Raw genomic sequence first — 288,358 nt, forward strand, 5'->3', positions numbered from 1 at the left:
CTGCCCTGAGCCTCCCTGCTAGACTTGAGATCCTAAGGAGCAGGCACCATGCTAGTTTCACCTGTTCTCTGCTTCTCTTTAGCATGGAGACATTAAAGCAGAACAGCTTAGCTCCTTGGACTTGAGACTTGCCCCCCCCACCCCCAAATTCCTCAGATATCCTCTCTGTTGAGCTCAGACCTGAATCCACAGGTTGAGCAGGGAATTAATATCTGAAGTCAGACACCACACCCTCCCCAGTCCCTGATCTTTCCCTCACCTATCCTGGAAGTCACCTCCACATGCTCAAAATCTTCTGAAGCAAAAACTTTATATGCAAATAACTTATGATGGTCACATATTTCAGTAATCACATAGGCCAGGCCTCAGACATGTCCAAATCCTACTTTTGGCTCGAGCCAAGAATGCTGCCTCATTATCTAGCTGGAACAACAAGATTAAAACTCATGAAAATATTAGCAGGCAATACAAGACAGACTGAAATCAAATGCTAGATCAGATATATGTACTGTAAGTTCTGTAGGGCTTCTAGGCCAGAAGATCCCCCTACAGTGTTGTTGAGAAAGGCTGAGTATAAGGAGAAGTTTATTGAACCTTGGAGAAATGGTAGGATTTTCATAGGAAGGACTCTGTGTCACATTAATTCTGTTTGAGGGGTGCTTGACACACACGTCCCGATAGAGGTCATTTCACGAGTTTTCTCATTTTGGGTTTTTAATGAAAACCAACTTACTGGTCCCCCCCGCCCCAGGCATCTGGCACTAGAAAAATAAGCATTTAAGTTCCAAGTCCATGCTTTGATGTATTGAAGTGACCCAGACAAAAGAGATGTGGTTCTTTAGACCAAAGCAGAAGCTGCCAAGACAGTAGAGAAGTTACTGGATTTTGGTATTTGCTGATAAATTGGATGTGAAGGTAAAGGAAAGAAAGGAGGTGAAGATGATGGCAAAAATTTTTGCCTGATCAGTTGGAAGGATGAAAGTCCCATTGCTGGGATAAGGAAGGCTGTAGGTTGAAGCTGTTTTTAAGGGGAAAAGATTAGGAGTTCCGTTTCAGACGCATTTGAATTTGTAATTCAAATGGAGATAAACCCAGGAGACAGTTAGATATGTGACTCTGGAGTGGAGTAAAAAGATTTGGGATGGTGACACAAAATTAAAGTCATTGGCTTTCAACCCACCTAGAAAATGGGAAGAGACAGAGAGAAGGCAATGTCCCAGGCTATGGAGCCCTGGGTGAAGGAGGCAATCCAGCATTCTCCGTAATCTATATGTATTCCAGAACCTTGAGCTTCCCTCCCCTCCCGGCACCTCCAACCCAGGCTCTGGAGTCCAGTGAGCTGCCATGTGGTGTCCACTGGGCACTGAAAAATTTTCTTCTGCAGGACATTCACAAACTGGCTACCTGGGCCAGGCACCACTGCCATCTGCTGGGCACTTATGGGGCTTCTCCTAAGTACAGCTGCACCCTCTGGATGACACAGATCTGTTGATATCCTGGGTGCAGGAGGTCCCAGGGGTGTGTGGTATGTTGGGGGTGGGTAAGTGGGGATTAGAGGTTGACCAGAGCAGTGCAGCTTATGGCCCCAAATTTAATAGCTAAAAACTTCAAATTCTTCTTCCTGTAGCCACCTACCCCCACCACATCCACAGGATTCAAATTCTAGTGGCAAACACCATGCAGACCTTAGGATTGTCCCTTCCCCAACCTCATAGGCCATGCTTATCTGTTTGACCTTCTCTTCCCTTGGAATGAATTCTCCTCTGGGAGGTTTCTCCATCCCTCATTCAAATAGACATTTGGCAAATCTAGTGCACTGATTTGCCAGACGTGTCTAGATATGCATCGGTCCTAGCAGTGGGGCTTTTAGGCATTTACAGGACCTAAATTCACTTTTTTTTTTTTTAATATTTTATTTATTTATTTGACAGAGAGAGATCACAAGTAGGCAGAGAGGCTGGCAGAGAGAGAGAGAGAGAGAGAGAGAGAGAGAGAGAGAGGAAAGCAGGCTCTCTGCTGAGCAGAGAGCCCGATGCAGGACTCGATCCCAGGACCCTGAGATCATGACCTGAGCCGAAGGCAGGGGATTAACCCACTGAGCCACCCAGGCGCCCCTAAATTCACTTTTTAAGCATCATTTGAGGACACATCTGACCCATTAGTTACACTGAAGACCAGTATGGTATAGCCGATGTATTGTAACGTGCAGAAAATGGTATCTTTTGATGTGCCAGTATCTCTTCTGTAGCCTCTTTGATCATTAACCCGAAGGAAGCAAACTTCGGTTGGTATGAGCAAAGACAAGGCATTTTTGTGATGGTTGACAGTCATTTGTTCTCGAGTCAGTTTAGAGGTGAAAGTACTCAGAAGTCTTCTAAATATTTCAGAGTGTGCGAAAGTGGGACTATTGCAGTCACGTTTGAAGTCATTCTATTGTTTTATTATTCTAGTGTTTTATTATGATCATGCTTTCCTTAAAGTTTCAGTTTTAAAAAATTATATTACTATTAGGAATTTATGGGTACCTTAGTAAGTACTTATTTTTGAATAGTGGCAGTTCCCACAGAAGACTTTGTGTGCCTTCTTTGCTGGTTATACCATTCTCTTTGTCCCCAGACTGTATGGAAATCTGCTGAGACTGACTGGCATTCTGCTGGTAAGCACCAGTGTTTATTTTCGGGGTCAGGTGTCCTCTTTGATTAGTCCATACCAACACACATCAGTCAGTAAGTATTTTGAGTATCACCCCTGGCTGTATATAGCTATTAACCCATTGATTATTGGCATTTTATAGAATGATTCGAAGTATCATATATTATATGGCAAAATTATAATAATCTTATAAGTTAGATGAGGGAGATGTAATATTCTTTGCTTTCATTGGAAAGATAAGAAAACTCAAATTTGCAGTGCAGGTGTCCCAAATATATACCATGAGAAAATATTAACATCATGTTTCAAACTCAGGCCCTGTGATGCCCAGGAAGGTGCCCTCTTAGTAGGTAACTCTCCCTTCTCAAGGTTCTTCTGCCCTTTGGGTCATTATCTACATGGACTTTGATTTGTCTTCAGAGTTATGATAAAAGAGGAAAAGTTGGAACTTTCTTGCTGCTGCATTTTTTCCATGATTTTTAAAGAGTGACATCTCCTCATTCTGGGTTTGCATGTTTGGGAGGGGTGGCCTACGTAAGTGGGAAAATTCAGATGTGTATTTATAGGCTGATGTATAGTTTAGAGGAAGGCAGTGTTTTGTTGGTGATGACAGGTGTGTGAGGGATGTGAGGTTGTGAGCAGGTGTGTGAGAGGGTGTGATAGAGTCCAGTGATGTCAGACTGAGTAGCATTTCCTCTCCACAGAGTAATTTACTATGGGACACTTGACACAGCAGGAAATGGGGGAGTACATAGTGTAAGAACAGCTGGAACACCTGGAGAAATGTTATACTTGCACAGGACTGTGGATACAACATCTTCATTTCGTTTGCTACCTGGTATTATTGTTTGTTATCTCTCTTTGAACGTGTTAGTTTTCTGTTTCTCTTTTGTTTTGTTTATCTGCCAATGACATGCTCAGCTTCCAGAGGGAAGCAATGGTATTTGGCCTCATTTTATCCCTTCAATGTCTGGCCAGTGTTAGGAACTGTGTATGTGTTTGGAACCCATTGTTAACTGACTGATTTCTGCCATTCCCTGTGGTCATATATCTTACTGCTCTGCAAGCAGTAATTTAAAAAAAAAAATCACAGTCCACAATAAGGGAAATCAGTTAACAATCAACTGCTTCTCTTAACTCTTCAGGAATTCAGACACAGTAATGCTGTCATGTGGGTTTGCCAATAGATTTTTTTTTAAAGATTTTATTTATTTATTTGACAGAGATCACAAGTAGGCAGAGAGGCAGGCAGAGAGAGAGGAAGGGAGGCAGGCTCCCTGCTGAGCAGAGAGCCCGATGCAGGACTCGATTCCAAGACCCTGAGATCATGACCTGAGCAGAAAGCAGCAGCTTAACCCACTGAGCCACCCAGGCACCCAATAGATTTTTTTTTTAAGGCAAAAATTTAACACAAATCTGAATAAACATTTTGGGAAGTCTGGTCAGAATAGTCTCTCTGAAGAAGGCTTTGTTTAACTAATGTTAATAATTGTATAGACTTAATCATTTCTTTTCTGAAATTTGCCCTACGATCCATCTCACCCCAGATTTTCATAACTATTATCTGCTTGCAGTAGAAACTCAGTGACGGAAGGATAAAAATGTACGCTCCATGAAGGTAAGGACTTTGCATAATAAAGATGCTTGTGGTAGATTTAAAAAATGGACACAGATTCTTTTCTCTCTTCCATAGCACCTTGCAATTGACTGCATAGTTTGGAGTATCTTTTTCCACTCCTTCCATCTGGCCTGGACTTGATGTTGTCAATGGGACTTGAAAAGAGGTGTTCTTAGGGTCTCTGGGTGTCACAGTTGGTTAAGTATCTGACTCTGATTTCAGCTCAGGTTGTAATCTCAGGGTCGTGAGATTGAGCTCCACATAGGGCTCCACGCTCCGCAGGGAATCTGCTGGAGATTCTCTCTTTCCCTGACCTCTAAAAACAAACAAACAAACAAACAAACACATAAATAAAATAATATAAAATAAAAAGAAAAGTGTTTTTTTCACTGGGACTTGGCCCCCTTGTTACTCTGGCAATCCCAAGCCCTCATGTGAACAAATGTAGGCTGGCTGACCACACAAGAGCCATGCTCTTCTAGCTGATAGCCAGCCAAAGCCCAGAAGCAGAGACACCTTAGCTGACAGAGACGTAGCTGGCCCCAGGCACATAAGTGAGCCCAAGTGAGACTAGAAGAAGAACCGCTCCGCTGAGCCCTTCCCAAGTTGTCACTATGCCAAATTATGAGCTAAATACATGGTTGGTATTTTAAGAGACAGAGTCTCCACTGAAAAGTCAATCTCTCTCCCACCCCTTTGCATTAAACCACCCAATTTTCCTCCCTAGAGGTACCCACTATCGAAAGTTTTTTTGTTTGCTTGTTGGTTTTGATTTGTTTTATACTTGTATACTTGAGGGCTGCCATGCATTTGGTATTGATGATGGTGAGTGAAATCCAGGGCTTGTTTTTTCTTCCAAATCAGAGAATAGAGGGTAGGGGCCATAAACAAAACCCAGCATCAAGCCTCCCTCCTAGCCATCTGCTATACTATCTACAAAGCCGCACCATTTTGGGAAATGAAAGTTGAGATAGAAGAGAATACTCAAGATTAAACATATATTCTGGGTTATCATAAACCATATCTATCCTAGAAACACTAAGGCAAACTACAGCAACATAAAAACACAAGGGTTTCCCTGGACACTGGCCAAGATGCTTGCCCTTAAATTGTGGGAGAGAAGTCAGTCTTGGATAAGGGGGACAAAGTCAGTGTATTAATAATAACTATAACATTATTTTGTCAAAGTACTTTATCTCATTTTATCTTTCCTATCTTAAAAACATGTACATGCCATACAGATTTGCAGTTATTTTTCTCTGTCCAGTAAGCCAAACATTTTTACAAGAACATTTTAGCTTCTTATAAAAATAAAAAAATTTTCTTCCTCCCTTCTTTCCCTTCTGTTTCTCTCTCTCTTTCTTTCTTGCTTGCTTTTCCTTAATATTCTCTCCTCTTATAGCCACCATTCACACATGCCTGTTTATTTGGGCATTTCCAGCCAGAGATCATGAAGGGTCATCCTCCTGACCTGTCTACCCCTTTCTTTCATTCAACTTTTTTCTTTGTTTGTTTCTGACCTTGTCCACAAAATTGTTCTATCCTACATTGTTACCCTGTTCCACTAAGCTTTTCACCATCAAAATTCTACAGTTCACCTATTTTCTGTAAGTGTACTTTAGGCAGGCACTTTTCTCCTCCTTCACAGTGCTGCAAATTTTCATCTGCTGTCGATGCACAGGACACTTGGCATGCTGTCTAGCATTTCATTGTGATAGCCATCATTCAGGACAGGACAGGCTGACTTGGCTCTTGACAGAGTGCTTTTTCTACCACTAGAACATCTTAGTTTTTTGGTGGTGGGAGTTTTCTGGGTTCCAGTGACCTTTTCAGGTGTGCCAGGATTTTCTGAAGACAAGAGAGCTGACTTTCTTTCTGTAGGTGTGCCATGGAAACATTTCCACACATTTGCTCATTCTTGCCTACCCTTTGCCTTGCACAGATATGTCTTCTTCTCGGATGCTAACCAAAGGCATGACATAAGAGATTTCTCCACAACAGAATTGTACTGTAGCACAAAATCAGAAGATCCCTTAGATAGTACATTCTGGAAATTCCACAGGGCTTGGAAGTTAGGGAAGTGGGTAGTTTGTTTTCAGTTCTCCCAATAGCTTTTTTTCAAGATTCTGTTATGTCTCCTTCCCCTTCTCCCGTCAAAGTGCGTTTACTGGTAAAACTGGGACAAACATAGTCACAAGAAGGTATTAGTATCTTTAGGGAGAAGACAGTTACTGGATCTGATCTTCCGATGATGATTTCTTGGACACAATGGAAGCCAGAAAGGGAGGTATATTTGGGCTGAGAAGGGGCTCCCAGGTGTTCTCCAGCCTTTCTAGTTCATTCTTAACTTCTCTCCTTGCTCACAAGATAGTCTAATGGTAATGTTTGTATTTATGCACAGGCCTGAAGGCTGCCTTTGAGCCAGTGCCTCTGTTTAATGATGTCTTCCCTTACCCTCAGCACCCCTCCAGGCTCCACAATGCTCTGCCATGTTGGCCACCTGCATACAAAGGTTGTGTACTTGTCTGCATGTTTTTTCTCTTGCAACCTTGGCTTTCAACTTCCCTGAACTGGAAGAAGAGGAAAGAGAAGAAAAAAAAGCCCCTCCTCATTGAGAATTCATTCCAACAGAATTCCCCAGCACAGAGTGGTGCCTTCCAGGTTCTCTCCCACGCATGCCTCAGGCTTCCAGCCCCCTATCTGCCCAGCCTGGACCCTGTGTCAGCTTTGATAAGAGCCTGGCTATAATCAGTGCGGCTGCAGTTTTCTGGCTCTGATTTCCCCTTGTGGCTTCTTCATTCCTGTTGATAATTAAAGGAAGCTTTTCTTGCCATGCTGAAGGCTATATAAAATAAGTTAATAAGTAATAAAGCATCTGGCACAGAACCAGGAACTTGTTCCTTCTGGTATTCTTCCCATCCTTGTGGTATAGTTACTGAGGGGGAAGCTTGGCTCTCAGACTCAGCCTTTGGATTTGGATGGGAGAGTAAACTTTGCTTATCACTCTGTTAAAAATGTAAGATGCATGGAGAACATTCTGTAAGAGTGTATATAGGGCCTTAGACTTTGAAGGAGAAAGGCGATTGTTGTTCTTCTATCTTCCCATCTAGTCTTTTCTTTCAAATCCTAAATTTCTTAATTCTCTCTGTCATCCCTATGCCTGCATCACTGTACAGTCTACTTTTATTTCATTAAGTTTAAAATAAATGCACTGGGGACTTGCTCTCCAAATAGTATGTGTACTCAGCCGTCAGCTTCTCTGCCTTTTCAACCTACCTGTACACAACATTACAGATGAGTGCCTTGAAAGAGTGCTGTTTCTTTGGGGGTTACTCCGTGTTCACTTATGCTCTCCTGAAACAGCCATGGGTCATTTTCCTGTTCCTAGAGGCCTTGGATAAACTCTCTGTAATGAGGTTTAGGCTCCATCACAGCCAAGGAAACTTCCAGTTAAGTGTTTGGGTCTGGAGGAGTGGGGGTGGTGGTGAACCTGTTTTGATTAGTCACAGATGCTTTTCTTGCATTCAGTCTGCCTTTGGCACAGAGGGAGAGAATAGTCAAGGCCATTATGCAGGTTATTTGGGTTAAAAAAAAAATCCTTGTACTCAACTTCCCTTTCAAAGCAGAAGGTGATTTTGGTTGTAAATAAGCCAAGGTGTCTGTTTCAATGAATGGGTATAATCGACGCTGAAGACATATATTTGCTTTTATCAGCTGCCCACATTGTTCTCTGGCAAAAAACCAAAAAACCAAAACCCAAAAAACCAAGAACAAACAAACAAACAAACAAACAAAAACACAGTGCTAGAAAGGGCTAGAAGTGTAGTTCCAGGAGCACCCCACAGCAATGCCTCTGAGACTTCATGGCCCCCAAATCCACTAGCTTCTAAGTACAACACCAGCAAATTACTTCTTGAATTCCTAACTTCTGACTGTAAAGTCTATTCTGGAATTATCTATAGCTCATTTCTAGTTTCTGTCCTTAATGTGAAACTCTGGATTTCATACATTTCTCTCCATCCATCTTTTGTCACTGACTTCCTAATTACTTTCAAAACCTTACCCATCCCTTTTTTTTCCCTGAATATTGATGTATCATTTCATACTTGCCTGACATATACTATCTCACAGGCATTCTTGTTAGATTCAGAATTCCCCCTTGATTTTCTACCCTAAGTTGGCTCCTGACTCTAGCTTTCAAGGTTATTCACTGTGAAACTTGACTACAGGGCAGGTGATGAAGCTGTTACCACCACACATCTATTTGCTGACTCATCCTGGAATCCCAAAGATATAATTATGCTTCCATTGGAGTTAATCAGCCATACAATGAGCTAGAGCAGTGCTGTGTGAGAATGTGGATGAAAGACTTGTCCATGTAAATCACTCTCTCCTCAACCCCAATATCCAAAATTGGATTTTAAAAGAGTCTAAAAACAGGCATGGTTAGTGATTGCAAGAATTTTAAGATCAGGCTTGCTATAATTATCCTATTTATTATTGTCTTCTGTGTCTACTCTAAATATTGGTGAAGAGCTGCATTTAAGCTGGTCATGTACCATATTATAAAAACATAAAGTGGGTTATATATGCCCACATTGCTTTCTTCCACATCACCTCAACACATGGAGGCATCTCTATCCCTAGTTTTCTCAGCTGTCCTCAAACTGGAACATACCCTACTATTCAGAGTCTGTTCTATTTTAAGTTAGTCAGTCTTCTTCCTAACACATACTGGATTCTGTCCCCTCCTCTTTTTGCCCCAAATATATTTCTGGGCAGATTTCTCTTACTGGATTTCTTTGCTGATAGGCTTTGGCAATTTTGCAGAGTAGTTGTAGTTTCTCAGGTAACTTCTGGAATTCTTTGTTGGAAGGCTGGGAGTGAGGAGTTATTTATTATCAGGAGGACCAGGGTTGAATCAAGCTATCAACATATCCTTCCTTGGCAGATATATATGACTTTGGCAAGTACTTTATATCCTTTTATTTATTTACTGTTACCCTAGGAAGATTGGACTGTATAACTCCAGTGAAATCACTGATCATTAAACATGTTACATAAAGTACTTTGGTATTTTTTGAGTGCCTACTAAGTGCAAAGTTCTATGTTAGAACTATAGTAACAAAAAAGAGAGATGTGGGAGGTTGGGGGAACCAGGTGGTAAGTATTAGAGAAAGCATGGATTGCATGGAGCACAGGATGTGGTGCAAAAATAATGAATACTGTTATGCTGAAAATAAATAAAAAAATAAAATAAAAATTAAAAAAAAGAGATGTGGATCAGATGTTCTATCAAAGGAGGTAAATGCTATAATTAATTACAAAATATCTCATTATAGTACTTTTAAAGTACCTCCAAAAAGAAGTATAATAGCCTGTAAGAGGGCGCCTGGGTGGCTCAGTGGGTTAAGCCACTGCCTTCGGCTCAGGTCATGATCTCAGAATCCTGGGATCGAGTCCCGCATCGGGCTCTCTGCTCAGCGGAGAGCCTGCTTCCCTCTCTCTCTCTCTGCCTGCCTCTCCATCTACTTGTGATTTCTCTCTGTCAAATAAATAAATAAATAATCTTAAAAAAAAATAGCCTGTAAGAACTGATAGAAGGGAACTAGCTAATCTTGGGGGCAAGGGAAGATTTCTTTGAGCTGGATTAAAGATTTGAATATAGGGTGAGAATTAATTAGACAGAAAGAGGGGCACCTAGGTGGCTCAACTGGTTAAGCAACTGCCTTCAGCTCAGGTCAAGATCTTAGAGTCCCAGGGTGGAGTCTCACATTAGGGTCCCTGCTCAGCAGGGAGGGATTCTGCTTCTCCCGATGACTGGCTCTCTCCTCTCATGCTCTTCTCTCTCAAACAAATAAAATCTTTTATAAAAATTAGACAAAGAGATGAAATGATGGCAATGAAGGGATTGGGAAGTAGAGGTGAGCTGGCACTAAATGTTCCAGGTAGAGTCCAAGATATGTCTTGAGGCAGAAAGAAAAATTCCATATTCAAGGAACTGAGTGGCAGGGGTATTAACACCTTGGGGAAGGATGGTATGGGGTCAGGAGAGGTCAGGTCATGTATGACCTTCCAGATCATGTTAAAGATGTTATCACAAGTCAAGATCCTCAAGAAGCAGACTGTGAGACACAGATTAGCCTGTGGAAAGTTAATTGGTGAGCACTGTAAAACCAATACCTAGGGAGAGTGGATAAAGTAAGACTGGGCAGAGAGATAATTTGGACTATAAGATAGTCTCAAGAGACTCCTCATTTCATCCTATAAGGAAGGGGGAGGGCCCTTCAGAGTTATCATAAGTTTAGGTGACAGAGCTGAGTCTTGTTTTTCAAGAGCCAGTTGACTACTGGTTGAATGGGAACTTCCCTGAGGAGGAGAGTGTGATCTAGGTTGAGGTGGCTCTTATCTGAGGCCAAGCCAGAGAGAGAGATTCAGCTGAGCTCTTCATGCCCAGCAGCTGGGGGAATGTGTGCCTTGGTTCTGAAGGGGGAGATCTGAGTGCACACCATGGCATCTACTACAGATAATATTCTAAGTCTAGTAAGAAACCAGTGGAAGGTTTTCAGCCTGGAAGTGTTATCACATTTGTGTAAAAAGATTGTATTGGTTGTTGCATGGAGGATGGATTGGAAGGTTGACAAGACTGGCTCCAGAGAGACTTGTTATGAGGCTGTGGCTTGACTCAGGCAGCCTCAGATAACAGTAGGGTGGACTGGATGATGGCAAAGGAGGTGGAGGGGTGCATATATTTGAGTCACAGTAGGTCTGTTAAGGGAAAGGGAGTTGACAGCAGATGGGTTGGGGAAGATTAATGATGGAGAGGTTCAAGTATAGTCACAGAGTTCCTGGTCCATAGGACAGGGTAGATGGTGAGAGGCCATTCATTGGATTTCTTCTATTTTGAGAAAGTGAATAGATCTTGAGTTTAATTTAGGTAAGTTAAATTGAGGTGTTTGTGAGATGTTCAAACGAAGAAGGTAGTAGGTATATAATTCTAGAGTCCAGAAAAGATGTCTAGGCAGTGGGTATACATTTTAGAACTGTCATGGTATTTGAGATCATGGTCTTAGATAAATGATGACCTGGAAAATGAAAATGTTTGTGAAAATATGGTACAGTGTTTCTACCTTCCTTTTTAGGCAAGGGCTATTTTATGCAAAGTTTTGAATGTGTGTCTGTATATCATCCTACTAATTAAAGAAACATGTTATGCTGGTTCAAAAAAGGAAACATTCCCTTTCTATTACATGACATAGAAATGTAATTGAGAGATCTACTGAATGCCTACTATGTTCCAACACTCATCTAAGTGCTATTGGATACACGGAGTCCACAGCAAGGATTTTGCTCTCAAGAAGCTTAAAATCTAATTAAAGAAACATGACCTGCTACTTCATTAGGTAAGAACCAAGATAATGGTACTATGATGTGGCAGCTGAAAGCAAAAATAATGGAATAGGAATGCCAGGAAAGGCATAGGAGGAGATACTGAAGTTTTCATTTGGTTCTGAATGTTGGGTAAGGTCTGGATGGTAGGGAAGATACTTGTGGTGAAGGATAGGATTTTCAAAAAGGTGGAGAGGGTGATATATATAAGATATATTTAAGATTTTAACAATTGAAAAATGCATAAATGTGGCAATACTTAATGTTATTTGAAATAATTATCATATTCTAAATTCTTACCTATTTTACAGGCCTTTAAATAGTCTGATATTTGTTTTGCAATATATTTTGAGGGTCTGAAATTTTCTGATGAAGTATTATTTATTTGCTTTTCTTTTGAATTTAATTGGTGTGTGCTTTGCTTTGTGGTTTTAAATTTGAGATTGGCTAACACATACATCAAGCCCAGAGAGGTTTCCTCTGAAATGCAATACAGTGAGCTCTCACATTGTACTTTATTCTTTTATCCCTACCCCACCCCAAGCAATCAGACTGTGCTTTTACTAATGAATTATAGATAACAGGTTTGGTAATGCTTCAGACTCCAGAATGAGTAATTCTTTGAAGAACCTAAAACATTTGCTTGCACTCTTTCCACATTTATTTAGAATTGAAAGACTGTAAAAAAGAGAAAATATGATCAGCACATATATGTTGAAATAGCTAGCAGGCACAGTTCCACAGTATTATTTTTATGATCATCGAACTTATTTATTAAGTGGCAGATTGCTGTCTGGCTTTTTCCCAAACACATGATACTAAGTATTATTTCACGGGTTTATAATCTTCAAACCTAAACTGCTAGAAGATTATCTCTTCATGCCTGCTCTGACTGTGACCTATTCCAAAACTGAACAGCTCCGGAAAGCACCGATATGTTTTATATAACCCCCCCCTTTTACCTTTCTTACTTGTGCAGTGCACAGCCTGTGCCATATATAGTAAGGTTGCTTGTGAATGGTGTAGCAGGTAAAGGTGATGCCTGGTCTGTGGCCTTATGATAGAGACAATTAGCTTCCCCACAGCCACAGGAGGAGGTGATAGTCCCAACATCTGACCCTATACAGAACGGGAACAAACCAACATTTACTTACTCCCACACTTGATAGTTTGATTGGATAAAGGTTTTGAGGTTGAAAGTTATTTTCTCTAAGAATTTTAAAGGCTGTATTCTATTTTCTTCCAACATGCATTATCACTATTTAAAAGGCTGATATAGAGGTGCCTGGATGGCTCAGTGGGTTCAGCGTCTGCCTTGGGCTTAGGTCATGACCCTAGGGTCCTGGAATGGAGACCCTTGTGGGGTTCCCCTCTCAGCAGGGAGTCTGCTTCTCCCTCTGCTCCTCCCCCAACTCACGTTTTCTCTCTCGCTCAAATAAATAGATAAAATCTCTTAAAAAATAAAGGCTGATCTTTTGAGTACTGATTTCTTCTTGTATATGGTAAGTTTTAAGTCTTTAGTTGGCTTTAGAGTCTTCTGTTTGTCTCTGATGCTACCAAGTTTTCTGGATCCCGAGTTATCGTTTTTGGGTATTTCTTTTGTTTTGGCAGAGAGTTTTATTGCTCAGTAGCTTGGGAGGTAACACATTATGTGTCTAAAGATATCTTCATTTTAGTTTGTAGTTTGATATTTTAGCCAGGTATAGAATTCTAAGTAAAAATTATTTTCTCTCAGAATTTTGAAGGAATTAATTGTCTGCTTCATTAACTTCCAGATCTGCCACTGAGAAGGCCACTGTTATTTTGATTTCTATCCCTTGATATGATTTGTATTTTTTCTTTGAGAGTGCTCTTGCTATTTTTTTTAAAGGTATTATATTGGTGACTTGGTAGACCCTTTCTTTTTTTTATTCTAATTTTAATTAAAAAAAACTTATTTATTTATTCAACACCCTTTTAATCTAAAAACTGATAATCTACAGTTTTGTGAAATCTTTTGTATTACTACTATATTAATTAACTCTCCTTTTTGGGCTTCAAAATCTTTGAACATTGAACACACTAGTCTAATTCCCCAAATCTCTAGGACTCAGTTTCTTCTTATTTTTTAAATCTCTTGCTTTACTCTTTAAAATATTTTATCTCCTTTTCCAGCTTCCTTGTGTTGAATGTTTTATTTATGCTCTTATATTTTTAATTTCCAAGAATTTTTCTTATTCTTGGAATGTTCCTTTTTAAAAATAGCTTCATGTTCTGTTTCATGGATTCAATATCTCTTCTTATATCTGTGAGGACATTAATGATAATTAAAACATTTTTTTCCTTCTCTCTCCTTCAAGGCCTTTCTGTTTATTTGTTTTGGTCCCTGTCCATCATTTTTCAGGCTTTCCTCAGATATCTAGTGATCTATGGCAGCATTTAATATTTAAGAGTGAAATTTGGAAAAGGTATCCTCTTTGCGAGCCTTGTGGACTGAAGGGCTCACTGTAGGGTGACTGGACCAGGTTGTTTCACTGGCCCAGTCAGTTTATCCAGAAAGGAGTCTTTTAATTTTCTGTTGGGGGCTTATGAGTGTGGCTGTTTGTATTCTAGGAGTCAGAAAAAGGATGGAGCTGTGTGTTTCACCATTCAGTGTACAAACTCTCCTGTAATCCCCGTGTGGGACTGGCCTTCTGCTGCTCCTGGCTTTCCTTGAAGCCAGCCTTACTAGACTGTCTAGGAAATGAACATCTAGTCTTCTCCTAGTGGGTGGGGGGGATGGGGAGAATTATGTATTTCTATATTCTTTCTCCTTACAGATTTATGCCTTTAACAAACTCTCTTTACCTTGTTTATTTTTCTAGTTTTATTGAGAAATTATTGACAAGCCTCACCATATATTGTTAAGGCATGCAACGTGACAGTTTTGTTTACACTGTTGTGAAATGACCATCACTATAGGTTCAGCTGATATCTATCTTCCCATATGGGTACAATAAACAGAAAAGAAAGAAGAAAAGAAAAGAGGGAACAATTATTATAATCAGATTATTGTGATGATTTGCTTTCAACAACTGAGATGCGAGAGGCATTCAACCTCTGTTGAATAATCTGTTTTTAATCTCCCATATTTAACCTGTAGCCACAGGCAACTTCTTAGAAGCCCAGTGCCCTCAGACCCTCCAGCACTCCCCAGGGGTATGGGAACCTCAGATCCTAATATCATTACAGCCACAAGGGATACTACTAGAAGGTGATGGTCCCTGAAGTGACCTCTACTCTCTGTGAAGGGTCCGCTTTCAGACATGGTTTCTCACTCTTACTGGGATCTCCTCTACATGGTCCCAACATGGCCCCTCACCAGGGTTCTGTCTGGATTTTAGAACATTTGGGGTCTATTGACCAGGTCACACTCTGCAAGGTCGTTATACTTGGCCCCCTGGAAGACTGCCTGCCAGCAGTGAAACCTTGTCCAGCCAGTCCCTTTTTAAGCTCACTCCTCTGCCACTCTTCCCCCTGCTTGCCAGCCCTGTCATTAACATCAGGATACCAGCAACAAGCTCCTCTTTATCCTTTGTCTCTTCACAGAATCTTTTCTAACACTTTCTTCACCTCACTTCACTTGACCATATTTTTAGACTTATGACCCTCCTTTGCAATATTATGTAATTTTTTCAAGAGATTTTATTTATTTATTTGACAGAGAGAGAGAGAGAGAGAGAGAGCAAGTGCACACACACAAGCAGGGGAAGCAGTGGGCAGGAAGAGAAGCAGGCTCCCTGCTGAGCAGGGATCCCAATGTGGGACTCATCCCAGGACCCCAGGATCATGACCTAAGGCAGCTGAGCCACCCAAGCTTCCCTCATTTAATTATTTTTGATGGTATGTGATAAGTGCTTTCAAATAAAATATTTTTCTTGTGTCAGTATACTATTAAAGTTCGTATTACAAATTTCATTGAAATAGAACTTTTATATTGGATTCTCAAACCAAAAAGGGGAAAAATTAAAATATTTTTATACAATAAAGATTATTTACACTCTCATATACATATTTAAACATTTTATCATATTACATTTTAACATTTCCCATTTAAAAAATGAAGAATACTGTTGATTTTTCTGTAAATTAAAACACTTTTAAAAGAAACTAAATTGAAATTTAATTGTATACTACTTCATCAAGAAAGAAGCTTATGGCCTGATGTTTGAGATTAACTCACTTTGCATCTTAACTAAAAGCTAGCTCTTCTCCTAGGGATGTCTTCTTAAGTTCTCTCTCTTCTTCTCAGAGCTCTCTTGAGTAGAGACAGTTGTTCTCTCACCTCACAGGGCACAAACATGCTAATCACAATTTCTCCCCTCCCTTTGCCAATCTGACCATTGTTATCTGACTTTCAAAGCACTCTTCTTCGTTACTCGAGGGTATTCACATCTGCCTCAGTCCTCTTCCCTCTTCAACTGGACTCTATGTCATGATGGGAGGAGCGCCGTCTTTGGGCTGCGGAGGAGAGCATCTTATCACACTTGCCTGACAATACTAGCCTAGACCAATTCTCTGCATTACCTCTGAAATCATAAACTCTAATAACCAAATCTCTAGGTCTTTTGTCCTTCCTTTCGTCCCCAGTACTCTCAGCTTAGTTCTCACTGTGATCTCCAGTCTCTCATTTCTATCCTTTCCCTCAGTCCACAAGACTCCTTCTTGGCTTGATTTCTTCCCCATTCTAGCCTAGACCTCCACTGCATTATTTAACTATTACTTTCCCTCACCACTCTCAACACTTTATGAGTAATAACAAAAGATAATGTTTATTAGGCATGTTCTAGACATTTGGTATATTATTAACCACTTTATACATGTAACATTTAATTCTAAAAAAGTTCCATGATTAGGTACTATTATTATTGCTAATTCACAGATCAAGAAAATATGAGCATGAAAGGTTTGATATCTTGGTTCAGGTGATGTGGCTGAAAAGAGTTGTACTGAATTTCTGTCTAGTTCAGAACCCTTACTGTTTTAAATCATTGTACTGGTACCTCAGTAGTTTTATTTTTCTTGTCTTGAAATTGCCCATTGGGTCATTTTTGTCATCCACTTTTCTATTCTTATATCAGGGCTTCTAAGAACTTCTGGAGAAAAATCACCAACTCTACGTGGATTAGAACCATGACAAATCATAGTTTCCAGAATCACCTGGACTTTTGTTTGAGTCCAGGTGAGAAAACTCTTTCCCTTCTGGCAGTGGCTAGTCTAAGGTTTCAGCACAATCCTCATCCTTATTAACCTTCCTCACATCTCATTCATTCTTAGCAAAGGACTGATTCCTACCTTACTAAGAAAATTATGACTCTCTGCTATAAAGTACCTTTATTTCCAGCCCACACACTGACAAGATCTTTATATTTGCAATGATTCTAGTCTCTTTTCCTGCACTACAAGAAGATGATGCCTGTGTTCAAGACTAATCCTTATGTTTGTTGACTCTGTGTCTCACACTCTTCCACCTAGATAAGGATCATAACACCCATTCCCATTTCTTGCCCTTTTTTTCTGTGCTGTCTCCCTATCTTTCTTGGCTCTTTCTCCTCAGTCTGGTCCATATCCTCCATTAACAGGCTACAGATATGCATTAGCCACGGTCCTCACAGAACACAGGACATTTGAAGAGAGTATTTAATAAAGAGAGTATTTGCAAAGCTCTAAGCAGACTGCAGGGAAACTATAAGCCCAGTAGACATGCAGGACTGAGGGGCAAGAGAACTGAACAGGTACTCTAGCCCAGTAAAAGAGTTAGGTGGGTAGGGCCAACTCAAGAGAAGTTGGTCAAGTGACAGAACTTGTTTTAATTGACTATAGGAAGATTTCCGAAAAATAAATACCTCAACTTTATTCTCCTTTCTCCAGTGTCCTGACAGAGCCTCCCATTGGCCAAACACAACCAGGAGCCAGAGGACGAAAGTATATAATTATACCACATAGAGAACAGCCCCCTAGGGCACAGAACAGGGTGGAGAAGGGTAGAAAGTGGATCTAGATGGGGCAAACAGAAGACAGAAATATTGTATGGAATGACATTTTTTAGGGGGAACATTGGTAGTCTGATTTTCATTAGAATCCCAATTTTAAATAAGAAATGTCCTTTTAAGATTTTAAGTCATCACTAATTTGTTCCTAGGCAATAGAATGAATTTCAAAAAACTATTATTGATTTCTACTGTTCTCTGTTCCATTGCTCAAAGTGCCCATTTACTATGTGTCTTGACCTTAGTAGGTACAAAATAAATGATTGATTGAATTTGTATTAGTTTTACCATCATTCTCTCTTGGTTTGTGTTTCTGTTGCCTGGTAATTTTCGGAGGCTTCATTCCACAAAAAACAAAGGTGAGAGAAAAAGCAAAAACAAAAATATTCAGGATGTTTTCTCCAAGTAGCACAATGTCAAAACAAACAAACCATGGAATGATGTTACACATTGTAGAGAAAGATTAATTTTAAAGGAAGGAAATAATTTTCCCCTCTATGCCTGGCTTTGGTTAAGTTATGGTGCATCATGGCCAAACTGTATATGGCCTGGCCAGGCCAAAGGGCCAAAGGTCCTTTCAGAATTGGCTGCCCCCACACCTGCACAAACACCCTTTCAGAAAGGGTGCAGTTACATTTGGCGACTGGCCCCCCACTGCTCTTTCATCAGGGCTTTTTCTTGCTTTCCAACATTTATCCAGCATGTATCTTGACTAGCATATTCCTGAAATTGATATATCTGTGGCTTTCCTGGGAGTGTGATGTTGAAGAGGGTGGAGGTTTGCTTCCTGGGGTTGATCAAAGACTGTCCTGGCTTTCTCGGAAGTACCAAAGCCCCAAGTCTCCCTTGGGTATGTCTGAAGGTTTGCACAGCTGTCTTACGTTCGGGGTAGGGTGGATCATCACCAATTATTTTGTCATCATTATGTCCTAAAATGGTAACATTTTGCCACTTGGGCATATAAAGGAAATATGGAAACACACTAATGGTCATGGACTGGGGAGAGGGTGACATGCAAATCTCAGCTTTATCTTGAAATCAGGCAGATTCTTAAGAAAACGCCATTGTCTTCTGAGGAAATCGGAATCATTTGTGTTTACTTTTCAGACTCTGTTTTCCCATTCAACTTTCTATTTCCTTTTCTAATTCTTTATAAACAATTGGAATCCTTTAGAAAAATGTCTCCTGCCATCAGGCATAAAATAGGACAGGTACATGTCTGGTCACCATCATTTGATGTCTGGACATATGTTCCAGTTTATAGGTTCAGTTTCAAATAAACAGGCAATCCTACCAAAGCTTTTCACTGTTATAAGAAATTATACCTACTCTGTGGTTATATGCCTCCAGGGGAAAAATGGAGCTGGAATCAGGTTAAATGCACACCGATTGGAAAATTGAAAAAGGCAGGAATAGTTTTCTTATTAGTATCACTCATTTCCATGTAATTAAACACTGGATATTATATAGACATTTGAATTAAAATAAGACTATTTTCAAATGAGGCTTTTATTCTTTATTACTTTGTAGGCATTTTCCCTATGTTTATTCTCCTCACAAATATTTAAAAAAATGTTTTGTTAGGGCTTTTAAAAAAAAGTTTTGTTAGTCACTATACAGTGCATCATTTGTAAAAACTAATGATTAGTTTTTAGTCATTAGTTTTTGATGCAGTGTTGCATGATTCATTGTTTGCGTATAATACCCAAATGCTCCATGCAATCTGCACCCTCCTTAATCACCAGGCTCACCCATCCCACCAACCCCTTCCCTTCTAAAATCCTCAGTTTGTTTCCCAAGGTCCATAATCTCTCATGGTTCATCTCCCACTCCGATTCCCCACTCCCCTTCATTTTTCTCTTCCTTTTCCTAATGTCCTCCATGCTATTCTTTGTGTTCCACAAATAAGTGAAACCATATGATGATTGACTTTCTCTGCTTGACTTATTTCACTTAGCATAATCTCCTCCAGTCCCATCCATGTTGATGCAAAAGTTGGGTATTCATCCTTTCTGATGGCTAAGTATTTCACTGTATATATGGACCACATCTTCTTTATCCATTCATCTGTTGAAGGGCATCTTGGCTCTTTCCACAGTTTGGCTATTGTGGACATTGCTGTTATGAACACTGGGGTGCATATGGCCCTTCTTTTCATTACATCTGTATCTTTGGGGTAAATACCCAGTAGTGCAATTGCTGGGTCATAGGGTAGCTCTATTTTTAATTTTTTGAGGAATCTCCACACTGTTTTCCAAAGTAGCTGCACCAACTTGCACTCCTACCAACAGTGTAAGAGGGTTCCCCTTTCTGCACAACTTCTCCAACATTTGTTGTTTCTTGCCTTGTCAATTTTTGCCATCCTAACTGGTAAGGTGGTATCTCGATGTAGTTTTGATTTGAATGTCCCTGATGGCTAATGATGATGAACATTTTTTCATGTGTCTGTTAGGCATTTCTATGTTTTCTTTGGAGAAGTGTCTGTTCATGACTTCTGCCCAATTTTTGATTTGGTTATCTGTTTTTTAGGTGTTGAGTTTGAGGAGTGCTTTATAGATCTTGGATATCAGCCCTTTGTAGTGTCATTTGCAAATATCTTCTTCCATTCTGTGGGTTGCCTCTTTGTTTTGTTGACTGTTTCTTTGCTGTGCAGAAGCTTTTTATCTTGATCAAGTCCCAAAAGTTCATTTTCACTTTTGTTTCCTTTGCCTTTGGAGACATGTCTTCAAAGAAGTTGCTGTGGCTGATGTCAGAGAAGTTACTGCCTGTGTTCTCCTCCAGGATTTTGATGGATTCCTTTCTCACATTAAGGTCTTTCATCCCTTTTGAGTTTATCTTTTTGTATGGTGTAAGAATGGTCTAGTTTCATTCTTCTATATGCAGTTGTTCAATTTTTCCAGTGTTATTTATTGAAGAAACTGTCTTTTGTCCATTGGATATTTTTTTCCTACTTTGTCGAAGATTAGTTGACCATAGAGTTGAGAGTCCATGTCTGGGCTCTCTATTCTGTTCCATTGATCTATGTGTCTGTTTTTGTGTCAGTACCATGCTGTCTTGGTGATTACAGCTTTATAATATAGCTTGAAATCAGGCAATGTGATGCCCCCAGACTTGTTTTCCTTTTTCAACTTTTTCTTGGTGATTTGAGGTCTTTTTTGATTCTATACTCATTTTAGGATTGTTTATTCCACACTTTGAAAAATGTCATTGGTATTTTCATTGGGATGGCATTGAAAGAAAGTATAGATTTCTCTGGGCAACATAGACATTTTTAAAAACATTTTATTTATTTATTCATGAGAGACAGAGAGAGAGAAGCAGAGGGAGAAGCAGACTCCCCACTGAAAGAGTTGATCCCAGGACCCTAAGATCATGACCTGAGCTGAAGGAAGACACTTAAAACTCTGACACTTAACAAAGAATCCAGCATAGACATATTAACAATGTTTATTCTTCCAATCCATGAGCATGGAATGTTTTTCCATATTCTTGTGTCTTCTTCAATTTTTTTTCACAAGAGTTCTGTAATTCCTAGAGTATAGATCTTTTCCACTTGGTTAGGTTTATTCCAAGGTATCTTATGGTGTTTGGTGCTGTTGTAAATGGAGTTGATTCTCTAATTTCTCTTTCTACAGTTACATCATTAGTGTATAAGAAAGCAACTGATTTCTGCATATTGATTTTGTATCCTGCCACATTACTGAATTGCTGTTTGAGTTCCAGTAATTTGGGGATGGAGTCTTCTGGGTTTTCTACATAAAGTATCATGTCACCTGTGAAGAGAGAGAGAGTTTGACTTCTTCTTTGTTAATTTGAATACATTTTATTTCTTTTTGTTGTCTGATTTCTGTTGCTAGGACTTCTAGTACTATGTTGAACAATAGTGGTAGACGTGGGCATTTTTGTCTTGTTCCTGATCTCAAGGGAAAGGCTCTCAGCTTTTCCCCACTGAGAATGATATTCACTGTGGGTTTTTCATAGATGGATTTTATGAAGTTGAGGAATGTTCCCTCTATCCCTATACTCTGAAGAGTTTTAATCAGGAAAAGATGCTGTATTTTGTCAAATGCTTTTTCTGTATCAATTGAGAGGACCATGTGGTTCTTGTCTTTTTTCTTACTTATGTGTTCTATCACACTGATTGATTTGAGGACACTGAACTACCCTTGCATCCCGGGGGATAAATCCCACCTGGTTGTGGTGGATAATCCTTTTAATATTCTGTTGGATCCTATTAGCTAGGATCTTGTTGAGAATTTTGGCATCCATATTCATCAGGGATATTGCTCTGAAATTGTCCTTTTTGATGGGGTCTTTGCCTGGTTTTGGGATCAAGATAATGCTGGATAAATAGAGTCTGGAAGTTTTCCTTCTGTTTCTGTTTTTTGAAACAGCTTCAGGAGAATAGGAATTGTTTCTTCTTTGAATGTTTGGTAGAACTCCCCAGGGAACCCATAAGGCCCTGGACTCTTGTTTTTTGGGAGGTTTTTTGATCACTGCTTCAATCTCGTTACCCGTTATTGGTCTATTCAGGTTGTCAGTTTCTTCCTGATTCAGTTTTGGTCATTCATGATTTCCAGAAATGCATCCATTTATTCCAGGTTGCTTGTCTTATAGTGTTGATAATAATTTTTTAAAAAGATTTTATTTATTTATTTAATGGATAGAGATCACAAGTGGCAGAAAGGCAGGCAGAGAGAGAGGGGGAAGCAGGCTCCCTGGTGAGCAGAGAGCCAGATGTGGGGTTCAATCCCAGGACCCTGAGATCATGATCCAAGCTGAAGGCAGAGGCTTAACCCACTGAGCCAACCAGGTCCCCAATAATAATTTCTGATAATTGTATTTATTTCCTTGGTGGTGTGATCTCTCCTTTTTCATTCATAATTTTATTAATTTGGGTCCTTTCTGCTTTCTTTTGGATAAGTCTGGCCAGTGGCTTATGGATCTTATTAATCCTTTCAAAGAACCAGCTTCTAGTTTCATTAATGTGTTCCACTGTATTTCTCTAATTCATTGATCTCTGCTTTAATCTTTATTATTTCCATTCTCTTGCATGGGTTAGGTTTAATTTGTTGTTGATTCTCCAGATCTTTAATGTGTAAAAATAGATTGTGTATTGGGGGATTTTATGTTTTTTTGAGTGAGGCTTGGATGGCTATGTATTTCCCTCTTAGGACCGTGGCACATCCCAAAAGTTTTGGATTTATGTATCTTCATTCTCATTGGTTTCCATGAGTTGTTTAAGTTCTTCTTTGATTTCATGGTTGACCCAAACATTCTTGAGCAGGATGATCTTTAGCTTCCAAGTGATTGAATTTCTTCCAAACTTTTTCTTGTGATTGAGTTCCACTTTCAGAGAATTGTGGTCTGAGAATATGCAGGGAATAATCTCAATCTTTTGGTATCAGTTGAAACCTGATTTGTGACCCAGTATGTGATCTATTCTAGAGAAAGTTCCATGTGCACTTGAGAAGAATGAGTATTCTATTGTTTTAGGGTAGAATGTGCTTTATATATCTGTGAGGTCCATCTGGTCCAGTGTGTCATTCAAAGCTCTTTTTCTTTCTTGATTTTCTGCTTAGATGATCTGCCTATTGCTGATAATGGAGTGTTGAGTTCTCCTACTATTAATGTATTATTATAAACATGTCTGCTCATTTTGATGGGGTATAGATTTACAATTGTTGGATCTTCTTGTTGGATAGACCCTTTAAGAATGATATTGAGAGACAGGGCAAGGGGTCATGGGGGAAGGAAATGAAAAAAATGAAATGAGATGGGACTGGGGAGGGAGAAAAACCATAAGAGACTCAATCTCAGGAAACAAATGGAAGGTTGTTGGAGGGGAGGCGGGTGGAAGGGATAGAGTAGCTGGGTTATAGACATTGGGAAGGGTATGTGCTAAAGAACCCCTGAAGCAAATAATACATCCTATGTTATTAAAAAAAAAGAATGATATAGTGTCTTTCTGTATCTTTAACTACAGTCTTTAGCTTACAATCGAATTTGTCTGATATGAGAATTGCTACCCCAGCTTTCTTTTGTGGCCCACTGGAATGAAAGATAATTCTCCATCCCTTTACTTTCAGTCTGGATGTGTCTTCAGGTTCAAAATGAGTCTCTTGTAGATTGCATATGGATGGATCTTGTCTTTTTATCCAATCTGTAACCCTGTGATGTTTTATACAAACATTTAGGCCATTCACATGGAGAGTGATTATTGAAAGATAGGATTTTATTGTCATCATGTTGCCTATGAAGTCCTTGCATTTATAGATTGTCTCTGTATCACTCTTGGGATCTTTCTTCTTTTATAGAACCTTCCTTAATATTTCTTACAGGGCTGGCTTAGTGGTTGCATATTTTTTCAGTCTCTGCCAGTCCTGGAAGCTCCTTATCTCTCCATTTATTCTGAGTGACAGCTTGGCCAGATAAAGAATTCTTGGCCACATATTCTTCTCATTTGTACTCTAATGATGACTTGCTCACCCATGCTGGCTTGCTGGTTCTCTGTGGATAGGTCTGACGTTATTCTGATATTCCTCCCTCTGTAGATAAGGAATCTCTTCCCCTTAACTGCCCTTAAGATAGTTTCCTTGGTTCTAAGATTTGTGAATTTTACTATCACATGCCATGGAGTTGGTCTGGTATCCTTGATCTTGGGAGGGGTCCTCTCTGCTTCTAGGACATGAATACTGGATTAGGGACATTCTCACTATAATTTGCTCAAATATATCTTCTAGTCCTTTCTCTCTTTCCATCCCCTCAGGGATCCCAATAATTCTGACATTGAAAAGTTTCATGGTGTCATTTATTTCTCTAATTCCATTTTCATGTTGTTTAAGCTGTTGTTCCAAGATTCTTCCTATTCCTTCTTTTCTATCAGTTTGTCTTCAAGATTGCTAATTCATTCTTCTACTTCATTTACCTTAACTGAGTATCTAGATTAGATTGTATCTCATTGATAGCATTTTTAAATTCTGCCAGATCCACTCTCAATTCTGCCCTTAGCAAATCTATGTTGCCATTAATAGTTTTCTCTAGCCTGACTGTTGTCTTCATAACTGCTACCATGAAGCCTATTTCTGACATCTTGCTTAGATCTATATCCATTAGATCTGTAGGAGATGCCATTGTTTCTGGGTCTTTTCTTTGTTGGGAGTTTGTCCTCATAGTCATTATGTCATAGTCATTTAGTTGTGGTTGAGGGGATGTACAGCTAAAAATATCAACCATAATCTGGGCAAGGTGCACTCTGGGAAGTTTCAGAGCAATGGGAAGTCAGCACCAAAAAGAAAAAAGAAAAAAAAAAAACAGCCAAAATGAGACCTAAGAGTAAGATTTATAAAGCACAAAAACAAAAACAAACAAATAAAAATACTGAAAAAAACAAAACAAAACAAAACAAAACAAAAAAGGAACCCTAAATAAAAGCTTGTGAGGGGAAGGTGGATATAAGCCCTAGATGTTGGTGAGGTAGGATATTTCAGTTCTTCCTTGGTATATTTTGTTCTTTTTGTTAGACACTTCTACTTCCCAGAGATACAGGGAAATTGAAACTGGTATATATATAAAGGTAGTATTGAATAGGGAAAAAAGGACTATGTTGAAACTTATATCTCTATATACAAAAAAATGAAAAAGAAAAAAGTATATTTATGAAAAAATTCAAGTTAAAAAGTTACAATGGAATATGTTACATTAAACATCCAGTTGAAGTGATAAGTAGGTAAAAAAAGAACAAGAAATATGAGAAAGAATTTAAAAAAGAAGAAAGAGAAAAGTCATAGCTAAGAAATATACAGTCCATGAGGCAACACCAGGGATTTTACAGCTTTATGGGGACCCTGTGGTTGTTGTCCTCTTGTTCTTTCAGCTTGTCTTCTGAGGATGGGGCCTGCTACACTGTTTTTCAGTCAGTCTTGCTTGGACAGAGTTGCCCTGCCTCCTATCCATGGAGCCCTACCTGGGATCCATGGTAACTGGCTTTTTGGGCTTTTTTTCTCCGGAGGCTTTTGTTCTCTGGTGGCTTTTTGCACTCTTCTGGAGGGTCAGAGCAAAGTAAACTGTCTGTACCTAAAGATCCTCCTTGAAGAGAAGGCACAGTCTGCTCCTCTCTGAATCTTCCAGAACGCACAGACTCCCCCTCTGTAAGTGCAGCTGAAAACTGTAGCCTCCCATAGGCAGTGTGCACCCCAGTGCTCCTTTCAGTGGTCAACACAGGCCCCCATTTGTCTCTGTACTCCTGGGCCACAAAAACTACTAGTGATCCTGGTCCAGGTGAGCCTGGACCCCAGTGGCTGCCATTCCTGGGACCATGGGCTCCAGTCCAAGCGGGGTCCTCTTGGGTGTGGACACTGGTGGCAGTGGGGGACTGGTAGTGACAGCCTCCAGCCCCAGAGACCACTGACTCAAGTCCGCACTGGGTCCTCTCAGGCATGGGCAGAGAGTAGCTGTGGCTGTACTGGGACTGTGGGCTTAGATCTGGCCCTGCAGCCGCTCAGTCCCAGCATTTGCTCCTTAAGTCCCTTTGTTCTGTTTGAGCATTGTTATCAGTCTCTTCCCATCTTATAGCCACCGGTCTCCAAGCTATTGCTGGTCCCCAAATGCAGGGCAGTTTTGGATTGGAGTATTACCTTCCAGTGGGTTGCTTCTGGCGGCTCACTCCCCCTTCTGTATATCCTCCCATATCTGTGTGTGCAATCATAACCCCATCCTTTGTACCTCTCCACTGATGATCCTCTGCCCCCGTAGAGATCCAGATGTGTATAATCTTACATCTCAGGCTGATTTCATCGGTGTTCATATTGGCTTGGTAGATTTCTAGCTAAATTCAGAAAACCGGATGAAAAGAAGTCCTCCCACTCCTCCACCATCTTGGGACCTCTTATTGAGGGCCTTTTAAGTACCAAGTAGATTTTAGACTCTAAGATTACAAGAGGGAATAGCAGGCAAAGTACTTGAATTTGTAGAGCTTGTATTTGATTGAGACAGAAGTGCATGCAGGTAGAATAGCTGGTAGAAATGAGGTCTACAAAGAAGAGTGAAGCAGTGTGAAGGGAGCACTTCAGCTAGTCAGAGATGGCCTCTCAGAAGAGGAACCTTCTAAGGGAGAGCTGAGTGTTATGAGGGAGTGAGCCATGAGGCCACCTAAGGAAGGAACATTGCACAAAGTGAACTCTACAATCTGTGTGTGGATACATATGGTTGCCCAGTAAAAGCAAGTGGTAAAAGTGCATATCTAGATTATATACTTTATATCATCTGTGAAGGTTCATTTAATGTGTCAACTTGACTGGCCATGGGGTGCCCAGATTAAATATTTCTGCATGTTTGTGAGGGTGTTTCCAGATGACAGCATTTGAATGGGTAGATTCAGTTAATGAGTTAGCCTTTCCCAAGTGGCAGGTGGGTACACATCACCCAATCTGTTGAGGGTCTGAATAGAACAGGATGTGGACGAAGGAGGAAGTGATATCTTCAGTCAGGATATCTTATCTTCTCCAGGCCTCAGAGGGGTTTACACCACTGACTTCCCTCATTCTCAGGCTTTCGGACTCAGACTGAAGTACACCACCAGCTGTCCTGGGTCTCCAGCTTGCAGAAGGCAGATCTTGGGACTTCTCAGTTTTTATAATTACATGAGCTAGTTCCTCATAATTAATCTCTGTGATACAGATATATATTGTATTATACATATTATATATAATATATATTAAATGCACATGTATAAATGCATACATATGTATTATAATACTTACATACATATCAAATTCACATTTATAAATGCAGATATGAATGTTCTGTTTCTCTGGAAAACCCTGACTAATAGTTTACCCATCTCACTATCTTTCACTTATCGCTTTCTCTCTCTCTCTCTCTCTATTATCCATCAGATGTATCCATGTATTTATTTATCATCTACATACCTCTATATTCTATTATCTATCCCTCTATTTATCTACCATCTATCACTCTACCAAAAGGATATTGCCATACTTGTTTGAGTTTCTGTTTTCTGTTTGAATGCCTGGTGACCTACATGACCATTCAGCCACATGATGGTGCATATTCCTAGGATTTATTAGATCATACTCCAGAGACTCAGGAATGATCTGAAGCAGGAACCAGGGCCTGAGAAGCTTTAGCAACCAAGGGAGAGGGGAAAATTACTCTCTGAGCCAGAGCGGGAATGGTTTGAATGGCTAAGTTCAGTGGGTTGGTGGCTCTCACAGCTCTACTGGAAACAGAATATGCTTTATACAGTAGCACTGGGCTTGCTAGTCAGAACTGCAAGCTCTTCAGTGGGCCCTGCACTTGTGCCGTTGGCAATTTGTGCTGGATCTGAGAGATGCATCCAACAGAAAGGTGGGGAGGTGAGGACATATCTGGAGGTATAGTAAACCAGTTTGACAGGAATAGAGGTTTTGAAGAGAAGGGTGAGAACAAGTATCAGGAATGCAGGTTAAATTGTGGAAGGCCCGAAATACAGTGCTGGAAGCAAGTCTTTACAGATGAGTGAGCCTTAGTTACCTCATCTCTAAAATGGGGATAATAATACACATGTCATGGGTTGAGAATGAGATGACATAGTGCATGTAAGATGTCCAGCATTACATTGTACACATATTAAGTGCTTCATAAAAAGTAACTGCTGCTTTGATAATTAAAGTGATGTTTAAGGATGATTAATGTGGCAATAGTGTGTGGGATTAGTTGGAGGAGGGAAATAGTGGAATAGGGAGCCCAGTTACAAGGTTGTTTTAACAAGGTAGGCATAAATATGGTACTAACGAGGGTGGGAAAGCAGGGGCTCAGGAGAAACCACCTGCAGGGAGAGGTAAGAGGCTTTACAGACTGCCTGGGAACATGCCCTTAAGGTGATGGGGAGCTTAGAGACCACTGGGGTTTGGCCTGGGTGCCTCCAGTACCATGGGACTGGTTTTGACTCAGGTTGTTAAAGGACAGTTCGGCTGGAAGGAATGGGATGTGGAGGGAGCCCGTGGTCAGAACAGGGGTTACACTGGGAAAAGGAGGATGGGGAGGGTCAAGGAAAAGTTGAGGCATAGAAACAGAATAGTCTGGAGGAGTGCTGCCCTACAGCAAGACCTCCTGGTCAGTGGAGGAATAGTGCCAAGGCCACCCTGCCTGGTAGGCTGTTCACGGGAGCGGAGAATCTCCAGCATTCAACCAGACTCCTTCCTCCCTGTCCTCTTTTCTTTTTTTTCCTGCCTTCCCTTCCCTTCTGCTTCTCTTCCCCTCCTCCTCCCATCTTTCCTTCCTCAGTTAAAGAGGGGGCTAGGTTCTGTGCCTGGTACTGGGCATGTAAAGTTAAACAAATGAGATCCCTGTTCTCAAGAAATTTATTATCCAAAGTGAGTTAGAAAAAAGGTTGATACAAATTTGAGGATTGGGTTCTATAAATGAGGTCCGGTTATGCGGAACTGAGAAAGAACTAACCGGCAAAGTAGAAATCTTTTCTTCTCTTCCTGAGGATCTGGGAAGTAGTAGATAAGATTTAGGTGCATTTACTTATTCATAATCTCTAGGGGATACGAGTGTCTTTTCATCTATAGGTTATATGAAAGGATTTTCATTCATGGGTGAGACGAGTGGGTTTTGTTCCAGACTTGCTTGTGAAGGTGAGAAATGTGTGGCCTGTGACGACAGAAGGTAATTGTGATTTTCATTTGAAGAATGTTGAAATGATCCATCTCATGATCATAATACATTGCAGAATTGTGTACCTTGCTTTTCTTCCTGAGTTAATAGTTCCAACTCCTTTATTTTTCTCTGATGATGAACCGTTAGATCTGTCACTCTCCAAGTACCATCTGTGGACCTGTACAGCAGCAGTAGCACCTGACAATAGGTTAAGAATGCTTATTCTCAGGTCCTACCCCAGCCCTACTGAGAGAGAAGTTGTGGAGACAGAGACCAGCCATCCATCATCCAAGTTTTCCAAGTCATCTGAGTGATTTTGAGATCAGCTGAAGTTTGACTGTTGCTGTAGGTTCCTAGAACGGAGCGTTGCATTTAGTGGGTAATCAATAACAACTGTTGAATCAAGCTAATATCTGATGCTTTTCCCCCACATCTATGCAAGAGGTGGTAGCAGACTTCCAGGGGGAAATACTGTCTAAGGTTCTCGTGGAAAGTGGAAGAAACCCAGACTTGTCCTTTCCTTGCCTGGCCTGATTTTCCTTTTTCCCTTATTCTCAGCAGCTGTTAAATTAAACTGTTACTCTGTGTGAGATCCAGGTTCGAGTTCGAGGATAGCTGCGCCCTCTGCTTGTTAAGCTACAGAATAACACAGGGTAAAAAAAGAATCATGGGGCAGCTGTTCCTTCTTCAGTCTCTAGGTCTTGTGTGGAATCTGAGAGAGGAGCACTCTTGCTTGGTTGAAACTTTCTTCCCGGTCACATATCAGTATTTGAACCTGTGCGTTAATGTCTCCTCTTTAGAACTTCCCCTCTTAGTTTCCTCCCTGACATCTTGCTCACTATCTTTTACAACTTTCTTTTTCTGTCTGGGACTCTCCCTCTTTTCTCTTTGTTTGGGTTATTTCAACCACTTCCATGGCTCCAATTATTGTTTCTAAGGGAATTTCTCCCAAATGTATCCTTAGAGCACAGGCCTTCAGCAGAGCACCAGACCTCTCTTTCTAACTGTAATGTCCACATGGACATCCTGCCTGTGACTTAAACTTCACCTGTCTGAACCCAACCACTCAATTTCTTCCACCGTCGGACACTTCTTCCCAAATTCTCCATTTCTGTTCCGGGTGCCATCATCCTCAGAGTCACACTTGAAATGTCAGCTTCATCTGTAATGTGCGGGATCCAGGTGAACGCAGAATTAAGGAGTGTGCATGCTGGGATAGTCCCCAAAGGGGCTCCCTCTCATTTTTGCCCCTTGTTTGCTCACTGCCTTCTTATGTTGGCCTTTCCCCACCTCTCCACTAGGCGATCGCAATAGCCTCTTCCCTGTCTTTCCCTCTGCGCGACAGACCAGGAGACTGCAAGAAATTGCCCTTAGCCTTTTCTTTCTCATTTTCAAATCCCCAAATCATTGTTAAGTATGTGGGGAAAATCATCTTGTTCTGCAGTTGTATAATAAAGCTCTCCGTAGCAGCTTGTTCAGTGTGGGCTTGAGAGCATAAACAAATGGAGGTCATTTTGCCTTCTGGGGGGTTATTTTTAATATTCAAGATTTTTCCGTTCCTGCTCATTTCCCCTGCTTCTTGCTTCAGAAGCTCTTCACAGCTAAATCCATCGGTAGCTTCCACAAAACATAAATCCCAGAAAGGAATGCATAATTTATTCATAGGATCTTCAGTCAAAACATAGGTGATAATGTATTAGACACATTCTAATAACACATTATCACCTGGCTTGGCACACCGCATGGAAACAGCAAATTAGATTTCTGAAAGGAGAGAGAGTACTGATAATGCCAGGATTTGCTGACATTAAGAGTGACCTTTCCGAATGAGCGAGGGAAAGAAAGGACAAGGATCAATATTTTAAGAAGTATTTTAGATTCATTGTTCAGTTCATCTTGACAACAAGTCTTATTTAACAGATGAGGAAACTGAGACTCAGAGAGGTTTAATAACTCACTCAAGGTCATATTTCCACAAGGACTAGCGATTCTGCCTTGAGTATTTTGGATCCCCAAAGCCAATTTCCTCTTTCTTTATTACACCAGGTTTTTCCAAAAGGATTCCATGGGACACGAGTTCAGTGGAATGATAACGCATATTCTCTGTAAAAGGTCAATCAAATTACACAACAATCTCAGCACTGTTCTTTTGTAGTGAACTCCTCTCTCTCCCTCGACCCCTGGCAACAGTTGCTCTCTTCTCTGTTCCTTAAGGTGTGCCTTTTCCAGATGTCATATAGATAAAATCATGTAGTATGTAGCCTTTTGCTTTATCTCTCCTTCTTTCTTAGCTAAATGCATTTGAGATTCACCATGTTGTGTATATGAACAGTTTGTTTCTTTTTACTGCTAGATGGGATTCCGTCCTAACTTTATACTTAGAACACATACAGGTTGTTTCTCATTTTTTGCCGATTGTAAATAAAGCTGCCATGAACAATTGCATACAGGTTTGGGAGTAAATAGAAGTTTTCACTTATTTTGAGTGGGATTGCTATACAGTGGAGAAAAGCCTGGAAGTAAATGCAAAGTTCCTTACATCTTTAGCTCCCAGAGATTCTATATTTTCTTCTTAGCCCACACCTGACCTTAACACTGACAATTTTGAATTCATCTTAAACATGTCTGGATGCATCTGCCTCAGGGGAAATAGGGCTACAGTTCATTCTCTCCTTGCCAATGTCTTTCAAGTGTCTGTCTTTTTTTAGATTGCTGGCTAGCTGGTTACCCTAAAACCTCAACTCTCTGAAAGGCTCATGAAAAGTTGTGAATTTTCATTTTGTTTGGCATTTTTGTTGTTAGTTTAAATTGCAGCTTTTCACATTTTAAGCTGAAACTGATTCCAAGCTAGAATTCTATTTGCCCACTTAAAAAACGTAATCCCAAATATTAACAATGGTTTGGAATAGATCCAAATGATTCTGAAAATGGGTGCGGTTAACTTCCAATATTGTTGGTGGCTTGGGTTTACGTGCATGTAGAAAATTTCTTCAAATTTCTTCAAATTTTCTCTTCTGTAAACATGGAGGGTTAATCTGCATGGGCTCCAGGTTCTCATGTATTTTTAATACCATCTGCATGTACATCCTATAAAGAGAGGCTTTACATCTCCTGGCTACAGTTTCCTTACACCTAACAAATATTAGTTTTAAATTAGTCTCTTTTGTGTATTCGTGTGCAAGAGAGAGAAAGAGGGAAGAGCAAGGAGAGAGAGAGAGAAGGCAGAGAGAGAGAGAGAGAGAGAGAAAATGATGGTGGTATGTAGGAGTTAACATTTTCTGTCCTCCCTGAGATCATGAAAAAGAAAATACTTTTGGACGCCCATTCCTTCAGGCATACCTTTCTCACTCCCTTATCTTTGCTGTCATCATCCACCAACTTCCTGATCACTATAGTATGTTCACTGGGGTCATGGAATCATCCAAGTCATCCAATACTCTAGTCTCTGCTGAGTATGAGTCACCAAAATTGTGCCTCTACAAGTACATGGTTTCAAACTTGATCTCAGGTTTTAGACCTCCTCTCAGAATCTTTTTTTTTTTTTTTTTTTTTTTTTTTTTGTGGCTCTAGCCTGCTCATTCTTCTATTAAACTCAGAGAATATTCCAAAAATATCACTTCCCTCTTTAAAAATTTCAGGCTACTGTCCAAATGCTCATTGAGCTGATGATCTCATTGCCTGTTGAACAAAGGGACACAGCCATCCAGTGGGATTTGTGACTATTTTTTTCACGCTCCTCAGTGTATTTTCAGATATAGGTCCTAATCTTGTCTTTTTGTTTTAGTTGAAAATTACGTCTCCTCCAATCTAAGATTGATGTCTCGCAATCCAGCAGTTTCCATCTAAAATTTCAAATCAGCTGTCAATTTTGACCACCCACCACCAACCTGTTGATATTTTTGATTGGGAATTATAGAATCTATGAAGATTCATATCAATTCAATTAATGATTATTGACATATCTGATAATATATCCTGTTTGAAGGCTACTTTTCTGGTACCAATATATTGATCCCAGATTTCTTTTATTAGTATTTGCATCCCTTTTCTCTTCTTTTACTCTTAATCTAGTCACATTTTTATATTTAAAGTGAGAATCTTGGGGCACCTGGGTGGCTCAGTTGGTTGAGCATCTGACTCTTGGTTTCGGCTCAGGTCATGATCTCAGGGTCCTGGGATCAAACCATTAGTTGGGCTCTGCACTCAGTGGAGAATCCGCTTGGGATTCTCTCCCTCTCTCTTTGCCTTTGTCCCTGCTCATTCTCTCTCTGTCTTTAAAATGAGTAAATAAATCTTTTTCAAAAAAGTGAGATTCTTTTAGACAACATAAAGTTGGATTATCCTTTTTTTATTTGGTCTGAAATATCACTGTGTTTAAATTGGAGTGTTGAGGACATTTATATTAACATAATTGTTGATATGTTTGGTTTATATTTAGCATCTTACTCTTTTTTTCTATTTTTTTCATCTGTTTCTTGCCCAGGTCCTCCTTCTTTCCCTTCTTTCAGACTAATTCAGTATTTTTAAAATAAATATTTCATTTATTTATTTGTTTATTATTTTAGATAAAGAGAGAGAGAGAGTGAGCACATGCATGTGAGCCAAGGGAGGAGGCAGAGGGAGAGGGAGAAAGAGAATCTTAAGCAGACTCCCTGTTGAGCATGGAGCCTGATATGGGGCTTGATCTCATGACCCTGAGATCATGTGAGCTGAAACCAAGAACTGGACACTCAACTGACTGAGCCATCAGATGCCCAGGACTAATTCAGTATTTTGTATGATTTTATTTCCTTTATGATATTGACTTTTTAGTCTTATTTCTTGTTTTATTTTTGAGTGGTTTTTTAGGGTTTACGCTATGAATCCTTACCTTATCACAGTCTGGTTTTTTTTTTTTTATGTGTAACTTAAGACTCTTTCAACATATATTTCCATTTTCTTCATTCTTCCTTTGACTTTTACAAAGTTTAAATCAGGAGTAATTCCTTAGTTCAGGGCCATTTCCACTACACCAATTGGAAAGGTCTATGAGGAATTCCCGGGATACTAAGACATAGGCTTCATCCCCCAGGCACTTACTTGAAAATATGGAACATATTTAAATGGGAAGCAATTATAATGGGGCAAAGAAATACATGTGGTAAAAGTCTAATGACCAGAATAGTTACCTAGTACAAAATGACCTAAGAGAAGATCAGCATGGATTGAAGTGGCCAAGAAAAGCCCCATCAAGAGGATGGAGCTCAAAACAAGGATTTACCAAAACAAGAATTTTATTAATTGAACAAGAATGAACAAGATGGTGACTCTGTGATTTCGGAAAAGAAGTCAGGTGAAAATAGCTTGACTGGAATGAGGAATTCAAGCTGCAAACCATGAAGTTGGAGAGAATGGCATTTTGTGAAGTTAAGCACAATATTTCTTGCGGGATATTGTTTTATCATTTTACAAATTGTATTTCTATGGCTTTGTCCCTTTATGCCATTCTATCCCACTCCTTTTCGATAGATAATGGTGGTTTGTTATACAGCTTTCCAAAAGCAGCTTTACTTTCATAAACCTTGTATCTAATAATGATTTGTTAATGAGTTACTGAAGTGAGAAAAGTAAGAGGCATAGAATTTAAGTGATGGAGAAGGCAATAAACTGTGTAGCAGAGACCATCACTTTAAGTCTTGAGAAAAATTTGCTTGAATATGGAGGACAGAAAATTCTTAGGTTCATTCTCTCTTACCTCAGTCCCCCTGCTTTACCACATGTTAGTGAGATTTACCTCTCTTTAAACGTCTATCTAATTATTTTCTCATGTCACAACTTATACTGCTTCTCACACCTTAATTAATACTTCAGTGACCTACTAAGTGACATCATTTCAGAGTAGTTGCCTGAAACCAGAGTGGGGGTGGTCTGCCCCCTCTCTGATGGGGTCACCTGAGTGGCTGTGCAGGTGTTCCAGTCTTCCTTCACTATTTCGTGGCACTTCTCAAGGACAACGTGTTACCAAAAGGATCATTCTCATTGATACATAAGGACTGTTTTTCAGTCAGTAGTGTTACTTCTCTATAGTCAATGATATGTAAACATATATATATATATATATATATATATATATATATATATATATATTTTTTTTTTTTTTTTTTTACGACTACTAACATGGTCCGGTGATACCTCCTGCTACTACCATCACATCTGGCAGTACACAGCTGCTGTCACAAAGCGCTACCATCACCGATACTGCTGTGGTCACCATTACCACTATCATTGTTGGCTGTTATGCTCAGCCCTGGGCTAAGCGTTGTCTCTAGCTCATTTCTAATCATCCAAGATTCCTGCATTGTTGTCCTTATGCTACAAGAGTATGCTGGTTATCAAAAAGATTAAGTCCAAAGTTAGTGATCAGTAAAGCCAGGAATTAAACCTAGGTTGTCTGAGTCTAAAGCTAAAGTTTTTTCAACCATCACAAACAGTCTGTCAAGCACCCTCTGTTTAACAATTCATTTTGCAGAGCCTGCACTGGATACCCACAGCCTGTGCCTAAAAGCCTATTGTTGATATGTTCGCAAATGTCTTTCTGAATGCCTTAACTTTTTTTTTTTTAACTGTTTTTATTTATTTCCTTCCTTCCTTCCTTTCTTTCTTTCTTTTTTTTTTTTTGTTTCTTCCCTTACACTCCAAGTTAAATGTCCAATCCATGATTTGGAGCCTCTGTGGCTGTTGGTGATCACTCCAGTGAACATTAATTTTATTAAAAAATGCCTTTTAGGGGTACTTGGGTGGCTCAATTGGTTAAGTGTCTGGCTCTTGGTTTTGGCCCAGGTCATGATCTCAGGGTCATGAGATCAAGGCCCACATTGGGCTTCACATTGGGCATGGAGCTTGATTGAGATTCTCTTTCTGAACCTCCCTACCCAAATATTTTTAGGTGCTTTTTAACACCATATTCAATGTGAGATCATATTCTAATAATAAAATCTGGCATTTAAATAGCTTAATATTCTTAGAAGTTGATATTTAGCAAATCTAGTTTGTGCCTTTTTTTTTTTTTTTTTTTTTTTTTTGTGGAAAGGGAGGTGGTGATGGTTCATGACAGTACAAGTTGCTAATTTATTTTAAATACAATTACACAGAAACATTCCCTGACCAATAAATTCCCAACAGTGTCTGCTCTTGGGTTATGTCATTTCTGTGTTCCTTGTGAAACATAAAAACTTCTACAGCTGGGGCACCTGGGTGGCTCAGTCAGTTAAGCGTCTACCTCCAGCTCAGGTCATGATCCCACAGTCCTGGGATGGAGCCCTGTCAGGCTCCCTGCTCAGTGGAGAGCCTGATTCTCCCTCTGTCTGCCACTCCACCTGCTTGTGCGTTCTCTCTCTCTGTCAAATAAAATCTTAAAAATAAATACTGCTGCAACTCTCTTTAATTATTGCATGCTTTACCACCATGGCTCCTACTCCATTCAAACAATATTTATTTTCCATTGTTTCTAACCTCTTGGATTTCCATCTTATTTTGCTATGTTTGAAATTTTTATTCCACCTTCATCAAACAAACAGATACTGTTCGTTTTTATAGGCAAGGCTGCAAGCTTGACTTTATCCCAGTGGGGAGGGGATGAATCTTGATTAGTTTTAACCAATCATTGATAGTTTCATTGTCCTTGACAGTGAATGATTTAAGCATCAACATTGAATATTGTTTTGGCTAATGAGACATGAGGGGAGGCCTTTGAAGGATTTTTTTGGCAAGCTTTTTCTCATTGGTAAATATTCAGACTAAAACTCTTCCTTTTTCTTCCAACCCCCAATATTTTGGTGACTTCTGTAATGCATGGATCAGCCATCTTGTGATGATAAGGAACAAGTATAAGGCTGAGAGGAAGCAAATCAAGGATGTAATGCTGCAAGCTGGGAAGAACTGGTTCCCCGCAGTAACATTTTTGAGCTACTGAGTAATAAATTTCAAAGCAGAACTGTAATACTTAATGTGAGATAATAATGCCATGTGTGAAATTTGTTGGTGTTATTAAGCTACCAAACTTTGAGAAGTGGTCAGGTTTTTTTTATTTTTTTGTTTTCCATAGCAGCACTTGTCAGAGATTGAAAAACCTGTAGATAAGTGAGGAAGAGGTTCCTTAAATGGGAAGAGGTGGAAAAATTATTTCATAGTAATTAGTATCAAATATCAGCAGTCTTTTTGTTGTTGTTCTCACTAGGCTGAGGTTCTAATGCATTCATTACTATTGAGTGTGATTTAATTATTCTGGTCTTTATTCTCATGAGTATAGAAATTTCTAGAAGAAAAACTGATGATAAGGTTTTCTTTTTCCATGAAGTATTTTAGACTACAAGCACATCAACTTAACCATATCAACTCAGCTTCATCTGCTTTTCCAAAGGAAGTCATCATAAGAGGCACAGTTAAAACATTGGTTTGGGATATATGTCACTGAATTTTAAGAAATAAATAAACTGACATTAAATGATAATAATAGTCAATAACTAAAATCATTAATAGACAAGTTTTATCCTTTTTTAAGGGAACATTCTCTAGTATTGTCTTCAGGATCAAATTTTCTCAAGAACTCTGGGTCTGTATCTTCCTCCTCTTTTTGTTAAATACTCTGACAAAAATATACAAGATCATCTTAATGGAAATCAGAAGATCTAGGTTCTAGATTCAGGGTCATCATTGACTAACCGGATAATTGTAGACATGTTAAGTAAATTTTCTTTATCCGTTTTCCAAATGACATAACCCAAAGCCAAATTGAACTGATTTTGTGAGAAGCACAGATTCTCTGGTAATAATGAATCACTGAGAGTTGACTGTAAACTCAAACTTGTCTTGCCTACTATATTGTGCAAATCTGGTACTATTTTCTCACCATAGATTGTAAAGGCCCTTGACCTTCATTGCTAATATTATACAGTCATAGATAATCAAGATATGATCTGGATCCCTGGAGTTAAGTAAATCTTTTTGTCTCATATGGACACCCGATATTGTACTTGTTATTCCTAAACCTCCACCAGCTGTGTTTATTGGCCTTGTTGTGTATCTACTTGTTATGGGTATTCGTGCCAGAAATTGTTGAGATGGTTGCAAGATACTGAACAAATGCATAAATACTATTAATGAATGAATCTGCTATTGATGGTGAGGTATAGAACTGATTACATGCTGCATGCCCTTTCTAGGTTAAATGCTGACTTTGAAGATGGCAACAGATCCAAGCTGTCTGCCCTGCTTTTCCATAGTTGATTTATAACCTATTGTTAAGTGATAATTTGATGAGATTAAATTATGTTTTCTAGAGAAGTAAGCCTCTATTGCCACACTTGAGAAATTTTTATGTCACACTTGTATTCTGGACACCTCACATAAAAATCAAACCTGCATGCGCTAAACTTTTATTATTTATTGACAAAGCCTCCATTGATTTCCTTCAGACAGCTCCCAAACAAAAGCTTTCATGTCAAGTTCAGACCAGCACAATAGGATGTCTATTTTAAAGGGTAATCCAAACCTGTTCACTTATCAAGAAAGGGGAGAATTAGAAAACCAAGGGAGAGAGAGCAAAATGAAAGGCGAGGGGAAAGGCAGAACAGATATAACTATTATGAAAATTTGTCTTGCATAAAGTGAGAGGGAGGAATTGTCTTTTTAAGTATTAGCAGATAATGATGTCCTATACTTTTTAACATTTCTTATTTATTCTGGTCCTGCTGTTCGGTGTACAAGGCCAGATAAGTTCATGTGTTGAATTCAAGTATCTGAAGGTCAAGGAAACACTAAAATATAGACATTCTTGAGATTCAGAGTGCAGGGTTTTTGTCTTTGTTGTTACTTTTGCACCTGTGGTTGTACTGTGTTTGAGGCTCTTTTCCTGGATACTCAGTTGTCACCTAGAAACACTGTAAAGATGATGTGAGGTGGTGGGGTAGAGAGAGAGAGAGAGACTGATCTTATTATTCCTGTTCAAACCAATTAGCATGACAGTTTGTGTGAACAGAGTTTTGTAGAGAAGATGTTATTGGAGGCATCTTCATTGAACCACAGCATGACAGAGCAGGAGTGTGGGCTATCTTTTTCCTTTCATAGATAGAAAAATTGAAGATGAAAAAGATGCAATGATTTGCTTAAGACCATATAAAAATTTAGTGTCAGAGTCACTAGGATATTAAGGAGATCAAATACCAGTGGGTGTGGATGTGTTGGTTTCAGAACTGAACTCTTGGAGCTAAAACCATGGTTCTGCCACTCACTAGCTATAGGTCCTTACATAAGTTGCCTAATCTCCCTGGGCCTCACCCTCCATATATATAACATGGAGATATTACCTGCTGCATGGGTTTGTTTTACCTACCATATAAGGTGATTATATATCAAAATGTATGTAAAGTTATCTGTATATGTGATATAAATAAATATATGCCTTATCTACCTTGTGAGGTGACTATGTATCATAAGGTATGTAAAGTTATCTATATATGTGAAGTAAGGCTTAGGCAATGCCTAGTAAGTGCTCAGCAAACATTAGCTACTATTAGTTATCATTACAGCAGCTAACATTTCATATTTACTCTAACGTTGATAACAGGAAAGATGATTCAAGGTTATAAGATCACGTGATATTATTTCTGACTATAAGAAGGTTATGGTCTGATTCGGAAGTCAATAAATGATGCCTGAATACCCAATTAGTAGTGAAATTTAGTAATATAAGCTGTTTATCCATAATAGCTGGCTTGCAAATTTAGGCAAATGGGAGCATTTGGGATGATGCAGCTATAGAATTGAAGGTGGCCTCTCAGGGAGCTTTTTAAAAAATTTGGTCTGTAGCAATAGGTCCTAGGAATAGCCAGTAATTGAGTATAAGCATTGGAGTGAAGGTATCACAGAAAACCCCAAACAAACATGAAGTCTCACAGGAAAAAGATTCAGATTCAATTATCTGCTAACCAAAGGTAGTTTATGACAGTGCAAGTCAAGTAACACTGTTTTAGTTCACTTCTTTTCTCCTTTTTCTTCAGCAGAGGAGTTCAGAATTAACAGGTAATGTGTGAGGGATTAAAATGAGGGAGAAAGAGAAAAGTTACCTGCAGCCTCTTTCCTCTTCCTATAAAATAACACAATTATGGGCAAAACAACCAAAATCAATAAACTAAAAAAAAAGAAAGAAAGAAAGAAAAAAAAAAAGAAAAAATTGTCAATAATCCAAGCCATAGAACAAACTGAAGACCATCTATTGAAGAGAAACTATTGAAACTCAGTAAGACAGTGATGTCTCTGACATTTTAACTTGGACCCATTTTCTTTCCTTCTTCCTCCCTAGTTTGATTGCCTAGTAGCCAAAAGCTGGCAGTGTTGCAGATAATGGAAAGATCTGACTGTTTTTTGAGATTTGTTAAAAATACTATTCCCAGAGCACAGTCAATACCATTCAATGTGTCAGAGTCACTAGGATATTAAGGGAAATCTCTATTTTCAGAGTGTAGTAGCTATTTGATTTGACTAGAACCCAGCTCAGTGTGTGTGTGTGTGTGTGTGTGTGTGTGTGTGTGTAGAGGAAGCATACCCTGGACATTACCAACATAATAATAGTAAACTGCTGGCAAAATGTCAGTTGCCTAAGGCTGTGATTTTAGTTGGGCAAGCAAGAAAATGGCTGAAGAATTTAAAGGGAAATTCTGGAGAGCTGTAAAGTCAGAGCAAACTCAGATGTATTGCTGGGGATCTAAATGACTGCACATGTGCAAATGCCCAGGAAAGACCTGGGAAAAGAAAAGACACAAGTTGCTTACCTCTGGGTGAAGCTGAGGCCTTAAACAAGTAGAAAGTAAAAGCTAAGACTGTCTAATAAACTCCCTGAAGTTTTAATGCTTTTTTTCCTACACAGATCCCCCGTGGCAAAGGATGGAAGTTTTAAAAACAAAGCATGTAATGAAATTTTTAAAAAAGATTTTATTTACTTATTTGACAGACAGAGATCACAAGTAGGCAGAGAGGCAGGCAGAGAGAGAGAGGAGGAAGCAGGCTCCCCACAGAGCAGAGAGCCTGATGTGGGGCTCGATCCCAGGACCCTGAGATCATGACCTGAGCTGAAGGCAGAGGTTTTAACTCACTGAGCCACCCAGGCGCCCCTGTAATGAAATTTTTGAACCAACTATTTGTTGACCACTAAATTATACTGAACCAGGTATCACTTTCAGGAAGTAAGGTTTAAAAATAAAAACAATAACTTAAAAAAGGTTAGCAGAGAATTCAGAGGACACACATTTCAGAGGATACAGAACGCTGCTAAACAAATATTCAGTGGCAAGAGAAACAAGAATAACAAGAAAACTTGAGGGTGGGTGGAGAGAACTGATTTCACAGATGTTATATTATTTAGAAAGCCGAATTTACAATAAGAAACTAAGTCTTTTTCTAGAAATTCCCTGAGGAAACCAGATGTTTGACTTACTAGACAAAGATTTTGAATGAGCTATTTTAAATAAACTCAAAGAAGTAAAGGAAACTATGTCTAAAGTATTAAAGAAAATGATGACAATAATGTCTTATTAAATAACGAAAGTTACTAAAGAGTTAGTAAAAAAAGAAGAGAGAGAAATCCTAGAGTTGAAAACTACAAAAACAGAAGAGAAAAATTAACTATAGGAGTATAACAAATGTTATAGGAGTAATATATTTGAGCTGGCAGAAGAGAAGCAATGAACTTCAAGAAAGGTTAATAGAAACTGCCAGAATGGATTTAAGAAAGAAAATATGATCCAACAATATGCTGTATACAAGCACCACACTTTATATTCAAAGACAGAAATTGGCTGTAAGTAAAAGGATAGAAAAAGACATGCCATGTAAATAGCAGTCAAAAAGGAGTTGGAACATTTATAATAATACCATTCAAGGTAGACTTTAAGACAAGAAGTGTTATTAGAGACAAAAAGGAACATTTTTATGATGAGTGCAATCCTTGAGGAAGATGTAATGATAATGGTTATAAATGTGCACCCTCCCCTCACCAAAAGCCTCTAAATACAGGGAGCAAAAGCTGGCAGAATTAAAGGGAAACATAGAAGAGAGAAGGTCAACATGGAAATCAAAGATCTGAGCAATTAGATCTAACAGATGTCTATAGAAAATGTCACCTTACAACGGCAGAATACACTTTCTTTTCAAGTGTGCACAGAACATTCTTTCGGATAGATCCTATTTTAGGCCATAAAACAAGCCTCAAAAGATTTGAAATCATAGAAGATATCTTTACCAACTAAATAGAATTAAAATATAAATAACAGAAAAGGATTTGGGAAATTTAAAAATAGTGGAAATTCAACAACACCCTTCTAAATAATTAATGGATTAAAGAAGAAATTCCAATGGATATTAGAAAAACACTTTGAGACAAATGAAAACAAAATACCAAAGCATATGGATAGCAGTTAGACAGTGCTTGGAAAAAAATTTGTAGTTGTTAACAAATACATTTTTAAAAAAGAAAGATCTCAAAACAAAAACTAAACCATTCATCTTACGTAGTACAACAAAACCACCAACTCAAAGGAAACAGAAAGAAATAATAAATAGTAGAGCAGAAATAGAGAGATAGAGAATAGAAATAGAGAGATAGAGGGGCACCTGAGTGGCTCAGTTAGTTAAGCAGCTGCCTTTGGTTCAGGTCATGATCCCAGAGTCCTGGGATTGAGCCCCACATTGGGCTTCCTGCTTGGTGGAGAGCCTGCTTCTCCCTCTCCCTCTACCTGCTGCTCTATTTGTGGTCTCTATCTCTCTATCAAATAAATAAATAAAATCTTAAAAAAAAGAAATAGAAAGAGACTAGAAAAACAATAAAGAAAATAAAAGAAATCAAAAGTTGGTTCTTTGTAAAGGTCAATATAATTGACAAACTTCTAAAAAGACTGAACAAAAAAAGAGAGAAAAGATTGAAATTATTAAATCAGGAATGAAAGAGAAGCCATTATTACTGACCTTTCAAAAATAAAAGACTGTAAGAAAATGCTATAAGTAACTGTGTGCCAACAAATTGTAGAATTTAGGTAAAAGAGATAATTTTTAAAAGATTTTATTTATTTATTTGACAGAAAAGATCACAAGTAGGCAGAGAGGCAGGCAGAGAGAGAGAGAGAGAGAGAGAGAGAGGAGGAGGAAGCAGGCTTCTTGCTGAGTAAGGAGCCTGATGAGGGACCCAATCCCAGGACCCTGAGATCATGACCTGAGCTGAAGGCAGAGGCTTAACCCACTGAGCCACCCAGGTGACCGTAAAAGGGATAAATTTTTTAAAATGACACAAACTGTTGAAAACTGACTTAAGGATAAATAAAACTGAGTAGACCTGTAACAAAAAAGAGTTCACTTGGTAATTAAAAGCACTTCCAACAAAGAAAAGGCCAGGCACCAAATGACTTAAATTATGAATTTCCTCAAACATTTAAAGAATAATTAATGCCAATCATTTACAAACATTTCCAAAAAATAATAAGAATAATAAAAGGAGGTAATACTTTTCAGTCATTCTAAAAGACCAGTATTACTGTTTTACTAGAGGTAGACAAAGAAATCACATTAAAACTATATACTAATAGCCATTATGAATGTCAATGCAAAAATCCTAAATAAAATACTAGCAAACCAAACTCAACAACATATGGAAAGTATATACCAAGACCAAAGAGTATTTATTCTAGAAATGCAGGAGATTTTCAACATTTGAAAACCACCAATCAGTGAATAGACTGAATTCATAGAAAAAAGGACAAAGGTCATCTTAATAAATGCAGAAAGAGCATTTGATACAATCCAAAACTTTTTCATGATTAAAACAACAACAACAACAACACTAAAAAACTAGGAATAGGGATGCCTGGGTGGCTAAGTTGGTTAAGTGTCTGTCTTTGGTTCGGGTTATGATCTTGGTGTCCTGGGATGGAGCCCTATGTTGGGCTCTCTGCTCAGCAGAGAGTCAAATTCTCCTTCTTGCACTCCCTCTGTCCTTTCCCTCTCTCTCTCTTTCTCTCCAAAATAAATAAAATATATTTTTTAAAAAAGCCAGGAATAGAAGAACTTTGACCTGATAGATATCTACAAAAGACCCACAACTAACATACTTATTGGTGAAAAATGCAATACATTTCTTCTAAGATCAAGAACAAGACACAAAGGAAGCTTAGATGGGGAGGGTTCTAGATGATGGTATAGTACGATCCTGAACTCATATCCTTCTACAGACACAACAAATCTCCAACTACATACAAAATTTCCTCTGAGAGAAACCTAGAACATAAGTGCATGTGTAGCCAAGATATAGAAGCAACTAAATATCCATTGATAGATGAATGGATAAAGAAGATATAGTATATATACACAAAGGAATATAAGTAAGCTATAAAAAAAATGAAATGTCATTTCCAACAACATGGATGGACCTACAGGATATTATGCCAAGTGAAATAAGTCAGACAGAGACAGACAAAAACCATGTGATTCCACTTATTGTGGAATCTAAAAAATAAGAACAAAGCAACACAAAAAGGGAAACAGACTCATAGATACAGTGACATGATGATGATGATGCCAGAGGAGAGGGGTATGGAGGATGGATGAAATAGGTAAATGGACAAAATAAGATTAAGAGGCGCAGTCTTCCAGTTACAAAATAAATAAGATATCAAGATCCAACATACCACATGGGGAAAATAGTTAATTATATTGTAATAGTTTTGTATGGTAATAGATGATAATGGCTTGTGTTCACTATTTTGTAATGTACAAAATATTGAATCACTATTTTGCACACACAAAAGGAATTTAATATTGTATGTAACTTATTCGTCAATAATAATAATAATTTTTAAAAAAGAGAGACAAAACAATGCTGCTCCTGCCATTTCTATTAAGCCATGTACTGGATGTTTTGAGCGGGCAATAAGGCAAGAAAAGGAAATAACAAGCATCCAGTTTGGAAAGGAAGTACAATGATTTGCATTGGAAAATGATTCTTTATAAAGTTTCATATCTAGAAATTCATAAGAAATGCACTAAAAGTACTTGAACTAATAAAGTTTTTCAAACAATGTGTCAGGATACATGATCAATATACAGAAATTTGTTTCTACACACTAATGAAGAGCAATTTAAAAACAAATTTAAAAACAATCCCATTTACAGGACCATCAAAAAGAAAGAGAAAATATCTAGCACTAAATTTAATAGAAAAAAGTTCAAGACTTGTATCCTGAAAACTACACTGTTTGCAATAATTAAGGAAGATCTAAGTTAATGTAGATATCTGGGTTTATGTACTTAAAGATTTAACATAGTTAAGACAACACTCCCCAACTGACCTATAGATTCAACAAAACCTTGTCAAAAATCCCAGTTTTTTTTTTTCCTTTCAGAAGTTGACAAGCTGATACTAAAGTTCATATGGAAATGCAAGGGACCCAGAATAGTCAAAGCAATCTTGAAAAAGAACAAATTTGGAGAACTCATGCTTTGCTACTTCAAAACCTACAACAAATACTTATAGTAATCAATACAATATGGTACTAGCATAAGGATAGACCTGTTCATCAGTGAAATAGTATTGAGGGTCCATAGATAAATCCTTACATTTACAGAAAATTTATTTTTGACAAGGGCACCAGGAAATTGAGAGGCAGAATACTCTTTTTTCCCACCAGATATCATTTTATTATTAATTTATTATTATTATTTTTTAGTAAGTTAGGTTACCATACAGTACATCATTAGTTTTTGATGTAGTGTTCCATGATCCATAGTTTACATGGAACATGTTTGGAGCATGGAGCACACCCAATGCTCCACGCAATATGCACCCTCCTTAATACCCCAAACATGGAGCATGTTTGTAAACATGGAGCATGGAGCACACCCAGTGCTCCATGCCATATGTGCCCTCCTTAATACCCCAAAATGCAAAAATCCTAAATAAAATACTAGCAAACCAAATGCAATATGTGCTCTCCTTAATGTGTGCCCAGGCTCACCTATCCCTCCATTCCCCTCCCTTCTAAAACCCTCAGTTGTTTCCCGGAGTCCATAGTCTCTCATGGTTCAACTCCCACTCTGATTTCCCCCCTTCATTTTCCCCTTCCTTCTCCTAATGTCCTCCTTGTGTTCCACAAATAAGTGAAACCATATCATCATTGACTTTCTCTGCTTGTCTTATTTCACTTAGCATAATCTCCTCCAGTCCCATCCATGTTGATGCAAAAGTTGGGTATTCATCCTTTCTGATGGTTGAGTAAGTATTCCATTGCATATATGGACCACATCTTCTTTATCCATTCACCTGTTGGAGGGCAACTTGGCTCTTTCCACAGTTTGGCCATTGTGGACATTGTCGCTATGAACATCGGGATGCATATGGCCCTTCTTTTCTGTATCTTTGGGGGTAAATACCCACAAGTGCAATTGCTGGGTCATAGAGTAGCTCTATTTTTAATTTTTTGAGGAATCTCCACACTGTTTTCCAAAATGGGTGCATCAACTTGCACTCCCACCAACAGAGTAAGAGGGTTCCCCTTCCTCCACAACTTCTCCAACTTTTGTTGTTTCAAGCCTTGTCAATTTTTTGCCATTCTAACTAGTGTAAGGTGGAATCTCAATGTGGTTTTGATTTGAATTTCCCTATGGCTAATGATGATGAACATTTTTTCATGAGTCTGTTAGGCATTTGTATGTATTCTTTGAAGAAGTGTCTGTTCATGTCTTCTGCCCATTTTTTGACTTGGTTATTTGTTTTGGGGTGTTGCATTTGAGGAGTTATTTATAGATATCTGATATCTTGGATATCAGCCCTCTGTAGTGTCATTTGCAAATAATTTCTCCCATTGTGTGGGTTGTGAGAGGCAGAATACTCTTCAACAAATGGTGTTTGGACAACTGGATGTGCACATACAAAGGAATGACTTTTGTTTCCTGTTTCACATTGTATTCACAGATATTATTCAAAATATATCATAAATGTAAATTAGGAGCTAAGGCCTACTAGAAGAAAAAAACAGTCACAAATCTATGTGACTTTCCAATAATAGTTTTGTAGATATGATACTGAAGGCAGGTATGAAAAAAAATTACAAATTTGACTTCACCAAGATGGAAACTTTTGGGATTCAAATACTATTAAGAAAGTGAAGAGAGGGGCACCGGGGTGACTCAGTGGGTTAAAGCCTTTGCCTTCGGCTCAGGTCATGATCCCAGGGTCCTGGGATCAAGCCCCACATCGGGCTGTCTGCTCAGCAGGGAGCCTGCTTCCTCCTCTCTCTCTCTGCCTACCTCTCAGCCTACTTGTGATCTCTGTCTGTCAAATAAATAAATAAAATCTTTAAAAAAAAAAGAAAGAAAGTGAATAGATAATACACAATATGGGAGAAACTATCTATAATCATGTATAACCATTATACATGTATAAATCATGTATACATTATAAATCATGTATAAATCAGTATAAATCATGTATCTGATAAGGCATTTGTATCCAAATACACAAAGAACCCATAACTCAACAATAAGAACACATATCACCAAATTAAAAATATGGACAAAAGATTTAAATAAACACTTCTCCAAAGAAGTTTTATAAATTGTCAAAAAATAGTCACACCTTTAATTGTTAGGAGAATGTAAATCAAATTACAATGAGATATCATTTCATACTTATGATTTCCAAAATGAAATAAAAAAAATGGAAAATAATGTGTTGATAAGAGTGAAGGAATCAGAATCTCGCATACTACTGGTGGGAATGTAAAACTGTGAAGCCACTTTGGAAAACAACTTTACTCTTCTCCAAAATGCTAAGCAGAAGGTTTTTTTACATAATCCAGGAATTCCAGAAATGAAAGTATATGCTCATAAAAATTTATATGTCGGGTGCCTGGGTGGTTCAGTGGGTTAAGCCTCTGCCTTCGGCTCAGGTCATGATCTCAGGGTCCTGGGATGGAGTCCTGCATCAGGCGCTCTGCTTGGCAGGGAGCCTACTTCCCCCACCCCCACCTGCCTACTTGTGGTCTTTCTCTGTCAAGTAAATAAATAAAATCTTTATAAAAAAACAAAACTTATATGTGAAGTGTGGCTTGGTGGCTCCATTGGTTAAGCAACTGCCTTTGGCTCAAGTCATGATCCCAGGTCCTGGGATAAAGTCCCACATCAGGCTCCCTGCTCAACGGGAGCCTGCTTCTCCCTCTCCCTCTCCTACTTCCCCTGCTTATGCACTCTTGCTCTCTCTCTGTCAATTAAATAAATAAAATATTAAAAAAAAAACTTATATGTGAATATTCACCGCAGATTTATTCTAGATAACCAAAAAGTAGAAACACCTAAATATTCATCCACAGATGAATGGATAAACAAAATATGCATATTTGCATAATGGAGTTATTTTCAGTAATAAAAAAGAATAAAATAGTGATACATGTTACAACATGCTGAACCTCGAAAACATCTTCCTAAGTGAAAGAAGACAATTACAAAAAATCACCTATTGTGTGATTTCATTAACATAAAATGTCTAGAATAGGCAAATACATAGAGACAGAAAGTGGATATATGGTTGCCTATGGTTGGAGTAGTATGTGCTTTCTTTTTGTACTGCTGAAAAAGTTCCAGAGTAAGAATGTGGTTATGGTTGCATAACTCTGTCAATATACATAAAACTACTCAATTGTATACTTTAAGTGGTAAATTTACAGTATATGAAATATATTTCAAAAAAAACCCCTAAAAAATGACCTAGAGGGCGCCTGGGTGGCTCAGTGGGTTAAGCCGCTGCCTTCGGCTCAGGTCATGATCTCAGGGTCCTGGGATCGAGTCCCGCATCGGGCTCTCTGCTCGGCAGGGAGCCTGCTTCCTCCTCTCTCTCTCTGCCTGCCTCTCTGCCTACTTGTGATCTCTCTCTGTCAAATAAATAAATAAAATCTTTAAAAAAAAATGACCTAGAATCTCAATTCCTCTTTTTATGTGTATAGTGAACCTTTGTGAAATTAAATGGCTTATTCAATATTCCATATTCAGGATATGGCAGATTCAGACCAGAGACTAAATCTGCCTAACTTTGGAATTTGTGCTTTTAACTCTACCTAGACCTTTACTAGGTGAAAAGATCTTACCTAATGGAGATAAATAATCATTTCATTCAGAGTTGCAAAACACTAGGTAGTTTAGAAAGAGCCTTTGGTATCTATCACATATTATGCTAATAATTAAAGGAAATTGATATAATTATAAATCAAGTCTATTTTTAAAAAAAACCTAGGTTTTCATTTTCCTTGCCTATTGATTTAGATTCTCTGTTCCACATTCTCTTCCACATTCATAATGAGAGTTTGATTCAAAAAGTTAAAAAAAATTAAAAAGACTCTATAATAAATATTTTTAACTAGATGTTGGCAAGGGTGTCTGCATGTCTGGGTTATGAAATGTGGGCTTGTGTCTGTCTTTAAACTCCTATCACATTCAGGGGTGCCTGGGTGGCTCAGTTGATTCAGTGTCTGCCTTTGGCTCAGGTCATGATTTCTGGGTCCTGGGATCAAGTCTCACATAGGGTTTTCTGCTCAACAGGGAGTCTGCTTCTCTCTTTTTCTTTCTCTCCCTCTCTCCTTCTGCCCCTCCCCACTGCTCATTCTCTCTCTCTCTCTCTCTCTCAAATAAACAAAATCTTAAAAAAAAAAAAAAGAATGTCACATTCAGTAGAGTATTATATACACGAAGAAACATCCACAGCCCCTCTTGCTTATACAATCAAGACCACATTGTTGGCCTAGTATTCCAGGCTTTCTATTAGCTCATCAATCATTTAATCTACATATTCTATCAATGCCCTTCATATAACACATGTTATGTGGGTGGTTCTTTGATCACACCTGGAGTTTTAAGGGTTCTGACCACGGGATGACCTTGGACAATGTTTCAGTAAGGATGGAGAAAGTGAAGGAGAAAGAGAAGGAGCCTCAGAGGCAGACTGCAGGTACTTACTGAAGGCCTACAATGTGCTCACCCTGGTAGTGTAATAGAAAAAGAAACATAAGGAATGCATGGGAAGGCAGGTAATTCAATGTGGAAAGATACTTTAATTTGGGATGAATGGATGATTTTGGGGGGAGCCATTCCAGTAGAGATGAAAAACACAGACCTATCAGTGTGTATTGTGAGTCTAGGAAACAAAGAATATATGAATTTATGAAAGGAAATATATCTCACAGCTAAAAGAGGGACAGAATATTCTGGGAAGGGTTTTTTAAGCTCTAACCACAAAGTGTGTTTAAGCAAAATAGAAGGAGAAAGTAAAAAAAATAAAGATTGCAGATTCTGGTTGTGGCTTGTTTGGAGGATATTGTTAACAAGGCCATGGTCAAGGGTTCAGTTGTCATCCAGGCCAATTAGTCTTATATAATGAATGCTTGTTTTTTTGGACACAGCTGCACCTCTGACCTTGCGCAACCATTTAATAATCACATAATTTCTGGCATAAGGAAATTGAGGCCAGCAAATTCTATAAATGCCTTGATGCAGACCCATCTCAACACCTGAAAAGGAAACTTGGACTAATACACCAGAGAACTAGTACTGGTAAAGTGCATTAACAATCCCGCTAGACTTGTATTAGAAAACTTGGATTGCATCCTCTGTCACTTATTTCCCTTATATTACTAGAACATTTCAGAATATGTCAGGGTTGTGATTGTCTTATATAGCTGGAAGTCACATAAAAATCTACTCTGTCTTTTAATAAAAAAAATACAGTCACTGCACAATTGTGGCATGACAAAGAAGATGTAGTCATCTTGGTTCATTCATTTTATTCATTTAACAACTATTTATTGAGTGCCTATTATCTACCAGACACTGGGCCAGTAAATTAGGGCACAAAAGTTAAGAAGATAGACAAAGTCCCAGAAAAACAAATAAAAAGACAATAAATAAACATGACTTTTAGGGATTGTGATAAGTTTCCTGAAGGAAATAAAATAGGCAATAAATGTGAGTAACTGAGGTGTTGTCCTCCATAGATAGAGTGGCCATGAAAGGCCCCTCTCTTAGATTGGTTACTCCAGAAACATATTCTAATGTAAGAATTCCAGCACATTAATTCATTTAAAAGGGAATCCCAGGAATCACAAGAAGAGTGATGGGTAAGTGAGGCAGGAGGTTAAAGATCAATCAAGGGTGCTTTATCAACCATGCTGTCACTTGGGCAACTGTAGGTGAATCCTCCTGGGGAACTCTTGGAAATGGTGTTGAACATGGCCTCTGAGTTATTTCATCTGAGGGAAGCAGGAATGCTGGTAATTATAAAACACAATCAGTTATTGGTTGGGAGTTCCTAGGGATGGGGGCATTAAGGAGGGCATTCCTTGGCATTTCTACTGCACATGTGACTAGAGAAGAAAACCTCAGGTAAAGAAATGTAGATGTAAGCAGTTGGAAGTCAGGCCAACGAGGTGAGAAGGGCTGGGGCAAGAACAGATTGGAGAGGGAAGGCAAGAAGGGAGGCACCGTGACAAGACAAGAAGGGAGGTAAGTCAGGAGGCACTTTATTAGGATTTCTGCATAGCCAGATAAAGGGAAGTGGACACATTCAAAAGAGCATGGTGACTGACACACTGGAGATGGGAAAAACTTTGGATGACTTTATTTTCAGCATTGAGACAATGAGTGAATAATGGTGCAGTTTACTGATGTGGTGATGCGCTCTAGGAAGAAGATGCTGAGTTTGGGCAGGTTAAATCTGACATGGTGGGACACCAAGTAGAGCTGTCTAGTAGGGTAGGATGGGTGGATCTCGAACTTAAGGACCTAAGTGGAGATTCAGGAATCAGCAGTGTATGAGTGGAGAATGGCATCATGGAAATAACTGAGGTTATGTGTTATTGTACAACTGATTACGTCCACTATGGAGGTCAGGAAAGACCCCAAGCAAATGGAACTAAGCCTTGCCAACTGTGTTTGGTTCTGAAGCACGGCTGGTTTAGTAGCATTCCCACCTGAACAATTTCACCTGTGAATTTTTAACAGACAAGTGCAAAGCTGCAGTCCTTTTGATCCATGACATAGTTGCAAAAATATAAATCTAAATATATTGTTAAGGAAAGAAAAAAATTTTAAAAATCTGTTTTGTCCAGTGACATTCCCCAAAGCTAGAAGACTGCCTGGTGTATAGTAGGGCCTTAATGAATATTTCACGACTAAATGAATGTTTCCAGTTTCTATCCAAAGAAATATAGTATTGTATCAGCACAGAATGATCTTCAGGCTTTTAATGTTATTAAAATTTAGTAAATGATTTACTGAGAATTTATTATAATTTAAAAATGTCTAAAATTTATATCTAAAAAGTGAATTTTATAAGTCAATGGGAGAAAGACAACTATCATATGATCTCCCTGATATGAGGAAGTGGAGATGCAACATGGGGGGTTTGGGGGGAGGAGGAAAAGAAAAGTAGGAAAAGAATAAATGAAACAAGATGGACTCCGGAGGGAGACAAACCATGAGAGACTCTTAATGTCACAAAACAAACAGAGGGTGGTGGGGGTAGGGGGGATAGGGAGAGGGTGGTTGGGTTATGGACATTGGGGAGGGCATGTGCTATGGTGAGTGCTGTGAAGTGTGTAAACCTGGCGATTCACAGACCTGTACTCTGGGGATAAAAATACATTACATGTTTATAAAAAACTTTTTAAAAAGTGAATTTTAATAAAAGTTTCAAAGCCTAAGGCACAGAACCCTAAATTGCAGAGCTGATTCTTATATCAAATCTTGTTCACTCTGGTCCTCAGCATCCCTTCCCTGATGATAAGATTTAGTGAAGGGGAAAACAGATTATGTTGTTTTCCCACAAACTCATCCTGAGTTTCTGCTCTGTTTTCCCACCAAGCCCAGTCCTCCCGATTCCATCCTTTGTACTCTCTGCTTCTAACTCTCCTTCTTCATGGTCAAGGAAAATAGTTCCTTACCATATAAACTTTAGATTAGGACTTTTATACGAGTTAGTTGAGCTAAAATGTTTCCCCAAACCTGTTGTAACCTTCTGCCCTTTGTTTGAAAAGAGTGAAACAACAGGACTTTACTTTTTGACCTTTGAGCATTCATGAGGGAGACGGAGGAGAGAGGCCTCCAGGAAGCCTGGGAGAGCCATGCGGGTAAACTGCTGTCATAGTTTGAGCTTCTAAAAGGGCAAGCCTGTTGCTAAGGAAACTGCTGCTCGGGGAGGGCTAACCACACAGGGAAATCGCAGGGAAAGAAAGGCACAAACAAGTCAGATGCTCAGGGGGAGGGGTGGTGTGGAGCCTCCGCAGAACTTGTAAATCTTTATGGCGGAGAGTATATCAAAGGCAGGCTTGGGGGTGGAGGTGGGGTTCAAGCATCCATAGCCCTTCCTAGAAAATTACTAGCTGGAGTTTAAAGGGATCCTAGACTTTCCTGTGAGTTTAATTTTGCTCAGCACACAAGCAGGAAGACAAAGTGGCTGTTAATTTGCCATTAATCTTCAGGAAGTTTATGGCAGTTTTTGCAAGTTTAATCACCTTCATTTGTAAGATGCAGTATCATCAGTACCGTTTCACAGTGCTCAAAAGCATCTTGATTTCTTTTGCAGCCAGTGCTCCCTGTTAATGGGATAAAATAACTATGGATATAGTTAGTCATTTTGCAAATTGAGTGATACGCTTTTTAAAAGATCGCATAAATCTCCACCTTCTGTAGAATCGTTATGTTTTTACTTAGAGAATGATGTTTGACACTTATTTTCTGTTACTCATGTCTAACACAATGAGTCTTGAACTACTGAAGTCAATAAATCCGTTCACTTATGAAATACTGGAAAGATTATTTTTAACTTTCTAGTACAAAAGTAAGGAATATACTTCAAAGGCATTTCCTATTGTTACAAAATAAGTCTCCTTTTTAACCAATGAAAAGTTGAATTTTTTTTTTTTTTAATATACAATGAGTTGGCACAACATCTAACATGGACAATCTTTAGTCTTTCCATTGGCCATGCTTGTAAAAAGATTTGCTTGCATCAATAAACATTTCCTTCCCTTCTATCCTTTCCTCTTCCATAGTAAAATAAGTCATCAGCTCAGAGATAGGCTATCTAGATTACTACATTATTGAAGCTAGATTGTTGTTTGGAGATCATGTAATCCAAGCTTTTTCTTTAATGTGTGACTATATCTAAATGCAACTTTTGTTTCTTGTTGCTGGGGCCATTTCCAAACACATTTATGAAGAGGTGTCCACAAAATTCCAACTTTAAGTTCATATGGGTACATCTAAAATTTGGGCATAGAAAATATCTACCTTTTTGTTAATGTCAATGGGAACTGCAAAGATTTTCATCTCAAGGCATGCTTTACCAAAATAAACATGTGCCACAGAGTCATAAGAATTTTTAATAAGGAGATGGTTTTGTAAGTAATAAAAAATTAAGTTGAACTGTATAGAATTAAGTGAGAACATTGCAAAAGTGTCAAGAAGCATTCCCCCAACATGTGTTTACCATCATATGTATAGATGATGCATGGGCTGTGTGTGTGTGTGTGTGTGTGTGTGTGTAGAATGAATGAGAAATCAAAGCCATAAATTTAGTTTTGTTGGAACCCAGAATCCAGCAAGGTTACTTGGAAGGAGACCAGCTCATCAACAAATGTTTGAATTTTATAGGTATTTACTTCAAGAGATATTCAAGTAAACCTCAAGTGTCTACTTTGATGAACTCAACATCTCAGGTGCTAAATTCTTGTCCTAATCTGCCTTGACCAGACTTCATTGTCCATAAGGTCAGTATTTGACTTCATGACATAGATGAAATATATTTTATAGCAAAAGGATGTCTGTTTTCTTTTAAATTGATGTTCACTTTCTAAGTCAATATTTTCTTGGTGATATTTTGAAAGAAGCTCTTGAATTCTTAGTGCTATTACTAAGCAGTCCTAAGAAAATCAAAACAGACAAAATCCTAAATAGTTCTAACCAGTTTAAGTTAATTGTGAAAATGGTAAGGGCAGGAATGACTTAAAAGAAAAAGGCAGAATGGAGAGTGATTTTTAAAAAGGTGCAGTTAGAAAGATACCTGAGAACTTGTAGATTAATTAAGAGAGTGAAAGGTGATTGAAGTGGTTCATTTATTTTCTAGAAGAATTTGTTTATTTGTTTATTTACTTTTGAGAGAAAGAGAGAAGGGAGGGACAGAGGGAGTGAAAATCTCAAGAAGGCTCCAAGCCCAGCACAGAGCCAATGCAGCTCCATCTCATAACCCTGAGATCATGGTCTGAGGTGAAATCAAGAATCTCATGTTTAACCGACTGATCCACCCAGACACCCTTTATTTATTCATTTTTTTCATTCCTTTATTCATCATCAAACAATTACTAAGATCTAAGTGAATTCCAGGCACTTAAGTACTATGTGGAAACATGATATTAGTAAAATATAGTTCTTTTCTTGAAATAGGTCACACTTTATTGAAATATAGACAGAATTTATGGTGGTAATAACATAACTTTCTATGGAACTTATTTTCCACTTTATAACATTTAATTACAGAGAAGTATTAGAGATCATCTGTCATAATTCATTTAAGGAAAGATTAAGATAACATTTGTTGATTAAAATGAAAATCTGTTCTCCAGTTCTCCTTTGGTCAGTTATGGATTTAAAACATATGCAACAACAAAAATGTACATTAACAAGGTTTTAGAATATACAAAATATGACTACGTGCATTATCCTGCCTGATTTGCACAATGTCAGGGTAGAATTTACTATGTCATTGCATGGACACAGAAATTGAGACAAAGAAAGTAAGTGGTTTTCTTAAAGTCACTTGGCCAGTAAGAACTAGCTATAGAGTCTCTTTGGACCATGAATGCTCTTCTTTCTGTAATATCCACTGCCTCCTGGAACCATGTGTACAGTTTCTTTTTCTTTTCTTTTTTTAAAATCCATTTTAATATATTTAATTTGAAAGAAGTTACTCTATTACTCCAGGAACTTTTCACTGGTTACTTGCACCTAAGTGTAGCTTAACTGATATATTTTCTCAAGATTGGTCATGAATTATCCTATTCTTGAATACATTTTAATAGTATTCTTCTAATTTCTTTAAAAAAATTTTTTTAAATTAACATATATTGTATTATTAGCCTCAGGGGTACAGGTCAGTGAGGTCTGTGAATCGTCAAGCTTACACACTTCACAGCACTCATCATACACATACCCTCCCCAATGTCCATAACACAACCACTCTCTACTTACCCCTCTACCCCCAGCAATCCTCAGTTTGTTTTGTGAGATTAAGAGTCTCTTATGGTTTGTCTCCCTCCCGATCCCATCTTGTTTCATTTTTTCCTTCCCTAACCCCCAAGCCTCCTACTTTGCTTCTCAAATTCCTCATATCGGGGAGATCATATGATAATTGTCTTTCTCTGACTGACTTATTATTATTTTTTTAAGATTTTATTTATTTATTTGACAGACAGAGATCATGGGTAAGCAGAGAGGCAGGCAGAGAGAGGAAGGGAAGCAGGCTCCCTGCTGAACAGGGAGCCCGATGCGGGGCTCTATCCCAGGACCCTGGGATCATGACCTGAGCTGAGGGCAGAGGCTTTAACCCACTGAGCCACCCAGGCGCCCCAATTGACTTATTTTTTTCAGCATAATACTCTCTAGTTCTATCCATGTCACTGCAAATGGCAAGATTTCATTTCTTCTGATGGCTGCATAGTATTCCATTGTACATATATATCTCACATCTTCTTTATCCATTCAGCTGTTGATGGACATCTGTGTTTTTTCCATAGTTTGGCTATTGTGGACATTGCTGCTATAAACATTCAGATGCAAATGCCACTTCAGATCACTAAATTTGTATCTTTAGGGTAAATACCCAGCAGTGAAATTGTTGGGTCATAGGGTAGCTCTATTTTCAACTTTTTGAGGAACCTCCATGCTATTTTCCAGAGTGGGTGCACGAGCTTGCATTCCCACCAACAGTGTAGGACAGTTCCCTTTTCTCCGCATCCTCACCAACATCTGTTGATTCCTGACTTGTTAATTTTAGCCATTCTGACTGGTGTGAGGTGGTATCTCATTGTGGTTTTGATTTGTATTTCCCTGATGCTGAGTGATGTGGAGCACTTTTTCAAGTGTCTGTTGGTCATTTGGATATCTTCTTTGCAGAAATGTCTGTTCATGTCTTCTGCCCATTTCTTGATTGGATTATTCATTCTTTGGGTGTTGAGTTTGATAAGTTCTTTATAGAATTTGGATACTAGTCCTTTATCTGATATGTCATTTGCAAATAAATATCTTCTCCCATTCTGTCAGTTGTCTTTTGGTTTTGTTGACTGTTTCCTTTGCTGTGCGAAAGCTTTTGATCTTGATGAAATCCCAATAGTTCACCTTTGCCCTTGCTTCCCTTGCCTTTGGCAATATTTTTAGAAAGAAATTGCTGTAGCTGAGGTCGAAGAGGTTGCTGCCTGTGCTCTCCTCAAGGATTTTGATGGATTCCTTTCTCACATTGAGTTCTTTTGTCCACTTGAGTTTACTTTTGTATGTGGTGTAAGGAAGTAGTACAGTCTCATTTTTCTGCATGTGGTTATCCAATTATCCCAACACCATTTGTTGAAGAGACTGTCTTTTTTCCATTAGATATTCTTTCCTGCATTGTCAAAGATTAGTTGACCATAGAGTTGAGGGTCTGTTTCTGTTCCATTGATCTTTAGGTCTTTTTATTTTTTTTAAGATTTTATTTATTTATTGGACAGAGAGACAGATCACAAGTAGGGAAAGAGGCAGGCAGAGAGAGAGAGAGGGAAGCAGGCTCCCTGCTGAGCAGAGAGCCCAATACGGGACTCAATCCCAAGACCCTGGGATCATGACCTGAGCCGAAGGCAGAGGCTTTAACCCACTGAGCCACCCGGGTGCCCAATCTTTATGTCTGTTTTTGTGCCAGTACCATACTGTCTTGATGATAACAGCTTTGTAATAGAGCTTGAAGTCTGGAATTGTGATGGCACCAACTTTCACTTTCTTTTCCAACATTCCCCCTGGCTATTCAAGGTCTTTTCTGGTTCCATATAAATTTTAGGGTTATTTGTTCCATTTCTTTTTAAAAAATTGATGGTATTTTGATAGGGATTGCATTAAACGTGTAGATTGCTTTAGGTAGCATAGACATTTTCACAATATCTGTTCTTTCAATCCAGGAGCATGGAATATTTTTCCACTTCTTTGTGTCTTCCTCAATTTCTTTCATGATTATTTTAGAGTTTCTGAGTATAGATTCTTTGCCCATTAGTTAGGTTTATTCCTAGGTATCTTATGTTTTGGGGTGCAATTGTAAATGGGATTGACTTCTTAATTTCTCTTTTCTGTCTTGTTGTTGGTGTAAAGAAATATAACTGATTTCTGTGCATTGATTTTATATCCTGACACTTTCCTGGATTCCCGATGAGTTCTAGGAGTTTTGGAGTGGAGTCTTTTGGGTTTTCCACATAAGTATCATATTATCCACAATGAGTGATAGTTTGACTTCTTCTTTGCTGATTTGGATGCCTTTAATTTCTTTTTGTTGTCTGATTGCTGAGGCTAGGACTTCTAGTACTGTGTTGAATAGCAGTGGTGATAATAGACATCCCTGCAGTGTTCCTCACCTTACTGGAAAAGCTCTCTGATTTTCTCCATTGAGAATGATATTTGCTGTGTGTTTTTATAGATGGCTTTGATGATATTGAGGTATATACCCTCTATCCCTACACTTTGAAGAGTTTTGATCAAGAAAGGATGCTGTACTTTGTCAAATGCCTTTTTAGTATCTATTGAAAGGATCATATAATTTTTGTTCTTTCTCTTATTACTGTATTGTATCACATTGATTGATTTGAGGAAGTTGAACCAACTTTGCAGCCCTGGAATAAATCCTACTTGGTCGTGGTGAATGATCCTTTTAATGTACTCTTTGGTCCTATTGTCTAGTATTTTGTTGAGAATTTTCACATCTGTGTTCCTCAAGGATATTGGTCTGTAATTCCCTTTTTGATGGGTTCTTTGTCTGGTTTTGGGATCAAGGTAATGCTGGCCTCATAAAATGAGTTTGGAAGTTTTCCTTCCACTTCTATTTTTTGGAACAGTTTCAGGAGAATAGGAATTGATTTTTCTTTAAATGTTTGGTAGAATTCCCCTGGGAAGCCATCTGGCCCTGGGCTCTGTTTTTTGCGAGATTTTTTTTTTTTTAATTTATTTATTTGACAGAGGTCACAAGTAGGCAGAGAGGCAGGCAGAGAGAGAGAGGAGGAAGCAGGCTCCCTGCTGAGCAGAAAGCCCAATGTGGGGCTCAATCCCAGGACCCTGAGATCATGAGCTGAGCTGAAGGCAGAGGCTTTAACCCACTGAGCCACCCAGGCGTCCCTTTTGGGAGATTTTTGATGACTGTTTCAATCTCCTTACTGGTTATGGGTCTGTTCAGATTTTCTATTTCTTCCTGGTTCAGTTTTGGTAGTTTATAGGAATGCATCCATCTCTTGCAGATTGTCAAATTTGCTGGTGTATAGTTGCTCATAATATCTTCTTCTAACTGTTTGTATTTCTTTGGTGTTGGTTGTGATCTCTCCTCTTTCATTCATGATTTTATTTATTTGGGTCCTTTATCTTTTCTTTTGATAAGTCTGGCCAGGGACTCATCAATCTTATTAATTCTTCCAAAGAAACAGCTCTTAGTTTTGTTGATTTCTTCTACTATTCTTTTGGATTCTATTTCATTGATTTCTGCTCTGATCTTTATGATTTCTCTTCTCCTGCTGGGTTTAGGCTTTCTTTGCTGTTCTTTCTCCAGCTCCATTAGGTGTAGGGGTAGGTTGTGTATATTTGAGACCTTTCTTGTTTCTTGATAAAGGCTTGTACTTATATACTTTTCTCTCAGAACTGCCTTTGCTGTTCCCCAATGATTTTGAACATTCGTGTTTTCATTATCATTTGTTTCCATGAATTTTTTCAATTCTTTAACTTCCTGGGTTGACCCATTCATTCTTTATCCTTCGTGTATTTGAATTGTGTCCAACTTTCCTGTTGTGATTGAGTTCTAGCTTCAGAGCATTGTGGTCTGAAAATACGCAGAGAATGATCCCAATCTTTTGGTACAGTTGAGACCTGATTTGTGACCCAGGATGTGATCTATTCTGGAGAATATTCTATGTGCAGTAGAGAAGAATGTGTACTCAGTTGCTTTGGAATGGAATGTTCTGAATATATCTATGGCATCCATCTGGTCCAATGTGTCATTTCAGGCCTTTATTTCCTTGCTGATCTTTTGCTTGGATTATCTATTTCAGTGAGGGGGGTGTTAAAGTCCCCTACTATTGTATTATAGTTGATGTGTTTCTTTGATTTTGTTATTAATTGGTTTATATAGTTGGCTGCTCCCATGTAAGGGGCATGGATATTTAAAATTGTTAGATCTTCCTGTTTGATGAAACTTTAAGTATGATATAGTGTTCTTCCTTATCTCTTCTTATAGTCTTTGGCTTAAAATCTAATTGATCTGATATAAGGATTGCCACCCCAGCTTTCTTTTGATGTCCATTAACATGGTAAATTGTTTTCCACCCCCTCACTTTAAATCTGGAGGTGTCTTTGTGTCTAAAATGAGTTTCATGTAGACAACATATTGATGCGTTTTGTTTTTTTATCCATTCTGATACCCTGTGTCTTTTGATTGGGGCATTTAGTCCATTTACATTCAGGGTAACTATCGAGAGATATGAATTTAGTGCTATTGTATTGCCTATAAGGTGACTGTTACTGTAGATTGTCTCTGCTCCTTTCTGGTCTACTACTTTTAGGCTCTCTTTTTGTTTAGAGGACCTCTTTCAATATTTCCTGCAGGGCTGGTTTGGTGTTTGCAAATTCTTTTAGTTTTTGTTTGTCCTGGAAGCTTTTTATCTCTCCTCTATTTTCAATGACAGCTGAGCTGGATATAGTATTCTTGGCTGCATGTTTTTCTCATTTAGTACTCTGAATATAATATGCCAGTTCTTTCTGGCCTGCTAAATTTTGTGGATAAGCCTGCTGCCAATCTAATATTTCTACCATTGTATGTTACAGACTTCTTGTCCTGGGCTGCTTTCAGGATTTTCTCTTTGTCACTAAGACTTGTAAATTTTATTATTAGGTTTGGGGTTTGGACCTATTTTTCTTGATTTTGAGTGGGGTTCTCTGTGCCTCCTGGATTTTGATGCTTGTTCCCTTTGCCATATTAGGGAAATTCTCTACAATAATGTACTCCAGTATACCTTATGCTCCCTTCTCTCTCTCTTCTTCTGGAATCCCAATTATTCTAATATTGTTTCATCTTATGGTATCACTTACCTCTCAAATTCTCCCCTCATAGTCCAGTAGTTGCTTGTCTCTCTTTTGCTCAGTTTCTTTATTCTCCATCATTTGGTTTTCTATACCACTAATTCTCTCTTCTGCCCCATTTATCCTAGTAGTAAGAGCCTCCATTTTTGATTGCACCTGATTAATAGCTTTTTAAAATTTTAGCTTGGCTAGATTTTAGTTCTTTTATTTCTCCAGAAAGGGCTTTTATTTCTCCAAACAAGGTTTCTCTAATATCTTCCATGCCTTTTTCAAGCCCAGCTAGCACCTTGAGAATCATGTCATTCTGAACTCCAGATCTGTCATATTACCAGTGTCCATATTGATTAGGTCAGTACTGCATCTTGTTCTTTTTTTGTGTGATTTTTTCCATCTTGTCATTTTATCCAGGTAAGAATATATAAATGAGAATATAAAACATTAAAAGGGTGGCAAAGTCCCCTGAAAAATGTACACTAACCAGATCAGAAGAGACCACAAATCAGGGGGAGAAGGTAAGAGAAGTTTTAAAAAAAATTTAAAAAAAAATTAAAAAAAAAAAAATTAAAAAAAAAAAAATTAGATTGGTGAATAGAACAGAGCCACCCACCTGATTTTGGGTGTATTTTGGTCTCTTAAAGAAACTACCTCCCAAGACTTTAAAGAAAGGAATATATATATATATATATATATGGGTAAACATGATGAAGGGATGGATATATGGGTAAACATGATGAAGGGATGGAATATAACTGTATATATGAAAATTTTTTAAAAATTCTAAAAAAGGAATTAATAAATTGGAAAAATAAAGAAGTAGAAACTGGAGAGAATTTGCTCAGGCTGGGGATTAGAACAAGGCCTTGTGTAGGTTTAGGGTATATTTTGATCTATTAGAAGAAATTGTATCCCAAATATTTTTTTAGAAGAATAAACCGTATTTGTGTACAAATAATAAAGTTAGATATAATGAAGGATAAAATATGGCTATAATAATGAAGGTTTAGAAAGTTTTTTTAAAGAAAGGTATTGTTAAGATAAACTAGTTAAAAAATATTAAAAGAGGAAAGAGGAAATGTTATACAAATAAGAATAAGAAAAAAATAAAACTAAAAAAAATTAATTAACTCTGCAAGACTAAAGAATCATGGGGAGAAACTAATAATTCTATGCTTTACTTCCCCCTCCTCTGGAATTCTGCTGTTCTCCTTGTTCAGTGAACTTAGTCTTGGCTGGATGTTCTTGCTGATCTTCTGGGGGAGGTGCCTGTTGTGATTCTCAAATGTCTTTGCCTGAGGCGGAATTGCACTGCTCTTGTCAGGGGCTGGACTGACTAATCTCCTCGGGTTGGCTCTCAGGAGCTTTTGTAGATCTCTGCAGGAGGGGAATGAAAATGGCTGCCTTCCAATCTCCGGCCTAGAGCAGCCAAGAGCTTGGGACCCCACTCCTAAGTGTGCCCTCAGAGCAAAGTGCTCAATCACTCCCCTTTTCCTGGTCTCTCGCCATGCTCTGAGCTCACCCGGCCTGTGACCGAGTGTTTCTGTCTCTGCCACACAGTCCCATGTGGAGTCTCCAAACCAAGCAGATTTCTGCTGCTTTGCTTTTCTGGTGGATGAAGTTGGGTGTCCCCAGATCTTCTACTTGTGGGGTCCCTGCTCAAAGAGCAGTGGTCCAATTGTGCCACCAATCACAGTTTAAGGTAACCCTGAACCGGGCGTTCACTCCTCAGCTCTGTCTCTGTAACTGGCTTCCCTGCTCTGATACCTGCGAGGTCTGCTACACTCAGACACCCCTGATCCTTCTGTGACCCCGTGGGACCTGAGACCATGCTGTCCCCACAAGGGCTCCACCCCTACTTAGCTTCTGGAGTGATGTCCATCAGTGGATCAGACTTCTAAAAGTTCAGATTTTGTGCTCCATTACTCCACCACTTGCCGGGAGCTGGCCCCTCCCCACCATGGTCTATCTTCCCATCATTTCGGATTCACATCTCTGCATGTCCTACGTTTAAGAAAGTGGTAGATTTTCTGTTTCTAGAATTGCTGCTCTTCCTCTCTTTGATCTCCTGTTGGGTTTGTAGGTGTTTGAGTGGTTTGATAACTATCTAGCTGAACTCCTGCAACCTGATGTCATCTCAGTCTGCTACTCCTCCACAGTTTTTTTTTTTTAAAGAATAATCTAAAAAGTATTACACTGTGTACATTTTAGAGTGAAAATAAGAAGTATTATTTCTTTCTTTTACCTCTGTATGCTCTCACATAGTTTTTCTTGCCTTATTGCAAGGTTCAGACTTTTAGTTAATTACTAAGTAGTAATAGCAAGAGTGACCATTCCTCTTTTTTATTGATTTTTAGGAGGAAATCAAGATTTTACCATTAAGTTAGCTGTTTTTTCTTTTTTCTTTTTTTTGGATATGTTCTTTATCAAGGTGAGCAAGTTCACTTTTATTGCTATATTGCTGAAAGTTTTAGCCACGAATGGTTGTTGAACTTTATCACACACTTTTTTGTTTTAAAAGTGTTGATATATATGACTATATATCTTACATATATGATTACATATGTGTATTATAATTCTATGTGATGAATTATAATGATTAAGCATTGAATGTTAAACCAACTTTACATTCTTGATAAGCCTCACTTGCTCATGTTGTATTATCTTTCTATTTATGGCTTTAGTTTGTTAATGTTTTGATAAAGATTATTATGTTTATGTTTACAAGTGATATTATTGGTCTATTGTTTTCTCTTTTTAAGATTGTCTATTGTCTTATCTGGTTGTTTGTTTCATTTTATTTTATTTTTGAAATAATATTCATGTATTATGAAACTAAAAGAAGTCAAACATGTAGAAAACTTAACTCCAAGTGAAGAAAATAAATCTTATATCTATCATTAATATCACATTAACCCATTAAGAGCATCTTCTAACTATGAAAACTCTCTGCTACCCTTTATTTATTTATTTAGGTTTAAACTTAGTTAACATATAGTGTATTATTAATTTCAGAGGTAGAGTTCAGTGATTCAGCAGTCTTATATAACACTCACTGCACATTACATCACATGCCCTCCTTAATGCCTATCACTCAGTTACCCCATCTCCTTACCCTATCTCCTCCAGCAACCCTCAGTTTCTTTCCTATGATTAATTCTTTTAGCTTGTTGCCCTTTCTGATTTTGTATTGTTTTATTTTTCCTCCCTTTTCCTATGATTCTCAGTTTTGTTTCTTAAATTCCACATATGAGTGAAATCATATGGTAACTGATTGACTTTCTCTGACTGACTTATTTTGCTTAGCATAATACCCTCTAGTTCCATGTTTAATTTTATTAAATTAGGGTAATACTCTTCATAAAATAATTAGGGTTTCTTAAAGAGTTTGTGTAGAAACAAATTGGTATTAACTCACCCCCTCCCCCGCCAAATCCTTGAACACAATTCAATGGTGAAGATATTTAGGCCTGGATTTTTACTATAGGAAAGTTTTAATTAAAAATTCAAGTTAATTATAAATATAAGATTCTTCATATTTTCTATTTTTTTCAAGATTATAAGACTCTTCATATATATTTTTTAAAGATTTTATTTATTTATTTGACAGAGAGAAAGACAGTGAGAGCAGGAATACAAGTAGGGGGTGTGGGAGAGGGAGAAGCAGACATCCTGCAGAGCAGGGAGCCTGATGTGGGGCTCCGATCCCAGGACCCTGGTATCAGGACCTGAACCAAAGAGAGACGCTTAACGGCTGAGCCAGCTAGGTGCCCCTATATTTTCTATTTCTTGTCTCAGGGAATTTTCCCATTTTATCTTACTCAAAAAATAGCAAAAGGTTTTCTTAATATTATTTTATCATCTTTTATAGGATGTAAGTTCAGTAGTGATTCCTTTTATTTCTAGTATTCCTAATTTTGTGAAATATCTTAAAAAAATTTTTTTTTACTTTCAATCAATGTAGAGTTTATCAATTTTACTTCTGTTTTCAAAGAACTGTTTTTTTATTTCATCGATTTTCTCTATTCTTTCTGTTTTTAATTTAACTGGTCTCTGCTCTATTTTTTTTTTTTTTTAATTTGTATTATTCTGCTTGCCTTAGCTTGTATTTTCTTCTTTTTCCTGTTTCCTATGGTGGAGGGTTATTTCATTTATTTTAGATTTTTCTTTATGGTTAATATATGCATTTAATGATACAATTTTCTCTGTAAGCATTGCTTTACTGAATTACATGTTTTGCTAGTTGCTTTTTAATATTGCTCTAAAATTTTAAGATTTCTCTTGAGATTTGTTCCACACATCTGTTATTTAGAAGTATGTGCATGGAGCACTGGGTGTGGTGCATAAACAATGAATCTTGGAACACTGAAAAAAATAAAATGAAATTCAAAAAGAAAAAAAGAATTATGTGGTTTAGTTTCCAAATATCTGGGGAATTTCCAGCTATCTTTTTCTTAGATATTTCTAGTTTTATCCACTGTAGTCTGAGAACATAGTCTGTATGATTTTGTTTTATTTATTCTTGCTTTAAATTTTGTGAAGGTATGCTTCCTGGCCCAGAATGTGGTCTGTTTATGCTGGTGAAGCCTAATAAAAATGTGTATTCTGTTGTTGTTCAATAGAATATTCTACAAATGTCAAGTTAGAACAAGTTGATTGATCGATCTTTGAGTTCTTTCAGGTTTGCCCTAATGTATTTTGATGCTAAGTTATTAGTGTTAGGTGCTCACATATTTAAGATTGTTATAATGTCTTTGAAAATTGAACTTTTTATCATTATATAACTTTTGTCTGTCTCTGACAATCCTACTTGTGGTGAAGCACGCTTTGTCTAAAATTAATACAGCTACCCTGGAGTTCTATTCATTACTATTACTTGGTATATCTTTCTTAATCCCTTTACCTTTAACTTATCTTAGTTTTTATGTAAAAAAATTTTTATTGTAGACAACAGTTGTCTTTTTAATCCACTTTGACAGTCTCTGTATTTTAATTGATGTATTTTAGATTATTTACATTCACATTCATGTAGTTTACTTTGTATCTACCATGTTTGTAATGTTTTTATTTACTGCATTTGTTCTTTATTCATCCCTATTTCTTTCTGCCTTCTCTGCTATTAATTGAATACTTTGTGATTTCATTTTATCTTTTTTCTTTGTATGTCATTTATAGTTCTTAAATTTTTATTTTACCCATACCCTAGGGATGGTTTTCCTTTAGAGTTTACAATCTGTATCTTTAACTAATCTAACTTCTTTTTTAGAAAGTACTGTATTGTTTCATTTGTAGTATAGGTAACTTATAACAGAGTAGTCACAATTCCTTCCATACTTTATGATATTACTGTCATTTATTTCATCTATCATCTATCTATATGTTGTAATCACCCAGTGCATTATTATAATCATTGACTTATTAGTTTTTGAGATATAATTTATGTATAACATTATATAAGTTTAAGGTGTGCAAGATATTGATTTGATACATTTATATATTATAATATGATTACCAACATAGCTTTAGATAACACCTCTGTCACATCACATAATAATCATTTCTTTTTTGTGGTGAAAATATTTAAGAAATAGTTTCCTAGCAATTTTGAAGTAAATAATACAATGTTTTAGACTATAATTACAATGCTGAACATTAGATCTTCAAAATTTATTCATTCTCTAGTTGTAAATTTATCTCCCTTTTTTTTTTTAAAGATTTTATTTATTTATTTGACAGACAGAGATCACAAGTAGGCAGAGAGGCAGGCAGAGCCACCCAGGCACCCCTAAATTTATCTCCTTTAAATAAATCTCCCCAATTCCTCCCACCTCTTAGTCCCCAGTAACCATCATTCTATTCTCTGCTTCTTTGAGTTTGGCTTTTTTAGCTTCAACATATAAGTGATACAATATGTCTTTTTCTGTCTGGCTTATCTCACTGAGCATAATGGCCTCAAGTTCTTTTTTTTTTAAATTTTTTAATTATTATTATTTTTTTATTTGACAGAGATCACAAGTTCAAGTTCTATCTGTGTTACTGCAAATGGCAAGATTTCTTTTCTTTTTTTCCCTCATGGCTGAATAATATTCCATTGTGTATGTGTGCATGTGTGTCCATGTGTGTCTGCGTATATACATATATATATATATATATATCCTCTTTATCTATTTATCTGTTCATGGGCACTCAGGTTGGTGATTTTATATATCTATATCTATGCACACACACGTGTGTGTGTATATACATATAAGATCATATATATATATGATCTTTATTGTGAATAATCTGCAATAAACATGGGACTGTAGATTTTTTTTTGATAGCCTGGTTTCATTTTCATGATATATACATGGAAGTGGGATTGCTGGATCATATTACCATATGTGTGTATACCATATGTATGTATATACATATAAGATCATATATATACATATATGATCTTATCTATTGTGAATAATCTGCAATAAACGTGGGACTGCAGATTTTTTTTTTGATAACCTGGTTTCATTTTCATGATATATACATGGAAGTGGGATTGCTGGATCATATTGCCATATGATTTTTTAAATTGATTTTAGTAAACTTTAATTTTTAAATTAACATATAATGTATTATTTGCTTCAGGGGTACAGGTCTGTGAATCATCAGTCTTACACAACTCACAACACACACCATAGCACATACCCTCCCCAGTGTCCATAACCCAGGCACCTCATCCCTCCCTCCCACCCCCTCAGTTTCTTTCCTGAGATTAAGAGTCTTTTATAGTTTGTCTCATTCCCTAGTACCATCTTGTTTCATTTTTACCTCCCTACCCCTCAATAACTCCCACCCTGCTTCTCAAATTCTTCATATCAGAGAGATATATAATAACTGTCTTTCTCTGACTGACTTATTTGGCTTAGCATAATACTCTCTAGTTCCATCCACATAACTGCAAATGGCAAATTTCCTTTTTTGATGGCTGCATAGTATTCTATTGTACATATATACCACATATTCTTTTTCCATTCCTATGTTGAACATCTAGGCTCTTTCCATTGTTTGGCTATTGCTGTTATAAACATTCAGGTGTACGTGCCCCTTCAGATCATGACATTTTTATCTTTAGGGTAAATACTCAGTAGTGCAATTACTGGGTTGTAGGGTAGCTCTATTTTCAACTTTTTTGAGGACCCTCCATACTGTTTTCTAGAGTGGCTGCACCAGTTTGCATTCCCACCAACAGTGTAGGAGGGTTCCCCTTTCTCTCCATCCTCGCCAACATCTGTTGTTTCGTGACTGGTTAATTTTAGTCATTCTGACTGGTGTGAGGTGGTATCTCGTTGTGGTTTTGATTTGTATTTCCCTGATGCCGAGTGATGTGGAGCACTTTTTCATGTGTCTGTTGGCCATCTGGATGTCTTTTTCGCAGAAATGTCTGTTGATGTCTTCTGCCCATTTCTTGATCGGAGTATTTGTTATTTGGATGTTGAGTTTGATAAGTTCTTTATAGATTTTGGATACTAGCCCTTCATCTGATATGTCATTTGCAAATATCTTCTCCTTTTCTGTTGGTGGTCTTTTGGTTTTGTTGACTGTTTCCTTTGCTGTACAAAAGCTTTTGATCTTGATGAAGTCCCAATAGTTCATTTTTGCCCTTGCTTCCCTTGCCTTTGGTGATATTTCTAGGAAATAACAGCTGCAGCTGAGGTTGGAGAGGTTGCTGCCTGTGCTCTCCTCAAGGATTTTGATGGGTTCCTATCTCACATTGAGTTCTTTCATCCATTTTTGTGTGTGGTGTAAGAAAATGGTCCAGTTTCATTCTTCTGCATGTGGCTATCTAATTTTCCCAACACCATTTGTTGAAGAGACTGTCTTTTTTCTGTTGGACATTCTTTCCTGCTTTGTCGAAGATTAGTTGACCATAGAGTTGAGGTTCTATTTCTGGGCTCTCTATTCTGTTCCATTGATCTATGTGTCTATTTTTGTGCCAGTACCATAGTGTCTTTTTTAAAAGATTTTATTTATTTACTTGACAGACAGAGATCACAAGTAGGGAGAGAGGCAGGCGTGGGGGGGGGGAATAGGATGCAGGATCCCTGCTGAACAGAGAGCCTGACATAGGGCTGGATCCCAGGACCCCAGGACCATGAGATCATGACCTGAGCTGAAGGCAGAGGCTTAATCTACTGAGCCACCCAGTTGCCCCTGTACTGTACTGTCTTGATGATTACAGCTTTGTAATAGAGCTTGGAGTCTGGAATTGTGATACTGCCAACTTTGGTTTTCTTTTTTAACATTCCTCTGGCTATTTGGGGGTCTTTTCTCATTCTATATAGTTTATAGTCTCTAGGAATGCATCCATCTCTTGCAGATTGTCAAATTCGCTGATCTATAGTTGCTCATAATATGTTCTTCTAACTGTTTGTATTTCTTTGGTGTTGGTTGTGATCTCTCCTCTTTCATTCATGATTTTATTTATTTGGGTCCTTTCTCTTTTGTTTTTGGTAAGTCTGGCCAGGAGTTTATCAATCTTATTAATTCTTTCAAAGAACAAACATCTAGTTTCATCGAATTCTTCTGAACTCTATTTTTGACATCTTACAAGATTTGAGTAGGTCTTTAATTGTCACTACTGTCTCTTGTTTTTTTTTTTTTTTGAGGTGAGTTTTCCCACATTATTATTTTATCCAGATTAAGTACAGATAATTGAGAGAACAAAATGCTAAAAGGGTAGCAACAACCTTAGAAAAAATATACAGTAACCAAATTTGAAGAGACCTGAAACTGGGGGAGAAGAAAGAAGGAAAAAAAATATATTTATATATCTTTATTTCTATCTATATCTATATATCTATATCATCTATAATCTATCTATCTATATATCTATCATTTATATATATTAGAGTAGTGAATAGAACAGAACCACACACTTGATTTTGGGTGTATTTTGGTCCATTAGAAGAAACTGCCTCCCAAAATTTTAACAAAAGAAAAACTTCTATATATATATAAATAAGGGTAAACATGATGGAGGGATGGAATATGACTGTAAAGATGAAAATTTAAAAAGAGTCTAAAAAAGGAATTGATAAAGTAAGAAGTTAATTGAAAAAAGAAAAAAAAGAGGAAAGAATGGGATCAGGCTGGAGACTAGAACAAAGCCATGTGTTAGATTAAGGGTATATTTTGATTTGTTAGAAGAAACAGTATCCCAAAATTTTAAAGAAAGGAAAACCTATATGTATACAAAAAATAAGGTTATATACAATGAAGGGATAGAATATAACAATGAGAATTTTAAAAAAAGATTTTTTAAAAAGGTATTGATAAGATAAAATAGTTAAAAATGCTAAAATAGGGAAGAGGAAAAATTTTAAAAATAGAATAAGAAAAAATAAAATTAAAAAATTTAACTTTGAAAGACTAAAGAATCATGGGAAAAATACATGAATTCTATGTGTTGTATTCCCCTGCTTTTGGAGTTCTGCAGTTCTCTTTGATCAGTGAACTTGGTCTTGGCTAGATGTTCTTGCTGATCTTCTGTGGCTGGGGACTGTTGCAGTGATTCTCAAGTGTCTTTGCCCAAGGTGGAATTGCAACCTCCTTGCCAGGGGCCAGGGTAAGTAACCTGTGCAGTTTTGGTCTCAGGATCTTTTGTTCCCCAAATGCTTTCCATAGAACTTTGGAGGATGTAAATGGAAATGGCAGCCACCCATTCTCCAAACCATAGGGGCTGAGAGCTTAGGGCCCCCCTCCTCAATGTGCCCTCAGAGAAAAGCTGTCAATCCCTCCCAATTCCCTGGTCTCGGGCTGTACTCTGTGCTCACCCGGCCTGTGACTGAGCATTTATATCTCTGGTACATGCCCTGTTTGGAGTCTCCAAACCCAGTAGATTCCTACTGTGTTCTCCCACCTCTCCTCCCGGAGGAGGAAGGATCTGCCACTTGTGGGGTTCCTGCTCAAAGAGCAGTGGTCCAACTGTTCCTCAGATCAGGGTTTAAGGTAAACCTAAGCTGAGAGCCCACTGCTCAACTCTGTTTCTACAGCTGACTTTCCCGCTCTGATACATGGGAACTCTGCCACACTTAGGCACCCTGGTCTTTCTGTTGTCCCCACTGGTCCTGATACCACACTGTCCCCACGAAGACTGCACATTCCCCACCCCTCTACCCCCAGCTCTGGAGCAACATCTCTCAGTGGAGGAGACTTCTAAAAGTTCCAATTTTGCGCTCTGCTGCTTTACCACTTGCTGGGAGCCAGCTCCACCCCCCCCCCCCCCCCCACCGCAGTGTCTCTTCCAGTATGTTGCCTTAGATTCTTTTCTCCACATGTCCTACCTTCCAGAAAGTGGTCGTTTTTCTGTTCTTAGAATTGCTGCTCTTCTCTTTGATCCTCTTGTTGAGTTTTCAGGTGTCCAGAATGGTTTGATAGCTATCTAGCTGAACTCCTGGGATCCAATGATATTTAAGTCTCTTACTCCTTTGCCATCTTGCTTTCCTCCCTTTTGATGTTCTTATCTGCCTCTTTTCCAGTCTCCTCTATCTGCCCAGTCACAGAGTTCCCACCTCAGTACTCTGGGTGTTGCTGGAGAGAAGTGGGTTTCTTTAGCTCTGTCCTGCACAGGTTAGGTAGTAAGACCCTCACTCACCACTCTTTTTTCCCCTACTGGAGAGGTTGCTGCTGGCCAGTTCATCCTCTCTGTGTCACCTTGAGGGGAGAAGCAGTGATGGCAAAATTCATCTTATCCTGTTCAATGTGTGTGTGTGTGTGTGTGCATGTGTATGTATCCCCCCCCCAAAACATGGTGAAATCTTCCCTCAGGAAGGCTGGATTTATATAAAGTCTCTCTTATTGTGGGTGTCTTCCTAAGTCACTGTTCTCCACGTTTTCTTTAATTATGGCTGAGAGGGTTTAGAAAATGTTCATCTGTTCCTGCTGGTTCCATAGCACATAGATAGACAATTCAAGGTCTGTCTGCCAATTATTGGATGCACAGGTGTGCAAGAGTCTTCTCAGGTCCCTTGGTATATGATGTTGGATTGTACAACTTCTACAGAGACCCTTCTATTCATGAAAGAATGCCTAATTAGTTGTTCCAAATGGGAACAAGAAGGAGGGATATCTTACTCCATCATGCTGATGACATTGCTGAGAATCTGATTGTTACTTTAATTATCTTTTAGATAGTTAACAACAAGACAAATGAAATTTTTGTTTTACTCTCATTTATTCTTTCTGCCATGCTCTTCCTTTCTTTCTGAAGTCCCAATATTTGACCTTTATTCTTTTCCTTCTGGCCCCCAGATTTGTTAGTATTTCTGGAAGGACAGATGTGAGAGTGGTGAATTACCTCAGATTTTGTTTGTTTTGTTTGTCTGAAAAAAAATTTTCCTTCTACTTTTGATCAGTAATTTTGCTGGATAAAGAAGTGTTTTTTGTTTTTTAATGTTTAAATTAAAAAAGTCCATTTTCTTCTTGCATGGTTTCTGATAAGAAACCCACTTTAATCTTCCTCTTCCTCTATAGGTAAGTTGTTTGGTGTCTGTCATTAATTTTGGAAAACTCTCAGCCATAATTTTCCCTTCTTAGATGCGACATTCGGATTGATTTCCTCAAAGCCCTGTTGCAGGATAACTCTGTTTTTTCCACTTATGTGAGACAGGAATTCTAGAGGGGCTAGAGCAGGAGGAATGCCTCTCTTCCACCTGGGAAGAGGCTCTGAAAAAGTCTTTTCACCTGGAGAGTTAAAACTATGTTATGTAGAAAGGTCTTCCCTTCTCCTTGTTAGAGCCACAAGGAAATACTTCTGGTGCTCTTCCTCATAGTGCAACCCATGAGATAATGAGAGGTCTCCTAATACTTCATTCTCCAGTAGTTTCCTTACTCTCACACTAGCCTACATTCAGACTCCAGCAATTTGTCAAAATTACCATTAAGTGTTCCTGCTAATATATGGCTCCATCATTTTCTTCTATAGGTAAGCTGATTTCAGATATGATTCTCTTGATGCACTTCTCTCTCAAAATTTTGAGGTGATGATTTTCCCTGCAACTTCAAATCTCATATGGGTTCAAGAAAAGTCATCAGGTTTTATTTTGCCCAACATGTTCTTATTGTACAAATAGGAGTGATGAATTTTAAGGTCTTTATTTATCGAAATTGGACCATCAATACTGTGAGCAAATGCTTCGACTGCTTAACATAGTTGAAGAGGGGGATGAGATTTCCTTTTTCTTGAGTGACTCATATAATTTTTATCTTTATCCTTTTCCTGTTAAAGATGATCACAAATTTTCCTTTAATTCATAGTATAATTCCTATAATAGTTTTTAATTGTCTCAATCATACATTTAAAATTGTTCTTAATTTTTTTAATTTCCAAAAAATATACTTCTTGATCTTATAGTTTTTATTTTAACCATATTTTCTGTCTACTAAGAACTTTAATACTTTCTTAAACTCCATTAAAAATAAAAATTAGGGGCGCCTGGGTGGCTCAGTGGGTTAAAGCCTCTGCCTTCGGCTCAGGTCATGATCCCAGGGTACTGGGATCGAGCCCCGCATCGGGCTGTCTGCTCCGCGGAGAGCCTGCTTCCTCCCCTCTCTCTTTCTACCTGCCTCTCTGCCTACTTGTGATCTCTGTCTGTCAAATAAATAAATAAAATCTTAAAAAAAATAAAAAAATAAAAATTAAGGGTATTCTACAAGTTCTCTTTCTTTAAAAGCAACTATTTAGTAAAAGAAGTAGTTCTAATTTTTTAGAGTGCCCCTAAAAATATAACATTTTTTTTCTTTGACTCCTGACAAAGGGGTCGAAGTTGGTCCAATCACATATTAAGAGAGTTTTGTCAGAGATTATGTGATTTATTATTGGAATCTGTCAGATAAATTTTGCTGGAATATAGTTTCAACTATGGTTATGGAATAAAGGGGGAGCTATAATTAGCAATATCTACGTCAAAAATTTTGTGTTTGGGGAAGAGTATTTCTTGAATGTTTGTGATGTCAACTTCCTTTAATTGCCAGGTTTGCTCTTGTGATGTGATAGCCATGTTAGATCCCTCTCATATTCAGAAGGCAGCCTACCCATATCTAGGATAATCTAGAAGCCATCCCTAGAGTAGGAAATTTGCTTTGTCAAAACTCTAATTTCCCTGAGACTTCTCTAAGACCTTAGATATACATTTCCCCCAAACAACACCCTATAAGTTCAGCACTCTATATTAGGATAGCAAAGACATTATGTTGGGAGATTATTCCATTTATTTTCCCCATGGATGTTCAACCTTCACCCATGTTTAATCTGAGGTTGGTTAACACTCCAACTCTGCTCTTGTTTGGTCTACACTCCTTATGTTATGTAAACATATGGATTCCCATTATCATTTATTATTCATTATTATATTATATTTTTATTTTTTTTATTTTTTATAAACATATAATATATTTTTATCCCCAGGGGTACAGGTCTGTGAGTTGCCAGGTTTACACACTTCACAGCACTCACCATAGCACAAACCCTCCCCAATGTCCATAACCCCACCCCCCTTCTCCAAACCCCCCTCTCCCCAGCAACCCTCAGTTTGTTTTGTGAGATTAAGAGTCACTTATGGTTTGTCTCCCTCCCAATCCCATCTTGTTTCATTTATTCTTCTCCTACCCCCTTAACCCCCCATGTTGCATCTCTACTTCCTCATATCAGGGAGATCATATGACAGTTGTCTTTCTCCACTTGACTTATTTCGCTAAGCACGACGTGGATGGAACTAGAGGCTATCATGCTTAGTGAAATAAATCATATTATATTTCCTTTTATCTTCTGTAGAAAAATAGGAAGTGAATAAAGCAGGTGATGGTTTTTAATCCTGTGGGCACCAATTCCCATCTTGATCTTTAAATCTTCTCTTTTTTCTCCCAGTCCCTAAACTAAAATCCCAGGTTTGGGTCTTTTCAAGTTACTTGATGAATATGATACTTTAAGTGTATTTCAAAATTTTAGGAATTAACAAAGCAGCCCCATCAGTATTAGTTAGAGCAAAGCAGTGAATTTCAGTTTGTCTACAACTGCCTGTCTTCTTACCTGCAAATTGACATGTATCTTATGAAAAGTTCTGTGTTTTGTGACCATTACATACACTGAGACAGTCTGTCAAGAAGAACCTGAATATTTGAAAATCATGATTAGAAATGCAAATGTGGTGGAGTGTTCTCCATGTGTCAAACTTCACAGTAGTCCTTTGCATGTAATCTTACCTTAAAATGAAATCTTTCGTGACACACAGCTCTGAAATTTCAAATTCTGCTATTTCAAAAGCTCTTAAGGTTAGAGAATTTATACCTAAAATTATACATTTTATGTTTTTCCAGGTTGACCCATTGTCAGCCTGGAAAACTTTTATCAGAAAAAATTAGAAATAGCATCACAGACCAAATTAAGAATGGAATTTGGCAATATATTTTGATTGCCTGCCCAATACTTAATATTACTTGAGAGGATGTCTGCTTTTAATGAAAAATAGATTTGTGAAACAAAAGAAAATTTCAATTTTTCCTTTGATCGAAATTAAGGATATAGATAAAGGATAGGGCTGCAGTTTGCATATATATTATCTCTGAAGCAAACACATTCTATGTCTTGAAAAGGAGTCCCCGTATTTTACTCCTGTCCAGCCTATCCAAGACTGGCCCTGAATGAAACTGTGAAGGGGCTGAAAATTGTTTTCAACTACTCTACTAAGGCATATAATGCCTCTAGGGTCAGGGAGAGCACTAAGTAAATCTCTCTGAGCTCCAGCTCCTCATCTGTAAAATGAAGATAATATTACTTAAGTTCTAAGATTTTTGAGAAGTTTACATGAGATAATATAAGCAAAACACCCAATATTGTTCTATTTACTGAGTGGTAGCTCAATAAATGACAGTTTTTACTGTGTTTATCATATTTATTAATAAGTGCAAGTTCCTTTACTCCATTTTTTTCCTTTAGTGCCCAAAAATGTAACAAGAAGAAACAAGTGAAAAGAAAGGAAAAAGTTTAGGAATAGCAAGAGACTGGCTGTTTTAACTTTAGACTGATGAAAAGGCAGAGAATCCTGGATCTGTGTCTCCGTTAAGCAATTTTTTGTTTCTACACAAAACAAAGCAAACCACAGCAAACAAACCAACAAACAGAAATACACAGAAACAGCTTTGTAGCATGGCAGAATAATCAATGGTAATAACCAGTAAATTTGTGTCATAGTCGACACGATAAAATAAATTTCCATGATTCCAAATGGAAAGAGCATCTCAATTTTAATCCCAATAATTTTAGAAATTTTGAAGGCCAGATTTCTTTTTGTTTTTTGTGGTCATCATGGTGATGGTGGTGGTGGTGGATCTTTATCTATGTGTGTGCCTGAATGCACGCATCAGCTACAGCACGGTCCTTTTTAATAGGACTGAACCTTTTTCTGAGCACGTGCCAGCATGAGGTGCAGGCTAAAGAAAGAGGCCAGCTTTTGCAAAGCTGGTCATTGGATTTGGTTCATTGCATTCCACCCGTTTTCTCCATTTTTTGGATCAGAGCTGTAGTTTGGATTGAGTTCAGAGGGAGAGGTTTTTCAGAAGTTGTATTGTTTATATGATTTCAGGAATTTGTGTAAACCCATGCATTGTTTGCTGCAGCCTCCTTTTATTCACACTCCTTTTAGACGAAAGTCCAAGTCCTTTTAATGTGGCCCATCAGACCTCTTCTTTGTTTGTAGTGGCATCACTCACCATCTTTCCCCCTGGAGCCATGTGACTAGGCACTTCTCAACTTCTTCCAGTTCTTTGAACCTGTTATATCCTCTCCTCCATTTAGGCACATGCTCCTCCCTCTGTTGGGAAAACATTTTTCCATCTTCTTGACTTACCTTGGCCACTCATCTTTCTGGCTTCAGCTTACTAGTCACTTCCTCCAGGAAGTTTTCTCTAACCATCAAGTCAGGAATAGATCCCCTTCCCTGTGTGCACACATTTACATTATAAAACATAACAGACTGGACTGCTATTTGTTGTCCGTAGATAGTGAGCAAAATAAATCTCTCATGTCAAGTAGGAGCCTGTTTCAAGCAATGAGGCAAGAAGTTAAAGGTACTGTAGCTGGTGATATCCCGGGGACCAGCTTCAGCTGACCCCCCAGAACTGATAATGAGCAGAACCAGAGGAGGTCTGTGGGGACCCGAAACTGATTAAAACCCTTTAAAAGGGAAGTTATTTTGGCAACAATCTATTAGGCGCTTCAGACCTGTCCCCCTCTATGTCTGACCACTTAAAAAAGGCAGCCATGAAAATAAAAAAAAAAAAAAAAAAAGAAAAAAAGAAAGAAAGAAAAAGGCAACCACCGCCTAAGACTGCCTGACTGATCTCTGAGCAGAAACAAAATCCTTCACAGCTGGAACATAAGAAGTACCCAGAGCTTACCTGGACCAGACCGAGGCCTCATCTCAACTGTAGAGCCACAGGATGACTTCGCATTTATTTCCTTAACTTGCTGCCCCCTTCTGTTATCTTTGTTGTGAGGCTTGTCTTCTGTCCTGCTCTGTGTGCTGTGGAAAAAGCCAAGTGTAATCCAATGGTGAAATGTCATTGAGTTTGAAATCCTGAACCTGCTTTGTAATTGTGATTTACCTTTGCTTTATGAGTGAATAAAGCTGACATTGTGGAAAGACACAACTCGTGTGTGTGTGTGCGTTTTCATAGTATGCTAATGGCATGTTCATTTTTGTGTCTTTGTTGCTAAAAATAGCGTCTTGCACATAGGAGAAACTCAATAAATGTTTTGTTAAATCAATGCACTTGATCCATATCTCAAGGAATAAACAGGAAGAGTTTGTGGGGTACTGTTGGGCCAAAGTTTTATTGGCCCCTTAGCTATTCTTACTCCTTTCTTCCCACACCTCTAGTACATCTTGTTCTGAAATGTGGGTTTTAAGTAAAAGGTTAAGGACCTTCACAGACGGGTCTGCTTGTTGGTATTGTTAACTTAAATTTATAATGTATACGATGAAAAGGCAAAATAACGTCAATGTTAAGTGTCAGATTTGGAGGTAGATGAATCTGTCTTTAAATCTATCTTTACAGGTGGTGATTCTCAGAAATTTACCTTATCTAGGCAAGACTTTGTTTCACCCTCTATAAAGTCAGAATGATAATGCATAACTCATGGGATTTCATGAAATGCCTTAGGTGTAATTGATTTACTGAACATCGTAGGCTCAGTAGTGCATGAACAGAAAGCCACTTAATTTCTCTTTTTTTTTTCACGATTCCTTTAAAATTGTGTCATGGAACACTACATCAATAATTAATGATGTACTGTATGGTAACTAATAAAATAAAATAAGAATAAAATTGTTCTGTTGAGTCCTTCATTTCCCCTGGATGAACTCTCAAGGCATAACCACAGGTTTTTGGAGCATTCTTAAGTGTTAATATATAGTCTTAATATTCAGGTATTAAAAAGTCCAGTCCATTTTAATTCCAAAACTTGCATTTCTCATTTAATCCTGAGATTTTTCCTGTGCCTAGCTTAAGGTTGCCACAGGTTAGAAGACTAGGGTCAGGAGGAGGTTGTGGTGAACTTGCCTAATATTGTCCCGTGTTTATCTTTTCCTCCCCTTGCCCTCATTGACCACCCTGCTTCTGCTCTTGCAGGGTGGAGCCTGGGCAAGGGAAGGCAGTGAAAGAAGAGTTCTTTCTTACTAGCATGGTTTATCTAATATTGGTGCCTTGCTGATGTGGTAGAAGAAAATATTGGCCTTTCCTTTCTTTTCTTTCTTTCTTTTTTTTTTTTTTTTTTGTTTTGTTTTGTTTTGTTTTTCCGGAATCTTGGTTCTTGATATCTTCCATCTGCTATTCCCTGAGTCTTCATAGCTGGCTCCTAAGGAGCTCTCTCAACCCATTTCTGTCTACTCCAAACACCTTTTTTGCAGACATTTTTATCCCTCTAAGCTTACCTTTGGACAGGATTCCATTCAGATTGACTCTTGTGTGGGTCCTCTCCTTAGTGCCTACATTTTTCCTTGTCCTTGAAATGCTAGAAATTATCAGAATGCAAGATGTTCTTAACATAACGTCATCTTTTTCTCTGTCATGCTGCGCTGTTTCAAACAACTTCTAACCCTCAGATTTTTGGGGGGTGGTGGTGGATGTAAGTTAGATACCAGACCAAAGTCTCCCCCAAACTTTAGAGGATACATGTCAAGATTTCTGAAACCTAGTTTATTTGAATGGAGTCAGGGAGAGGAAAATACAACATCTTGAGATGCTCTTGCTAACATCACAATGTGGTTTCAGACTTCTGGCAGCAGTCCAAATTAACATGATGGGAAAACATCCCATTTGATATCCTGTTGCACATGTAAAGTTTACAAGTAATATGATTAATTAATAAGTGGTGTAATAATTATCTTGTTATTAAAGCAAATCAGATGTGTCAGCATCTGTCATACTGAGTCATTCTCCTTTGGAAGGGTAGTGGGAAGATTTAAGAGCTGGACGTTAAATAAAATGAAAGATGAAAGAGAACTATGTCTACTATGCCATAAACACCAACCTAATATCTTCCCACTCTTGTTAGAGAAGAAGGTAGCTGGAAAGGATTTCTGTGTCCTTCATTATGTGGGGATTTAATGCCACATGCTATGTCTTTGGCCTGGAATCCCTTCCACTTACTTTTTTGTCCATTTCCCTAGAAAATTGCTATTTATTTTTTAAGATATAGCAAATGTTTTGCCATATTTTGAAGCTTTTCTCATTTTACCTCCAGAATTGGTCTTGCTTCTTACTCATAATGCTCCATGCAGACCTTAAATTGTCACTTGGCAGAATGTATTATACATTTTTGTATTTGTGAGATTCTTAAGATTAAGGACTACACCTTATCTGTTTCTCAGGTTTCTAGTATAGTAGAGAGGACCCAAGTTGGCTTTCAATTAATATTTATAGAATAAAACATATGACAGCTAATTTGCTTAGGTCAAGTCTCTAAAATCAGAATGTTAAATACAAGTTGGAGTATATAATAGAGTTTTGACCAATGTAATATTGGTGGAAATTTCATGGTTAGACTGAAATCTAATATAAGTGGTATTTATTTGGTGTCTCTGATATAATCGTACTTTCTACCTTTCTTACTGAGAAGCATTTCAACCCATTCCAAACTTAGGAACCATTTCAGGCATGCCAGCAGTGCTTTTCAATAAGCAGAGCTAGGATATGAAGACCTTGTTTTACACAACAGATAACTTAGAGAGAGATGTTTTCTATTTTTAATAAAGTATTTGCAACATAGTTTATTTATATTATGACCATTATTATTTGGATCAATGTAAATAATAAACTTAACTTTCTCAAAAAATGCTGCTGTTTACAAAAACACTGTTATGATCATTAATTCACTTAATTCTTTTTAACCATATGAGGTAGTGAGTTTATCATCCTCATTATGGGAAATTTGAAGCACAGAGAGTTTAATTACTTGCCAAACATTGCATAAGTAAGAAGCAATTCATAGTTTCAAATCAATTCTACTGACTCAAGGTCTCATGTTCTTTTCATTTTGTATGGCTCAATTAGTATGTTATCCAATTAATAACAATAGAAAGATGTACATGTGATTTAATGGGAACAGACTTACTGCATATATCTAGTTACATGTACCCTTACCAGGCAACCAAAAATCAATACAAGAAGTAGTGTTAAAATAATTTTTAAACATTATGACTTATTTATTTTATAACTGGAAACACTTAGTACTTTAAAGTACTTTAATTTTTCAGCTACTTCTCACAATAATCTAAACTCTCAGGCTTATTCTTTCCTCATTTTTTAATTAACTCATAAATATTCTAAAAATAGACATAAATTCAAGTATTTCATGACATTTCCTAATACAGAAACTTGATTACAAGTTTCTGAGAACTTGACACCATAAATTCTAATGCCATTTATAGCTTAGAGTCAGAGACATTCTGGTGGTAAAGCTATCATCCATCCAACCATTCAATAATTAATTGTATTTCTTCCATAGTTCAGGAACAGACTAGAGACCATGGAGAAGGCATGAAAACTGACAAAGCTTGTTTGCTTTCCAGTGTTTTATATTTGAAATTAAAATATATATGACATAGGGGCGCCTGGGTGGCTCAGTGGGTTAAAGCCTCTGCCTTTGGCTCAGGTCATGATCCCAGGGATTGAGCCCTGCATGGGGCTGTCTGTTCAGTGGGGAGCCTGCTTCCCTTCCTCTCTGCCTACTTGTGATCTCTCTTTCTGTCAAATAAATAGATAAAATCTTTAAAAAAATAAAATATATATGACATAAACTTATATAATACAAGTATTTAGTAGGAACAGGTTAAAGGCTAAAGACGTATTGAAGCTTTTGGGGAAATCAGTAATACTGCTTCAGGGAATTAAGAAAGACTTCAGGGGAGAGAAGGTTTTGTGATGGGACCTGAATGATACAGGCAAGAGGCAAGTGAAAACAAAGTAGAAGAATCTTTTAGTCTCATTAAATAATAAGATCAAAGGCAAAATAGGAAAGCCCAGGCCGAGTTTCGGAAATGATTGGCTGGATTATGGAATGTATTAAAAGGAATAGAGCGAAATAGGTCTTACAAAGTATTTGAGGCCAGATAGTGAAAAGCCTTGCACATCAAATATGGAGTTTGTTCGGTGTATACTGTGAGGAGCTCCTGGAGAATTTTGGTTAAGAGAGCATTGAGTTGGGAGCTGTAATTTGTAAATTTTTGACCTTTAAAAAGTGGAAGAGGTATCAATCCTAGTGATCATAATTATGATTCTGATAATGCTTCTTCTTATGTGTTTCAATGGTTTTCTATGATCTTTGGGAAAAATTAAAGACTTCTTAGCATTCCTGGGATGATTCCGTGTTCTTCATCTTTGCTACCTTTCCACACGCTCTTTACTTATTCCAAGATTCCTGGCTTTCTCACTCAAGACAACTTCACTTACACTATTTTCTCCGCCAGAAAAATGCTTCCTCTGTCTTCTTACTTGACCAATTTCAAGAATATGTGTAAACAGTATTACTTTAGGGAGGGTTTTTTTGTCCTCTGCTAAAATCCCCCTTTTATATGTCCCTACAGCATCATGAACTTCTGTTCTGCTGCTTATTGCATTTTATTGTAATTAGTTGTTTCACTGTGTGTCTTTCCAGTTAGACTGTAAGCTCTGTGGGAGCAGAAGCAGTGTCTGTCTTTGTGAATCATGTGCCGCTAGCACAGTGCTTGGTTCACAGAGGTTGCTTTAAAACTATGTGTGGAATAAATGTGTGTGTATATGTATGCCAAATATGAAAGGTTAAAGATGTTAATGGCAAAAATTTTTTTTTACAAGTTACCTGGATATGTTCTTCCTTATATAGATTAAAATTTGCAAGATTTTCGGTTGAGCAGTCAGAGCATATATTCTTCTGTCCATGGTGCTAAATATTAATATTTTACTCCTGAGAACTGTTATTTCTCTGGGAATTACAACAGGAAACGTGTGCCTTTTCTCTTCTGCATGAATTTACATATATGTGCCTCCTTTTATAATCACCATCATTTCTATCATCACATCACCATCATATCACCATCATCACCATCATCATCACCACCACTACCATTATCATCGTCACCACTGCTTTCATTTTCTAAGCACCTGCAATATGCCAGTTTCTTTGCTACAAGTTTATCTGTCTTAATTTTTTTTTTTAATTTGACAGACAGAGATCACAAGTAGGCAGAGAGGCAGGCAGAGAGAGAGAGGAAGGAAAGCAGACTCCCTGCTGAGCAGAGAGCCCGACGCGGGGCTCGATCCCGGGACCCTGGGATCATGACCTGAGCCGAAAGCAGAGGCTTTAACCCACTGAGCCACCCAGGCACCCCTTATTTCGCTTAATTTGAACAGTATGAGATAGTCCCTGTTTTATGTAATATTATAGATTAAAAAATGACACATTACAGAGATTAAGTAGCCTCCTCAAGATCACAGCTGATAAATGGCAAAGCTGGAATTGAAATGGAGGTCTGAAACTGCTCTTAAACACTGTGTAATATGGCTTCCATTAATGCAGTTATTTATCAGCTCAACACCACAACTTGGCTCTTCCTGGTAATGCTACTTAAGAGCAGTATCTTCTTATTCTGAATTCCCACGACATTCTTTACTATTTACAATTTTCACAGTTTATAAATCACTTTCACATACTTGATTTCATAGACTAACCAGTGTGTATAATTAGTATGGTGGATGGCCCTATTAACATCTTATGTATAAGAAAAACTTAGGTCAGAAGTTAGATGCCCAAGATCACACAATAATTGACAGATAATCCAGATGCCCACATTCTTGGACAGATTTATTTTTTGACTATGTTTTCTACATGTTTGTTTAGGTAAATTTGTCTCCGTATAGTTAAATGGATACAAAAATTATATGGAGAAACATTAGTTTCATGAACATTTTCTTTTTCACTCCACTAATACAACAGAACTGATTTATTTATCTTGTATTTCCCTCAGTTTGTATATGAGGTAGCAGCTGTTAATTTCTGACCTAATATCATTTCTACCCTTACCTTTATTAATAGAGATCAGAGTTTTATTGCATGGGGGCAGCATGACATTTATAAAGTCCATATTTAAACCTTCCTTGTAGACATGGGTAGACAGTGCATATGAGCTAGAAAATTGGGAAAAAATATTGTTTTTTTTAATATATCACATGGGCTGTGCCAAAGAGTGATAATGGCCATTTTTTTGATGACAAGCTGTATGTGAGATGATTGCTTTCTGATTTTGAAATTGTTAAAATTGAGGCTCAGAGAGGTCAAAATATTTGCTGTAGGTCATGTAGCTTGTAGAGAAGCTAGGAATTAGATTATTTTTTTTTAAGATTTTATTTATTTATTTGACAAAGAGAGATCACAAGTAGGCAGAGAGGCTGACAGAGAGAGGAGGAAGCAGGCTCCCCACTGAGCAGAGAGCCCGACGCGGGACTGGCTCCCAGAACCCTGAGACCATGACCCGAGCCGAAGGCAGAGGCCCAACCCACTGAGCCCAGGTGCCCAGGACTTAGATTATTAACCCTAAACCTATTCCAGTTATATTTCCTTTCATTTTCTGTTTCTTCATCTGTCTCCATCTCTTTCTGTCTCTCTGTCTCTCTCTTTATACTTTTGGTACTTTTAAAGAAAGATTATAGGAACTCTAAATTGACATTGGTTTAGAATTTAATTTTCACAGGGTCTGTAGAATTATTTCTTCAGCACTATCTGTATTCAATTTTATGCTTCTGTAGCTATATCTGTGAATACCATTGGCTATTAGAAAATGGTTTTGGGGGTGCCTTGGTGGATCAGTTAACTAAGCATCCAACTCTTGATTTTGGCTCAGATCATGGTCTCAGTCACGAGGTTGAGCCCTGTGTTGGGCTCTATGTTCAGCATGGAGACTGCTTGAGATTTTCTTTTTCCCTCTGCACTTCCCTCTGCTCTTTCTCTCTCTCAAAATGAATAAAAATCTTTAAAAAAGGAAAGAAAATGGTTTTATAATTTTTTTCTATAGAAAGATAGAAAAATCATTTAGTAGGGGAGCCTGGCTGGCTCAGTGGGTTAAGTCTCTGCCTTTGGCTTAGGTCATGATCTCAAGGTCTTGGGATCGAGCCCTGGTCATGCCCTCTGCTCAACAGGGAGCCTGCTTCCGCCTCTCTTTCTGCCTGCCTACTTGTGATCTCTCTCTTTCTCTCTCTCTGTGAAATGAATAAATAAAGCCTTAAAAAAAAGAAAGAAAAATCATTTAGTGTTTTCTCTGGCATGGTTGATCAAAATTCATTTTTTATAATTGGTAGTTTAGAAAAGTTCACATTAGCTATATAACTCATTATCAACACAGCCACCTGTGCAACTTCCTTCACATTTTCTTACTTAGAGACAAATCCTGGCAGCACTTCAGCTTTTTAAAAAAAAATTATTTAGTTTTACTTAAATTCAATTAACATATAATGTATTATTGGTTTCAGAGGTAAAGTTCAGTGATTCATCAGTTTTATGTACTACCCAGTGCTCATTACATCACATGCCCTCCTTAATATCCATCACCCAGTTAACCAATCCCCTGCCCTTCTCCCCTCCAGCAGCCCAGCTTGTTTGTATCCCTGTGCATGATTCCTGCCACAGAAGCTGGTTCACACTGTTCAGGTCCATTTCCCTTCCCTCTGCCTGTTCAAAATCTGTTCTGTTGTCAAGATAGTGTGAAGTTGCTGTTCAGTGATTCCTACTGATTCCTTCAGCAATTACTTTGAGGGGTAATATAGATGGTCTGGTCACTTGGCTGATGTCCAACAGAGAAAGCATGTGGGTGGGAGTAGAGAGGATGTGGAATTGTCACTGGCGCACTAGGAACACTATCAAGGCACAGAGAGTAACCCCCAGCAGCCTTTGGTGCCAAGCTATGACTGCTGCTTCCTCCCCATGTCCATAAAATAAAAGAAAGCAAGTCTTGGAAAGGGCCATGCAAGTGAGGCTTTTTTTTTTTTTTATCAACTTCAAGGGAAATTCATCTCTATAAGGAATCCAGAAGGGTGACATACTGCATTCTTGTTTAATGACTTAATTTACCTTTAGCAGTACATACCAAGGACATTTTGGATGGGGAATTGATAGTGTTTCTCTATCTCATCATCTCCTTCCATCCCTTTCTTACTAGCAGTTCACTCTTCTTTCCAGAAGTGAAGCCTCTAATCTATGGGATTCCCTTCCTTTAAGCCATCTATTTCTTTCTATCATCATTCCCTCCCAGGTCTAAATTGAGCCTCTTTGCTTCTTGATCTGAGGCCTTCGTGCCCTCAGATCAATGAGGCTGAATAAGGGTATGAAGAAAAACGAACCCTCTTGACCAGGGGCCAGAATCAAGCATCAGAACTCCTTAAGGTGTCTCATCTCTTTTCTTTCACTTTTATAAAAACCATGTAAAATCGACAGAAGGTGAAGGTGTAAATCCACTAGACTGGCATGAAGAGTGAGGGAGAACTCAAGTTCATAAGGAGAGAGGGGCAGAACCTGGTAGGGACAAGAAAGGACCATGGTCCTCAAGTAGAAAAGAGATGAATAGGTGGGTATTGGAACAGGGACTTGCAGTGATGGTTAATACTAAAGCCTAATTAAGTGAACTGGAGCATGCAGTCATGGTAAATGGCAAGGGACCCGACGATACTGTGGGAACCAAGTAGAGGCTGAACTTTTTGGTGGAAGGTACATATCCAGTGCAGTGAGAAATGGGAAACAGCAGAGAATGAAATCAGGCAAAACTACTACCTTCATTGAAATAAACTTTGTCTCTCTAACTCCTAACTGAAATGTTTTGGAGCTTACATTAGATGCTAGATCCAGGGGCAGGGACATTTATGAATATTTTACTTTGCTTGATCCTCAGAACAATTACAGATGATGCTGTTGCCCCATTCTTTCAGATGAAAAAACCACAGTTTGGGATTCTTGATTTCAGCCCAAAAGTGCTATGTTAAAGTAATATGTGATGAAGCAACAGTTTCCTTTCTTCCCTGATCATTTTAGATATAAATATTGTCACTATCTTTCCGAGGTTTCGTAAGTAACCAGCATTCTTAGAAGAAAAAATCCAGCCCAGTCACTATCTGATGCTTGGAAGTAGTTTTTCTTTAACACTATGCCAGAGAAGATTTTTGTTCAATGAGCTGTTGCTATGCTAGCCTTAGCTCCAGGATCAAACGCTTTACATGTGTTGGCTCTGGGAGGATGCCCATACACTCAAATGTTTGATTTACTAAAAGCTAGTGTTTGAACTCAATGATGGGGTTATCTGCTTGATCATAGTTAAGATTAACATAGGCTGGGGATGAGATCAAGAATTCACAGGACTCCCTTACATTCTCTGTCTATCCTAAAAATTGAGTATTAAGAGATGAATATGGGTTGTCCTTAGAATAAATCTATGCAGTGAACAAAGTTTTTGATTGGTCTATGGCCTGATCCTTTGTAAAATTATAAAAACTTGAATAGCAGAATTGAAACATTTGGAAGACAGAGAGATTATGAAAATCTTGAGGTTTTCTCATCCATCTGCCGACTTCTTCATAGTCATATTATCAGGGGACTGAATGTCACAAATGTCAAATATTTTTTTTTCTTGGTAGATTTCTTTTTCTCTTGAGCTGAAAATAATTTTGTCAGGATGCCTAACGTGTTGATGAATGAAAGTTGTAAGATTACAAATATGCACCTCTGTGCAACAAATTGTACTGCATCATAACTTCACTCATGTGATGAGGGAGGAACTCAATGGAAAATTTCAAGCACTAGTAGCTCTGAGGTCCAAATCTATCAGAAGCTGTTTGCCTCCAGTCAGTAATTTGGGGTGTTTAATAGTAAGCAGCAAAGGAACTTAATCAGTACACTAACATGTCTTTATTCTTGGACTGTATTTTTCCCCTACTTAGAAAAATAGCTCCTTCAAGATTAGAATAATGAGCCAGAACTGTGTGGTAATGTAAAAGGGTCATGGAGTAGGTCGGATCTTTAAAAAAATGTCTCTGAACTGCAAGACTTGGTTTTATAATTTCTGAACTCTGGAAGCAGTGTTTTGAATATATTATGCTATTCAGAGCTCCCTGTGACAGATTTTTTTTTTTTTTTAAACTGGGGAGCTAAATGATTACTTTATAGCCTGGGAATATTTTCCCCATCACAATCATAATTGCAAAGTTGTAATGATGTTAGAAGACAGTGGGTGAATATCTGAGATCAGGGAAAGGAGGGGTTAATAGAATGTTACATACATAAATCATCTTAAACTCAAGCTATTCTAGAAGCCTGCTGTTGATCACTGGAAGGAAAAGAAAAAAAATGGTAGAGAAAGGGCAGGGACATTTATAAGGTTATAGTAATGGTCTCTAAAGTTATCCATCTTTGTCCAATATAGAGTCAACACAGCATCATGACAAACTGGTACTTTTATTCTAGCTGGAGTAGGTATCCAAGGCGGCACAAACTAAAAGTAGATATATGACTATAAGACACTTATGGTATTAGTAATACTTGCATTTGACGATATGGCAGCATTGGTTTCCAGGTGCTTAGAATGCTTGGAGTAGCATTGGAAAGAAACCAAAAGTTTGGGAAGCAGGTACCCACTTTCTGGAGAGATGTACCAATAAGAGACCTTAGTAGAGAGTCTAAGTGTAATATTCAACCCAGCTGGAAATGAAGATAGATCTCCAGGCTCAGCAGTGATCATAAGTTCCAGGTAGGAACTGTAAAGCCAAAATCTAGTTAGAATCATTGAACCAAGGAAGAGAAAAAAACTTCTACAACTAGAGAAACTCTCCAGTATAGTATGAACACAATGAATTCTTGAATTTCTCTTGCTGCTGAGGCTGAAGTTTTTAAGACTCCTGGACCTGAAAGAAGTCTTGTTTGTGGAAGGTTTTAGGACTTGAAATTAATGTCTTTCAAAATTTCTTTTTTTTTTTTTAAAGATTATTTATTTATTTATTTGACAGAGAGAAATCACAAGTAGATGGAGAGGCAGGCAGAGAGAGAGAGAGGGAAGCAGGCTCCCTGCCGAGCAGAGAGCCCGATGCGGGACTTGATCCCAGGACCCTGAGATCATGACCTGAGCCGAAGGCAGCGGCTTAACCCACTGAGCCACCCAGGCGCCCCTCAAAATTTCTTTTTAAAGGTCTTATACCATTGTCTCCTATTCACCTTCTCTTCCTACGTTCTAAAGGAGCTTATTCCCCCCCCCGCAAAAAAAGGGGCTTCTTCCCTATATTTTCCTGTAGAGGTTTTATAGTTCTAAATTGTATGTTGAAGCTTAATCTATTTTGAGTTACCTTTTGTGTATGGTGTAAGATAAGGCTTCATTTTCTTTCTTCTGTGTGTGATTATCCATTTATCCCAGCATCATTTGTAAAAGAGATTATCCTTTCACCATTGAGTAGTCTTGGCTCTTTTATCAAATATTAGTTGACTGTATATATGTGAGGGTTTATTTTTGGGATCTTGATTCTGTTAAATCACTGTCTCTTTTTATGTCAGTACCACACTATTTTGGTTACTGTAGCTTTGTAGTATAGTTTGAAATCAGGATGTATAACACCTCTGGCTTTGTACTTCTTTCTTAGCATTGCTTTGTTTATTCAGGCTCTTTTAGGGTTCCATGGAAACTATAGGATTGTTTTTCTATTTTTAAAAAAAGTGTCATTGGAATTTTGATAGGGATTTCTTTGAACCTGTAGATGGCTTTGTGTGTTATGTACATGTAAAAAATATTAATTCTTCTGCTCCATGAATGGGAGGTAATTCTTCATTAATTAGTATCTTCTTTAATTTTTTTCATCAAAGTCTTACAGTTTTTGGTATACAGATATTTAACCTCCTTAGTATATTTATTCCTAATTATTTTATTGTTTTTGACATTATTATGAATAGAATTCTTTTCTTTTTATTTTTTAGATACTTTATTTTTAGTCTGTAGAAATGCAACTGATTTCTGTATGGTGATTTTGCATACTGCTAGTTTGTTAAATTTATTGTAGTTCTAACAATTTTTTAGTTTTTTGGTGGAGTCTTTAGTATTTTTCTATAAATAAGATTGTATCTACAAACAAAGATGATTTTACTTCTTTCTGGTTTGGAAAGAAATTTTTAGTTATTTTTCTTGATTAATTGCCCAGGTTAGTATTTCCAATACTATGTTCAATAGGAATGGTGACAGTGGACATTCTTGCCTTGTTCCTGATCTTAGAAAAAAAAGTTTTCAACGTTTTATCATTGAGTGTAATGTTAGTGGTAGTCTTGTCATATACACACTTTATTATAGAGAGGTGATTCCTGCTATACTCAATTTTTTGAGAGGTTTTATATGAAAAAATGTTGTATTTTATAAAATTTGAGGGGCAAACTACTGTGAATCATATGATTTTTATCTTCCTTCTATTAATGTGATGTATCACATTGATCTGTGTATGTTAAATTATCCTTGCATTCCAGTGATAAATCCAACCTGATCATGGTGTATGAACTCTTTAATGTGCTATTGAATTCAATTCATTAGCATTTTGTTGAAAATTTTTGCATTTATATATACAGGGTTATTGGCTTTAATTTTGTTTCTTTCTTCTTCTTCTTTTTTTTTGTAATGCCCTTATCTGGATTTGATCTCAAGGTAATGTTGGTCTCATAAATTAAGTTTGGGAGTATCCCTCCTTTTCAGTTTTTTGGAAGAGTTTGAGAAGGTTTATAGTTCTTTATATGTTTGGTAGAATTCACTGAGGAAATTATCTGTTTCTGGGCTTTTCTTTGTTGGGAGATTTTTGATCATTGATTCAATCTCCTTTCTCATGATGGTTCTGTTTAGTATTATGTTTCTTTCTGATTCAGTGTTGGTGGGTTTTATGTTCTAGGACTTTATCTAGTCCTTCCTGGTTCTCCAACTTGTTGGTGTAAAATTGATCATAGTGTCTTCTCTGATCCTTTGTTTTTCTGTGGTATTAGTCACAATGTCTTCTCTTTCATTTCTGATGTGTGCCCTCTCTCTCTCTCTCTTAGTTTGGTTAGTCTTAGCTAAACATTGATCTAGTTCGTTATTCTCCCCACCAAAAAACCTCACAAGCTCTTAGTTTTGTTCATGTTTTCTATTGTTTTCCTTGTCTCTATTTCATTTATTTCTGCTCTGCTCTTTATTATTTCCTTTCTTCTGCTAACTTTAGGCAGTTTGTTCTTTTTTTCCCCTCCACTTCCTTGAGATATAAAGTTAGGGTTTTTTTTTTAACTTTTTTTTTTCTTTTCTGAATGCAGGCATCTACACTTATCAACTTCCCTGTAAATCTGCTCTTATTGCATCACATTTGTTTTGGTATGTGTGTTTCCATTTTCATTTGTTTTGTAATTTTTAAAAACTTTCCTTTTGATTTCTTTGTTGGCTCATTACTTGTTCAGGAGTGTGCTTGTTAATCTCTACATATTTGTGAATTTTCCAGCTTTCTTCCTGTTATTAATTTTTAGTTTCATACCATTGTGATTGTAAAAGATACTTGGCATGACTTCAATTTTCTTAAATTTGGGAAGGCTTGTTTCATGAATTAACATATTATCTATCCTGGGGAAATATGTGCCTAAGAGGAATATGTATTCTGCTGCTATTGAATGGAATGTTCTGCATATGTCTGTTAGATCCTTTTGGTTTAAAGTATAGTTCAAGATTTTCATTTCCATATTGATTTCCTGTGTGGATGATCTATTCATTGTTGAAAATGGGGTCTTGAAGTTTTCTACTCCTTTTGTATTGTTGTCTATTTCTCCTTGCAGATCTGTTACTTTTTGCTTAATATATTTAAGTTCTGTGATATTGGATGCTTATATATTTAATATTGTCATATTTTCATAATGAATTATGTTATAATAACTTAAAATTAAATAACTCTTTATGTTATAATAATCTTATTGGTCTCTTGTTGCATTTTTTTAACCTAAAGTCTATTTTACTTAATATAAATATAGTTGCCCCTACTTTCTTTTTAGTTCTGTTTGCATGGATCATCTTTTTTTTATCCCTTCCCTTTGAGCCTATGTGGACCCCAAAAGCTGAAGTGGGTTTCTTGTAGGCTGGATATAAAATATTTAAAAATTTATCCAGCCAGTCTATATCCATTCACATTTAAAGTAAGTATTGATAGTAAGGACTTATTAATACCCTCTTACTGATTGTTTTTTGTTTTATAATTTCTTTGTTCCTTTCTCTCCTGTTGCCTTTCTTAGTGATTTGATTTTCTCAGTGATATGTTTTGATTTCTTTTTCTACCTTTTGTAAATCTACCATGGTTTTTTGCTTTGTTGTCATGGAACTTACATAAACAATTTATAGTTATACTAGTTTACTTTAAACTGATAACCACTTAACTTTGATTGCATACAAAAATTCTACTCTTTTTTTTTTTTAAGATTTTATTTATTTATTTGACAGACAGAGATCACAAGTAGGCAGAGAGGCAGGCAGAGAGAGAGAGAGAGGAGGAAGCAGGCTCCCTGTGGAGCAGAGAGCCTGATGTGGGGCTCGATCCCAGGCCCCTGGGATCATGACCTGAGCCGAAGGCAGAGGCTTTAACCCGCTGAGCCACCCAGGAGCCCCCAAAATTTTACTCTTTTACTCCTCCATTGACATTTTGTTTTGATGTAATAATTTACATTTTTTAATATTGTGCATGTAATAAACAAATTATTGAGGCTATAGCCATTTAAAAAAATATTTTATTTGTTCATTTGAGAGAGAGAGCAGGAGAGAGAGGAAGAGAGAATCTGAAACAGACTCTGCACTGAGCACAGAGCCTGATGTGGGGCTCGATCCACAATTGTGAGATCATGACCTGACCTGAACCCAAGAGTCAGCCACTTAACTGACTAAGCGACCCAGGTGCCCAGAGCTATAGCTATTTTTAATATTTTTGTTCTTTATACTAGAGTTAAGTGACTAGCATACCATCATATTACAGTATTGGAATATTCTGAATTCGACCACATACTTACCTTTATTTATTTATTTTTTAAAGATTTTATTTATTTGACAGAGAGAGAGAAATCACAAGTAGGCAGAGAGGCAGGCAGAGAGAGAGAGAGGAGGAAGCAGGCTCCCTGTGGAATAGGGAGCCCGATGCGGGGCTCGATCCCAGGACCCTGGGATCATGACCTGAGCCCAAGGCAGAGGCTTTAACCCACTGAGCCACCCAGGCACCCCCACATACTTACCTTTATTAGGATGTTTCATATTTTCATATGCTTTTGTGTTACTACAGCATCATTTAATTTTAACATGAAGTACTCCTTTTAGCATTTCTAAGGCAGATCTAGTGGTGCTAAACTCTCTCACTTTTTGTTTTGGAAAACCTTATCTCTCCTTCATTTTTGAAGGGCAGTTTTGCTGGGTGAAGTAAGTATTCTTGGTTGGTAGGGTTGTTGTTGTTTCTTTTAAGCACTTTGAATATTTCATTCTAATCTCTCTTCAGTTGCAAGACTTCTGCTGAGAATTCTAATTGTTTATGGGAGTTTCCTGTATGTGAGGATTTTTTTCTCTTGTTTTAAAAATTCTTTCTCTGTCTTTGATTTTAGACTTTTATTAAACTGTGACTTGATAATGATCTTTTGCTGTTGAGATTTTTAGGGATCTGTGAGTCAGTGAGTCATGAATGTGGATATCTAGAATTTTCCTCACTTTGGGACATTCTTAGCCATTCTATACTTAAATAAGCTCATCCCCCCCACCCCCTTGTCCTTTTCTTTTCCTTCTGGCACTCTGATACTATGGAGATTATTTCTCTTAATATCATCCATAATTTATATAGGCTTTCTTCACAAATTTCTTTTTCCTCTCCTCTCTGGATAATTTCAAATAACTTATTTTTAAATTGATTTTTTTTCCTTTTGTTTGTTCAAATCTCTTGTTGAAGTTTTCTATTGAATTCTTCGGTTCTGTCATTGTATCCCTTAGCTCTGAGATTGGCTTTTTAAAAAATTTATTTAATGGTTTTTCTTTCTTTTTTGAACTCATATTATTCATGCATTGTGTTCCTAATTTTGTTCAGTAGTCAGTCTGTTTTTAATGTATTTCCTGAATTTCTTTAAGAGAATTATTTTTTGTCTGATAGTTCATAGACCCAGTTAACTGGAGCTTTGAGTTTTCTTTAGTGATGTCACATTTACTTGATTCTTTGTAATCCTTGTATCTTTAGAATCTGTGCACTTGAGGAAGGGGTTTTGTCTTCTAGGGTTTTTCAGTGGCTGGTTGGGGTTGCTAACTTGTGTCTCCTATTGCCTCTGGCTAGGCTTCCTGGTTTGGCAAAGCTGGAGGATATATTCAGCACTGAGCAGAGCCAGTGATTTGTTTCCCTATCCAGGTGGGGCTCTAGAATGGGCTATGTATGGCCAGGATGTCCTGTCAGCCAGAGACCCAAATTGAGCAGTACAAACAATCAAGCGTGGTAGAATCAGGCCTGGGGAAAGGGTGATATGGTCAAAGTGAATCTGTTCCTCTTTTCCTTCTTAGTTTGTTTTCTTGGTTTTTGTGTTCCATAGAGGTCTTCTGCTTCACCTCTGGGTTTTAGAATCTTCATAAATGCATTTTCTCTGTGGATAGTTGCTAGTTGTTCTTTCTGTGAGGGAGACTAATGTTAGTACCACCTATTTTGTTATCTTGCTGAAGTCTGCAATCTCTTGGTCATTTTAAATAATTCCCTCAGTAAATTATTTAAATTATCCTTATTTTATAGATAGACAAAAAGGTATAATGTAAATCATTCAGTATAAAATCCAAAGGAATAAATTGTATTTTTGTGTTAGTTTGTGTCCTCTAGACTGTCCCTTGTCATCTGCCATTGAGCCAGAGGTCATACATAGTTTGAGAATCACTAGTAAGATGAATAAGACTGTGCAAAACAGGTGCTAATAGAGTAAGATCATCTACCCCCTCAAATCAGGAGCTTCTATGGCTATTCTAGGATCCCATGATACTAATTAATTTGGAAATGTCTTCAAATTTTAATACAAGAGTCTCATTATCAATACTCCTCATTTAATACTTACCTGTCAATACTTAAGATTTCTGTGGTAATTATGTATCTATTATTTCTTAACTCCAAATTTACCCTTCTCTAATATGCTCTATTAATGTTGTTGTTGTTGCAGCAAATTACATTCCTTTTATTCCATTTTTAACTAACTTGTAAGCTCCTGCCAATAAAACACAGTAGAGGAAGATGTTAAGTAGAACTAGGGAAAAGGGACTATCTTTCTTTATTTCTGCTAATTTCATGATTGTAGCCCTAGTAGTGGCACATCTACTCAGCAGTAGGCCTGGGCTTCAACCATCAGCATCCATAGGGATTTCCAGAACAAGCATCAGTGAAACTCTCCAGAGACACCCTCAGCAATTTGGCTGCACCCTTCCTAGTCCACTGATGTCATGGTACCATCTCAGCACATCCTTAGATTACCAGCTTCTTTTTTGTTTCCCTAACCCTAGAAGTAGGAGTGGATTCTTGGAAGTTGTTCTCTCTGTTGTAGTTTCCATTGTTTTGAAAAGGCTGATAATTTACATTAGCATTTAGTTGACTTCTGGATTAGAGATTTAGGAAGGACTTTTTTGTCAACAATTATCTCTAGTCCAGGGAGCTGTGGTTCCATATACCTGGTTTATACATTACTCTATTTCTCTGCTTTATGTGTTTTACTGATTTTCACAAACATGTAATGAATTGTTAGCAAAGTATCCAATTGGACTCAGACCCATGGTACTTACCTGTAGGAAAGATCTTAGACTTATCTTATAGCTGTAATTCAGTGACAAATGAGTTCAGATAATTTACAGTCTGTTATTTCTGTTCTTCAAGAAATTACCCTCATGAATAAGTTCAGAACTCCATTCCATGACACAGTGGATCCTAGTCAGAGACTATGTTTCAGGTTAGCTTGGCCAAAAGTCTTTGGAAGGGTTAATAAGGATATTTAATTTTAAAAAACACATTTTTTTCTTAGTTCCATTGGATAAATATGGAGCAAGGTAAACTTCGATGGGAGGGACCAACTTGAACAAACTTGAAGAATGCTGTTTCCAATCACCATTAATATCCTGAATAATTAAGAAGCAATGACCACCTGCAGAGTTGTACAGCTCTGCCACGTTCTCATTGCTTGGTTTTCTCTCTACTTGAATTTCCTAGGAATGAATTTCAAACTTTAAAAAGAGTTTTTTTTTTTTTTTAAACCTACTTTGATTCCCTTATGTACCTTTTAAAAAACAGCTTGATTGAGGTATAACTAATATCTAATAAACTATATTGTAATTTGATGATTTTTAGCATGTTTATATACCTACAAAACTATCAGCACAGTTAATAAAAAAAGCATTTCCATAAACTCCTAAAGTTTCCTGGTGTTCCTTTATCGTTCAACTCTTCCATCACCCCATCCCCTAACATTTACCTACTTACCATCATTATATCTTAATTGGCCTTTTTTAGACTTTAACATAAATGGAACCATGCGTTACATACACTTTTGTGGGAGAAAGGGATCTGGCTTGTCACTTAGCATATCCATTTGGAGAATTTCTCATGTTATATGTATCTATCATTTACTTTTTAAAAAAAAAATTAAAAAGTAGTATTTTATTGTGTCATTTATACCATGGCTTATTAATTCACTTGTTGGCTCTCATCTGGGTTGTTTTGTAGCTTTTAGTTTTTAATAAAACATCTCAAACAAATATATTTCCTAAGGACATTTGTGCATAAACAAGTCTTTGTGTGGAAATAGGCTTTAGCTCCTTAATTTTCCGTGTCTCTAGAAATGGAAATGCTATATCACAACATAGTTCTATCCTTAAATCTGCAATATTCTGATAGACAGTTTTATAAAATGGTTGTATTATTTTATGTTACCACCAAGAGTTGTTCTACATCCCCACAAACTCTTGATATGGTGGGTGTTTTTAATTTTAGCAATTCAAATGGCTCTTTTATGATGGTTTATATTATTTTTTATTTTAATTCCAGTTAGTTAATATACAATATTATATTAGTTTCAGATGTACAATACAGTGATTCAACAGTATCACAACAAGTATACTTCCTAATTTTTATCATCTATTTAATGTGGCTCCCCATTTCCCCTCCTCTCTGGTAACCATTAGTTTCTTCTCTATAGTTAAGAACATGTTTCTTGGTTTGTCTCTCTCTCTCCTTTTCCCTTTTTTTTTTTTTAATTTTGTTTCTTAAATTGCACATAGGAGTGAAATCACACAGTATTTGTCTTTCTCTGACTGATTTTGCTTAGCATTATACTCCCTAGTTCCATCCATGTCATTGCAAATGGCATTATATCATTCTTTTTAACAGCTGAATAATATTCCATTGTATATATACCACATCTTCTTTATCCATTCATCAGTTGATGTACACTTAGGCTGCTTCCATATCTTGGCTGTTGTAAATAATGCTGCAGTAAATAGGGGTGCGTGTATCCTTTTGAATTAGTCTTTTTGTATTCTTTGGGTAAAGATCCAGTAGTGTGATTTGGGATCATAAGCTAATTCTATTATTAACTTTTGGAGGAACCTCCATACTGTTTTCCATAGTGACTGCATCAGTTTGTATTCTCACCAACAGTGCAAGAGATTCTTTTTTCTCCATGTCCTTGCCAACACTGTTGTTTGTTGGGTTGCTGATTTTAGCCATTCTGACTGGTATAAGGTGAGTTCTCATTGCATTTTTTTTTCCATTGCAAGCATTTACTCAACTTTTATTTTTTCTCTTTTTCTAATTCAAGTTCAATTAACCAACATATAGTACATCATTAATTTCAGATGTAGTGTTCAATAATGTATCAGTTGAGTATAACACCCAGTGCTCATCATATCATATGCCCTCCTTAATGCCCATCACCCAATTACCCCATCTTCTCCACAAACATCCCCTCCAGCAACCCTCAACTTGTTTCCTATAGTTAAGAGTCTCTTACAGTTTGCTTCCCTCTCTGTTTTATGGTTGAATTTGTTAGCTATTATTTTGTTGAGGACTTTTGCATCTATGTTCATGAGAGATACTGGCCTGTTCTCTTTTCAGTGGTGTCTGTGTCTTGTTCTGGTAATCTTGCCCTTATAGACTGAATTTGGGTTTTCTTTCCTTTTCTATTTTTTGGAATAGTTTGAGAAGAATAGGTATTAACTCTTCTTTGAGTGTTAGGTAGAACTTGCCTGGGAAGTTATTTGGTCCTGGACTTTTTTTTGGGAAAGGTATTTCGGTTGTAGATTCAATTTCTTTGCTGGTAATATTTGCTCAAATTTTCAATTTCTTCCTGTTTTAGCTTTGGGAGGATATATGTTTCTAGAAATTTATCCATTTATCCTAGGTTGTCCAATTTGTTGGTGTATAGTTTTCCACAATATTCTGTTATAATTGTTTGTATTTCTGTGATATAGGTTGTTATTTCTCATCTCTCATTTGTAATTTTATTTATTTGAATCTTTTTTTCTTTTTTTCTTGGTAAGTCTGGCTAGAGGTTTATCAATTTGATGGATTTTGTTCAAAGAAGCAGCTCCTGGTTTCATTGATCTGTTCTATTGTTTTTGTTTTTGTTTATATATAATGTATTTCTGCTCTAATCCTTGTTATTTCCTTCCTTCTGGTGGTTTTAGGTTTTGTGTCGTGTTGTTCTTCTTGTAGCTCCTTTAGGTGTAAGGCTAGGTTGTTTATTTGAGATTTTTCTTGCTTCTTGAGGGAGGCCTATATTGCTATAAACTTCCCTTTTAGAAGTGCTTTTGCTGCATACCAAACGTTTTAGACTATTGTGTCTTCATTTTCATTTCTTTTTTAATTTCTTCTTTGATTTTTTGATTGACCCAGACATTGGATAGCAACATGTTGTATAATCTCCAGGTATTTGTGTTTTTTCCAGACTTTTTCTGTTGGTTGACTTCTAGTTTCATAACATTGTGGTCAGAAAAGATGCATAGAATGACTTTGATCTTTTTTAATTTGTTGAGGAATGTTTTGTGGCCTAATATATGATCTGTTCTGGAGAATGTTAAGTGTATACTTGAAAAGAATATGTATTCTGCTGCTTTAAGATGGAATGTTCTGAATATATCTGTTAAATCCATCTAGTCCAGTGTGTCATTTAAAGCCATTGTTTCCTTGTTGATTTTCTATTTAGATGATTGGTCCGTTGATGTAAGTGGGGTGTTAAACTCTTCTACTATTATTATGTTATTATTGGTTAGTTCCTTTATGGTTGTTATTGCCCATTTTATGTATTTGGATACTTCTATGTTGGGTGTATAAATATTTACAATTGTGATATTTCTTGTTGCATTGCCTCCTATATTATTATATAGTGCACTTCTTTGTCTCTTGTTACAGTCTTTATTTTAAAGTTCATATTTTTTGATGTAACTATTGCTACTTTGGTTTTTGTTTGACATCCTTTGCTTGATTAATGATTCTACATCTATTCACTTCCAATCCTCAGGTGTCTTTAGATCTAAACTGAATTTCTTGTAGGCAGCATATAAATGACTTTTGTTTTTTTAAATCCATTGTGTCACTCTTTATCTTTTGATTGGAGTGTTTACTTATATTCAAGGTAATGATAGATATATATTTATTGTCATTTTTATTTATTTATTTTAAATAAACATATAATGTATTTTTATCCCTAGGGGTACAGGTCTGTGAATTGCCAGGTTTACACATTTCACAGCACTCATCATAACACATACCCTCCCCAATTTCCATATCCCCACCAACTTCTCCCGTCCCCCCTCTCCCCAGCAACCCTCAGTCTGTTTTTTGAGCTTGAGTCTTTTATGGTTTGTCTCCCTCCAAATCCCATCTTCTTTCATTTTTTCTTTTCCTACCCCTCAACCCCCCCACATTGCATCTCCACTTCCTCATATCAGGGAGATCATATGATAGTTGTCTTTCTCCGATTGACTTATTTCGCTAAGCATAATACCCTCTAGTTCCATCCACGTCGTTGCAAATGGCAAGATTTCATTTCTTTTGATGGCTGCATAGTATTCCATTGTGTATATATACCAAATCTTCTTTATCAATTCATCTGTTGATGGACGTCTAGGTTCTTTCCGTAGTTTGGCTATTGTGAATATTGCTGCTATAAACATTTGGGTGCACGTGCCCCTTCAGAGCAGCACCACATTTGTATCTTTAGGATATATACCCAGTAATGCAATCACTGGGTCATAGGGTAGCTCTATTTTCAGTTTTTTGAGGAACCTCCACACTGTTTTCCAGAGTGGTTGCACAAGCTTGCATTCCCACCAACAGTGCAGGAGGGTTCCTCTCTCTCTGCATCCTCGCCAGCATCTGTCATTTCTTGATTTGTTAATTTTAGCCATTCTGACTGGTGTGAGGTGGTATCTCATTGTGGTTTTGATTTGTATTTCCCTGATGCCGAGTGATGTGGAGCATTTTTTCATGTGTCTGTTGGACATCTGGATGCCTTCATTGCAGAAATGTCTGTTCATGTCCTCTGCCCATTTCTTGATTGGATTATTCGTTCTTTGGGTGTTGAGTTTGCTAAACTCTTTATAGATTTTGGATACTAGCCCTTTATCTGATATGTCTTTTGCAAATATTTTCTCCCATTCTGTCAGTTGTCTTTTGGTTTTGTTCACTGTTTCCTTTGCTGTGCAAAAGCTTTTGATCTTGATGAAGAAATCCCAATAGTTCATTTTTGCCCTTGCTTCGGTTGTCTTTGGTGATGTTCCTAGGAAGTTGCTGCACCTGAGGTCAAAGAGTTGCTGCCTGTGTTCTCCTCAAGGATTTTGATGGATTCCTTCATCCATTTTGAGTCTATTTTTGTGTGTGGTGTAAGGAAATAGTCCAATTTCATTTTTCTGCATGTGGCTGTCCAATTTTCCCAGCACCATTTGTTGAAAAGGCTGTCTTTTTTCCATTGGACATTCCTTCCTGCTTTGTCAAAGATTAGTTGACCATAGAGTTGAAGGTCTATTTCTGGGCTCTCTATTCTGTTCCATTGATCTATGTGTCTGTTTTTGTGCCAGTACCATGCTGTCTTGATGATGACAGCTTTGTAATAGAGCTTGAAGTCCGGAATTGTGATGCCACCAACTTTGGCTTTCTTTTTCAATATTCCTTTGGCTATTTGAGGTCTTTTCTGGTTCCATATAAATTTTAGGATTGTTTGTTCTATTTCTTTGGAAAAAATAGATGGTATTTTGATAGGTATTGCATTAAACGTGTAGATTGCTTTAGGTAGCATAGACATTTTCACAATATTTGTTCTTCCAATCCATGAGCATGGAACATTTTTCCATTTCTTTGTGTCTTCCTCAATTTCTTTCATGAGTCTTTATAGTTTTCTGAGTATAGATTCTTTGCCTCTTTGGTTAGGTTTATTCCTAGGTATCTTATGGTTTTGGGTGAAATTGTAAATGGGACTGACTCCTTAATTTCTCTTTCTTCTGTCTTGTTGTTAGTGTAAAGAAATGCAACTGATTTCTGTGCATTGACTTTATATCCTGACACTTTACTGAATTCCTGTACAAATTCTAACAGTTTTGGAGTGGAGCCTTTTGGGTTTTCTGCATATATTATCATATCATCTGCAGAGTGACAGTTTGACTTCTTCTTTGCCGATTTGGATGCATTTAATTTCTTTTTGTTGTCTGATTGCTGTGGCTAGGACTATGTTGAACAGCATTGGTGATTATGGACATCATTGCCATGTTCCTGACCTTGGCGGAAAAGCTTTCAGTTTTTCTCCATTGAGAATGATATTTGCAGTGGGTTTTTAATAGATGGCTTTGATAATATTGAGGTATGTACCCTCTATCCCTACACTTTGAAGAGTTTTGATCAGGAAGGGATGCTGTACTTTGTCAAATGCTTTTTCAGCATCTATTGAGAGTATCATATGGTTTTTGTTCTTTCTTTTATTGATGTGTTGCATCACATTGAATTTGCGGATGTTGAACCAACCTTGCAGCCCTGGAATAAATCCCACTTGGTCGTGGTGAATAATCCTTTTAATGTGCTGTTGAATCCTATTGGCCAGTATTTTGGTGAGAATTTTAGCATCTGTGTTCATCAAGGATATTGGTCTGTAATTCTCTTTTCTGATGGGATCCTTGTCTGGTTTTGGGATCAAGGTGATGCTGGCCTCATAAAATGAGTTTGGAAATTTTCCTTCCATTTCTATTTTTTGAAACAGTTTCAGGAGAATAGGAATTAATTTTTATTTAAATGTTTGGTAGAATTCCCCAGGAAGTGTCTGGTCCTGGACTTTGGTTTGTTTGGAGATTTTTGATGACTGTTTCAATCTCCTTACTGGTTATAGGTCTGTTCAGGTTTTCTATTTCTTCCTGGTTCAGTTGTGGTAGTTTATATGTCTCTAGAAATGTATCCATTTCTTCCAGACTGTCGAATTTGTTGGCATAGAGCTGCTCATAGTATGTTCTTATAATTGTTGTATTTCTTTGGTGTTGGTTGTGATTTCTCCTCTTTCATTCATGATTTTATGTATTTGGGTCCTTTCTCTTTTCTTTTTGATAAGTCTGGCCAAGGGTTTGTCAATCTTATTAATTCCTTCAAAGAACCAGCTCCTAGTTTCATTGATTTGTTCTATTGTTATTTTGGTTTCTATTTCATTGATTTCTTCTCTGATCTTTATGATTTCTCTTCTGTTGGGTTTAGGCTTTCTTTGTTGTTCTTTCTCCAGCTCCTTTAGGTGTAGGGTTAGGTTGTGTATTTGAGACCTTTTTTGTTTCTTGAGAAAGGCTTGTACTGCTATATATTTTCCTCTCAGGACTGCCTTTGCTGTGTCTCACAGATTTTGAACTGTTGTGTTTTCATTATCATTTGTTTCCATAAATGTTTTCAATTCTTCTTTAATTTCCGGGTTGACCCATTCATTCTTTAGAAGGATGCTGTTTAGTCTCCATGTTTTTGGGTTCTTTCCAAATATCCTCTTGTGATTGAGTTCTAGCTTCAGTGCATTGTGGTTTGAAAATATGCAGGGAATGATCCCAATCTTTTGATACCGGTTAGACCTGATTTATGACCCAGGATGTGGTCTATTCTGGAGAATGTTCCATGTGCACTAGAGAAGAATGTTTATTCTGTTGCTTTGGGATGGAATGTTCTGAATATATCTGTGATGTCCATCTGGTCCAGTGTGTCATTTAAGGCCTTTATTTTCTTGTTGATCTTTTGCTTAGATGATCTGTCCATTTCAGTGAAGGGAGTGTTAAAGTCCCCTACTATTATTGTATTATTGTCGATGTATTTCTTTGAATTTGTTATTAACTGGCTTATATAGTTTGCTGCTCCCATGTAAGGGGCATAAATATTTAAAATTGTTAGATCTTCTTGTTGGACAGACCCTTTGAGTATGGTATAGTGTCCTTCCTCATCTCTTCTTATAGTCTTTGGCTTAAAATCTAATTGATCTGATACAAGGATTGCCACCCCAGCTTTCTTCTGTTGTCCATTAGCACGGTGCATTGTTTTCCAACCCCTCACTTTAAATCTGGAGGTGTCTTCGGGTCTAAAATGAGTTTCTTGCAGGCAGCATATTGATGGGTTTTGTTTTTTTATCCATTCTGATACCCTGTGTCTTTTGATTGGGACATTTAGCCCATTAACATTCAGGGTAACTATTGAGAGATATGATTTTAGTGCCATTGTATTACCTGTAAGGTGACTGTTACTGTATATTGTCTCTGTTTCTTTCTGATCTACTACTTTTAGGATCTCTCTTTGCTTAAAGGACCCCTTTCAATATTTTTCAATTTTGTGTTTGCAAATTCTTTCAGTTTTTGTTTGTCCTGGAAGCTTTTTATCTCTCCTTCTATTTTCAATGATAGCCTAGCTGGATATAGTATTCTTGGCTGCATGTTTTTCTTGTTTAGTGCTCTGAATACATCATGCCAGCTCCTTCTGGCCTGCCAAGTCTCTGTGGATAAGTACGCTGCCAATCTAATATTTTTACCATTGTATGTTACCGACTTCTTTTCTTGGGATGCTTTCAGGATTTTCTCTGTCACTAAGACTTGTAAATTTTACTATCAGGTGATGAGGTGTGGACCTATTTTTATTGATTTTGAGGGGCGTTCTTAGCATCTCCTGGATTTTGATGTTTGTTCCCTTTGCCATATTAGGGCAATTCTCTACAATAATTCTCTCCAATATATCTTGTGCTCCCACTCTCTTTCTTCTTCTTCTGGAATCCCAATTATTCTAAAGTTGTGTAGTCTTATAGTGTCACTTATCTCTTGAATTCTCTCCACGTGTCCAGTATTTATTTGTCTCTCTTTTGCTCAGCTTCTTTGTTCTCTGTCATTTGGTCTTCTATGTCACTAATTCTTTCTTCTGCTTCATTTATCCTAACAGTAAGAACCTCCATTTTTGATTGCACCTCATTAATAGCTTTTTTGATTTCAACTTGGTTTGATTTTTAGTTCTTTTATTTCTCCAGAAAGGGCTTTTATCTCTCTGGAGAAGTTTTCTCTAATATCTTCTATGCCTTTTTCGAGCCCAGCTAGAACCTTGAAAATCGTCATTCTGAACTCTAGATCTGTCATATTACCAATGTCTGTATTGATTAGGTCCCCAGCCTTTGGTACTGCCTCTTGCTCTTTTTTTTGTGGTGAGTTTTTCTGCCTTGTGCTTCTGTCCAGATAAGATTTGCTTTCTCCTTCTCTGGAATTCCACTGTTCTCCTTGGTGAGTGAAGTTGGTCTTGGCTGGGTTTCTTGTTGATCTCCTGGGGGAGGGGCCTATTGTAGTGATTCTCAAGTGTCTTTGCCCCAGGAGGAATTGCACTGCCCTTACCAGGGGCTGGGCTAAGTAAGCCGCTTGGGTTTGCTTTTGGGAGCTTTTGTTCCCTGAATGCTTTCTGTAGAGTTCCGGAGGACGGGAATGAAGATGGCGGCCTGGAATCATGGCCTGAGCCAAAGGCAGAGGCTTTAACCTACTGAGCCACCCAGGCGCCCCCTATTTAATATTTCTTACTGGGTTGGTTTAGGGGTTATGAACTCTTAGTTATTATTTGTTTGGGAAGCTTTTTATCTCTCCTCTTTTGAATGCTTGACTAGCTAGATAGACTATTCTTGCCTGAGAGTATATCATGTCACTCACTTCTGACTTGGAAAGTTTCTGCTGAAAAGTCCCCAGATAGCCTTCTGGGTTTCCCTTGTATGTAATTGTCTTATTTAGTCTTGCTGCTTTTAAAACATTTTATTTCTCATTATATTTTGCCATTCTAATTATAATATGTCTTGGTGTGGATTTGCTTTTGTTGATTTTGTTGGGGGTTCTCTGTGCCTACTGGATCTGGATATCTGTTTCCTTTCCTGGATTAGGGAAGTTTTCTGCTATTATTCCTTCAAATAAATTTTCTGTCCCTTTTCCTCTCTCTTTTTCTTCTAGGTCTCCTGTACTGTAAGTGTTATTATGTCTGATGAAGTCACTGACTTCCCTAAGTCTATTCTAGTTTTTCATAATTCTTTTTTCTCTCATTTGTTCACTTTGATTATTTTCAATTACTCTGTTTTATAGGACATTAATTTGTTCCTCTTCTGTTTTCAACCCTCTGTTCATTCCATTAAGTGTGTTTCTTCATTTATTGAGTCCTTTATCTGTGCTTTATTATTTCTTATCTCTGTCTTAATGGTCTCACTCATGTCTTCCACTCCTTTTTTAAGTCCAGTGAGTATCTTTATGATCATTATTTTAAATTCTCTATCAGGCATGCTACTTATATCTGTTTCACTTAGATGTCTGGCCTTAGCCTTTCCTGTTATTTCATTTGGGACAAATTCCTCTGTCTTCTCATTTTGTCTAAATCTTGTGTCTGCTTCTCTATGTTAGGAAAGTCAGTTACTTCTGTTCTTGAGGATAGTAGCCTTAAGAAGAAGAAATCTGGGGTTGGAGGATGTGGTGTTGGCAGGGGTTTGGGCCAGTTTTCTGGGAGTGGGGTCCTGCTGCACTGGGACTGAGGCAACTAATTTATCTATTACTATTTAATATTTTAATTATTACTTGTATCCTAATAATATTAGTTTTGAAACTTAAATTGCCAGTTTTTATTAGTGCATAGAAAGATATCAGAGTTTTAAAATGGACTTATAACCTCCAAGTGTGCTTTTTTAAATGAATTTCTTATGCATTTCTACCTATGCAATTATGTCATGTGCAAATAAAGATATTTTTACTTCTTCCTTTTTAAGTTGCCTGGCTTTTATTTATTTTTCTTGACTTTTGCACTGGTTAGGATCTACAATGCAGTGATTAATTGAAATGTGAGAGCAAGTATATATACTTACCTTATTCATGATCTTAGGAGGAAGCCATTCAAGTCTTATTATGAAGTATCATCCTAATTGTAGGTTTTCCAAAGTTCACTACATTAGTTTGAGGACGTTTCTTTTTATTTTGATTTTACTGATAATTTTTACTGTGGGTAGATATTGAATTTGTTAATTTTTTTTCCATTTATAGAGCCAGTTATATGGGTTTATTTATTCCATCTTAATATGGTGAATTACATTGGTTGATTTTTGAATGTTGAATTAGTTGTGTATTTCTGGAATATACCTCACTTGGTTGTGATTTATTGTTCATTTTTGTATATTGCTGGATCAATTTGCTAATATTTATTTTGGATTTTTGCAAATATTTTCATGTAGGTTATTGGTTTGTAGTTTTTCCTCTTCTTTTTTTGTAGTATCTGTCTTGTTTTGGCATTAAAGTAATTCTTATAAAAAATGAGTTGAGCAATGTTCTTTTCCTTTATTTTCTGACTGTGTACAATTGGCATTGTATCTTTTAATTGCTTGGTAGAATTTGCCAGTGAAAAGATTTGACTCTATGGTTTTCTTACATGGAATGTTTTTAACTACACATGGTTCAATGGTTTTAATAGACACTACAGATTCATGGGCTATATAAGTTATCTATTCCTTCTTTAGTGAAGTTTGGTAGTTTTTCTTTTCAAGGAATTGATCCTTTTCACTTATGTTTTGGAATTTATGGCCATAAAGTTGTTAGAAAATTCTTTATTATCTTTGTAATACCTGTGGGATCAGTAATTATGTTCTTTTTTTCTTATTTCTTATACTAGTAATGCATTTCCTTCCTTCTTTCTTTCTTTTTTTATTTCTCTCTTTTTTCTTTCATCAGTCTGATTAGAAGTTTAACAATTTTGCTGATATTAAAACAACAACAACCACAACAAAACAGGTCTTAGTTTTGTGAATTTTCTTTGTTGTTTTTACCTGTACAGTTTTATTGATTTCTGCTTAATCTTTATTTCTTTCCTTCTGCCTGCACTGAGTTAATTTGTTCTTCTTATTCCAATTTATTATATGTAAACCTACGTCATTGTAGGTTTGTACAACTTTTCTAACATATGCATTTGTTGCTTTGGATTTCTCTTTAAACGTTGTTTTTCCTTAATTCCACAGATTTTTAATGTTTCATGTTTCTTTTCATTGAGGTCGCAGTATTTTCTAATTTTCCTTGTGGTAACTGAAGTATTAAGTATCCAAATATATAACTAGTTTTAGCTTTCTTTATGTTATGGGTTCCAATTTGTGTTCAATTATATTTGTAATATTTTAATAATAAAATTTTACATTTATTGAGGCTTATTTTGTAACCCAGAATGTGGTCTGTCTTGGAAATTATTTCACATGGATGTGTGTGTGTGTGTGCATGTGTTTTAAAAGAATGTATATTCTTCAAATTGTGGAAGTAGAATGATCTATAAACATCAATTAAGTCAAGCTGCTTGATAGTATTGTTCAGTTTTTCTATAACATTTTTGGCTTTTCCTTTCCTTCTTTCTATCAATTATCAACAGGAAGAATTCGAAATCTCTAACAGTTATTGTAGATTAAAAAAATTTTTTTCCTTTTAGTACTTTCAGGTTTGACATATTTCAAAGTCATGTTAATAAGTGAATACATTTTTAAGGTGTTTATTTCTTTTTGATAACTTTCTTTTTATCACTATGCAATAATGTGTAATTTTTTTTCTCTGACCATACTTTGATATTAATGTAGCTACTTCTGTTTGTGTCTGTATGTATGTGTATATATGCATGGTGTATTTTATATTTCTTACCTATATGTGTTTTATATTTAATACCATTCTTATAGGATATAGTTTGGTCATCTTTCTTACAGATAGAATATAGTTTGGTCATATATTTTCATCTAATCTAACTCTTTTTAATTGATATTTTTATACCATTTGCTATTAATGTGATTGTATGCATGGGTTTAAATCTATCATCTTAACCATGAGAGACTACGGACTCTGAAAAAGAATCTGACGGTTTTGATGGGGTGGGGGGGTGGGAGTGGGGGAGCCAGGTGGTGAGTATTATGGAGGGCATGTATTGCATGTAGCACTGGGTGTGGTGCATAAACAATGAATTCTGTTATGCTGAAAAGAAATAAATAAAAAATAAAAATAAATTTAAAAAAATCCATCATTTTGTTATTTGTTTCCATTTGTTCCATGTGTTCTTTAGTCTTTTGTCTTTCTCCTTTTCTGCTTTCTTTCAGATCAATTGAATATTTTTTCATGACTTGAATTTTATTTCCTTCATTGCTTTCTTTGTCGAGGCTTAACTATATGTATAGTCTAACTTGTAACAGTCTACATTTTAATAGTAGTGTACCACTTCATGTGTATTCTAAGATAATGAGATATTTTGCTGGGTATAGAATTTTATATTAACTCTGTTCTAGTTTTCTAGTACTTTAACAGTGTTGCCATACTTACGTTGCTTACTTGTGTTGTTTACTTACATGTGTTGTTTCTGCTTAGAAGTCTGCCATCATTCTTACCCTGTTGTTTTGTGTGAAATGCATCTTCTTTCAGTGACTGCTTTTAAGATTTTCTTTCTATCACTGTTTGGCAACACTTGGGTTATGATGTGTCTCCTTGTGGTTTTATTCATATTTCTTTTGGTTGGGCTTTTTTTTTTTTTTTTTTAGCTTGTGGAATCTATGGGATCAGAGATTCCTTTAAATTTTGAAACTTTCAGTAATTATTTCTTCAAAAATCTTTTGTTCCATTCTTAGTCCTTTTCTTCTAGGATTCCAACTATATATTTTTACATTGTTTGAAATTGCCCATAGCTCAGTGTTGCTTTGTTTATTTTTAAGTCTTTTTCTTCTTCTTCTTTTTTTTTTTTTGGTCTTTGTGTTTCATTTTGGACAATTTCTTAGGCTATATCTCTAAGGAGTGTGTGTGTGTGTGTGTGTGTGTGTGTGTGTGTGTTTTCCTTCTGTAAAGTTCAGTTTATCCTTAAGGATGCTTTTCATGTCAGAATTTACATTTTAAATTTTAGAAGTTCAATTTGTGCCTTTTAAAATATTCTATTAATCTTTTTATCATGCTCATGCTTTCTTCTACCTTCTTGAACACATTAAGTTATATTTATAATAGCTATTTTAACAACCTTATCCACTATTTCTACCATGTATCCTTTCTGGGTCTGCCCCTCTTGATTAACTCTCCTTGTTAATACTGATTTTTTAAAATTTTTTGTTTCTTTTCATGACTAGCTAAGCATAGCTATGTTCCTGGTATTGTAGATCTTATGTTCTTGGATTCTAAGTTTTCTTTTATTTCTTAAAATGTTTTTGGTCTATAATCCGAGACATAGGCAAGTTACTTAGAAGTTTGTTTTTAATCTTTCTTATGTGCATTAAGAACAGCTATTAGTTTAGTGCTAATTTGATCCAACTACTAAGGCAATACACTTTTTAGGATTCTACTCCAAAAGCTGGCAAACGCTTTCTTCTCAAGGACCAGATATAAATATTTTATACCACATGGAACAAATGGTCTTTGTTTCAAATACTTAATTCTATCATTGTAGAATAGATAACATGCAATAACCATAGATAATATGTAAATAAGTTAGCATGGCTGTGTGCCAATAAAATTTTACCAAAAAAAAAAAAGCCACCAAAAAGCCCAAAACAAGGCTTGTTTCTGTATTTTACTGGCTTCTCCTATAGTTAATTTCAAGAAATCTTTCTGTTATGGCTATTGAGAACATGACTACTCCCATCGTTTTGTGAGCTCTACACAATATTCCCCCTGCTCTGTTCTAGTGATTTCCTCTTTAGGTCTAGCAGTTATTTTGAATGCATGCAAGTTCAGTACTCAGCAAACAAGTCTTGAGGGAAAACTTCTGATGGTTTGTGATGCTCACTCTCTCCTCTCTGGTGTCTGCTTCATAAACTTGAGAATGCATGAACTCCTTGAATTCAGACCTCTTCTTCAAACTCAGGCAACTGCCAGGTTTGGCTTGGACTTACTCATGTTATGCTGCAAATTTTTCCAGGTGTAAGCTGGGGTAATCAGAGTGCTCTTTTAGTTTGGTTCAGCAGTTTGACTCTTTTTGAATCATTTTTATGATTTCACTTGTTGTCCAATATCTAAAGGCCACTGCTTCCTATATTTTGTCTGTTTTGTAAGTCAAATGTATAAATCTGGTTCCTATTAATCCATCATAACAGGGAACAGAAGTCACTTCCTTAAGTACTTTTTACTTATAAAGTCTCAACAGTTTACATATTCTCTTTATATCAGATTCCAAAGGAAAGAATTCTAACCTTTAAAAAAATAAGTTTTTCTAAGGGTGCCTCAGTGACTCAGTCATTAAGCATCTGTCTTCAGCTCAGGTCATGATCCCAGGGTCCTGGGATCAAGTCCCTCATCGAGCCTCACATCAGGCTTTCCTCTCGGCGAGAAGTCTGCTTCTTCCTCTCCCACTCCCTCTGCTTGTATTCCCTCTCTCTCTCTCTCTCTCTCTGTCAAATAAATAAATAAATAAAATCTTTAAAAAATAGGATTTGCTTATTTTATTTTCTTTATGTACAATTTTACTTACAGGTTGAAATATAGGGAGTCATTATGCACTATGGCAAGCATTTATTAAAGTTTATGAATCTCTCAACATTATTTTCTCTAAGCTCATAAAAACTTTTGAATTTAAGTGGGAATTTGCCTTGTTTTCACCTCTCACTTTTTCTCACAAGAATATCTTAAAAGCTATTCTGCTAAAACTACTCTCTATACCAACCCTTTTATATTCATATTAATGGATATTGATTGCAATCTATCCTGTTATGTCCACCCTGATTTTCACAAGAAGTAGTTTTTTGTCAATTCCTAGCTTTAGGCTAAGAGGGAGGGATTTTTGAGAGGATTTTGGCACAACTTAGACCTTGTAATATAACTTCAGAATTAAAATAAAAGAGTGGCAATGGGTAGGAACTTAAGAGACAGACAAGAAGGCAAGCCAGGTCGACATTGTAAAGTGGGGTTGCACACAGGGATGAAAGTGATTAGAGAGTATGGGCAAATAAATAACAAGATGTCCTTGGCTGGAGAGCAGAACAAAGTTGTGATGGGGCTGTTGGTTTCAGTCCGATCCTATGTGTATTATATCTAGTAGGACATTGATAATTGTGAATAGGGATTATACTCTGATGTTCACAGTTCTGATGGCTTTGCCCTTATTTTTTCATCCCTTTGTTTATTTTAGCCTAGATATGAAAGTCATATTTAGAGCTAAAAGGAAGAATGTGGGTAGGGTCTGCACCTCAAAGGAAAAATAGAAAGAGCAATTCTGATCCAATTCAAAACCTTATGGGATTACATAGTATAAGATATTTCAGCTACTGTGTCAATTAAACATTGTCAACCAATATGTACTGAGTACTTGTTATTTGATAGGCACTGCACTAAATTTTTAGAGTATAAGGATGAATATACATATCCACTATCTTTGTGAATGTCAGTTTCTCATTGGGAATATAGACATGTTAATAATTAACTGTATTATTATTGCTAGTACTACGGGTATATGTAAATTGGCCAGGAATCCAGTAAGGCAATTAGCAATCCCTAGAGAATACATTGGCTGTAGTGCTAGAAGTCTTTATCACACGATGTATGATAATACTCCTATTTTGACTGATTACTCATTATTTGTATTTTACTAACAGAAAATGACACAGTGCTAATTTCTTCCATGGGCTACCAATTTTCTTCATCCTTTTTATTTTTCAACATTATGGAGTAAATCATTATTTTGTTTTTCCTTCACTTTGATCTAAATACATTTTAGAAGTAGCTCTTTTTAAATATAAATTTTAATATCTTACTTTTTGGATAGCCAGGAAAAATATTTCCAGTTATACTTAGCAATGGAGGGCTGTCATTTTTAGCACCTTTGTGGAATGAGAGAGATTTCCCATATTTAATTACTAGTCATCTAAAACAGACATATGTTGACTTTGTAAGAAAAAATCACCAGGTAATTTCAGGACTAGTTTCAGGCAGTTTTTTCTGTTGTCAACTTATGAACTCATATGAACTCTTTCCTTCCCCCCTTTTCTTTTTCTTCTTTTGGGCACATTAGATTAAGTAGGTCTGTCTTTCAAGGCACAGTAATGAGAAAGCTAATTGTATGAGTCTTATGATAGAATTCATATGAGAGCATTAGGATATTTGAGAATAGTTTCTAACAGAGAATAATACATCAAGAAGCTTATGTTTGAAGATGTCTTTGGAACTCTGTTATAGTATAAATTTGTGGGCAAAAGAATAAGCTCAGATTTCTTCTAGAGTGCTAGTTGTAGGGTGTAGAACAACAACATCTGAATTAAAAATCACTTTGTGAGATGGAGTCTATTTTACCAAAAGAACACATGAATTGCTGCTATAAATCAGATTTCTCATTTATCCATCTTGACATTTGTTCTTTAATAACCTCCTGAAATGCATCCTGTGATGTCATTCCTCACAGCATGTTCAGATGGTATGCATGCTAGGGAGTGTACAGTCACACCAATGAAAGAAGCAACAGAAAAAACCATGCTGCTGGCACCACATGAGCAGTCAGGAAATCCAGTGCTAAGTGGACAGGCATACTTTAAACAGTATCAGCAGACATCCATATTTAAGGAAGCTTAATCTGGGACTAGCATTAAAGTCCAGGGGACAGCAAGTATCTGAAGTTGGATAGTCTGTAACTGATGGTATGAAGAGCAAAACCAGCCCTTCAGGGAGACTTTCAAGGGAGTAAAAAAATCTCAAGCTAAATATCTAAGATTGGATCAATGCAGTGTGGACTAAGGATAGGGGAAGGCTCTTTGTGTATCAGTGGGACTGAGGGAAGGAAAGAATACACAGATATGACTAGAAATCCTAAGACATATTAGATATTATTTTATGAGAGTGAGACAACTTTCAGTGGCTACTGCTGATACATTCTCTCTCCATTCTGTGATAGTCTTAGAAACTAACCAGGACTGGGCCCGCAAATGAGGAAGTGAAGCAGCCAGAAGTGGACTCTTAGTGCTCATGCCAAAAGAAATAAAAAGGGGTCCTACCTGTATCTCTGATTTTGGTCATATTTACTATCCTCATTCCCTTTAAATCTTTATATTTCTTACTTTCTGCTTTGATTACATTTTGTTGGCAACAATTTTCTGTGAAAAGTAAAACTTCTTTGTATCTACATTACAGAAGAGTTAAATTAATAAATATCAGCAAATGTCTTCTAGTTCTAAACATCTATGATCTGGGATCTCTCTCTCTCTCTCTCTGGGATCTATGTATGTCCCATAGATGCACATATATGTACATATATGAAAGAGTCAGAGGAGAAAGTCGTACTGCATACATGTCTATATTATAGACATAGAGAGAGTGAGACAGATCTAGAATTAATCTAGAACTAAGAGAGCTCTTACTGATCTACTGATATCTATTAATTTCATAAATATATTTCATAAAAGTCATATATATCTGTATACATTAATATATGTGTGAAAAATACATATGGAAAGAGAATGATTACATTATTTAAAAAATGTATTTTAAATCATCTTACTCCATAGTAGGTATTTATGTCAGCAAACATTAACATTGTCAATTTGTCCATCCCTAGCCTGGCTGGTCAACGTCATTCATTTATTTTTTTCATTCAACAATGTGACTAAGTACATACTACATTGTCAGCACAGAACCAGGCTCTGGAGTACAAAGAGAAATAAGATATGGCCATGACTGAAGTCTTACAACTAATAGACACAAACGTTTGACTTGTCTCTATGTCTACACCAGATGGACCGCCTTAATCTATAATTAAAGCATCTGCTGATGTTACCAATGTTGCCAGACAACCAGAAGCCTTTGTTGCCTAATCCTGGGCTAGTCCTTTCAATGAGCCCAGTAGATGCTTATTCCAGATAAGATTCATGTTTGGTTGATTTGGACAGATGATCTTTTCCTGGATGAGGACAATCCTTCTTTTCTATTCAATGTGTCCTGATTTCACCTAAAACTAGTCCCAGCTTGCTCTCTCCTTTTGGCTGGAAGTACCCACCATGCTGTGTGGTTTTTAGTAAGAGTTATATTAATTTAAAAAAAGATAAAATTTTATTTCTAGGCTATGAAAGGAAAATGAACATGTCATTTTACAATGGCTAAACTCATTTTCATTCATACATATATATTATTTCTTTTTTTGGTATTTGATTATTACCTTCCTCTTTTCAGTTTGAAGACTAAGACATAATGTGTCAGTTTGGGTTCATTAAAAGAAGTAGAGTTATGAGTGATAAAAAGTAAGAGATTTGTTATAAGATTTAAACCTTACGCAATGGTGGGAACTGATGGGGAAATTTTTACAATGCTGGTATGAGCTTCGGTTGATCTTGAAACCATTATGGTTCAACCAGACTGAAATGTAGGTTGGAGATTTGGACATGCGTAGGAGCAAGGAAAACTGGAACCAGAAAGGTTGAACCCATCAGAACAAACTGAAGGCTGTTTGGCTGTCATTCCTTGGCATTGTTCCTATGGATGACCTTCAGGAGATGCTGGCACATGGTGCCTTAGGCTGTGCATGTTCTTGTTACAAGTCTCAGAGCAACAAAAGAAGATCAGGCAGGATTAAGATTTGCTGTGGATTCAGGTGTTGCCACATACCGAAAAGGTGATCAATGACAGTGTAGATCGTTGATAAAGTAAATGTACTGCAAGCAGCACTTGACCTCTCACTGACCTTCAGAGAGTAGTAACAAAATGACTGTTGTTCCACTTCCACTTTCCAAATCTTATGCAGATATTGGCCAACTCTTGCCTAGAGCCATATAAAGAGAGAATTCTTGGAAACGTAACTAAGTTGACAGAACAAAACCACAACAATCTTCCACTTGTCAAATTGGTACCCACGTACACTTATTTTAACCATGTTTAACTGAAATACAGTATCAAAATTATGCTTTCACTTAATATGATGCAACTATCTCCTACACAACTGGAAACACACTAATCCTGTCCCCAAGATAGGATGCAAAATTCTTTTCTCCATCTTTGATATTTATTCCTTTTCTGAGTTCTATTCACATTTTGATATTCTATACTTTTGATCCTGATGTAGAGATTAACTACTATTTACATATCATATATCGGGAGGTAGTGAAGTGGGGAAGAGAAAAAAAAGTATTGTTTATAGATACAATTATATTCACATGAAAATAAAAAAGGAACAATTATAATTATTGCAGTCTTCATTTATGCAATGGATCACGTAGTTATAGCTGGCTTCCAGAAATTTCTTTCCTTCTAGTTATTTTACTCTCAGCAAGAAACTCAATTGGTTATAGTTCCCTACTTGTATAGTGACCCTAGCCTTTATTGTTTAAGTGTCTGGGTCAGAAGTCTTGCCTGTATTAGACTGCTACAGTTTCCATTGATTTTAATCATAGTATGATAGTACAATCAAGTCATCTCAGGGGATCTCCTCCTTTACAGAAATAATCTTCATTCTTCCTGTAATGTTGTAGTGACTCAATTTCACCTTCTGTTAAAATCAATAACCCCAGCCAGTAACCTTCTCTTTGTCTGTCTACTCACTGGAATGAGGAGCCCAAAGTGGCCAGGTGGGTAGTTTTGATTTTTCTGTTTAATAGAGTTATTGCCGCACCTCCTGCTGGAAGCACTCTATCTATGGCAATGAAGATTTCTAGACCAGCAAAACACAAGATTATGAGGATAAAAAGCAAATATTTTGTTCATGTATAGGTGCTTAGAGGTAATAGTTCGAGAAGCTGTACTCCTTTCCATCTCTTGACTTCCAGGTCCATGAATCCTGGCAATAAGAGAAGTAGCACCATACATTGGCCACTAATTTAGAGCACATGTCATATTCTAGTGACATTACTGCAGCTCTACAAGGTGTTGCATCCAGCTAACACCATGACTAAGTTTTCAAAAGGCCATTCTACTATTCTATCAGATTTTCACAGTGATAGGAGCATTGTAAGTTCAGTGAATTACATGTGTATGGGCCATTGCCACACTTTATTTACTATAAAATGATTTATTTGGTCAGAAGCTATGCTATCTAGAATATCATGACTGTGAATAAGGTTTTTTATAAGTCCATGGATGGTGGTTTTGGCAGAAGTGCTGCAGTCAGGAAGGCAAATCCATATTCAGAATAAGTGTCTGCTTTCTAGTGAGAACAAAGTGCTGCTCTTCTATGATGGAAGTGGTCCAACATAATCAGCTTAGAAGCTGGCTACCAGGTAGCTGGCTAATCCTTTCTGGGAATGCAATACTGGAGGATATTATTGGTCTCTACTGCTGGCAGGTTGGTCACAGACAGTAGATCAGCCATAACGAGTGTATTGGAGTTCTCTAGAGAAACACAACCAGTAGGATATCTATTAAGAAGAGCTTTCTTATTAAGAATTGGTCATACAGTGGGGATACTGAGAAATCCTACTGTCTGCTATCCCCAGTTTGGAGATCCAGGAAAACTGGTGGTGTAATTCAGTCTGAGTCTAAATACCTGAGAGCCAGGAGCAAAGACAACAGGAGAAGGTTGATGTCCTAGCTTGGCGATCAGGTAGAAGGGGCCAAATTCTTTTTTCCTCCACCTTTTTTGTTCTAGTCATGCGATCAGTGAGTCAAATAATGTTCACCCACACTGGGGAGGGCTACCTACTTTACTCAGTCACCAGTTAAAATGTTAATTTCATCTGTGAGAAATAGACATACCCACAAATAATGTTTATCCAAATATCTTGGCATTCTGTGATCCAATCAGGTTGACACAAAATTAACTATTACATTGCAGGGAGCAAGTCCGTATTGCTAAGCACATGCACAATCTACATCATGCTGCCTTAAGTACTTTGTTTATCAGCCCCCTGGGCAAGGAAAATGGTCGTAGGTAATTAGTAGCCACAAAAAAGAATAGTTTTATCCACCTCATTATTATGGTCCTTCTCTGCTGAAGACATTCTTTGATAAGATATTCTTTTCATATAGGGAAAATATCTTTATAGTCTTCACATTTGGGAGGTGTTCTGTCCATGTACCTCTTCCTAAGATCTCTATGGATAGTTTTCTAACCTTGTTGCTCCCTGATGGTTCAGCTAAGTCCTTAGTCACTGTCCACAGATCAGAAAACTCTGGCCATCTCTTCTTAGAACTTCAGGATTTGCTTAAATTTACTCTTTTATGACACTTTCATTTGATTATGGAATGCCACTATGCAGTCCTAACTTTTTGGCTTTGTTGGTCAAACAATCCCAATAAAGGATAGACTACTCAAGTCACCTGGTAACTTAATGTCTCATGATTAGCAGTTAGGTTCAACCAAGCTCCAGTAGTAAAGGCAGAAGCTGTTTCTAAAAAAATATTGATAGACAGTGGCATAACTGCTCCAGAATCCTAGAGATCTGCTCTGTGATTCACCTAGAGATTCCTGGCAAAATCTTCTTGCAGCATGACTATCTGCCTGAGACATTTAAAGCACTATCATGTATGCTGGATCCTACAACCTGAATGACAGAAGAGCTTGTTTGAAAACATGGACATATTGCACAGCCTTTTAAAAAATTCTGTATCCTATTCAGTATTCTGACAAAAAAAAGTCTTCTGAGATTTAGGCTGATGGACAAAATTAGATTTTAAAAATTCAGCAGGTTATGGATACCCATGAAGTCTTTAGAAAAATAATGAGTCACCTTTTTCCTTGCCAATGACACACTCATATTGCTTTTCCTGATCACTTCAAGAGGTTTTGAAATTATTTTCTGTTTTTTGTGTTTCTTATCAACTAAAATCCTTAGAGTGTTTTTTCAGATGCATTTTTTTTAAGATTTTATTTATTTTTATTTGACAGAGATTACAAGTAGGCAGAGAGGCAGGCGGAGAGAGAGAGGAGGAAGCAGGCTCCCTGCTGAGCAGAGAGCCCGATGCGGGCCTCGATCCCAGGACCCTGAGATCATGACCTGAGCTGAAGGCAGCGTCTTAACCCACTGAGCCACCCAGGCGCCCTCAGATGCATTTTTATAGAGCATTTGGGTCTGTATACGTCTCTTAAACCTTGGGCATGTGGTCAAGTCCATAAATTTGTGGAACTAATCTTTGAACAAAGAAAGAGACAATAAATATAAGTGGGGTAAATGTACATTCTATATGAAGAGGTACAAGATATGGATTAAACGCATATGGTTATTTATAAAACCACTGGTACTCTTGGGTACCCCAAAAAATTATTTAGTTTTTCTTTCTTTATTTTTTTTTAATTTATTTTCAGCGTAACAGTATTCATTATTTTTGCACCACACCCAGTGCTCCATGCAATCCGTGCCCTCTATAATACCCACCACCTGGTACCCCAACCCCCCACCCTCCGCCACTTCAAACCCCTCAGATTGTTTTTCAGAGTCCATAGTCTCTCATTGTTCACCTCCCCCTCCAATTTCCCCCAACTCCCTTCTTCTCTCTAACTCCCCATGTCCTCCATGCTATTTGTTATGCTCCACAAATAAGTGAAACCATATGATAATTGACTCTCTCTGCTTGACTTACTTCACTCACAGTTTTTCTTTAAATTGTAATTTGTATTCTTTTATACAGAGTGGATGTGAATATAATATAATGTTTTGTATAATATACTAGATATTATATGTACCGCATTACATTTAATTATCATGTCTACTTAGGCTTCTCTTGGCTGTGATTGTTTCTCAGAGTTTGTTTTTAATGACTTTGACAGTTTTTGTCAAGCTTTTGCTTAGGTAATTGGTACAATGTTCTGTAACTGGAACTTGTCAACTTTCTCTTGAGTGTATTGGGGTTATTTTGGTGGAGGAGAAGATGATAGAAGTAAAATGCCATTCTCATAACATTATCTCAAGGATACCTACTATCAACATGACTTGTCACTGTCAACATTCACCTTGATCATCTGACTGAGGTAGTGTTTATTAAGTTTCTTCATTATATAGTTACTCTTTCACCCCCTCCCCATATTGTACTCTTGGGAAGGAAGTTCTATACAGAGCCCACACTTAAGGTGTAGAGACTTATACTCCTTCCTTTGAGGGTGGAGTATTTATATAAATTGGAATGCTCTTGAGTGGGAGTCTTATCTCTTCTCTTTCACTTATTATTTGCAGTGTTTTATTGAAACTGATATGTGTTCATGATTATTTATTTTAGACTTTGGGTTATATCCAATACTATATTTTGTTGTTCATATTGTTTCATTTTGGGCCATTAGGAGCTCTTTCAGCTGGCCTCCTTTTTCCTTTGCTATATCATGATCATCATGGGTTTTCTGAGTACTTCTTTACTTTCTGCCACTAGAATAGGCTCCAGGCACATCTTGTGTATTTCCTGACTTGGCCCTAGAATCAGACATTTCTCCAAGGAGACTTGGTTCCTTTTACTGGTGAATGGTATTAGAAATGAAGAGCTGGTTGCTAGGCATACTCAGTACTTCTGTGGTGCCATTGTCTCTAAGACCTCCCAAGTGACAGAGCAAGAAAATAAATGTGTGTATACTAAAGTATCTATATGTATATATTTGTAAATATTTCTGTATATAACCATCTGCATCTATATTGAGTATGAGTTCATATTAATGAACTCTAATCCATTACCACATGGATCATTTTAGTCTTCTCTTTATTTTCTGTTAACTCTCATTCCAAATATGAGAAATCCGATTTCTACATGCTGTCATACATTTGCCTAATTATTCTGTTCTAGCAAACATGTGTTATGGATTGAATGTTTTTGTTTCCCCAAAAATCACATATAGAAACTGTAATCCCCAATGTGATTATATATATTGGTAGGGCCTTTAAGGAGATAATTAAGGTTAAGTGAAATCATAAGTACTGTGCTCTAATCTTATAGAAATGTGTCTTTGTAAGAAGAGGGAGAGACATGAGATCGCTCTCTGTCTCTGCATACATACAAAGAAGAAGCCAGGTGAGCGTGAGATGGTAGCCAGAGAGATCTCAACAGAAACCAGCCCTGATGGCACCTTGATTTGGGACTTTCGGCCTCCAGATCCATGAAGAAATAACTTCCTGTTGTTGAAGACACCCAGTCTATGGTATTTTGTCATGGAAGCTGGAACAGACAAATATATGTATGGTGGGTTCAGAGTTGTTAACCCATATTTCCCCTGGGCCAACTTCATCAACCAAAGTACAGTGCTTATATCCACTTTCCTTTGCTTTAGTCTCACAGTTGCTTAGGTCAGCACTTTTCTCTCCTACTCCTTTCAATGAAGGAAGAAGTTACTCCATACATTTGTAATACACTTAGATCCTTTTGTTATAGGCTACGTTCTATCTTAGGATTCCTCAACATGCTAAATGATTTTTACATATTTACATACATCAAGGTTTGCTCTTTCTACTGTGAAGTTCAATGGATTTTGACACATATGTAGTATCCTGTATCAACAATTCTGGTTATCAGGCAGAACAGTTTTATTGCCATGAAAAAAACTCTCCTGTGCCTTACCTATTCATAAACTTCTGGTAACCACTGATCTGTTAACTGTCTCTATAGCTTGCCTTTTCCAGAACATCATATACATTGAATCACAGAGACTTTTCAGCCTGATTTCTTTCACTTAGCAGTATGCATTTAAGGGTTGTCCATGATTTTGCAGGGCTTCTGTGTAATAACCATGTTTCCGTTTCTCTTTTTGATGCTTTTACATTGTGGGGTCTTGCTGATCCTGGAGAGTTTGCCCCTACCAAGATTAGTTGATTTCTAGATAGCAAATCACCTTTGAGCATACCTATGAGCAAACTAACCAATCCAGAGCCCATACCACCAACCATCTTCTTTGTCAGCCTCTCTTATTTCAGTGAGAACTATCTCCCTGCCCTAATGACTTGGGGGTAAGCACCAGAAAATGAGGCGCCACTCTTATAACCTTGACTCCACTGGAATATTCAAAGTAGCTAATCCTAAACCTGTTTAGCCTTCTTACTCTTCCTTGTTCATTCCTTCCTGTGAAAATTACAATAAAACTTTTGCCCACATTTTCTCCTTGTTCCTTCTCCCTCCGATCCTGGTGTTTTCCCATGTGGTCCCCCATAGCCTGACATGACCCCTCCTCTTGAGATCTGAATAATAAGCTCTCTTTTCAGGAGCAATTATTTCCTAATCTTTTGGCCTTGTTGTACCTTAATAATGGTTAAACTTGCATTTTAAAACACATAGTTCACTCTATTTTATTATTGAATAGTATTCCATTGTGTAGATCCACTACAGATTATTCATTCACCTACAGAAGAACATATTATTGGTTCTAGTTTGGGGAAATAATGAATAAAGCTGCTATTAACATTCGTGTGGAGGTTTTTGTGTGGGCATGTTTTTAAATCAGTTGGGTAAATATCTTTGAGGGCAGTTGCTGGATTATATGCTTTGTAAGAAACTACTAAACTGACTTCCAAATTGGCTGCACCATTTTGTCATTTTGCATTCCCACCAGTAATGAATGAGAGTTCCTGTTGCTCACATTTTGCCAGAATTGACATTTTTATTATTTTTAAAAACTTAGCCATTCTAGTAAGTGTGGTGTTTTAATTTGCATTTCCTAATGAAATATACTTATTTGTCATTTGTATATATATTTTTTGGTGGGGTACCTGTTTATAATCTTTTTTTCCATTTTATAATTGTGTTGTTTATATTCTTATTGTTGATTTTAACAGTTCTTTGCATATTTTGGCTACAAGTACTTTATCTGATTAGTGTTTTGAAAATATTTTTTCTCCCATTTCGTGGTTTATCTTTTCATTCTTTAAAAATTGTACTTCATATAGCAGATGATTTTAATTTTGATAAACTCCAGCATATCAATTTTTTCTTTCATGGATCATATTTTCTTGTTTTGTACATAAAAATGTCATAAACTCAAAGACCACTTAGATTTTCTTCTAGACATTTTATAGTTTTAAATATTACATTTAGGTCTATGATGCATAGGGCTTAATTTTTAAGAAAGTTGTAAGGTCTTTCTTTTTTTCTCTCCCTTTCTTCCTTTTCCTTCCTTCCTTCCTTCCTTCCTTCCTTCCTTCCTTCCTTTCCATATGGATGTCCAAATATTCCATAAGCTTTTGTTGAAATATTTTCTTCATTTTGTTGCCTTTGCAACTTTGCTCAAGATTACTTAACTGTATTTATGTGAACATATTTCTGCTCTCTATAGTCTTTTCATTCATCTTTTTTTCTTTTTGCCAATATAACACTGTCTTTATCATTGTAGTGCTGTGGTAACTTTTGAAATAGGGTCATGTGTATCCTTTACCTTTGTTCTTCAGAATGGTGTTGGTTATTCTGTGGATCTTGCCTTTCCATATAAGCTTTAAAATTAGTCTGTTGATAACTAAAATATAGTTTGCTAAATTTGGGATTGTGTTCGGTCTATAGATCAAGTTGAGAAGAATTGCCATTTTAATACTACTGAGTCTGTCAGTCCATGAACTTGAAATATATCTCCATTAATTTACATATTCTTGGATATTGTATTCTTTTGTTGTTCATTTCTTTCTCTTTACATTTCAATTTGGGAAGCTTCTAGTGACCTACCTTTCAGCCCACTGATTCCTTTCTCTACTGTGTTTGATCTACTAGTAAGCTTGTCAAAGTCATTCATTTAGATAGTATTTTTGTGAAATCTAGTATTTCCTTTGATTCTTAAAGTTTCTGATCTCCATTGCCTATCTCTTCTTATATGTTGTCCATTTATATCATAGTCATTTTAAATTCTCTGTCACATAGTTCCAAAATATGAATTGTATCTGAATCTAATTCTGATGCATGCATGTCTCTTCAAACTGTTTTTACTTGCCTTTCAGCTTTCTTTTTAATTTTAGTTGAAGGCCAGACAATTTATACAATAATAGAAACTGAAGTAAGTTGTCATCTGGTCTGATATGTTAATTTACATAGGCATTAGGTTGTGTTTAATATTTTCTCTAGCTGTTGGTACCAGAGGCTTCAAATTCTTATAGCATCTTTGTTTATATCTTCTTTTTTTTTCTTTGGGTTTCTTGAAGAACTCTATTTTATTTTATTTTATTTTTTATTTTTTTTAAAGATTTTATTTATTTATCAGAGTGGGGGGAGAGAGTGAGCACAGGCAGGCAGAATGGCAGGCAGAGGCAGAGGGAGAAGCAGGCTCCCTGCCGAGCAAGGAGCCCGATGTGGGACTAGATCCGAGGACGCTGGGATCATGACCTGAGCCAAAGGCAGCTGCTTAACCAACTGAGCCACCCAGGTGTCCCAAGAACTCTATTTTAAATAGAGTTTATCTCTCAGTGGTAATCTACTGCTATTTATAATAGATAACTATTGTGTAAGATATGGTGTGGTATGAAGTATGGGGGAGGGGAAGCATTCTATAATCTAAGTAATCTCAGTCTTTTAATGGGCTTGTCTCCTTTGGCTATGATCTTCACAACTGTTTCTTAACTTCCCTTGTTTAAGGTTAGACAGTAATTTTAGAGGGGGCTTGAGTCAAAGAAATGGCCTTACTCTATATGATACAGGCTCTGATAAATCTTTTTTCTGGATAGTAGGCTTTTCTATGGAGAAGACCCTGGGTGTATTTTACCATATTCATTCTTTCTTGAACTCTGGCAGAGTCTTCTTTCATGGATGCTCCCGTATCAGACCAGAAGCCAGCTTACTTTGGTTTCTTGGAAGTTTATCATCCACAACTTGGATGTTCACAGTGAATAGGAACCTAAAGCCCAGGAAAGTGTGGCACCCCTATAAGATTGTGGCTTCCAGGGCACCTGGGTGGCTCAGTGGGTTAAGCCTCTGCCTTCGGCTCAGGTCATGATCTCGGGGTCCTGGGATTGAGCCCTGCATCAGACTCTCTGCTCGGCAGGGAGCCTGCTTCCTTTTTTCTCTCTGCCTACTTGTGATCTCTCTCTGTCAAATAAATAAATAAAATCTTAAAAAAAAAAAAAAAGATTGTGGCTTCCAAGAGTTTCATCCTAGTCTACATTTAGCTTGCAGGCATTCATCAAAGTTGCCATTTCAGTGTTCCTACCAGTTTATGCCTCCAGAAGCTCTTGTTTACAGTGAGCAGAAATCAGTCACAATTGTCTACAGTTGCCTATCTTTCCAGATTTTGTAAGGGCAGTTCACTGAAACTTGTCTTATGCATCCGAGAAGATACATTGGCTTTGTTTGTTTACCTTTTAACTGTTATAAGGATGGGCATCACTTCCAAGCTCTTTACATGCCATAGGTGAAACCAGAAGTTGTGGTCATTGGTTTAATTGCTCATGCTTTTATTTTTGAAATTACAAATTAATGCTGAATAACCATTCCTTAGGAGATATATTATCTCTCTCTTTCACACTCTTTCTATCTTTAAGGAATTAGAGTCACTATATAACATATATTTTTTTGAATGGATATATCCATTCAAAGGAATGAATAACCATTCTTTAGGGGATATATTATCTCTCTCTTTCACACTCTTTCTATCTTTAAGGAATTAGAGTCACTATAAGGCATATATATATTTTTAGATGTTTTATTTGGTTTTCTGATTTTTAGTGAAAAGGATACTGCTTCCTTCTCAAATGTTATGTTTAGCCATTACCCTTCTTTGAACTGAAGTACTACTTATATCCAAGATGTCAAAATCTTTATCCCTTAATAGGCTTCTCTGGCTTGAATTATAGCTCTGGGAAGTGACTGCAAATTTTGGTAACTTGGTAAAGTGGCTTTTTCATAGTTTATTTATTTATTTATTTTTTGTTCTATAAAAGTTAAATGTACTGTAGGAATAAAGAAGAAAGAAGCCAGAAAAACTAAAATCTAAAAACTGATCAAAGTTATGATGGGAACACTTGACAGGTTTTTCTATGTGGTGAAGCATACATCTGTGTCTTTATTAAATGGAATTACTGTTCAGCAGATCATAAAATTACATGATATAATTTCCCTGTACTACAGAACTTCCTATGACTCACAGATATGAACTACCTTGTGTTTAACTAGTACTTTTTTTCTAATACAAGCCAAGAGCCAAATTAGTTATAAAGCTTCCAGAAAAATGAACAAGATTGTCTTTGCTCTTATTCTGTCTCTTTAAAGCCACAAATTTACTTGATGTTATTTCTTTTTTCTTTTCCAATAAGAATTCCTTGCCAATTTTGATAAAAATCCAAAGCAATTGGAAGGCATTGATATTTCCTTCCTCCTCTGCATGTCTCAGGAGAATGACCCACCAATATGGCTCTATGTAATTTACTTCTCCATCTCGGGAAACACCATCAGTAACTAGCACTGTTTCAACAAATAGCAGTTTTACCAGTTTATCAGCTAGCTTAGCAAGAGTAGACCTGAACAATATGCTGTATTCTTTCTGGTTACAAGAATTTTACTTTTCTTTTATCCTTGCTTTATACCTCTAACAGTACAATAACAATGGTCTGAATTTATTACACAATTCTACCCTTCTAGAAATTTTGTTTGTATAATTCTCTCATTTAAATTTCCCTTAATTTTATAAATTATAGCATTAACAGTGCTGAGATTCAGCCGGCCCACTCTATAAGGCTAGATTGATGGTTTTGAGCATCACTATTTCATTTTAAAGATGAGAAAACTGTCTAGAGATTATCTCTATTAATTGGAACAGCAAATAAAAACACAATTTTTTAAATACAAGACAGGAAAAGAGGATTAGATTACATTCATCTACCAGTAGTATACCAAAAGAAGTGAAGTTGGTGATCAAAATCAGGGTAAGTTTCCATCACCAAGATTTTGACTTTTGATTTCTTGGCTCATGAGAAATGTGAGCAACTTTCTCACTCTCTGAAGTTTTCCATCCTCTCCCTCCCTTCCTCCCTCCCTTTCTTCCTTCCTTTTTCTTTTCTCCTTTCTTTCTTTCTCTTTCTTTCTTTCTTTCTTGCTCTTTCTTTCTTTTTTCTCTCCCTTCTTTGTTTTCTCATTCCCACTCCCTCTTCCCTTCTGATCCTTTATTTTTAACTTATACTGACTACTTATATAATTTTACTTACAACTAGCTCTAATTACATTATTGTACTATAAGTCTAATTTCTATATTATCAGATTGGTCCCTGTTAGCTGGTTGAGGTGTTTTTGGCTTTTGTTTTGTTTGTATTTTGCAGGAAGTGGTAGGCTGTTGACCCAAGCCAAACAGGTTTGGTGTACTCTATGTTTCTCTGGACGGTGGTCATGGGGGGATGATGACCACAAATACCATATGGTATTCCATCTTCTACTTTTTCTACCCCAATTTACTAGTTTGAATCTTACTGCATTGTCATCTAAAAATCAATAACATTGAAATTCAAAAATAGTTTCATGAGACGCAACCTGATATATTCACATGACATCAAAGAAAATTTATATCCAGGATTGAAAAATTCTAAGAAAATCTTGCGGAATAAAAAAATGGCTGAGTAATTCCTTCCTAGTATGTTGTTGGGGAGTGGGTTGCAAATCAAACCCTGATCTCTCTTACTGCCAGTATGTGGAAACACTTTCTTTGCTACTTTCTATTTTTATCTTGAGACACGGGTCCCTGCAACATCTATCACATGTATTTATTCTCCAGAAACCCAGTGGATCAGAATAAATGCTTTTGTTTATATAGCTATGATGTGCTATTACAATGGCAGTTGTATGATCAAATATGTGTGTGGGTATTGGTATCTTTAATCATCTCCTAAATTAAGGATGGAAAATGTCTAGATTCATTGGATGTAATTCCCACACAATTTTCTGACCAAATGTCACAGATCTCATATTGACTTCTTATCTAAAATTAGAGGTAATTAAAATGAATTATAAGGTGTTTCATAAGATTCTTTTAAAAAATAATTCTTACTTCTGTTTATAATTCTTCATAACATCCTTTCCCCTTCATCTCCACTCTGTGTGGGGTGTTTTGTCACTGCAGATTTTCTCATATTCTATTTTTTTTCTTCTTTAGTTTTTCAATAATTCTGGGCTACTACTACTAGTTTAAATCGTGGTTTTACTTTTTCCTGGTTAAAAAAATAAAACAACATGTAAGGAAAGTTATCCATACAGATGACTCAATGTTTACAGATCTTTTGGAGGAGAGAAAAAATGCTTGGTCTGTTGGCAGGGGAAGGGGGCAGGGCTAGGGGCAGTGTGAAACTTGAGAGCAAAAAAGAGAATTTCTAAATTATTTTATGCTGTGGGCTCCTAGGGAGAATCAGTATGGTTAGGCTTACACAAAACCTATCTCTGAAGCTTTACTGCTCACAACCCAGGTGTGGCTTCTGAGAGCCAGATTTCTCAGTCAAGTTAGAGAAATAAGCAGCTCTGAGCTGTAAGTTAACCTATAAGTAATTTAGCTTTCCTTATTAAACTCAAGTGATGATTAATTACCTTCTTGTGTTCAAGGTTAGATTGTTACCACAGGTGTTTATGCTTATGATTAAAACTCACAGATGAGATTATTGGTCATTTTTAACTAAAATGTAATATTTAACTGAAAAGTAAATAGAAAATCCAACCACTACACAAGTAGACAAGGAAAAGAAATTTATAGAAGAAACTGAAAATGTTTAAGCAGTGTGTTGGGCCCAGAAAATTTTGATTTTCTTACCAAAACATTAAGTAAAACATAATGTTATTTGATCTATTTATTTTACAAAATCATTATAATACAAATAATACCTTTGGCATAAGTAAGTTGTATATATGAAGAGAAATGAAGGTGAAGTTCACTAATGAAAATACAGTCAATGTTTCATAGTAAGTACCGGAATTAACTGACACAGATTACTGAGAGTGAAAGTTGAAAGGGCCTGGCAACCCTTCCCCTCCCTAGTGGTGCTTGGTGAACAGTGGCAGCTAGAGAAAGAGATTTTTTTTCCTTTGGTAGGGGAACAACCAATACAAATGCTAAAGTTGTGTGATGATGGCTGGCTTGTGGGCTGGTAAGGAGCTATGTAAGTGGAGAGTAAGGGGGAGAGCAGGAGGGAAGTTAAATGACAGGCAACCAGAACTCAGGGGACTTCGTGCCATTCAAGCTTGATGTTAGGACCAGCAACATCAGTATACACTGACAGCATGCTAGAAATGCAAAATCAGAGGTCCTACCTTGACCTAGTGAGTTACCATCTGCATTTTAATAGGGTCCCCAGGCAATTCTTAGACATGTTAAAGTTTAAGAAGAACTGTCCAGTGTAAGACTCTGGCTTTTTTGCTCAGGGACAATGATTGGCTGCACATTGGTAGAATGTAAGGGGGCTTTAAGAAATAATGATGCCTTAATCCCATAACAAGAGATACTAATTTAATTGGTTGAGTCTAAGTCCTGACCATTGGAATTTCTAAATGCTCCTAGTGATTCTAATGTGTGGTAAGGGTTGAGCATGGCTGCTCCGAGTAACAGAATATGATTTTCCATTACAAAAGATCATTCTTGCTGTTGTGTTAAGAAAAGACTGTATAAGGACAATATTTTTAAGTTGGTTAAGAATTATATGAAGACATTAATAAAGATTTAGACAAAGAATAGAAGGGAGATTCATATTACCCTCTTAGGAAACTTCAGATTGTAAAGATGTCTTTTCTGTTCTCAGTGATATATTCACTTAATTCATTAATATATTCATTTTATACAATTTTAATCAAGCTGCCATAAGATTTTGCTGAAATTTGATAAATGCTTCTAATATTCATCAAGAAACTTAATAAGTATGAAAATAGGGACTTACATTTTGATAAAGAATGAAACAGAGAAAGTAGTTTGAGAGGTTTTAAAACCTATTAACCTTCAGAAGTTATTTCAACAAAAATATCAGTGGAGGTACAGTAGAAAGTTGAGGAAGAGATATAAGAATTGAATATTTTAAAAAGTGATAGGTATATATATATGTATGTGTGTGTATATAGATAGATATTAGAAAAGTGATATTTTGAATTAATGCTTGGATGGTTCCTTTGGTATTATTACCCTTTGGGAGACTGTCTTTTATACATTTGATAGTATTTCCTGCTTTGTTGGCCATATAGCTGTGGATCCATTTCTGTGTTTTCTATTCTGTTCTATTGATCTATATGTCTGTTTTTGTGCCAGGACCATATCGTCTTGATGATTACAGCTTTGTAATATAGCTTGAAGTCTGGAATTGTGGTGTCTCCAGCTTTGCTTTTCTTTTTCAGGATTGCTTTGGCTGTTTGGGGTTGGGATTACCCTTTAGGATGTCTGTCTCTTATACATTAGGATAAGTTCCAGTTGGAAAATTAAAGACACAAATATGTAAAAAAATTCCCACAAAATACAGCCAAAAGAATTACGACTATGTATGTATAAGTGTGTTTATGATGTAGTTTAGTATTTTTTAAAGCATAATACAGACAGAAACCATAAAAGAGAAAATAAATTTCCTTAGACAAAAGCAGCCTTAGTAAATGAAAACACAAATAAGATTCTGTGGGAAATATTTGTTACATATTTGTTAGACAAAGGGTTAACATACATATAAATACATATTATAACATATATTAAACAAGTTAATAATCAAAATGATAAACACTTTAATAATACCATGTGTAAAAGTTAGCCCAAAAAATTTAAAAGAAGAAATGCAAATGGATAATAAACATATTGACACATGTTAAACATCACTATAGTTTCCAGAAATTTATCTTAAAAACATAATTTATCATTTTTGCCTGTTGTATTGAATTAAAAATATTATAAAATTATCTCATATTGAAATAGTGATACTTGATTTGGGAAAAGATATAGCAAAAATGAGCATTGTCACATAGTTCTTTTTGAAATGGGTATACCATTAATTCAGATGATAATTTCCTTGGAAATTTTTTAAGATAATAGTCATGGCTGTAAACAAAAATTTGACCCCTGATATATTTTTACAACATATGTCTTAAATAGTAAAAAAAACCTTAAAGTTCTATAATTATTTAATGTTCCAATTATTTAAGATAGATTTGAGGAGTATAACACCATGTAAACATTTTGTAGGACAAATGATGGAATGTTGAAAGGATAAATATTCTATATTAATATTTGACGTGCAGATATATTTACTACATGTAGTCGGCAGAAAACATATGTGAAGATAACATATGTAGCATAAATTAAAGATATCTCTACAGAAAAATCTAGAAGTGCCAACATTTTAATTATTTATTATTTCTTCATATTTCTGCTTATCTTTAATTTCTATAATAAATATGTAATTTTTTGGAAAAATATTTTAGTTTGGAATAATTTTAGATTTACAAAAAGTTGTGACAATAGTAGAGTTCCCATCTACTGTTCACAAGGTTTGTCTTGATGTTAACATATTATGTAACTATGGTGCAATTGTTAAAACAAAATGTTAATATTAGTGCATTACTATTAACTAAACTACAGATGCTTTTTGGATTTTATGAGTTTATGAACTAATGTTCTTATTCTATTCCAGGATTTCAGCCAGGATACCACATTGCATTTAGTGTATTACTTTTCTAAAAAGAAAAAGCTTCCAAAACTCTTTGACAAATAATAATAACACAAATTGAGGAACAGAATAATTGAGGAACAACAACATAATTGAGGAAACCTATGGCATTTGAGCATAAAATGGGCTTTTTCTAGGCTTTCTATTGGCCAAGAAAAAGAGGGAAAGTTGATAGGGAACATAATGATTCACCATCTGGTACTGTGTTCCCCCTGCATCCTTGAGGTAGGTAACAGATGGTGGTAAAGGAGTTGAGGGAAGATATCCACACCACTTTTCCAAGGATTCCAATAGAAAGATGTTATTTCCCTATGTGAAGGGTATCCATAGCAACAGATCTTTACTCTGGTTTAAATTATATCAACCAAATATACTTTAATTTTGCTCAGAAATTCTGATTGGCTGTCATATCTTATGCATAAGGAATTGAAAACTAGTTTATTAAATGTAGCTTGGTAGATTTCTGTGTTCTGTGGGGGAAAATAAGAAAAGAGATTTGGTAGTAGTCAAATATTTATGACTATTTATGGCATGAAAAGTATTTTGGCCAAGTTTTGTCTAAAGGTAATTGAACTGTGTTCATCCATTCCATTTCTCTTGCTGGTTGCCCTGAGAGACAAGAGGAATATCTTTGTAAGGTAGCCAGTATAAGACTCTTAAAAGTAAAGTTTTAAGGGTGATTCAGGTTTTACATATCAAAGAGCTATGTTACTAATGCATGTGGTACCCAAGAAACTCATTCCTGTAGGCTTTCATTGAATTTATTCAATAATAAAAAAATAAAATGTATTAGTTCATCTCTTGTTGCCCAACTCTAATGCTCTATGCTTTGGGATAATGCCATTAATCTTCTCCAGCTCAGGATTTATCTGATTTCATGAAATAGAGGATTCAACTGGAAAAATCTAGTCAACCTCATTAACTTAGAAAGCCCTATTTTATTTTATTATTTTATTTATTTTAACCCAAGATTCTTTCAATTAGTGAGAACCATAGAAAATTGTCTTTTGGAATCAAGCCAAGTGGTTGAATGTCAGATGTGTTTACTGGACTCTCTGGTGCCTGCAACAAATCACGTGTACAAATCATTATGTGGATTTCTCTGGTGCTTCATCCCTTGTGATTACATCTAAGCTTTTTTAGATCTAGGCAGTATAATTTTGGGTAGAGTACAGAGAGTAAACAATAGACTTATCAACCTAAGAATGAGTAAGCACTGTTGAGGCAAAGGCATACCTGTAAAACTCATCTTTGTGAGAAGGCCTCACTGTGGACCCAGCACTGGCTTTGGAATAAGGTAAAGCTGGATTCAGTCTGACTCTGTCATTTACTTGCTGTGGGATTTCAGGCTTGTTTCTCAACTCACTGATCTTCCATTTCCTTATTTATAAAATGGGGATACTAATATTCTTCTTAAAATGTTTGTGAGATTAAATGGTATCATGCATCTAAAATATTTGATACAGAATGATCATTCAAAATGGATGATTTATTCTCCTGTTTGGTTCTGCTTATTCCCTGAAAATCATGCCACCATGATCCCAAAGAGAAAATTCTTATGCAATCATTTTGTTTTGAAGCTAGGAAAGGGTAAAAAACCAAGATCAAATACCTCTCAGTGTTTTCCAATACAGTCAAGAGAAATGAGAGTTTTGGATGTCAATATAAAGACATGCCCTTTTGAATCATGGAAACTCAGAAAGATAGGGTAAAATTACCTTGAGTCTTGCGCTCCCATCAAACTGAATTTCCAGAACCAGTCACTCTATAGATAGTTAGTGTCAATGACTCACTTTCTAGATTCATTTGATCAGTTCTCTCAATAAGCCAGAACTAAATGAATCCCAAATGACTTTCAGCTATTTTATGACAAGTGTCATTTTCCTTAAAACCAGTCATTACATTTCTTCCCCTGATGTATATTTCATATTTTCCTGCCAGACAGTTTCTGTAATAAAGATTACAAAAAATGAAAAATAAGGTTTATTTTCAAAATGTTTCAAGCTATTTTAAATTGAAAAAAGATGAGATACAAAAACATCTGATCTAAGCACACACTAACATCAATATGATGTAGTTAAAAGCTCTAAAATGATGTAAAAATAATTTGTTTAATTGCCTTTTATTAGAGGTAAGAGAAACTTTGTGCTCTAAGTGCACTTTTAAAAAAATGAATTCACCAGTTTTTAATCACTTGTATGTCTAACCATTAAATGAGTTTCTTAATTTAAAATGTGAATTCTTAGGTTTCACTAACAAGGATTTTGACTCAGTGGTGCTGGGATGGTGTCCCTGCAATATGACTTGGGGCAAGCATGCAAGTGAATCTCAGGCAGATTTTCTTTGTATAGTATTTTATGAAACAATTGGAGAATGGAATTTTATTGTATGGATATATTTGATAAATAGAGTTCCACTTGCTTACAATTCTGAATTGTTTCAATCATTATTACTTTAGCCTTCCGTAATTCCAATATTCTAAGGAGTTCAGGACACTATCAACTTAAGATTAAAGCCAAGGTAATTTTAAAATTCTAGAAATAGTAAATATCCTTATTTAAAGTGTGTGGGAATATTTCAAATATTTTAAAAATACTGTGTACAAGACTATAGAGACTCCTCAGAACTAGTAGAAGTTCTGACATGACACAAATATTTGAATAAAATTACCTAGAAGTGTAACTGATACTAGAAAATGGCATCTTGAGTATTGAATCTAGTGGTTACTTTACTTAAATTTTCAAGCTAGAGAGTGGTGATATAGACCAGTACTCCTCAGAGGGTGTTCTGTGGACTGATGCCATCCTTGAGCTGTTTTTGTTACTAGTGACAATAAGGAAGTTAAGAGTAATTTTTCAGAAATTTTAATAGCATTTTGAAAGAGTAAATTTGTGTTTGTTGTATCTAGTAAGTAAAATATATGGGGCTTGCCTTTTGTATTCTTTTACTCAAATTTCACTTTTTTAGTGATTCATTTTGACCGTATTTTACAAGGGTATTAGACCTAGATGACTTGGAAATTTTAAATAAAATTACACTTTCATGGGTGAATATATTGTAAAGGTAGTGAGTGGATTAACAATATAAAACTAGTATGAAGGTTAAGGACAAACTAATCAAATTAACTATAGCCAAAATAATTAGTTACTGGATGTACACATAAAAATATGTAAAATAGAGCATTATAACATAAAATGGGGGAATAAAATAGAGTTTTTTGAATGGTTTTCAAATTTAATTGCTATCAACTTTATAGATATATATATGTATATATATATATCTTAAAAAATCATATATATGGTGTTATATGTGAACTTCATGATAACCACAAAAGCAAAATCCTATAGTAGATCCCCAAAAGATAGTTAGAAAGTCATCTAGATATAACTCTAAAGAAAGCTATCAAACTACAAGAGAAAAGAGATAAGAATAAAGGAACAGAGAGGAGCTCAAAGCAGCCAGAGAGGAGCTCAAAGCAGCCAGAAAACAATTAACAAAATGGCAAAAAGTAAATGTTTATCAATAATTATTTTAAATGTAAATGGACTTCCCAGGTATCTTATGGCTCTTGGTGCTATAGTAAATGGAATCAATTCTCTAATTTCCCTTTCTGTATTTTCGTTGTTGGTGTGTAAGAAAGCAACTGATTTCTATGCATTGATTTTGTATCCTGCCGCATTATTGAATTGCCGTATGAGTTCTAGTAGTTTGGGGGTGGAGTGTTTTGGGTTTTCCATATAAAGTATCATGTCATCTGAGAAGAGAGAGTTTGACTTCTTCATTGCCAATTTCAATACCTTAAAAAATGTAAATGGACTAAATCCTCTAATGAAAAGACATAAAGTGGCTGAATGAATAAAAAATACAAGACTCATCTGTATGTTGCCTACAAGAGGCTCACTATAGACCTAAGGATACACGTAGACTGAAAGTGAAGAGATAGAAAGAGATACTCCATACAAATGGAAACAAAAAGAAAGCTAGTGTAGTAATATCAGATGAAAAAGACTTTCAAAGAAAGACTAATAAAGGACAAGAACATTATATAATGATAAAGGAGGCCAACAAAAAACTGTATTTGTAAATATTTATGTGCCTAATATAAGAGTATCTAATATGTAAAGCAAATATTAATAGTCATGGGGGAGAAATTGGCAACAATACAAGGTAGGGGTCTTTAATATGCCAGTTACATCAGTGCACATAGATCATCTAGATAGAAAATTAATAAGGAAACATCAGCCTTAAATAAAACATTAGACCTGATGGACCTAATAGATAGACACAAAACATTCCATCCAAAAACATCAGAGCACATATTCTTCTCAAATGAATATATAACATTCTCCAAGATAGATCACATGTTAGGCCACAAAACAAGTCTTGATAAATTTAAGATGATTGGGGTCATATCAAGTATCTTCTCCAACTACAATGGTAAAAAACTAAAACTCAGTTAAAAGAAGGAAACTGGAAAAATCAAAGTATATGGACATTAAGCAACACGTTATTGACAACAAGTGGGTCAATAAAGAAAGCAAGGGGAAATTAAAAATTATCTGGAGACAAATTAAAATGAAAATACAACAATCTAAAACCTTGGGATGCAGCAAAAGTAGTTCTAAGTGGGAGGTTTATAGAGATAAAGGTCTACCTTAAGAAACAAGAAATATATCAAACAACCAACCAAATTTCACATCTAAAGGAACTAGAAAAAGAAGAATAAATGATGCCAAAGTTAATAGAAAAAAGGAAATAATAAAGATCAGAGAAGAAATAAATGAAATAGAGATTAAATAAACAAAAAGATCAATGAAACTAAGAGCTGGTCTTTGAAAAAATAAACAAAATTAACAAACTTTGGCCAGACTTATTAAGAATAAGAGAAATCGATAAAATAAAAAATAGTGTGGAAGAAGTTAAAACTGATAACACAGAAATGCAGAATATTGTAAGAGACTACTGTGAACAATTGTTTTCCAATGAATTAGACAATATGGAAGAAATGGATAAATTCCTAGAAACTTACAATCTTTCATGACTGAATCAAGAAGAAATGGAAAAACTGAATAGACAGATTACTAGTAAGGGCATGAATCAGTAACCAAAAACCTCCCAACAAATCAAAGTCCAGGGCCAGAGAACTTCACTGGTAAATTCTACCAGACATTCAAAGATTTAATACCTATCCTTCTAAAAACTCTTTCAAAAAAACTGAAGAAAACAATGTTTCCAAATCTATTTTACAAGGCTAGCATTACCTTGGTACCAAAACCAGACAAGGACACCACACACACAGACACACACAATCACAGTTCAATATTTTTGATGAACATAGCTGCAAAAATTCTCTACAAAATATTAGAAAAAAGAAAATTGAACCACCATGTTAAAAAGATTGTATACACCACTATTAAGTGGGATTTATTTCAGGGATGGAAGGATGGTTCAACATCTGCCAAACCAGTCAGTGTGATACACCATCTTAACATTACAAATAACAAAAATTATATGATCATCTCAATAGATGCAAAAAAAATTAAAATTCAATATCATTTTATGATTAAAAATTCTCAACAAAGTAGGCAGTGAAGAAACATACCTCATCATAACAAAGGCCTTATATGATAAATCCACTGCTAAAACCATAGTCTATGGCAAAAAACAAGCAGGTTATCCTCTAACATAAGCAACAAGACAAGGATGTTCCTGTTTGCCACTTTTATTCAGCATAGTATTGAAATTCTTAGCCACAACAGGTAGGCAAGGAATAAAAAGGCACCTGAATTAGAAAGGAAGACATAAAACAAAACAAAGGGCAGCCCATGGAGTGAGAGAAGATATTTGCAAATGACACTACAGGCAAAGGGCTGATATCCAAGATCTATAAAGAACTCCTCAAACTCAACATCCAAAAAACAGATAATCAAATCAAAAAATGAGTAGAAGACATGAACAGACACTTCTCCAATGAAGACATATAAATGGCTAACAGACACATGAAAAAATGTTCATCATCACTAGCCATTAGGAGAATTCAAATCAAAACCACATTGAGATACCACCATGTTGGAGAGGATGTGGAGAAAGGGGGACCCTCTTATACTGTTGGTGGGAATGCAAGTTGGTGCAGCCACTTTAGAAAACAGTGTGGAGGTTCCCCCAAAAATTAAAGACAGAGATACCCTATGACCTGGTGATTGCACGACTGGGTATTTACCCCAGAGATACAGATGTAGTGAAAAGAAGGGGCAAAAAATAAATAACCCAATTAAAAATGGGTGGAAGATATAGAATAGACATTTTTCCAAAGCAATATACGTATGGCCAAAGGGCACATGAAAAGATGTTCAGCATCACTAATTATCAGGGAAATGCAAATTAAAAACACAATGAACTATCATTTCACACCAGTTAGAATGGTTATTATCAAAAAAGACAAGTGGGGCACTGGGGTGCCTCAGTTGAATATTTGACCCAGTTTAGGCTCAGGTCACGATCTTATGGCTCCTGAGGTGGAGCTGCAAGACAGACTCTGCTCTCAGCATGGAGTTTGCTTAAAGATTCTCTTTCTGCTCCTCCCCACCTCTAAAATAAATAAGTAAATCTTTAAAAAAAAAAGAGAGACAAGAAATAACAAGTGTTGAGGAGGGTGTGGAGAAAAGGGAACACTTATAAACTGTTGATGGGAATGTAAATTGGCACAGCTGGCTATGGAAAACACTATGGAGGTTCCTCAAAAAATTAAAAATAGAATTACTGTATGATCCAGCTATTTAACTTCTGGGTATTTATCCAAAGAAAACAAAAATACTAATTTGAAAAGATACTTAGACCCTTATGTTTATTGTCACATTATGACAATAGCCAGGATATGGAAACAACCGAAGTCTCCAACAAGGAATGAATGGATAAAAAAGAAAGCTAGTGTAGTTATATCAGACTACTCAATTAAAAACTATACTCAATTAAAAACTATTCAGCCACAGAAAAGAAGGAAATATTGCTATTTGCAACAACCTGCATAAACCTTGAGGGTATTATGCTAAGTGAAATAAGTCAGAGAAAGACATACTGTATGATTTCACTTATATGTGGAATCTAAAAAACAAAACAAATCAACAAAAAACCAAAAAAAAATCGAAACTCATATTTACAGAGAACAGATTGGTCATTATCAGATGGGAGGGTGTTGGGGGATGGGAGAAATGGGTGAGTTGTGTGGTGATAGGAGGCAACTATACTTGTAGCAATCATATGTTTAGTAATGTTGAATTGTTCTGTTGTATTCATGAAACCAGTATAACGTCACATACCAATTTACCTCAGTTAAAAAAAATATTAAAATTAAAAAAAATTGTTCTTTGGTCGCAGGTAGTTTGAGAAGCAGTGGTCAAGATCACCTCGTTTGTAGGTCCTCTTTATTTATAGTTTTCCTGGAGATGGTAATTTAAGGATGCTCAGAAAATGACCATTTTTCTCATTCTTGACTCACACCATAGCTGTGGCCAAGCCTGTTTATAACTAAGTAGGAAAGATAAGGGGAGCTATTGATTATATGCACTATCTATATAACCACTTTTTTCCAGAAAGGATTTAAGGAGGCTGGCTCAGGAATGAAGAATGTTGATGCAGAGTGCGTTTTCCTCCCACCCTCTGCAGATGATTAGCAGATGGGAGCTGGTCCTGCTTGTCTCATGTTTGGGTCCATATGGGTCTCAATTCTTGTGGGTTCTTGTTTTGGTTATATATAAGTCCACTTGTCAGGTGGAACACAGAAAAAGCTACTCAAAGATTTAAGTGTGAATCTCATTATATATTATTTACTAGTTGTCCTGGTATATTTGCAATTTATAACCCTAAGATACTAAATTTTGGGAAAAGAAACTTCACTTATTAATACTGATAGAAAGCACACATTCATTGTGTCTGAATGTCATTTCTCATCTAGCAGCTGTCCCATGTAGATGAAGTAGGTGGTGGTAGGGAGTCCAAGATCAAGACTGGTATTTTCAGCATTCATTCAATGTTTCTCATTAACCTACAATGGTTGGGCAGATAGATTTAACTCCTAATTCTTCAAGAGATGCTTCCACATAACACTGCAAATATTATATTTTTTATGGCACTGTAGCAGTTCTTGTTATTGAAACAAATTGCCACAGATTTACTGGCTTAAAATAAATATAATTTGTTATCTATAATCTGAAATGAATTTTATGAGGCTAAAAATTAAGGTATCAGCAAGACTCTTTCCTTCTGGAGGCTCCAAGAAAGAATCTTATCTTTGCTTTTTCCAGATTTTGGTGGCTGCCATCATTCTTTGACTTGTGGCAGCAACATTCCAATCTCTGCTTCCATCATTACATAGCCTTCCCTTCTGTAGTAGTATCTCCCTCTACGCTCTTTTAAGGACATGTGTGTGCGTGTGTGTGTGATTTTATTGGCTACAAATTTAATACTGAGGTAGAAAAGTGGTTAAGACTACATACTCTAGAATTAGACCATGTGGTTTAAAATCCTAAGCACTTATGGCATGTCTGGGTAGCTCAGTCAAGTGTCTGACTCTTGATTTTGGATCCATCATAATATCAGGGTCATGTGATCAAGCCCCATGATGGGCTCTGTGCTGGGTTTGGAGCCTGCTTAAGATCCCCTCTCTCCCTCTGCCTCTCTCCCCACCTCCCCATCTTGTCTGTTTAACAATGGAATGAACCTCTTTGCATCTTATTTACCTCACTTGTAAAATGGATAATGATTGTACCTACTTCACAGACTTATTATGAAGATTAAATGAATTAGTTTATACAAATAAAATAGTGTCGAGACACAGTAGGTACTCAAAAAAATATACCTTATTATTACTGAGTTAATATCTATTGGCTCACCTTAGGTCAGGCTCACCCCCCAGGCACTGGGGATTTTTTTCATATGAATTATACCATTTCATACTCAAAAGTTGTGAAGATCAAGGATTAGCTTATTCAACCTCTATTTTACCTACTATTTCTAACGTGTCTGTTTACATCAGGCTTCACAGGGAACAGATTCTGAGGTGAATACTTGTCTATAGGAAGTCTGTATTGACCATGAGATCAATAGCTGTGGGAAATGCAGGGCATAGGATTGAGCCAAGAAAGGGGTTGAAGTGTAATGCAGTCACAATGAAGGACTCCATCAACTCCATGAGGATCTCTGAGATGACCTTCAGAAATATCCTGCCTTGAGGTAAATCTTCTGGTTCTTCATACTCTTATGTGTATCAGTAATTAAACTTTGTGCCCTGGGGAGTAGGCCTTGTTTTGAGTGATGTAGCTCTCAACAGATGGTAATTCTGAGAGAAGACTTAGCTGAGAGATGTCAGCCACCAATAATCTCAACTCAGCATAACTCAGCAGCTAGTGGTGCCAGTGGTGCCAGTCCTGGAGGGGCATCTGGTTGACCCACCCAGACAACATGGTCATCATTGCCCTTCTAAGCTAGATATGCCAGAAATCCAAACCTCAGGGTCTTATATTCCCTTGCTGTTTAGAGCTGTATGTGATTTTGGTTCTAGCAATAGAGGTACATCTGCGGGTTTTGATTCAGAACTGAGTTAAGCAGGGGAAAAAGCAGACAGTAAACATTCACTTTGCCGAATAGAGGTGTGGCACAGGCATGGTGATTTTTTCAGTCCATGGCTTCCTAATGTGGGACCTTCTTGCTCTGATAGGGACAGCTCTCCTGCCATCCTGGTGAAGGCAATGTGATTCTAGGGAGTGGGAAGTGCTCCAGGAAGTCAGTTTAGAGGTGAATCTTCCAGCTTTTCTATGGTTTTGTAAGCCATTTAATACCTTATAATAAAGTATTTCTTTTTAATTTATCCAGAGGCTAAATATTTTACAACTGTATCCTGAAACAATTATAATAATTTTGTTGTCTTTTGCTTTATAGATAAGAAGTGTCATAGAGATGGAGTGATGTACATAGGATCATATGACTTGTAAGTGACAGAGTCCAGATTCAAATTTAGATACACTGGCTTCAAATGCTGTGCACTTCACCTACAGCAAGGTTAGAAAATACACATTTTGTGGAATACCACTCAACTCTCCTCCTGCATCCAGAAATGAGTTCACAACCCTTAGCATAAAGCTCCAGAAAGCACTATGAATTGGTAGGAATTATCATATAGATAACATCTATTTTTAATTTGGCTCTATAGCACACAAAATATAACTACACAGAAGTAGGACTATTTGTTTCATGGTTCTCCTTCTACCTTTCTTTCCTCCTCTCTTTTAATATATTTTATGACTTCTTCCCAGTCTTCTCCTCTCAGATGTTAGCAGTTCTTCTCCATTGGGATGATATTGTTAATCTAATGTTTTGTTCTCAGATCAATGATTTTGACACATAAAGGAGGACCTTTAGAAGAAAGAAGGCAGTGCTTAACCCTAAAGAAGGAACTAATAATAAAGGAAGTTTAAAATTCTTTGAGATGTTTCAGTAATTTCTGGGGACTGGCACTTCCCCTAATATAGCACTTTGCATCATTTTGCTCAGTAAATATTTTTTGATTGGAGTTTTGCTAATTCATCTGCTAATGGCTGTGTGGGCAAAGGCAGAAGACTTGGATTCAAAACAAAGAGCACTATTAGGGTTAAAATGATTTCTTCCACGGACAGCTCCCAGGGTAATATTCTAGAGCATAAATTTAGCTTGGCTGGTCTTTTGTGAAGGAAGTAGAGGAGTCTTTATTTATTTTGAAATGCAATAGCCAAGGATTCAGCCTTTGATTTCTCTCCAGATATGGCTGGAAGTCCTGAAAAGGTCTTCTGGGTGCCTTGATCTTGCTGTCCTAATGCGAATCTTCGTGGTGTCTCTCCTGGGTAGCTATAATCTGCCTTTGATCTCTCTCCTTGTTTCTGGGTGTGTGTGTGTGTGTGTGTGTGTGTGTGTGTGTGTGTGTGTGTGTTGACATTTATAGTTGTAGATTTGTTTGCTTCCTTCTGTTTGTCCAGTTGATCCATTTTTCAGCTAAGGGATCAATAACTCAAAGCTATGACATTCAGTTGCAATTTACAGAACTCCATTCTGTAAGTGAACACATGTGTGTATTAAATAAACAGGGCAGCGTTACTCTCACTGGGAAATTTTTGCCAAACTATATGTTTATTCAGATGTATTAAGTGAAATGTTCCTTAACTATATTGGTGGTTTAACAAGGATTTAACCTAAAAGCAACCATACTTAGGCCTCATCTAGTAAGAAATGAGTAAAGGAGCTAAGATTTATTGAAACTTAATTATGTTAGACATTGTGATAGGTAGGCATTTGAAATAGGCACATTTTGATCAATCCTCATAATGTTTTGTGAGATAATTGTTCTGAGAAGTAGGGCAATCTAAGGAAGGGCACAGAGATTTGAATTTACTTGTGATTGACTTCTCAGAACATTATTTTGCCTCTTGGGAATCTAGGTGACTCCAGATGGAGGTTCACCAGCTAGAGGGGAACCATAGAGGTCTGCTGACCGGGGATGGTCCTAGATTTTACCTTCACTTTATCTTTTATTTATGCCCATTGTAAGTGAAGGAAAAAGTGAATTGGGAATGAGAAACTGAATTATTTTCCTAACATGGTCTTTACTTTGCTGCATAATGTTAGGTAAAATACTTAGCTTGTTTGGGTCTCTTTACTCATCTGTAAAGGAGTGAATTGGGCTCAGTATTTACTAGTTCTCCCATATAGCTCTCCCAGATTGCCTGAAAATAGGTGGAGAATGCTTTATGGATGTTTTGCTTGGCCTGAGTTTTTATGTAAGTGTAAGAGTTTACCAACAAAGAGGGAGAATAATGACTTTGCTGTGTGAGAAAACAGAATATTATCCTCTGTGTGCACACTGTGATAGATGTGCTTGGAGAACAGTGTGAGAAGCTAAGTATGTGGGTCAAGTGCACACTGAAATGTGGAAAGACATGAAACTCCAGAAGTAGTTTGGGGGTCAGTTGTAAAGTGCCTTAGATGTCAATTTAAGGAGTTTGGATTTAATCCTGCATGTAGGAGATCCATGAGTGTTTTCATTTGTGGAAGCCATTGCCAGAACAGTTTCTCGGAAAGATCACTCTGATAGGAATACTGAGGTTGGATTGGAGGGACGAGAAGTGAGATGGAAAAAAGAGATTTTGCATAGTAATAACCCAGGCAAAAGATGATGAAGGCTTAAATTAAGATTTCAGTGGAAGGAACAGAAAGGAGAAATGAATTTCTAATGAGATATCAGAGGGACAATATTATTATTTCATATACACCTTCTAAAGTGTTCTAGTCTAATTGAGATTAAAAATGCAATATAGAACAAGCAACAACAGAAAAAGTGTTTCATTTTCTTTGTTAAATGGAGAAAAGTAAAAAGAAAAATCAATTGGCTCTCCTTAGTACATGATCAATTGTTTGTTTAACATATAAATCCACTATTGTAGTTATTTTTTTAAAAGTCATTTCTCTTCATTAAATGAAGCAGTCAAGTGATCAGATCCCTGTTGAAGAGAAGGTCTATGAGAAAAAAAAATATCGATTTTCTGATTTTGAGTCCTGCATTTGGGCACTAGTTCTGTGACCCTAGGCAAGTTATTTAAACTTCTCAAGCTAGTCAGTTGCCTTACCAGTAAAACAGAGTTACAAGATCAGTCTCATAATATTGATGGGGAACTCAAATCAGAAAATATATTCACAAAGATGATGTAAGAGAGGGTCACCTGGGTGGCTCAGTCCTTAAGCTTTTACCTTTGGCTCAGGTCATGATCCTAGGGTCCTGGGATCTGAGCCCTGCATCATGCTCCCTGCTCAGCGGGAACCCCGCTTCTCCCTCTCCCATTCCCCCTGCTTGTGTTCCCTCTCTTGTAGTGTCTTTCTCTGTCAAATAAATAAATAGAATTGTTAAAAAAAAAAAAAAAGAAAAGGAAAGACATAAAAAAAAAAGATGATGTAAGAGAGCTTTCTTTTGTGATCTGTTATCTTACGTGAGTACTTCATAAGCTTCAAATTACTATGCAGAACTTCTGTGTTATTTGCTGGTCATATTTGAATGCCCTCAAGGATGCTCACAGCCTATCTACCTATACCTATTATCTTAGACCTCCAGAAAGTTGTTCTGTCTAACCTGTTTTGTGATTTGGCTCAGAAAGCACATTTTGGTGGCGGATGTGGTATTACGAATGTTCTAGAGGGGAGAGTCGTTTGCCAGGAAGCATTGCCAGTTGAAAGCAAAGTGAAAATTCAGAATTACGGAGGTTTAATTTCCTGCTGAATAATTCTCCACAAGCTGTGTAAACTTCTCCGCACTGAACAAATACTCATAATAAAATACCTTAGATGCTCTTTTCCTTTTTAATAAGAAAATGTTCATATTATTTGAGAATGGAGCCAAGGGAAGAAGAAGGTCTGGTCCTTCTGAGCTAAGTTTGTAGAAGTTGTCAAGAAGCCTGCTATGCTTTTGACCTGTGGAGTTTGGAGTTTTGACCTGTGAGTCTGGGTGAAAAGGGTTTGTTATCTAAGGGCTTTTTCCTAGCAAGAACCCTACAGCTTGTCCATTGGCTAGTTTCTTGCAGTCTATTTAACTTCATAATTTTGGAATGGACTAACCATTCATAGGTGATTCTTTAAAATAGTGCTTGGTGCTCCTACGATGTGCCAGCCCTGGGGTGAAGTGAGTAGCAAAATAGATATGGTCCCTGACTTCCCAGAACATAAGAGAGGAGTCTATCTACAAGTGTTCATATAGAATTTATCTATAAAGATAAAAACTGTGATAAATGTTGGTTTATATTAGTGCATCAGAGAAAAAATCTTTAAGGAAAGGACATTTGAACCTGAACCTAAAATGTAAGTAGGTACTGGTTAGCTGTCAAGTGCATAGATGTATATTTCAGTCAGTGGTAATCTTATTTGCAAAATCCTTGAAGTGGGGAAACAGCTTGGTGTATTTGAGAAGCTGAAAGGAGGCCAGTATGGTAAGGCATAATGAATTTGAGGGAAAAATGTACATAATGATGAGAAATAGTCCGTTTCCAGATATTCTCAGATATTATAGCTCTCATGGACCTCAGTATAGTGGGAACCCACTGAAGCGTTTAATCACGGGAATAACCTGATCAGATTCTGTTTAGGAAAATTACTTTACCTACTGTGTGAAAATCCACTGAAAAAGAGCAAACCATGCAAACAAAGAGACTAGTTAGAGAGCTCTTGTTTTTGAGGTAGAATAATTTGATGACGGAGTGTGTACAATTTTGAGATGTATTTTAAAATTCAGGAGTGAATGACTTGGTTCTGAATTGAATGTGAGGAGTGAGGAAGAGGGAATGGTCAAGGTTGAGTCTCAGGTTTCCAGCTTGAACACTAGCTGGGTTTATGGTGAGGTCATTTGCCAACTCAGTTAACACTGAAAGAGGCAGTTTTGAGCAAAGAGCTATGGCTTGGGTTTGGCCACATTGAATTTGAACTTCCAAGTCTTCTAAGTTAAAATTAGAAGATAAATTTACATAAATTTAGGTGTTCAGCAAAATTCGGGGTTGGATTTATAAATTACTGTATAGATAGTCTTGAAATTCATTAGAGTATAGGTAGTCTTGAAAGCCATGGAATGATGGGATTCCAGAGCACTTCCATTAAAAGAAGCGTGGACAGTTGCTTCTTTCTGAGCTAGTATGTTAAGATTAGTAGATGAGATCAGGTTACTGGGACATAGGTCATGATCAAGTTCACATTGATCACTAAGAAATGAGAGCAGTTAGAAGTCAGGCACAGTATCCTGTTTCCTGTGTTTTTGTTTGTTTGTTTCTAAAGATCTTATTTATTTACTTGACGGAGAGATCACAAGTAGGCAGAGAGGCAGGCAGAGAGAGAGAGGGGAGCAAGCTCCTTGCTGAGCAGAGAGCCCGATGTGGGGTTTGATCCCAGGACACTGAGATCATGACCTGAACCAAAGGCAGAGGCTTAGCCCACTGAGCTACCCAGGTGCTCCTGTTTGTTTGTTTTTGAAAGCAGCTCCCTGATATAAAAAGGATAATAAAATTTTGATTAAGCATGAACTGTGTAACAAGTACTGTGCAAGGCATTTTCTTATTTCAACATTTGTTTTTTTAAACAGCAGTACTCTGGCTGTGTTCTTCTTCTTCTTCTTCTTCTTCTTCTTCTTCTTCTTCTTCTTCTTCTTCTTCTTCTTCTTCTTCTTCAAGATTTTATTTATTTATTTATTTGACAGAGAGAGAGAGAGAGAGATCACAAGTAGGCAGAGAGGCAGGCAGAGAGAAAGGGGGAAGCAGGCTCCCCATCAAGCAGAGAGTCCAATGTAGGGCTCGATCTGAGGACCCTGAGATCTTGACCTGAGCGGAAGGCAGAGGCTTTAACCCACTGAGCCACCCAGGTGCCCCACCTATGTCAACTTTTTAAAAAAGTTTGTATTTTTGTAAAAATTAGATAGATAAATGCCTAAAAGAGTTGATTCTACAAAAATTATAAAACAACAGTTTTCTCTGCCCTACCTTTTTCCATCTCCTATTATTTATAGGCAACAGCTTTAAATTGTTTATTTCCTTTGATGTTAACATATATGTTTCGAATAGTATGCTTATAATGTTACTTATTAATTTAATTAATTTTCTTTTTGTTTTAGGCATTGTATTTGGCTTTTCACTATAAAAGATGAGAATTCAGCCTTTTTCATCAAGGCCCTTCTCCAAGAGAGGCACTAAGAACACATACTCAGAACTTAAATATGGTATAGAGTAGAATACATTTTAGAAGCCTTCCCAATGGAATTTGAATTTTTACCTGCATCTTTAAGGAAGAGATGTGGCCTGATGGAAAGTGAGGACATGGCAGAAACATCCCACCTGGAGAGTAGTGGTGAAACAGACATGACAACAATGGCCATAGAACCTTACGTTTATCTTCTCACAAGACATTTCCACACTGAGTCCCTAAAGGCTGCCTGATATTCCAGTGAAGCAGTAGGGTAGATATTATTCAGATTTTTGCACCTCAGATAAGAAATTGAGGTTTAGAAAGTTTGAGTAATTTGAAGCCAAAATGGGTGGCCATTGCAGTCACAGTGCAATGTGAGAGGAATGAGAGGAATGTTGGTAGATAAATATATGTATATCAAGTACTAAATGAGTGCATGGTAATGTTTATGTTTCCAGTAATCAAGAAATATAAATTACATATGTATATGTTCATAATATACACATAATACTTGCATGTAAATCATATAGGTATATAATTTTATTCATTCTAAGAACACCCAGAGTGTGTGTGTGTGTGCATGTTGGTATATGTATACATGTGGCATAAGTTGGTGCAAAGCTGGAAGATGGTATAAAAAAGTAATTTAATTGGGAAGATCAGACTGTGAATGATGCCTAAAAACTCATTTTCCCCAGTATATTATAGTTATCTTCGTAAAACAAATTAAGAAGTGGTGGAATTTAGTAAGGATTGAAACTAACATTAGATATACTATAGGTTGTTGTTTAGAAATCCACATGAATAAAGTTCTTTTGGAGAAATTACAAGTGAGCACAATTATTGTATAAGAAAGAGTAAGGATATAGTCTGTCTTCATTTGCCAGTACCCCCTTCCCAATACTTATTTCCTTTCATATTTTGAAATTGTAATTTGGGGGAAGTATGTTACCCAGTAAATCATGATTATCCATGAATCAGCCATGTAAACCTATGGAGGGATTTACCATTGCCTTCTCCAACATACACATCCACGTGCCCATGTTTTTGTCACAGTGCCCTTCTGGAAGGCAGTCATGATAATGCTGGTTAGGAAAAAGAATGTCTGAAACCAGAGAGAGATCTGTTGCTGTGAATTCATCATGGCAGTGATAACTATTTGAATTAAGGGTATATGTGGGTATAGGTAAGACAAGAATTTGAAGACATATATTTTCCCCAAAGTTGATTAGAAAGATCAATATTCTAAAAACTGCTTAATATATGATGATTTCTAAAAATCTGGGGCCGTATAGCAGTCATGCCATTGGAAAATCATCAGCAGTTGGAAGTAGAGTTGAGAACATTAACCCTCCTCCTCCTCCTCTTCCTCCTCCATGTGTGTGTCGTGTCCATGAAAAATGCAAAGATGCTTTTTTGTATTTAAACATGAACTGTCTAATCCAAAATCTTTTGTGAGAACATAATGCCTGTAAATGTACAAAAAAAAAGTTATGGAAGGCTAAATTGCAACTTACTGGCATAATAGGAGAGGAATTGAAGAAGAGATGAAACCATCCTGACTGATTTCAAAATGCATTCAAGTGGCAGCCCACACTCTGGGTCACATAGGCATAACTGATGCTCTTAATCCCAGGTAAATGGCTCCTTCTACTTTGTTCCCTGTGATATACTTATCTCTTGCTGATAAATGCACCATTTATCTTTGTAATGCTATATGATTGCTTAAAATGATTTCCCCCCACTAAATAAGAGTACTTCCCTATCTACTCTATTTTCTCCCCATGTGAAAATTTGATTTTCTAGGAAAGTTGCTTTAAAAATATCTGAATGAAAAAAAAAACAAGTTAAAAGCTTATAGTGATCAAGGATTTTGCATTTTATTAATCTCTCTTTGTTGTCTTAGAGATAAATTTTCATCTACTTTGAATTAAAAGCTCTACATCTTCTTGATAAACACTTTGCACCTTAATATAAAGGTAGTGATGTAAAATATTCATGTCTTTCTTCACTATTAGAGATTACCAATAAACACTTATCAGGAACCATCAGATCAAAGGCGTCTCTCTATGGGGCTCGTCTGTCCTCTTTCCCAGCTTTCCCAGCCTTTTCAAGGTTTCCGTGTCACAAGTCATCCGCCTGCAGTAAAGTAGTTAAAAAGAAGAATGAGAGCACCATGCTGAATAAAATGGGCACAGAGAACTGTTAAGAATGGAATCAGTCACAGGATCCTTAGACAAGACCCCATGACCTCCTAAGCCAGAACTGACGGATGGTTTAGTTTCCACGTCACTGGATTAGGGAAAATAGTGATATGGCCCACAGAACAGTAAACCGGGGAATCTGTTTATGCTCACAACTGAACAACCCACGAGGTCTTTATAAAAATCTGAACTATAGAATTAGGTGGCAGGCGTTCCTCATTAGAACTATGGAAGAATAATAGATTAAGGCCACTGTATGTTCAGTAGCATAACTTTCCTTGGGGATGACCTTTGCACAGCTTCCCTCCACAATGAGTAAGCCTTTCTCCCTTTGTTGTGGGTTTTGCAATCATGGCAAAAGTCAAATGGTTGAAGAGAATTAAAATGCTCTCAGCACTTTTTTCTCAAGAGCTTCTTCCAGTCCTCCGTTTGTCCAGCCAGTACTATTTTCAGGGCAACATGTGTTTGTGCTTTTTTTGGGTTTAATATCCACAATCTGGCCTATTTCCCTGGCTATTAGCCCCTTCCTTCTTTACTCTTCCAGCAGAAACAGAGCTGCTTTTCACCTCTTTGTGACTTCCTAGGGACAAGTGCCCAGCCACACTCTTTTAGTCTGTATTGCTCCATGATAGGAAAATTAAGATGTAATACACAGCACACATGCACATCTAACTCATTGTTGCTTATGGTTGCAAATAAGGGTTCAAGTTCAATTTTTCTTTTAATTTTCTAAGCAATTCTTAGAAGTGATAATGACTTGTTACTCAAAGCATCTATTTTCTTGACTTTGCACACCCTTCTCTTTTTCCCAATGCACCTTCTTTCTACTTACCTCCAAGGAAATACTTCCTTCCCCTGGCTCCACACAGGCCTGAGCAGAAGCTGCACAATTTGGATTTGACTAGGTTTATAGATGCTAAAGGCTATGGTTTATTACACATCAATTGTGATATCACAACGAACAACTTATTTTTGAGTCTAAAATCAATTAAAAATGGTAGGAGAGGAATTTCTGGGTCGATGAGGACATGGAAATTTGGGGAGAGAGACACACCTGGAGAGAGTATAGCACCTCGACACCCTTTCCCATATATCTTTTCCTATACATCTCTTCCATCTGGCTGTTCCTGAATTATGTAGTTTTATAACAAACCAGTAATGTAGAAAAAAAAAAAACAGATCTAAATGCATGAGTAGCTCTAGGAGGACTATTTCTATGGAACCTAGGCAAAACTGAGCCATTTAATAATGGTTCAGTACTTGGCCTTTGCCTTGGGAGAGTTGGGCTTCATGCTTTTAAGAGCACAACAGAAGGCTGAGGGAAAAAATAAAAACAAACTGACAATCTCACATAGGAAGCCAAAGTTTGAGGAGTGTCCTCTCAGTCCAATTATTTTCTTAAAAATATGAATTATTTAGGGGCACCTGGGTGGTTCAGTCAGTTGAGCCTCTGCCTCTTGGTTTCTGCTCAGGTCATGATCTCATGTAGGGCTCCAAGCTGAGCGAGAGATCCTCTCCCTCTATCCCTCCCTTGACTCACTTGCACTCTCTCTTTTAGATAAATCTTTTTTAAAAAGTCTGAATTATTTATATTTATGACTGACCCTCTTTTTAAAATCTAATCTTGATTTCAAAAGCAAAACACAAGGGCACCTGGGTGTCTCAATAGGTTAAGTGTCTGACTCTTGGTTTCAGCTCAGGTAGTGGTCTCAGGGTTGTGAGATTGAGTCCCAAGTTGAGCCCCATACTCATTGTGGAGTCCACTTGAGGATTCTCTCTTCCTCTCCCACTGCCTTTCCCCCTAAACCCTGTTCATGCTCTCTCTCTCTCAAATAAAAGAATAAATCTTTTTTTAAAAAGTAAAACATATTTACTTTGGAACATTTGGAGAATACAGTGAAACATCAAGAAGAAAATAAAAGTCATTTTGGCACAAATTTTAGAAGCAATCACTTATTTTGATACATGTATTTCTGGTATATGTTCACTATATGAAATGATGTTTACATGCATAGGTCTATTTGATTACACATATATATGTATATCTATACACGCACACGTGTGTGTGTGTGTGTATACCCACATATATATGTTGTATTTAGTGCCATGTTTTTTCACATTTCATTCTTTTTGTTGGTGGTTTTTCTGTTTAAATTGTCTCCCAAGTGTAGTGCTACAGTGCTGTCTAGTGTTCTACGTGCAGAAAGGCTGTGATGTGCCTTATAAAGAAAATGTGTAGTAGATAAGCTCCCTTTAGGTATGAGTCACAGTGCTGTTGGCTTTGAGCTCAATGTTAGTTAAACATTAAAATAGTTATATATATAATTATTTTTATATAATAAATATCTAATTAAATAAATATATAATTATAAAAATACACATACACACACACACACACATATATATGAGATAAATTATATTTAAATACAGATACACATTTAAGAAGTTATGTATTAATTACTTTATGAAATGTGACCAGAGTCTTGCAGGAACTTGACCTTATTTTTCTCCTATCAACAGTGGTTCAGGACTCACTAGTTCAGTGTTTGGAACAATTTTACAGAAAATAATTACTACATATAATGAGAATTGACTGTACATCCTTCAGAGACATTGATATTTGGACCACTGAATAAATTATCTCTACCATTTTCTTTCATTCTTCTTTTTACCAATTTTCTTTCTTTCTTCTTTTTTTTTTTTTTTTTTAACCTTTTGGTCTCTTTGAGAGTTTTGAAAATTTGGCTCCACACCATTGGTTCAGTTTTTCTACAGCATTAAATCTTCTTTTTACTGCTTCTTATGAGGATTATTGCTCTTCTGTGTTGTTATTTCTGTGACTTTTCATCTGTTTGTATCTTTCTAGCTTTTGGTATGAAGAGTCAGAATTCTTACCAGAGCTTACTAAAGAGATGCCATTTTAAAATTTGAAATCTGCAGATTATTTTGGTTTTGTTTTTAGTTGTTTGATGTGTTATGAGGCATAGGATATCATGATATGCAGATGCAAAGATGTTCTCTTCATTCAACTTGTTTAATGATAAAAAAGAGACTACTCAACAATAGCCAAACTATGGAAAGAGCTGAGGTGCCCTGCAACAGACGAAAGGATAAAGATGTGGTCCATATATACAATGGAATGTTACTCAGCCATCAAAAAGGATGATACCCAGCCTTTGGATCAACATGGATGGGACTGGAGGAGATTATGCTGAGTGAAATAGGTCAAGCAGGGAAAGTCAATTATCATATGGTTTCAACTTACTTGTGGATCATAAGGAATAACATGGAGGACATTAGGAGAAGGAAAGGAAAAGTGAGGGGGGAATCAAAGTGGAGGAGATGAACCAATGAATCTTGGAACACTATATCAAAAACTAATGATGTATTGTATGGTGACTAACATAACACAATGAAAAAAAAAGAGTGAGAGAGAGAGACTACTCAGAATGTATCATCCAGCAAGAAAAAGTGTGATTTTTCTCCTAAAATAGACTTACTTATACATCCTTTACTATGATCCTTTTTTTAGAAAATGAAAGCCAGTGATTATCCTTAAAACTAATCAATCCACAGCAACTCTACTCCCCTTTGAGTATGGGGTAAGGTGGAGGTGGGGCAAGAAAGACAACAATGAGTTTTGTTTACCAAAAAGAACTCATCTTTATTAATCATTGTTAGGCATTTAAAACATACTATCTTTTTATTTATTTATTCTATTTTTTCAGTGTTCCCAGATTCATTTTTTATATACCATACCCAGTGCTCCATGCAATGTGTGCCCTCCTTAATACCCACCACCAGGCTCACCCATCCCCCACCCCCCTCCCTTCCAAAACCCTTAGTTTGTTTCTGAGTCCACAGTCTCTCGTGGTTTGTCTTCCTCTCCAACTTCCCCCAACTCACTTTTCCTTTCCTTCTCCTAATGTCCTTCATGTTATTCCTTATGCTTACAAGTAAGTGAAACTGAATGATAATTGACTTTCTCTTCTTGACTTATTTCACTCAACATAATCGCCTCTAGTCCCATCCATGGTGATACAAAAGTTGGGTATTCATCCCTTCTGATTGTTGCATAATATTTCATTGTATATATGGACCACATCTTCTTTATCCATTTGTCTGTTAAAGGGCATCTTGGCTCTTTCCACAGTTTGGCAACTGTGGCCATTGCTGCTAAGAACACTGGGGTACATATGGCCCTTCTTTTCACTACATCTGTATCTTTGAGGTAAATACCCAGTAGTGCAATTGCAGGGTCATAGGGTAGCTCTATTTTTAATTTTTTGAGGAATCTCCAGACTGTTTTCCAAAGTAGCTGCACCAACTTGCATTCCCACCAACAGTGTAAGAGGGTTCCCTTTTCGCCACATCCTCTCCAAAAAATATCTTCAATAAAACATATTATCTTAATAATTACACAAACCAAATAGTATAGGCATGTAGACAGTGAAATAGAGTAGTTAGGAGCTGGGCTTTAGAGGAGATTGGTTATATTTTAACCCTAGCTCTGCTACTTAAAAGAATAATAATGGGATCAACTTTATGAAATTATTATGGAATTATATGAATTAATCCACAGAAAGGTTCTAAAAGAGCTTCCAGCATGTAATACATAAATACATATGTATATCCAGTAATTTTTTCAAGGTCATACAGCAAATAAATGGGAGCTCCAAGACTGAGACCAAATTTATCTGTCTTTAGATTCCTTATCTTTCTCATGTCAATTACTATTCCTCAAGATAAATACTACAGACCTATATTTGTATTGTAACTGCATGAGCTGCAGGGTTTCAAGGAGGCAATGAACAATGTATTCTTCAAAATGGTTGCTTACTTCTTAATGATAAAAATGACAAATGACTGTGCATTTAAAAGGATTACTGGTATCATGTAGGTATGTACATCTGAAATGATGTGCTTTTTGCTAATTCTCCCTTCACAGTTTTGCCTCACCTATTGTCCCTGCCATGTTGCAAGGATCTGCTATTCCTTCTGGCAGTTGAGATCTTTGTGACCTTTTCAGCTGGAGGGATGCACTGAAGCATCATCATGATAGAGTTTTCTGTGCCATGATACTATGTTCCCCATTGTGAGTAATTAATGAAACCCATTTTGAAATCACTTGTGCCCCAAACACAGACATTTCCTGTCATCCTTTACACATATTTTAAAGCAAATCTACTTGTGCATATTGTGAAAAATAGTTCGCAGAGCCTAATGTTTGTCTCACTGCTTGATTTAACCTTCTCTCTAGCTTTCTAACTTGACATCAGAGGTGTAAAAAATATCCAGAAGATTGTGATCTTTGGATCATGATTTTGGTCACTTAATAACTATGTGACCTTAGCATATTATTTAATTTCTTTGACATATAAACATCTCATCTTAAACCTAGCATAATGATGCTAATAATGATATAGAACAGTTGCAAGATTTTAGTGGGATAATATATATATAAAGCACACAGGTCTGTGTCCATATAGTAAAAGTACTTTTCCCTGTATCTTTCCATTATGACTGTCTTTGTCACGTATGTGTGTAGAGCATGTTCTCAACATGTTTCACTTCTCAGAAGGTCTATGATAAAGCTGCATCCTTCAAATGGAGTCAACAAAAAAAAAAAAAACAGGACCAAGGAAAGTGCTAACAGGTGTTATTCCAGGCTAAAAGACTAAGGTAATAAGGGGATTGAGAAATTTTCCTTGAATCTGACCATTGACTTGTGACCCTGTTTTTCTCCTTTATAGAAGGAAGTTCTTCTCTGTTGTTCTGGGAGCATTGTTGTAATAGAGAAAGGGTACAGATGGGCTGTGTTTCCCACCATGTGTTTCAGGCTGATATAATGAGGCCTGCGTGGATGTATGGGATAGATAACTTATAAGTAATCAATGAAATCACCTCGATGAAAATAAAAGATGAGTTTTTGGCATCATATAAACATTTTACCTTTGAAAAAAACAATTATTATAGCTTATTTTTGAAACAGAGATATGATCCCAAAATAACTAGATGACAGATGAAAACAATCATCCTTTTTTAAAAAAGATTTTATTTATTTATTTGACAGAGAGAGATCACAGATAGGCAGAGAGGCAGGCAGAGAGAGAGGGGGAAGCAGGCTCCTTGCTGAGCAGAGAGCCCGATGTGGGACTCGATCCTAGGACCCTGAGATCATGACCAGAGCTGAGGGCAGAGGCTTAACCCACTGAGCCACCCAGGTGCCCCGAAAACAACCATCCTTACGGATAGTGCCCTACAATATGGGAAAGAATCATATGTAGAAACATATAAGTGTATTCATGCCTGACATCAGAACTCTGAGGTTCTTTTTGATAGGTGTGGATGGTGCATCAGTATCTGTATTTTGTTATATAGATACTATGTTGATAAAATTCACAGACCATAGAAACTACCAAGTGGATTCCATCATGCATGCATAGCTATAGCTTTCAGCCACAATTTTAAAACTTTTGTCATTTCCCCTGAATTTAAAGGATACTTTCCTTTTACTCATCCATTTTTGATATCTATTCTTTTCTATACTGAACTATGATGGAAGAAGCTGATCTTTAGGATATTTATTGCATCGCTCCCTCCCTGCCAAAACTTTCAGTCCTTGAGCAACCTCTATACTCTGTGGGATGTACTAAGGACTTCCTCTTCCAGACCTAGAGGTTGTAGCTTTTGGCTGCTGATAGCCAGGATAGGAATACTGTTTTAGCCTCAGGCATTTGGTTTTCTCAAACTCAGTCAATCCCTTGTGCGATGGTTAATCATCTGTGTCAACCTGAGTGGGCTAAAGGAGTGCGCATATGTTTAGTCAAAACATTATACTGGGTGTGTCTATGAGGATGTATTCTGTGCATCTGTCTGTGTATTCTGTGAGGATGTTTCTGGATGAGATTAACATTTGAATCAGTAGATTGAGTAAAGCAGATTGCTCACTCTAATGTGGGTGGGCCTCATCTGATCAGTTGAAGGCCTGCATAGAACAAAAAAGGCTGAGTAAGAGGGGACTTATCCTGCATGACTATTTGATCTGGGACATCAGTCCTTTGTGGCCTTCAGACTCATACTGAAACAGCAGCTCTTCTTGCGTTCCTTTTGTCCTTTAGACAGGAATTTATATCATCGAGCCTCCCAGATTTTGAGATTTTTTTATTAGACCTGGAAGTACACCTTGACTCTCCAGAGTCCCCATCTTGCTGACTACAGATCTTGAGAGTTCTCAGCCTCCATAACTGCATGAATCAAACCCTTTGAATAAATTTCTTCCCTCCCACCCCCCTGGCCTCTGTACATATACATCCTACTGGTTCTGTTCCTTTGGAGAACCCTGACTAGGGTATGAAGTATGTTGTAAATTACCCCTTTATTAAACTCTCTTCAGTTACCACTTTTGGTGAGCCAGGACCTGGCATGATACTTAATCCAGTGAGCTATGATGACTAATCCATTAACCCATAACTCTTATTTTGACTTTTGATTATATTTTATGAAAAAATTTTCTATTGACATTATAAAATTATTGTGTTTCTCTACCAAAAAAAAATTTACTGAGGGGTTTTATAGGCATTTTTAGAGGGATAGATTTCCTAGAAGAAAGAAGACTTGTAAAGATAAAAATTAGCTCCTTTTTGAAAGTATTTTGCCTTTTTCATAAGTTCCAAATGTAAGAGTAAATTTGCTGTGTCATCCTTCATTTCAATTTGTTTGTTGTCAGCTCTTCCAGCGCTCTGGTATGTGTGAGTCTTAGTGAAAATAGTTTAATTCCCAATAGAAAGAGTGTCCAATTGTTTTAATTTCCTTTATCACAGCTGTTAAGCAGCTCTTTCATCTGTGTAGTGGATCAACTTCTGTTGCATTTGAAATCCTTCAGAATGAAATTTAGTTAATGCATGAGGAGAATATTGACCTTGGAACACATGGGCACCAAATAAATGTGCAGGGTCATGTAGGGAGAAAGGCTGGGCACTCTAGCAAGGGCTTTAGTGATGACAGTTGTTGATCTACTTGGAAAAAATCCTTGACTGTCATCTGGGACTTTTGCTGAATAATTAATTCATTACTCTCTTTGGATGAACTCTGATTGGGTAAATTCTCTCCAGCACGAATGCCCACTTATTTTCTTCATTTTCTTATAGGACTGGCAGGATTGTTTCAAGTGGTGAAGGTGAATGTGATTCTCTAATAAGCCTGAGGGAGACCCGACCATTAAGAATGGTTCTCCAGTCCTGTCCATGTTGCTACAAAAGTTGGGTATTCATCCTTTCTGATGGAGGCATAATACTCCATAGTATATATGGACCACATCTTCCTTATCCATTCATCCATTGAAGGTCATCTTGGTTCTTTCCATAGTTTGGCGACCGTGGCCATTGCTGCTATAAACATTGGGGTACAGATGGCCCTTCTTTGTGGAGCATAACAAATAGCATGGAGGACAAGGGGAGATGGAGAGGAGAAGGGAGTTGAGGGAAATTGGAAGGGGAGGTGAACCATGAGAGACTATGGACTCTGAAAAACAATCTGAGGGTTTTGAAGGGGTGGGGGGTGGGAGGTTGGGGGAACCAGGTGGTGGGTATTAGAGAGGGCACGGATTGCATGGAGCACTGGGTGTGGTGCAAAAACAATGAATACTGTTACGCTGAAAAAAATAAATTAAAAAAAAAATAGAATGGTTCTCCAGGGGTGCCTGGGTGGCTCAGTGGGTTAAAGCCACTGCCTTTGGCTCAGGTCATGATCCCAGGGTCCTGGGATTGAGCCCTACACAGAGCTCTCTGCTCAGAAGGGAGCCTGCTCCCCCCCCACCGCCTCTGCCTGCCTATCTGCCTACTTGTGATCTCTCTTTCTGTGTCAAATTAAAAAAAAAAAAAAAAAAAGAAAAGGAACTTAGTTATATGATTTAAAGCTTCCCATCTTGGCTGCCATGGATGGACATTAGGGATTTGTGAATCCCTGAAATTAAAACTGAAATTTTATAATGTGTGTCATGTTGGGGAAGGTAGTAAAAAAGCCATAAAAAGCTTTTTCTTATGGGTAGCTCTCTTTGAATATCCATCTTATACATAGGAATTCAGGGTCTCTTGGAGAGCAGAAGGGCAGATTCAAGTCTCTCTTTCACACATAATACACACACACACACACACACACACACACACACACGTGCGAGCGCATGCATGCACACACAAACTTAAAGAATAAGGCTTTCATTCATGTTCAAGCCTTGTAGTCTAATCCATACAACATCCAAAGAGTGAGGAAAAATTTGTCAATCTGTTTCTTATCTGGAAAGAAAAAGCTTTTCTTTGTGATATGTGGGGAAGCCCATATCGACACATCTCTGCCAATTATGATCTCCTTACTTGTTTTCCATTTCCCCTTTCACACAGCCATTCAGTCCTTTAACCACTGTTCTTTCTGCAAAGTTCTTGCCTCCATGTGTTTTGGCATTTCACATGCTGAAGAGGACAGGGGGGAAATAGAGGTACTGTGTCTAGAAGAGTGTGAGAGAGAAGATATCAGGAGGCTTGGCCTATGGTAAAATATCTGAAAACATCGGGTTAGAAAGACTAAATTATATACCCGTATCTATAGGTTTATATCTATCATAACTATCTATACCTATATCTGTCTGTAATCTATCTATATTTATTGTTAGCTTGGTCTTGGAAGGTGCCAAATGGAAAACAGAAAATGGGAGACAAACATTTGTCTAACTCTGTGCATTATTCTGTTGAGGAGGTTTATCTATCACGTTACTATAATTATCAAAAAATATATAACAAAAGGATTTAAGGGTCACTTTTATTTATTTATTTATTTTTAATATTGTTTTCCATCTGTAATTTTCATTCATAAATATGTTGTGAATATCTTTCCATATAGTAATAAATCATTTTTATTTTGTATTTATACAATACAGTAAATAAAAGTATATTATCTTTTCATGTCAGCAATATATCATATTTTTAAAATATTCCATTTTTTTTCATTTATTTATTTTCAGCATAACAGTATCATTATTTTTTCACTACACCCAGTGCTCCATGCAATCCGTGCCCTCTATAATACCCACCACCTGGTACCCCGACCTCCCACGCCCCCCCGGCACTTCAAACCCTTCAGATTGTTTTTCAGAGTCCATAGTCTCTCATGATTCACCTCCCCTTCCAATTTACCCCAACCCCCTTCTCTCTAACTCCCCGTGTCCTCCATGCTTTTTGTTATGCTCCACAAATAAGTGAAACCATATGATAATTGACTCTCTCTGCTTGACTTATTTCACTCAGCATAATCTCTTCCAGTCCCATCCATGTTGCTACAAAAGTTGGGTATTTGTCCTTTCTGATGGAGGCATAATACTTCATATGGTATATGGACCACATCTTCCTTATCCATTCATCTCTTGAAGGGCATCTTGGTTCTTTCCACAGTTTGGCGACCATGGCCATTGTGGCTATAAACATGGGGGTACAGATGGCCCTTCTTTTCACGGCATCTGTATCCTTGGGGTAAATACCCAGGAGTGCAATCGCAGGGTCATAGGGAAGCTCTATTTTTAATTTCTTGAGGAATCTCCACACTGTTCTCCAAAGAGGCTGCACCAACTTGCATTCCCATCAACAGTGTAAGAGGGTTCCCCTTTCTCCACATCCCCTCCAACACATGTTGTTTCCTGTCTTGCTAATTTTGGCCATTCTAACTGGTATAAGTTGATATCTCAATGTAGTTTTAATTTGGATCTCCCTGATGGCTAGTGATGATGAACATTTTTTCATGTGTCTGATAGCCATTTGTATGTCTTTATTGAGAAGTGTCTGTCCATATCTTCTGCCCATTTTTTGATATGATTTTCTGTTTTGTGTGTGTTGAGTTTGAGGAGTTTATTATGGATCCTGGATATCAACCTTTTCTCTGTACTGTCATTTGCAAATACCTTCTCCCATTCCGTGGGTTGCCTCTTTGTTTTCTTGACTGTTTCCTTTGCTGTGCAGAAGCTTTTGATTTTGATGAAGTCCCAAAAGTTCATCTTCGCTTTTGTTTCCTTTGCCTTTGGAGACATATCTTGAAAGAAGCTGCTGTGGCTGATATCGAAGAGATTACTGCCTATGTTCTCCTCTAGGATTCTGATGGATTCCTGTCTCACATTGAGGTCTTTTACCCATTCTGAGTTTATCTTTGTGTACGGTGTAAGAGAATGGTCGAGTTTCATTCTTCTACATATAGCTGTCCAGTTTTCCCAGCACCATTTATTGAAGAGACTGTCTTTTTTCCACTGTATATTTTTTCCTGTTTTGTTGAAGATTAATTGACCATAGAGTTGAGGGTCCATATCAGGGCTCTCTACTCTGTTCCACTGGTCTATGTGTCTGTTTTTATGCCATTACCATGCCGTCTTGGTGATCACAGCTTTGTAGTAAAGCTTGAAATCAGGTAATGTGATGCCCCCAGTTTTATTTTTGTTTTTCAACATTTCCTTAGCGATTTGTGGTCTCTTCTGATTCCATACAAATTTTAGGATTATTTGCTCCAGCTCATTGAAGAATACCGGTGGAATTTTGATCAGAATGGCATTAAAAGTATATATTGCTCTAGGCAGTATAGACATTTTAACAATGTTTATTCTTCCCATCCAAGAGCATGGAATGGTCTTCCATCTTTTTGTGTCTTCTTCTATTTCTTTCATGAGTGTTCTGTAGTTCCTCGAGTACAGATCCTTTACCTCTTTGGTTAGGTTTATTCCCAGGTATCTTATGGTTCTTGGTGCTATAGTAAATGGAATCAATTCTCTAATTTCCCTTTCTGTATTTTCATTGTTAGTGTATAAGAAAGCCACTGATTTCTGTACATTGACTTTGTATCCTGCCACGTTGCTGAATTGTTGTATGAGTTCTAGTAGTTTGGGGGTGGAGTCTTTTGGGTTTTCCATATAAAGAATCATATCATCTGCAAAGAGAGAGAATTTGACTTCTTCATTACCAATTTGGATAGCTTTTATTTCCCTTTGTTGTCTGATTGCTGTTGCTAGGACTTCTAATACTATGTTGAACAAGAGTGGTGAGAGTGGGCATCCTTGGTGTGTTCCTGATCTCAATGGGAAGGCTGCAAGCTTTTTCCCATTGAGGATGATATTTGCTGTGGGTCTTTCATAGATAGATTTGACGAAGTTCAGGAATGTTCCCTCTACCCCTAGACTTTGAAGTGTTTTAATCAGGAACGGATGCTGGATTTTGTCAAATGCTTTTTCTGCATCAATTGAGAGGACCATGTGGTTCTTCTCTCTTCTCTTATTAATTTGTTCTATCACATTGATTGATTTGCGAATGTTGAACCATCCTTGTAGCCCAGGGATGAATCCCACCTGGTCATGGTGGATAATCTTTTAATGTGCTGTTGGATCCTGTTTGCTAGGATCTTGTTGAGAATCTTAACATCCATATTCATCAGTGATGTTGGTCTAAAATTCTCCTTTTTGGTAGGGTCTTTGCCTGGTTTGGGGATCAGGGTAATGCTGGCTGCATGAAAGAGTCTGGAAGTTTTCCTTCTGCTTCAATTTTTTGAAACAGCTTCAGGAGAATAAGTGTTATTTCTTCTTCAAAAGTTTGGTAGAATTCTCCGGGGAATCCATCAGGTCCTGGGCTCTTGTTTTTTGGGAGGTTTTTGATCACCGCTTCAATCTCATTACTAGATATTGGTCTATTCAGTTTGTCAATTTCTTCCTGGTTCAATTTTGGGAGTTTATAGTTTTCCTGGAATGCATCCATTTCATCTAGGTTGCTTAGCTTATTGGCATACAATTGTTGATAATAACTTCTGATGATTGTTTCTACTTCCTTGGTGTTAGTTCTGATCTCTCCCTTTTCATTCATAATTTTATGTATTTGAGCTTTCTCTTTTTTCTTTTGGATTAGTGTGGCCAATGGTTTATTGATCTTATTGATTTTTTCAAAAAACCGGCTTCTAGTTTCATTGATATGTTCTACTGTATCTCTGGTTTCTACCTCATTGATCTCAGCTCTAATCTTGATGATTTCCCTTCTTATGTGTGGAGTTGGTTTGATTTGTTGTTGATTCTCCAGTTCCTTAAGGTGTAGAGACAGCTGCTGTGTTCTGGATTTTTCAATTTTTTTGAGGGAGGCTTGGATGGCTATGTATTTCCCCCTTAGGACTGCCTTTGCTGTATCCCATAGGTTTTGGATCGAAGTGTCTTCATTGTCATTGGTTTCCATGAATTGTTTCAGTTCTTCCTTGATCTCCTGGTTGATCCAAGCATTCTTAAGCAAGGTGGTCTTTAACTTCCGGGTGTTTGAGTTCCTTCGGAACTTTTCCTTGTGATTGAGCTCCAGTTTCAAAGCATTGTGATCTGAGAATGTTCAGGGAATAATGTCAGTCTTTTGTTATCAGTTGAGTCCTGATTTGTGACCCAGTATGTGGTCTATTCTGGAGAAAGTTCCATGTGCACTTGAGAAGAATGAGTATTCTGTTGTTTTAGGGTGGAATGTTCTGTATATCTATGAGGTCCATCTGGTCCACTGTGTCATTCAATGCTCTTGTTTCTTTATTGATTTTCTGCTTCGATGATCTGTCTATTTCTGAGAGAGGCCTGTTAAGATCTCCAACGATTAGTGTATTCATATCAATATGACTCTTTATCTTGATTCACAGTTTTCTTATGTAATTGGCTGCTCCCATATTGGGGGCATAGATATTTACAATTGTTAGATCATCTTGGTGGATAGTCCCTTCAAGAATGATGTAGTGTCCTTCTGGATCTCTGACTACAGTCTTTAGTTTAAAATCTAATTTGTCTGATATGAGAATCGCTACCCCAGCCTTCTTTTGTGGCCCATTGGCATGAAAGATGCTTCTCTATCTAAGGGTCACTTTTAAATGGAAATTACCATTTTACTCATAAGAAAACTGATGTTCAGGGAAGTGGAGGGAGTTCCCAAACTCATACAGGTAGAGGCAGAGAGGTGGGGCACAGCTATAATCCACATTTTCAGTCTCTCACTCTGATACCCTTTCTAAGATACACTACTGAGCCTAATGTCACATATAAAAGGAGGTTCTATAAAATTTTTCTCAAGTAAGATGACATACAAATTCAAGTTACGGTTCTGGTTTACAGACAAACTTGAACTCTTCCTGAAAAGGCCTAAATCAGAACTTCCAGGTAAGGAATACAATTTGTAAGTAGTTTGTTATTTTAGGGATGATAACTATGAATGGCAGCTACAAGTGACCAGCGTCCCAGTATCTACTCTAATCCATCATGGGCAAGCAGGAGTGCTCTGCCCTGAGCTGGGGCCAAACAATGCTTTGTAGGTCAGAGGGAGAGAGGAGAAATTCACTTTCCTTTTCTGGTTTTAATCACCAAGGAAAAAATTTGAAATTGATGAAATGTCTTTTCCTTCCTTGACCCATATTTTCATGTTTTAATCCATACATATTAAATTCACACATATAATCATGGACTTGTAATTGTTAAAATTCCTTAATAGTATCCCTTAAGTTATGGGTCTCTGATAGATTGTGCATCTGGAATGCTTCCTAAGGTTAGCCTGAGGTACCTATAATTACTTTTAGTGCCACTCCATTCTACAACAAGGAACATTTTTTTTCCTGGATCATAGCTTGTCTTCTTTCTATTGTAAACTTGCTTTACATGTATTAGAATCCCTAAACTAAAAATTGTATTTGCTTGCTTCCCTGGTCCTCTTTATTTTAAACTGGTTGACTGAAGCATCTTAGAAGTTTATCATAATACCTTACTTACTTCTCTTTACTGGGGCACAAAGCATATGTGCAGAATGTGTTTACATACTGCTCCCATGCTTATGGTTGTATATAGTGGGTTGAGGGCCAAGAGATATGCATGCTGGTGGTCCCAATAAGCAAACTGATTCAGGGTGGACTTGACAGGTCTATACACACCACTGCACCAGTGTCCAAAACTACTTTGATTCTTCTAGTTGCTTCCAGAATTTACATGCTCACTGCAATTATGTGGATCACAGGGGGCAATCAAAACATGAGCTAGATATCATTCATAGAATGATTGAAATAAGAAAGTTGTTTACATGTTTCTTTACATCTTTACACTTCTTTCTGCAGACTTGTTAACATGGGGAGAAAGGCGCTCTATAGCCTACAACTTTGATAATAGGATCCCAGATGAGGAGTTTTGGAGGAAACCATTGCTTACTGGCTGACATACTGGGTTCTGGGGTGATTTTATGATAACCCCAGGTTATCTGTGGATAACGTCCACAGATTTAATTTTTAGAGTTTGTACTAGAAATTGTATATACATCTTAACTTATTACTATTTTGAATTAATAACATTCTTTCACTTATAATGTGTGAGTTTTATAGCGATATTTTTTCACTTATAACCCTCCCATCTTTTGTGCTATTATTAATATGTATTTTACTACTATGTGTTATAAGCCCCATGATATATTGTTATTACTTTTTGCTTCAAAAAGTCAATTTCCTTTTAAAATTTTAAGAAAAAAAGAAAACTAGTCTTTTATGTTTATTCACATACCTACCACTTCTACTCCTTTTTATTCCTTCTTACAGATTTAAATTTCCATCTTATATTGTTTCACCTTTTTCTAGAAAACTCCCTTTAACATTTTTATAGAGTAAGAATTGTAGAAGATAAAATTTCTAACATTTGTTTATCTGAAAATAACTATTTTGTCTTGATTTTTGAGATACTTGTCAGCTGGATATAGGATTCTGGGTTGACCGACCTCTTGTTCTAGCACTTTAAATATATTGTTCCACTGTTTAACAGTTTCCATAGATTCTGAGAAGAAGTCAGCTCAATGCTGTCACTGTTTCACTGAAAGTAATGTATTTTGTTCCTTCAGGAAGTCTTTAAGATTTTCCCTTCATTTTTGTTTTTTTAGCTGTTTGACTGTGATGTACCTTAGTGTGAATTCTTATGTGTGTGTGTGTGTGTGTGTGTGTGTGTTTATTCTGCTTGAATTTTTTATATCTGTGTGATACTGTTTTTGATCAGTTTAGGAGAAATTTCAGCCATGTATCTTCAAGTATTTTTTTACTCCCCATTACCTATCCCCTCTCCTGAGATTACAGTTACATATGTTATTAGAGAACTCTACCAACTTGTCATTAATGTATACACTATGCTCTTGGTTCTTTAAAAAAGAATTACTGTAATTTTTATTCTCTATTGACTTGTTTTCAAGGTCACTGGTAATCTCTTCTGTTGTGTCTAATTTGCTATTACTATGGTCCAGTAAATATTTCATTTTAGTTATTGTATTTTTTAGTGTTAGGATTTTCACTGGTTCTCATTCAGAGTTTCAATATGTGAAATACAGTGTCAAAATGTGCAATTCTCCACTGTTTTGCCATTAAACGCATTTTTTCATATAAATTCTATAACATATTTATCATTGCTACTTTCAAGTTCTTGTTTGTTTATTCATTCTGAGGTATTTGGATATTTGTAGGTTTTTTTTTTCCTATTAACTATTTTTTCTTCATTATAGGTCATATTTTTAAGTTTTTTTGAAAATCTGAAAATACTTTATCTTAAAGCTAGTAAATGATATTAGATTCTGTAGAACACTGTAGAGAATTTAAATTCTGTCATCACTCTGAGGGATGTTGAGTCTTGTACAAGACTCCTTGGAGTCTCATGCATGTATTGTTCAAGAATCAGCAAAAAATTTGAGAGAAGTGTATACACAAAGTGATTCCTTTCTTTCTGGGATTTCCTCCATTGATTTCCAGTCACTCTGGCAGCTCCAAATTCTGTCTGCTGACTCCTAAGGCCAATGAAGTCAGATAATGATGTTCTGTTTCAGCTCTATTCTTTGAGTGCAGTGTAGACAAGGAATGCATGCCTTCAGCACTAGATTAAGGACTAGGGTAAGTCAAGAGAAGCATCTTGGGAACAATATTAGAGGAGGCTTTCACTCTCAGGGTCATGCAAATGCAGGGTTAGGACATGGGAACAAGTGACTCCCTTTTTTTATCCCAAGCACCTCTCTCTCTCTTAAACATTTTATTTATTTATTTATTTGAGAGAGAGTGAGTGAGAGAGAGCATGAGTAGGGAGAGAAGCAGAGGGAGAAGTAGACTCCCTGTGGAGCAGGGAGCCCTATGAGCGACTTGATGCTGGACTTGATGTGGGGCTCAATCCCAGGACTCCAGAATCATGACCTGAGCCTAAGGCAGGTACTTAACCAACTGAGCAACTGAGGCACCCCAGGCTCCTCTCTTTTTCATTCCATTCCTTGGCCTACCCGAACTTCAGGAAAAATGCTTTATAAATTTAAAAAAGATTTTAAGAAATGGAGAGGGAAAATATTATTTCTATCACTAAAAGTAAGGTAAGAAAGGAGAGAGAAAGAAATCAAAGAAACCTCTCCATTCTGAAATGAAAATCTACTTTAAGAAACCTATTATATATACATGGATATGAATTTAAATATATTATGAACATACACATATACATATAAAATATATTTATATATAAAATCTCCATAAAGAAAAAAAGCTGAGGAAGAGACTGTGGGCCAGAGATGTCAGCAGATTTACAACAAAGGAAAGCAGCTGGATGGGTGTGATCTGTTTAGCATATTGGAAACAGCTGAAACCTAAAGGCTTGTAGAAGAAATGCAAATGAGAAGCAAGGTTATTTGGATCAGAGAATCTTAGAAAAGCAATAAGTTACCTGGACAGGAAAGAACCAGAGACATACCAAAAATCAGGACGTTGGAAGTCTGTATGAGGATTAGTTAAGCCCTAGCAGCCCCCACTATTCTAAACAACTAATTGCCCACCTTCCCCAACACTTCAGAGGACAGGAGGTTATTTTCATGGGGAAGTTGGAATACCATGTCTTAAATCAGAGGTTAAGCATTGTATAAAAAACAGTTGAGTAGAGTGTATTTCAAGAGAAAATAGATGTCTTATGGGGATATTCTTGGATCTCTTTCGATACTCTTTAGCTAGCACACTGGCAGCTAGCCTTATATCTCTCTTGTCAAAGGACTGGAAGATTCTTCTGTGGAGAAACTGTCCCAAGAGAAACGCCTACAGAAACTAACATTTGGGAGTCCACCAATGAAATGACCGTGACCTGGCCAGGTTTATAACAACAATGTAAGACTTAAACCCACTTATCTCAGAAGCTTATGAACCAAATAGGGAACAAAGAGAGATACTTGAATCATGTAAGAAACAACTTTGATACATGAAAGGTACTTAACAAAATGGGAAGTAGCAAAAATAGACTATTAATAAAATGTAACTCTCTATTAGGCCCTGAGGGGGATAAAACCTCCACAAATTTCCATAACACAGAAATTTTATGGATCTTGTCTAGTTCTCAAGTAGGAAAATCATAAATTACCAATAAAAGCAGTTCTTGGTTGGAACCAACAGGACTTACTATGATTCCTTTAAGCAGCAAAGAAATCTATTAGAAGGATAATAGGGAACCTATAGAATTGCCTGCAAGTAGGAGAACAGGCAAGAAACAAGGAAGGACAGGACAGACCCCAGAAATCATGCTGAAGGTCTAGTTTAGGTGCCATCTTGTGAACTTATTTTTTGCTGCCACTGAATTCTTGCTGCTATACTTATCCATGAAGTCTCTTTTGAGACTCTCACCCAGTGAAGGCTTACTGCCAAATTAGAGGGGTTGCTGAATGCCAGGTAGCACAAAACAATAGGCATCCACTGTTGGGGATAACAATAACAAAGAAAAATAAAAAGAAATGCTTCCTAGTATTCACATTAAAATTTTCCCCAAAATTCTTTAAAATAACTCAAGCTAAAAAAGAAATCAGGGGCTCCTGGGTAACACAGTTAGTTCAGTGTCTGTCTTCGCTCAGGTCGTGATCTGGGGGTCCTGGGATCAAGGCCCTTGTTTGGCTCCCTGCTCAGGGGGAAGCCTGCTTCTTCCTCTTCCTCTGCCTCTCCCTGCATCGCTACTCCCCCCACTCCAATAATTTAATAAAATCCTAAAAGAAAAAAAAGAAGAAATCAATGTAGAATTGATAATCTATTTGGGAAGGAATAAAAATGTGAACAAAACATCAAAATTGCCAAAGTAATAGACTCAAGTTTTTAACAATTAGGAAAATATTGAAGATAAAACATTTCATTCAATATAGTAGCAAAATAACCATTGTTTCATTAAGGACAAAAACCTGAAGTTATTATAATCAAAGTAAAACAGAAAACATAACCCTTAATAAATAATGGAGTATTACTCAGCCATCAAAATGAATGGAATCTTGCCATTTGCAACAACAAGGATGGAATTGGACGGTATTATGCTAAGTCAAATAAGTCAGTCAGAGAAAGGCAAATACCATATAATTTCACTCATATGTGGAATTTGAGAAACAACAGATGAATATAGGGGAAGGGAAGCAAAAGTAAAATAAAACAAAAACAGAGAGGGATGCAAATCAGGATAGACTTAACTATAGGAAACAAATTTAGGATTTCTGGAGGAGAAGTGGATGAGGGGATGGGGTAACTGGGTCGGCATTAAGGAGGGCACTTGAAGTAATGAACACTGGGTGTTGTAAACAAGTGATGAATCACTACATTCTACCTCTGAAGCTAATAAAATGGTATATGTTAATTAAATTGAATTTAAATAAAAGAAGGGAATAAAAGGGGGTAAAAACCAATAGGCCTCCATTCTTATAAAGAATCCTACCTAATTTTGAAGTGATAGGTAATTTCTATTTGAACTGTTCAAATATAAATAGATAAGAAGTTCATTTTATGTGGCTACAAAATCCTCATGGAAGTAACTGGACAGGGACAGCATAAAGAAAACTATATATCAATTTCACTTATGAGCATTAATGCAAAAAATATGAGTAGAGTATGGTATTTTCAAATTAAATACAACAATGGAATAACAGAATAACCACATTCCAAGCATTGTTTATCCCAAGATTGCAAGAATGAGTCAAGGGTTGGAATCTATTACTCTAAATTAACATATTAATTGGAAAAACAAACACATTATATTATCTTCTCAATAGATGCCACAAAGAGTTTTGATAACATTCAACAGTCTTTCCTGATTTTAAAAGGCCTCATTAAGCTAAGAATAGAAAACAGCTTCCTCAGGCCCATAAAATGCTCTATAAAAAATTGCAGTACACAACCTAATAATTTCTGAAACATTAGATGCATCCCTTAAAAAGTCAGTGTGGCAGACACGGTTGGTTCTCTACTCATTATCCATTCTTCCTTTCTTCTTTGTTAACAAAACATCAATATTCTTTCTGGGGACCAAGATATCCAGTTATATACTTATTTTCTAAGCTGCTTTTGCTGTTGGAGATTGTCAAAGGATTGAGTGTTGTTCACTCATTTGTACCTAGAGATTCCTGTATATCACAAAACTTCTTTTGCTTTCTTGATAGAATGAGGCACCAAACTTGATAGGCACCAAACAGTCCCTAATTGCATATATATATATATATATATATATTTTAATTGTGGGAAGGAGCCATTTTGCAACCTAACTAAGACCTAATATACTAAGGAAGATGCAGAGATAAATATAAAGATCCCGATTCAGTGTTGGAACTTTTGTTTGTTTGTTCCTTTTTTTTTTTTTTTAAAGATTTTATCCATTTATTTAACAAAGAGAGAGATCACAAATAGGCAGAGAGGTAGGCAGAGAGAGAGAGAGAGGAAAGCAGGCTCCCCACTGGGCAGAAAGCCCAATGCAGGGCTCGATCCCAGGACCATGAGATCATGACCTGAGCTGAAGGCAGAGGCTCAACCCACTGAGCCACCCAGGCACCCCAGTGTTGGCACTTTTCTTGAGTAGTTGTACCATACCAGCAACCTGTGAATTCTTTACTATTGAGGGAGAGAGAAACGTTAGTTGAATTATTCATGGCTGACCAAATTTCTTGATGAAACAGCTAAAAATAAGATAAGATGCCCCCTATAACCAGCATTATTTAGTTGTGTATTGGAGCTTTCGGCCAATGTAGGGGATGAGAGTAATTAAATAAAAACTATAGACAATGGCAATAAGACAATTTTTTATCATTAACAGGCAACGTATCTACCTAGGAAAATCAAGTAAGTCAAATTAAAAACTATTAGAATCAAAGAGAATAATAAAGTGGCTGGTTACAATATCAACATATAATGATCAATAGCTTTCCTAATCAACATTCACAATCTATAGGAAGATATAACGGAGTAAACAGTCCCATTCACAATAGTAGCAAAATCCTAAAGCACTTACTTAATGGGAAAAGTACAGGATCTACATGAAGGCAACAGTAACACTGTACTAAAAGACAAAATGAAGACAGAGAGTCTATCCATGTTCTTGGATAGAATAACTTAATATTGTACAGATATCAATTATTACAAAATTGTTTTGAAAAGTCAATGGAACATCAGGTTCCATAAAAAAGCAAGATGGATAAAACAGGTAAGTATATTTGAACACAACATCCAAATATGAATGAATATATGCTATCAAATGGAAGCATATTATAATACTATAATAATGAAAACAATATGGAATTGTCACAGTAATAAATCAACAAACAAACTGAATGGAGCTAGGAAATAGATAACTAGATAGATCGACAACTAATAGATAGATAACTCTCTGATAACTTGAGATTGTGTCACTCCAATCTACTAGAATCAAGAGACACCAAGAACCTTAGAGGATGCTCACCAGTAAGGAGGTGGATTTTTGGCTGGGTGGGGTGGGTGGAGGTGGAAGGGTGGGTAAGGTAGTGCTCTGGATTGGCTACTAGATCTCCACAGCATAGCCTGGAATGGCAAAGGGGTGGGGAGCTCTTTCTCAAATCAATTGTGTCTTGGTCTGAAGCCGTCTTGAAGACGTACTACTCTGATGAAGTACTGTGATTTGGGGGTGAGAGGTGAGCATGTGTGTGGGTACTAACAGATTGGCAAGCTTAGAAACAAGGCAGCTGCACTGCAGCCTTCGAGACATCTGAATCAGTGAGGGTACAAATACAGCAATGGAACAGTGATTACCAGACTGAAGGGGTTGATGTCCAAAAGCAATGTCCCAGGACAGGGACAAAAGTGATGGTGCTGGTGAATTGATCAGCCTTTCCAGTGTTCTTACTGTGCCTCTTATTTGGAAGTGGGCTTGAGGAAGACCAATCTTTCCCCCAACCCCAGAGTTTGTTACAGAATTTAAAGTTAGGAAGGTGAGATGTTTTCTAGGAACATACTGGATTTTTTACTTGAAGAACATTAAAGTATGATGATAAGAGAAATAAATCAGACATGACTATATGTTTTCCTAATTAATGAAGATATTTACAATAGTGCAACGGATGAAATCTGTATTTTCTTCTTAAAGTTGCAAGTGGAATTATAGTATACATGTATTGTTATAAAATTTAATTGTTTTTCACTTTATATATGTTAGACTTTTTCTATATCAGTACACACAGATATAATCTATTTTTTGTTTAAAGATTTTATTTCTTTATTCCAGAGAGAGAGAGAGAAGAAGCAGAGGGGCAAGAAGATTCTGCACTGAGGGCAGAGTCCCACTCTGGGCTCCATCTCAGAACACTGAGATCATGACCTGAGCCAAAACCAAGAATTAGGTGCTTAACTGAGTGAGCCACACAGGGACCCCTAATCTAGTCTTTTTTTTTTTCTTTAAGATTTTATTTATTTTTGTGAGCGAGAGACCACAAGTGGGGTGTGGGGGAAGGGGCAGATGGAAAAGCAGACTCTCTGCTGAGCAGGGAACCCAGCATGGGACTCCATCCCAGCACCCTGGGAACATGACCTGAGCCAAAGGTAAATGCTTAACCAACTGAGCCAACCAGGCACCCCTAATCTATTCCAGTTTATTCCAAGTATTTTCTAAGATCTTATTGTAGGGATATGTGAAAATGTATCTTTTTTCCTACTATTAATTAACATGAATTTTTTTTATAGATTTTTGCTCTTATAAAAATGCAGCAAAGAAAATCCTTGCATATGTATCTTTGTGCCATTGCATAATTTTATCTGCAGGATGAATTTGTAGAATTAAATCTGCTAGATCGAAGTGTGCATAAAAATATTTGAAGCTACTTTCAAATTGCAAATTTTGTTTCAGTTTATAGTCACCAGAACAATGTTTGAGTAGACCTGTTTCCCTATTATCAAACACTGAAGAGCCTCAATCACATCTTTCCAGTCTGATATATGGAAAACTGCATCTCTGTCTCTTTATTTAGAATTTCTTAAACATGAGAGGCTGAGAATATTTTCAAATTTGCTGGTCATCTGTATAAAGAAAGATTGCCTGTTCTTTGACCTGAATATTAAGCTAATGTTGATAATGCCTTTCAAAATACATTTTATTTCATTTCAATGATATATTTTCCCCCCATTTTATTTTTAACTTTTCTGTATCATTCTGTTTTATGTATTTCCTTGGGAAATAATGAACTAGTTAACTTAATATAATATTCCTTATTTTTAATAGATAAATTGAACTTAATCATATTTACTTTAACTTCTGATCTGTTTGGTCCTTTTCAAGGCATATTATTTTACTTCATTTTACTTCTGTATATTGAAATATTTGAATTTAATGTCCTCTCCCACTGCCATTTTATTATTAGTAAGTTAAATACATTTTCTGTCTCTTCTTTGTTCCTTAGTGGTTTAGGAGCTATATATCTCATATATTATATTCTAGTACTAGTTATATTTAAATTTTAATAGATCCATTTAAATTATCTACCAAAATTAAGAATTTTAGTATTCATAGCCTTTCTCTTTTGAACAAGATATGATCTTAGCTTGTTTTAACTTCCTTTCTTTGCTTATTGCCCACTCTTTTAAAAAAAAATATGGGTTTTGCTGAAATAATCTGAAATTTAAGCTTTAGATTGCTATTTATTATTATTATTATTATTAACTGTGTTCTGTGGGGCATATAAATTTGTTATATTGTTATATTGTTTTCTAATAAGAGCAGTTAACTTTGCAGATATCATCAACATTTGTTTAGACTGACTATAAGTTTTGCCTGTTTGTAACATCCCTCTTTCTGCTATGGCATGTTTTCTCTCTTCTTGGAGTATTTCTCAGATTCAGTTTTGCTTGTTTGGTACACTTCTTCAAGGATTTTTCCCAGAAATGTATTTAGATAATGTTCTTTTGAGTTTTTATATATCTAAAAATATCTTTATTTTTCCCTCACATGGTGAAAGAATCAAATTTTCCTGTTTATAGCTTTTAAATGTCACAATCTTTGCACTGAGTGGTGAGGAACAAGTTTGAATTCCAGTCTCCAAGTCAATGGAGAAAGAAGGGGACATTCCAGATGGAGGAAATGGCATTTGGAGAAATTTTAGGCCACTAATTTTCATTAGTTTTGTCTTTGGATATGAAGCATGAAGAAGAGAAATATATTGAAAATGAGGATGTAGCTAAGGAAGAAAACAAATGGAGTGGTTCAGGAAGTGGAAGAAAAACCATAAATGTAATATTTTATGATATCATTTTACACTTGAGGAAATTGGTAGAATCAGTAAGATCTTATAATAACAAGCCAATAGGATGCCTGGATGGCTCAGTCAGTTAAGCATCCGCCTTCAGCGCAGGTCATGATCCCAAGGTTCTGAGATAGTGTCTGGCATTGGGCTCCTTGCTCAGCAAGAAACCTGCTTCCCCTCCAGATGCCCCTCCCCCTGCTTGTGTGCGTGCTCGCTCTCTCTCTCTCTGACAAATAAATAAATAAAATCTTTAAAATAATAATAATAATAACCAAAATTATATAAATAAGAAGCCAGGATCAAAGAGAAGCACAAAAAGGAGTTCAAGAGATCAAAAAAAGAATGAGAAAGATTTAAACCTATAAAGAAAAATAGATGGATAGATGATAGAGGCTAGATAAGAATTGAATTTGGCTTTCAAGAATTAATTGGTGGTTCAAAGAAGATAGTGAACATGACAGCTATAGAATGTTTATTTGAGGAAATTGATTTAAAGGGAAGAGAGGTCTCTAGTAAACTAACAATTTACTATTAACCTTCACACAGAAATGGTGACATGGCTATGATGGTCCTTTTCCCCTATATGCAGAAGTTGAGTCTGGGAGTATGAAGAGGTCTAACATTGTACTCTACCTACTTTCCCAATCCATTGTTCCTTCTCTTGATCTAAACTTAAAATATGATTTTATTTTGTATTTATCTGGTGATTTTCTGTGTTTTCCACATATAAATTCTACTATTTGGGAAATATTCCTGACTGGAGCACCAGTTACAGTGGTAACATAAGACTGACCACTCACACAGGCCTCCTTTGCTCTTTCTACAGGTCACATGCATTTATTTCTAGAGTAAAATAATCACTGAAAATGGAAACTCTTCTCAATAAATTTCCTGTGACATTCTTCAAGAGACCTCGGTTTACCTCCAAGTGAGAAATTTCAAGTAAGAATTCCACAGAGACTGGGTTGAACATAGCTCAGATTATCTGTCCTTGGTAGTGGAAAATATTTTCTCTCTATTTGGATGCTTGGATTCAGCCCCATGGGCTTTCTCTTAGATGAAGCAAGGACATCAGGCTTAGTTACAGCTGGGGTCTCCCCAGCTGCTGGCTTAGCTTATCTAAAATTGCTCAGGGATAGAGTAAATGTCATTGAGATGGTACAAGCCAAGAGGTCCATCAGTAACACTGTGAGTGTTCTATTTCGTGTTATGTATCAGGCATTACAAAACGATTAAGCTATCTTAAGTAAACTTTTTTTTCTCCATTTGCAAAGAAAAACCAAATGGAGCTTGTAATTCCAAGAATAGGTATTCCAGTTTTGAGGTTTACTCCATGAGACAGAGTTTGATGTAACTTCTTCTTACCCCTCACCTCCTACTCTCCTGGCACAAATAGCCTGTCACTGGCCAAACAGGGAGATGATCTTGGAAACATTTTCTCTTCTGTCCTAGGGTAACATTTCTCAGTGGGTAGATATCCCTCCCACCACCCCATCCCCACCCCCCTTTTGAAAGCAGTATAAATGCAAATGGGCTGAGTGATTTACAGCTGCCCTCACTCATAAAGCTGGAGAAAATTGCTTTTATACAGAGATGATTCCTGCTAGTGCTCTTGGATATTTTTTGATTTTTCTGTAAGCAGTCTGTGCTGACCAGGGAGAGAGGGCGGGTGTAATCCTTCATTAACTTGACAGCAGAAAAGCACTTGACAATGTCACAACGTCCCAACTCTGGGCAGTATGTGAAAGGTGACCCTGTCTCTTTATAGGAGAACAGGGAATAAAAGAAGGTGTCCTTTTCCCTGAACAAAAGCTGGAATGAAAGGAAATGCTTATTTATCTCTACTATCAGGAACTATATTAAATGCTTTTAATTGTCATTACTTGTCTGATGTTCTATAAAGTAGGTGATTATATTCCCAGTTTTATAGATGAAGAAACTGAGGCTCAAGAAATTTAAGATACAGTTCTTTCTAAGGCCACGTGGCAGCACTCTTTGCCTATAGCAACAACCCCATCCTGCAGAATAGTGAACCTGGTCATCTAACTGGTTGACTCCTTTGGAAGGAGGAAGTGCCGAACTCATTCAGACCAGGTGATGATAATGTTCACTTGTTCAAAAATCATTCAAGATAAATTTTAAACCTCTCCCACTTTATAAGCACAGAGTAAACATTCCTATAGACCAATGGGCTTCAGATGTTTCATAGAAACACATTTCATATTGTAATATGAAATATTAATATTAACATAATAACTACAGGCTATGCATACTATTTTTCAAAGTTTTCCATTAGAAAATGCTGGTTGGTCAATTTCACGATCACTTATGTGATGCCTTGCCATCCAAAAAATCACTCCTTAAATCGCAAAACTGGAAAAAAAAAATTCAACCCCTATGCTCATCCAATATTTTAAATTACTCCTCCAACTTTTTTTTAACCTCTTGATAATTCTCATTTCAATATCTAACTGCTCAATCTACTTTTTCCTTCAGACTACTCTGCTTATTTGAGACCTCTGACCATCATAGGTATACTTGGTAAAATTTAAGTCTTAGACTTCCCCAAAGAAAGATTTGGGCTTGACCTCTCAGAGCCATATATTAAATCTTAATATACACTATTCTGTACAGGCAGAGCACCTGGGTGACTCAGTTAGGTAAAGATCCAACTCTTGGTTTCAGGTCAAGTCATGAGCTCAGGGTCAAGGGATTGAGCCGTGAGCTGGGGCCTGCACTGAGACTCCATGCTCAATGCAGAGTCTGCTTAAGATTCTCTCTCCCTCTGCCCCTCCCCTCCTCAAATAAATACATAAATAAAATCTTTGAAAAAAATACAGGCAATTTATTTGTTTTAATTTTGTGGATTACTCATCTCAGGTCTTAAACCCATAGCACGCTCTGATTTCTTGCTTGAGGATGTCATGGAATTTAAACTGGAAAAGACTTGATAAATGCTCTGCATTGGTGGACAGGCCTGAAGATGGAACAGAAGCTAGTAACTTGCTTCATAAGCAGTCTTCAGCACTGGCCTCACTATTCTGTTTATTTAGTTTGCAGATAAATATAATAATTAAGTACAGAGGTGAACTGCAAGACAGAAATTATCTTGTATAATATTATTATAAATATGTGATATTCTTTGCTCAACTTGTGTCTCAGAACAAGTTCTGGAACCAAAGAAATTTACAGTCTTGCTAGTGGTGGTGGCTTCAGGGGTCAATGGAGCTACTCATTAGTGACAGCTCTTTGGAAAGCCAGCAAAAAGAAGCAGAGATGCCATATACCTCAGCTGTAAGGGTCTTATCAGGCTCGAGTATAAATCCTTTTTGCTTCTTTTCATGGAATTGCATGCATCTTATGAGTTCAACAAATAAATATGTATTTATAAATATATTAAGGATTTAGCTTTTAGAAGCAGAAGAAAGAAAATGGTCTTAATTCTAATTAATGTTTAATAGGAAAAGGTGAGGTATGAGTCAAGAGTTGCTTTCCTTAGGTTTCTTCCTAAAGTAAATGTCTGAAAAAGCTCACTAATGCCTTTCTCTATTTTCCTGGAGTTCTAAAGATTTGCTGAGCTGCCATCCCTTCAATCCATCCAAGTACTTATAAATCCATTATTAATTTTATTCACCTAATACTTTTGGATACTAGATATTATCCTAGAGCTGCCTAGAAAAGATGTTTTGAATACAGTGTCTTTCTGTAAGTGATGTAGAGTCTAGGAGGCATAAAAATAACTTCACTATTTAAAGTAGTACTTGAATAAGCCAAAACCTATAAGAAAAAATATAGGGAAAGGAGGACTCAGGAAACTTCCCAGAGATTTGCTACCTGTAGGGAGACACATCTTCAGCAGAGCTGTCAAATAGGTAACATTTATCAGCCAGTACAATTTCTAGGCTTGTAGAGTGCAGGGATAGGACAAATCCAAGCTGTTTTTAGTCTTCTCATACGGGACAATTGGGAGAGTGATTAAATGCTATCACTGAAACTAATCAGGGAGAATTCAGGGTAAATAGTCCTGTGCTTTCAAGTGTAATACAGACCCAAGCTAAGCTAATTTTACTATTCACACAATCAATCAGGCTGTTTCAAAAGCTATCAGTTGTTTTGTTGTGGAAAGCTCTTTCTTAAAACACAGTGATTCATAAAATAAATAGATCTTTCAGTCCTTCATCTCCATTTTTACCTGGACAAGAGAAATGAACTCAGACTTGGTTGTCTTCTTCAACTGGTTTCTTACACACTCCAATCCTTAATTGCTTAAACCAGGATCTACAAAAAGTTGGAATCCACTGCAATCTATTTTGCTTTGTTGCCTTGGAAGTGGATTAATTTCTCATGTAGGTAAAATTTCTCTTAAAACTAATTTCTCTTTTTGAATTGATAGAGATAAATAGGTTGGAAAACTATAATGCCATAATGTAGAGGCATTCCAGTTCAAGAATTGATCGAACTTCACTCAGAATTTCATTGAATATGAGCCCCCCAAGGATGCTTTGTTCATTGATGTATCTCAAACATCTAGAACCTTGACTGACATGGAATAGGTTTTCAAAAAAATTCTGTTAACTCATTCCCTAAATTCTTGAATCTTCAGAAATCTAGTTTGATTTTCTTCAAGGACATGTCAAAATGCAATCTAGATTTACAATTGAAATTATTCATACAGTGGGAATTTATGGAGCACATTATATGTGTGCATTCCACACTATATTAAAAAAAAATGTAGCCAGGAAAGGCATCAAGATGGTCCTTGGGTTAAAAAATATGGAATAAAAAAATTTCCCATCTCTTAGATTACTTTCTTTTGCTTCTTTACAGAGTAAATGCCCTTGGCTTATTACCCTTTCTCTAGCTCTCTTTGCCTAGTTTAACCTTGCTTAAAGAAGATACAGCTCATTTATTCACATCATAGTTTGAAATTAAGTAAAAAGGATAATGAATGGGAATGTCTACCTAAGTAGATCTAAATAAGTAGGTATTTCTTTACGGCAAAATTTCTCAGCTTTGGCACAACTGACATTTTGGACCTGAAAAATATGTTACGGAGTCTGTCCTGTGCATAGTAGGATATTTAGCTCCATTGCTGGCCTTTATTTACCAGACACCAGCAGCACTTCCATGCTCCCCATGCCTTCTTACCCTGTTGTGACATTTCAGAATATCTCCAGACATTACAAAGGTCTCCTGGGGAGAGGAAGCAAAATACCTTCCTCGCTAAAGACCACTGATTCAGAGAAATGTTTGGTTTCTCCAAGGACATTCAAGGTGTTTCCTGCTAAAGGAATTTCAAGAACCTGTAATAGACAGAGTAGGAAGGCACTTGTTAGAACTCCTTTGAATGCTTTTAAGGTCACTGTTGAATTTACCTGTTAGAAGAGCTCTACTTCATAATCTTGTGCTCTTTGGCCTAGGGTGGAAATTGAGTAAATCAAGCCTCTATGGGCTAAGGACTCTCTGATTTTATATATGGCACTACACCTGGTCCCCATCCTCATCTCCAGTATCCTTGCTCCATTTTTAGGATTATTGAGACATAAACCTGTCCTATACTTAATAATGACATGATGGTATGGTTATGATATCATGGTAATTACAATAGCAACGGCACTAATGAGTGCTTTGTATGTGCAAGCAACTGCTACGTGTTTTATAAAACATAACGTACTTAATCTTTCTAGCAACCTCCTGTGGTTGAGGATGACTGTGTAGCAGGTAGGAAAGATTATGCTAATGGTTATCATTTATTAACACCTGATTACAGAAAAGAAAAATCTTCCTAAACAATTGATATGGGCACAATACTCTGGAAAATGAAAGGAATTACATCACACTCTGGCTGTGTTTAGATAGTTCTTGAAATGATTTATTGTGTCATTCATCCTTTTGCATTGTAACTATCTGTATACATGCCTGTCTCTTTCCACTAGACCCTTAAACCACTTGTGAAGGTCTGACTTCTTGCTTTTGGTATCCCTAGCGCTTACCACATAATAAGTCCTTCAATGTGTATTGAATTGTGTTGGAATGGGTAAGTGGGTAGAGGGTGTGCTGGGTTAAAGAGAGTAACACAAGTGAAGGAAGTTCTGCTGGCTTGCCATTTCCAAATTATTTGGATCAGACATCAGACTCTTAAATATTCTCTTCTATACCTCTTGTTGTGGGAATAGAAAGTTCTTAAAGGCTACTTTATAGTGCTATCCTTGTGAGTCGGAGGGAAAGAAAGAGTGGCATTGCTGCATTGCCCATTATATATTTATGCACATTCTCCTTGCATGGGCTCAGGTGGGCATTAATTCCATTGTTTGCAGATTAAACAACTAAGGTTCAAAGAAGTTATTAAATTTCTTTTGTTTCAGATTGGTCAGTCATTTTACAGGTATCATTCGAACTAAATTCTTTATTTATGGTTCAAGATGCACACTCATCTGACCTTCATCCTCCCCCTGGAAAACTCTTATATAAAATAACTATACACTCCAGTGAGAGGACAAGATTTCATTATTGCCTTTTCTTTGACATATTGTGGGATTCTTGTGTCTCATTTTTCTTGTCCTTAAAACATGAACATTGCTCATTTCTGCCATCAGACCATGTCAGAGAGTACTTTGAAATTCTTAAATGAAAGACCCTACATAAACAACAAAGATGGTATTCCAGTGTCAGTAAACAATAGAAAGCGGTAACTTGGGGCTAAAGTGTCAAGTTTAATTCTTTAAATTCTTTTATCTCTAAGCAGAGCCAGGGTGGATACATCTTTCCCCAAATTTCCCAAGAACCACACAGTAAAGAGTTGGGAATTCTGTTTAGTTCTGCTAAAGATAAAGAGTTAACTGAATCACACGAGGATTCCAGCCCATGGCTCCAAGGAGTCTAGGTACATCAAACCAGATGTTCAGACCACTGAGCCATGCCCTACAGCTGTCCTAGGGAAACATTTTTTAGACTAAGAATGAACATCTTACTTGTCATCATTGAGCCGCGTGTAGCTTCTAGCAAAGTGAAGGCTGGTACTACTTTTAATTTGTTTTGCTCTTGTTAAACTGTGTTCATTCTTGTGGTCTATTTCATTTGTGTGTGAGAAAGGCTTAAACAAAACCCCACATATTTGCACTCTATCTCTCTTTTGGTATTTTCTTGGGGACAGTCTTAATTGAGGACAATTGGAGATATGCCCATTGGCCTGTCGAGTCATGAGACTGTTGTCTTGTTTTCCAATAGGATGATAAGTCTCAGCAACTGCTTCCTCCTGACAACTGTCAATATGTAGAAAATCCTGGCCCCAGTTTTTGGGTGTTATCTTCAATTTTGTAGAGAATATTATTTTGACCTTTTAGTATTCTGGAACACCTCTCTACCTTCTGCTTTTTCATCCTGTGTGTTGATTGGGACTTTACCAGTATGAAGATGGAACAGCTGGAGTGAAGCATTAATAAAAAGCAGGAAAAACATCTGGATTAATTTATCTTTTGGACATCTGCCTCTTCCCTTGTGTCTAATCCAGCATGCACGAGTTCTGGGTACCAGGTTAGAGAATAGAATGTCCTAGGACATTGGTGTCTAAAATATTTTCCTTCTTCATGATATCAGGAAAGATGAAATCATTTGAGAAGCATTTTTTCCTTCTTTCAACTAGCAACTGTGCAATAGAAATTAGGTTAAGTTCCAAACCAGTACTTTGGTAAAGCTGATGCCCCAAAAATAAATGGGGTAGGTAGTATTCCCTCCCTACCCGCTTTGATGGCAGTTTTGACAATGGAAACATTGTTACCTTAGAAATATGCACCATTGCGTAAAAGGCTTTTTATCTTGGGACCAAAATAAATGCTTTTGTGGTTATAAATACACTAAAAGAAACCTCAAGAAAACCTGGAGCAAATTAGTCAATTGATGTCAAAATGACAGAGGCTGGTGTATTTGTCTTCTTACTGCCACAGCCTCGCTACAGCCTTCCGAGTTCCTTCCTAATAGCTTTCTTCCACTTAATTTATAATATTCGCTATATTTTTATTTTTGGATGTTAGGTATTTTTTACTTTTATCCTGGCAGATTGGCTGGTTACTTAGACAGAGATGATTTCTGCCCCAAAATGATGTAAAGAGAGGAAATATGCCTCTGTACTTTAAATCTTCTCCAGAGGGGAATACGATTTTAATAATGTGCACTTAAAAACCATCACAATCTCTGTTTATGCGATCTATGTTGTGCAGCATTTTGCATCTTTTGTTACCCCTAGTCTGATTCCGGTTCACAGAAGGTACTCTTGTGCTTGTATGCAAGATCTGGGAAACCACCTTCCATTTCGAAATTGGGTGACACTGAAATAATTTCTTTTTGCTTGCTCATCTGAAATTAAAGCTTTAGAAGTCACTGATATGGCCTGACAGTGCTCACGTGGGGCAGTTAATAACTGAAGACAAATAACTCTAAGGAATGCATTTCCAAAACAACTTGATTTAAGCCAAACTTTTTGAAAGATGGCATGGGTACTGCTATGCCCCATGAGTCCACCATCACATTTTCCTGGTCTTTTGCCTGTTCACATGTCTCACTCTGCCTCCCACTGTTCTTATATTCTTTATTCAGATCATACTGAAATGTGTGGTCTTTCTGTAAGTCTTATGATTTGGAAACGTACAAACACCAAAAACCTTAGAAGTAATCAATTATGGGCAATGATAATTTTCAATAAAATAAACTTGAGAGCTTAAACAAATTTCACTCCTGACTTCACTTCTTTTCTTTTCTTCTCTCCTTCTTTAAACAGGTATTGGTTCTACATTTCATGAGTGTTTATGGTGGGGGGGGTATTGATGCTATAAGAATCTAAGATATGCCATTATTTTAGTACACTTATTCAGAGTGAAACAATGAAGATAAGTATACTTGGTGGGGATGTATGACTTTTCATTAACTGGCATTTGGATTCTTCAGGGCTTTAGCAATTAGCTTACCTTTCAGGTTTCCTTATAGGTATCAATAAAATCTTTATTATAGTCTTACCTGAGGTATTTTGGTATGTAAAGCAGAGAGCATAATGCAATTTAATAAGACCCATCCGTGTTATATGAGCTTATGCAAATAGATGTACTTTCAACCTGATATGATGGAGAGAGAAGTGGAATTAGGAGTTACAGCTTGATTCTTTTTGCCTCTATCCACACATTCAAAAATGTTTAATGAAACGATAGACCTCTGTGGCAGTAAGAGTCAAGGAGAAACTGTCAAGTCTCTTAGTCTTGCATGACCAGTGGGACATACCAAAAAACAAAAACAACACCAAAAAAACACAAACAAACAAAACTAGAGGGGGATGACATGAGATTTAAAATATTAACAATCTTTCTGTTAGGTGTTTCTGAATGAACTTGGGGAGCTAGAAAAGAAATATATAAATATAAAAAAATATAGAGACGAAATTCTAGAATTCTTTGTATATTATGGAATTACATTGTTGATCAAAAGTAATTAAGACATCAAGGTCATGATTATGGGTCTGATGATCCACATACTCACTGAAAGGCAAAAAGTATTAAGAGACTTTAATCTCTGAATGTGAAGATGGTTTAGACACAAGCTTTTGAACATGAAAAGAAAATAGTCCTATTTACATATATAAACTTGTGTTTGTTATTGCTGGGCTCAAATATATGTCTATATTTAACATAGTGTTTCTACTTTCCAAAAAAGTTGTCCTTTAAATTGAGGGTACATTTAAAAAAATTAATATTTGATGTAAACTCTGAGATATAACAATGACCAAAGTGCTTGTTGTCATGAATTTAATCTTCTCAGAAGAGAAGACAAGAGAGAAAAAGTTTTGTCTTCATGAAGCTTATTTTATGAGCTTAATAAGTAATAAAAACATCCAAAAATGAAATGATTTCATTTGGTGAGGAATGATGTGGAATAAATCAACTCAGCTGTCAAGTAGATTCTTTTATCTCCCTGAGCTTCAGCCTCCTCCTCTGTAGAAATGAAAGTGTTGATTTACCTGTTCTTTAAGTGCACTTCCAGCTTTGACACATATCTGTTGGATATGTGTATCAGTAAAATACATAACCACATACAAATTAAGAGAGGCATACAATCATCATTAGTACATTAGGTGTAGGCAAAGGGGAGGAAGATGGACAATCACTGAAAAGTGCCTGTGGGCTGATAACTGACACCACTTCTGCTCCCTGGGTTTGGGATGATGCTGGAAACATGGAGATGGTTAGCATAAGCTGGCCAAGGTTTGACAAGTTGATAGAGACCAGATGATATGGAATGACGGTGCATGCCCCTCCTAGCTCATTTATAAAGCCCTGTTCCCTGATGTGATGGCATTTGGGGGTGGGGTCTTTGAGAGGTAGATAGATTTAGATGAGATCATGAGAGTGGGACCTTCATGATAGGATTCCTGGCCTCGTAAGAAGGTGAAAAAAGATGAGAGCTCCCTCTCTTCACTTGCAGGAGGAGGAAAAGCCATGGAGGACTGTCATGAACATGTGGTTGTCCACAAGCCAGGAAGCCTGCCCTCACCACTAGTGGGAATCTGTCAACACCTTGATCTTGGGCCTCCCAGACTCCAGAACTATGAGAAATAAATGTCTTTTGTTTAAGCCACCTATCTGTAGTATTTTGTTATAACAGTCCAAGCAGACTAAGAGAGCGGGTAACCATGTCAAATAGGCCAACAACTAAATAGGAAGGGTTAGTGGCAGCAGGAGTGTGGGGGAGTGAGGACTAGGGTCAGAGGACCCCAAACCCAGCCCTGTACCCTCCAGTTGTCTAACTTTAGAGCAGTAACTTGACTTCTGCAGGCTACAGCTTTTTCATTTATTAAATGAAGATAGTAATATCTAATATACAGCATCGTTGTAGGATTCAAAATATGTATATAAATAGATTGAAGCATGAAACATGATCTTTTTTCTTCTTGAGGTAAGAACTTACTGAAAGCCAACCATCACCAAGATTCATCAACAGAGATCCTTTACTTCTGAGGCAGAGTGCTGTAATCAAATGAACATTAGTTTAGTGGTCAGGTGTTGGTTTGAATCCTGATTATTTCTTTCTAGCTCTCTATAAACCTGGGTATATCACTTCTCTGAATCTCAGTTTCTTCTCATGCAAATAGCGTTTTCCTTCCTTTCTTCCTTTTTTCCTTCCTTCCTTCCTTCCTTCAATCCTTTCTTTCTTCCTTCCTCCCTCCCTTGTTACTTTCTTGGCCCTCTTTCCCTCCCTTCTTCCCGCCCTCCTTCCCTTCTTTTATGGTTCATGAAGCATAAACATCTTTTGATAAACTGAAATGACCTCAGGGTTATCTTTAGGTAACACCACTTTCACTCAAGAGAAGTCTGACACGTCCCCTTGAGTTAAGTCTTAATCACACCCCAGAGAAGTACACATAACCAAAGGCAGAGCTGTGGAGTTGGGGAAGCCATGTGCCTCTAGTGTCTCTCAGGATGGCAGTCTCAGCTCGTGATGACAAGCAAGTAATAAATTCTTTGCTGTCCACTCTGATGGTTCCCAAAACACAAACCTAATAAGCAAGACATGGTTGTTGCCCTCAAAATCCTTACAGATTACTGAAGGAAATTAATTAAATAACAACTAAGTAGAGTGTAGTCTAATAGAAGGCATAAGTGAAAACAAGTCCTATGAAAGATTAGAGGGCTTAAGGGATGCTAACTCAGCTAGAGCAGTCAGAGACTTCTCAGAAGAAAGCACGTTTAACTGCACCTTAAAGAGAACTGCTAACTACAAAGCTATAATGTACAAAATCTAATATCCTAATATTTTAATATGCTAATGTAAAAATTCTAATATCATAATATTTTAATATGCTAATGACTCTATTCCAACCGCTGTTCTAATTAATTCTACTAATAAAGTGATGCTTCTATCTCCATTTTATAGAAGAGGCAACAAGAGGTTAAAAACTTCCCCAAGGTCACTAGCTAGTAATTTGTAAAGCTGGGTTGGAGTTTCTGTGGTCTGCTTTGTCCTTGAACACCTTAATACACTGGCCCCTTTGGGAAGGCAAGAAGAACATTTTTAAGCAGAGAGCAGCACAAGCAAAATCTGGGTCAAAGTTCCTGGTATATTTAGTGAATGGATGGGTAAAAGAAAAAAGACAAAGGGAAAATGGGAGGGGGGTCAATGTAGGAAGCTGGTTTAGAGAGAGTTTGGGCAGTTTTATATGCCACGATAAGGAGTATTAATTTATCTCATAGACCGTGAGTAGACAATGGTTCAAGCAAACACTGAAGGTAGCAAAAAGAGAACTCTGAGTGGGATAATTGGATTTAAATGTTTTATCTAGGTTACAGTCTATACTTCAGTATATTCAACCCTGGTCTGCTGGTGTGAGAAAAGAAAATATCAAAACTGACCCTTTTATTAATGTTTTATTTTTAAAATAATAAATCAAGCTTTTGTAATATTGGATATACAATGAAATGTAGTGTATGCATACTTTATGAATAAATAGACATATTAGGGCATATACTCTAATTCTTTTTCATTGAAGGTTATGTGAAAATGAAGTTTGGAGATAGGATGGCTCTGGGTGAGTGGTTCTTACCCTATTTGAGATCACTGACCCATTTTAGAATCTGATAATGTCTCTAAATCCTTTGCCAAAATATTGCACATTTTATGCATTGTTATATGTTTGAAATACAACATAATAAATTGGAAAGCGAGAAAGCATACATATTTAAATATAGTTTATGAAATTTCAGGAAGTTTATAGAAGATCTGAAGCCAAAATGATGACTGTTAGATTTGTGGTAAAAGAAGTTGGGGGAGGGGACAAGATGGCGGGGGAGTAGGAGTACTTTTCAGCCGGTACCCCAAAGTGAGCTGATTACCTACCAAAGAACTCCGATCACCCATGAAATCAGCCTGAGATCAGAATTATACACGTCTGGATCTCTACAGGGGCAGAAGATGCCAGTGGGCAGGTAAAGCGGAGTGGGAATGGCGGACTGATATCAGAAGATAAACCAAAGGGGGAGGGAGCCACCAGAGGCAACCGGTTGGAAAGTAATACCCCAATATGAGCGAGAGTGCCCTGCGTCTGGAGACCAGCATTAACTCGGAGACTGGTTGAAAGCACTCCAAAAGAGCAAAGGATCCTGGCGGCGGGGGGTGGGGGTGGGGAATCGGGGCGGCCAGGGATAGGGGCTTAAGTCCCCGGTCTCAGGACAGCCTCCCTCGGCGCTGAGGCAGAGAGAGTGCGGCGGAGAAACAAGCTCTTGGTCCCTAAGCCGCCAGCGCACCCGAGAACGAGTGGGGTCCGGCTCCTGTGAGGGGATGGGAGCAACGCCAGTCGGCAGAACGCGCGAGCCCTACCACAAAGCTTGAGATACGCGCGCAGGTCCCTCATGCTCCCCTGAGTTACTAAGGCCCGGCCGGCGCTCTTTGACCCGTGCCATTGTTTGAAAGCCTAAGCCGTGCGCCCCAAACTCTCCCCTGACAGAGGTGCACAAAAGCCCAGACTGGTGCTTACGGACCAGCGCCCAGTTCTCAGTGCCCGAGACGCGCGCCCGACCCATAGCCGCCTCTGAAAGAGGTGCGCGCAAGCCGGGCACTCCCAGCCCAGGCCAGCGGCAAAATCTCAGTGTGCGATCGCTGCTTGGAACCTCTCTGGCGGTCAGGAGCTCCCAGACAGCCGCCACTGCCTTGGCTTTGGGTACAAGCAAAAGATCCTGCGCCCCCAGGGTCTGCAACTTGGAACCTGCTCTGCCAGCAGCCAAGGGGGAACTTACTTAGGCTCTGCACCCAGACTGAGGCTTCTCTCTGAGTGGGAATCAGGGTGCGATTTGTTTTCCTCTAAAACTTCAAAAACCATCAAAGGCGGTCAAGGTGAGAGAAAAAAAAAGTGAACAAGCATAAAAACCGCCAGAGAACAAAAGCCTGAAAATAACCAGTTTCCTCAGAGCCCACCCCCTTGAGGGGGGCGGGAGGACTTAACTCAGGAAACATCATTGACTGACAACCCACGTGGCAGGCCCCTCCCCCAGAAAACAAATCAAGAAAGAAAAAAAAAAAAAAGAGGAAAAAAAAAAAAAGGACTAAAAGAGAACAACCACTACTTCATAGGAAAACTTGTATTGTTCACTCGTTCCCACTATTCCGGTTCATTTTTTTTTTTTACACATAGGTAATTTTTTTAACCTATTTACCATCACAGGGAGTTGTACAGTACATCAAATTCCATAATACCTTTCTAACCTGAACTTTTTGATACATACACCTATGTTTTTCTTTTGCATTTTTATTTTTTGAATTCCTTTTTTAAAATTTTAGTTTAGTTTAGTCTACTTTATTCCTTGTTATTTTTATCCTCTAATATTCATATAGAGTTAAACTTCAAAGTAATCCCCTTTCCCCAATCAATACTACCCCTATAGGTAAACCAATTTTTAATCCCCTTTATCTTAGGAAAGTTGAGTCCTTTAACAAAGATATCAAGATACATCCAGGAAGAATCAAAACAACCTTCCTCGCACACACTGAGAATTTATAAGAACTCTCCCATCTTCTTCCACCAGTGTTTCGTGTTTTTTGTGTTTGTCCTGGTAGCATATAAATTTTACACTTGTGGTTCTTTTTGATGCGGTTCTTTCTTTATTTGCATATATATATATATTTTTTTCTCTTTTCATATACTTGTATCAGTCTTTTTATCTCTTTTTGTTTGTCTACTTCATAAATCTTACCTTGGGGCCCATCTGGGCTGAACCTTCTTTTTCATCTTCCCTATCTTTCCTGTCTCTCTCTCTCTCTTTTTTTTCTTCTTTTCTTTTTTTCTTTTTCTTTTCTTTTGTCTCTCGTTTGGGTGGGGAATCCTGATTGCTCAGAAATGTTCCAGAGTGCACCACAGTTGATACATCCAGCTACATCTGTTCAGTCATCTCCCACCAAAATGACTAGGAGGAGGAATGCCCAACAGAAGAAAATACAGAGGATGGACCTTCTGCAACAGTGCCAACAGCTATCAACATAGACAATATGTCGGAAAGAGAATTCAGGCTAACAATTATCCAGGCAATGGCTAGGTTGGAGAAGGCCATGGATGACCAAACAGAATTGATAGGGCCGAACTGAAAGCGACCAGACAGGATGTTCACAATGTTAGGGCGGAGCTTAAAGCTACCAGGGAGGAGGTTCACAGTGCTCTCAATGAGTTCCAATCTAATCTAAACTCTCTCAAAGCTAGGGTAACTGAGACAGAAGAAAGAATTAGTGATCTGGAAGACAAACAGAGAGAAAGGATCAGGAGGAAGCCTGGACCAAACAGCTTAGAAACCACAAAAACAGAATCAGGGAAATAAATGATGCCATGAAGCGTTCCAATGTCAGAATTATTGGAATCCCTGAAGGGGAGGAGAAAGAAAGAAGTCTAGAAGATATAGTGAAACAACTCCTTCATGAAAATTTTCCCAATCTTGCAAATGGAACCAGTGTTCAGGTACTAGAGGCTGAACGGTCTCCACCCAAGATTATACATTCCAAAAAACATCACGACACCTGATAGTCAAATTGAGGAATTATAATTGTAGGTATAATCTCTTGAAAGCCGCCAGGGCAAAGAGGCTCCTTACTTACAGAGGGAAGCCCATCAGAATAATGTCAGACCTGTCCACAGAGACCTGGCAAGCCAGAAGAGGCTGGCAAGATATATTCAGGGCACTTAATGAGAAGAGCATGCAGTCAAGAATACTTTACCCAGCAAGACTGATATTCAAAATGGATGGAGAGATAAAGAGTTTCCAAGACTGGCAAGGCTTAAAAGACTATGCAACCACCAAGCCGACACTGCAGGAAATATTAAGGGGAGTTCTGTAGAAGAGGAAAAATCCCAGGATAACATTGAACAGAAATATAGAGACAGTCTACAGAAAGAAAGACTTCAAAGGTAACTCGATGTCAATAAAAACGAATCTATCAATAATCACTCTCAATGTGAATGGCCTAAATGCACCCATAAAATGGCACAGGGTTGCAGATTGGATAAAACGACAGGACCCATCCATATGTTGTCTACAAGAGACCCATTTTGAACCTAAAGATACACGCAGACTGAAAGTGAAGGGATGGAGAAGCATCTTTCATGCCAATGGGCCTTAAAAGAAGGCTGCGGTAGCAATTCTCATATCAGATAAATTAGACTTCAAACTAAAGACTGTAGTCAGAGATACAGAAGGACACTACATAATCTTTAAAGTGACTATCCACCAAGATGACCTAACAATTGTAAATATCTATGCTCGCAATATGGGGACAGCCAATTACTTAAGAAAGCTGTTAATCAAGATAAAGAGTCATATTGATATGAATATACTAATCGTAGGAGATCTTAACACGGTTCTCTCAGAATTAGACAGATCATCGAAGCAGAAAATCAATAAAGAAACAAGAGCATTGAATGACACATTGGACCAGATGGACCTCATATATATACAGAACATTCCACCCTAAAACAACAGAATACTCATTCTTCTCAAGTGCACACGGAACCTTCTCCAGAATAGACCACATACTGGGTCACAAATCAGGACTCAACCGATACCAAAAGACTGAGATTATTCCCTGCATATTCTCAGATCACAATGCTTTGAAACTGGAGCTCAATCACAAGGAAAAGTTCAGAAGGAACTCAAATACTTGGAAGGTAAAGACCACCTTGCTTAAGAATGCTTGGATCAACCAGGAGATCAAAGAAGAACTGAAACAATTCATGGAAACCAATGAGAATGGAGACACTTCGGTCCAAAACCTATGAGATACAGCAAAGGCGGTCCTAAGGGGAAAATACATAGCCATCCAAGCCTCCCTCAAAAAAATTGAAAAATCCAGAACACACCAGCTGTCTCTACACCTTAAAGAACTGGAGAATCAACAACAAATCAAACCAACTCCACACATAAGAAGGGAAATCATCAAGATTAGAGCTGAGATCAATGAGGTAGAAACCAGAGATACAGTAGAACGTATCAATGAAACTAAAAGCTGGTTTTTTGAAAGAATCAATAAGATCGATAAACCATTGGCAATACTAATCCAAAAGAAAAGAGAGAAAGCTAAATTCATAAAATTATGAATGAAAAGGGAGAGATCAGAACTAACACCAAGGAAGTAGAAACAATCATCAGAAGTTATTATCAACAGTTATATGCCAATAAACTAAGCAACCTAGATGAGATGGATGCATTCCTGGAAAACTATAAACTACCAAAATTGAACCAGGAGGAAATTGACAACCTGAATAGACCAATATCTAGTAACGAGATTGAAGCAGTGATCAAAAGCCTCCCAAAAAACAAGAGCCCAGGACCTGATGGATTCCCCAGAGAATTCTACCAAACTTTCAAAGAAGAAATAATTCCTATTCTTCTGAAGCTGTTTCAACAAATTGAAGCAGAAGGAAAACTTCCAGACTCTTTCTATGAAGCCAGCATTACCCTGATCCCCAAACCAGGCAAAGAACCTACCAAAAAGGAGAATTTTAGACCAATATCACTGATGAATATGGATGCTAAGATTCTCAACAAGATCCTAGCCAACAGGATCCAACAGCACATTAAAAAGATTATCCACCATGACCAGGTGGGATTCATCCCTGGGCTACAAGGATGGTTCAACATTTGCAAATCAATCAATGTGATACAACAAATTAATAAGAGAAGAGAGAAGAACCACATGGTCCTCTCAATTGATGCAGAAAAAGCATTTGACAAAATCCAGCATCCGTTCCTGATTAAAACGCTTCAAAGTATAGGGGTAGAGGGAACATTCCTGAGCTTCATCAAATCTATCTATGAAAGACCCACAGCAAATATCATCCTCAATGGGAAAAAGCTTTCAGCCTTCCCGTTGAGATCAGGAACAAGACAAGGATGCCCACTCTCACCACTCTTGTTCAACATAGTATTAGAAGTCCTAGCAACAGCAATCAGACAACAAAGGGAAATAAAAGCTATCCAAATTGGTAATGAAGAAGTCAAACTCTCTCTCTTTGCAGATGACATGATTCTTTATATGGAAAACCCAAAAGACTCCACTCCCAAACTACTAGAACTCATACAGCAATTCAGCAACGTGGCAGGATACAAAGTCAATGTGCAGAAATCAGTGGCTTTCTTATACACTAACAATGAAAATACAGAAAGGGAAATTAGAGAATCAATTCCATTTACTATAGCACCAAGAACCATAAGATACCTGGGAATAAACCTAACCAAAGAGGTAAAGGATCTGTACTCGAGGAACTACAGAACACTCATGAAAGAAATTGAAAAAGACACAAATAGATGGAAGACCATTCCATGTTCTTGGATGGGAAGAATAAACATTGTTAAAATGTCTATACTGCCTAGAGCAATATATACTTTTAATGCCATTCTGATCAAAATTCCACCGGTATTCTTTAATGAGCTGGAGCAAATAATCCTAAAATTTGTATGGAATCAGAAGAGACCACAAATCGCTAAGGAAATGTTGAAAAACAAAAATAAAGCTGGGGCCATCACGTTACCTGATTTCAAGCTTTACTAGAAAGCTGTGATCACCAAGACAGCATGGTAGTGGTATAAAAACAGACACATGGACCAGTGGAACAGAGTAGAGAGCCCAGATATGGACCCTCAACTCTATGGTCAATTAATCTTCGACTAAACAGGAAAAAATATACAGTGAAAAAAAGACAGTCTCTTCAATAAATGGTGCTGGGAAAACTGGACAGCTATATGTAGAAGAATGAAACTCGACCATTCTCTTACACCGTACACAAAGATATACTCAAAATGGATAAAAGACCTTAACGTTAGACAGGAATCCATCAGAATCCTAGAGGAGAACATAGGCAGTAATCTTTTCGATATCAGCCACAGCAACTTCTTTCAAAATATGTCTCCAAAGGCAAATGAAACAAAAGCGAAAATAAACTTTTGGGACTTCATCAAAATCAAAAGCTTCTGCACAGCAAAAGAAACAGTCAAGGAAACAAAGAGGCAACCCACGGAATGGGAGAAGATATTTGCAAATGACAGTACAGAGAAAAGGTTGATATCCAGGATCTATAATGAACTCCTCAAACTCAACACACAAAAAACAGAAAATCATATCAAAAAATGGGCAGAAGATATGGACAGACACTTCTCCAATAAAGACATACAAATGGCTATCAGACACATGAAAAAATGTTCATCATCACTAGCCATCAGGGAGATTCAAACTAAAACTACATTGAGATATCACCTTATACCAGTTAGAATGGCCAAAATTAGCAAGACAGGAAACAACATGTGTTGGAGAGGATGTGGAGAAAGGGGAACCCTCTTACACTATTGGTGGGAATGCAAGTTGGTGCAGCCTCTTTGGAGAACAGTGTGGAGATTCCTCAAGAAATTAAAAATAGAGCTTCCCTATGACCCTGCAATTGCACTCCTGGGTATTTACCCCAAGGATACAGATGCCGTGAAAAGAAGGGCCATCTGTACCCCCATGTTTATAGCCACAATGGCCATGGTCGCCAAACTATGGAAAGAACCAAGATGCCCTTCAATGGACGAATGGATAAGGAAGATATGGTCCATATACACTATGGAGTATTATGCCTCCATCAGAAAGGATGAATACCCAACTTTTGTAGCAACATAGATGGGACTGGAAGAGATTATGCTGAGTGAAATCAGTCAAGCAGAGAGAGTCAATTATCATATCATTTCACTTATTTGTGGAGCATAACAAAAAGCATGGAGGACAAGAGGTGTTAGAGAGGAGAAGGGGGTTGGGGTAAATTGGAAGGGGAGGTGAATCAAGAGAGACTATGGACTCTGAAAAACAATCTGAGGGGTTTGAAGTGGCGTGGCGGTGGGAAATTGGGCTACCAGGTGGTGGGATTATAGAGGGCACGGATTGCATGGAGCTCTGGGTGTGGTGAAAAAATAATGTATACTTTTTTCCTGAAAATAAATAAATTGAAAAAATTTAAAAAAAAGAAGTTGAAGGAGGAGAAAATAAAGAAATATTTGGAACATAACCAAGATTTGGTAATAATTGGATCTTATCAGTGAGAAAAAGAAATAGTTGCAGTTGCTTTCAAGCTTCTCCTTTGAGCATATGTGGAGATGAATGATCATATTATTATATAACAAAAGAGAAGCATGTTTCCAGGGGTAACAATGAATTGAGTTGGGGACATTTCAACTTTAAGTTTTATTGTAGAGCAGAGTGAATTTGAAAAAACAGTTGGAGTGAAAGGTCTGAGATTCTGTAAAACAATGAATTTGGAGATATATATTTGAAATCCAGTTGTATATCGATGACAAAACCACGGACAAGGATGGGATCCTCCAAGAGCATGTATAAAATGAGAAATGATATTCTGGAAAATAACCCAAGGAAAACCCATACTTAAGGACAGGAAAGGAAGGATGAGTTGGTATAAAAGACTGAGAAAGACACTGCAAAGAAGGAAGAAGATAATTGAAGAAATAATATCAGGAATGACAACTCAGTGAGGTACACCTACTGAACTATGAAGGTCAGCATTATCAAGTGTGCAGATATTTTCAAAACTTGGTATGTCAACTTGTAATGACTCAAGGGTGAAAAAGAAGAGCCAGAAAAATGTCTTCAAAGGATGGATGGTTAAAAAAGAGGAAGGAATTATTTTAGCACCTGGACAGAGAGGAAAACCGGGGAAAGTTTGTGTGTCTATATTAAAGAATTGAGCAAATTGCCCAGGAGTTCTTATCTGTGACCCTCTGCACATGCTTATGACAGGTTCTCCTCACTCCCACAGTTTCACTTGGTTCACTCAACTCATCTCTCAGCTCTCAGATAAAGGTGATTCTTCCAAGGAAGCCTTCTTTGGACTAAGTCAGAAATCTGGAACCTTTTTCTAGAGGATCTACTTGAGAGCACTTCCCATTTATCATTAATGGAACTCATTATATTGGCACATAATAAGTTTTCAATAAGATACAGCTATTATGCAGAATCTCTTTTTTATTTATTTATTTATTTTCAGCATAACAGTATTATTATTATTTTCACCACACCCAGTGCTCCATGCAATCCGTGCCTTCTATAATAGTACCCCGACCTACCACCCCCCCGCCACTTCAAACCCCTCAGATTGTTTTTCAGAGTCCATAGCCTCTCATGATTCACCTCCCCTTCCAATTTACCCCAACCCCCTTTTAACTCCCCATGTCCTCCATGCTTTTTGTTATGCTCCACAAATAAGTGAAATGATATGATAATTGACTCTCTCTGCTTGACTGATTTCACTCAGCATAATCTCTTCCAGTCCCATCCATGTTGCTACAAAAGTTGGGTATTCATCCTTTCTGATGGAGGCATAATACTCCATAGTGTATATGGACCATATCTTCCTTATCCATTCGTCCATTGAAGGGCATCTTGGTTCTTTCCATAGTTTGGCGACCATGGCCATTGTGGCTATAAACATGGGGGTACAGATGGCCCTTCTTTTCACGGCATCTGTATCCTTGGGGTAAATACCCAGGAGTGCAATTGCAGGGTCATAGGGAAGCTCTATTTTTAATTTCTTGAGGAATCTCCACACTGTTCTCCAAAGAGGCTGCACCAACTTGCATTCCCACCAATAGTGTAAGAGGGTTCCCCTTTCTCCACATCCTCTCCAACACATGTTGTTTCCTGTCTTGCTAATTTTGGCCATTCTAACTGGTATAAGGTGATATCTCAATGTAGTTTTAGTTTGAATCTCCCTGATGGCTAGTGATGATGAACATTTTTTCATGTGTCTGATAGCCATTTGTATGTCTTTATTGGAGAAGTGTCTGTCCATATCTTCTGCCCATTTTTTGATATGATTTTCTGTTTTTTGTGTGTTGAGTTTGAGGAGTTCATTATAGATCCTGGATATCAACCTTTTCTCTGTACTGTCATTTGCAAATATCTTCTCCCATTCCGTGGGTTGCCTCTTTGTTTCCTTGACTGTTTCTTTTGCTGTGCAGAAGCTTTTGATTTTGATGAAGTCCCAAAAGTTTATTTTCGCTTTTGTTTCATTTGCCTTTGGAGACATATTTTGAAAGAAGTTGCTGTGGCTGATATCGAAAAGATTACTGCCTATGTTCTCCTCTAGGATTCTGATGGATTCCTGTCTAACGTTAAGGTCTTTTATCCATTTTGAGTATATCTTTGTGTACGGTGTAAGAGAATGGTCGAGTTTCATTCTTCTACATATAGCTGTCCAGTTTTCCCAGCACCATTTATTGAAGAGACTGTCTTTTTTTCACTGTATATTTTTTCCTGTTTAGTCGAAGATTAATTGACCATAGAGTTGAGGGTCCATATCTGGGCTCTCTACTCTGTTCCACTGGTCCATGTGTCTGTTTTTATACCACTACCATGCTGTCTTGGTGATCACAGCTTTCTAGTAAAGCTTGAAATCAGGTAACGTGATGGCCCCAGCTTTATTTTTGTTTTTCAACATTTCCTTAGCGATTTGTGGTCTCTTCTGATTCCATACAAATTTTAGGATTATTTGCTCCAGCTCATTAAAGAATACCGGTGGAATTTTGATCAGAATGGCATTAAAAGTATATATTGCTCTAGGCAGTATAGACATTTTAACAATGTTTATTCTTCCCATCCAAGAACATGGAATGGTCTTCCATCTATTTGTGTCTTTTTCAATTTCTTTCATGAGTGTTCTGTAGTTCCTCGAGTACAGATCCTTTACCTCTTTGGTTAGGTTTATTCCCAGGTATCTTATGGTTCTTGGTGCTATAGTAAATGGAATTGATTCTCTAATTTCCCTTTCTGTATTTTCATTGTTAGTGTATAAGAAAGCCACTGATTTCTGCACATTGACTTTGTATCCTGCCACGTTGCTGAATTGCTGTATGAGTTCTAGTAGTTTGGGAGTGGAGTCTTTTGGGTTTTCCATATAAAGAATCATGTCATCTGCAAAGAGAGAGAGTTTGACTTCTTCATTACCAATTTGGATAGCTTTTATTTCCCTTTGTTGTCTGATTGCTGTTGCTAGGACTTCTAATACTATGTTGAACAAGAGTGGTGAGAGTGGGCATCCTTGTCTTGTTCCTGATCTCAACGGGAAGGCTGAAAGCTTTTTCCCATTGAGGATGATATTTGCTGTGGGTCTTTCATAGATAGATTTGATGAAGCTCAGGAATGTTCCCTCTACCCCTATACTTTGAAGCGTTTTAATCAGGAACGGATGCTGGATTTTGTCAAATGCTTTTTCTGCATCAATTGAGAGGACCATGTGGTTCTTCTCTCTTCTCTTATTAATTTGTTGTATCACATTGATTGATTTGCAAATGTTGAACCATCCTTGTAGCCCAGGGATGAATCCCACCTGGTCATGGTGGATAATCTTTTTAATGTGCTGTTGGATCCTGTTGGCTAGGATCTTGTTGAGAATCTTAGCATCCATATTCATCAGTGATATTGGTCTAAAATTCTCCTTTTTGGTAGGTTCTTTGCCTGGTTTGGGGATCAGGGTAATGCTGGCTTCATAGAAAGAGTCTGGAAGTTTTCCTTCTGCTTCAATTTGTTGAAACAGCTTCAGAAGAATAGGAATTATTTCTTCTTTGAAAGTTTGGTAGAATTCTCTGGGGAATCCATCAGGTCCTGGGCTCTTGTTTTTTGGGAGGCTTTTGATCACTGCTTCAATCTCGTTACTAGATATTGGTCTATTCAGGTTGTCAATTTCCTCCTGGTTCAATTTTGGTAGTTTATAGTTTTCCAGGAATGCATCCATCTCATCTAGGTTGCTTAGTTTATTGGCATATAACTGTTGATAATAACTTCTGATGATTGTTTCTACTTCCTTGGTGTTAGTTCTGATCTCTCCCTTTTCATTCATAATTTTATGAATTTAGCTTTCTCTCTTTTCTTTTGGATTAGTATTGCCAATGGTTTATCGATCTTATTGATTCTTTCAAAAAACCAGCTTTTAGTTTCATTGATACGTTCTACTGTATCTCTGGTTTCTACCTCATTGATCTCAGCTCTAATCTTGATGATTTCCCTTCTTATGTGTGGAGTTGGTTTGATTTGTTGTTGATTCTCCAGTTCTTTAAGGTGTAGAGACAGCTGGTGTGTTCTGGATTTTTCAATTTTTTTGAGGGAGGCTTGGATGGCTATGTATTTTCCCCTTAGGACCGCCTTTGCTGTATCTCATAGGTTTTGGACCGAAGTGTCTCCATTCTCATTGGTTTCCATGAATTGTTTCAGTTCTTCTTTGATCTCCTGGTTGATCCAAGCATTCTTAAGCAAGGTGGTCTTTACCTTCCAAGTATTTGAGTTCCTTCTGAACTTTTCCTTGTGATTGAGCTCCAGTTTCAAAGCATTGTGATCTGAGAATGTGCAGGGAATAATCTCAGTCTTTTGGTCTTGGAACAGGCCTCTCTCAGAAATAGACAGATCATCGAAGCAGAAAATCAATAAAGAAACAAGAGCATTGAATGACACATTGGACCAAATGGACCTCATAGATATATACAGAACATTCCACCCTAAAACAACAGAATACTCATTCTTCTCAAGTGCACTTGTAACTTTCTCCAGAATAGACCACATACTGGGTCACAAATCAGGACTCAACCGATATCAAAAGACTGAGATTATTATGCTGAATCTTAAGTGTCCTTGAAACCTCTAAGCAGAGGTATCAAGAGGACTTTGGATGTATATGCCTGGACTGCAGGAAAGACAGTTAATTGGAGATAGAATTTGTGAGATAAATAGGCAAAGAGGTAAATGAAGCCACTGGTTCTAGTAGGATCTCTAGGGAGAGAATAAGATACAAGGAAGTCTAGAATGGAGGCTCAGAGACCACAACATTCAGTGGCCCTATAAAGAGAGATGATCGTAAAAAGGAGGAAGAAGAAGCCAGTGAAGAAACATGAGTTCTTCCAAAAAGGAGGGTGTGGTTAACCATGGTAAATAATGCTGAGGTGTCCAGGAAGATGAGAACTGAACAATGTCCTTTAGATTCAGTGACACTGAGGTCATTGTTTACCTTGTTGAGGCCTGTCTTGGCAGACTGATCTGGGTGCTCGGGTGGCTCAGTCAGTTAAGCGTCTGCCTTTGATTTGGGTCATGATCACAGGGTGATTAATCAGAGCCCAGGGTCCTGGAATTGATTCCCTCATTGGGCTCCCTGCTCCACAGGGAGTCTGTTTTTCCCCCTATTCTTCCCTCTTTCTGTGTTTTCTCTGTCTCTCTCTTTCTCTCAAATAAATAAATTAAAAAAAAATACCTTTTCATCTATGTCTTACTATAGGAGTTTTATGAATTCAGTTTTTGCATTTAAGTTTTAAATCAGTTTTGAGTTGATTTGCCTGTTTGTGTAAGTTAAGGGTTCAGTTTCATTTTTTGAATGTGAATATCCAGTTTCCCCAGCACCATTTTTAAAAAGCAGGTCCAGTAGTATTGTATTTCCTTAGTTTTATTTTATCCATGAAAGATTTTATTTCTCCTTCATCTCTGAATGATGGTTTTGTCAGGTATTGTAATCTTGGTTGGCAGCTTTTTTTTCTCTCAACATTTTAAATACATCCTCTTACTCCCTTCTGGCCTGCAAGATTTTTGCTGAGAAATCTGCTGATATCTTATGATAAGTCCTTTGTATGATGAGTTGCTTTTTGTTTGATCTTTATTATATTACTTCTTTGCTTATATTCTTATTTTGTTTATGCAGTTTTTTCCTGAGCTTATTGAGCATCTTTACAAAAGTTATTTTGAATTATCTGTCAGATTATTCATATACTTCAGTTTTTTAGAATTAAATTTTGAATATTATATATATATAATATATACATATACATATTATATATATGCACCACGTTTTCCTGTTTTCTCATGTGTCTTGTAACTGTGTTGGGATCAGCATATTTGAAAAAAATACCACCTCTCATCCTGTGGACTGGCTTCATATAGGGAAAGACCTTCACCAATCAGCTTGGCTAGAGATTATGGGGACCTCTTGAAACTTTTCTGTGGCTGCACCTTTGGATGTGTGTACATGTGTGTCTGTGTAAATTGCCAGTTTAAAGAATTTGCTGGGTCCTTGTTTCAGGAACTTGTAATCTTTTCCTCCTTCTCATATCTGTCTGTGGTACCGCAGGTTCTGTAGAGCTGCTGAAAACCTCCCTGCTCTTTTTCTCTTAGCAGCCCCAAGGCTTCAGTAATTTGTGTTTCTGTCATTGTTCCAAATTTGTGGGGCAGAAACTAATTCCTCAGGGAGCCCTTTGAAAAGCCAGAGTGTTGGACATATGCTTCAACTTTTTCCCACTCCAGAGAGAAGTTGGGAGTTAGGGGTTTTCTCTTGCATATTCTGAATTGAATTAGGAGGAGGTACTATGGTGAGTGAGTATGTACTAGTCCAGAAAGCCACGTTTGTTTTCAGTGGCTCCCAACCTGGAACCCTCTCCTTTCAGCACTGAGATTCGGGAAGATCGAAGTCAGTCTCTGAGGCAGCCCTTCAAAATATGTGAACTTTGGATATACAGACAAGCATTCTTTTTTCCTCCTCAGGAGAAGCCAGGAGCTGGGAGTTTCCTCTCAACCTCATTGCAATGTGCTGGTGGGAGGGACTGTGATGAGCAAATGCCATGGATTTTCCTTCCAGCTTTTATGTGACTGGTTTCACACTCACCTGGGGAGCAAATGCCTCTTAACTTGTTTTTGCATTTCTCAAAAAGGGAACTGGTCCAGGTATTGTTGTTCAGTTGGTGTCTTCTTGGGGAAAGGAGGATCTAGGGCTTCCATTCCAGTAGGTAATATCACCTCTTCTTTTGCTTTTTACAAGTTTAGCAAATTTTAGGAATCACTTTTTAAGAAACATTTGATTAATATTCGGTACCATATATAAACTTGTTTAAAGTTTTAAAAAATATTCTAAACTACTTTGATGATTTTAATATGTTTTAAGTACCTTAATTTTCTGACAATTCCCAAATTCTTGAGAAAATTTTCTAATTTAATAAATTAATTTTCTCTAAAGATCTCAACTTATAACTGCATATTAACTTTATAAGATTTTAAAACTTAAAATATCAGTTTTTAAGTTATGTAGTATAAATTTGGAATCTTAAGACCAATCAGTCACATTCTCTCTATAATGCATCTAAATACCAAATACCTGTTTTTTAGGGTCACAAATTTATAATTCTACTCACAATTAAGGGATGGAAACTGACTATGTGCCACTCTTTCAAACAATTGTTGTCAGAGATTTTCTCAGATATGTTGTCCTCACCCAACTCAAATTGAAATGAATTGTTTATGGAATTAAGCATAAATTATTTGTTTACCCTCTGTGATGGTTAATTTTATGTGTCAGTTTGACTGCACTAAAGGATGTCTAGAAAACTGGTAAAACATTATTTCTTGATGTATCTGTGAAGGTGTTTTTAGAAGAGATTAGCATTTAAATCAATAGAATGCATAAAGAAATCTCCTCACCAATGTAGGTGGGCACCATTTAATTTGCTGAGAGCCTGAATAGAACAAAAAGGCCAAGCAAGGGAGAATTGTCTCTTTTCCTGAGCCTTGAACATCCATCTTTCCTGCCCTCAGACCACCAGTCCTGGTTTTCAGGCCTCCAGATACTGACTGGGATTTTCACCATAGATCCTCTGTGATCCTCAGGCCTTTGATTTTGACTGAATTACTCCACTGTTTTGCCTGATTCTCCAGCTTGCTGATGTTAGATCATAGTGTTGCAGGAAGTCTGGGTCTGAGAGCTTTAAAGGGGTTCCTACAGGTCCACTTAAGAGGGTATTTGGCTTTGTGAAAGAAAGAAATCAAATACGAGCTAAGAGGAAGTGATAGGGGAGTTTACTAAAGATATAGAGAGAGTGTAGATACAGACAGAGCATCCAGCAGATTCAGAAAGGAAAGGAAAGTGAGTCTCATTTTTGCTTGGAGCCTAAGGCATGGGATAATGGTGGAAAGGGATATGAAGTTGGATCAGGCATAATTTACTGATATGGACTCAGAACCAAGTTTCTGCATTTAATATTGCAGCTCAGGGAATTAGAAAGGATTCTAACACTTTCATTTATTGGTTGAACCAACAGACCCTTTGAGGAAGTTGGAAATGCCTAGCCTCCCCTGGTTTAATGCATAGTAAGGGATTCAGAAGCTTAAAGGGATTGGAATGTTGGAGTGTATTTATCATTTATGACATACTACCCCTGAGACGGTTCAGAAGTCATGTGTTTCACTAATACTTTGAGAAATAAATTTGTGAGGGGAATACCAGCATCCTTGAAAAGTTTTATGATCACTCTTCTCTGCATGCCAGATCTTCCAGTGGGAACAACAGCCATTCAATTAGAAAACCTAAATGCAATAGGAGTAGATGAATCCAGGTTTATGTTGGCAGAGGTGAAGTTGGGGCACTCAACCACTAAAGGCAAGGTGGGTATAGTTATAGTAATGGACAGCAGAGTCAAAGAACAATTGGAATAGTCAGATATGCACAGACCTATGACTCTTAGATTAGACTCTTAGATTAGTTAATCACAGCTTTCCTAGAAATGAAATAGATGGGAAGTCTACTAAATTCTTACTTTTCTGTGTAAGCAGAAAAGTTATAGATCAGTGAGCAAAAGTCTAACCTGAATTATAAAAACAGTCATGACTCTTTAGTCAATTCCCAGAACTCCTTGAATGAAGGGCAGGTCAGGTCCCCTTGAGAAAAAACCCTGGTATAATGCAAAAATTTATACTGTTAATCATTCTCTCAGCTTTCCCCAAAGGGCCCATGATCCTTTATCAAGTTACACTGTACATTGGGGAAGAGGAAATAATCAGACCAACTGGAGACTGGTTCTGAACTGACACTGATTCTAGGAGAGTCAAATTGTCACCATGGTCCTCTGGTCAAAGTAAGGGTTCATAAGTAGGGTCCCTGAATCTATTCTGTGGTTATTTCCCCAGTTCCAGAATGCACAAGATACATGGAAGAATCTCCACATGGGTTTCCTAGTCTGTGGAAGTGATGAATATCATGGTGGGAAAAGCCAAGTAGAAGCCACTAGAAATGCCTTTACCTAGGGAAATACTTAATAAAAAACAATATGTCATGGAGCGATTACACAAATTAGTGCCACCATGAAGGACTTGAAAGATGCAAGCTGTCCTGATTCCCAGTACATCCCTATTTGACCATATTATTTGGCCTGTGAAGAAGACAGATGGGTGTTGGAGAATGAGAGTGGATTATTGTAAGCTACATCAGGTGGTGTTTACAATTGCAGTCTCTGTACCAGATGTGTTCTTCTTTCTTTAGTAAATCAGTACGTCCTCCGGTACCTGATGTGTAGCTATTGATCTGACAAGTGTCTTTTTTTCTGCATCTGTCCATGACATCCAACAGAAGCAGTTTGCTCTGAGCTGGAAAGGCCAGGAATGCACCTTCACTGTCCTACCTCAGGAATATACCAACTCTGACCTATGTCAGAATTTAGTTTGCAGGGATCTCGGTCACCTTTCTCTTTTATAAGATGTTATATTGGTCCACTGCATAGATAACATTATGTTGATTGAACTCAGTGAGTGAGAAGTGGCAACTACTTAAGACTTGTTGGTAAGATGTTTGCTTGTCAGAGAGTGGGAAATGAATTGGACTAAAATTTAGGGGTTTTAATATGTCAGTGAAATTTCTAGAGTCCAGTGGTGTGGAACATGTAAAGACATCCCCCTTCTAAGGTGAAGGACAAGTCATTGCATCTGACCCCTCTTACAACCAAGAAAAGTGTACATTTAAAGGCCCTCTTTGGATTTTTTGGGGGAAAAAAAAGATCATATATGAAGAAATAGCCATTCACATGTTATTCACACTAAGATTAATTAGTGCAATTTCTATAAGGGGCAATTTAGTAACCTCTCTCAAAAGTAAAAATTAATATAGTGAATTAATACAGTCAGAAATTTCACTTCTAGGAAATAACATTTAAGGTATGCTCACAAAAAAATGAATATAAAAGAGTATTTTAGCATTGTTAATTTTAGCAAAAACTCTTTCTGGGGAATGTAACTTTGTAGGTGATTAAAGCCCTGACATTTTACAACTCTCTAAAACTGACAATGGAGGTGATTATTTCATCTGTCTGAAAGAAGAAAATCTCAAAAATATTTTTACCTTGTAGGCAATTAGCCAGTTTTGTACCAAAATTAACAATTTTATTTCAGAATTACTCTCTATCCATTGACTACAATTTTCAACTTTCATATTCTCTTTCAAACCAACTTTGTCATACTAGTAGGTTCTTTTTTTTTTTTAAGATTTTATTTATTTATTTGACAGAGAGAGATCACAAGTAGGCAGAGAGGCAGGCAGAGAGAAAGGAGGAAGCAAGCCCCCTGCTGAGCAGAGAGCCCGATGTGGGGCTCAATCCCAGGACCCTGGGATCGTGACCTGAACTGAAGGCAGAGGCTTTAACCCACTGAGCCACCCAGGTGCCTTTACTAGCAGGTTCTTAACTAGAAGTTAAATAAAATGTTAATATGTGCTTTCTATGCCTTTATATTAGAAAGAAACAAAACAAAACAAAGAGTAACCTCAGCAGACAAGGGTTTTTTGAATTAACATATAGTGTGTTATTTGCTTCAGGGGTACAGGTCTGTGAATCATCAGTCTTACACAATTCACATTACTCACCATAGCACATACCCTTCCCAGGGTCCATAACCCAGCCACCCTACCCATCCCCCCCACCCCCCAGCAACCCTCTGCTTGTTTCCTGATATTAAGAATCTCTTAAGATTTGTCTTTCTCCCCAGTCCCATCTTGTTCCATTTTTTTCCCTCCCTAACCCCCATTGCCCACTGAGCCATTGCCTGCCTCTCAAATTCTTCATGTCAGAGAGATCATATGATAATTATCTTTCTCTGATTGATTTATTTTGCTTAGCCTAATACACTCTACTTCCATCCACATAATTGAAAATGCCAAGATTTTGGGTTTTTTGATGGCGGCATAGTATATGTATACACACACACACACACACACACACACACACCCCACTTCTTCTATATCCACACTCATCTGTTGATGGACATCTAGGCTCTTTCCACAGTTTGGCTGTTGTGAACATTACTGCTAAAAACATTCAGGGGCACATGCCCCTTCAGATCACTACATTTGTATCTTTAGGGTAAATACCCAGTAGTGTGATTTCTGGGTCGTAGGGTAGTTCTATTTTCAACATCCCGAGAAACCTCCATACTGTTTTCCAGAGTGGCTGCACAAGTTTGCATTCCTACCAACAGTGTAGGTAGGAATATAGTGTAGGTTGCATCCTTGCCAACATCTGTCAATTCCTGACCTGTTAATTTTAGCCATTCTGACTGGTATGAGGTGGTATCTCACTGTGATTTTGATTTGTATTTCCCTGATGCTAAGGGATGTTGAGTACTTTTTCATGTGTCTGTTGGCTGTCTGGAGGTCTTCTTTGCAGAAATGTCTGTTGATGTCTTCTGCCCATCCTGATTGAAGTATTTGTTATTTGGATGTTGAGTTTGATTAAGTTCTTTACAGATTTTGGATACTAGCCCTTTATCTTATATGTCATTTGCAAGTATCTTCTCCCATTCTGTCAGTTGTCTTTTGGTTTTGTTGACTGTTTCCTTTGCTGTGCAAAAGCTTTTGATCTTGATGAAGTCCCAATAGTTCATTTTTGCCCTTGCTTCCTTTGCCTTTGGCAATATTTCTAAGAAGAACTAGCTGTGGCTGAGGTTGGAGAGGTTGCTGTCTGTGTTATCCTCAAGGATTTTGATGGGTTCCTGTCTCACATTGGGTTCTTTCATCCATTTTGAGTCTATTTTTGTGTGTGGTGTAAGAAAATGGTCCAGTTTCATTCTTCTGCATGTGGCTATCCAATTTTCCCAACACCATTTGTTGAAGAGACTGTCTTTTTTTCTGTTGGACATTCTTTTCTGCTTTGTCAAGATTAGTTGACCATAGACTTGTAGGTCCATTTCTGGGCTCTCTATTCTGTTCCATTGATCTATGTGTCTGTTTTTGTGCTAGTACCATACTATCTTGATGATGACAGCTTTGTAATAGCATTTAAAGTCTGGAATTGTAATGCTGCCAACTTCAGTTTTCTTTCTCAACATTCCTCTGGCTATTTGGGGTCTTTTCTGGTTCCTTACAAATTCTAGGATTATTTGCTCCATTTCTTAGAATAAAATTGATGGTATTTTGATAGGGATTGCATTAAACATGTAGATTGTTCTAGGTAGCATAGAGATTTTCACAATATTTGTTCCTCCAATCCATGAGCATGGAATGTTTTCCCATTTCTTTGTGCCTTCCTCAATTTCTTTCATGAATACATTATAGTTTTCTGAGTACAGATTCTTTACCTCTTTGGTTAGGTTTATTCCTAGGTATCTTATAGTTTTCAGTGCAATTGTAAATGGAATTGACTCCTTAATTTCTCTTTCTTCTGTGTTGCTGTTGGTGTGTAGAAATGCAACTGATTTCTGTGCATTGATTTTATACTCCTGACACTTTACTGAATTCCTGATGAGTTCTAGCAGTTTTGGATTGGAGTCTTTTGGGTTTTCCACATAAAGTATCATATCATCTGCAAAAAGTGAGAGTTTGACTTCTTCTTTACCAATTTGGATGCCTTTAATTTCTTTTTGTTTTCTGATTGTTGAGGCTAGGACTTCTAGTACTATGTTTTAATAGCAGTGGTGATAGTGGACATCCCTGCCGTGTTCCTGATCTTAGCAGAAAAGCTCTCAGTTTTTCCCCATTGAGAATGATATTTGCTGTGGGTTTTTCATAGATGATATTGAAGTAGGTACCCTCTATACCTACACTGTGGAGTTTTTTTTAATTTTTAATTTTTTTATTAACATATAATGTATTATTAGCTCCAGGGGTACAGGTCTGTGAGTTGCCAGGTTTACACACCTCAGCACTCACCATAGCACTTACCATTCCCAGTGTCCATAACCAAACCACCCTCTCCCTACCCCCCTTCCCTTGGTGTGGTGTTTTGATCAAGAAAGAGTACTGTACTTTGTTAAATGCTTTTTCAGCATCTATTGAGTATCATATGGTTCTTGTTCTTTCTTTCATTAATGTATTGTATCACATTGATTGATCTGTGGATGTTGAACCAACCATGAAGTCCAGGAATAAATCTCACTTAGTCATTGTAAATAATCCTTTTAATATAATGTTGGATCCTATTGGCTAGTATTTTGATGACAATTTTTGCATCCATGTTCACTAAGGATATTGGTCTATAATTCTCCTTTTTGATGGGGTCTTTATCTGGTTTTGAGATCAAGGTAATGCTGGACTCATAAAATGAGTTTGGAAGTTTTCCTTCCATTTCTTTTTTGGAACAGTTTCAGGAGACTAGGTATTAATTCTTCTTTAAATATTTAGTAGAATTCTCCTGGGAAGCTGTCTGGCCCTGGGCTCTTGTTTTTTGGGAGATTTTTGATGACTGTTTCAAGCTCTTTACTGGTTATGGGTCTGTTCAGGTTTTCTATTTCCTCCTGGTTCAGTTTTGGTCATTTATAATCTCTAGGAATGCATCCATCTCTTGCAGATTGTCAAATTTTCTGATGTATAGTTACTCATAATATGTTCTTATAATTGTATTTTTTTTTTGGTGGTGGTTGTGATCTCTCTTCTTTCATCATGATTTTATTAATTTATTAATTTCTTTCTCTTTTCTTTTAGATAAGTCTGGCCAAGGGTTTATCAATCTTATTAATTCTTTCAAAGAAAAAGCTCCTAGTTTTGTTGATTTGTTCTACTGCTATTTTGGTTTCTATTTCACTGATTTCTGCTCTGCTCTTTATGATTTCTCTTCTCCTGCTGGGTTTAGGCTTTCTTTGTTCTTCTTTCTTCAGCTCCTTTAGGTGTAGGCTTAGACTGTGTATTTGAGACCTCTCTTGTTTCTTGAGAAAGGCTTGTGTCACTATAGACTTCCTTCTCAGGACCGCCTATGCTGTGCCCCAAAGATTTTGAACAGTTGTTTTTTCATTTTTATTTATTTCCATGATTTTTAAAAATTCTTCTTTAATTTCCTGGTTGACCCATTCATTCTTGAATAAGATGCTATTTAGCCTCCATGTATTTGAGTTCTTTCTAACTTTCCTCTTGTGGTTGAGTTCTAGCTTCAGAGCATTGTGGTCTGAAAATATGCAGGGAATGATTCCAATCTTTTGATACAAGTTGAGATCTGATTTATGACCCAGGATGTGATCTACTCTGGAGGATGTTCCATGTGCACTAGAGAAGAGTGTGTATTCTGTTGTTTTGCTATGGAATATCCTGAATATATCTGTGATGTTCATCTGGTCCAATTTGTCATTTAAAGCCTTTATTTCCTTGTTGATCTTTTGATTAGATGATCTGTCCATTTCAGTAAAGGCAGTGTTAAAACCCCCTACTATTGTATTATTGTCATTGTGTTTCTTTGATTTTGTTATTAATTGGTTTATATAGTTGGCTTCTCCCATGTTAGGGGCATAGATATTTAAAATTGTTAGATCTTTCTGTTTGACAAATCTTTAAGTATGATATAGTGTCCTTTCTCATCTCTTATTATAGTCTTTGGCTTAAAATCTAATTGATCTGATGTTAAGTTTGCCACCCCAGCTTTCTTTTCATGTCCATTAGCATGGTAAATCCCCCCTCCTTTTAATCTGGAGGTGTCTTTGTGTCTAAAACGAGTTTCTTGCAGACAACATATTGATGGGTCTTTCTTTTTTTAACTCCATTTTGATACCCAGTATCTTTTGATTGGGACATTTAGCCCACTTACATTCAGGGTAACTATTCATATATGATGTTCATGCTATTGTATTACCTGTAAAGTGATGGTTACTGTATATTGTCTGTTCCTGTCTGGTCTGATACTTTTAGGCACTTTCCTTGCTTAGAGGGCCCCTTTCAATATTTCCTGTAGGGCTGGTTTGTTCACAAATTCTTTTAATTTTTATTTGTCCTGGAAGCTTTTTATCTCTCCTTCTATTTTCAATGACAGCTGAGCTGGGTATAGTATTCTTGGCTGCATGTTTTTCTCATTTAGTGCTCTGAATATAATATGCCAGTTCTTTCTGGCCTGCCAAATTTCTGTGGATAAGCATGCTGCCAATCTAATATTTCTACCATTGTATGTTACAGACTTCTTGTCCCAAGCTGCTTTCAGGATTTTCTCTTTGTCACTAAGACTTTTAGGTTTTATTCTTAGATGATGAGGAGTTGACCTATTTTTATTGATTTTGAGGGGGGTTCTTCTATGCCTCTTGGATTTTTATGCTTGTTCACTTTGCCAAATTAGGGATATTCTCTGCTATAATTTGCTCCAATATACCTACTGCCCCTCTGCATCTTTCTTCTTCTTTCAGAATCCCAATTATTCCAATACTGTTTCATCTTATGGTATCACCTATCTCTCGAATTCTCCCCTCATGGTCTAGTAGTTCTTTATCTCACTTTTTCTCAGCTTCTTTATTCTCCATCATTTGGTCTTCTATATCACTAATTCTCTTTTCTGCCTCATTTATCCTAGAAGTAAGAGCCTCCATTTTTAATTGCACCTCATTAATAACTTTTTTGATTTCAATTTGGTTAGATTTTAATTCTTTTATTTCTCCAGAAAGATTTCATTTCTCTGGGAAGGGTTTCTCTAGTATCTTCCATGCTTTTTTTCAAGCCCAGCTAGCACCTTGATAATCCTCATTCTGAACTGTATTTCTGACATCTTACTGCTGTCCATATTGATTAGGTCCCTAGCCACAAGTACTGTCTCTTGTTTTTGTTTGTTTGTTTGTTTGTTTGTTTTGTTTTTGTTATTGTTGTTTTCGAGGTGAATTTTTCCACCTTGTCATTTTATCTAGATAAGAATAGGTGAATGAGAGCCAAAATACTAAAAGGGTAACAATGACCCCAGAAAAATATACACTAACCAAATTGGAAGAGACCAGAAACCAGGGGGAGAAGAAAGGGGAAAAAAGTATATGTACATATAGGGTAAATATATAGTGACTAGAACGGAGCAACATACTTGATTTTGGGTGTATTTTGATCTGTTAGAAGAAACTGCCTCCCAAAATTTTAAAGGAAGAAAAAAAATATATATATATGTATATATATCTCCCCCCTCCCCAAAAAAAAGGTAAATTAAACACAGTGAAGGGATGGAATATGACTGTGAAGATAAAAATTTAAAAAGGATTCTAAAAAAGGAATTGATAAGATAAGAAGTTGGTTGAAAAAAGGAAAAAAAGTGAAAAAAGAATGTGATCAAGCTGTTGTCTAGAATAAAGCCATGCACTAGATTTAGGGTATATTTTGATCTGTTAGATGAAATTGTATCCCAAAATTTTAAAGAAAGAAAAACCTCTATGTATACAAAAAATAAGGCAAATACAATGATGGGATAGAACATGACTATAACAATGAAAATTAAAACAGATTTTTAAAAAGTATTGATAAAATAGTTTTTAAATGTTAAAATAGGAAAGAGGAAAAATTTTAAAAATAGAATAAGAAAAAAAATAGAATAAGAAAAAAAAAATTTTTTTAAATTAACTTTGAAAGACTAAAGAATCTTGGGGGAAAAGCCACGAAGTCTGTGTGTTGTATTCCCATAGTTCTGAAATTCTGCAGTTCTCAGACTGGTTAACTGGTTGACTGGTTAATGAGGTCTTGGCTGGATGTTCTTGTTGATCTTCTGGGCCTGTTGCAGTAATTCTCAAATGTCTTTGCCTGAAGCAGAATTGCACTGCTGTTGCCAGGGGCCAGGCTAAGTGATCTGCTCGGGTTTGCTCTTGGTGGATTTTGTTCCCTGAATGCTTTCCATAGAGTTTTGGGGGACAGGAATGAAAACGGTGGCCTCCCAATCTCCAGTCCTTGAGGAGCCAAGAGCTGAGGGCCCTACCCCTCAGTGCACCCTCAGGGAAAAGCAGTGAATCACGCCCATCTCCCTGGTCTCCTGTTACACTCTGTGCTCACCCAGCCCATGGCTGACAATTTCTATCTCTGGTACATGGCCCCATTTGGAGTCTCCAAGCCCAGCAGATTCCTGTAGTGTGCTCCTGTGCCATGCCTCCTGGAAGGGGAAAGTGAGAATCTCCCCAGAACTTTCAGTTGTGGTTCCCCTGCTCAAAGAGCAGTGGCCTGCCTGTGCCTCGGATCAGGGTTTAAGATAACCCTTACCTTAGAGTCTGCTCCTCGGCTCCATTTCTGCAGCCAGCTTCCCTGCTCCAATACCTGTGATATCTGCCACACTCAGACACCCCTGGTCTTTTTGTGACCCCTGTGAATCCTGAGACCACACTGTCCCTGCGAGGTCTCTACTTCCTGCTTAGCCTCAGTATAGCAGACTTCTAAAATTTCTGATTTCATGCTCCACTGCTCTACCACTTGGCAGGAGCTGGCCCCTCCCTGGTGGTCTCTCTTCCCATATATTACCTCAGATGCACTTCTTCACATGTCCTACCTTCCAGAAGGTGGTCATTTTTTTCTTTTTTGAGAGAATCTTAGAATTGCTGCTCTTGGTCTCTTTGCTCTCCTTTTGAGTTTGTAGGTGTTCAGAATGGTTTGATAACTATCTAGGTGAACTCTTGGGACCCAATGATAATTAGGTCTTTTACTCCTCCACCATATTTCTCCTCCCCTGGATTTTTTAAAAAAGATTTTATTTATTTATTTATTTTTGTCAGAGAGAGAGAGAGAGAGAGTGAGACTGTGAATGCAGTGGTTGGGGGCGCAGAGGGAGAAGCAGGCTCCTCACTGAGTAAAGAGCCTGATGTGGGACTTAATCCCAAGACTCTGGGATCATGACCAGAGCCAAAGGCAGGTGCTTATTCAACTGAGCCACCCAGGTGTCCCCAGACAAGTATTTTAATAATTAAGAGGATACCCACTCTGTGGGCTCCAGTCATCCTGTTTCTTCAGCATCCCTGTCCTCATCCACTGGGCTCTTGAAGATAGTGGTCATGGTGTCAAGAATAGAGGTCATGCATAGACTTAGAAACAGTGACTTCCACTCATCAAGGTTGATCTAGCTGTGGCCATGGTTGAGCACTCAATTTATAAGTAGGAGAGACCAAAACTCAGCTTCCTTTATGGCACCATTTCTGGGGTGAACTGACAACTACCTGGTGGAAAGTTGATTATACTGGACTACTTCCAACAAAGAAGAGGCATAGTTTGTCCTTCCTATAATAGAGGCCTTCCTTACACACAATGCTTCTGCCAAAATGGCCATCTTTGGAGTTACAGGATGCCTTATCTGCTGTCACACTACTCCACAAAATAATGTTTCTGATCAAGGAACTTCATAGCAAAAGAAGGTGAGCAAGTGTGGCTGATGAAATTCACTGGTCTTACCATGTTGCCCAGTATCCCAAAGCAGCTGGCTTTGAGATAGAGCAATGGAATGACCTTTGGAAGACTTAGTTACTGTGCTGGGTAGGTAACAATACTTTGCAAGGCAGGAAAAAGGTTCTTCAGAAGGCTGTACATGTTCTGAGTCAGCATTCAAAATGTGATACTATTTCTTCCATTGCTGGGATTCCTGGGTCCAGAGATCAAAAGGTGGATATGGGAGTGGCACCCCTCTCTATTACTGTAATGACCAGCAAGCAAAACTTATGTTTCCTGTTTGCATGACTTTATGCTTTGCTGATCTAGAAGTCCTAGTTCCAGAGGGAGGGGTGTTTTTACCAGGAGACACAATAATTTTATTAAACTTTAAGATTGTCACCAGGCTATTTTGGGCTTCTCATACCTTTGAATCAAAAGGCAAAGCAAAGAGTTATGGTGCTGGCTGTGGTGATTAATCCTAAACACAAGGAGAAAATTGGATTTCTACTATATAATGGAAGTAAGGAACAGTATGACTGGAATATAGGAGATCCCTTAGGGAATCTCTCAGTATTATAAAACCCTGTGATTAAGGTCAATGAAAAACTATAACTCAATCTAGGCAGAACTAATAATGCCCCAGGCCCTTCAGGAATGAAGGCTTGGGTGACCCTACCAGCTAAAGAATAATAAACCACAAAGGTGATTGCTAAAGGCAAAGGGAATATAGAATAGGTAGTTAAAAAAAAAGTAGGTAGAAAGAATAGCTATGTGATCAATGATAGAAAGGAGGACTGTAGTTGTATTTCCTCCATATTTTGGTGTGACTGTGTATGTACATACATATGTTGTGTCAATGTCTTTTTTACACTTAATATGTGTGTTCCAAAATTCATTGTTTGTGCACCACCCCCAGTGCTCCATGCAATATGTGCCCTCCTTAATAGCCATCACCAGGCTCACCCAACCTCCCATCCCCCATCTGCTCCAAAACCCTCAGTTTGTTTCCCAGAGTCCACAGTCTCTCATGGTTTGTCTCCCCCTCCGATTTCCCCCAACTTACTTCTCCTCTCCATCTCCCAATGTCCTCCATGTTATTCCTTATGCTCCACAAGTAAGTGAAACCATATAATAATTGACTCTCTCTGCTTGACTTATTTCACTCAATGTAATCTCCTCCAGTCCCATCCACGTTGATACAAAAGTTGGGTATTCATCCTTTCTGATGGAGACACAACACTCCATAGTATATATGGACTGTATCTTCTTTACCCATTTGTCTGTTGAAGTGCATCTTGGTTCTTTCCACAGTTTGGCAATTGTGGCCATTGCTGCTATGAACATTGGGGTACAGATGACCCTTCTTTTCACTACATCTATATCTTTGGGGTAAATACCCAATAGTGCAATTGCAGGGTCATAGCATAGCTCTATTTTTAATTTCTTAAGGAATCTCCACACTATTTTCCAAAGTGGCTGCACCAACTTGCATTCCCACCAACAGTGGAAGAGACTTCCCTTTCTCCACATCCCCTCCAACACTTGTTGTTTCCTGTCTTGTTAATTTTGCCCATTCTAACTGGTGTAAGGTGATATCTCCATGTGGTTTTGATTTGAATCTCCCTGATGGCTAGTGATGATGAATATTTTTTCATGTGTCTGTTAGGCGTTTTTATGCCTTCTTTGGGAAGTGTCTGTTCATGTCTTCCGCCCATTTTTTGACATGATTATCTGTTTTGTGTGTGTTGAGTTTGAGGAGTTCTTTATAGATTTTGGATATCAGCCCTTTTTCTGTAGTGTCATTTGTGAATATCTTCTCCCATTATGTGGGTTGCCTCTGTTTTGTTGACTGTTTCATTTGCTGTGCAGAAGCTTTTGATCTTAATGAAGTCCCCAAAGTTCATTTTCACTTTTATTTCCTTTGCCTTTGGAGACATGTCTTGAAAGAATTTGCTGTTGCCGATGTCTAAGAGGTTATTGCCTATGTTCTCCTCTAGGATTTTGATATATTCCTGCCTCACATTGAGGTCTTTTATCCATTTTGAGTTTACCTTTGTGTATGGTGTAAGAGAATGGCTGAGTTTCATTCTTCTACACATAGCTTATTTTGCAGCACCATTTATTAAAGAGACTGTCTTTTTTCCGCTGTATATTTTTTCCTACTTTGTCAAAGATTATTTGATCATAGAGCTGAGGGTCCATATCTGGACTCTCTACTCTGTTGCACTCATCTATGTGTCTGTTTTTGTGCCAGTACCATGCTATCTTGGTGATCACAGCATTGTAGTAAAGCTTGAAACCAGGCAACATGATGCCCCAATTTTGTTTTTCTTTTTCAACATTTCTTTAACAATTCAGGGTCTCTTCTGGTTCCATACAAATTTTAGGATTGTTTGTTCCAGCTCTTTGAGAAATACCCGTGGAATTTTGATTGGGATGGCATTGAAAGTATAGACAGTTCTAGACAGTATAGACATTTTAACAATGTTTTTTCTTCTGATCCATGAACATGGAATGCTCTTCCATCTTTTTGTGTCTTCAATTCTTTCATGAGTACTCTGTATTTCCTCGAGTACAGATCTTTTACCTCTTTGGTTAGGCTTATTTCCAGGTATCTTATGGTTCTTGGTGCTATAGTATATGGAATTGATTCTCTAATTTCCCTTTCTATATTTTCATTGTTTGTATATAAGAAAGAAACTGATTTCTGTACACTGACTTTGTATCCTGCCACATTACTGTATAACTGTATGAGTTCTATAGTTTGAGGGTGAATTTTTTGGGTTTTCCACATAAAGTGTCATGTCAACTGTGAAGAGAGAGTTTGACTTCTTCTTTGCCAATTTGAATACCTGCTATTTCTTTTTGTTGTCTGATTACTGTTGCTAAGACTTCTGGTACTATGTTGAACAACAGTGGTGAGAATGAACATCCTTGTCATGTTCCTGATCTCAAAGTTAAGGCAGTAAGCTTTTTCCTATTGAGGATGATATTCCTTGTGGGTTTTTCATAGACAGATTTTATGAAGTTGAGGAATGTTCCCTCTATCCCTATACTCTGAGGGGTTTTAATCAGGAACAGATGCTGTATCTTGTCAGATGCTTTTTCTGCATCAATTGAGAGGACCATGTGATTCTACTCTCTTCTCTTACTGATTTGTTCTATCACATTGATTGATTTGAGAATTTTGAACCATCCTTGTATCCCATGGATAAATCTCACCTGGTCATGGTGGATAATCTTACTGTACTGTTGGATCCAATTAGCTATGATCTTGTTGAGAATCATGGCATCCATATTCATCAGGGATATTGGTCTGAAATTCTCCTTTTTGGTGGGGTCTTTGCCTGGTTTGGGGATCAGGGTAATGCTGGCTTCATAAAAAGAGTCTGGAAGTTTTCCTCCTGTTTCTATTTTTTGAAACAGCTTCAGGAGAATAGGTATTATTTCTTCTTTGAATGCTTTATAGAATTCTCCAAGGAATCCATCAGGTCCTGAACTCTTGCTTTTTGGGAGGTTTTGATAACTGCTTCACTCTCGTTACTAGATATTGGTCTATTGAGGTTGTCAGTTTCTTCCTGGTTCAGTTTTGGAAGTTTATACATTTCCAGGAATGCATCCATTTCATCTAGGTTGCTTAACTTATTGGCATATAACTTTTGATAATAGTTTCAATTTCCTTGGTGTTGGTCGTGATCTCTCCCTTTTCATTCATAAATTTATTAATTTGGGTCTTTTCCCTTTTCTTTTGGATTAGTTTGGCAGAGGTTTATCAATCTTATTGATTCTTTCAAAAAATCAGCTTCTAGTTTTGTTAATATGTTCTACTGTATCTCTAGTTTCTATCTCATTGATCTCTGCTCTAATCTTGATTATTTTCTTTCTTGTGTGTGGGGTTGGCTTAATTTGTTGTTGATTCTCCAGTTATTTAAGATGTAAAGAGAGATGGTGTATTCTGGATTTTTCAAAAAAAATTTTTTTTTGAGTGAGGCTTAGATGGCTATGTATTTCCCCCTTAAAACCCCTTTTCCAGTATCCCATAGGTTTTGGACCAAAGTGTCTTCATTCTCATTGGTTTCCATGAATTGTTTAAATTCTTCTTTGGTTTCCTGGTTGATCCAAACATTCTTAAGTAGGGTGGTCTTTAGCTTCCAAGTGTTTGAATTCTTCCATAATTTTTCTTGTTGTTGAGTTCCAGTTTCAAAGCATTGCAGTCTGAGAATATGCAGGGAATAATCTCAATCATTTGGTATCGGTTGAGTCCTGATTTGTGACCAAGTATGTGGGTCTATTCTGGAGAAAGCTCCATGTGCACTCGAGAAGAATGAGTATTCTGTTATTTTAGGGTGGAATGTTCTGTATATATCTATGAGGTCCATATGGTCCAATGTGTCATTCAATGCTCTTGTGTCTTTATTGATTTTCTGTTTCGATGATCTATTATGAGAGTGGCATATTAAGATCCTCTACTATTAATGTATTCATATCAATATAACTCTTTATCTTGATTAAGAGTTGTCTTATTTAGTTGGCTGCTTCTGCATGAATATTTACAATTGTTAGATCTTCTTGTTGGATAAACACTTTAAGAATGATGTAGTGTCCTTCTTTATCTCTGACTGCAGTCTTTAGTTGAAAATATAATTTATTTGATATAAGAATTGCCACTCCAGCTTTCTTTTGAGGCTCATTGGCATGAAAGATTCTTCTTCATGCCTTCACCTTCAGTCTGGATGTATCTTTAGGTTCCAAATAGTTCTCTTGTAGATGGCATATGGATGGGTCCTGTTGTTATATCCAATCTGCAACCCTGTGGCATTTTATGGGAATGTTTAGGCCATTCACATTGAGAGTAATTATTGAAAGTAATTTTCAAGTAATTATTGAAAATTAATTTATTGACATCATGTTGCCTGTGAAGTACTTGTTTCTAAGATCATCTCTGTAAATTTCTTGGTAAATATCTTTTTTTCTTTTCTTTTTATAAGGTATACTAACTTTATATCAGTATTTAAGTATTGTTAATTTTACATCTTACTATTTAAGTCACAGGATACAAGGAGAGTAATAAACATCACTCAAGTACTTTGCCCTCTCTTTTGGGGAGCAGACTGTGGGACTGCTTAGCCTCCTTAATCACGTGAGTCAATTCCTATAATAAATCTTCTCATATATGTGATGTTGGTTCTGTGTTTCTGATGGAAAATCCTAGATAATACATTCTCATATCATTGACCAGCTATTCTTATTGATCTGATCTAAAGTGAAAGAAGTATTTTATTTTTTGTTTCCTTTTCTTTCTGATAACTACAGTTAACTTTAAGGCAACTCAGCAATAAACCTGATTTTATCTAATTTTAACAGAATTATTTCTCAAGTTGATCTCTCCTCTCCATATTCATTATATCAATATTAAATTTCATTCTAGAAATTCCTATGTCATCATCATCTATATCTTCTATACTTACAAAACTAAAGTCATACATAAACTAAACCATTTTTCTGTATATTTTATCACATATGGGATTCTTTTTTTTTTTAAGATTTTATTTATTTATTTGACAGAGAGAGATCACAAGTAGGCAGAGAGGCTGGCAGAGAGAGAGAGGAGGAAGCAGGCTCCCTGCTGAGCAGAGAGCCCGATGCGGGACTCGATCCCAGGACCCTGAGATCATGACCTGACCCAAAAGCAGTGGCTCAACCCACTGAGCCACCCAGGCGCCCCACATATGGGATTCTTTATGTGCAGTTTTATGTCATTTCAAAAATTCTCATCCGCTATTTGTTCTCCCTAGTGCACAAAGGTAGCTACTAGTTATGAAGCAAGATATCTGAAAAATATATTGAAAAATATTTGAAACATTCAGAGTAGTTCACCTTTTAATGTATATCTAATTATAGTAAGGTAATATAGATATTTTACTATATTAGTAGTATATAGAATAGATTGATAGTATAGATATTTACTATATTATACTATAGATAATATAGATATTTATAGTAAAATAGTATAGATTTTTTACAGAGGAATGTATGGTAATGATCATGTGCGCTGAAGATAAGTGCTAAAAGTGAATGTCTATTCAGGTGGAGGTGAGATGATATTAGGCTGAGGTTGATATCTGGCCTTAGAGAGTAGTGAGATGCAAGCAGGAAGGATGGTTACATTTAGAGAGGCAGCAATTTTGAGCTGTGTGAGCAAACCTAAAGATCTGAGAGCAGTAAGTAAGATCTGGAGAAAGCTGACCTATTTGGCTAGAGTGGAACATCTGAGAAAGATTCACATAAGATAGAAACCTATAAGAGTTCCAGTGGAAAAGGAACAGAATCCTCGAGATGGTTAAAGAATTAATACTTGGAGCACTGAAGACTGAATGGCATTTATCTTTGTAAAAGTTTAAGTTTTGTATGTGGGAGAGCATGTGGGTAAAGAACAGCCTGAACTCTGTGGTGTTTAAGATCACCTGGTATTAAGCTATCCTTACAAACAGGAAATGAGGCAGAGTGGATGAAAGGAGACTATTCAGGAGGTTATCAGTAGATATGCTATTTGCAGGCATTTTTATAAACTCACTGTGTCTTGCTAGTGTAAATTAAAAAAAAAAATCTGTTGATCTTCTTTCTCATCTTCTTATTGCTTTGCTGCTCACCTGGAATCTTGTAGTGCTTGTACAAAAAGGCTCAAGTCATGCTGGGCATCTCAAGAGCCAGAGATTAATCTGACATTAAATCTGGGTTTGGCATGCATGTAGAGATGAAGAGATGTTCTTGTCCCAACTTTGGCAGTCACTTAGATGTTGAAGTCCCAGTGTTTCAAACTTAGCTCAAAACCCTTTGGTGTGTTTTGAGTTTGGCTCTTGGCAAGGCATAATTTCCTGTTTCTAAGAAAAAAGACTCATGAGAGAGCTTCAGTAAAGCTTCTTGGATCAAAACAACATTTTGATGAATTAATTGTAAATGAATCAGAAACATATGGATTCATTCTCTTGAGACACACATGTGTTTAAAGAGGGGGCAGTTGCTGCTCAGGGCTAAATGTGTTTTGGGTTTTATCAAATGCAAATGTTTGGTGGGGGGGAAGGAGCAAAAAGAATAAATTGGAACCTTTGCCTTGTCTTTAAATAGACCCATTTACAATATTTACTGCCACCTATTGTTGTTCCAGAAGAAATTGAACAGACATGACCAAACACAACCAGCCAGGCCTGATAATTTACACTATTACATAGTTGTCAATTGAGGCTTGAGAAAGAATATGTCTTGTTTTCATGTTATTAACAGAGTTCAAGAGGCTCCTGCTTGGCTCAGTTGGTTAAGCAAATGCCCTCTGCTCAGGTGATGATCCTGGAGTCCCACAATCGAGCCCCACATCTGGCTCTCTGCTCAGTGGGGGATCTGCTTCACCCTCTGACTTCTCCCCTCTCATGCTCTCTCTCTTTCATTCTCTCTCTCTCTCTCAAATAAATAAATTATTAAAAAGAAAAAAAGAGTTCAAATCAGACTACCTGGTAAGGATCTGGTTTGTCTCTAATGAACAATTAGTAAATCTACTCACCTTTGGTTGAATTCTTTGTTGTCTTCTTAAATGTACTGGCTGAAATACAGAGTAGTTTTCTGGAAATTCTATTTCAAAAACTAATGGAACTACTCTGGGACCTTACCTCACACATGTTAAGATGGCTACTTTACAAAAACAGATAACAAGGGTCAGAAAAGATGTAGAGAGATTGGACCCCTTGTGTACTGTTTGCTGGGATGCAAAATGGTGCAGTTGTTATGGAAAACAGTACAACAGTTCCTCAGAAATTTTAAAATAGAATTACTGTATAATCCAATAATTCCAATTTTGGATGTATTTCTCAAAGACATGAAAGCAGGGACTTGAAGATATATTGGTACACTTTTGTTCATAGAAACATTATTCATAATAGCCAGAAAGTGGAAACAACTCAAGTGCCAATTGACAGACTAATGAACAAATTGTAGTATATATTTTCCATTGGAATATTATGCAACCTTGAACAGGAAGGGAATTATGAAACATTATGCACCATGGATGAACCCTGAGGCTAAGATGCTAAGTGAAATAAACCAGCCACAAAGAAATACTGTATGATTTGATTTACATGAAGGGTCTAGAGTAGTCAAATTCCTAAAGACAGAAAGTAGAAGAGTGGTTGCCAGAGCTGGCAAGGAAGGGAGAATGAAGAGTGGTATCTTAAATGCATGATGCAAAGAATTCTGGAGATGGAATGTAGGTTTGGCTGATTAATAATGTTAATGTACTGAATGCCACTAAGCTGTATACTCAAAAATAATCAAGATGTTAAATTTTATGTTACGTCTGTTTTATTACCATTTTAAAGACAACAAGGGACTTTTATTGCAATACTGTTTGACCAGAGTAATATTGTATACATAAAGTCTATAATCCTCAGGGTTTTGTCCTCTGGCTCTATGGAGTCCAACTGCTGGATGAGAAGGATTTGGTAATACCTATGAGAAGACTGTGTATATGCGTGCACACATGTTTCTTGCCCCAGCCCTCTCAGATAAAAATTCTGTGACCATTTCCTAAAACATGTCCCTTACCTGAAAAGCTGTGCTTGATGTTCATTTTAATATGCTATCACTTGGAAACCAATTTTGAGCTTGGAGGAGGAAACATATTTTGATTTGCCAAATTCTGCTCCCTTGAGGGTAGTCCTGTCTATTTTTGCATATTTTCTTGTAACTTATATCAGGTCCTAATGGAGTTATTTATAGACAGAGAATAAAGGAAAATCTTGTTTCTTGGTTAAGCTTTATGAGCAGCTTTCTCACCACTACACAGAATGTATTTTACTGTGAATGTTTCTTTTCAGTCGATGCCTATATATATTTTATCCATTAGTCAAGAAAAATGGAGAATATGTATGGTTTATAATTATATGATTGGTTTAAAATATAGCTCATTCATTCCAGAAAGGATTTGAATTAATGTACCAATAAGAGAAGGTGAAAAGAGAAAAATAAGGTGGTGGCAGAGTTAAGATTAGTATAAAAAATACATGCCATGGGAACTATATTGCTGTTACAGAGATGTAAAGAAGTTGGTTCTGGGCTTCCTAACCCATAAAGCAAGGAGGAACATATAAACTATTTGATTTAATGAAATGAATCTTATTCCACCTGACAAGAGTCCTCTTGAAATAAATACACTGGAGATCTTAGTCTGATTTTATTTTATCCTTCATAATTACTTAATACAATTTTCAAAAAAAATGGTGCTATGAAGTGGCTGAGAGAGTCATGTTTATTAATGTTAGCAGGCAACACTGGGGTTGATACAGTCTATGATTTATCCAATCTGGTGTTTTGTTTTGTTTTGAGTGATTAGGGTCTTTGTTTGTCCTTTCAACCTCTTTATACCCCCATTTCTATGAGTATCTCCTGGAAAGGAAATAAGAATTACATAAGAAGAAATAAAATTCAAGTTTATTTTTTCCCTGTATTTTTGTTTACCTGATTCCTTAAAAAAATAATGAATACTGTTATGCCGAAAATAAATAAAAAATAAATTTAAAAAAACCCTCAATTTTAATCAGTACTTGGTTCTTCTTGCTTAAAATATTTAACTTGAGGGGCATATGGATAGTTCAGTTGTTAAGTGTCTGCCTTCATCTCAGGACATGAACTCAGGGTCCTGGGATTGAGTTCTGCATCAGTGTCCCTGCTCAGCAGGAAGCCTGCTTCTTCCTCTCCCACTTCCCCTGCTTGTGTTCCCTCTCTTGCTGTGTCTCTCTGTGTCAAATAAAATTTTCAAAAAAATTTAGCTTGAGGTCTAAAGAACTACGTGGGTTTGGGCACCTTCTCTGATTCTGGTTCTGTGCTATGTTAACAACTTTGTAGATTGGCAGAATGGAAATGACATTAGATTAAGAGTTAACTAGAGCTATCACATGGTATGAGAAATTACTGGCTTGTCTACACCTCTTTCCTGGACTCTGACACAGCAAGTGTGAACTACATGGTCTCCTACATCCTTCTCAGCTCTACATGATGAGAGTTGTTTAATCTTTATGTGTAGAGAGGACTCAAGTACATGGAAACATCCTTACGTGTGTGTTATCTTTCAATAATCCCCAGCCAGAAAATGGTGGTAATGAAAAGACTACTTAAAAGTGCTACTGAGTTCTTTGGGGCAGAAGTCCAAGAAGAATGTTTTCTGTAATTAAAAGGACAGGGGCATTAGCAAGGGACAAGGGGAAGGAGGTTGGAATGTCATCCTAGGATGAAAATGACTACTATGTGCACAATGGAATTTGGCAGTCCAGATTGTTTTGGCTTTCTTTCCATTCACTTAAAACAAGTGTGTGTGGGAAATGGGTATGGAGAAGATATAATTTATTTTGGGTATTGTGCATTAGTCATCTTCCATCTGTGAAGTTACCACCTGTAAGAAACATCAGACAGCAATAAATGTCATTCATAAGCAATACGTTTTGTTTTAAGAGAGATTTTTATGGATGTGATTAAGCTCCGTTGAACATTTTATGCCACTGGAACAGGAAGCATTCTCATTTTGTATTATCACTTGTGAAATGCCATGACTCAGGAAATGCATAAACTTTAAAATCCATTCTGCTAGGTTCCATACATGCTTTGGGAACTGGGGAAGGAGATAGAACAATCTGATTTGCTCTAGCCTTGATTATTTGGAAATTTAGTTGTAAATCACCCAGATGATTTCCTCAATTTTCTGTGTCTTTTTTTTTTGGAAGTAGATGCTGTTGTTTTTGCATCCAAAAGAAACTCGTTTTTTCATTTAGCTATAATACTTCAAATTATGTCCATGGTAATTTACTGGTATGACTTGGAGCAATCATTACACACACATTTACAGTAATTCTCCACAATGCTGCTTGTGATGGTCTTAATCTAAAACTGGTGAACAGGATTATTTTTAGTGTAACCTCAGTATTTTGCTAGAAGGAATGCAGAATTCTTTATAAATGGAAAGGACAAATAGCTTTCATATTAAAGTAAAGCCCTGGCTTAATACATATCCAGATAACAGTGACTAAACAGACAAACTAGTGGGTAAGCTGAAAGGGTGCCAGCCCTGAGGTGTACCTGTGATGTAGGTTTATTTTCTAAATTTGGCCACAATTGGAAAATATTCTAGACTTCATTGACACCTCAAATCATCCAATCCTCATTTTATTTGAGTTAAAAAAGAAAACATTTAAAAAGTGCTTTGGGAAAGAGCACATGGTAAATAATGCCATTTAAATAATAAATTTGAGGGGCACCTGGGTGGCTCAGTTGGTTAAGCTTCTGACTCTTGATTTCAACTCAGGTCATGATCTAAGGGTGGTGAGATTGAGCCCTCTTTGGAGCCAGTTTAAGATGCTCTTTCTTGGGGAGCCTGGGTGGCTCAGTGGGTTAAAGCCTCTGCTTTCAGCTCAGGTCACGATCCCGGGGTCCTGGGCTCAAGCCCCACATCAGGCTCTCTGCTCAGCAGGGAGCCTGCTCCCCCCTCTCTCTCTGCCTGCCTCTCTGCCTACTTGTGATATCTCTCTGTCAAATAAATAAATAAAATCTTTAAAAAAAAAAAAAAAAGATTCTCTTTCTCACTCTAGCTCTCTGCCCCTTCCCTTGCTATCTAAACAAAAATAAATAAATAAATAAAATCTTTAAAAAAAGTGAAAAGTAAGAGAGAAAGAGAGCAAGCACAAGTGAAAGGGTAGCAGAAGGAGTGGGAGAAACAGACTCCCTACTGAGAAGGGAACCGGACACCAGGCTTGATCCTATGACCTCTAGGTCATGACCTGAGCCAAAGCCTTGACTGACTGAGCCACTCAGGTGCCACTAGACCTCTGATTCTTAAAGCTTAATCAAAACTGTACTTGATTCTACTTTGAAAATTATAGTACATTGGAAAGACCTTTAAATAGATCAGATACAAATTGTCAGTGAAGTAAAATGGGGATGTGTTCTGATTTTTCTCTTAAATTTCACTTTAATGACTTAACATTTTTCCTCTATTCATAACTCATTTACTAATTTAGTCATAAATTCTAAAATCTCTACACAACTTCTACTGTTTTAGGCAGATTTCAAGGTGATGGGCATATAGCTGTGAATAACACAAATAAGACCTGAGACAAAACAGTCTTTCTGCTAAATACAGTCAATAAACAAATAAATAATTCACCTCCTTCAAAATAATGTTTTTCCTGGTTATGGATAAGTGCTTCAGAAGAAACAAAGCAGAGCAATATCAGACTAACATTAGAAATGAGCTCAAATACAGATGTTGAGAATATATTTTGGAGAAAGGGCCGATAAAAACTATTGTTCTTTCACTCCATTTCTACCCCCATATAAACACACATAGACACACCTCACACTATATAGTTTTATCAGTTAGAATTATTTCAGCCATAAGTAACAAATACTCCGTATCCAAGTGGAATGAATTACTATGATCATCGCTGGACCTGAACATAGATTAATGTGTTTTTGATTATTTGTATGTCTCTTTTGTTTTAATTAATCTCTTGCCAGCCCATTGCTCTACTTTTTTCTTAGTGATTTACAGAAAATTTTAATATATTAAAAATATTAAATATTTAAAAAAAATAAATATTTTGGACAAGTGATGAAAATGATTTATTTTTAAAATTTTTCTTTGCCTTTAATCATCTTAACAGTGACTTTAGCATTCAGATATTTTACATTTTTATATAATCAAATATAAAAATATCATTTTGAATCTTTTCATTTTTTTCTTAGAAACAGTAACTTTAATCAACATAGAGGAGATTAAATATATTCACACATATTTTTTGTTGTAAAAGGTTTATTTTTTATTATGATATTACAGAAATGTAGATACAGACAAAAGTAATTATGTTAATCAAAGGCAAAAATTATCATTGTTTTGATACTTATGAACCCAGATTTTTCAACAGTACTATAATGTACACTATTTTTTGACCTTCTGTTTTTACTAAATAATGTATATTGTACATTTTTACATCATCTCATGGTCTTCCATAAAATTATTTTTATAACTCCATAATTTATATTTATTGCCCTTAGTTTATTCAGATAATCCTTTTTTTTTTTTTTTTTCACGTTTTCAATTTTCTGCAATTGCAGACAATGTTGCAAGGATAACTTAGTAATTAAATCTTTGTGGACATTGATGATTATTTCCTTAGGATCTATTTCTAGCATAAGTTTGTATGTCAGAGTTATGTCTATTTAAAGTCTTACATCAGGGCAATAAGATAGTAATTTTAAATTGGACTGGCAAGTAGGCTGTTTCAGAATTCTAGCTCTGGCTCTGTCTCTTGCTATGTCTCTCTCATTTTTCTCATTTGTATATCATCTGTACTAGTATCCCCTCAGAATTATGCAGATTATAAAACTAATACAGTTACTAGCTTAAAAGAGTGCATACTATCAATCAATAGGTGCTTTTAATTATTCTGTACTGCCAAATTATCCTTGTAAATATTGTGCCTGTTCACAGTTTTCACATTACATTAAAAATTCCCATTTATGCAGGTTTGTTATTTTATTTAAAAATATCATTTTATAATTAGTATTATTTTAATTTATATTTAAATTTTTAGCAAGAAGGAAACTTTCTAATTCATATGTTAACTGTTATATATATTTCTCTAGTTGTGTATATATATATATATAATATATATATATATATTTCATCACTTCTGAATACCTGCTTAGACAGTTTCCAAAATTTCTATTGAGATATTTGTTTCTCTTTATTAACAAAATTTTTAAATGTATTCATATTAACTCACATACTTTAAATGATAAAATTATCTCCTTTCAGTTGTTTGCCTTTTAATTTATATATGTGGTTTGACTGATTATTTATGTAATCAAATGCACACTTTATTGTGGGGGGTAGAAATTGTGGTATAATACTTTTATTTTAATAATGAAACTGTCTGTCATCATCAACCCAGTCCATAAATTACTTGAAAATTATAGGCATTATAGGGATGAAATGTAAAGTTTATAGATCCAAGTTAATAATAAAGCAAAAACTTGAATTTTGAATTAAATCTTTTTTTAAATAAAAGAATATTTAGTAATATATTTTGATTAGAATGTAAGTGAGTGAGAGAGAGAGAGAAAGAAGGGAGTCCTCTCAGTAATTCTTGGGAAGATCTGGGACCATCCCAGTTAATCCTGTGAATGGAGATCTCCAGCTGTTCAGATCTCTGGAGTAGTTTTTGGAAACAAGATAGGCACTTCATCAAAGCCAAAATAGTTTGATTTGTTAAGATCCTCATGTGGAAGTGCAGTTCTCTCCTTAGGAACACAAGACTCAATTATGCTGGTGACACACAGGCAGCCAGAATAAAGTCCAATCATTCTCCATTAGTGTGTACCAACTTAGGCTGGAAACATGAAGATCTCTATTCTTCTCTATCTTAAGCTACTATCCCCCTTCATTTTATTACCCACAGAATAGTCTGGGAGGGAAGATTAAAACTTGATTTAATTGTTTCATATCTTGTGAATGTGTTTCCAGTATCAAATGCCACATATTTGGAGGAAAAATTATCTCCTAGATCCATTTTTGGAACTTAGAAAACTAGCCTTTAGTTTACTCAAAGAAAAGTAATTTCTAAAGCCAAGATGAAAGAAAGATTTATAACTATATTTATCTTAAAAATTAATAGTACCATTATTTATATGGTTGTCTTAAGTTCACCTGGTGTGTATTAGCATTCATGGAAAATAAGGTTCTTATTTAATTTACTTTCAATGATTGACTAATTTCTCCAGTTCCATTAATTTAAAATTCATCATTTCAGCATGGCTTTAGAAGATGATATTTATAATGTTTAAATTCATACATAAGTTGATCTATTTGCTACTATGCTAATTGAAATATATTTATTATCATGGGTTTACAGTATGTTTTACTCTCTGAGAGGATATTAAGTCTCTTCTTTCTGACTCTTGTTCTTTAACATCTTTCTGGCTGACATCTACTCTTTATTTTTCCCAAAGAAGTGTAGAATTTCTCAAGAGAAAAATAAAATTAAATATATTCCACATGATCTTTTTTTCCTATTTTAAAAAAATTATGTGTAAATTTGGTGAAGAATGCTATGTTTAGAGGATTTTTCCCATCTGGGAGTCGTATATAAATGATTCTATTTCATGTTCCTAAAATGTCATACTATATACTAAATACTGTATTTTTTACATATTTAATGAATAACTATAATTTTAGTTATTATTTTTGGATGTTTAATATTTAAAAATTTGCATTGTCAGTGAAATAGTGTTTCCTCATATATTCCTTCAGTGAATTGGTGGTAAATAACAAGACTACTATTTGTCAGATATTTTCTTTCTTCTGAATATCCTAGTAAATTATCCTGGTTTTAGTTGTACACCATTATCTTCATAGATAATCATATCATCTACAGATATGTGATGCTATTCTTTCCCACTAGAGAGTACTTTGTTTTATTTTTCTCTTTCACTCACTTATCAGGCACTTTTAAGATAATGTAAATAACTATAGTAAAATTATTTCATCTTAAAGTTTTGGTGTTTTCTCTATTTTAAGACATTTCTCAGCAAATGGCAGAAAAAGAATTTTCTACTATCTTGTTTCCAAAGAACACCTAATTTGACAATGACCTAGGGATGAGGGTGTCTTTGTGCAAGTCCAGAAATCCAGCAGAGAAGTTTTAGCACACTGTTGGAGCAAATCAATCAATCAATCAATACTCTGAAAAAATTAAGTTCCAAGTTTGGACACATTAAAGGGGATAAGAGGAACAATTTCACTTTGCCTGCCTCACTCCACCCCAAGGCAACACAGCACTGCCAAGAGAGATGTTCTTGGCCACAACTTTTCCCAGGGAAGAAAGTGAACATGTGATTGAGAAACCAGCTTCTCCAGTAGTACATGACACTGCCCAAAGAGGCCCACTATTTTCTTGCTCTGTCAGGAACTGAGGTGTTCTGCGTAAGTGTAACAGGGAGGGGCTGGGAGATGATCAGCCAGGGTTGTCAGTGAGCATCAAACAGACTTGGATATTACTAATTCTTTTGTGGATTCCATCAGGAAGTCCACCCATGAGCCTCTAGGGATGCTCCATCTGTAGATTCCCCTAACAGTCGGTAAAGAGTGGAGGTGGAAACTGTTTCTTTAAACATGAAGACAATGCAAGATTTCAAGTAATGTGAAAAATTAAGGAAACATGACTCCATCAAAGGAAAACTGTAATTTTCCAGTAACCAAGCCCAAAGGAAAGGTGATCTGTGATTTTCTTAATAAAAAAATCAAAATGATTACTTTAAAAAGGCTCAGTGAGCTTCAGGAAAATAACACAAGCACAAAATGAGTTTAATAGTAACATAGAAATCATAAAAAAGAACCAAACAAAATTCTGGAGCTGAAGAATGCAATGAATAGAATTTTTTTTTTATGCAAAAAAAGAACATCAGCAGCAGATTTGATCAAGCAGGGAAAATAATCTGTGAGGTAGAAAATAAGTAATTTGAAATTATTCAGTCAGAAAAAAAACAAAGAAAAAGAATGAAGATGAGTGAAAAAAGCCTATGTGAAGAATGTGAATAATATGTGAATTATGTAGGTAACATTGGAGTCCCAAAATGAGAAGAGAGGGAGAAAGAGATAGAAAGTGGCAGAAAGCTTATTCAAGGAAATAATGACTGAGAACTTCCCAGATCTGGGAAAAGACTTGGACATTCATCCCCAGAAAGTTTCAACACAAAAATATCTCTAAGACACATTATAATAAAACTGTTTAAAATGAAAGAGAGAATTTCAAAAGCAGTAAAAGAAAAAAAAAATTCCTCACATGCAAGGGAACACCCATATAGTAATTAGCAGATTTTTCAGCGTAAATCTTGCAGGGCAGGAGAGAATGGGATGATACATTTAGGTGTTGAGGAAAAAAAAAAAAAAAAAAGAACTGCCAACCAAGAATACTTTACCAGGCAAAGTGGTCCTTCAGAAATGAAAGCAAGCTAAAGACCTCAAACAAACAAAAACTGAGGGACCTCATCACCTTTTGATTTGTCTTACAAGAAATGCTGAAAGGAGTTCTTCAAGCAGAAATGAAAGGATGTTATTTAGTAATATGAAAACATATGAAAATATAAAACACAATGGTAAATGTAAATAAAGATTTAAATTCAGAACACTCTAATACTATAATATGGTATGTTAATCACTTAACTTTAGTATAAAAATTAAAAGACAAAGACATTAAAGATAACTATAGCTACAAGAATTTGTTAATGGACATATAGAGAAAAATGTAAATTGTGATATTAAAAACATAATATGGGGAAAATAAAAGGGTGATGTTTTTGTATATGGCCTAAGTTAAGTTGTTATTGGCTTAAAATAGACTGTTTAACCATAGCATGTTTTATAGAAACCTGTAGTAACCACAAAACAAAAACTTATAGTAGTTAATGAAAGATAAAAAGAAGGGAATCAATGCCTATTACTACTGAAAATTATCAATTCAAAAGGAATACAGCAAAAGAGGAACAAAGGAAGAAAGAAACTGCAAACAAGCCAAAAAATGATTGTATTAGCAAGTCCTTACATATCAATAATTACTTTAAATTTAAATTTAAATTGATTAAATTCTCTAGTCAAAAGACAGAGTCCCTAAAAGGATTAAAAAGACAAAAACAAAGTAAAACAAAATGAAATAAAACCCAATTATATGCTGCCTTCAAGAGACTCATTTCTGCTTTAAGAACACATATAGGCTCAAAATCAAGGGATGGAAAAATGTATTCTGTGCAAATAGAAACCAAGAGAGAACAGGGATAGCTATACTTATATTAGTCAAATAGACTTAACTCAAAAGCTATAACAGACACAAAGCAGGTCATTATACAATGATAAAGAAGCCAATGCATCAAAAGGATATAAAATTTGTAAATTATATGTACCAACATTGGAACACCCAAGTATATAAAGCAAATACTAATAGATCTGAACAGAGAAATAGACAACAATGAAATAATAATAATATATTTCAGTGCCCCACTTTCAACAATGGATAGATGATCTAGACAGAAAACATAGAACTTGAACTATAGTTAATACCTTATGTATGTAACAGACTTGTAGAATATTCCATCCAATAGCAGCAGATCATTCTGTATGCAGATCATTCTCCAGGATAGATCAAATATTAGGTCACAAGACCAGTGAAATTCGCCAGAGAGATAAAGACAAATGCTGTAAGATCTTACTTATATGTAGGATCCAGGGGAAAAAGAAATCAAGTTCATATAAACAAAGAGTAAAATGATTACAAAGGGCTGGGGAATGGGGAAAATGGGGAAATGCTGGTCAAAGGGTACAAGCCTTCAGTTATAAGATACTGAATAAATTCTGGGGATTGAATGTGCTGTACAGTGACTACAGGTAATAATACATTCTCAAAAACATGGCTTAAAGGGGTTTTTTTAAACACTTCTCTGCATGTATTACAAATTGGCAGTCATAGCCATTCACTGATATAACACTCTTAATGTAGCAAGCGAATAGCATTCTTAGAAGCATCTTTTTTCACAAGTGTTCTCAAAACGTTTCTGTACATGCATACAGAATGTACTTGACATTTTCTAAGAGAGTAGACCTCCTCACCATACACAAACAAAAGAAGTCACTATGGGAGGTGATGGATGTGTTCATAACCTGATTGTGGTAATCACTTAACAAAGGTTAAGTATGTCAAATTGTCAATTTGTACACTTTAAACATATATAATTTTATTTGTTAGTTACACCTCAGTAAAGCTGAAAAATATTTTTTATTATATTAAAGCAAAAAGTCATTTTTAAAAAATCAGGAATTGGAGGGGTGCCTGGGTGGCTCAGTGGGTTAAAGCCTCTGCCTTGGGCTCAGGTCATGATCCCAGAGTCCTGGGATCAAGCCTGCTTCCTTCTCTCTCTCTGCCTTCCTCTCTGCCTACTTGTGATCTCTGTCTGTCAAATAAATAAAATCTTTAAAAAAAAATCAGGAATTGGAGTTCACTCATCAAGTTATTATTAAAAATTACTGTTCAATATTTACAGTGAGCCCTATACTAATTGCTTCATGTATCTGATCCCGCTGAATCCTCACAACTCTGTAAATCAGGTACTATAATCACAATTATGCAGATTAAGAAATAATATTTTGAAAGTTAAAAAAAAAACTTTCAAGTACCATGTTTGAGAGTGGTTACTGAGTCTCAGATATCTGATCTGAAATAATATTCTGTACTCTTTCCTTTTGAGGAATTTATGGGCAATTATACCTTTGTCTCCATTGACTTCCTATTATAATGAACAATAGTAATTAAATTTCTATTAGTTTTTTTCTTTAAATTCCTAAATTGGCCATCCAACTGCTTTCTATGTAGTATGGAATCAACTTGGTAGCACTTCTTTATAATATATTACATTATATACATATATGCTTCCTCTGCATTTATTTTAGAAACAAGAATTAAAATATATTTACACTGATTATCTTAGTTTTCTCACCTCAGATTCTCTAGCCACACTGCAATCTGCTCTTTTTACTACATCAGTCAAATTAAACTGGATTTGTCAATATTATCAGCAACCTCCGTGCTACCTGTCAAATTTAATTGTCAAGTCTCAGTCTCTTTCAGCAACCTTTGAGTAGCTACCAAGTTTTCCTTCTCCCTTACAGCCTGTCCCTTTCTCTTATTTTTTGTTTGTTTGTTTGTTTTCTGGATTATTTTCCCTTTCTTATGTCCAAATATTAAACTTCTCTAAGATTCAGTGCTTGGACTCTAAAATTATACTCTTTCTAGATGATCTTATCTAGTCTTGTGGCTTTAAATGTCATCTACATGCTAATGATATCTGTGCAGGTAAAACTTGGTTCTCTTCCTGGGTTTCCCCTCTACTCACACATGATTACCATACTTACATTTCTAATATCAGATGTGGGTATGTGTGGGATTTTCCACACCAAGCAATTCTGTAATACCATCTGGGTGTTCAACAACTCAAATCAATTCTGAAATTATCTTTCTGGCGATAGTGTCAGATCCCACCAGTTAAGGGCTCAGTGCCACAGACTGTGATCCACCCCCACCCACTTCAAATGCCAATTGCCATCCAGGTTGTTACCTGCACTGACTGTTTATAAATTGGAGGTTCTTATGACCCTCTCCTCAGGTTTGATTAATTTGTTAGAGAGGCCCAAAGAACTCAGGAAAACAGTTTACCTACTATTTATCAGTTTATTATAGAAGGATATGATAAGAGCTGCAGATGAATATTCAAATGGAAGAGATGCATAAGATAAGGTATTTGGGAAGGGGCGTGGAGCTTCCATGGTCTCTACAGTGCACCACTCTCCCAGCATTTCCATGTGTTCACCAACCGGAAAGCTCTCCTAACTCCATACTTTTAGGATTTTTATGGAAACTTCATCATTTAGGAATGACAGATCATTTCTAGCCCTTCTCCCCTCTAAAGAGTGGGGGTGAGGCTGAAAATTTCAGGATCCTAATCACAGCTTGGTCTTTTTGGTGACCAGCTCCCATCTAGGAGCCCACCTAGAATAATCTCATTAGAATAAAAGACACTGTTACCAGGAAATTTAAGAACCCTGTGTCAGGAACTACGGCCAATGATCGAATATCAGAAAAAAAGATACTCCTAGAGCTCATATGACTTAGAATATTATAAGGGTTCTAGGAGTTTTGTGTCAAGAATTGGGGACAGAGACCAATATATTATTTTCTATTATCTTACAATATCATTTCCAGTTTTGGTTTATCTCCTGAACTTCAGGCTTGTTTATCTAATTAACTTTTTGATTCACACACATGGTGGTAACTAATAAAATTCAAAATTCACATAATGAAATGAAACTAAGATGATTATCTATCTTAGTCACTAAAAATAAGAAAAAGATGTATTTTTACTTCATTCTTACTATTTCCAACACTTATACATTCCTGTCTGTTCTCATACCCTTGCCTGAAGAATTTTCTTAAATATTATATAGCTCAGATACTCTAAGAATAAAATTTTGCTTGTATGAAGTGGTTATCTATTTCATTTTCACTTTTGAAGGATATATTTTTTTTAATTTTTTATTTTTTATAAACATATATTTTTATCCCCAGGGGTACAGGTCTGTGAATCGCCAGGTTTACACACTTCACAGCACTCACCAAAGCACATACCCTCCCCAATATCCATAACCCCACCCCCCCTTTTCCTAACCCCCCTCCCCCCAGCAACCCTCAGTTTGTTTTGTGAGATTAAGAGTCACTCATGGTTTGTTTCCCTCCCAATCCCATCTTGTTTCATTTATTCTTCTCCTACCCACTTAAGCCCCCATGTTGCATCACCACTTCCTCATATCAGGGAGATCATATGATAGTTGTCTTTCTCTGCTTGACTTATTTTGCTAAGCATGATACGCTCTAGTTCCATCCATGTTGTCGCAAATGGCAAGATTTCATTTCTTTTGATGGCTGCATAGTATTCCATTGTGTATATATACCACATCTTCTTGATCCATTCATCTGTTGATGGACATCTAGGTTCTTTCCATAGTTTGGCTATTGTGGACATTGCTGCTATAAACATTCGGGTGCATGTGCCCCTTTGGATCACTACGTTTGTATCCTTAGGGTAAATACCCAGTAGTGCAATTGCTGGGTCATAGGGCAGTTCTATTTTCAACATTTTGAGGAACCTCCATGCTGTTTTCCAGAGTGGCTGCACCAGCTTGCATTCCCACCAACAGTGTAGGAGGGTTCCCCTTTCTCCGCATCCTCGCCAGCATCTGTCATTTCCTGACTTGTTGATTTTAGCCATTCTGACTGGTGTGAGGTGATATCTCATTGTGGTTTTGATTTGTATTTCCCTGATGCCGAGTGATGTGGAGCACTTTTTCATGTGTCTGTTGGCCATCTGGATGTCTACTTTGCAGAAATGTCTGTTCATGTCCTCTGCCCATTTCTTGATTAGATTATTTGTTCTTTGGGTGTTGAGTTTGCTAAGTTCTTTATAGATTTTGGACACTAGCCCTTTATCTGATATGTCGTTTGCAAATATCTTCTCCCATTCTGTCAGTTGTCTTTTGATTTTGTTAACTGTTTCCTTTGCTGTGCAAAAGCTTTTGATCTTGATGAAATCCCAGTAGTTCATTTTTGCCCTTGCTTCCCTTGCCTTTGGCGATGTTCCTAGGAAGATGTTGCTGCGGTTGAGGTCGAAGAGGTTGCTGCCTGTGTTCTCCTCAAGGATTTTGATGGATTCCTTTCTCACATTGAGGTCCTTCATCCATTTTGAGTCTATTTTTGTGTGTGGTGTAAGGAAATGGTAGAATTTCATTTTTCTGCATGTGGCTGTCCAATTTTCCCAACACCATTTATTGAAGAGGCTGTCTTTTTTCCATTGGACATTCTTTCCTGCTTTGTCGAAGATTAGTTGATCATAGAGTTGAGGGTCTGTTTCTGGACTCTCTATTCTGTTGCATTGATCTATGTGTCTATTTTTGTGCCAGTACCATGCTGTCTTGATGATGACAGTTTTGTAATAGAGCTTGAAGTCCGGAATTGTGATGCCACCAACTTTGGCTTTCTTTTTCAATATCCCTTTGGCTATTCGAGGTTTTTTCTGGTTCCATATAAATTTTAGAATTATGTGTTCCATTTCTTTGAAAAAGATGGATGGTACTTTGATAGGAATTGTATTAAATGTGTAGATTGCTTTAGGTAGCATAGACATTTTCACAATATTTATTCTTCCAATCCAGGAGCATGGAACATTTTTCCATTTCTTTGTGTCTTCCTCAATTTCTTTCATGAGTACTTTATAGTTTTCTGAGTATAGATTCTGTGTCTCTTTGGTTAGGTTTATTCCTAGGTATCTTATGGTTTTGGGTGCAATTGTAAATGGGATTGACTCCTTAATTTCTCTTTCTTCTGTCTTGTTGTTGGTGTAGAGAAATGCAACTGATTTCTGTGCATTGATTTTATATCCTGACACTTTACTGAATTCCTGTACAAATTCTAGCAGTTTTGGAGTGGAGTCTTTTGGGTTTTCCAATATAGTATCATTTCATCTGCAAAGAGTGATAGTTTGACTTCTTCTTTGCCGATTTGGATGCCTTTAATTTCCTTTTGTTGTCTGATTGCTGAGGCTAGGACCTCTAGTACTATGTTGAATAGCAGTGGTGATAATGGACATCCCTGCTGTGTTCCTGACCTTAGCGGAAAAGCTTTCAGTTTTTCTCCATTGAAAATGATATTTGTGGTGGGTTTTTCATAGATGGCTTTGATGATATTGAGGTATGTGCCCTCTATCCCTACACTTTGAAGAGTTTTGATCAGGAAGGGATGCTGTACTTTGTCAAATGCTTTTTCAGCATCTGTTGAGAGTATCATATGGTTCTTGTTCTTTCTTTTATTGATGTGTTGTATCACATTAATTGACTTGTGGATGTTGAACCAACCTTGCAGCCCTGGAATAAATCCCACTTGGTCGTGGTGAATAATCCTTTTAATGTACTGTTGAATCCTATTGGCTAGTATTTTGGTGAGAATTTTTGCATCTGTGTTCATCAAGGATATTGGTCTATAGCTCTCTTTTTTGGTGGGATCCTTGTCTGGTTTTGGGATCAAGGTGATGCTGGCCTCATAAAATGAGTCTGGAAGTTTTCCTTCCATTTCTATTTTTTGGAACAGTTTCAGGAGAATAAGAATTAGTTCTTCTTTAAGTGTTTGGTAGAATTCCCCCGGGAAGCAGTCTGGCCCTGGGCTTTTGTTTGTTTGGAGATTTTTAATGACTGTTTCAATCTCCTTACTGGTTATGGGTCTGTTCAGGCTTTCTATTTATTCCTGGTTCAGTTGTGGTAGTTTATATGTTTCTAGGAATGCATCCATTTCTTCCAGATTGTCAAATTTGTTGGCGTAGAGTTGCTCATAGTATGTTCTTATAATAGTTTGTATTTCTTTGGTGTTAGTTGTGATCTCTCCTCTTTCATTCATGATTGTATTTATTTGGGTCCTTTCTCTTTTCTTTTTGATAAGTCCGGCCAGGGGTTTATCAATTTTATTAATTCTTTCAAAGAACCAGCTCCTAGTTTCATTGATTTGTTCTATTGTTTTTTTGGTTTCTATTTCATTGATTTCTGCTCTGATCTTTATGATTTCTCTTCTCCTGCTGGGCTTAGAGTTTCTTTCTTGTTCTTTCTCCAGCTCCTTTAGGTGTAGGGTTAGGTTGTGTACCTGAGACCTTTCTTGTTTCTTGAGAAAGGCTTGTACCACTATATAGTTTCCTCTCAGGACTGCCTTTGTTGTGTCCCACAGATTTTTAACTGCTGTATTTTCATTATCATTTGTTTCCATGATTTTTTTCAATTCTTCTTTAATTTCCCAGTTGACCCATTCATTCTTTAGAAGGATGCTGTTTAGTCTCCATGTTTGGGTTCTTTCCAAACTTCCTCTTGTGATTTAAATCCTGTCTGCTTTACACACCTTACAAAATTACATTCAAAATCTTCTAGCCATGGATAAGACAAACACTGGGATTATAAAAGATGCCAAGCCACTGCTGCCATTTGGAATTCTTTTACCCACAGACTCTCCACTCTGGTGCTCAATGATATCATCCATAGGTCTCCTTACTAGTTTTACCCTCTCTCAAGAATTCCCTTGCCCTTTTCCTCTTCTAGGTGGTGGTCCTTGGCCATTGTCTCTGGAAGCTCTCACTCTGTGAGGTACTAACCCGACCTTACCACATTATGATCTGTCAAAAATCCAACTAAATAAAGCTAATTGTCATCAGTTACCTTGTAATCATATACTTCTCCTTAATCAGCCCCTGATAAACTCACTACAAGTGGGAATGAGGACCAAGTCATTTTTAGTGATGATCAAGGAATTCATATGGTAGATGACAAGTCAGTAAAACAACCACTTGGCAAGCTGATTTTGGAGACCCTTAAGCTATTAGGGCTCCAAATTTGGGATTCTTATGTGTTAGTCTGGTGTGGCCTTGTTCTCTGCTGTATTACACTCTATATTTTTCATGTTCTCCTTTTGTGCCTTATTAGCCTGACCAAGCAGTAACACCAGTATTTGAGTGAACCCACATTATAAAAACTGACTGGGGATGGGAACAGAAGCAGTGATTTGTCCAGGGAAAGTGGTGAGGCCTCTTCCATAGGTTCCCCACTGGGCAGGTGCTAGATGTTCTAAGACTTGTGGGCGTTGAATAGGAAAAGGGGAGATTGCATGCCAGTAGAGCAAGGATGGGCCATCAATCACCCCATTATTGGCTATGGTGGCAGGAATTCCTCACAGCCAAGTCAGAGATTTGGGGTACTCTGAGATGACAGGATGTTCTCATTCCTGGGGACTCATATGGTAGGTAAAGAAGTCAATAAGCTACAGTTAGAGGCTGAAGCCAGTCTCCTAAATATGGTTGGAAGAGTAGCCTTTGCAAGCAGCTAACATGCCTCTGTGATATTTAGTAATGCTGTCATGATGTCATCATTATAGCGTCTCTGCACAAGGATATGGACACCTGGGCGCCTGGGTGGCTCAGTGGGTTAAGCCGCTGCCTTTGGCTCAGGTCATGATCTCAGGGTCCTGGGATCAAGTCCCGCATCGGGCTCTCTGCTCAGCAGGGAGCCTCCTTCCTCCTCTCTCTCTCTCTGCCTGCCTCTCTGCCTACTTGTGATCTCTCTCTGTCAAATAAATAAATAAAATCTTTAAAAAAAAAAAAAAGGATATGGACACCTGACCCTAATACTTGGGCTGAGCTAGCTAAAGTGTTACTTTAAGTGTAAGTGAATAAAGACAAGGAAATTTATATCCCTGTCTATCCCAGGACTCCAAAGGGATAGTTGTTCTGCTGAATGGTTCAAACCATAAGACATGTACTACACCTTGCTTGTGGCAGCTTGTTACAGGAAGCCACTCAGAAGAGGTAGGAGCCCAAAGTCCTAGCAGAGATGATAAAGGGTGGCAAGACTGTTCAAAAAAGGACTGGTGATCTTTAGATGAAAAGGTAGCATAGTGTCACCCTGACAGTGTCTGGGGATAATTTACCCTATGCTATGTCAGTAACCATGAACAGCATACTAAAGACTGAAAAGACAAAAGTAAAGGGCCAAGATGAAGGGAAATGTTCTAACTTGGAGGAGGACACACAGACTCTGTCTCTTACCCTGGGGCCCAGTCTCTCCTTAAGGAGCTGAATCAAGAAATAAATTAAAAAAGGGGGGCCTCCTGGCTTTGTAGACTGTATCTGGTGGAGAGTAAGCTCCATCTATCAGGGTCTGAATTTTAACAATCAGATGTTATAGTATTGGATGTAAAAAAAAAATATGGTGTTCTTACTAAAGAATCTTGCACAATTAGTTCAGAAGGTGGGCTGACTCACAAAGATGACTTTGGACGCAGGTCCATCTACCTTGCTGATATGAATTTTTATGGCTTTGAAATCCACTAAGCCTACATTAGGTCTCATAATGACCTGGACAGATAGTCAAAGGAAAATGTTAACTGAGACTAAAGATATTCCCCAGCAGTTGAGGATTTTGGAGTGAGCTTATCAGGCAACAGATGGTGTTCTAGCATGATGACTGGGCATATCCCAAGAAGGCTAGAGTGAGTCCTGCATCCATCTAGTCATTTATTCTAAGGGGGCTTCTAAGAAACAAATTATTTTACAGGCAATGATGGCTACTGCTAAAACAATTTAAAAGGAGATAGACACCCTGGACTTAAAAGAAGAAAAGAAGTTCAGATAGCCATGTCCCAGCTGCTGTCCACACAAATTAAACAAATCGGCCAAGAACTGGAACTCATGGCTGAATCTTATCGTACTTTAGGGTGTCAAATAACAACATAGTCTTACATTACTTATTGACTGATAAAGACGGAGAGGGATATTTTGTGCACTTGCTAATATATCTGCCTGTAGATAACTCTTGCCACGTTTTATGGAGAGCCAGAGACATGTACCAAAAGGGCCATAATGTTACTCTATTTCTAGATGATTAAACAAATCAAAGTCTTTTTTTTCCGATCCACTCTTCGGATTTCCATCACTGAATGGGTAGACCAGCTGCAAACAGACTTTAATATCCTAATTTGTGGACTTAAAGAATCCTGGGTTATTATAATACTTCATGGCTGGCTCCAAACTTAGGCTTTATGAAATAAAATATAAGTTGGACTATAAAACAACATGGTATTAAGGGTTAGTTTGTTATATAAATGTGCCCCAAGTGGCGTCTATATACTATCCCCATGATTACTTCACACCAGGCTGGAATCATTATCTCAAAAGCCTGCCAGAGCTAAACTCAAATTTTTACTGATCCAAATGCTTTAACTATAACCCAAATAAGCATATTTTTAGCCATTTAGAACCTGCTTTTGCATATTCCATGAAACTGCAACCAACATCTGCTAGACACAGATAAAACAGACCTTGGAACTGTAAAACTGCCCAAGCTGTGGAAGTCTCTGACCCAGAGATTCCTCATCATCCTAGACGCAATCTCCCTCCCTGTCTCCCCAGTTCTCCTTCTGGGTGGTGACCCCATGCCTTTCATTGTCTCTGGAAGGTCTCATGCTACAAGGGAAGTTCTCTCCTCATACTAACTTATGCTATCACCTCATGTGTGTTTTTCCTTAATCAAACCCCAACTCCCTGAACTCACAAGAAGAGAGGAAGGTCTGGGGAAATTTCAATGCTCCCTCCTCCCCAGTAGGCACCTATCATCTCTGCATGCCTGTGTCACCAAGGATTCTTTGGTTCCCTGCCCTGCCCCTCTATTGGTTTTCTAGGGCTTCTGTAGCCATGTACCACAAACCAAGTGGCTTAAAACAAGAGAAGTGTATTTTGTCATAATTATGGGGATTAGAAGGGCAACCCAAGGTGTCAGCAGAGCTATGCTCCCTCTGAGACTGGCTGGAATCATTCCTTGCCACTTTCCGGAATCTGGTCATGGTTGTCTGTCCTTAGCCTTCCTTCACTTGCAGCGATTCCTGCCTCTGCTGTTACCTGGTGTTCTCTGTTCATCTTCCCTCTCTTCCTGAGGAAACTGCCATTGGATTGAAGGCCCATCCATTCCAGTCTGATCTCATCCTAACGAATTACATCTGTAACAACCCCCAGATCTAAACAGGGTCTCATTTCTAAGGTACTGAGAATGAAGATTTCAACGTATTTCTCTTGGAGATACAATTTAACCTCTTTCTCATGAGCACCCAGTGGAGGTCTGTGTGCAGGGACTCAGGATGAATATGAACTTTTTTTGTGTCTGGGGCCTCCAGTTATTCCAAACTTACTTAGCCCATATTTAGACCTTGGCAATTCATTAACAATTTAACTAATTTCATCTTATTCGCTTGTATGGTAGCCCCCTCTTTCTCCCATGCTGTTAGAGGTGATAGATTTGTATCTTGTCTCTCCATAAGCAGGTTTCTTTTGACATATAAGTTATTCTGTTGCTGTGAGACTTCAGCTCACTGATGGGCTCAAGAAAATGGTAGTATTCAGCTTTTATCATTGATAGGTTGAGAGTAACATTCTTTGCAGGTTTTTACATCTTCAGTGAAAGTAGAAGTCCTAAACTTTTGCTTTAGACTCACCTTCCTACCAACTTGCTCCTCCCTAAGCCTTTCCCATTTGGGGCAGTTTTCACCCACTTTTAAAAGTTAAAAGTACCTAGGAGCAATTTTTGATTTTGTATTCTTTATCTTCCCTATCATATTAAATCAATCAATGTGCCTCCACTGTTTTACATTCATAAGACACAAAATGAAAGATAAGAGGTGTGCTAAGACTTTAATGTGTTGGAATCACAAAAGTGAATTGTGAAACAGATTATAGGAAAGTTATGGCGATGTCCAAGTTTTCCTCCATTTTAAATAGAGGGTGGAAGATAAATTGTAATTGTTTTTTATAACACACCATGAATCATACTTTTTAAGTTCAATTTTTTCATTATGTTCAAAATACATTCTGCATCTGATCACTTACCACCTTGTTATTGTTCTGCTGCCTCTCTGGACTAACCACCACAATCTTTTTTTTTTTTTTTTTTTTTTTTTTTTCCTGGTAGTCTTGGTGTTTTTCTTCCAGTGGTTTTTTTTTTTCTTTCATTAGTCTTAGTTTTCTTCAGTAGTCCTAGTGTTCTCCTTTGCATCTCCAATATCCCACCAGAATGCCTATATTCCACATGACAATATAAGTCAATGGTTTCACCTTCCTGTTAATCTCTGTGAAGATTGTTCATGACCCTTGCTAAAAGTTACAAAGTCCTTACATTTTTTTTCCTCCTGCTCTGTCTTCTACTATTAGTTCTTTGTTCTCTCATTTGCTATTCTATTCCTCTTTGCTTTCTAAAAACATTACTCATGCTCTTGCCTTAGGTCTTGCATTGATTGTACATATTGCTAAGAGTACTCCTTTCCTCGTTATTTATGTAGCCTTCTCTAAGCCACCCTATATAAAATAACTTTTCATATTGCATGGAGCACTGGGTGTTATACGTAAACAGTGAATCTTGGGACACTACATCAAAAACTAATGAGGTACTGTATGATGACAAACATCACATAATAAAAAATACAATAATTTAAAAAATAAATAAAATAAAACAACTTTTCTCTTACCCACTCCTTACCTTGCTCCATTTTTGTCACAACACTTTGGGAATATAACACACCTCTGTTTCTTTCCTCTCATTGAAATGTAAGCATTATAGGGATAGGGGCATGGCCTCAGCTTTACCCATTGTTTCTAGAAAGTCTGATATATGACAAGAGCTCTGAACCTATCTTTTGAGACTGAATGCACCGATGCTAAGAGTCAATACTCAACCAAAGGCAAATATTACTTTCATAGAAGGGAATTCACGATATAAAAATTTTACCCAAAATTAATGATTATTTTTACAATTTTTACATTAATATAGAATAGTCAAATTTTATAAGGTTCACATTGGTGGAGAGAACAATTATTTCCCAGTATCTTAATCTATGAGGTTGCTGCTGTCACTCTACTGCACAATTGCCATACTCGATACATGGTTATTTTTAACTGAAACTGGTGGTTAAGCAAAATTATTTTTTACTCTTTCTGCTGCTAGAATGTCCACCTGATGGTGATGCCATCACCAAATTATTAATACTTTCATCCTTTCTTTTCTGAACTTAAGTTGCATTATGTGATGTAATTTCTTTGAAGCAATCTCATAAATCAAGCTTTATATAATATTTGAAAACATGTTCTGAATGTTTTCAAAAGTAGGCTTAAGATTCTTACCATCACTCATATATTTTATTTCCAATATTTTTGCATTCACTTGCTGTTTTGCACAATCACTGGGAAAAAAAACCTACCCTAAACCATAGATCCAGAAACACAGAGATAAAAGCAATGTATATCAGATTTTATTTAATATTAATTTTAACGTGTTACCTGAGTAGAATAATAGTACAATCTTTGCAGCAGATGGAATGTAAAAAATTCATGCACTTTTCAGACACTTCTGTTTGGTTACTTCTTTAGCAGTTTTCATTGAGCGCACTACATTTTCTGTAAGAAACTGATTTAATAGGTCCCTCTAGGTTGTTGTAATTATCTGTAAATAAATTATAAAGCCTTTCTTTTATTCAAGATGTCTTTCTGGCTTATAATTGTCGTGGTTCGTTTCATTTGATTATTTTTCATGGATACATAATGGAGCAGGACTCAAATCTATTATGTGTCTTACAGTTTGTCTTTGGCTGGAAAAAAAGGTTGTAAACGTCCCCAAAATATTCTTGCTGAAGCCACGGATTTCTTTCTTTCTTTTTTCTTTCTTTCTTTCTTTCTTTCTTTCTTTCTTTCTTTCTTTCTTTCTTTACTTCATCCTATGCCATAATTGCTTTCTGAATATGCAGGTAATGGGTGGTAACAAAGTAATGTGTACTTGAAACTTCTTTTTTTTGTTTGTTTGTTTGTTTGCAAATTTTCACATTTTTTTTATTTATTTATTTTTTATTTCCAGCATAACAGTATTCATTATTTTTGCACCACACCCCGTGCTCCATGCAATCCGTGTCCTCTATAATACCCACCACCTGGTACCCCAACCTCCCACCCCCCGTCCCTTCAAAACCCTCAGATTGTTTTTCAGAGTCCATAGTCTCTCATGGTTCACCTCCCCTTCCAATTTCCCCCAACTCCCTTCTCCACTCTAAGTCCCCATGTCCTCCATGCTATTTGTTATGCTCCACAAATAAGTGAAACCATATGATAATTGACTCTCTCTGCTTGACTTATTTCACTCAGCATAATCTCTTCCAGTCCCGTCCATGTTGCTACAAAAGTTGGGTATTCATCCTTTCTGATGGAGGCATAATACTCTATCCCCAGGGGTACAGGTCTGTGAATCACCAGGTTTACACACTTCACAGCACTCACCAAAGCACATACCCTCCCCAATGTCCATAATCCCACCCCCTTCTCCCAAACCCCCTCCCCCCAGCAACCCTCAGTTTGTTTTGTGAGATTAAAAGTCACTCATGGTTTGTTTCCCTCCCAATCCCATCTTGTTTCATTTATTCTTCTCCTACCCACTTAAGCCCCCATGTTGCATCACCACTTCCTCATATCAGGGAGATCATATGATAGTTGTCTTTCTCTGCTTGACTTATTTCACTAAGCATGATACGCTCTAGTTCCATCCATGTTGTCGCAAATGGCAAGATTTCATTTCTTTTGATGGCTGCATAGTATTCCATTGTGTATATATACCACATCTTCTTGATCCATTCATCTGTTGATGGACATCTAGGTTCTTTCCATAGTTTGGCTATTGTGGACATTGCTGCTATAAACATTCGGGTGCATGTGCCCCTTTGGATCACTACGTTTGTATCCTTAGGGTAAATACCTTCAGTGCAATTGCTGGGTCAAAGGGCAGTTCTATTTTCAACATTTTGAGGAACCGCCATGCTGTTTTCCAGAGTGGCTGCACCAGCTTGCATTCCCACCAACAGTGTAGGAGGGTTCCCCTTTCTCCGCATCCTCGCCAGCATCTGTCATTTCCTGACTTGTTGATTTTAGCCATTCTGACTGGTGTGAGGTGATATCTCATTGTGGTTTTGATTTGTATTTCCCTGATGCCGAGTGATATGGAGCACTTTTTCATGTGTCTGTTGGCCATCTGGATGTCTTCTTTGCAGAAATGTCTGTTCATGTCCTCTGCCCATTTCTTGATTGGATTATTTGTTCTTTGGGTGTTGAGTTTGCTAAGTTCTTTATAGATTCTGGACACTAGTCCTTTATCTGATATGTCGTTTGCAAATATCTTCTCCCATTCTGTCAGTTGTCTTTTGATTTTGTTAACTGTTTCCTTTGCTGTGCAAAAGCTTTTGATCTTGATGAAATCCCAATAGTTCATTTTTGCCCTTGCTTCCCTTGCCTTTGGCGTTGTTCCTAGGAAGATGTTGCTGCGGTTGAGGTCAAAGAGATTGCTGCCTGTGTTCTCCTCAAGGATTTTGATGGATTCCTTTCGCACATTGAGGTCCTTCATCCATTTTGAGTCTATTTTTGTGTGTGGTGTAAGGAAATGGTCCAATTTCATTTTTCTGCATGTGGCTGTCCAATTTTCCCAGCACCATTTATTGAAGAGGCTGTCTTTTTGCCATTGGACATTCTTTCCTGCTTTGTCGAAGATTAGTTGACCATAGAGTTGAGGGTCTATTTCTGGGCTCTCTATTCTGTTCCATTGATCTATGTGTCTGTTTTTGTGCCAGTACCATGCTGTCTTGATGACGACAGCTTTGTAATAGAGCTTGAAGTCCGGAATTGTGATGCCACCAACGTTGGCTTTCTTTTTCAATATCCCTTTGGCTATTCGAGGTCTTTTCTGGTTCCATATAAATTTTAGCATTATTTGTTCCATTTCTTTGAAAAAGATGGATGGTACTTTGATAGGAATTGCATTAAATGTGTAGATTGCTTTAGGTAGCATAGACATTTTCACAATATTTATTCTTCCAATCCAGGAGCATGGAACATTTTTCCATTTCTTTGTGTCTTCCTCAATTTCTTTCATGAGTACTTTATAGTTTTCTGAGTATAGATTCTGTGTCTCTTTGGTTAGGTTTATTCCTAGGTATCTTATGGTTTTGGGTGCAATTGTAAATGGGATTGACTCCTTAATTTCTCTTTCTTCTGTCTTGCTGTTGGTGTAGAGAAATGCAACTGATTTCTGTGCATTGATTTTATATCCTGACACTTTACTGAATTCCTGTATAAGTTCTAGCAGTTTTGGAGTGGAGTCTTTTGGGTTTTCCACATATAGTATCATATCATCTGCGAAGAGTGATAATTTGACTTCTTCTTTGCCGATTTGGATGCCTTTAATTTCCTTTTGTTGTCTGATTGCTGAGGCTAGGACCTCTAGTACTATGTTGAATAGCAGTGGTGATAATGGACATCCCTGCCGTGTTCCTGACCTTAGCGGAAAAGCTTTCAGTTTTTCTCCATTGAGAATGATATTTGTGGTGGGTTTTTCATAGATGGCTTTGATGATATTGAGGTATGTGCCCTCTATCCCTACACTTTGAAGAGTTTTGATCAGGAAGGGATGCTGTACTTTGTCAAATGCTTTTTCAGCATCTATTGAGAGTATCATATGGTTCTTGTTCTTTCTTTTATTGATGTGTTGTATCACATTGACTGATTTGCGGATGTTGAACCAAACTTGCAGCCCTGGAATAAATCCCACTTGGTCGTGGTGAATAATCTTTTTAATGTACTGTTGAATCCTATTGGCTAGTATTTTGTTGAGTATTTTCGCATCTGTCTTCATCAAGGATATCGGTCTATAGCTCTCTTTTTTGGTGGGATCCTTGTCTGGTTTTAGGATCAAGGTGATGCTGGCCTCATAAAATGAGTTTGGAAGTTTTCCTTCCATTTCTATTTTTTGGAACAGTTTCAGGAGAATAGGAATTAGTTCTTCTTTAAATGTTTGGTAGAATTCCCCCGGGAAGCCGTCTGGCCCTGGGCTTTTGTTTGTTTGGAGATTTTTAATGACTGTTTCAATCTCCTTACTGGTTATGGGTCTGTTCAGGCTTTCTATTTATTCCTGGTTCAGTTGTGGTAGTTTATATGTTTCTAGGAATGCATCCATTTCTTCCAGATTGTCAAATTTATTGGCGTAGAGTTGCTCATAGTATGTTCTTATAATAGTTTGTATTTCTTTGGTGTTAGTTGTGATCTCTCCTCTTTCATTCATGATTTTATTTATTTGGGTCCTTTCTCTTTTCTTTTTGATAAGTCCGGCCAGGGGTTTATCAATTTTATTAATTCTTTCAAAGAACCAGCTCCTAGTTTCGTTGATTTGTTCTATTGTTTTTTTGGTTTCTATTTCATTGATTTCTGCTCTGATCTTTATGATTTCTCTTCTCCTGCTGGGCTTAGGGTTTCTTTCTTGTTCTTTCTCCAGCTCCTTTAGGTGTAGGGTTAGGTTGTGTACCTGAGACCTTTCTTGTTTCTTGAGAAAGGCTTGTACCGCTATATATTTTCCTCTCAGGACTGCCTTTGTTGTGTCCCACAGATTTTGAACCGTTGTATTTTCATTATCATTTGTTTCCATGATTTTTTTCAATTCTTCTTTAATTTCCCGGTTGACCCATTCATTCTTTAGAAGGATGCTGTTTAGTCTCCATGTATTTGGGTTCTTTCCAAACTTCCTTTTGTGGTTGAGTTCTAGCTTTAGAGCATTGTGGTCTGAAAATATGCAGGGAATGATCCCAATCTTTTGATACCGGTTGAGTCCTGATTTAGGACCGAGGATGTGATCTATTCTGGAGAATGTTCCATGTGCACTAGAGAAGAATGTGTATTCTGTTGCTTTGGGATGAAATATTCTGAATATATCTGTGATGTCCATCTGGTCCAGTGTGTCGTTTAAGGCCTTTATTTCCTTGCTGATCTTTTGCTTGGATGATCTGTCCATTTCAGTGAGGGGAGTGTTAAAGTCCCCTACTATTATTGTATTATTGTTGATGTGTTTCTTTGATTTTGTTATTAATTGGTTTATATAGCTGGCTGCTCCCACGTTGGGGGCATAGATATTTAAAATTGTTAAATCTTCTTGTTGGACAGACCCTTTGAGTATGATATAGTGTCCTTCCTCATCTCTTATTATAGTCTTTGGCTTAAAATCTAATTGATCTGATATAAGGATTGCCACTCCTGCTTTCTTCTGATGTCCATTAGCATGGTAAATTCTTTTCCACCCCCTCACTTTAAATCTGGAGGTGTCTTCGGGCTTAAAATGAGTTTCTTGGAGGCAACATATAGATGGGTTTTGTTTTTTTATCCATTCTGATACCCTGTGTCTTTTGACAGGGGCATTTAGCCCATTAACATTCAGGGTAACTATTGAGAGGTATGAATTTAGTGCCATTGTATTGCCTGTAAGTTGACTGTTACTGTATATGGTCTCTGTTCCTTTCTGATCTACCACTTGTAGGCTCTCTCTTTGCTTAGAGCACCCCTTTCAATATTTCCTGTAGAGCTGGTTTGGTATTTGCAAATTCTTTCAGTTTTTGTTTGTCCTGGAAGCTTTTAATCTCTCCTTCTATTTTCAATGATAGCCTAGCTGGATATAGTATTCTTGGCTGCATGTTTTTCTCGTTTAGTGCTCTGAAAATATCATGCCAGCTCTTTCTGGCCTGCCAGGTCTCTGTGGATAAGTCAGCTGCCAATCTAATATTTTTACCATTGTATGTTACAGACTTCTTTTCCCGGGCTGCTTTCAGGATTTTCTCTTTGTCACTGAGACTTGTAAATTTTACTATTAGGTGACGGGGTGTGGGCCTATTCCTATTGATTTTGAGGGGCGTTCTCTGAACCTCCTGAATTTTGATGCTCGTTCCCTTTGCCATATTGGGGAAATTCTCCCCAATAATTCTCTCCAGTATACCTTCTGCTCCCCTCTCTCTTTCTTCTTCTTCTGGAATCCCAATTATTCTAATGTTGTTTCGTCTTATGGTGTCACTTATCTCTCGAATTCTCCCCTCATGGTCCAGTAGCTGTTTGTCCCTCTTTTGCTCAGCTTCTTTATTCTCTGTCATTTGGTCTTCTATATCACTAATTCTTTCTTCTGCCTCATTTATCCTAGCAGTGAGAGCCTCCATTTTTGATTGCACTTCATTAATAGCTTTTTTGATTTCAACTTGGTTAGATTTTAGTTCTTTTATTTCTCCAGAAAGGGCTTTTATATCTCTCGAGAGGGTTTCTCTAATATCTTCCATGCCTTTTTCGAGCCCGGCTAGAACCTTGAGAATTGTCATTCTGAACTCTAGATCTGACATATTACCAATGTCTGTATTGATTAGGTCCCTAGCCTTCGGTACTGCCTCTTGTTCTTTTTTGTGTGTTGAATTTTTCTGTCTTGTCATTTTGTCCAGATAAGAGTATATGAAGGGGCAAGTAAAATACTAAAAGGGTGGCAACAACCCCAGGAAAAAAATGCTTTAACCATATTAGAGGAGATCCAAAATTGTGAGGGAGGAGAAAGGGGATAAAAAGAGGTTCAAAAAGGAAGAAAGAAAAAAAAAGAAAAAAGAAAAAAAAAAAGAAAAAAGAAAAAAGAAAAGAAAAGAATTAAAAAAAAAAGGAAAACACCTAAGAAAAATGTAAAAAAGAAAAAATATATATATTAGATAAACTAGTAAAAAATCGTTAAAAAAGAAAAAGGTAACAGTTAAAAAAAAAAAAAATTTTACCCGAAGGCGAGAAAAAAAAAAAAACAAAAAATGAAAAAGAAAAAAATTAAATTAACTGCAAGACTAAAAAAAAATCACAGGGAAAAAGCCATGAGTTCCGTGCTTGGCTTTCTCCTCCTCTGGAATTCTGTTGCTCTCCTTGGTATTGAAACCGCACTCCTTGGTAGGTGAACTTGGTCTCGGCTGGATTTCTTGTTGATCTTCTGGGGGAGGGGCCTGTTGTAGTGATTCTCAAGTATCTTTGCCCCAGGCGGAATTACACCGCCCTTACCCGGGGCCGGGGTGAGTAATCCGCTCGGGTTTGCTTTCAGGAGCTTTTGTTCCCTGAGCGCTTTCTGTAGAGTTCCGGAGGACGGGAATACAAATGGCGGCCTCCTGGTCTCCAGCCCGGAGGAGCCGAGAGCCCAGGGCCGCACTCCTCAGTGCGCCCTCAGAGAACAGCGCCCAGTTACTCCCGTCTGCCTGACCTCTGGCCGCGCTCCGAGCTCACCGAGCCTGCGACCAGTTCAAGGTAACACCGAGCTGTGAGCTTACTGTCGGCTCTGTCTCTGTAGCCGGCTTTCCCATTCCAATATCCACAAGGTCTGCGACACTCAGACACCCCTGATCCTTCTGTGACCCTGCGGGACCTGAGGCCACGCTGAACCCGCGTGGGCTTTGCCCCGGTTTAGCCTCTGGAGCGATGTCCCTCAGCGGAACAGACTTTTAAAAGTCCTGATTTTGTGCGCCGTTGCTCCGCCGCTTGCCGGGAGCCGGCCCCTCCCCCCGGGGTCTATATTCCCGTCGCTTTGGATTCACTTCTCCGCCGGTCCTACCTTTCAGAAAGTGGTTGTTTTTCTGTTTCCAGAATTGCTGTTCTTCTTCTCTTCGATCTGCCGATGGATTTTCAGGTGTTTGCAATCTTTAGATAAGCTATCTAGCTGATCTCCGGCTAGCTGAGGCAGTCTCAGCCTGCTACTTCTCCGCCATCTTGACTCTTCCCTACTTGAAACTTCTTAATTACTTAAAGCCTACATCCCATTTGTTTTCTTGTAAACATCAACCCCATTATATTAGTATAAAATTTATTTTCTATTCTATGAATATTTCTTCGGGAAAAGTCACACTGTTAACCATGCGGAATCCAAAAATTTCTCAGTAAGCAAGCAGAGCAGAGGCCTACCAAAATTCGTTATTCCAATGAGCTATAAAACTTTCAGTTAGCTTTTCCTTTCCTAGAATCAGAACTATAAGAGAATATCTTTTTCAATCAATTTTGTAATATTTGTTGTTTTAAAATTTGATTAATGGAAAATAATGGTATTGAGGTAACTTTATTTTCTTCTAATATTTTTCTTCTTTATGCTATTTATATTCTTTATTGCTTTGGATCAAAGTAATTTACTTAGAGTTTTGTACAAGATTTTGAAAATTTCCCTTCTCATGAAATTTTGGCATTTGATCCATCTTCATAGGTGTGAAAATTCATAAATTGGATGTCTTTAAAATAAGTTTTAGAGGGTGGCTCAGTGGGTTGAGCCGCTGCCTTTGGCTCGGGTCATGATCTCAGGGTCCTGGGTTCGAGCCCCACGTCGGGCTCTCTGCTCAGCGGGGGACCTGCTTCCTCCTCTCTCTCTGCCTGCCTCTCTGCCTGCTTGTGATCTCTCTCTGTCAAATAAATAAATAAATTCTTTAAAAAAAAAAAGTTTTAGAGCCTAAATGGAATAAAAAAATTCTTAAAGGTTATTTTGATTAATGTGAGAAGTGCTCCAATTATTAGAATTATGACAAGAACTTATCTCTGTTTTTCTGCCAATTACTATTATTTAGATTTCTCATAAATATTGTTCTGTGTAGAACATGTTTTCCATAATGTTAGCTATTTCTGCATGAGTTATCTAGCACTCTTAAATTAGCTGTAAATATATTATTCTATTCATTCTTGAAATACACTTAGAAGTTTGTAAATAATTATTCTTATATATAAAGTTAACAGTTTTCACAATCATTAATTTTTAAAAAGATTTTATCTATTTATTTGACAGAGAGAGAAAGAGGGAGAACAATCAGGGGGAGCGGCAGGCAGAGGAAGTGAGTGGAATGACTTGAGCTGAAGGCAGAAACTTATCTGAGCCACACAAGTGCCCCCACAATCATTAAAGTCTTTTCTTCCTGCAATAATACATACATATATTTATATTTTAACCACTGATAGATTTTTAAAATATAAAGCGCATAAGAAAACTTTCACCCTGTTATATCTGGAATATTTACCTTCATTTGATATTTAGATAATGTATTAAAGTCATTACACTGATTAGAGATAATGCTATCAGTGCCTCATGATTGTGTACAAATTCGGAAATACCAGCAATAACTCTGGAGTAAACTTTCAGCCTCCCAAAGAGAATGCCCTAAGCTATACAACAGATATTGGCAGGATTCCATAGCTGGAGCTGGGCTGCTGTGCACCCCAATAATTAGATGATAAACTAAGAATGAATGAATAGGCATGATTTTATTTTACCTAGAATTCATCAAAGTAGGAAGTTGATGTGACATTATCTCAGTGTACATAGAGGAAGAGACAGCTGGAAGAAGCGTCCATTCATTCTGTAGAGTTTACTGAGCATCTTCTCTGTCTGACAAATTCTGTTAGGCAATGAGCATAGAGCACTGCAGAAAAGGGACCAAGACCACACACCAGTATAGAGAGACAACACACACACACACACACACACACACACACACACACACACACACAGATGTTTTCAGCAGTGTGATTCATTTCTGTGAGCAATTATTACTTAAAGAAAGAGAAAGTGATTGTAGCTTCTATTTTAGTTTGGTCAGGAAAGATCTCTCTGAGGATTAAATAATATGAAGATGTGATTTTATGGATATCTGGAGAAAGAATGTTATAAGCAGAGAGAATAGCATACAAAAAAAAAAAAAAAAAGCCTGAGGTCTGATCATGCTTGTTATATTTAAGTAATTCAAGAGACATATTTGAATAACTAAAAATGATTATAACACTTTATAATTTTCAGATACAGGGGTTTTTACAATGTATTGAATCCCCAAACCTCAATTTTAACAACACGAAGAATAACAAAACAAAATGTCTAAGTAATAATTCTTCAAAGAGGTGACGGTGGATGTTTCTCACAGTTTATAGCTATGAAGTGAATTTATGTGTCTGTCACAGAGGCAAAGAGGTGTATTTTTGACACCAGAAAAACTGTGTTGATATAGGAAGGAGCTAATGAGTTTTACTTGAAGTAAAGAGTAGAGGTAGGGGATGAGGTCAAGATAATAACATTTAAAGATTGATTAGAATGGGGTCCCGTGGGGCTAATAATACATTATATGTTTATAAAAAATTAAAATAAAAAAATAAAAGCACACACACACAAAAAAAGAATATGCCAAAAATTAAAAAAAAAAATAGAATGGGGTCCAACTATACATTACTTTTTAAGTGTTACTTGATCAAATTTACAGTTACTGCTTACCTTGTAGTTCTTATATTTTAATATAATTACATGTATTAATTAAGCTAATAGATGGTAATGTTTTGCATTTTTAGGTAAAGATTTATGTATTTATTTTAGAGAGAGTGTGTGAGCAGGGAGAAGGACAGAGGGAGACATCTCCTCTCTTACATATTTTCACTACATTACTGAAGACCTATATATCCCTGACAGTTCCGTTTACATAACACATCATGTCTGCTTATCAATAAAAATCATGAGGCATACTAAAAGACAAAAACAGTTTGAAAAGACTGAATAAATATCAAAACCATTGTTAGATATGCCAGGGATGCTGGAATTTTCAGACTGTGACTTTAGAACAATTAAGGTTAATGTGCTAAGTAAGGGCTGCAATGGAAAAAATAGACAATACACAAGAACACACAGATAATCTAAGCAGAGAGATGTAAATTCTGAAAAATAATAAAAAAGAAATGCTAGAGACCAAAAATACTGTAAAAGAAATGAAGAAATTATCTTGATGATTTCACTAGTAGACTAGACATGTCTGAAGAAAGTGTCCCTGAGCTTCAGGATATATCAATAGAAACTTCTAAAATTAAAAAGCAAAGAGAAAAAAGACTAAAAAACATGGAACAGAATATCTAAGAACGGTAGGACAATAGGTATAATATACAATTAATGCAAATACCAAAAGAAGAAAGAGAAGAAAGAAACATAAGCAGTATTTGAAGATATAGTGATTAAGAATTTCCCCCACTTAATGTCAGACACCAAACCACAGATCCAGGAAGCTCAGAGAATGCTGAGCAGGATAAATGTTCCTCCAAAGCTACATCTAGGTACATCATACTCAAACAACAGAAAATCAAAGACAAAAAAATCTTAAAAGAACACAAAGGAAAAAAAAAATATCTTATGTATAGAGTAAAAAAGGTAAAAATTAAATCTCCTCTGAAGAGGAAACTTCTTTGAAACCATGAGAGAAGGAAAAGTAGATTGAAATATTTAAAGTGTTGAGGAAAAAAATCAACCTAGAATTCTGTACCCTATGGAATTATCCTTCAGAGTGGAGGTGAAATAAAACATAATAATAAAAATAGTAAAGAATTTACAAAAACTCTTGGCACTAATGAGAAGTTATAACAAGGTTGCAGGATACAAGTTTAGTACATAAATTTGACCCCCTTCCTATATGCCAGCAATGAACAAGTAGAATTTGAAATTACCATTTACTGCTCCCCCCATGAAATACTTAGAGACAAATCCAACAAAATATATTCAAGTTTTGTATAAGGAAAACTATAATCTCTGATGAAAGAAATCAAAGAAGAGCTAAAAAAATAGAAAGATATTACATATTATATGCATTGGGAGATACAGTATTGTCAATATGTCAGGTCTCAACTTGGTCAATAGACTAACTGGAATCCCAGTCAAAAGCTGTCATCATCAAGACAGCATGGTACTGGCACAAAAACAGACACATAGATCAATGGAACAGAATAAAGAGCCCAGAAATAGACCCTCAACTCTATGGTCAACTAATCTTGAAAAAGCAGGAAAGAGTGTCCAATGGAAAAAAGACAGCCTCTTCAATAAATGGTGTTGGGAAAATTAGACAGCCACATGCAGAAAAATGAAATTGGACCATTTTCTTACACCACACACAAAAATAGACTCAAAATGGATGAAGGACCTCAATGTGAGAAAGGAATCCATCAAAATCCTTGAGGAGAACACAGGCAGCAACCTCTTCGACCTCAACCGCAGCAACATCTTCCTAGGAACATCGCCAAAGGCAAGGGAAGCAAGGGCAAAAATGAACTATTGGGATTTCATCAAGATCAAAAGCTTTTGCACAGCAAAGGAAACAGTTAACAAAATCAAAAGACAACTGACAGAATGGGAGAAGATATTTGCAAACGACATATCAGATAAAGGGCTAGTGTCCAAAATCTATAAAGAACTTAGCAAACTCAACACCCAAAGAACAAATAATCTAATCAAGAAATGGGCAGAGGACATGAACAGACATTTCTGCAAAGAAGACATCCAGATGGCCAACAGACACATGAAAAAGTGCTCCATATCACTAGGCATCAGGGAAATACAAATCAAAACCACAATGAGATATCACCTCACACCAGTCAGAATGGCTAAAATCAACAAGTCAGGAAATGACAGATGCTGGCGAGGATGCGGAGAAAGGGGAACCCTCCTCCACTGTTGGTGGGAATGCAAGCTGGTGCAGCCACTCTGGAAAACAGCATGGATGTTCCTCAAAATGTTGAAAATAGAACTGCCCTATGACCCAGCAATAGCACTACTGGGTATTTACCCTAAAGATACAAACGTAGTGATCCGAAGGGGCACGTGCACCCGAATGTTTATAGCAGCAATGTCCACAATAGCCAAACTATGGAAAGAACCTAGATGTCCATCAACAGATGAATGGATCAAGAAGATGTGGTATATATACACAATGGAATACTATGCAGCCATCAAAAGAAATGAAATCTTGCCATTTGCGACAACATGGATGGAACTAGAGCGTATCATGCTTAGCGAAATAAGTCAAGCAGAGAAAGACAACTATCATATGATCTCCCTGATATGAGGAAGTGGTGATGCAACATGGGGGCTTAAGTGGGTAGGAGAAGAATAAATGAAACAAGATGGGATTGGGAGGGAGACAAACCATAAGTGACTCTTAATCTTACAAAACAAACTGAGGGCTGCTGGGGGGAGGGGGATTGGGAGAAGGGGTGGTGGGGTTATGGACATTGGGGAGGGTATGTGCTTTGGTGAGTGCTGATTCACAGACCTGTACCCCTGGGGATAAAAATACATGTTTATAAAAAATAAAAAATTAAAAAAAAATCTGATTTCTTGGACATCAATAAATTCTAATTTTTATTTGTAAAGACAAAAGATTCAGAATAGTAAACTCAATATTGAAGGAGAAAAACAAAGTTGGAGGACTGACAATACTCAACTTCAAGACTTACTCTGAATCAACAGTACTCAAGACATTGTGTTTATTGGTGAAAGAATAGACAAATAGATCAGTGGAACAGAATTTACAGCACAGAAATATACCCGCATAAATATTACCAATTTTCTAGCAGTGGAGCAAAGGCAATGCAATGGAGCAAAGATACTTTTGTCAACATCTGGACCTTCATATGCCAAAATAAACAAAAAGTGCATCTAGACAGAGACTTTATGCTCTTCACAAAAATTAACTCAAAATAAATAATGGACCTAAAGATAAAATGCAAAACTATAAAATTCATAGAAAATAATATGAAAGAAAATGTGCCTGAGCTTGCTATGGAAATGACTTTTTAGATACAACAGCAAAGACACAATCCACAACAAAAATAACTTATAAGATGGATTTCATTAAAATTAAAAACTTATGCTCTGTGAAAGACAATATTAATGGAATAAGGAGACAAGCCACACACTGGAAATAAATATTTGCAAAATGTATGTATGATAAATGACTGTTATCCAAGTATTTTTAAAACCCTGAAAACTCAATAATAAGAAAATGAACCACCTGATTAAAAAATGGGCAAAAGATACCTCTTCAAAGAAGATATACAAGTGAAAAATAAACACATGAAAAGATGTTCAATATGTTATGTTCTTTGGGAACTAAAAATTGAAACACCAATGAAATACTATTGCCTACCTGTTAGAATGACCAAAGTCCAAAACACTAACATCAGATGCTGGTGAGGATGTGGGATGTTACAGCAATACTTACTTATTGTTGGTAACAATGCAAAATGGTACAGCCATTTTGGAAGTCAATTTGGTAGTTCCTTAAAAACTAAACATACTCTTAACCGTATAATCCAATGATTGTCCTTGTTGGTATTTACCCAAATGAATTAACAATGTATGTCTACACAAAAACATGCATGCAGGTGTTTACAGGTTTATTGTCAACACTAGGCAGCAGCCAAGATGTCCTTCAGTAGGAAAATGGATAAATAAATTGTGGTACATCCAGACAATTGAATTCCAACACTTTTCATGACTATTAAGTCATGAAAAGACATGGAGGAACTTTAAGTATGTATTACTAAGTGAAAGGAGCCAAGCTGAAAAGGCTACATATTATATGGATTCCAACTATAAGACATTCTGAAATGGGCAAAAATATGGAGACTGTGAGATCAGTGGTGGTCAAAGATTGGGGGTGGGAATGAATAGGTTGAACACAGAGGATTTTTTAGGTCAGTGAAACTATTCTGTCTGATACTGTGGTGGTAGACACATGTCATTACATTTGTCAAAACCCAAATAATATACAACACCAAGTGTGAACCCTAATATAAACCATAAACCTTGGGTGATAATGATGTGTCAATGTAGTTATTTCAACTATCAGTACACAGTAGTAACAAACATACTACTATAGTGCAGAATATGATAGTGGAGGGGATTCTGGATGGCACATGGTTGCAGGGTATAAAAGAGAACTTTTTATAGCTTCTGATCAATTTTGCTAGGAACCTTAAACTGCTGTAAAAGTAAAGTCTATTTTTTAAAAATGTGTAGAGTCAATTGTCAATATACTTTTTCAAGACACTTCTTGATTTAAAAAATAAATGTATTTAGTAGTGTTAGTAGTAGTTGTAGTAGTTAATTGCTTCTTATTGCCAGCTGCTGAAAATAGCCCAGAATAGGAAGATAAAAATACCATTGAGTTTTTTTTTTAATATTTTATGTATTTATTTGACAGAGAGAAATCACAAGTAGATGGAGAGGCAGGCAGAGAGAGAGAGAGGGAAGCAGGCTCCCCGCTGAGCAGAGAGCCCGATGCGGGACTCGATCCCAGGACCCTGAGATCATGACCTGAGCCGAAGGCAGCGGCTTAACCCACTGAGCTACCCAGGCGTGAAGGTTTTGTTCTTCCTTTCTCTTTCCTCCTCCTCTTTTTGTTGTTGTTGCCTGAACTTTTTTTTTTTAAACTGGTAGAATACAGAATGTGGTACTTTAGAGTGCCCTGGTGGTGTCAGACTGATTGGCATTCAATGCTAGGCTCCATCCCTTACTTGCTGTATGACTTAAGGAAATTTACTTATGTACTCTATATCTTATACTTCTCAGATACACAATTTCAGGGAAAAACAAGTACTTTCAGTTGTTGTGAAACATTCTGGCTATTTTCAGTTTATGTTATCTACTGTTAATATGGACGTTGTCACTGAAGAAGCATTGGATGGCCTTGGGGAAATGGGTCTATTATATAGACAAGTCTACTCAAATTCCTTATTGCTCTTCATTGCTTATTTGTATTTGGTCATCCTAAAGAGTAATTTCTACCTTTAGGTTAGACCCATTACTTGACCTTAATGATTTATGTGTTACACAGAAATTTAGAGTTCTTCTATGACCCTAAAAGATGGAACATGAAGGAAATTTTTCTTCACAATAAGGAAAAACTCTGTGAGGATAAGAATAATTGAATAGAATAGAATAATCTTACTAGTTTGGGAGCCTTCAGCAGTCCCCTCAAACTGTTTGAAACTTAGCTTTGTCATTTATAAAATGGGAATGTTGAGACCTATCTTAAGCATGGTTGCAAAGACCAAATGAGATTCAGAGTGCCATGCTCCCTTTACAAATTCCTGTGATTTTCCTTTCCTTTGGCTTATCTGAAAGGAACAAATCTCAATTTTCCACCTGTCCTCAAGATACTACACATTCAGCACAAAAAGAGCCTATTTCCACATTCTGCTTTAATGGAACATCTATTCTAGTGTAACTAAGCAAATATATAGATATAACTATTTGAGAATGGAATTTTGCTAGAAACTTAAAATTTTCCAGCATCCCCTATTATACTCTTGTTCCTACCTTTCCATGTGTGTATGTCCCCTATCAAAAAAAAAGGGGGGGGTGGACAATATCACCCCCATGGGTACCTGCTTCAAGCAAGCATTCATGAGAACAAATGGTGAGGGAGTCAAAGTATAGAGGCCCTGGATAGAAAGCAGAATCCTTGTGCATGCTTAGTAAGTCTATCCCAGAATGAGAGTATTTCCCTCTTGCTGGTGCCAACATGCGTATTCGATATAGTCATCAGGAAAATTTATATAGCAGATTTTGCAGTCAATAAAACTGGATTAGAATTATTATATTGTCACTTATACGGTCATAAGCAATTTCACATCTGTGAGCCTGAATTTCTTTGTCTTTGAAAATTGGAACTTTACTTGCTTCACAGTGTGATAATGAATATTCATAAAAAAAGATAAATGTTTTTTGTAACTCTAAATCAGAAAGTTCTATGTAATCATATCAAAATACACCAGTGTGCAAGTGAGGAATATTTCTGCAATTACTCACTGTTTTGGTCTGCTGCATGAGGAACCCAATTTTCAAGATCAGCACCAAGTAAAACATGATTGATTCACTTAATATGAGTAGTTGACAGTGACTATCAAGTGTTTTATATTTATAATTTGCATGTTAGAAAGAATGTTTATAAGTGTGTATTTGTATGCATTTCTGAGCAAGATGTTAATGAGAAAGTGATTGTTACATAAGTCCATTTGTCCCTATGTTCCCAATGAATTTAGAAATGTCCATTTAGCTTTGTATTTTGTCTTTAACAGGGGTGTTTTGTAAGAACATGTGATTATCTTCTTGATACCTATTCTATAAATTTGGGGAGTTCCTTGACCTCAATGTGAAATACTTTTAATAATTATATATGGTTCTATTATTGATTTACTTATCAACATTTCTTGCAATCTTACTATCTGAAGAAAAGCATAACAGTGAAGGGTAGAGTGGCATATTTATGTCACATTTATCATGACTTTCCTCTCTTGTGCCCACAGCAGACATTACTAATCAGTAACAGAATTCTTCAGTCTCAGAATCCTTCACAACCCAGTATTTCACACTACTAAACTCTATGTTTGGTTAGATTTCCTTTCTTATCTGTTTCCAGTTAGCACTGGCCAGAAGAGAATTTCTTGAGGGAGATTTGGAGAACAGATGTGAAACAGCAGTCATTTTGTTGATGACACGCACTGTCACTCATTTGCCTACTTACCTTGCTGGTTGCTCTACCTTGTCTGTGACCTCTGTGACCAAAGTCCCTGGCTTCTGCAGGAGAGCTTCATCACAACTTCACAGGTGGCAAGCCCTGATACAGGCTTTCACATCATTCTTCAGCTTGTGTCTGTGGGTTCCTGCTTGATCTTTCTTTCCCTCCTTCCATGCCCATCTACCTGTCCTGTGACTATAGACTCCAGAACTGAGCACAAAGACAACCTTATTACAGAGACCCACAGTTAAACAAGACCCACCACTGCAAGAATGAGCTCTTATAACCAATTCATGTATATACTAATGATTCTGCTTCTGGGATTGAACAGTGACTAATTTAGGAACTAACATCATGTGTCATAATTTCTAAAATTCTTTCCCAATTTTTCCCCAAACATATGGGGGGCTCAAATAGCAGAATGGTTGGGGACCCAAACTTTGTAAGGTAGGTTAACACAAATCTTAGCTCATGTGTTTTTAGACAAGTTTTCAACCTCATTGAACTTCAGATTGAACTGAATCATTGAATTCAGATTTCTTGTTGGTAACAGAGAAGTAATAATATTTACCCCTTCCTAAGATCATTATGATGATTTAAGAAAATTATGTTTATGGAATACCTAATACAGTGCTTAGTATTCAACAAATGGTACTTCAAGAAACTGTAAGCACAGATTTTCAGTTTTACTACATTTTGAATTGATAGAGGTTGCCAAGATAATAATTCTAAAATCTTCTTTAATAACTCATCTGTGAACTAGTCACCTAAAAGAAGGGGAAAAAAATAAAAATAACAATTTCAGTGACAAAAAAGTAAATTGCTTACACTTTCATTTTGTTTTTTTTAAGCTCCAATTTGATTTTTGATTTATTGTTCATTATTTAAAATGCATTAGCTCCTTTGAATTCTGAAACAGAATACTTATTTGTATGTCATAAGAATGTGTATGACAATGGTGTATACTGAAAAGTATAGCCAGGGGACTCGAAAGTCTGGGTAGAACTTGACTTCCCTGCTTCTGGCACGTGATTTGAGCAAATATCACAGCATTGCCAAATTCTGCTTTCTTATCTGTGAAATGAAGGTCACATCTTCCTATGGACTCGAAGGGTTGTTGGGAAGTTAAATGTGAGAGAGCTTTGGTAATGTCCAACTGCTGTTGATGTAGGATGGTGTCATCACTACTGCACATGTTCTTGTGAAAGTCCAATGTGAATTGTTCTGCCTCTGTTCAGCCAAATAGCAGCACTATTTATTTTCCACTTCATGGTGATGACTTGGGAAACATAAAGTCCAAAGGGAATCTAGTCTTGCTCTTATTCTGCTAAATGAGAGTAATGTAACATATTGTGTTTATTAATTATTTAACCATTTGGAATATGTGAAGAGGAAAGAAACCAATTTTCTCCATTATACTTATTTTATATCATAGGTGCATATTTTGAATAAATGAATAACTGAATGCTAGCACTAAAAAATAAACTTACTATTCATTTATTCAGTGCTTAGAATGGTTGAAATACATACTTAGTTGTGTCAGGAACACAAAAAATGAATTCAGTGGAATCTGTCCCTAAAGAGTAAGACACCTCATGGTGAGAATCAGTCATGCTTCATGTACAAATAAGCGTAATTCACTATTGTGAATTATTATTCTTTATTAATTAACATTAATTAATTAGTTATTTAAGAATTATTATCATTCATTTTCTGTTAATGAATGTCAACATCCAGAAGAAACCTCAGTTTAGACAATCACATCATTTCTTCCTCATAAAGGGCATTTTTATATGATTTCATACTTTTGTTACCACATTTACTGAAATTAAACTAACATTTTTCAAATGGACTATTAAACTGAAGCTTGATATCTTAATCAAAGAGAAGGAAAATAGACAAACAAAAGTATAGCTCCGTTGGAGGCATTTGTTAGAAAGGCTGTAAGAAGCCTGGGAGAAAATGATATATTTAAACAAATATATTTCTTGATCTTATTTGTGTAGAGAAAAAAGTCACTTTTAGTAAAATGCGAGCCATTGAATGCACTGGATAATGTAAGGAAAGGGTATTTTCCTAGAACAGTCAGGAATACTTTGGAGAGGAAGTCTGACCTTGGTATTGAGAAATGAGAAGCTTTAGTGGGAAAAAAAATGGTTCAGGTAATTTTTTATGTTCCTAGAAAAAACATAGCTAGATATGACTTCCAACTCAGATGGGTCTTAATTTATCATTTGGACACATAAGGAGTCCTCACTTCCAGACTTTTCCAACACCCATTTACAATCCCTGGAATACTTTTTTATAAAATAAGATTCATTTTATTTCTTTTAATTAAATAATAAATTTCTTGATTTATTATTGCTGTTATATAGGATCATTATTTATTTTAGTTTATTGACTTTATGAAGTATTTTATTCTCAATAATTTTGTCAAGTCTCATAAATTTTAAAATTTTGTGTTTAATAACATCAAAAAGTGAATAAAGCATAAATGTCCAGTACAATGAAAAACTAAAATAAATAACTGTATAACTTCACACAAGTAAGAAAAAAATATTGCCAGTACCTCAGAAGCTCTTCATATGTGATTCTCCAGAATTTTCTTTAAAATAAGGAAAGATAGGGCACCTGGGTTGCTCAGTCAGTTAAGTGACTGCTTTTGGCTCAGGTCATGATCCTAGGATCCTGGGATCAAGTCCCAAATAGAGCTCCATGCTCAGCAGAGAGTTGGCTTCTCCTTCTTCCTGCAGCTTCCCCTCTTGTGCTTGCTCTCTCCCTACCCCCCTCTCTGTGTGAAATAAGTAAATAAAACCTTTTTAAAAATATCACCTTATACCAGTTAGAATGGCCAAAATTAGCAAGACAGGAAACAACATGTGTTGGAGGGGATGTGGAGAAAGGGGAACCCTCTCACACTGTTGGTGGGAATGCAAGTTGGTGCAGCCACTTTGGAGAACAGTGTGGCGATTTCTCAAGAAATTAAAAATAGAACTTCCCTATGACCCTGCAATTGCACTACTGGGTATTTACCTCAAAGATACAGATGTAGTGGAAAGAAGGGCCATCTGTATCCCAATGTTTATAGCAGCAATGGCCACGGTCACCAAACTGTGGAAAGAACCAAGATGCCCTTCAAAGGACGAATGGATAAGGAAGATGTGGTTCATATACACTATGGAGTATTATGCCTCCATCAGAAAGGATGAATACCCAACTTTTGTAGCAACATGGACGGGACAGGAAGAGATTATGCTGAGTGAAATAAGTCAAGCAGAGAGAGTCAATTATCATATAGTTTCACTTATTTGTGGAGCATAACAAATAACATGGAGGACATGGGGAGTTGGAGAGGAGAAGGGAGTTGGGGGAAATTGGAAGGGGAGGTGAACCACGAGAGACTATGGACTCTGAAAAACAATCTGGGGGTTTTGAAGGGGCAGGGGGTGGGAGGTTGGGGGAACCAGGTGGTGGGTATTAGAGAGGGCACGGATTGCATGGAGCACTGGGTGTGGTGCAAAAACAAGAATACTGTTATGCTGAAAATAAAAAAAATAAAAAAATAAATAATTTAAAAAATGTAAAAAGAAAGATGAAAGAAAAAAGAAAATCAAGTTGCTTATAACAAAACTTTTTTCCTTTCCTTTCCCCTTATTTTATCATTTTTTTCTTATTTTGTTGAGCTGCATAAAACCCAGAGTATTATATTGACTAGCAATTTGGATTATTCAAACAGTGCCATATTTCGGTAATATGAAATCCAAATAGAAATTTTGAGATACTAGATTCCTCTAGACAGGAACTGGCTATTGGCATCTCTTGTGTGGTGATTACAGAATCTCTATTAGTGCCTTGGGCTAGTAGTAATCTATTTCTAATTAATCTCAATATTAATTCTCTTCATGTATTCATTATATCACTGTCGTGCTTTTTTTCCAAAATGTTAATTTAGCAACTAATAAGTGGACTAAATCATCAAAACACAATATAACTGGAGAGGTAAAACATAGATGATATAGATATAGATAGATATAACTTCAGCAATTTTTATTTAATATTCAACAGTAGTATAATAATTAAATAATAATGTAGGCAATAAATGCTTTAAATTTTCTGGTGAAGTGAAATGTGGAGAGAAATTTGATTTACCTGTAGACTGGAGTTGCTCCATCTTTATCTCTGTGGACCCCTGGATGTCTAGTTTTATTTTGGCCAAGATAGTGGCAGTAGTATTTATGATGTGCTGCTTAAGACCCAAACCCTCCCCAGTGGCTCTGAGGGTCAGTTTCTTCACTGTGCTTTGCAACAGGCCTAACCAGTTTGATGACCTGTCTAGACTGCTTAAGGGGCCACTAAGAGCTTTCTGGTAGTGTTTCTACCTAAGATTCCTTGCACTGATCTCCTGGTTTAAGCACAAGGTTTAGTCAGTCATGGTGCTCAGAGAAAGGTCCCTAGGGAGTTTGACCTTATGCTGTCTTTGGGGTATCCTTCATGCTTGCCTGCATTCTCTTTCTCCTGCTGTCCTGCATTCTTTACTTTTATTTATTTATTTATTTATTTATTTATTTATTTATTTAAGATTTTATTTATTTGAGAGAGAGAGAGAGCGAGCATGAAAGGGGCAAGAGACAGACGGAGAAGCCGGCTCCCTGATGAGCAGAGGGCCTGATGTGGGACTTGATCCTGGAACTCCAGGATCATGACCTGAGCCAAAGGCAGTTGCTTAACCAACTGAGCCACCCAGGTGCCCTACTTTTATTTTTTTAATTGATATATCATTACATATAGTGTTATGTTAGTTTCAGGTATACAACATAATGATTCAACAGTTTTATACATTATTCAGTGTTTACCATGGTAAGTTTTGTCACACCATCTGTCACCAAACTATGTTAATTACAGTCTTAATTTACTATATTTCCTATACTGTGCTTTTTATCTCTCTGACTTATTCATTTTGCACCTGAAAGTTTGTACCTCTTAATCTCCTTTTGATTCCTTTATCTTTAAATAAAAGGCTTGTGTGAGACACTCTATAGAGTCTGGTGGTGAGTCCTTTTCAAAATACCTGAACGGGGGAATTCTCTACTGTTAGCTGAATATCACACCATTAGTGACCCAGATGGGACATTTGAAATGAATGCCTCCTCCACTCTAATTTAGATAATAAAGGCTAAAACATTGTTCAGGAGAAAGAAAGATGAGATACAGGGAGGTGAGGGGGATGAAAACATTGTTTCTAGGTGGTTTCTCCCTGCCCATTCTAGGCTGAGTTCACAGAATTACTCCTTTCACTGACAGGCAGAAAAGCACTTGCAGGCCCCAGGGCCAAAAGGGGGGAAGCAAAAGAGAGTCAAATTGAGGGAAGTTCAGCCAAGAATTGGAGCCTTGCTGCTCCTATCTATTTTCTAGGTAAAGTGACCAAGAGCACACTGAAGCTGCTGGCACCACTATTTAGGGCCCACGACTCTCTGTAAAAGGGAGGAATGGAGTATCCAGGAGCAGTTTGGGAAGATACTTGATTTGCTTGGAATTTAGTCAATTATAGAGTTAAGCTACCTTTTAGATCCATTTTGCAGCTCTTCTGGGAATTGCTATTGAAATGGAAATTAAGTTTGGGGAATTAGAGGTGGTATCATGTGCAGTTGTACTCAGGATCCTAACCTGGTTAGCAGCTTTCACAGAGAGGTGGCTAGAGGGGCAAACTCCCACTTGGTTAAGCTTTCTAATGGCAACAGTGTGTTATACAAGTCCCGAGAGGGGAATTACCCATCTCCTCGCTTGGACAGTAAATGGAATACTCCAATGCTACTGAAATGCTGGGAATCTTTGGATTGGCCATATGATGATGCATGACCTAACACTGTAATTTTGTATCAGGTGATGGTTAATGCTGAGACGAAAGAGATACAAGTCTGTGGACATCTCGGTGCCTACTATGTTGGGGGCGGGGGGCAAGATAATTTGAGGGAAATTTCCCAGATCTCTTTGCTCAGCTCTTCTGAATGAGGTTTAATAGTAGGGGGAAAGTAGAATTATTCAGAAGAAAAGGGGCAAGAAGGATCAAAGGGATGAGGAAATTGGGACAATTTAATGGTGGATTAAAAATGGCATGAAAAGGGAGGAGATAACTGGAGTAGTCATTAAATGTTAAAGAATCGCTATAAAAGATTATAAACACAACAGCACCAACTCCTCAGATTGAAAAATGACTGAGACAGATTCATTCAATCTACCCTAGTTTTGGCAGATTAAAAAACTGAGTATTACACAGGAAAAGAGTCCAAAACCTCTTCAGAGATATGCCAATGTAAAAAGTGCAAAGCAAAGAGATAATTATGATTGTGGGTGATGGGAAAGCCCAAATCTCTTAGAGTAAAACCCCACTAGGCGTCCACAGCCATTTGCATTGGTCTAGGTCAAGAGTCCTATGGGTGATGAAGAAATGTTTTTGGGATTGCTAGACACTGGTACCCAGACGTGCTAATGTACTGTTAACAGGCACTGTAATTACATTAGGGGAATGTGATGATGTGTGTGTGGATGGAAGTCTAGCAAGTGAAAGTATGGCTCAAGTGGGGATTTATGGATACAAATTGTATATGGTTACTGTCTCACTCCTACCAGAATATATCATTGCAAAGGATGTGATGTCTGAATGGGCTCTTCCCTTATCCAAGTCACTGGGAAAGGGGTAAATTGTGCCATTCTGCTCCTCCCTCCATTTTAAGAAAGCATACTAAATAAGAAAATTAAAATTACCTGAGCCCACTCGTGTACCTAATTTAAAACCATACGAGATACACTGGAGAGCACTTTTGGCTTTAATCACGGACCTGTGAGAAACAGTGATATTAGTGCCCACAGATTTCTTATGTCATAGTTCAGTATGGCTTATAAATAAGGTTAACTGTAAATGATAAGAGGACTGAACAAGATGGTGATTGTGGAAGTTTCTGCTACTGGCCAGTGTGCTGACTGTAGCTTCTGGCAAAAGTCTCTTACTGCCACCCTGTGGCAACAGCCAGCATTTTTGAATTGGGACTAATGGACTGGTAATGTGATTTGGAAAAGGATCCTCCAGATGACTGGAAAAATAAAGGAAACCCTGGTGGGGTGCTCTGTTATAGAAGACCTAGATTTGAAGGAGGGAACTAAAGTGGGACATGCTGATACTCATCAAACCCCCCCTTCTGATTTCTAAAGTGACTTGAACCCAAAAGTGAATGCCCATTTCACTTGAAAGTGGACATTTGGGTAAGGAGATAGTGGCTGTAGACATTTGGGCAATGCAATAATAGGCAGGAAGACATGTCCAACTACCTCACAGAGAAACTAGAAAGGTGACTAAAAATTGCTCTGTCTGTTAACAGGAACATCAGAGACTAAACATAGTCATGGGTCTCCTACCGTGATTAGGACCGACCCATAGCTGGCAGGTAATCCATGGTTCTGTGGTGGATACCAATGGGCCTTCCCGGTGATAGATACGCATTCTGGGTTTGGATTTGCATATCTGATAGCTGAAGGAAACTCCCCTAATACTACAGAGGACATTATTTCAATTTGGGCTTCTTGCTTATATATCACCTCATTTTATTGCAGATACACTGCAACATGGACTAAAACAACATCATATGCAAGAAAGTTCACTTCTACAAAGTAGTAAGCTGACTGTCCATTGGAATGAGCTATAGAAACACTTGCTTACAAAAGTGAGAGTGAGAGTGGACTGAAGTGATGGCCTCTCTGGTTGAATAAATGTGTGTCAAAATTTAATATGCATGAAAGTAAAGGGGATTTTCCACTGGTCAGGTTATTGAGATATCATGGAAGGTAAGGAAGAGGGGTGAGACATGGGAACCTACATAAAATTTTTCTCTACTTCTAATTTCCTGTTCTTTATCTCTACCCAATTCTGTAGTACCAGGAGTTGGATTTCATTTAAGAGTTTCAGGAAAAAGAATTGCTTAACATGCGGGCGTAACGATATCCTTGAGTGTCACCATACAATTTCCTGAGGGGACATGGGACGCGTTTCTCCTCACCTTGCTAAGCTGTATCTATTTCTGATTTTCTGCCCAGTAGATGAGACTCATAAGCTTGTGCTTATCCAGTCGTACTCTATTTGACTGAAATAGACAAAGGGCATTAACAAGACTCAGTACTGCCACCTATATGGGTTGATCCTCTACTGAACCTTACATTTGTACTCTGGGGATGGAAGAATGATTTGAATGAAAACCAGTAATGAATTAAAAGAAGGAAAGGTATTTGCTGATCTAAAGGGGAATGAAAATGAATGATGGTGAAAAAGAAAGATTAGAACAAGAGAATGATACTTTTGGGCGGCTCAGTGGGTTAAGCCTCTGCCCTCAGCTCAGGTCATGGTCTCAGGGTCCTGGGATCAAGCCCCACATTGGGCTCTCTGCTCAGCGGGGATCCTGCTTCCTCCTCTCCCTCTGCCTGCCTCTCTGCCTACTTGTGATCTCTCTCTCTCTGTCAAATAAATAAATAAAGTCTTTTAAAGAAATCAAAAGAGAATGATACTTTCTCTTAGATAGATTTACAGATGCCCCCTAAGGGTGAAGATATTAGCCTATAGAAATCAACTCTTTTGTTCGAATCTAAAGGTACCAGGAAGTGCTCCAGAGAATAAAAGAAGCATTCAGGTGGGTGTCCATCTATATGATGGTGTCTTGATGACATTAACCACACCCTATAGAGGATAGCTGTTGGGAGGAAACTTGCAGGAAAAAAAAACAAGGTCACTGTGTAATTATTAAAAGAAGTCATGATCTTTTGAGGAAGATGCCTAGGTATAATGAATATATCTGTTGAATGTTCAATTTGTCATGGTATTAGGTCCTAATGCATATAATCCATGTCTTTGTGGATTGAGGGCAATCATAAAAATAAAGAATACTTGGCAAACAGATGGTAATGTCAATTTAGAGGTGACTTTGTGGACCCCGATGTCCACCAAGTGATAGCGGATTCATCTATTTCTCCTCACAGATGTAGCAGGTTTGGCTTCAAGTAGTTTGACACTCTAACGTTAGGTGCATACATGTTTAGGATTGTTGTATCTTCTTGTAGAATCGACCCCTTATCAATCATTGTGTCATCTCTCTTTATCCCTGATAATCTTTCTTGTTCTGAAGTTTGTTTGTCTGAAGTTAATATAGCCACTTCAACTTTCTTTTGATTAGAGTTAGCTGGCATATCTTTCTCTATCCCTTTACTTTCAATCTATTTGAATCCTTACATTTAAAGTAAGTTTTTTATAGACAATACAGTTGTGTAGTGTTTTTTAATCTCCTCTGGCAATTTTTGCTTTTAATTGTTATATGAAAGTGGTTATTGATATTGCTGTTCCTTTCTTTGTGTAGAGCCAAATTTATGAGAATTCTCAGAATTCCTTAACAAATTACCATGAAATGGTAAACAACCTGAATTTATTGTCTTTTGATCCTGGAGGTGAGAAGTTTGAAATCAAGCTGTCAGCAAAATTGGTTCCCCCTGAGGGCTGCAAGGGTGAGTCTATCCCGTGCCCTCTCCTAGCTTTTGATAGTCTCATGCATTCTTTGGCTTGTAGTTGGTATTCTCTTTGTATCTTTACATCATTGTCTCTCTCTGTGTTTAACTGTGTCCAAATTTCCCCTCTTTGTAAGGATGCCATTCTTATCGGATTAGGGCCCACCCCAGTGACTTATTTGAACTTGATTTTTTGAACTTGAACTTATTTGAACAGATTCTATTTCAAAAATCAAGTGACATTCTCAGTTACTAGGGTTAGGACTTGAACATATCATTGTGTGGGAGACACAGTTCGATTCATAATAATCTGTTTCCAAGCCTCCTAAATTTGTGTCCTGCTTACACACAAAATCTGTTCACCCTATTTCAACATCTCAAAAATCTTTTACCACTTCAATATCAACTCTAGCTCTAAAATCCCATCATCTAAATCACTTAAATTATTATGGATAGAACTTGGGTTGTGATTCACTCTGGGTCAAAATTCTTTTTTAACTGCAACCCTGTAAAATCAGACAAGTTACCTGCTTCAAAAATAAAGTGGTGGGGCAGGTTTAGGATAGACATTTCCATTCTAAGATGAAGAAACAGGAAGGAAAAAGGAAGCCATGGGTCCTAAAGAAGTCAAAAAATTAGCAGGGGAAATTCTATTAAATTTATGTCTTGGGACTAAACTTTGGTTCAATGCCGTTTGCACCTACTACGGTGGCTGCTCTGGGTGGTGGCTCATCCTTTTCTGCCTGGGAAGTAACCCCACCCTTTGGAACTCATGATGTGGCCCTTGCTTTTGGAACAAATGAGGCTGTGGCCCAGTGTCCTGAGCCTTTGACCTCAGAGCCCTAATGTCAGTGACAGACCCATTGGCCTCTGAACTTCCTATGAGGTAATTCTTCTGTTTTTTTGAAGAGTAACACATTCTCACAGTTGAATTGCTCTATTCACCTGTTTCCCACCTGTAGAATCCTAGAAGTCTGAAAGTCTTCCTTCATTTTGTCTGGTCTCTGTCTCCTTCAGTCCAAGCTGCAGGTGTTTCTGCTGACATGATCAATCTACCTCTTTGAATTCTCGCTAGCAATTCCTTCCTTTTGCATTTTACTATAAGCAACAAGGAGAAACCAGACCATTCCTTCAGCACAGAAACAACCTCAACTACAAATCTGATTTCATCATTTATAAATTCTACTTATTGCCCAACAGGACACAATTCAGACAAGTTCTCTGCCAATTTATAAGGATTTCCTTCCCTCCAGTTATAAATAACTTATCCCTCATTTCTATCTGAGATTTTACCAGAAGAATGTTAAACATTCAGTTTAACAGTTTAACTACAACAGTGTCTTCTTCAAGGCAACCTTGGCTTTTCCCATCAAACTCCTCAAAATTCTTCCAGACTCTAGACATTACCAATTTCCAAAGCCACTTTCAAATTTTTAGATATTTGTCACAACAGCACCCCACTTACTGTTGCTATGATCTGTATTACTGTCTTGGACAGTCATAATGAAGTATTCCATACTGGCCAGATTTAGCAACAGAAAACTGTCTCACAGCTTTGAGGGCTAGAAGTCCAAAATCAAAATGTTGGCAGCTTAGTTCCTTTTGAGAGCTGTTTACTTTATCCCCATAGCCCCCAAATCTGAATTATTTCAGTGTTACCTCTGAGTCTAAAACCTTTTCATCTAAGTTGACCAAATCAATGATGGATGAGGCTTGGGGTATGAGTCTAGACCTCTCTTCCAGCTTCTGGTAGCTTCAGACATTTCTCATCTTGTAGATGACATTCTCTCTGTGTTTCTTTAGAGAAAGATGTGTTACTTTCTCTCATCTTTAGGCAAGTCTGCCTCTGTGTTCAAATCTCCTTCCCAGTTTTAATATGGATTTATGGCATGATAACATCATTTTTACTTGATAGCATTCATTTTCAAATAAGGTTATTTTCTGTGGTAATGAATATTAGGAATTCAACATATTTTTTTTTGATAAACACAATTTTACCCATAAAATGATCTGTATTATTTGCCTCCTCCTTGAATAAGTTTTTTTTTAAAGATTTTATTTATTTATTTGACAGAGATAGAGATCACAAGGAGGCAGAGAGAGAGAGAGAGGGAGAAGCAGACTCCCTGCTGAGCAGAGAGCCCAATGCGGGGCTCCATCCCAGGACCCCGAGAACATGACCTGAGCCAAAGGTAGAGGCTTAACCCATTGAGTCACCCAGGCACCCCAAGTTACTTTAATATGTCTGGAATTCTCTCAGTTTTTGTTTATCTGAAAGTCTTCGTTTCCTTCACTTTCAAAGAATAAAAATTTTAGGTAATTGTTTTTTTCTTTCAAACTTTAAATTTTTACCCCATTTTCTTCTTATTTGGATGGTTTTTGACAAGAAGTATATTGTAATTCTAATCCTCCTACTCTCCAGCTGTCCTTGATTTTCTACAATTTAGATATGGTGGCCAAGGTGTATTTTTATTTTTTTATTTTCTGTGGGTTTTTTTTTGTTGTTTGTTTGTTTGTTTGTATTTATCCTGTTTGGAGTTCTTTGAAGTCCCTGGATCTATATCTGTCATTCATTTTGTAAAGCTCAGGACATTATTACTTTATATATTCTTCTTTTCTATTCTCACTTTCTTTTCCTGGTATTCTTTTTTTTTTTTTTTTTTAAGATTTATCTATTCATTTATTTGACAGAGAGAGAGATCACAAGTAGGCAGAGAGGCAGGCAGAGAGAGAGAAGGAAGCAGGCTCCCCATCTAGCAGAGAGCCCGACATGGGGCTCGATCCCAAGACCCTGAGATCATGACCTGAGCCAAAGGCAGAGGCTTAACCCACTGAGCCACCCAGGTGCCCCTCTTTTCCTGATATTCTAATTTCAGTTATGTAACTTTTTCTTTTTAAGATTTTATTTATTTATTTTAGAGAGAAAGAGAGACAGAGGTGTGTGCACAAGTAGGGGAGGGGCAGAGGGACAACCAGACCACCCTCTGAATGGGGAGTCTGACTTAATCTCACAACCCTGAGATTACAATCTGAGCCAAAGTCAGACACTTAACCCAATGAGCTACCCAGGTGCCCCACACTTATGTAACTTTTGATTAATTAAATAAATATTTACTGAATATCACTGTATGTCAAATATTATCCTAAGAACTAGAAATATACCTGTGTTCAAAAAAGATTAAAAAAATATTAAATGGACTTTAAACTGTAGAGGTATGGTTGTTATATTTTCAATTAATTTCACCTTTGTTCATTCAGAAATTGCATTAATGTTTAACACTTTAAGTATATCTTTGTATAGTCTATTGAGAGGTAATTCATATAACTTACAGTTCACCCCTTTAAAGTATAAAATTCAATGGCTTTTGGTACATTCACAGAGTTATGCATCCATCATGGCAATCAGTTTTAGAATACTTTCATTGCCCGCAAATGAGACCCTACATGCCTTAAACATCACTCTTCAATTCTTCTGTCGTCCTTCGAGGTGTAGACCACCACTAGCCTGCTTTCTGTCTGTATAGATTTGCCTATTCTTGGCATTTCCTATAAATGGAATCACATTTCCTATAAATCACATTTGCTATAAATGGAATTACAATATATAGTCCTTTGTAACTCTCTTTTCCACTTAACATCATGTTATTAAGGTTTATCTATGTTGTAGCAATACAGGTACTTCATTTCTTTTTTATTGCTGAATAATATTTCATTGTTTGGATATACCATATTTTGTTTATCCATTCATCAGTTGATAAACATTGAGTTATTCTTACCTTTTGACTATTATGAATAAAACTGCTATGATAATTTGTGTACATGTTCTTATAAGGGTACATGTTTTTAATTCTATTTCACTGCATTTCATTCCATCTTTTTTGCATTCATAGCTAGGAGCAGAATTTCTAGATCATATGGTAACTCTATTTTAACCTTTCAAGGAATTGCTAGTTTTTTAAAGCAGCTGCACAATATTACATTCACCCTAGCAATGTATGAGTCTTCCAACTTCTCTATACCTTTGCCAACACATTCTTATCCATCTTGTTTATTGCAGCCATCTTGGTGGATACAAGTGTTATCTCATTTCTTGTGCATTTCCCTGATATGTAGTGATGCTGAGTTTTTATATGGGTTTTTTTTTTGTCCATATGCGTATATCTTTAGAGAAATATTTGTTCAGATCATTTGCCCATCTTTAAATTGGATTATCTTTTATTATTGAGTTATAAAATATTTTTTTAAAGATTTTGTTTACTTGGTTTGTTTTTAAAGATTTATTTATTTATTTGACAGAGAGAGAGATCGCAAGTAGGCAGAGAGACAGGAAAAGAGACAGGAAGAGAAGGAGGGGGAGCAGGCTCCCCACTGAGCAGAGAGCCTGATGCGGGGCTTGATCCCGGGACCCGAGCCGAAGGCAGAGGGCCAACCCACTGAGCCATCCAGGCAGCCCCTGTTAAGTTGTTTTTTAAAAATATATATATTTTTAAGTTTATTTGACAAAGAAATAGAGAGCACAAGTAGGCAGAGCGGCAGGCAGAGGGAGAGGGAGAAGCAGGCTCTCTGCTGATCAGGGAGCCCGATGTGGGGCTCATCCCCTGGACTCTGGGATCACAACCTGAGCCAAAGGAAGCTGTATCACTGACTGAGCCATGCAGGCAACTAATATTTTAATTATTTATTTGAGAGAGAAAGGAAAAAAAAAAAAAGCTGGGGGAGGGGCAGAGGGAAAGGAACAAAGACTCCTTGCTGAGCAGGAGCCCAGGATCATGACCTGAGCTTAAGGCAGACGCTGAACTGACTAAGCCACCCACACACTTGAGTTGTAAAATTTTTTAAATGTATTTTAGCTGTCAGGAGTGCAGCTGAACTGGAAGAAAGAGCAAGCTGCCAAGTGTCAGAGTAGCTATTTAAAGCAACAAGCCACAAATGAAAGAGTTAAGCCCTTACTTAGTTACTGAGAAGGTATAAGCAAGAGGCTAAAATCAGAGAAAGCACTCTCCGTTTCCATTTTTCTCCATGGTATGATGTGCCAGTTGAGGGTCAGGCAGTTTGGCATGGATAGAGTGGCCTCAAGGTTGAGGAGGCCCAAACAAAACTCTCTGGCAGTATTATGGATGGTGGGAGTGGGGTAAGGGAGAGAGGGAAAGACTAGGAGTGTGAAAATACTGGGTAATGAGTTGGAGTAAGCAGAATTTTGTGAAAGCTGTCCTCTCCCCTGTAGAAGGAGTTCTCAGCAGAGGTGTTTCGAAAGATCTGTCCAATGTCTCAGATTAAATGAGGTAAGAATGAAAGCACTGGGGCTAGGAACATAAATATGCAAAGCATGATCTTGACCAGCCATAGAGTTGAGTCCTTAAGTACAATTCCCTTCAGAAACGGCCATGTACCAACCATGCAGAGAGTCTGGTGTGCAGAGTACAGCTTTGCACCATGAGGTCTGCCTGACTAAACATTTGTTACTGCCCATGCTCAGACCTGAAAAACCACACATAGGTTTTTAACCATGAGTCAAGACTCCTTGCTAGGTAGAAGTCTCTTAGCAGATACATGATTTGGAAAACTTTTCTTTCATTTTCTACCTTGTCTTTTTTTTTTTTTTTTAATATTTTATTTATTTATTTGACAGACAGAGATCACAGTAGGCAGAGAGGCAGGCAGAGAGAGAGAGAAGGGGAAGCAGGCTCCCGGCCGAACAGAGAGCCCGATGCGGGGCTCAATCCCAGAACCCTGGGACCATGACCCGAGCCGAAGGCAGAGGCTTTAACCCACTGAGCCACCCAGGCGCCCCTCTACCTTGTCTTTTCACCTTCTTGATGGTTTGTGAAGTTTTTCTTGATCTATCTTTAAACTCACTGATTCTTTTCTCAGCCATGTCCAGTCCACTGATGAGCCTGTGAAAGGCATTCTGGTTTTGATTTCTTCCATTTCCTCTTGATTCTTAGAGTTTCCACCTCTCTGCTTACATTACTCATTTGTTCTTACAACAACTTGTCCACTTTTTCCATTTTAGTCTTTAGCATGTTAATCATATTTGTTTTAAATTCCCAGTATGATAATTTCAACAGCTCTGCCATATCTGAGTCTAATTCTGACTCTTTCTTTGTCCGTCTGACTGTTTTTTCTTGTCTTGTAGCATGCCTGGTCAGTTTTGTTGAAAGCCTGTCATTATGTATTGGAGAACAGGAAGTAAACTAAATAATCCTTTGGTGTGAAGTTTGTGTTAATCTGGGTAGGAGTGGCTTGTGTCTAACGTTTATAGTAGCTGTAGGTGCCAGAGGCTTCAAATGCATCTAATGTTCTTGTTTTTTTTTCCCCTGTTGACCTTGGCCTTTCCTAAGTACTACTCCTTAGAGAGAGTCTGTGTCTTGCAAAACTAACAATCAAAATCCACTGTTATTCCACTGCAGCTGTTAGTGTAGTACTAATCTAAGGTTGGGGCAAAAAACCATTCTGTAGTCTTATGACTGAACCTTTCTTTTAGTAATCCTTTGTCCTTGAGCTGTGAACTTTAAGGGTATGGGGGTGTGTGGCATTTTTAACTTTCATTCATGGAATTATTAATCAAAATTGCATAAGTAGATCTATAGAGCTACAGATCAGTAGCCAAACAGGAGGGAAGCGGAATGTTCCAGAGACATTTTGAAATGTTCCAAAGGAACATATACTAGCTAAAAAGTTACATTAAACTGTGGTTACACAACAGATTATATTCAATCCTGCGTTTGCTCAGTAAGTTCTTCTTTATATTTGCCTTTCCCTTTTCCAATTTGTCAAGATTTGGCTCTGCACTCAAGAATTTTTTTTCTCTTTGTTCAGTTTTGGCCTGATGATAACCACCCTGCTCAGGTTAATGCCCACGTGAATAGTTATGCTGTTGGCCTTCTTAGGCTTCATCTATTTGATGTAGATGATATATCCTTTCTCTAGGCCTGGACTAGCACGCCACCTTGAGGATCGTTGTAGTGTCCCTGAACCACCTGGACCTCATCATCTTTGTGAATAGGCATAGAGCAGACTGTGTCCTTTGTCCTTCTGCCACAACTGCTTGGAGAGCTGAAAGACATGATCTTCTTGAGCATATGCAAGAGGGACCTAAAGCAGTGTTAGTGGGTTTTGCTGCAGCCCTAGGTCACAAGGAATTAAATTTCATGATGACCTGGTACCGAATAGGCTCAAAAGTGCATGCCTTCTCACGTGTTTCTGAGATCCCTTCACCCACTTAGGTGAATCATGAAAGCTACAGAGTGATGAAGTGATAGAAATGCCCTCACAGCAGGTGGGATTAGGCTCTGGTAACATTTTATTTTTTCCTAGGGAGTAGGCCTTTGCTATGGAGAATGTTTTAGGCACATTTCACCATTGTTACTCTTCTCCCCAGAGGCTGGAGGGGATCTTTCTCAAAATTTCACCATGAGAACCTGGCAGGTTTCCTAGAAGTAAAGCCCAGAAAATTGAGGGGTCCCATAAGACTGTGGCTACCAAGAGTTTCTTTCCTATAGGCAGTCCAACCCAGTTTTCAGAAATTTATCAAAATTATCATTTAACCATGCCTAGTTTATAGTTACTGTGGTTTCTGCTCTTCAGGTAAGCAGACCTCAGCTGTGACTCTTTGGAGTACCCTTTACCACTCCATATGTGAGTGGTAGTTTTCCCTACAACTTCAGTTCTCTGATAGGTCCCAGAAGAGTTGATTTGTAGTACATTCAGATTTTTCTTGTTATAAGAATGGGAGTGTTGACTTCCGAGCTCTTTACATATCAGGGATATTGGAAGACATGTCTTAGAGCATGGACTCCTAGAATGTATCCTTTACCCTCAGTTTCCAATGTGGATGCATCACCCTATTTAAAAAAAAAATTTCCTCTCAAGACAGACTTTTTTTTTTTTTTTTGGTTGAAGGTGACTGTGGTATTTTATGTCACCACAGGCAATATGTCACACAGTTAAGAACTTGATTCTGAAACCAAAATATGAGAGCTTGAATTCTGGCTCTACTTCTTTTCTAAGTGTGCTACTTTGAGAAAGATACTTCACTTGTTCTTTATTTCTTCATCTAAAGAAATGAGGCCCGAAATAGTAATTTTCTCTCAAAGAAAGGAATAATTGCACTAATACACACAAACATCTTAGAGCAGTGCCTGGCACAAAGTAAGTACTTAATAAATATTGGCTATTATTAAATTTCCCCAAAGTTCATCTGTTTTTCTATTGGTGTCAGAGAGTGGGAATGTTTTTAAGACAGTGTATCCACTGTCCCTTTAGAATTTAAAGACCAGCTCAGATTGGCATCAGAACTGATAGAAATCAGCAGGCAGCTTCAAATAAAGAAGCTAGGCTATAGCAAAGAGTTTTCTAATTGAGAGACACGCCTTTGTCCCTGACGACGTAGGGCAGAAGTCCAACAGCTTTGTTTTATTTTGTTGAAATCATTGTGTGTTTGAAGAATTGTCCTCATGGATAGTTTATGGATTCTGGAAAACTTCCTACAAAAGCAAGACTCTTTGATCTATAAGTGTTTGCTTTTCATTTAAAAAAATAAAAAACACAAAACAAAACAACAAAACAAAAAACAAACCCAACAACAACAGAAAACTACCACTAACAACAAATAAACTCAATATAAAAATCTAAAATAAAAGTTTTATAGGAGCTTTAAAGTCCTCTTGTTCTCCCCAGAAAGAACCCCGTTGTTCTGATATATGTGATTGTATTGCCATAACTGGGGATGTGACCCACGTCCCTCAACAGGAATGGAGATGTTCAAGTAAAGGAGGGTAGGCGGGGTTGTCTTTGGAGCTGATTGTTTAATTCCATATTGCCTTTTTTCTCCATGACAAGACTGGCTAATGCTCACATATTGAGGTTAAAAAAAAAAAAAAAAGTTTGTCTTCAAGAGTACCCAGTTCTTATTTTGCTCTTTTCACCAGTTTCATCCCACCTTCAAGCCTCCCAGCTTTAAGCATCTTCAATGATATACATTAATAAGTGCCTCTAAGTCACATTCAAATATGTGGGAAATTATGAGAAACATCACACCTGGTTCTGGCCCCCTAAAGATCTGCAGTCCAATGTTGTATGCTGCTCTTTGCAACTTTGACTAGTTCTGCCTTCCTTGACTCTTACTCTGTATTTTCTCTTTATTCACTAAACTATACACGTTTGGAGGAGGATGTAGAGCTCTTTTAACGTCATTCATTTTACTTTTTGTGGCAAAGGTAATGCTACAGGCTCATCATTTCCACTTATTTTACATCCAGGGAATTCATTTGATATGAAAATTTATTTGATAATATTCAAAATTGATACAGGTTACCCACATTCTGGATGTGATGGAGTTCTTACCTGTAGAATTACATAAGCCATGATATTATATAAGCTATTTAGAAGTCTGGCTACTGAATCATCCTACAGGGTCTTCCTTGCTCTCTCTCTCTCCCTGTCTTTGGAACCAAAAATGGAAGACTCTAAAAAACAGAGCCACAGTGTGAAATATGCCCGGTCTTTAAATTACTACTTGAAAGGGTGCTATCCCAAGAGTCATCTGATAAGAAAATTCTCTGGGATTTTGTGATCAGAAAATATATTTTATTATGGGTTAGTAATGAATAAAGATGTTTTGCAGTTGTTACAGCAGTTGTCATTAAATGATACACAGAGAATTGAATTTCAGATAATGAAATAAGTTATTCTAGATGACATATCATTTTGTGTCAGGGCTGGAATTAAAAGTCCACCTTGAATTTGATATCATTTTCTTTTTACTTCTTTCACTGTTCAATCTCAGCAGTTATTAAAAAAAAAAGAAAAAATATATCAAAACATAAGAAATCAACACTGAAGTACTGCCTCTCTGCATTAAAAAAAAAATTCTGAATTTCAAGACATTCAATGCCTTGGGTACTTGCCATTGCTTCTCCTCCCATCCAAGTACTAACCAGGCCCGACCCTGCTTAGCTTCCGAGATCAGACGAGATCGGGCGTGTTCAGGGTGGTATGGCCGTAGACGCCATTGCTTCTCCTAACAGAATTTCTAAAATTGAATTTCAAGAGGTCTGGCTAAAAGTTGGGGGAGATAGACATGGTCATTATACAATTAGTCAAAATTAAATCACAAGAATCACCACAAATTGTATGAAATAAGTCCATTTTCGTTCCCAGAGGCCAAATTTTCCTTTGAATTGAAATGATAATCACATGAGCTTGTGCATCCTTAATTGCATTTTTTAAGAAGATTTTATTTATTTGATAGAGAGGTAGAGAGAGAGAGCACAAGTAGGCAGAGCAGCAGGCAGAAGGAGGGGAGAAGCAAGTTCTCTGATGAGCAGGGAACCCAACATGGGACTCCATCCCAGGACCCTGGGATCATGACCTGAGCCAAAAGCATCCACTTAACTGACTGAGCCACCCAGATGCCCTCTTTAATTCCATTTAACACTCTATCCATGCCAGTGGATGAGCTAGACTATTGAAGGTATCTGACTAAAGGAAATACTTTGAGGCCAAAGTAAACTGTCAAAATGAGGCTAAGCTTAGCTTTGTAAGAGAGCAGATTTAAATGTCAGTGGGTTTCTTACCACGAGCTAAGGAAGTAATAAAATATTTGTGCCCCACAGAAGCATTTTAAATGTTGAAGACAGGACAAGGTTTGTAACCTATTTTTTTTTTTCTAAACTACAAGACTAAGATCAGACCCCATACAAGCTGAGGGTTCCTTGAAATCTGAGCTGTTTCACAGTGAGTATATACAGTGTTTCCAATACAAAACTCTTTAATTCAATGGCTCTGACAATGAATGGTTACAACCGAATCACAGAGGGTGATTGCCTCTGTGACCACGCTGTCACCTCAGATGCTCCAGTGAGTGTTTAAAGAATGCCAGTGATAGGAACAACATTTTCTTTCTCAATTCTCTTTTCAACATGGTTAAATTATCTGCATAAAGTGACTCAATCAAAAGGAAGCGGAATTCTGCTGTTATGAAATCTTACATTCTTTCATGGTTAAGAGAAAGAAAGAAAATAAAGCTTGGGAGGAGGGTGTTTTAACTTTGCAAACAAAAAAAAAAGTTACTTTTTTTTTTCTCGGAGCTTTTCCTTAGGAAGTTGTTGAGAATCTGGTAGCTGTTATGAACTGTATTTCAGTTGTGATTGTTGGATTTTATATTTTGCATTTTGGGAAACTTTCCATGTTCTTGCTCCTTTTTTTTTTTTTTTTAACATTTGTAAAACAATTGCATGAAATGACTTTAAAAAAATCTTTCCAGAGTTATCTGCCAAAAATGTGAGTAACTTTCCTACATTGTATTCCTATAGGTCTTTCTTCAGAACAGATGAGTTACTCAGGTGCCCTAGGACAGGGCTGTATATTCAAAAAAACAGTGCGGCTTTTGGGGTGTATTCATTTATATTATTTTGGCATTTCTATAAAAAATAAATACACTACACACCATATTGTTTCCATGCAGTAATTATCTAACAAAAATATGGCTATATAGTATAAGGATAATTACTACAAAACTTTCATCACAGAGAACATTCTAACGTGAACCTTAAGGCACTTATTTTAGAATGAACTTATTTTAGAATATATATATGTGTGTGTGTGTGTGTGTGTGTGTGTGTGTGTGTGTATGTGTGTGTGTATATATATATAGATAGATAGTATCTAGAGACTATATATTATTAATATATTAATTTATACTTTGGTATCATATGTAGTAAATATTGACAAGATAATCTATATGTTTGACACTCTAAAGAATTTCCTGATTCACTCATCAGAGGATAGGATAGATTTTATTGCTGACAATCAGACTGACTTTGGGCTTTGACCCAAATGGCAATGGCTTTCGCCTATCAACTAAGGAAGCAACCTCGTTGGAACGATCAGAAACCCAAAGGAAAGCCACGCCTGTTCTTCAAGGGGAAAACAGATGATAAATGACATGATGCACTTTCTCCCACAACCATTGTCCTTTTTTCCCTTGAGTAATTTTTCAGATATAGGCGGTCCCCAATTTGTAAGTTCACAAAGTTCACTTGTCAGAAGCACTGTTGAAACAGAACATAATGTCCCATAAAATCAATGTTATTCTGGTTGGTGCTGAGGTTGATGTCTTTTTCTTTTTTCTGCCCCCATTTTTCTCTTTTTCTGCTCTTGGTAATCCCCTCTTTGCTACCTCCCACCCTGTGGTTTTCATAGAGCACCTCCACACCCCTTGACACCGGCCCTAGTCAAATGCAATAATTAAGCAAAGGAGTAGACGCAATCCAAGTTGGACCCATCATACTACCCTAAGCCCCAGCCGCCACAAGTCATAGTGATGTAGCGGGGTGGTGATTGCGTGGTTCAAGCTGAGCCTGGCTTATTGCATTCTGTTTTAGGAATATTCCATTCCAGGAACTGTGGAGTAAGATCTCTATATTCTCTACTCTGAAACTGAGGTTCTGAACTCATTGCTGTTAGAATCAGTATTTCCCACCATGTAAAGTCACTGGCTTATAAGGGGGAGTGAAACTAACTGGCCATGAGAAGCCGAAATGAGAAAGAAAGAAAGAAAGAAAGAAAGAGAGGGAGAGAGACAGCTGACAATGGTTTTCATTGCCTGAAGGCCAGAATTGCCTTAGTTCTTAGTTTATGAGTCTGGTTGTTTAATTCTTTGAGTATGGAAGCCCCTAGTAATCAAATATAACAAATATAAATATATACGAATATAACAAATATAACAAATATATACAAAACAAATATAACAAAACAGCTCCTTCTCTTCCCCACTATTCTTTCTTCCCCTTAAGTCTATTTTAATCTGTCTCTTATAATTTGGTGCCCTACGTAAAATGATTGATAGATTTAGAAATGTATTTTGTCCACAATGCAGGGAACTGGCCATTAGTATGAGCCTGGGGAACCTCTCCTTTCTTTTTTCTCTAATCTACTTTCATCATGATATCAGATAACCTAAACAAAAGATTCAGGCCCAGTATTTTGAATTAAATATCTCCTTCTCTTGTAACCATGATAATAACAGTATGGTGAAAAAGGAACATACTTGAGTATTCTCAGAATTCTTCCAATTTTCTGAGACCTTCAGCCCAAGTAAAGAGCCCAGGCAGACCTCCAATATTGTGCTAGTTAACTGCTTAGAGTATACTTATGAAGGCGACGTTTGTAATACTGGCAGTAACTGAAATAGAGCTTTGATCATCTAAGAACGGCCTTCATGGCATACTCATCCACTCATTTGCATTTTTTAAAATTATGTTATTTAATTTAATTTAATTTTTTTCAGTGTTCCAGAATTCATTGTTTATGCACCACACCCAGTGCTCCATGCAATACATGCCCTCCATAATATCCACCACCAGGCTCACCCATCCCCCCCACCCTGCCTCCCCTCAAAAGCCTCAGTTTGCTTCTCAGAATCCACAGTCTCTCATGGTTCATCCCCCCAACCCCAACTTCCCCCAACTCACTTCTCCTCTCCATCTCCCAATATTTTCCAAGCAGAGAGAGTCAATTAACATGTGGTTTCACTTACTTATGGAGCGTAAGGAATAACACGGAAGTCATTTGCCCTTTTTATTTGGTTTTGTTTTCTGAAACACCTGAGTCATCTCAATAGTAGGAATAAACTTAAAAAAATACTCCTCAAAATATCAATTATGTTACCATGATGATGCTGATTGTTAACCTATACTAATTATACTAGTTCATCTCAGATGAAAATATTCTTTATTTCTTGAGAGGTATGAACCCTCCCAGGCTCTGATAATACTTTTTCACATTCTGGAACAATTCATTTGTATGCACTTTAAAATTACAGGTATTTATTTTATGTGCATGCTCTACTATCTCAAGACTTTCTGAAAACGCACACACATACACACATGTGTATGTATTTTCCTTTTTAGCCATAGTATCTCTACTGCTTCTTGGTATAATCACACTCAAAACTAATACATCTGCGTGAAGTGTGTTTGGTGAAAGGCAGCGAGTGGTCAGGAAGAAGAGTATACTGCTGCATCCATTTTGTCTTCCACACTTTTTCTAATTCTCTGTCCCTGGGGAGGGTTAGGCTAGTTTATTTGGTGGGTACATTCATTTATTTAATAAGTACTATTGATGCATACATGCTACATTCTAGAAATTCAAAGATTAATAGAATAGACTCCTTGACAATAAGTTCTCAGCCAGTGAAAAGATGATAACATAATCAGATATATTTTTTTAAGAGAGAGAGGGGGAGTAGGGTCAAGGAAGAGAGAGAGAGAGAAATCCCAGCAGGCTCCATGCCCTGTGCAGAGCCAGACACGGGACTCAATCTCACAACCCTGAGATCATGACCTGAGCTGAAATCAAGAGTCAGACACTTAACCAACTGAGCTACCCAGGTGCCCTAATCAGATAATTTTAGTAGTTACAATAGGCAATTTGAGTGTGCAGAGGATTGGTACCAGACTCTGCCTTAAAAAATTGAAAGAAGTTATGTTTTAAATGCATCATAGAGGATGAGTAAAAATGAACTCAGAAAAGGTTGTGTTTATAGGATAAATGATAAGAGGTTGGTGACTGAAATGAGGACCAGGAAGAATGTATTTCAGGAATAGAACACAGCATTGGGAAAACAAAATAGTATGCGAAGCAGTTTAGTGTTGCAAGAGTACTAAGTGTGACATAGTTGATGATTAAAGCTGAGAGTTAAGATATAGGGGTTTGAGGGTTTTTTGTGAATAAGGAGTCACCCTTATTTTAATATGTCAGTAGCATAAATAGATTTACTTTTTTAAAATTAACATATAATGTATTATTTGCTTCAGGGGTACAGGTCTGTGAATCATCGTCATATATAGTTCACAGCACTCAACATAGCACATACCCTCCTCAATGTCTATAACCCAGCCACCCTATCACTCCCCCAACCCAGCAACCCTCAGTTTGTTTCCTGAGATTAAGAGTCTCCTATGCGTTTGTCTCCCTCCCCAGTCCCATCTGGTTTCATATTTTTCCCTCCATGCTCCTGCCTTTCAAATTCCTCATATCAGAGAGATCATATGATAATTTTCTTTCTCTGATTGACTTATTTCACTTAGCCTAATACCCTCTAGTTCCATCCATGTCATTGCAAATTGCAAGATTTCAATTTTTGATGGCTGCATAGTATTCAATTATATATAATATATATATATCACATATTCTTTATCCATTCAATATAGATTATTTAAATCAATTCCTATAACATCAGGTTTAAGACTATGTCTGAGTAGGATAATCTCATACTGCACTTGCAAACATGATGGAGACTTAGCTGTTCCAAGTCAACAAAAGTCCTTCAACCATTAGAAAATGGCCAAACTATATAAATACAAAATTTACAGAAAAAAAAAATGGAAATGACTTTTATTTATTTATTTATTTTTAAATATTTTATTTATTTATTTGAGAGAGAGAGATGGAGCAGAAGCAGGGGAAGCATCAGGCAGAGGGAGAAGCTTGAGAGGCTTCCTCTCAAGCAAGGAGCCTGATGTGGGACTCAATCCCAGGACCCTGGGATCATGACCAGAGCCAAAGGCAGACACTTAACCAACTGAGCCACCCAGGCATCCTGGCAAAGAGAAAGTTTTGAAAGCAGCAAAACAAAAACCAAAAACCAACTCATCATGTACCAGTGAGCCCCCATGACTATCAGCAAACTGCTCAATAGAAACCTTGCACTGCAGAATAGAGTAAGATGACATATTCAAAGGGCTAAAGAAAAACTTCCAGCCAAGAATACTGTATCTAGAACCTTTCAATCCAAAATTGGAGAATGTATAATTTCTAAGGCAAACAAGATGAGGGAGTTAATCATAACTAGACTTGACTTTCAAGAAGAGCTGAAGAGAGTTTTTCAAGTTAAAATAAAAGGACATTAAATAGAAACACAAAAGTATATGGAAGTATAAACTCAGAGCTAACAGAAAATATACAAGTACAGAATATTGTGGTATTGTAATGATGGCACATAAATCACTTCTAATTTTAGTAGAAAAATTTTTAAAAAGTACTAAAAATAACTAGCTTTACAAAAATTTGTTAATGAATATACAATATAAAAACATGTAAATTGTGACATCTATAATATAAAGGTATGTGTGAGAAGTAAAATTATAGAATTTTTATATATGAATAAAATTAAATAGTGATCAGCTTTAAAAACACTGTTGTAATTAGAAGTGTTTAATGTTAGCCTTGTGGTAACTATGAAGAAAATACTCATAGAAGATACACAAAATAAAAATAAAAAAAGATTCAGAAGAAGGTGGGATAGAGAGGTGAAGGGTAGTAATGAGGGCACTTTTTGTGATGAGCCCTGGGTGTTGTGTGTAAGTGATGAATCACTGAATTCTTCTCCAGAAACCAATATGGTTCTGTATGTTAACTAAGTAAAACTTAAATTAAAAAAAAAGAGTTAAAAAAAGAAAAAAGAGTCATAGAATATCACTATAAAAATTAAGAAAACATAAAGACAGCAAAAAAAAAAAAAATAGAAAAATAAAGAAAGAAAAGAAGGAAGGAAGAAAGAAAGAAACCAGGAACAAAAGAACTACAAGAGAGACAGAAAAAAAATGAGCAAAATGGCAACTGTTAGCCTTGTCTTATCAATAATTAGCTTAAATGCAAATGGACTAAACTCCCTAATCAACAGGTATAGAGTGGCCAAATGGACTCAAAATAAAGATTCAACTTTATGCTATCTACCAAACACTCTCTTTAAATTTAAAAACACAGTTAGGCTGAAAGTGAAAGGATAGAAAATAATATTTCATGTAAATGGTAACCCAAAGAGAGCAAGTGTAGCTAAATTAATATCAGACAGAGTTGGCTTTAAATCGAAAACTATCACAAGAAAAACATAGACATTATATAATAATAGAAGAATTAATTGATCAAGAAGATATAGCAATTATAGAGAGATATGCATGACCATCAGGGCACCTAACTACATAAAACAAGCATTAATAGAACTGAAGGGAGAAATAGAAATAAAATAATAGTAGGGGCCTTCAGTATCTCACTTTCAATAATGGATAGAACACCCAGGCAAAAAGTCAATAAGAGATTTGAGCAATACTATCAACCAAATGGACTAAACAGACATATACAGAACATTCCATCCAACAGCAACAAAGTGCACATTCTTTTCAAGTGCACATGAAACATGTAAGAATACATATAATGTATTTTTAACAAGTTAAAGACATTAAAATGATAACAACTAACTTTTCCAACAAGTTTTGGTGAATATGTGAAGAAATGGGAACCTTGGAACACTGTTGGTGAAAGTGTAAAATTGTGCAGCTGGTTGTGAAAACAGTGTGGAGTTTCCTCAAAAAACTAAAAGTAGATCTACAATTGTTAGATCATCTTGGTGGATAGTCCCTTTAAGAATTATCTAGTGTCCTTCTGTATCTCTGACTACAGTCTTTAGTTTAAAATCTAATTTATCTGATATGATTCTCATATCATACCCCATCATACCCTGGCCTTCTTTTGAGGCCCATTGGCATGAAAGATGCTTCTCCATCCCTTTGCTTTCAGTCTGGGTGTATCTTTAGGTTCAAAATGGGTTTCTTGTAGGCAACATATGGATGGGTCCTGTCGTTTTATCCAATCTGCAACCCTGTGTCATTTTATGGGCTCATTTAGGCCATTCACATTGAAAGTGATTATTGATCGATACGTTTTTATTGACATCGTGTTACCTTTGAAGTCTTTCTTTCTGTAGATTTTCTCCATATTTCTGTTCAATGCTATTCTTGGGATTTTTCCTCTTTTATAGAACCCCCCCTTAATATTTCCTGCAGTGTCGGCTTTGTGGTCACATACTTTTTTAAGCCTTGCCGGTCTTGGAAACTCTTTATATCTCCATCCATTTTGAATGTCAGTCTTGCTGGATAAAGTATTCTTGGCTGCATGTTCTTCTCATTTAGTGCCCTGCATATATCTTGCCAGCCCTTTCTGGCTTGCCAGGTTTCTATGGACAGGTCTGATGTTATTCTGATGGGCTTTCCTCTGCATGTAAGGAGCTTCTTTGTCCTAGCTGCCTTCAAGAGAGCCTGTCTACAATTATGATTCCTCATTTTTACTATCAGGTGTCTCGAGGACTTTCAAGATTCTATAATCTTGGGGGGGAGACCATTTTGTCTCCAGTACATGAACGCTGGTTCCATTCTCAAGATTGGGAAAATTTTCATGGAGAATTTGATCCACTATATCTTCTAGACTTCTTTCTTTCTCCTCCCCTTCAGGGAATCCAATAATTCTGATGTTACAACATTTCATGGTGTCATTTATTTCCCTAATTCTGTTTTCGTGGCTTCTAAGCTGTTTGATCCAGGCTTCCTCCTGATCCTTTTTCTTTATCTGTTTGTCTTCCAGATCACTAGTTCTATCTTCTGTCTCAGTTACCCTAGTTTTTAGAGAATTTAGATTAGATTAGAACTCATTGAGAGCATTGTGAACATCATCCTTGGTGGCTTTCAGTTCTGCCCTAATCAATTCCATTTTGTCATCCATGGCTTTCTCCAACCTAGCTATTGCCTGGATAATTGTTAGCCTGAATTCCCTTTCCGACATATTATCTATGTCGATAGCCATTAGCTCTGTTGCAGAAGGCCCAGCCTCTGAATTTTTCTTCTGTTGGGCATTCCTCCTCCTAGTCATTTTGGTGAGAGATGGCAGAACAGATTTAGCTGGATGTATCGACCATGGTGCAGTCAAGGTGCACCCTGGAATGCTTCTGAGCAATCAAGAGTTCCCACCAAAATGAAAGAAAAAAGAAAGAGAGAAAAAAGAAAAGAAAAAGAGAGAGAGAGAGAGAGATGGGAAGAAAAAGATAAAATAAAAGAGAAGGCCCAGCCCAAATGGGCCCCAAGGTAAGATTTATAAAGTATACAAACAAAAACAGAAAAAACAAAAAGACTGATAAAAGTAGATGACAAGAGAAAAAAATATATATATATACAAAAGCAAAACAACAACAAAACAAAAACCTCATCAAAAAGAACCTCAAGTATAAGATTTATATACTACCAGGACAAACACACACCCTTCAATATCAGCCACAGCAACTTCTTTCAAGATATGTCTCCAAAGGCAAAGGAAACAAAAACAAAAATGAACTTTTGGGACCTCATAAAAATCAAAAGCTTCTGCACAGCAAAGGAAACAGTCAACAAAACAAAGAGGCAACCCACGGAATGGGAGAAGATATTTGCAAATGACAGTACAGACAAAAGGTTGATACCCAAGATCTATAAAGAAATTCTCAAACTCAACACACACAAAACAGATAA

Source organism: Mustela erminea, chromosome 2 (assembly GCF_009829155.1).
Source record: "Mustela erminea isolate mMusErm1 chromosome 2, mMusErm1.Pri, whole genome shotgun sequence".
Lineage (NCBI taxonomy): Eukaryota > Metazoa > Chordata > Mammalia > Carnivora > Mustelidae > Mustela > Mustela erminea.